This window comes from Diceros bicornis, chromosome 28, assembly GCF_020826845.1.
Source record: "Diceros bicornis minor isolate mBicDic1 chromosome 28, mDicBic1.mat.cur, whole genome shotgun sequence".
Lineage (NCBI taxonomy): Eukaryota > Metazoa > Chordata > Mammalia > Perissodactyla > Rhinocerotidae > Diceros > Diceros bicornis.
In genome coordinates, this window is record NC_080767.1 from 17831513 (window position 1) to 18074010 (window position 242498).

Consider the following 242498-nt stretch of genomic DNA (forward strand, 5'->3'; position numbering starts at 1 on the left):
TCCACTCCAACCCAGATGTTCTGATTTAATCAGCAGTGAGCTCGAGCATGGGTATTTTTTTTGTTTGTTTGGTTTTTTTTGGTGAGGAAGAGTAGCCCTGAGCTAACATCTGTTGCCAATCTTCCTCTTTTTGCTGAGGAAGATTGGCCCTGAGCTAACATCTGCACCCATCTTGCTCTATTTTATACGTGGGACGCCGTCACAGCATGGCTTGATGAGCGGTACGTAGGTCCATGCCCATGATCTGAACACACGAACCCCGGGCCACCGAAGCGGAGCATGTGAACTTAACCATTATGCCACTGGGCCGGCCCCTGGGCATGGGTATTTTTTAAAAGCTCTCCAGGTGATTCTGACAGGCAGCCAGGGTTGAAGGGTTGAGAACCAATACCCTAGGGATCCTGCAGAGTTCTGGGAAGAAAGAACAACAAAAAGGTAAGGACTAGCAAATACAAATTAAGGAGCCTAGGAGCAATAAATGCAGCATACTTCCCCTGGGCACCTGCTCTGTGCCAGGCCCCAGCCTGTACAGGGAAACAAAAATGGAAAAGACACAGTCTCTGCCCTTTCTGCCAAGTTGTGCAGACGATAAAAGCCAAGGCAGCCATGCAAGGCCACAGCAGTGGAAAGGGGCACAGGGAGGAAGTGCCCTGCCTGGGCGTATCAGGGAATGCCTTCCAGAGGAGTGGGCATTTGGGCTGCGCCTGGAAGGGTGAGTGGAGCTTGGACAGGTGGTGAAAGACATTCTGACCTGAAGGGGCAGCATCTTAGTCACTCAGCACCTTTGGCTTGTCCCACACTATGCCACAGCTTCTGGTTTACTTTTAAACACTTACATAGCGCTTAGTATGTGTCATGCACTCTTTTGAGTAGCTTCTTTACTAGGAGTGTCTATTGCAGACTCATAGGTACATCCCCAGATCTACTGATTCAGAGTCTGGGGGAAGGTCCACACTGGTTTTGTTTTGTTTATATAGAACTAGCTCCCTAGATGATTCTGCCGCCCACCTTTAATCTCACACTCCCCTGCTCCTCTCTTTGAATGAGCTGGGGCAGGGGGTGGTGGGGGGACCCTGATTTGTAACACTTGCTGGTTTCTGTGGGGGTAAATATTCCCACCACCGCCACTTTCAAGCTACCAACACAGTTTAACAACTGGCCTGCAAAATTCCTGAATAGTTAACAAGGGGCTCTCACAAGCATTAAGAGCTACCTCCAGCATATCCAGTACCCACGCTTCCTCTTCCCGCTGGTTAAGAACCACCACAAGAAAATGTAGGATCAAAAAACAAAAACCCCTTACATCAAATAGAACATCATTAATAGTTGGTATTGTAATAAAGTTAACTGCTTAAACCCACCTTCTGCAGATAACTCTCAGAGCAAACTTGGTAATAAACACTTGGGGGAGAGATCAGGCAGCCCAGACAGGCAGTGAGGATAACAGGCCTCTTGCAGTGTCTAAATAGCAGGACTTCACCATATTGGTGTCACTCTGATACTTGCTTATTGATGTCTCTGGCAATCTCAGGCAAGCTAAGTCTCTCCTTTGCTGAAAGACTGGCATTCTTAACTTTTATACCTTGGGATGATTATGAAATTACATCATAGTTGTTCATTACTTGAAAGAAATTTTTTATATATCTATTTTTTTCTTGGAAAAGTCACTGATAATTTACAGAAAGGTAGGAGACAAGGGCAAAAAGGCATTTTGGAATCACAAACTTCGATTTAGCACAAGACTGATGTACCAGGCGGGTGAACTTGGACAAGATTCTTAACCTCTCCAAGCCTCGGTGTCCTCATCTGGACAATGGGGGAAATACTGTAACTTCGACCTCACAGACTGGGAGTAAGTCATCGCAGTTGGCGTGTACTAAGCCCCCACCCTGTGCTATGCTCTGCACTGGGCGCGGAGAAAACCAAGACGAGGAAGTTGAAGTTCCTGCTCCTTAAGGAGCTTGGAGTCCAACCTCGGGGACAAATATCTAAACAAGAGAATATAGGACAATGGCCAATAGACACGCTTAGGTTTCTGCACTTCAGCATTAGTGTACCTGACATTCTCTAATACCTTGATAAAAATTCTTCATGTGTACTATCTTTTTTGTTGGGAAATAAATGAAGTGTTGGTCTTAATATTTCACTTATAAGAGGCCCTTCCTCTATGCAAACTTGCTCCTGAGGAACACCACTGTTGAGAAGGAAACAGAAGAAGTTACAATGCTCTCAGTTGCAAGTGGCAGACACACACACTCTACCTGATGAGTGATGAGGGTGAATGCCTCAGCTCACGGAAACAAAAGGTCTGAGGGTAGAGGGTGCTCTAGGCGTGGTTTCATCGGAGGTCACTTTGTCATCAGGGCACCAGCTATCTGAGTTCTGCAGTGCTTGGTGGGTCAGCTACAAGCTAGCTTTCTTCCTGGTATCAAATGTTGCCATGCCACTTCCAGGCCACACACCCCAATCGCATGTCAACTTTTCAAGCAAAAGGCCTGTAACTCACTCCACAGGGCCAGAGTGAGGGCCCATGCTCAACCCCAGCCAATCATGGTGGCCAGGGAGATGGACTACTCTGATTGGCTTATCCTAGGTCAGTCACATGCTGCACCATTGGAGCTGGATCAGGGAGTCAGCCCTGGGAGGTGTGGGGAAGGGATGAGGGAGAAATAGTGGCACCAACTATAGGTTCCACCTGGGGAATATTAGCTAGATGTGAGTCGGACTCGTGCTCTGGGGAAGGAACAAGGGGATGCAGGCAGGATTCATGACGTGCTCTTCACACACACCTCTCCTCTTCCCTGTACTGGCACCACGTTCATAGAGACAATTCTTCCATTTTTTGCCTGAGAAATATACACTTAGAGGCTGGCCATTGTGCTCACCACTCTTCTTGTGGGGAGTGGGGAGGGGGTGGCTGTGCTCTCAGGTAGAGACCATCAGTTACCATCCCCTCCCCTATCCCATTTTATCTCACACACTTCACTCCTATATCCGTCTCTACTTGGCATTCCCAAGTCCCAAACCTCATCTCATTCTGCAGGATATGAAGTCTCCCTCCCCTGCTGGGAGCACCCTGCACACTTTAGGCTGCAGCCTTCCCGCCCTGCATCCATTTTGCTTCTTCCAGAATCAGGGGGAAATCTCTAGCCTCCTGCAATCCCCCCACCATCCTCCTCATTTGCAGTGGAATTATACATCTATATTCCTCTAACATCACTTGAATGCAGTCTTAGGAGGGAGAGGAGATGAACACACACGGGCAGTCAGTCATCTTAAGCTAAAAGTTGCTCACCCGTGTTTTTCTGCCAATCTTAAATCTCCTCTTGCACCTGTAGTTGGCTCAAATAAGTTCATGTCCAGGATTAAGTGATTAGTGTTTTTACAGCCTCTGCACACAGGGATGCTTTCAGAGATGACCAAGCAATGAGGGCCCTGAAGCTGTGACTGTGGAGAAAGAAGTTGCTGAGGAGGTGGGGAGTGAGGAAGAGGAGATGGGGGAGTGGGGTAGACACAGACATGGGTGTTGGAGATCTTCAAGACCAGCATGTGGAAGAGGGTTCACACGCACCACCAACTTACTGCCTGTGTGATTTGGGGCACATCACTTTCCCCTCTATAAGCCTCTATTTCTCTCTATATCTCATCAGGTTTTTAGGAATAGTATTAATCAAAGGTTCTTGGGTTGCAAGCAATAGAAACAAATGTTGGCTAATTAAGCAAAAGTTATGTTGAAGCAGCAGGCATGTATGAAGACATCAGGGTGGTAGAGACTGGCAACAAGAAGAATGTAGGCCCCACTGAAAGAATTTGCATTCGAGAGAAAAATTTATACCCTGTGCTGGCCGAACAAAATATGTCTCCTGGCACCGTCAGCTTACAGGCCTCCAGTCTGAAACACATCTCTACAGGAAAGAGCCCAAGTTACTGCACAGCACCAAGGCTCTGCCAGCTCCAGAAGGATTCAAACTCCTGGTTAGGAGCCCAATTCTGGGCAATGGGAAAGACTAGACAGCAAGGCTTTAGGCAATAAGGACCATGTCTGGTTCTTTCCCAAGGCTGCAGCCTGCAGCACAGGACCCAAGACAGAGTCAGCCTCACAGAATGCACCAAGTCAGGACTCTTTGTCTAAGGGAAGAGGTGGCTCAGGGACATTTGATAGCTAATCAGATCACACAGCTCACCAATGTCTGATCCCACAGACACCTGGTCATGGGCTCCACCAGAAGGTGAGCTGGGAAAAGAGGCAGGGACCACCCTCTTCTAGGTAGACAGTCATTCACCAACTGAACTCTCACAAGACTCAACAGCTTCTCCTTCAGCCCCAAAGCCACTAAGTGGCCACCATGCCTAGCACTTCTCCATTTACAGCTTTCCAATACACCTTCTCCACCTTCCCACCCCCAGGAACACTGAGCCTCATCTCCTTACCAATGTGGCTGTCCACTGAATCTCCCACTAGCTGTGTGTGATTCTGAGGGAAGGGCCACATTTTAGTCATTTCTAAGTCTCCAGCTCCGGGCCTCACCCATAGTAAATACTTGCTAAGTGCTTAACGGTTACTAACCATTAAGAATCATTGTTACAGAATATTTGTCCTCCCTAGCCCCCCAAATTCATATGTTGAAAACCTAATGCCCAAGGTAATCGTATTATTTGAGGCTTTGGGAGGTGATTAGGTCATGAAGGCAATGTCCTCATGAATGGGATTAGTGCCTTTATAAAAGAGGCCCCAGAGGTATCCCTTATCCTTTCCACCATGTGAGGACACAGTGAGATGTCAGCAGTCCGCAACCCAGAAGAGGGCCTTCACGAGAACCTGGCCATGCTGGCACCAGTCTTGTACTTCCAGCCTCCAGAACTGTAAGAAATAAATTATTTCTGTTGTTTCTAAGCCACTCAGTATGTGGTATTTTGTTATAGCAGCCCGAACCAAAGCATACATGTTTGCCCTTCTGGAAATAATCATTACCTGCATCACGAGACCTGGGCTCAACCACTGACATGGCCCCCTCCCTCTCTGGTCCTCAGTTTCCCCATCCCTACAGGAGGGAGAGAACCACATGATTCCTAAAGGGCCTCTGGTTCCTCCAACATCCTCTGGATTCAGTGGTCCTGCCTTGTGACTGCAAAAACAGCTGCAATTTTGGCTAGAGTTCAAAGGGGAAGGGCCACTGATGGCTAGATGCACACACGTGGGCTGCACCTTTGAAGGGGCAGGCAATGAGGGGAGGTTAGTGAGGAAGCCTGAGGCAATCAGGCAGTGACAAAGTTGTGGGCAGGCAACCTTCAGGGGCAGAAAGAGGAGACTGCAGTCAGACATGTGGTTGTAAGTCTCCCACCCACCACTTAACTATGTGACCGAAGCTCTTTCCTTAATCTGAGCCTTTGTTTCCCCCTTGGTCCTTGGGTGAGCAAGCAATGTGACTGTCTGTTGAATTGGGTTTTGAACCCTGAGGAGCTAATGGAATAGGAAGCCTCACTCTGGGCTCTGAGATCATGTCACCCTCATGAGAGCGGCAGAGGGGAAGAAGTCAGTGAGTACCCCCACCCCCTACTCCCACCTGTTGCTCCTGACCCAGTAGAGCAAAAGGTGCTGACACTTCTAAGCCCAACTCCCCACCACTTTCTATCAGATTAGAGCAAGAAATTCAGACTAGACAAGAGCCATTGCATGTTAAAGTTTTATGCGAAATTCTGTAAATGTGTATAGAGTGGCATGTGGCCGCCTGCCCCCAAGGCCTTGCCTATCGGGGCCCGCCGCTCAGCACTTGCTGTAGATGGCTGCGCTGCCCCGCTCCTGAAACTCCTCCTTGCTGACCCAGAGCTGCTGGAAGGCCTGCAGGGAGGCCAGAATGGAGCCGCCGGTCCACACGGAGGTCTTCCTCTCGGGAGCGGCAGCCACTGCAGGGCTGTCCCCAGGGCAGAGGAGGCTCAGCTCCCTCTGGAAGCGCTCGGGGAAGCCGTCCAGCATGGTGCAGCCACCACACAGCAGCACGTTGGCCGCCATTTCCTCCCTGAAGCCCGCCTCCTGGCAGCGGTCCAGGCAGGCAGCCGTGAGTGCAGGAAGGCCGGGCTGGTTGCTGCCCACCAACGTGGGTTTGAAGAGCATCTCGGCGCACTGGAAGCGCTCGTGGCCGATGGTGATGAGCTTGCCGTCGGGGAGCTCGTAGACCACATGCAGCTCCTCCAGACCCAGGCGGAGCTCCTCCTCGGGCATGAGCGCCGAGTAGCAGCACTCCTTCTTGATGTGCTCAATGATGTGCAGGTGGTCGTCCGTGAACTTGTGGCCGGCCTCGTTGAGCAGCTGCAGCAGGTAGTTGGTGAGGTCGCTCCCGGCATAGTCAGCGCGGCTCGTCAGGCCTGGCAGCACGTTGCCCTCTGAGATGGGCACCACATGCGAGACGCCATGCCCGCTCTCCACCACCAGCCCTGAGGTCTTGCCATAGGAATAGATGGACAGCAGCGACTGGGACGTCACGTGCATGGCAGGGACGCCAAAGGTTTCAAAGAGGAGCTCCGCATACTTCTCCCTGTTGCTGCTGGGGCTGAGCGGGGGGTCAGAGACCAGCACAGCATGCTCCTCAGGGAGGATCTTCATGGCTGTGTGGAAGACGTACTCCCAGATATTCTGGACGCAGTCCCAGTCCATCACGACACCATATTTTAGTGGGTTAACCAGCTTCAGAGGCGCCTCCATGTTGAGCAGCTCGTGACCCACGTAGGTCTCCTTGCGGGTGTCGCCAGCATCAGCGACCTCGGAGTAGCGCTTGCCCACAGTGGAGGAGATGAAGTAGGTGGGCCTCGGCTCTCCTGCATAGCCACACTTACAGTACTGGGAGCCCAGGTCAAAGATGAGTGCCTTGATCTTGCGCACCTTCTTGGGCTTCATCTTCAGCTGAGTGGCTGAACCTGTGTCCTCGACACCAGCATCAGCACCTGGCAGTGTTCCCTCCTCTCCAGGGTCACCCTGAGCCGTGCCCATGGGCATGGGGTTAGAGCTGTTTCCCGTTGCCATCTGCCTGCCTTGCTCACCTTTCTCACATCCACATCCTAGAGCTCCAGGGGGAGAAACAAGAGGGTCCACCTCCAGCAGCGCCTTGACAACCCCCCCAGGATTGTGATGTCACTGGGGGCTGGTCCATTCTCACGGACAGGGGAGGGCTTGGCCTTGGCAGGCCCTTCATCTGTCACCCCCACCCCATCACCTAACTGGACTTTGCTCCAGGACAGAGCAGGTGGCCAGCACAGTTTGAGACATTCAAGCACACTGGGGTCTCAGAAGTTTCTCCTCCTGCCCCTTAGACCCCTGATCCTAATCCCCTGTTCACTGCCTGAACACCTTTTGCTCCTCTGCTTCTTGGCCAAGAGGGTGATAAATATTTGAGTCTCTACAGTAAGCCAGGCACCTCATATATGTTATTTCACAGAATCCTGAGAGGTAGGCAGAACAGGAAATCAAGGCTCAGAACTCAGATGACTTGCCCACCAGCAAACAGCTCTTGCAGTGTTTGTACTTTAACCCAAGTTCATCCAACTTCAATGCACCAGGTCTCCTTAAAGAGCATGAGGGCCCCGACAGTACTTTCATCCCTTTATTCAACACTTACTGGGGTTTCTAGTGAGTCCAGCCCAGTGCAGCCTGCCAGAAACAGATGATAGAATCCCCGGCCATAAGCAGTGCCAGTCTAGGTGGGAAGATAGAATGGATGCAAAGGAGTCTGCAGGTGGAAGTCCATTTGAAAAATGGAGATGCATAAAGGAAGGAGTGCTTTTTCGACGGAGGGAGTCAGAAGGTTCTCTAGAAAGGAGGTGAAGCTTAAGTTGAGTATTGAAAGAGATGTGGGTATGTGTTGAGTAGCTAAGAGGAGGGAAAGGCATCCCAAGCAGAGAACACAGCCTGAGCAAAGGCTCAGAGGGGGCATGGTGGGGAACTTCTGTAGTAGTTAGGGTGTTTGGAAAAGCAGATGGGGCGGGAGAGCTCAGGGAGCCAATTAGGGAGGGCCTCAAATGCTAGGGGCAAGAGCATGGGTTGAGGACAGCTGGGGAACCAATTTTTAAGCAGTGTGCTCAGGTTTGCCTTCTAGAATAATTTGCATTTGGCGATAATGTAGAGGTGCAAGACTAGAATCTGAGACCTGAAAGGAGGCCATTGAAGAAATTCTTGTAAGACTTGAGGGCTGTGATAGTGTGGAAAAGAGCAAGGACCAGGTTCTAGAGCAGTTTAGAAGGCAGACTCTAATGTAATTGGTTGGTTCTCCAACTGTCCTCAATTCAATCCAAGCTCTTACTCTAGCATTCGAAGCCCTCTCTCCTTGGCTCCTGTTGACCTCTCTAGCCTCAAGCACTGCATTTATATTAGATGATTAGATTAGATGTGGGGAATGAGGGAGAGGGAAAGATGAATCCTTTACCTCTTCCCAAGCAAAGAAAGATGGACTGTCATCAGAACAGACAAATTCATCAGGTACTCATAAGGACCTCCATCCCAAACTGCACCCCCCTCAAAAAGAGGAATGACAGATTAGGGTTTTGGTGGTAAAGAAACAGGAGAAAAGGGAGAAGAGAAACAACTGGGGCTGAGGAAGGTTTCTGGAGAATTAAGAGTAGAAGTAGTTGAGAAATTAGGTGACATGGATAGGAAAGAAAAGAAGGATTTTAAGATGTTAGGGCAGTGAAAATATACTAAGCAACTGCAGATTTCTCAGAATTCAAGAGGGGGGTTAAGAAGAAGGAACATAGATGACTCTAAATTAAATATATCTCTGGTTATCACATAAGTTCTTTTGAATAAAGTCAAACAATCCAAGTTTGCCATGCAAACCCCTGAATAGCAGAGGCAAGTAAACTTTTTCAGGCAGCCAGCCAGAGAGAAAAGTAATTTCTTATTCTTTCAAAATCCAATGCCATCTCATCCCTTACCCATTGAACCAAGAAGCTGAGATTTTGTGTTTTGTTGTTGTTGTGTGTGTGTGTGTGTGAGGAAGACTGGCCCTGAGCTAACATCTGTGCCAATCTTCCTCTATTTTCTATATGGGACGCCACCACAGCATGGCTTGATGAGTGGTATGTAGGTTTGCACCAGGGATCCGAATCCACAAACCCCAAGCAGAGCATGTGAACTTAATCACTACGCCACTGGGCCAGCCCCTGAGATTTTGTTTTTGAGATGACAGCTTGGCTGCTGCCATCAGATAGTCACAAGGCTTATGAGACTGGACATCACTGTCCTTTTCTTCTCTCACACGCCACAAGGAGCCAAGAGCAACCCCAGTAACCTCCTTAAAGGAGAAAGCCCACCACTGTAGTAACTGCTTTTTATGAAGAACACAGGGCTACATAACACAAGATCGGATCCTGAGTGCCTTGCGAGTGGCAGGTGTCAACACCAATGTGCCCACCTTCAGAGATGGCACGTGAGATGGTGGCCAAGCAGCCTCAGAGACACGTCGGGCCTCATCAAGTTGTGTCCATACCACACCCCGAAGAAGTCATAGTCAGGAGAACTTGGCCTCTGGTGGCTGAATATCCTTGGGTGAGCTATGCACCTAAGAGCCTCAATGTTCTCATCAGTGGGACTCTGGTCTAATTTTGTTACCAACCCAATAACCTGGATGAAGGAAGAGTATGTGTGCAATGTGTCCAAAAATAATTCTTCTGTAGGTTGTCCTAAGGAACAAGTGAGAAGTGCTTGGCACAGTCACCATAGCAGCAACTGGTCCTGCTAAATCTAAATCAGATGGTGTCAACTCTCTGCTCCAAATTCTCAAGTGCTTTCTGACCTCACGCAGAGTCAGACAAAGTCCTAGCAATGGCGATGAGGCCTGACGTGAGTGGCTCACCCTCCCCATCCCCTTACTTCTCCCATCTCCATTGCTCTCTCCACTCCAGCCACATTCATCTTCTTGGGATCCTGTAACTCGGGGTTTGGCAAACTTTTTCTGTGAAGAGCCAGATAGTCAATATTTATTTTCAGCTTTGCCGGCCATACAGTCTTTATTGCGATGACTCAATTCTGTGGTTGTAGAACAAAAGCAGCCAACGTAAACGAATGAGCGTGGCTGTATTCCAATAAAATTATTTACAAAAACAGGCCACAGACCATAGTTTGCTGACCCCTGCTCTAACGCATCAGTCACACGTCCGCCTCCAGTCGTCTGCACCTGCTGCTCCCAATAGACATGTGGCTCTCTCCCTCACCTCCGTCAGGTCTTCACTCAGATGTCACCACCTCAGGGAGCCCTACCCAGGCACATCAACACGGCCACCCTCCCCACACCCCTTCCCTGCCTTGTTTTTCTTTGCCCTTAACATCTTCTAACATATATTTCGGTTATTCTCTCTCTCTCCACAACCCCCACTGACTAGAATGTAAACCCTACAAGGCCAGATTTTTGTCATTTTTTTTCACTGCTGCCTTGTATTCCCAGCTGCCTTGCTCATAGCAAGCACTCAATAAATATTAACAGATTAGATAAATCAGGTTTATTACAAAATTCAGAAAAAGTTAAGTCACCTCAAAAACGCTACCCCAAATCTACCCTAACACAGGACAAAGGTTCCCAGTATCTAGAAAGCCCCGGGTCACTGAATTATGTCATAATCAGTGATGTCATCATTGGGGAAATTCTCAAGTTGCCCTCTGATTTAAGCCTTTTAGGCCTTGAAGCCGGTGGGATGGAGGAAGTTTCTGAGAGCATGATGGCTCTCGACAGTGTCTGGGCTCCACAGGCAGGAATCACAGGGGACGGGCCCGCCAAGAGAGTGGGTGAACAGACCTCCCTGCAGACACAAGTCCTCCAGACTGCCTCCTTAAAAGATGGTCCAGCAAAGCGAGCAGTGTGGGTCCGCCGCTGCCATTCGGAGCCAGAACAACCAACTAAATCAACAGCGGTCAAGGAGAAGCCCAAGCTAGTGGTGACCAAAGCAGTGGTCGTGGACCTTGGCACTGGCTACTGTAAATGTGGCTTTGCTGGGCTGCCGAAGCCCACCCACAATATCTCATCAACAGTGGGCAAGCCCTACATGGAGACTGCCAAAACTGGGGACAATCGCAAGGAGACATACGTGGGACAGGAGCTCATCAATCCAGAGGTTCGTCTCAAGCTAATTAATCCTCTGCGACATGGCATCATCGTGGACTGGGATTCAGTACAGGATATCTGGGAATATCTCTTCCATCAAGAGATGAAGATCGCCCCAGAGCATCACGCAGTCTTGGTTTCAGACCCACCCCTGAGCCCGCACACCAACAGAGAGAAGTATGCTGAAATGCTGTTTGAAACCTTCAGCACTCCTGCGATGCACATCGCCTACCAGTCCCGCCTGTCCATGTACTCCTATGGAAGGACGTCCGGCCTGGTTGTGGAGGTTGGCCACGGTGTGTCCTATGTAGTCCCCATCTATGAGGGTTATCCTTTGCCCAGCATCACTGGACGGCTAGACTATGCGGGCTCTGACCTCACAGCCTACTTGATGGGCCTGATGAACAATTCGGGGAAAGGCTTCACCGAGGATCAGATGGACATTGTGGAGGACATCAAGAAGAAATGCTGCTTTGTGGCCCTGGACCCCATAGAAGAGAAGAAAGTCCCAGCTACCGAGCATACGATCCAGTACACTCTGCCAGATGGGCAGGAGATATGCCTGTGCCAGGAAAGGTTCCTCTGCTCAGAGATGTTCTTCAAGCCTTCTCTGATCAAGTCCATGCAGCTGGGCCTCCACACCCAGACAGTGTCCTGCCTTAACAAGTGTGACATTGCCCTCAAACGGGATCTCATGGGGAACATCCTGCTCTGTGGGGGGAGCACTATGCTCAGAGGTTTCCCTAACCGTCTGCAGAAGGAGCTGAGCAGCATGTGTCCAAATGACACCCCCCAGGTAAACGTGTTGCCTGAAAGAGACACTGCAGTGTGGACGGGCGGCTCCATCCTGGCATCACTTCAGGGCTTCCAACCACTGTGGGTCCACCGCTCTGAGTACGAGGAACATGGGCCTTTCTTCCTCTACAGAAGGTGCTTCTGAACTCCGATGAAGCATGGTCGCTGTGGTTGCCATGCACCAGCTTTGCCGGGTGAGCACCCATCCCACACACAGGGAGCTGAGCCAGCATGTTCACTCCTGTAGTATTAAACAATCTCATGTTCCCCTCCACACCGTGTTTCTCTATTTCCTGACTTAACGAGAACTTCATACATGCAGCATCTGCCTTAAGATACATTTGCCAAAACAAAAGGCGAGGCAGAGGGAGTGTGGATGATAGATGAAAAAGACACGCATTACATTTGATTGCTTAAACCTTCTTGGGAGAAACTAGCTCTAAAATTATTCTGTCCCTTAATTTTGTGTATTCCCCATTTTAGGAGTTACTGTATTGTTAAAATCTGCTCAGGTGGGGGGAGTGTGGTGAAGACCGATTATAGAGTAAAGGCTGTTGGGGCATGTAAGAGGGTCCCTTTTGATACTCACCAATAGGAAGTATGCAGTAATGGTTCAATCTCCCACAAACTAGCAGAGTATTTTCGTACTTCATCAGCAACTCTGAAGGCTTGGAAAGAGCTGACCAAGATGTCTGACCCCTGCTTTAACTGTACTTTCTTTTAGTTCCAACAGTCACTTATGTCTCGGTACCAGTTCTTATCAGGCCAGCATGGTGACTGGCTGCTGAAACCTGGTACATTACGAGAAGGTGTGTGTATATGTCTTACAGGGGCAACTCTTCAGCGAACAAGTGCTATAGAGATTTGGCCTTTTTAAAAATTGGGGTCAGGTTTATCTTGGGTTATCAGCACTGAGGTCATGAGGATGCAAGCCACAATCATTCTCCAGACACTTCGAGAAGCAGCTGCTCATCTCCCACCAGACTGCATTCTCCATCAACCTGAAGCGTAGATGGTTGGAGTACAGGTTCAGGATAGAGGCTGCCAGTTCTGGGGCTAATGGTGTAGGTCTGTAGGAGGCTGCCCCATGCTGGTCATTCTAACCCAAGTGAGGAGCCTGAAGGAACATACAGACCCTCATGGCCAGGGAAGCCCTTCCAGGGCCCAGCATGTTCTGTGGTACTCCTGCGGGGGCAGTTTGTAATTACAGCACAGATTTCTTAGAACAATCCCTAATATATTCTCTGCCCTGTCTCTAAAGCTCAGCATTTGAATGACACCAGTAGGCAGCATAAAATAATGGAAAGAATATGGGCTTTGGATTCTTTGGTTTGAAACCTTAGTTTACCACCTAGCAGTGTGACCTGAGTCTGCTTACCTATAAAATTGAATTCAAATGCCTACCTCACACAGCTGATGTAAAAACCAGAGCTAAACAAACACCTGAATACCAGTGTCTGGCCTCCAGGAGGTGATCCTAAGAGCTAGCTAGTTTTATCTTGTAGACTTCTGTCATTTTATAGGAGCCCACAAGTCTCACTGTGGTCTTGAGCCACATGTACCCTCAAAGGCACATGTTCAAGCACTCACAGGAGAGCTATGGCATCTCTACCATCCCCAGGGAGAGGCCCTACAGAGACACCCTCATAGTCTTCAGGTTTGCCTAGATAGCCCTGAAAGACCTAAATGCCTGACCCTGGATCCAGGCCTGGTGAGTAAGCACAGCTGGCCGGCACCAGCAAGCTGGAGTAGGGAAGCAAAGACAGCCACAAAGGGCATCTGGAGTTCCTCCAGTTCAGCAAGGATCACTCAACTTTACCTTGGAGTATCAGGAAATCAGCTAGCAGCTGGATACACTGACTCGAGAGAGAGGACTGTCTTGTTCACCTGAGTTTCTGCACAAACCACTCTACTGTCAACACTCCATGAACATTCACTGATAGCGAAGGTTGAAGTTTGGTTAATTCTTAACCTTTAAACCTCTTTCGCAGAGTGGTAAAGCTTATAGACTCCCCCTCAGAATATTTTTAAATGCATAAAATAAAATTTACAGAATTACAGAGGAAACCAATCATAGAAAAATATACTATCTTCAGATCCCTCAAGGCTCTATGAACCCCAAGTCAAAAACCCCCCAAAAGATGAGGGTCTTGATGAAGGGGAGGCATGGGGGGTGGTTCTGGAGGATGGGAATCCCCAGGCCATCCTAAGCCTAAATGTTATACTGCATTTTAAAATGAAAAATACAAATATAGGCTAAACAACTGCCCAGTCTTTTTTGTAGCACTTTTATGAATTCTCTCACTTGATCCTTATACAATCACCCTTGTAGAAAATGAGAATCCTTCTCACAAACACACAAAAAAGATGAATAGTTTTAGTGAGTATTTGGAAGCCATCTTAGCCCAGTGGTTCTCAAGTGGGGGTAATTTTGACCCCCAGGGAACATTTGACAATGTCTCAAGATATTTTTGGTTGTTATAACAGGAGTGGGGGGCATCTAGTACTGGCATCTGGTGGGTAGAGGCCAGAGACGTTGCTCAACATCCTACAGTGCACAGGACAGCCCCCTACAACAAAGAGTGATATGACCCAAAATGTCAATAGTTGAGAAACCCAGCTTTAGCCCAATGGGCACACAAGGTTGGAGGAAAGCAAGATTCACTGAGATTAAGTGACTTTCTCCAAGGACATTAAGATGGGTGGACCCATAGCCTGTTCTTTCCTGTATACAAGGAGGACATCTGTTGATCTTAACGTTCCTGGGACTTCAGAGCCAGCACGAGTAACGGTGGAACAGACTACTGTGGGCATGAGGCACATGCAAGGGCTTAGGGAGCACAGAAAACACAGGAACCAAGAGCAGGCCTTCAGTGTCACCAAATGTCACCATATTAGGTTTGGCTTGTCTACAGCATCTTGGATATTTATGGTTCTCTAGCTTTTGATATTTTCATCCTCACCCACCCCAGTTACTAAGAAATACGACAGACAAGGAAGGACAACCAAACACTTCAAGGGCTTGTCCGGGTGGTGCTTCCAGGGAGGCACAGAGGTTTACGGGCCAGCACAGGAGGAAAAAAACTAATTTTGCTTCCTAAATTTGCAATCACTTTAAATTACTAAGAATTGTCAGTTTTATTTCTTTTTAAAAACATCCTCTTCCATTATGGCTGTAAAAAAAAATCTCTCAAATGTGTGCATATGTGTGTACACACACAAATATGTATGTGTATATATGGAGATATATATGGAAAATAAATTTATTTTAAAATATGCGGCAGTGCTAAGAAATTACCAAGCTATACTCATAAAGACATAATAAAAACATTAGCTCCTGCCTCAGCTTTATAAAAAGGGTAAATTTAAAATATACTTTGATTGCAGGAGACAGTCCTTTGCAAGTTCCCTCTTGATGTCCGGAGTATCTGAGCAAAGCTAACTCAATGGAACCAACAAAATAACTGAGGCTTTTAGCTTACTAGAGCATGAATTTGCTTTGGGACAGAGTTCAGATTTTGGGGAAGAGTTATATACTCTTTTCTAGAACTTGACAGAATCTTTTCCCCAAATTAAGCATTCATCACTCCCAGAAACTTCTCCTTTTCCTTGACTTTGCCTTCAATTTGGAGGGTTTTCTCATGCTTGCTTCTTCTCCAAATCAACAAAATTCCCTCTTGCTCAGATGAGAGCGATAGTAACGACAGTAATTTGTATTCACACAAATTCTTTCTTGTTGCTTCAATACATTATTTTAAGGAAACTGAACATCCATGAAAAGACACACTATCATCAACAGACACATTTACTTCTATTTCCAATCCATCAGCATCAGTCCCTTTACTATTATCCACAGCAAGAGCACTATAATGTATTAAGATGTCACATAAGTTACCATGTTCATTGACTTATGCCACAGAGTAGCACAAAGCACTTTTAGCTTTTCAATGTTGGGCACTTAATTACAGCAAATCCATTATGGGTATGAATCAAAAAGCAGATTTCTCCAAAGTGGGATATATCTTCTTCTTCTTCTTTTTCCTGTTATTTTGTGAAAATTTTCAGACATACAGAAAAGTTGAATTATACAGTGAACATACCTAGATTCTATAGTTAACATTTTGCTATGTTAGGGAAAGTCTTCTTAAATTACAATTCTGGGTATATCTATACTCCAATGATTAAAAGCAGCATTTCCTGTTAGTTTATATACAGTAATGAAGGTCTGATTCTGGTATTAAATGCATGGAAGAAACCTTACCCAAAAATCAGCCACGAAACTGCTGTCAAAATGAACTGAGCTTTTTCTAGACTTACCAAAAAGAGAAAACATTCTCATTTCTGCCAAAGAAAATAAATGAAAGACAGAGGTCAGTTAAGCACCATGAAGAAAAATAAACAAAATGGCCTAGATGCTGACAAAACATTTTAGTTAAAAGAAGCAATACTTGGAGAAAAAAGAATAACTTACAACTGTGCATGCCAGAGCATGCACACTGCTCACCATGCCAAATGCACATGATACTGTTTCAGAAACTCTGATCTGTTCCAGCTCTAATGATGCTAATTCTCTAGCAGAAATTTCACAGGAAGTAAAAATAGTCCCTATGGACATTGTAGTGATAGGAGGCTCAACTCAGTTATAACTGGAGGCACATGACCTGGTACAATATTACAAAATACCTGTCAGCATAGGAAAGCTTTTTATTCTGCTTTAGTTCAATGTGAAGAAGCCATTTAAGTGATTAAATTTGACCTAATGTTGGTAGCACTAACAGCCATGTTGTTTATATATAATGCTCTCTTCCAGGAACATAAAACAATTCAGAAACATTATTTTACTTTTCTTCACACTTTTGAGGTAGAAACCATGAAACATTATTCCCAGTTAACTGAGGCACAAATCAATGATGTGACTTGTCTAAGATCCCAACATAAATCAGACCTGTAGTGGGAATGAAACCCAATCTCCTGATTGTCATAAATACCAGAAATATGCTCTCAAACAGCCCTAAATAAAAGAGCAGTAATTCTTACAAAATGATATTATATTGGTTAAAGCTTGAAAGTTTTGCTAATGATTAAAATTATCTGCAAAATAGAATTGCTTGTTGTCTGCTGAGGTCTGCTATACAGAGCAGCTCTCCACAATGCTAAGGTAGATCATCGTCTTACTCTCCCCAGTTCTCAACAGCCAGGCCTTGCGGAGTAAGGAATAAAAGGAAAACAGTCTTCTCTGCTGGAGCCCTCTAACTGGAGTCAGAGTCACTCTAGAAGACTCAGTTTCCACTGAGTTTTTTTGTTGATCTTTGGTGGTATAAAAAGCTCAGCATCTAAAAGAAAGGAAAGGGAAACTGTGACAGACAGCCTCTCGTTAGTGGGAGCTGAGGCGGTAACTAAGCTAACACTAGGGGACTGGGCTTCGCAGCTACAAGAGGACCATCAGAACCTGAGTTAATGTTTCTGTTACCGTTGCAACCTCCAGTCAGAGCAAACATAGACCGGAGGCCCTGCCCCAAGAAGATGGATTGCATCTCAACTTCAGGCATGTGGAAGGGTAGAAGAAAAAATGCCCACTGAGTGATTCAAAGTGGAAGAATGTTCTATATTTCAAATGGGAGCTGGTGGTGGTGGTGGTGGTTACAAGGTCATATACATTTATTAAATCTCATGAAACTGTACACCCAAGATCTGTGCATTTCAGTGTATATAAAATTTACCTTAATTTTAAGAGTAAAAAAAATGTGTCATGTATTAAGTAAAGTTAATAGCCAGAAAATACTTTATGATAAAAAATTCTATAAACACAATGATCAATAAAAATGTCTCCACTTAAAAAAAAAAGTGATGGAGCAGGGGACGGTTGGGGGAAAATTCTGTCACTCTCAGCTAAAACTCCCAGGCCCTCCCTCTTTCAGTTAGATTTGTGGAATCTCTTATCTAAAAAGGAATCATATACAGGAAGCAGAGACAGGAGAAAATATGTATATATAAGGATGTTCTTTCTCAGCATTATTCATGATAAACTTCCAATACACCTATACATATGAGCCATACAGACATTAAAAATTATTTTCAAGAATATTTAACAATGTGAGAAAAGTGCTCAAGATAAAAGTTTTTAAAAACATGATTTTCATACATAAATACATGCATGCACACACATTATATGACTAGAAATTATCAAATTTTAAGTTTCTTTGACATATTTTTCTGTACAATTCAGATTTTCTCGACTAATCTTATCAGTTTTATAATTTCACGTACAATTATTGCTCTCTACTCCCCCAAACAAAAACTATATAGACAAAAAGACCACAGGAGGTTTTGATTATTTAAGAATACTGATACCGGAAAAGGCTACTTAATTCATTGTCAACGAGGCCCATAATTTCATGTTAAATACTCATTAAACTTTGAATGAGACTTTATAGTTTTTGAAAAAAGAAAAGTTATGAAAATAAAGTATTCTATCTTATTTTAAAAAATTAGGCATAACTACAATGATATTTGATTCCTAGACTTAACTAAGAATAAATAGCAAGTATTGTCTTTTTGTCAGGAAAGTAAGTATCCCGACAAACCGTATGGCAGCAGGACACAATATCCTTCACATCTCTATGGTTGAATTTCACAGCACAAAAACTGTCATTTTTATAAAAATACTTTGAGGGCTTTATCAATTTTTCTAAGGACTTCTCTAATCCTTTGATAGTCAAATCGTTCTCATTTGAAGCATTTATTTTGTTATCAATTGTAATAAGTCTAACTCGGCTATGATTCAACACTTCTCTGATAACTCTTTAACCTATTTTATGAAATCCTACATTTCTGCAAGACTTGCACTCAATCTGCATGATATCGCATTGCATCGTAAACATGAAACGATCAGAGAAAATGGCCCCATTAAGTCACTGATCCCACCGTGGGGATGTGTGAATGTACTTAACTACTACTATCAGCTGGGGAGGGGTAGCTGAGGGATATTTGAGTGGCGCTAATTTTGTGAGTAGTTCATCTGCCCACTTTTGGATTAGGAGAATGTCTCTTTTCTACACAATCTTGTAATCACAAAGACATTGATGGTACATACTCAGGTAATGAGCCTCAAAATATTAAAGTCTTTAAGGCTCAGCTAGAAAATGAAAGTGCTCTTTGATAAAGGCATCTAGAATACCCCAGGGAAAGGTGTGACTGGACTTGACCTAAAGGTCAGCACCACGCCAGCAACAAGCAAAACGGGGCAAAATCACAACTGAATTGGACATAGTACAAACTAAACAATTATCAAACTACCTCAGGTCTAAGATGAATTTTTAACATCTCAGAAATAACTGTACATTTTGGGACTGATATCAAAAGCATCTTGGCAGTCTCTAGGAAGAGGGAAGCTAGGGATATAGTAGTTACTGTCCGGATATATGAGCTTAGCTGGGATGGAAGGCTACTTCAAATGTCATCAAAATAGTATAGCATTTAAACGAAAAAATTTCAGAACACTGCCTGTCACATGCTAGAAAATGCAAATAACAGTAGGAAAAACTGCCAATTATTTTAGAACATATCACTATCTTTTCAAAGCTGTGAGGTTGGTAGCTTGACTGATCCACCTGAAGGGTAAATACTCAGGACCAAATTGATCTGTCAAAAGTTTCTAGCCAACTTTGAAAAGAAATCCTTTAAGGCTTTTAACTTGGAGGCATATGTAATCTAACTGAGAATCATCTCCTGCCGACAAACAAACAAAACATTTTAGGTATAATTAAATAGGAAATACTGAGAAAAGGCTAACATTCTTTGGATTTGCTTTCATATTATACTGTCAATCCTAAAGATGATTTAAAACATCCAGCTCTTAAGCAAGGATTATGAAAATGTCCCCCAAGATGCAATGCATAACTCCCAATAGCCAAAAATAATGATTCAGAAGAATCTTTAAGGGCCGGCCCCGTGGCTTAGCAGTTAAGTGCGCGTGCTCCGCTGCTGGCGGCCCGGGTTCGGATCCCGGGCGCGCACCAACGCACCACTTCTCCGGCCATGCTGAGGCCGCGTCCCACATGCAGCAACTAGAAGGATGTGCAGCTATGACATACAACAATCTGCTGGGGCTTTGGGGGAAAAATAAATAAATAAATAAAATCTTCAAAAAAAAAAAAAGGCTTTAAAAAAAAAGAAGAATCTTTACTCTTTACATCTGTTAATGTAAATTAGATTGTCTAGACTCAAACTTCAACTGTCATGTGTCTGTATGGACGAGTGTATGCTACTGTATTGATAAGTGTATGTCAAGATAATTTTTTAAAAAATTATACGTTTAATGTCATATTGGATTCCCTGCCCCCCAAGTTCCCAACACTAGAAACATTACACTGATTTTACTAAAAATAAAGTCTTAGAATTGAGGGCAAATTGTAGTCAATACCCAATCTCTCCTTATACTGCTGACCTTCTCAACACGTACAGAAAGATATTCCTTCTGCTTAGTACTATCATGATTTATAGGGAAAACATACTAACCAAGAGCAGGAACCAAAGTCTTCTGTTGTTGATAAGAGGCCATGATACTATTTGCAGTAGAATCGGGACCTAGAACCTAAGTAGAAAGTAGACTGTATCAGCAAAGATTATCTTATATTTCTGATGACCTCAATACCAAAGGCCAAATCTCTACTTGCCATTACCAGCCTATCATCTTCATTAGTATGGTATCAACACAGTACTTCTCTTTTCCTATATGACTTTAATTTGGTAGTTTCTTCAGTCTCAACTCAGACCTCTGAATCTCCTTTCTATCAGTACAAGGTAATGATAAGGGGCCGGGGGGGGGGGTGTGTGGAATCTACAATGACATATGCCTGTTCTGTTCCAAATGAGCAAGCCATACCCGAGAGGAGGGGGTACAGTACAAGAGGCTATAGAATACACAGTATCAAATTGTACTCAAAGATTTGTGGGAATTTTTATATAAAACAAATGTGCGCATATTGTGGAGTAGAATGAAAACTCTGCACACATGTTCAAGATAAAACAAGAGACTTCACAGGAATTCCATGCCAGCATGAGCCTCACTGGGCACACGCCAGGCCCTCTGCTTTGCTTTCCCCCAGCTCTGTGTGCAGCCCCTCGGTGGCATACCTTCAGCAGCAATGTCATGTGCTCAAAGCACTTCCACGTGACTCATGGCATCTGCACATATGCCATTATCATACTTATCATACCACTAAAGCAAAACTACAATTTTCCTGGTCATTTTCTCTAGAAGACTCAGAAGTTAATATGATCCGAATAGAAGAGGAGAGGGAAGGGCATGGGGAGGCATTATAAATTGTTCGCTTTGAATCCACTATAGTTTTGAAGATGATCACATTTCTTCTGGGAAATACGTATTACAGTGAATTCAAGTATTTGTGGGGGTATTGATTCTTAGCTGCTTTTATTTATTTATTTTTGGGGAAGATTAGCCCTAGGCTAACAACCAATGCCAATCCTCTTTTTTTTTTTTTTTTTTTTGCTGAGGAAGATTGGCCGTGGACTAACATCCATGCCCATCTTCCTCTACTTTATATGGGACGCTGCCGCAGCACGGCTTGACAAGAGGTGTGTCGGTGCACGCCTGGGGTTCCGAACCTGTGAACCCCAGGCAGCCGAAGGGGAGCACACACACTTAACCACGGCTCCTCTGGGCTGGCCCCTAGCTGCTTTTATTTTTAAGGTTTGTAAAATGCTTTTACATCTATCCTCTTATCTAACCTTCAAAACATTCCAGTGAAGTGTACCGGGGAAGTATCATCCCCATTTATAACTGAGGAAATCAAGGCCCGGTAAACGTATGTGTTTCTAATCAGTGAGCTGATTACTAACCTCCCTCTCAGCTCCAAACCCAGCATTTATACAAGGCTGGTGATGCTGGTGCTGGGAGCCTGAGGAAACATTCCATCTTCGTCAGCTGGCTCCGCCAAGAGCAGACACCAGAGGGAGAGAGCAAGGCTGGAGGAAGAAGAAGGAATTTGCTCCTTCATTTGCTTCCTTTCACTCAGCAGCTCTTCACCCAGGCAGCAGCTGTTCACTCCACTTTCTGTTTATTTCTATACACTCAGAACCAGCCTCATCATGCCCCCTTAGAAATATCAGCACCAGCTGGCTGGCACCCCCTTCTCAGAGGGTCAAGAACCAGCGCAGCAGGTCCCCACCTCCAAGCTTCTAAATTCTAATAAACCCAAACTCTTCCTTTTGTTCCCTCAGCCTTAGGGGTACAAGCCACTGCCTACAGTTACACCCTCAGTGTTCCTCCTGTGTTCCTCTTTGCCTTTTCAGTGCTCCAATACTTGCTTAACCAATTCTATATATTAAATTCTCTCTGATAAAATAAGAGCTTTGGGTTTTGTTTTCCTTAATGGACTGTGACTGATACACCAGCCTTTCTCAATCAAAATCAAAACACTAACAATAGAGCTGAGGGGTGAGAGACTGAGCAGAGGTATAAACAATAAATAGATGATAATACATTAGAATTCTTGATGAGGGCCGGCCCCGTGGCTTAGCAGTTAAGTGCACGCGCTCCGCTACTGGCGGCCCAGGTTCGGATCCCGGGCGTGCACCAACGCACTGCTTCTCCGGCCATGCTGAGGCCGCATCCCACATACAGCAACTAGAAGGATGTGCAACTATGATATACAACTATCTATTGGGGGGCTTTGGGGAGAAAAAGGGAAAAAAAGGAGGAGGATTGGCAATAGATGTTAGCTCAGAGCCGGTCTTCCTCAGCAAAAAGAGGAGGATTAGCACAAATGTTAGCTCAGGGCTGATCTTCCTCAAAAAAAAAAAAAAAAAATTCTTGAGAGACAAACAGCCTTCAACATAATTAGCAAACCTTGTCATAAAAACACAGAAGTGATAAATCAAATTTTCCAAAAAACAAAAGGAAAAGCAATTGTCTGCATTCCTTTAAAGAACTCTGATCCCATCCATAAGTCTGAACAGGGAGGTGAGAGGCCAGCTCTAGTTCTAGCTTCTCCTCCACAACTCAATGTCATAGAAGGCTGGGGGCAACCATCTGACTTTCCCATCTTCTCCATGACAGCTGCTTCATGTGGAAAGGAGAAATAAAAGCAAACTTAACCTAGGCCAGGGTGTACTAGTCCCTGTACTGTCAAATATAAAATACTCTTACAACTTAAACATAAGCCCAAGATAATTTAACTATGGCATATTATGTTTTAAGAACAGGAAATTCTTTTGCCTTGACTTTTAAGAGATTGTGTGAGTGTAATAACCTGTGAAAATGATGAAAAAATGCACATTCTGTCTCTGAGGAAAACTTACAGGTGTAGCTGAACTCTGCTGGTGGGTGACAGTCCAAATTTCTGGAAGTGACCTTTCCATCAGCTGCAGAGTATCTCCAAAGGCCCTCTGTAATTCCCTTCCTTGCTCATCAAACTCAAAGAGAAAGAGCACCTTTAAAATGTGGTATACTTCATCTAGAGAGAAGAAATTTAGAGAGCGGTAAGTTGTATCCCCAGCTCCACTGCTAGAATCGTAACATAGATATTTTTTGCTTGGGAAAGAAACTAACATCACACTACAGTTGCGATCTCTCACATTTTCTTCTTTCTTCCCAAATGCTGGAATAATTCAACATATCTACTACAAAAAGGAAAAAAAAAAAACAAAACACAGTGGGCCCCAAGCAGGAAGCAGTGTCTCCACAATCCTTCGTCCTGATTTCAGTGCTAATCTCGCACAGCTCTGGAAGGTGGATGCCAATGGAGGAAGGCCTCTAGGTTACTGGCTGGGAAGTACTGTTTCACGAATGTGCCCTGAAATGACGCTTCCTGCTGAAAGTTTTTGTCTTTCCTCAAGTTTGGAAAATTTTATCTTAATTATTTACTATCCCATGTCTGTCTGTGCTGTCCATTTACTACTTTTTTGTGGGCAAGAAGCATCAGTATTGAGAATATACCTTTCAGTTTTTCAGTGCCCTGTACCACTTCATTCAATGCCTCCAAAAGGGCCAGCTCCTCCAAGGGACTCCCTTCTTTGAGGCTGTGCTTCTTCCGCTCTGCTTTGCGACGATTCTTAGATGATCGTCTGTCAGAAATTAGAGATGTTTAAAAACAGGCTCTTCTTGTGCTGAACAGATTAAAATGAGTATAACTGTTGGCCACTAACTTTCTGGGAAACCAGAGAGTATACAGGTGGTATTTGTATTTGGGGGAAACAGGGACAAGGTGTTAAAGCAATACCTGAAATAAAACTGGGAGGCAAGTCTTACAGGCAGGAAGTAGTAAGGAAAACCCTAAAATGTAATGTCTGGCCTTGAAGTTTTGATTAATATACAGAGTAAAATGAGGTTATATCCGATAATAAGAGCTAGAACAATGAAGAGAAAAATAATCACCTTGAATTTTGTAATAAAAACCAAATAAATTTAAAGACAACAAAATAAAATTTAAATAAGGAGATACAGACATACCAGATAGGAAATTGAATATAATAAAACATTAATGAATCCCATGTTCTTTCCTGTCTCAGAGGTCTCTAATTACGCCATCTGTTTTGTCAGGGACTCTCTCACCTCAACTCTTAAAAGCCCAGTTCTAGTTGCCTTTCTTGTAGTTTCTGATCACCCCATACAACCTCACAGATCTCTACCCTGAATTCCTAAAGCAAACTCAGTTTAAAAATATAATCTTGCATTGTTTATGTTTTCCAAGCAAGACTATAAGCCCCTATCTCCTTAAAAGTTTTTGGTGACATTCACTACAACTAGCATGTGGATGTTCAGTAAATACTTCTGACCAATTGTTACACTGGGTAAAAGTGTGATGACTTGTTTATATTTATGACTGCTTCCAATCCCAATCCTAAACTGAAGAAGCCTGAAATCTTTTTTATGATATTTTCATTTTATTAGTGCCTACACATTATAGTCACTATTAAGTGATTATAATAAATGACTAAAATAAATAATATTTGTTAAATGAGTAAAATCAGATGTTATATAAATTGAGTACCCAGTGTAACTGCCTCGTGGGCACCTGGCAAACATACAGGCCACAAAGCTGCAGCAGAAAACATTTTAACGCTGAGTCTAATCTCTTAGATATGCTGGGAAAACCTTGCACAACTTCCACGTGGCCTTGAAGAATGTCCCCTCCCTCCCGCTGCCCTGTCCTGGTGGAAGACTGACCTATTTACTTGTACTTTCTCCATATACCCAAGGCATGATCAATGTGCTGCATAAACGTGATACATACGCTGATATCCTGGAGTTACTATGGGAATATTTGCCACTCATGTCACTGCCACTCATGACACTGCTAGTTTCGGAGAAGAGATCTGACTCTTGACCATGGGGCACCTCATCATCTAGAAAAGAAGAACCAGATGCAGAATGAAAACTCCCTGCTAATGTGGGATTACCTTCAGTGGGGTAAGGGGATTATAGTTAACCAGGGCATATCTAAGGATGGATGAAAATTATTACAAAGTTAATCTCAAAATGAAATGAGATAATATCAAATACAGTTTTATTACTGTAGACTAGTAGTTTACCAAACTTTTTTCTTTTGTTTCATTTTTTTAAAGCAAAGAAACTTTTGGAAACAAGGAGACTCATTTTGTAAAACGCAGTAGTCAGCTGCTTTGGTGGGGGCACTGGCGGAATGTCTGGCAGAGCTCTTCCCATTCATACTTTGTCCTGCCCCCAAGCCCTCCCCCAAAACCCACAAGCATAGACATATACACATACACACACAGCCCCTAAGGGGTTTCACAGAGGCCTCAGACGTCCCCCTGCACAGTAATCACACTGCAGGAGGCACAATAAGCGTCCCTGACGATGGTGGCCCCCCCACGCATCAATGTCTCCATGCAGACACTCACCCAGGTTCACCTGCTGCGCTTGCTCCTTGAGCTCTCGAACCACCAATAAACGTTTTTTATGACGACTGAATGTGGCTGCCTGAGAGTCCAGAAATGCCATGTAATTTTTCTGGGCTGAAGGTGCAGATGGAAAATAACTTGAGCATGATGTTTAAGTAAAGAGGAAAAACCAGAGGGGGGCAGTTAGGGAGTTGGAATTTAACAAAAAGAAACAGGTTAGTAGGTTTTCCAAGCAAGATTTTTTCCTTAATGAGAATTAACCTACATCGTTTTAGGAAAACAAACTAGAGATTGACATTCCAGATCTTAGAGTTCATCAACATCATCCTAGAATACTCTCTACTACTAAACTTATAGAATCATCTGAACAAAGACTTTGTATCTAACCCAAAAGAGGACATGCAAATAAAAGGAGTGCACAGGAGCTGTTAACAAAAATGGGAGAAAAGTCGCTGAAATGCTTCCTAAACATAGGTATTAAGTCTGTGCAGATCAACTGTCAGCAATTTTCTAGCTTCTCATTAGTAGAAAAAATCCAAGAGTGGGCTAGATGGATTGCAGGGCCAGGAAGGATGCTTTCAGTATCCAGTTAGGGGTACCTAAAGTGAATGATACAAAAAGAACCCTCCCACCGTTTTAATTAGGATAGGGATGAGGGGCAGGCAGGGTAAGAATGTGTATACATGTTAACTTCAGAAAGGTCAGACATTACTTACAAGGTAGACTGTGCTAAAAAAGGCAGAGCTTGCAATCAACCCTGCTCTCAAAGATTAAGTCCAACTGATGTCCTTCTTTTACACTTTGCTTTTAAGGGGTCACAGTGACCACTAGAGTACTCCAGAATTGATAACACTCAACTGTTCTCTAGCAACCATCAACTTATTTGCAAAGGTTCTTTTATAATTTTTTAAATTTTTATTTTGAAAAAATTTCAAACATATATAAAAGTTGCAAAAGTTCAATGTACATACATACACCCTTCACCTAGATTTAGCAATTGCTAACATTTTGCCGTATTTTTGGCTTCCTCTGTTTCTCTCTACACACACAAAAAAACGCACACACAAACACACACAAAATTACTTTTGTGGAGCCTTTTGAGTGTAAGTTGCAGATATGATCCTTTCCTCCTAAGTATTTCAGCATATCTCCCTTAAGAATAAGGATATTATCTAATATAACCACAATACAATTATTAAATGCAGGAAACTGACCATTGATACAATACTACTATCTAATATATAGTTCATATTCATTTACCAACTATTCTCAAATACAAAGATTCTTAATCCTATCTCATCACAGGTTTTTGTTTTGGTGAGGAAGATTGTCTCTGAGCTAACATCTGTGCCAATCCTCCTCCATTTTTTATGTAGGACGCCACCACAGCATGGCTTGATGAGCTGTGTGTAGGTCTGCACCCTAGATCCAAACCCACAAACCCTGGGCTGCCGAAGTAGAGCGTGCAAACTTAACGACTATGCCACAGGGCCGGGCCCTATCACAGGTTTTTAACATTCAAATATTTTATGTACTACTATTTAACAGTTTAGCATACTTAAAAACCCTGGTCAGAATTAAATATTACACCTAGTGGAGAATTTTGACTGACTCCACGATTGTAACACACGATTAAAGGATGTAATAACAATGGGAATACTCTCCCATCTCCTTCTCCTCATCTCTATACTTCCAAACAAGGAATTCTATCTAAAATGTAACCCTCACCTTCTAAAATGGAAGGCTTTACATTGGTTTCTATAATATCCAGTCTGTTGTATTTGTATACCTAAAAGGAAAAATACAAAAATTTTAGGCAGGAAAACTTAAGTCCTGGAGAGTTAAGATACTTGGAAAGAAATGGATCACATTCAGAGGTGACCAGGATATTTTCCAGAGGAGCAGACCTCCCATAAGGCAACCAATGAAAATTCAACTCATTTCAGTAAAAAACAGTAATATTTCACATTTAGAGAACCAACTAAGCCCAAACATCAACAATAAATCTTTTATTTTATCTATTTTTTTTAATAATTTTATTTATTTATTTATTTCCCCCCCAAAGCCCCAGTAGATAGTTGTATGTCATAGCTGCACATCCTTCTAGTTGCTGTATGTGGGACGTGGCCTCAGCATGGCCGGAGAAGCAGTGCCTTGGTGCGTGCCCAGGATCCGAACCCGGGCTGCCAGCAGCGGAGCGCACACACTTAACCGCTAAGCCATGGGGCTGGCCCCAAGAATAAATTTTTTAAATGGTTTAAAAAACATTGCTTATCCTTAGATAGGGAACCTGAGCTGTTTCTACTTAATTTCACTAGCCTCGGAAAACAAGGGGCTATGGCTGACCCTGTCTCCCTTGCACTCTCGCTCCGCTTAGCCCCTAACACTGGGAGGATTTTTTTTTTTTTGTGAGGAAGATCAGCCCTGACCTAACATCCATGTCAATCCTCCTTTTTTTTGCTGAGGAAGACTGGCTCTGAGCTAACATCTATTGCCAATCCTCCTCCTTTTTTTCCCCAAAGCCCCAGTAGATAGTTGTATGTCATAGTTGCACATCCTTCTAGTTGCTGTATGTGGGATGCGGCCTCAGCATGGCCAGAGAAGCGGTGCGTCAGTACGCGCCTGGGATCCGAACCCAGGCCACCAGTAGTGGAGTGCGCGCACTTAACTGCTAAGCCACAGGGCCGGCCCCGGGGAGGATTTTTAAAGTTCTCTTACCAGTCTCAGAGCTTCTTCCCAGGCAGCTCCTTCTAACAGCAAGAGCACAGCTTCTTCATAATCCTGACAAGGAAACATCAAGGACGAGAACGGGTTAATGGAGCAAGCGTGTCAGATGCCACCATAACAAACTGTAAAACTGCCTACAGAGCTGCCTCTATCTACCTTTCCAGCCTATCCCTCATAGTCCTGGTTCTCAGCATTGTGCCTGGCCTGGAGTACATGCTCAATAAATACTGATGCAAAAGACAAAGGGGGGGATGCAGATTCTAGAAATGATCAAGAAACACATGGTAAGTATCATCTCTCTGTATATCAGAGCATCAAAACCACCAGAGAGATGTTAAAAATCCCCATTTCCCCAGCTTCACCACCAAGTTTGATTCAGTAAGTTTAGGTGGGTTCCCAAACTAACAAGACCATACTTAGAAAAAATGGTACACTAGAATAGCAATCTTATAACTTTTCTTTTTGCTCTTTGAATGTTTATTTTTTCTCCAACTTTTTATTTCAAAAAACTTCAAACTTACAGAAAACTGAAAAATGCATTTAATAAACATGAGTGTAATAAACACCCACATACCCTACAGTCTTCAAATGTTTTGGATGCTTATACTCTTCCCAGTAAAAATTTTTGATCCGGTACCCCAATATCTAATTACCTAATATACTTATGAAGCATATAATACAAAAAATATTTTCAAAGATGAAATATAAAAGACAACTGGCTGGGTTTCCTCTAGTAGTCACCGTCATAAAAAGGGGAACGAGGGGTATACATCACATTAAAACAGATTTAAAAGGATATATGATCCCAAATTGGAATCTAATTTGGATCAATCTGCCTGTAAAAAATTTTGGAACCATTGAGGGAACTTGAATTTTTTAATTAATTAATTATTTTTGTGAGGAAGAGTAGCCCATCTTCCTCCACTTTGCATGTGGGTCACTACCACAGCATGGCTGACAAGTGGCGTAGGTCTGCACCCAGGATCCAAATCCGTGAACTCTGATCCAGTGAAGTAGAGCGGGCTGAACTTAACCACTGCGCCACCAGGCTGGCCCCTGGGAACTTGAATTTTAATTATTAGATAAATTAAAATGTGTTAACATGGAAAGATGAAGACCAGAATGAAACAACGCAAATTTACAAATAGCACAGCACAAACAACGTAATTTCATTTTGGTTAAAAATAAGTGTGTGTGTGTGTGTGTGTACAGAGAGAGAGAGAGAGAGTGTGTGTGTGTGTGCGCGCGCGTGTGTGTTGTGTACAGAGAGCGAGAGAGAGAGAATTCCAGAAAGAAATAGGAGGTGCTAATAACAGCAATCTCTGAGTGGTAGGAATGAGGTGTTTTCATTTTCTTGTATTTGCTTTCAGCATTTTAAACGAACTATAATATACATATACTACTTTAAATAAGTTATTTTTAATGAAAAAGAGTAAACAAAAATAAATATTTTCTTCCCAGACTCTAATGGATCATCTTGCATATGCCACACTAACAGGCCCATACCACAGGTCCATAGAAGGATGTTTGTTTGACTTGCAGAGAGAATGTGTATTTGTGTGTTTTATTAGAGGTAACATTCATATAACATACAATTAATCAGTTTAAAGTGTATAACTTGATGGTATTTACTGTCTTCACAATGTTGTATAACCACCAAATTTTTTTATCACCCCATAAAAACACTCCATACCCATTAAGTAATCCATCCTTATTTCCCACTCCCCTGATCCCCTGGTAACCTCTAATCTGCTTTCTGTCTCTCTGGATTTGCCTAGTCTGGATGTATCACGTAAAAGGAACCATACATTAGGTGACTGTGTCCGGTGTCTCTCACTTCGCATAATGTTTTCAAGATTCATCCAAGTTGCAGCACTTATCAGTTCCTTGTTCCTTTTCTCCTTATTTTTTTTTTATTTTTATTTATTTTTTTTGTGAGGAAGATTAGCTCTGAGCTAACATCCATTGCCAATCCTCCCCTTTTTTTTGCTGAGGAAGACTGGCCCTGGGCTAACATCTGTGCCCATCTTCCTCTACTTTGTATGGGACACCGCCACAGCATGGCTTGATTAGTGGTGCACAGGTCTGCACCCAGGATCCGAACCTGCGAACCCTGAGCCGCCAAAGCGGAGCGTGGGAACTTAACCGCTATGCTACCAGGCCGGCCCCCTTAATTTATTTTTTTGATTGTAGTAAAATATACATAACCTAAAATTTATCATTTTAACATCTTAGTGTACAATTCAGTGGCATTAAGTAAATACACACTATTGTGAAACCATCACCACCATCCATCTCCAGAATATTTTTCATCTTGCAAAACTGAAACTCTATACCCATTAAACAATAACTCTCCATATTCCCCTACCCCCAGCCTCTGGCGACCACCATTCTACTTTCTGTCTCTATAAATCTGATTACTCTCAGCACTGCATATAAGTAGAATCATACAATATTTGTCCTTTTATATTTGGCTTATTTCACTTAACACAATGTTTTCAAGGTTTATCCAAGTTACAGCATGTATCAGCTTTTTGTTCCTTTTCATGACTGAATATTTTTCAGTCATATATATTCAGTCAAAATATATTCAGTGTGTGTGTGTGTATTTATCACAATTTATTTATCCATTCATCTGTCACTGATGGACAGTTGGGTTGTTTCTACCTTTTGGGTATTATAAATAATGCTGCTGTAAACATTTGTGTACAAGTTTCTTTGTGGACATATGTTTCCACTACTCTTGAGTATATACTTAGGAGTGGAATTGCTGGGTCATATGGTAATTGTATGTTTAACTTTTTGAGGAACTGCCAAACTATTTTCCACAGCGGCTGCACCATTTTACATTCCTACCAGTAAGTACAAGGGTTCCTATTTCTCCACATCTTTGCCAACATTTATTTTTCATTTTTTTGATTGACTGTGACATAGTCACACAATGGAATACTATTCAACAAAATAAAAAGAACTAAACTGATACACACTACAATATGGATGAATCTCAAAAGCATTATACGACTTCTAGTTTCTAACCCAGCATTTAAGGAACTTGGAAGCTGTCACCCCATCCTAACAAGTAAAAAGCCGAACAAACTGAAAATCAACAACTCTTCTTAGATCCGTCAGGGTTCTGAAGTCACAGGGCAAACTGCTGCCCCCAAAACTAAAGAGACAGACAGGTGGATATGGAGAATTACAACCCACCAGAACAGAAATCCACTAGCAGAAATCTCCAATGGAATCAGTACTAGGCCAGGAAAAATCTAAATTGTAATGGAAAAATGCCTGGAGGCTCACTGTGAACAAGGCACTCTATGGGGGCCCAGGCTTAAGGAGTACCCCTCTCTCTTGTGAGTTTTTACCCCAAGGAGCTCTACCAGGTTCTCACATTGAGTATCAGAGGGAAATCTCCCCGTGCTTCCGGCAAGGGGAGGGGAGAAACAGCCATTTTAAAATACACCCAGAGTATGCTATTCTTAACAAGGCCTGCTCTCAAGAGAAACTATTTCGCCAGAGCCTAACCAAAGTGGGTTTTACCAGGGCTTAACCTATGTGGGGGAAGGGAAAGACCCAACTGCATCTCCCTCTAGTTTTCCTGTCCTACCTAAGGGGTGAAAAAACTGAGAAGCACTAGTGAAGTTTACAGTCCAGGCACCCGGACTCACTAGAAGTCTGAGACCTAATCACAGTACTACAGAACGCTTCTCCTCCCACCACACCTTAGCACTAAAGGCCTATGTATTCAATTTCCGTTTACCCAGTACATCACATCAGGCTTTCAACAAAAAATTACAAGGCACACAAAAAGGACAAAAAGTAGTTTGAAGAGTCAGAGCAAGCACCAGAACCAGACTCAGATATGGCAGGGATGATGGAATTATGAGGCCAGGAATTTAAAATAAAATAAGCATGATTAATATGCTACTGGCTCTAATGGAAAAAGTAGACAAAATGCAAGAACAGATGAGTGATGTAAGCAGAGAGATGCAAATTAAGAATCAAAAAGAAATGTTAGAAATCAAAAGCATTATGTGAGTGAAAGAAGCCAGACTAAAAAGACCACATACCAGATGGTTCCATTTATATGAAATTCTAGAAGAAGCAAAACTGTAATGACAGAAAGCAGATCAGTGGTCGACAGAGATGGGAGTAGAGGGAGAAGACTGACTGCAAGGGGAAATAGGGAACTTTTGGGGTATTAGAAATGTTCTGTGTCATGATTACAGTGGTGGTTACACAACTGTAAGAATTTGTCAAAACTCATCCAACTGTTAACTTAAAATTAGTAAATTTTATTGTATATAAATTACACCCTAATTTAATACATAAATTACAAATATATAAATATATATATGAATTAATCTTCATTTACAGAGAAAAAAAGGATGGTGGCATCTCATCCATTATAATTAACCATCTTAGGTGGTATATCTTTCTACTCCAACCTCTTTATTCATTATGTATATTTTATTCATTGATGTTTTCAGCCAATCACCCAATATATTTTCTTTCCTGGACCGAAGGATATCAAATTTTAGTTATCTTCTTTCACTCAGTCTTTTAACATAAAAGACACTAAAGCATTTTAAAAGCATAATTAGGTTATGCAAATATGCCCCCTAGTAACAAATGTGAAAAAACACTCTCTCTTCAAAGGCCAAAACCCTAGAAGGCAGTAATCCCTGGTGTCAACTGTGTATATATGTCCTATTAGTCTGTGGCCAGTGTCAGCGCATAGTTTTATTATTTTTAAAATAAATCCTATAATTCCACCAAAAGCTGGTATAGGGGCCAGCCCCGTGGCGTAGTGGTTAAGTGCTCGCGCTCTGCTGTTGGCGACCCGGGTTCGGATCGGATCCCGGGCGCAGACTGATGCACCACGTGTCAGGCCATGCTGTGGCGGCATCCCACATAAAGTGGAGGAAGACGGGCATGGATGTTAGCTCAGGGCTGATCTTCGTCACACACACACACACACACACACACACACACACACACACACAAAAGCTGGTATAGGTACTTATCTTTATAATCTGCTGGAAAATTGGAACCCATCAAGCTACCTAAGCTAAAAGAGACATTTCCAATAGAGAGAATGAGAGTAAAAGCCAAAAAATTGTCTAAAGGTCAATCACTTTGTTTTAGAATGGTCCCTTTTCATTGTTTCTACTTTGGCAAGTTAACATAAAAAGAACAACTACCTTGAGATTTACTTTAGCACTTTCTACCAAGGCCAAACCACTATTAGGTAGTATAGTAGAGCTCTTTGGTGTTCTACCCCACAGAACTTAAAATGACTTAGAGATATACTGAATTTAGATTTCCAAGTCAAGTCAGCAAGATGGAAGACTTGCAGGGCAAACACTATCTCTGGATTTCCTAATTACCCACAGTTCCTTTAATATCCATGATCCATAAGGTTCAACTAGGAAGTCCTTGGTTGTTGACTGGGGGTTTTAGAAAGGAGGAACTGAGTTTACCTGGGCGTACTGTTCCAAAACTGTGGCTGCGTCACTGTGCTTCCTCTGCTCAACTAGCTTTCCTGAAAAGATAATAACAAGCATTTGACCATAGTTGGCTTGCTAAGAACAGTATTACCAAAACTCAAGTTGAAACGGTTTTTGGTGGTACTATTTAAATCAAAATGGTCTCCTACAAATAGAAGATTGAGCTCTATAGAGCATACAATCAAATCAAACTGCTTAAAAACAGCATTTTCAAAACTGCTCCCTATGACTGTTCCATAGGATAATAAAAAGCAGTACCAAAAAACCATTCTCAGATCAAGTTAAGTGTGTGAGGCATGGGGTAAATCAAAATTAAACAGATAATTTTGCTGAAGGGTTTCATTAATACGTCTTGATTATGTATCAAACTATGTTGTTTGTGAACTTCCTTGAGGGAAAGAGGCTGGAATACCAGAGTCCTATCTTGAATGGCAATTACAATCTAAATTTAGCATGGGATGTGAAAATCATGCAGAGTCAAAATTAGCCACGAAAAATGCTTACAAAGGCATGCATATGGGAAACTGACCTAGCATCTCTCACTAAATCCGTTTTTTCCTGTACTTGGAAGAGACTGCTGTTTCTTTGGTTGACCACTAGATGGAGGTAGTTGGCCTATGTTCAGGGTCATGCCGTCTTTAGATCCTAGAATCACTCTCAGCCCAGATGAGATAATCACACAAGGAGAGGCGCACAGAACCCGACGCTGACTAACAGGCTGGCAGATTCATGCCTCCCATCTCATGCTAACTCCAGGGCATATAACATAACCACTGACAAAAACAACTGTAGTCACTTCCATTATTTAAATAGCTAACTTTTCTTTCTTTTGCTGGCTTGTGTAAACTGCTTAAGTTAAATGTGCTCATGAAGTGACCCCACCATGTAGCATTTCTCAAAATCTTTGACCGCTGCCTTCCCTATCTTTTTCTGCTAAACATCTGGAAGAGCTAGGTGTATTCCCTCATAAGGCATGGCAAAAAGCAAGCTAAGAGTTGTAAAGACTGTAAGAGAAGATCATAGATCCTAAGAAGAGAGCTAGAAGGTATAAACTACCAATATCATAAGTTTCTAAAGCAGAAGTAACAATGGAGACAGAATGAATAACTAAAAGGCCTAAAATAAGGAATTCTCAACACTTGTAAAAAGAATTCAGCTTGGAAATTGAGAGGGCTTTATAGAGGAGCCTACAGATCTAATAATCAGAAAATGCCAGAAAAAAAGTGATAATCTTACACATTTTCACAATCCCAAGGAAAAAAGAATAATACAAATAACTAAGGAAGGCATGTACATACATTTAACAGGACATAATTTGGGATATTTTCAGGACTGCTTTTTTTTTTTTCTTTTGGAGACCATAACAATATTCACAAGACTCTTGAACGGATAAGGTGAAAGTATACTAGTCAATCACTTACTTCAAGCACAGTTGAGAGGGCCAGAGCCTCTACTCATCTCTTCTCCCAGGCAGTCCTTAACCTCTCCTCTACTCTAAGAAATCAGAATCTGGTATAGCTTCACCCCCAGTCCAGGCAAACCCTAGACCTAAAACAGCTAAACTGCCTTTGCATTCAGAATGTTTATACATTTGGCCTCTTCTTTCACCTCATTTCTGAAAATTGCTATTGTGGTTTCCAACCATCTATTGTCTACACCTGAACGGCCCCACCCCAAAATTCATCTTTACCTTCTTAGAGGGCACGTGGCCACTCAGCTACACTGTACTGGGTGTGGCCATATGATGTAAGTTTCAGTGAATGAGATGCAGAAGTGATAGTGTAACTTCTAGTTCATTTCCAACTTAAAGGTAAGTATTCTCCCATGACTCTGGCTTCTCCCCCTTCCCAAGGAATGGAATACAGATATGGAGATAATCCATCTACAAAAAACTGCCTAAGAGATGGCAGAGACACACAGTGGAAGGACTTGTCAGTCCTAACATGAGAGAGAAATAAACCGCTGTCTTTATTATGCCATTGCGTTTTAGGATTCTTGTAGCAGTTTAACCTTTACTTAATAAACCATTCTAAATTAATTTTTACCAAGGAACATGAGACCATCTCAAGGTATGCTGTCTTACATTTATTTGCAAAATTGCCAAACAAAGAAACAAACAGAAACACTTTGGAAAGGTTCTCATTTTGGAGAAGCTAAATGGCTGTGTTTACCTGCCAGGGTTCTGCCGAGGCCAGCCAGCTGGTCTTGGGACAAGTGAAGCTGGGCTGCTGTGCAGAGAGCTTGCTGCCAGCTGCCACAAGCCAGAAAGGCACTGAGAGCTTTCTCGTGGGCACCACAGCGGGCAAACACAAGCCCCGCTGGCTCACAGAGGTGCTCCTGCATCAGGTGTTCCCCATGAGCAATGCTGATATCCTGTGACAAGAGGAGATGTAGGTTTGGTGAGGAAAGGTGACAATCATTTTTTAAATCTCCACTGTAGGCTGCCTGTCACTATACTTGAAACTCTCTTGAATTACTTAGGAAAATCCTGTGGTTGATCAGTGAATTGAATCATTCTTCCATTCAAAACTGTACTGAGGATGTGCCATTTATTCACTCAATGAATAATTACTGAATACTATTCAGGGCACTGGGAATAATATAGCAATGTAAAAAATAAAACCAAATAAGCAAAAACCAAACAACAACAAGAACCACCACCAAGTTCCTGCTTTGTGGTGACAGAGAACCGACTCATAAACACAATTATGGTCTATGACATAACGGCAGTTACGGTAAAGGGACAGAGAGCAACAGGAGTGCTATTTTAGAGGGCTGTAAGAAGAATACGTCACTTGAAGCGTTAGGGCAGAGTATTCAAGGCCAAGAGCACAGAAGCCACCATGGCCATCTGGCAGGAATGTGTGTGGAATACACTGGAAGGAATAACAAGAAGGCTGGTGTGACTGGAGCAGAGAGAACACGAGAGAGGGGAACAGAAAAAGAAAATGAGAGCAAAGAGGCAGCCATTGGCCAAGTTCTCTACTCCCCAGACTCAGTGTCAGGCAGGTACATAGAGAGGAATATAACACAGAGTCCCTGCCCTTAAGAACCCACAGCCTGGTGGGGGAGACCAATCAGTAAGTTAGCAGTTTGAGAAATGTCATCACCAAGGTTAGAACAAGGTGCTCTGGGAGCTCAGCGTTGGGCACCTCGCCCAGGAGTCGCTTTCTGGCAGAGGAGACCTGAGAGCTTTGAAGGACAAGTGAGGCTAAAGGAAGGGGAAGGCGGAGGGCTGGAGAGGCAGCTGATGCTAAAGGAGCAGGCAGGGAGCAGATCATAGAAACACGTGTGCAATTTGCAGACGAAATTGAAAATGGCGGTGACGATGGCACAGGTGAGCAGTAGCTAATGGCCCGGGCTCTTCGGCCACTTCAAAGCTCCAGGTCCTCAGGTACACTGTTTCCTTATTTGTAAGTTCTGCACAACGCCTATTAGGTTGTTATGAGAATCACAGATGTTTAGCTTATAAGCAAAGTATCTGGCATATAAGAAAAGCTAGAGAGATGTTTGTTTAAAGAAACAAACCAAATTATTCCTCTATCCTGAAATGTATGGGAAACATCTGCATTTTCAGGATGATCAGGCATGCGGCAGAGAGGCTGGGCTGGGGGTGGGATGGGAGCAGGAAACCACATGTAGAAGCTGCCATGGCATTCCCGATGGGAACAGGGACAACTTCCAGGTTGCTGGCCTGCACAAATGCTTCAGAAGAGGAACAGGTCAGGGCCATCCTCCCAGATAAGAAGTTCAAGATGAGGCTAATTAGTTTGAAGATAAACCTGGAAACCAAGGATGGTGCTATGGACTCAGAATCCTCACCCCTTTCCAACTAACACAAAAAGCAAAACCAGGAGAGCCTCATGTCACACACCACACACCTTGTACTGCTGTGAGTCTGCTGGATATAACTTCAGAGCTTCGTTATACAAGTTTTTATCTTTTATTAAGTTTAAGCATTCTGGGAAGTACTCGGGTCCTGCAAGAGTAAGATTCATACACATGCAAGCTTAAGACTTTGGAAACAATGTATTTCACTTATACCAATGGTCCCTAAACAAAATCAACAAGGGACCTTTTTAAGACCTGCATAATCAGAGTATCTAGAAAACAGAATCCAGGAATTTGAATTTTAATGAGCACCACTGTAGATTCTGAGCTATAAGAAGCACTGACTAGGATCAGAGTTCTACTTAAAAGGAATTTTTACATTATCCCTGATAAATGACCATCCAGCCCAATGTTTCCTCAACCTCCTTAATAAGAGTTACCTGGGGAGCTTATTAAACATACATACACCTGAGTCCTATCCCAGCCCAGCTCAATCATACTCTCCGAAGAAGCCAGAAACGGAATGCTGAGGAAGCTCCCCAGGTGGCTCCCCCGTGTGCCCGTCTCAGCCTCAGGAAAGGGGCTGCGGCCAGAGGCTGCAGCTCGGGTCAGCGACGGGGCGAAGCAGAACAACTGGCCCCATGCCTGTTCTACTCCATCTTGCAGGGCACCGCCGGGGGGGCATCGCCACTCACCCCAGACAAGCTGGGTTTCCCTCAGGTGTTTGCAAACACCATAAGAAGAGGGAATTATCAATCAATTTTGATTTTGAGACACTGAAGTGAATTTAGGAGGTGGTCATTCTTAACCCAAAAGGATCTGTTCTATTTTCTTAGCTATGGAGCTCCTCCAGTTCATTAAGACTGTCTTTTACCCTCAGCCTTTCAGTACATATGATAAAATAAGGGGCACATAAGTAATTGTTAAAGTTTTCATGAGTGGAAATTGAAATGAGTCTATGTCGAAAATAACATTTTATTTTAATTTATACCCTGCCTAGTTTCAAAGAAAATTTGAAGCAGAAATAAACATACTAATCCTCACACTTACCACATTTGCTGAGGTGGCCAATGGCCTTTTCATACCGTTTCAAGTATTTGTCTATGGTGAACCGCTGATAATTAATTTCCATTTTCTTAAGCGTATTAAGAAATGGAAGATATTCTTTGGGATCCTAAAAAAAAAAAAAAAATAGAACTTTATTGCTTGTGATGTTTACTTATAAAAATAAATATACAATAATATAGCACTAAACCCAAAGCTACATGATTTTTAAAACACGTACTATATTAATTATAATTATAATATATAAAATCAAACGACATAAAATAAGTTTTGGCAAAAATGCTTTACCATATGGGCATTATTAGTTTTCATTCAGAATAATCAGGGCTAACTCTTACCTAAGTCTCACAATAGTCCCTTATTTCATAGCTAATAAGGAAAACAAGGTTCCAGTCTAGAAGATATGCAACAAATGCATCCAAGTTTCTCCTAAAAGGGCAAGACACTGTGCTTGGAACTGTTTTCACGGCATTTCATGCCCTCCATTTGCAAAGACCAAGTGTTAAAACAAAGGTAAAATTATACTGAGTTGGACACAAAACTCTGAGGCCCTGACAACCAAGTTTTTATTGCCACTGATCATCTCTAGCTCTGTGCCATGCCCTGTAATAAAATTTTCTTCCTAAAGAAGAAATGCTTCCTATTCTTACCGCAATTTCACTGGGCAGGATGAATACATGTAAGAACAAAACTGAAAAAAATCAAGAGAGTAAATAATTAAATGTTCACCCACGTGATGTAGGGGATAACTACAGGCCCAAACTTTCAATCAGTAAACACCTAGTAACAATTCGTTATGTACAGAGAATGCAACATAACCCTTATCCTCAGGAAACTTACAATCTAGTAGAGGACATAGACTGGTATGCATGAGTAGGCACTGGGTGCAATGGAAGCACATATGAGGGCCACCTCATCCAGTCCCTGGGTGGTGGACAAGGAGGCAAGAATGGCCTACTGCGAAGATGTCACCTTGGCGTCCTTCAACCTAGATGAGTGAGAATCAGCCAGGGGAATGGGGAGGGCGAGAGTGGTAGAAGCCCATAAGCCCATGGGAGACGGAAGTAATGCTAATTGCAAAGACATGGGGTGGCTGGGGGGACAAAAGCACTGCTTTTCCTCCACTGCAGAGAAAAAGAGACAACATCAAGAGAGGAGAACAGAGGGATACACAAAGACCAGATCACGGAAGGGTCTTCAAGCATTATGGCTTCTCAACTTTATCCTAGGGGCAATGGGGAGCCCATGAAGGATTTTAAGCAGACGAATGAAGCATCAAACTTTCCTTTTGGGGAAGATCACTCTGGCAAGAGCAAAGAAAGGAATGATAGGGGATGAAAGTGAGGCTGCAAAAAAAAAGATAAAAAACATATAGACTAGTGGTGCTCACACTTTTTGATTGTAGCACGCTGAAGTGGGACAAGAGACCCCAAACCTTTCTATTCTCTGTGTTCCCACTTTCCACTGGAAAAAAAGAGCTACGTGATAAAGAACTGGACTGGAATATGAGTCGTTATATTTCCTTTATAAGAAGAGCATTTGTTCACACATACGCATATAATCTTAAAAATAGCCAAGTGATTTTATTTTACTTGCTCAACCTAGCAATCAAACACTTTGATAAGCCTAGAACTATGATAGAGAATGAGGTTTAGAAGACTCTGGAGACTCACAGATCTGCCTCCAGGCCTGAACCCACAGCATTAACCTCAGCCAAATACTGTACGGTCAGGAGCAGGGTTTCATACTATTACGATCACATACACAAGAACCAAAAGGATGTAACTCCACATACCTTCTGTGACTTCTCAGCTACCATGAGGACTAAATCAAAGTCATAGGTCCCAAGGGAATGATCATATAATTCATTAACATCTACCAGAAGCAGCAAATACTTCAGGGCCTCTTCAGCACTCACAGCATCAGGAACAGGTGGAGCATTTCCTGTCAGTGGGTAAGAAAAAAGCGAACAAAACCATTTGGGCAACAAACCCGCACACCTAGCAACATAACCAAAAAGACAAAGCAATAAATTTTCCTGATGGAACTGGACACCAGATGAATATACACTTTTGACTCTTTTACAGGGAAGCACTCAAAAAAACTGACACAGGTCTTAAAATGGAGACCAAAAGGCCACATGTTAAATCTGTGATGAGGCACTGGTCCTGTCAGTGCGATCTCCAGAAGACCAGAAGACCAGACATCAGTTGAGGCCCCATTAAACACTCTCTCTTTCAATGGGACTCTACCTTGAAGCTCGTGTACCTTCTGCAGCACAATTTCCAGTTCTGGGGTTGTTTTCTTCACATGAGAGGTGAGTATTGAGAGGCAGTACCTGAGAGAGTAAGTGAAGAACACCAGAATGAGAAGGACGCATAAGCTGAGTAAGGACAACTATACACTTCTGTTATTCAAAAGACACCAGCTACCGACAGCGCACATACTTGTGAGGATTTATGTTCTCCATGGCTGCTCTCATAGCGTCACAGACAAGGTCTACTTTCTTCCCGTCAGGATCCCTGGACAGCTGGACAGTGCCGGTAACTGGTGGAGGGTACATGGTCTCTGTGACATCTTCTTCCCTAAGAACAAGTGTGTACTAAAAGGTCACTAACCAAACACATGTCCCAGCTATCAAACTACTAACATATCCCCAGGAGTGTTGACAAGATAATAAATAAAAATGGCTTTTGGAAAACAGTTTAATTATAAAAATATTCACATAAGGTGAAAAATGGAGAAACTCATTGAGAAGTAAAACATGTCCACAAGACTGTACGGTAATGTTTATAGATGTTTTATTAATATAGCCCCAACTGGACACAGTCCAGGTGTCCATCCACAGGGGAATGAACCGTAGTATATTTACACTATGGCATACTACTAAGCAATAAAAAGAAATAAACTAGTGATACATGCATAAACACGGATGACTCTCAAGATAATATACTGAATGAAAGAAGCTTTATTGACACAGAAGAGTAAATACTGTATGGTTCCATTTATATAAATTTCTTAAACAGGCAAAACTGATCTATGATGAAAAACTCAAAAAAGTGGTTGCCCAGGGGTTGGGGACAGAGACTGACTGAGAAGGAATTTGGAGGAACTTGCTGAGATCAAGGAAATGTTCTCTATCTTGATAGGGGTTCAGGGTACATGGAAGTATACATCCGTCAAAACGCACTGAGTGGTACACTTACCATCTGTGCATTTCACTAAAGATAAGTTTGACCTGCAGGGGGACCCCATACACAAAGAATACACTCTAGTTAATGCCATGCAAGGTTAAGTATTAACAGGTAAGGTGGACTGATGTCTACAATTACCCTGAAATTTTGTCCAAAAAAAAAAGATGAATGATGAATGGAGAGATGGCAGATAGTGATAAAGCAAATACAGGAAAATATGAACAGCAGAATCTAGGTGGTGGTACAGGATGCTCACTGAACAATTCTCTCAGCTTCTCTATACGTTTAAAATTTTTCATTAAAATATTAGAAAAAAGTCATCACAGAAAAAGACACCATTTGATTTCAATTTCATAAGAACAATAGTTTTATATGTATACCTAAAAATAAAGTCAAATAATAATTCTGAATAACATGTTTTAAAGTCTCAGTTTTAAATAGGCTGTTTTAAAAGAAAGGAAAGGAGCAAAAATCCAGTACATGTCGCATCTAAGAGCTTTAGTGATTAAAAAAAAAATACCGAACAGTAAGTACCTCTCCTCTAGCTCTTTGTCTATTTGATTTCTTTAACTAGAAGAGAGAAAAATATGGATATGATACTCATGAGTTATTTAAAATACTTACTTTAATTCTGTGAAAAACAAATTAATGTGATTTACAGAATCGATCTGTCTTACAAAGGTTTCCACATTTTCAAGAAACACCTAACCAAAAAAAAAAGAAGACAAAACATTTTAGTTCAGATCATATTAGTTCAAGTCTAAAGTAAGACATGGTAAATAGCAGATTTAGAATGTTACCTTAGGGTTATGATCATGAATCAGATTGAGATTAATTCTCAGTTTTCTCATGCATTCAAATGCTTCTTTAAACATAAGTCTGTGAAAAGACAGAAAATGAAGAGAAAGGGCATTTCACAAAAACTAAGCTCCCTGGACCCTGCACATTTCCATTATGATATAAACCAGTTAGATTACAGCCCAAATGCCAAATAACTACTACTGGACTTCCACTCTGAAATCACAGAATGAAGAATATCAGGTACCAGGTTCATTAACCTTCTTAACAGGCGTGATTTAGTCATCATGGCAGGCTGAGGACTACATCCCCATATACAATGATTTTCCCCAGAAAATCATCATGGAACTTAGGTCTACTTCCTTTTTTAACAAAATGTTAACAAAGATCTTTCTAATACAAAGTTTCCCCCAAATAGATTCAGACAACAGATTGTTTCCTTCACAATACTGCCTCAGGCATTTTTGGGTCATAAGCCTTTCCCTAAATCTGCTAAAAGCCTTGGGCCTTCTACCCGAATAAATACACATAGACAGAGGTCAGTGCACAGTTTCCCTGGGTTCACAGGCCATCGAAAGCCCATATGGATCCCCTCAGGCTAGGAAGCCCTGAGTTATATGATGAGCTTCAGGATTCTTTCTGCTAAGAATGTCTATTACACCATATGGTATTAAAATCAAAGTACGAAAAAAAAGGAAACCTCTGAGAATCTAATTGAATACAACTGTAACGATGGTTTTTCAGACTTCTAAGTTTTAAAAATTTTAATGGAATACTTATTGTCTTCACATACAAGTTATAACAACAAGCTAACTAGTCATATACATAATACTTACTTGTCCAACCACTTCCGAATCTGAGCTAAAACCAGGGCTCGATGATGAACAACTTCTAAGTTTCCCCTTGGCATCTTAAAATAAATTAAATCAATAACCTCTTTAATTAAATAGAAAAAACTTAATTACTCAGGATATATAACTTTACCTAACTCTTCAGAGAGAACTACCACAACACTGCAAAATGAGCACACTTTTAGCAGAATCCAGATGTGCTCAATATTTATTTTGACTTTCAAGAGAAGCTTTCCTTTTAGCCTTACTGGGCAGAGCCCGTATTAACACACTTTGTATAAAGCTAACAGAGAACTTGGCAAGGAAAGGCTTATAATAAATTATTACAAATGATAAGAGCCTAAAATACAATCTGCAATAATTCTGTTTGGCATTGACTACCTAATGACAATCAGAAATGCAGCCTGAAAAATCGGCTTACCTGTAATATAAGCTTTGTGTCCTGGGGCACAACAGTGACAATGCGTGAACCTCTCTCCACCTTCCGCAGACATTCCCCGTTAGACACGTGGCTGCTGCTCAGACCTGCCTGTAATGCTAAAGACACCACTAGCTAAGCCTCAAGAATCACTGTAATGACAAACCACTCTCCATTAACAGCAGGTGAAACTGCACGTTACCCGAAACAGAAGAAAGCAATTAACAACCAGGCCTCTTTGCTCTCCCACTCAACCTCCAGACCATTAGCCCTTCTGATAAACAACCTCATCCCTGGATCTTGCCCTCTCTCATAGAGCCCTTGTGCATATTCACATATACAACTTCTCAACTGACTTGGAAAACACAGGGAGGATTGTGCAGCTTCTCTGCTTCTCAGCATTATCAGTACACTATGATCATACCATTGCAAGATGCCCTGTTCTCAAGTTAGAAGCAAAGAAAATAAGAGGGCTTTTTAAATAAAAAAAATAAGGAAAACACAGAAACACACACACACAGGGAGAGAGAGAACATGAAACAGAAGAAAAAATGGAGCCAATTTCCTACAAACCACAAGATGGAGTCCTTCAGATGTACAACGGAGGGGGGCACGGTGAGAAAAGGAAGATTACAAGAAGTCAGAGCATACTGCCAGCTTGTATCTACATGGTAACTCAAAGTAAAATACTAGTTATATAATAAAACTTTATGAAAAATTTTTAACTTGAGGATGTGCTGCTTACTGAAAGACCTCCTTCGCTTTGCTAACTGGTGTAGACAATTTAACTGAGATATTATGTTGAGATCAGGGGCTAAATAAACAAACTCTAAAAGTTTTCTCCAGTCTAGGACTCCATGATAAAAAGCCAAAGTTAAGAGACAAATTTAAAAGTCATCAAGACTTCGAAGGACAAAAGATATTACAAGAAGGACTACTTTCTATTCTAAAACTTACTTTTAGTGAAAACTTACTTTTACGTGAAGCATCTCTCAGGCAAAAACACTGGCAGGTATGTGAATGGGTCGTCAATAATAAAAAGTCATCATATACTGCAAATGATGTGACATTTGAAGCAACCTACAAGGCAAGGAAGGCAAGGGGGAAAATTAGCTTTATTACTTGGAGCCAACAGTGAAAAAGATCCAGCACCAAACCAAGCCTTGATACCTCAGTGTCACTGATGAAAAAGCGACACCTGTCAGTCAGACCAAGGACACACTCCTGCAAAGAAATAAAACTGAAATTACAAACAATTCTAACCAAACTAGTTAAACCTAACTTTTCTATTACATAGTTCTATTGCCCTGTGATTTCACACTGAAGTCCTTGTAATCAGGACTGAATATAGATACCTAGGATGTGGCCGGTCCAGCGCAAAATGGAGCATGACACCATCCAATCCATCAGCAAGCCCTGTCATTTCTATATATCACCTTTCTGCCACTAACTGCCTCCACTCCAACAGTCACTTCCCCTGTCGTCCCTTTCCAACCTACTCTCCACTGGGCAGCCAGGATAACCTTTCAAACCATGAAGCAGATGACATTACTCCCTGATTAAAATCATCAATAACTTTCCAATCTTTGTTAAATAAACAAATCCACACTCCTTCCTATGGCCTATCACTAAGGTCCAGCCACATTGCTTCCTTTCGGTTTCTTGAATAAGCTGAGCTCTTTCCAAGCTCAAGGTGTGTACAGTTCTTCCTCCCTGGAATACTCTTTCTCAGGGACAGAGCTTTCTTTTTCTTCACATCTCAGCACATACACCATCACCTCATAGAGGCTTTTCCCAACCACCAAAAGTAGGTCTCCCCATCCTCATAGCTACCATCCACTAATTACCTCCAAACACCCATCTCTACCATCACACCCTTTTCATGTCCTTCGTTCTCCTCTCAGAGGGGATAACCATACCTATAGTGATAGACTACAAATTCCAGAAGAACAGGGATTAGTCAGCTATTTTGTTTTGTAACCACTGTATCCTACCACCCACCACAATTACAGGCATTCTAATATTTGATGAATGACAACTTACTGAATACTATTTTTGAGATTACATTTCTGCTGTCCCCAAACAATACTTAATAAAACTAACTTGGAATGTTTTGTACAACTGGGGATAAAAGTCAGTCAATTGTATTTTTCTATTTTTGAATTTATACCCCCAAGGAAAGGAATCAACTAATTACTACATGCCAGGCAATCTCGTAATCCCATTTCACAGATAAAGAAGCTGAAGCTCAGGAAAGTGGATAACTTCTCATTGTTGCCTTCAGATTTAGTGGAGACCCGGGTCTACCCCCAAAGTCCACTCTTTCTATCTAATGCTATCAGTTCCTAGGTCACTGCTCTAACGGTAAATTTTTCTGCCCTGTGTTCACCTACCTCTCCTCCAATCATAGCCAATTCAGTCTGTGTGCATGGATAAGGAAATCGAACAGGAAATCCACCAGGGTTCTTCCATGGTTCAACAACCAGAGAGGGTGATTCTGCAGGATTGGCAGATGAGGTTTACAAAGAGCTGACTTGCTTTTTGTAAACAACTGTCACATCAATACTTGCTAAAACACTTAACGTGCAATCTGGATCACTTACCAAATGTATTTTGGAAACTTATTAGGGTACTCCAGTTCATTACAAGAGAAAATAGAAGTAGAATACACCTGTCAATTCTACTTTATAGCTTAGGGTTTTCCAAGGTAGTTAAAAGACCTAACAATCAATACAGCACTGACAAGATATTCATAGGTACACGTTTTCAAGAATTAAACTTCTACATAAGTCATAAACATGCTTTCCTACCATTTTTTTTGTGTGTGTGTGTGTGTGAGGAGGACCAGCCCTGAGCTAACATCCAATGCCAATCCTCCTCTTTTTTGCTGAGGAAGACTGGCCCTGGGCTAACATCCATGCCCATCTTCCTCTACTTTATATGGGATGCCGCCACAGCATAGCTTAACAAGCGGTGCGTCGGTGCGCACCCGGGATCCGAACCGGCGAACCCCAGGCCGCCGCAGCGGAACGTGTGCACCTAACCGCTTGCGCCACCGGGCTGGCCCCTTTCCTACCGTTTTGATACTCACCCCAAAGGTACTTAAGTATCTCGCCACCAGCCAGCTGCAATGCTACTGACTTGGTCTTGGAATTGCAACACAGACTGATTATGACGCCATCGACTGTCACTGATGAACTGATAAAAGTAAAAAAGAGGGGTGGGTGTGAACAGACCATTTTTCTCAAAAGTAGAAAACATTTCACCGATTTTGGAAAACGAAAAAGAAACAGACAATTTCCCTTAGGTGCTGCACTGCCTATTTCAATACAATATACAAATACATATATAAATATACACACACCATGCTGTACATATACATACACACACACACACACACACACACACACACACACACACACACCAATGGGTCTAGATAGACAGATAAACTATTGCAAGGGCAAGCCCAGACAAAGCAATTACCTGTCACATGACACTATTTTCCACAGTGCCAATAAGCTAGGTGTCTACACTGTGAAGTCATCACTCCTATTCTGGCAGCAACTTAATACAACTTATTGCAACATATTACAATTTATTGCCTTCACTAGACATGCATGGTACCAATATCATTTCTCTCTTCTTAAAAGAACTGCATCAAATAAAGCAGTGAACCGACAGGAAATTGAGCACATTCAATATCTCTATTCATGGAAATCTGTAGTTCATCATTAATGGGAAGAGGGGACACTGTTATTGCCATTAAATTTTTTCCTGAGTCAATGAACAAAGAGTAGAAATGTATTAAAGGAGGTGGAAGAGGTAGCAAAAAAAGCAAACGGTGCCGATGCTAACATTTATTCAAAGAGATTTTAACCAATCTACAAAAAAACTCAATGTCCCAAATTTTGTGAGGATAAATTATCCATGACTAGGTTAAGAGACTGGAGCTACGAATTGGATCCTGGCTCCACCTGCAAGATCTCAGGCAAATTACTTAACTGCTCTCTGCCTTAGCTATGTCAGCTATAAAATGAGGGTACTCATAGTACATACTTCAAAGAGGTATTGCGAAAATAAGTGAGTTAATATGGGTAAGGCACTTAGAAGAGTACCTTTTACAAAGCACAAGCTGTAGTAAATGTAAGCTATTAAGAGCTATAAGCTGATCGAAGGACTTTATATTCCTCAAAGACATTAATATTTTGTATGAACAAAATACTCTTTTCTGAAAAACCAAAGTCAAGACAGCAGAAATATTATTTTAAATGAATTCTCATTTCCTTTACAACAAATGAGATGACTGCATCTATCTTTTCCTTCTACAAGCTAATGATAAAGAATTTCAAATTCAGAGAAGTAGAAACTTGCATAATTTAGGCATAATGTAAACTGCTCTGCTTTTCAAAAGTAAGCCCCTGGTTAACTTTAAGTGTTGCACGTAGCTAGAAATGCATTCTGCATTCAGACATATTCACAAAAAGCTTTTTAAAAATATGAAGCATTGGGGCCGGCCCCGTGGCGTAGCGGTTAAGTGCGCACGCCCCGCTGCTGGCAGCCCGGGTTCAGATCCCAGGGGCGCACCGACGCACCACTTGTCAGGCCATGCTGTGGCAGCATCCCATATAAAGGAAGATGGGCATGGATGTTAGCCCATGGCCAATCTTCCTCAGCAAAAAAAGGGGAGGACTGGCATGGATGTTAGCACAGGGATGATCTTCTTCCCCCCCTCAAAAAAATGAAGCATTATGAGTCAAAGATTAGGAGTTAATGACTGCATTACAATATGTTTCATGTATACAGTAAGGAAAGGTTCCTAATTTTGCAACAAGCGTTTTCAGAATTTAAATCTAACTGGTAGGTCTTTAATTACAAATGAATGTAGGGATTAATATTAGTGTACACCCATGGTGCCCAGTTTTAACACTGGAAACCTGAGGCTTTCTCAGCGATGTCTAAACAACATTACTGCACAGCAGGTCGTCTTGCATTACAGCAAACAGAATTCATTAACTGAAACTTGTTATGTGACAAAGATGCAGTCAGGAATCAAAACGAAACTCAGCGCCAGGGAGCAGTGAAATTTTAGCAAAGAAAACTAGAGGAGACTGTCCAGTAGTAAATGTAGTCAAGTGCCAAACAGAATGAACAGAAGAGGAGGCCAAAAGAAGTATTTTGAAATCATCACATAAAAATGAAGCACATATATATAGACCTTATAACTGATTTTAATAACAAACAAGGGTAATCAGCGTGGCTAATTTTCACGGGCTAACAATTACCCTGCTGGAATGTAAGCATACACTGAATTAAAATTTTTAACACATCTCAAAAATGTTTTGCCTCATCTATTGGTATTTATCCTATTTTTTACCACTTCTTGATAAATTTTTAGTCTGTATTTTGACATGACTCAAAACTAGCCTTAACCCTCTTGCTAAGTGTGTCTAATAAGGAAGTTATTGCCCCTCAACCTTACCCACTAGTGGCCAAAAAAAGTCCTATGTTCACAAAAGGCAAAGCATAACTCCATCTGCTTATTAACACGTGGAACAGAGGGAAGTGTGGCAATACCTAACGTTGAGCTGTCCTTGCTCGTCATCCGTCTCACAAGGGGCCATAGTCAGATGGTGAAGGACAGACTGAGGGCTGGACTGACTGTAGCTTACAGCCAGGAAAACGTCTTCTTGAATCCAGGTGAGAAGGCTGAGCTTGAGTGGGTTTACTTCTTGATCTTCACTATTCTCAAAGTGAATTCTGTTTTAAATATTGAATATCCAAGATATGAATAAAACTTTAGTATCACTGAGATTTTTCTCAATGAAAGAACGAACCATCTTGTATTTGGTCAACTCCTAATTATTTGGAGGGATAAAACCTGAGGTAATGCCAAGTACTAGAAAATCCAAAAAACACGTTTGTCAGGCTTAAGAATATGTTTTTCTATTTGTTTAAAATTAAGTTTCTGTACTCTGAGATCTTTACACTTGAAGAAAACACTTCAAGAAACTGATTACTCAAAAAAATTACCTGCTCCAGGCCCTACACTAATAAATCCCAAAGGTTTTCCACTGTCACCACTTATCAGCACTCAAACCAGGCTCCAGCAGCTATCTGGGTCTCAGAAGAATGGGTCTTTTCCTAAGCAGCTCACATCAAAATAACTAATGAGCTTGAGAGATGGTTTCTCTGCCTCTAACACCTTCCTTCCATAGCATTTATACACCAGAGGAGGGAATGTTTTTGCCACCTCACACAGGAACTCATAATGGCTACTACTTGACTTTTAGCTCAAACAGCAAATCCTCAGCACACACTGAAGGAGCTGGGTCCCTAGCCTGATCTTCCTACTTAACCATCTCTCCCTGACTCAGTCTCTACACAGCATTCGGCCCCACACAGGAGCATTCCTACATCTGGTTCTCACCGACACTCTTCTGCCCACCACACCCAACGTTCTCAATCCTTCTTTGCCAATCCTAAATCTCTCTCTTCTTCAATGATCAAGATAAGTATTCATGACCTTCATGAAATCTTCTCTAAATGACTTAGAGCTATCCTTCTCTCAATTTTTTAAAAATAAAACTATATTTTCAATTGCCTCACACTTTCTAGTTTGCCTTAAATTTGTCCTCTAGTGGTTTCAAGTCTATGAAACGAAATAATCCATGTAAATGTTCTTTGAAAACTACTAAGCATTATGTAGACAGCCCCCAAATCATACACAAGTTGGAAACTTACATACAGTATTAAATATATTGAATATATTTAAGAAACATATTATTTATTAAATTTGGTTATTTGTTCTTTTCAGTTGTTTCTATAAATTTACAAATAAATGCTCCCAGGAGGTAGAGCAGTGCAATAATTAAGAACATGCGGCTTATCAAATAGAACAGAATCAAATCCTGGATTCTTACAGAAGTGGCATTATAACTAATAATTTGGTTTCTGGGTCATTTTACAATACCTATAGTGTACCTAAGTGTTCAATTATACCCAATCATCTACAATATTGTTTCAATGGGAAAATGCATTCTGATTTCCAAGCTGGGAGCCTCAAAATCCAGCAACCAAAATTCTGGAGTAGGGGATGAGGCAAAGACAGAGAGTGCATTAGGTGAGCCATATGTTAACAACGTATGCATCCTCATTACGTGAGCAAATGCTGCTCTGCCCGATCATCTTCAACTCTGTCTTTCCCTTGTGATTTTTCCCTGGAGAACCAAGGTCTGTTAGGGGGAATGGGTCCTCGGCAGCTTACAACTTGTGCTTCACTGCCATCTATCTGCATATGTGGCATTCAGATATACAAGTCACTGGCTCCCCCAATCAGGCTGAAAAACTAGGGCCCAGGTGTTCTATCTACTTCTTTTTCCACTCAGCAACAGGCACAGGATAATAACAGTTGGCTGAATTTAGGACTAAATGCTGGCTGCTTCTGTTCCCAGAGGTCAAGATGACTAAGAACAACCTACTTGTAATTCTTTTCCAGATGAGGTATTCTAAGAGAAATGTTAAATCCATTTCCACCCACAGCTCCCAGTTTCACCGTAGGGTCCACACTTGGACTATCACCTAGAAGACAAAATTGCAAATACTATAGTAAACTACAGATATTTTTTCCATACTAAGGGTATGGGGTCCTGCATTTAATGAATTCTAGAAGGTAATCAACTTTACAAATAAAGAAATCTAGAAAATAACCACATCTTAACCTCTTTCTTAAATCTTTGCCTGCCTTTCAGACTGAGAATTCAAAACTTTTTTGAAAAAAAAAAGCTATCAGTGCCATGTGCTAGTACAATTCATGACATGACCATAGTAATTTACAAATAAAAACAAATTTCAGGTTCTTCCAGTATAGCAGGAAAGCAACTAGAAACTGACAGCAATGGGACTGTGGAAGGACAACTGGATTAGAAGCGAGAACACCTAAGTTGAAGTCTTGGTCCATTCCTGCTCGAGCAAACTGCAAATCCTCTGGTATTTTGTTTCCTCATCTATAAAACAGGAAAACTCCATCTCTGACACAGCTCCTAGGAAAACTGTGAGATCAACTGAAAATAGGTGCAAAGGCAATGAAAACTGTAATACATGTTAAAGATATAATAGATACGGTTATTTCCAGGATTGAATGTTATTCTTCAATAACTGACTTTTCAAATGAATAAAGCAAAAGGAATTGTTCTTAGCCAGAGTAGGATTGAAACCTCCCCCAAAAAACCAAAAGCCAATTAAATATCATAAAGATAATGACATTAATTATAAACTTCAAAATTTTTAGAAATTAGAGCTAAGGCAACACCAAATTATAATTTGCTTTGTAGATGGAACTTGATCCAGAACATCTTGATAACGGTTTTTCAACATACCACATTTATAAACAGAAATCTGGTTACTGGCATCTAGGACAGCGAGGTCATTACTCTTTTTAGGGTGCGCAGAGAACATGACTTGATTCACAGGGTGTGGGAGCAGTAGTCGGTAGGAGCACATGGGAGGTGGAACTACACTCTGCCGGAAGGCTGTCACCAATACTCTATCTGCATATGACAGAAAAGGAGGAGAATTAGACACACGGATGTTCAATTTGTAAAATAAGGCATCTGAACAGCACAGTACCACTAACTAACAATGGTGGTGGAAAATATACAGTATTTCTTAAAAATAATTTTTGATGTTTTTATCATGAATAAGCTTAAACACAGTATAGGGGGAAAAGTAAGTGTCAGGGCTCTGTCTATGTCCAGCTACTGTCACCTCCAGGCCTAGAGGGGTTCAGTCTGGGCTTGGAGGTTTCAAGTGCCAGGGACTAGGGCAAAAAGAACAAGAGGTCAGAGTTCTAGCTTTAAACCTGGGCCTGCAACCAAGCCAGACTAACCAAGGGAATGATTCCCTTCAAAATTCTTAAAGCACTTACTTTCCTATGCATGGATTTGGTAATAAGGTATCTCTGATTAAGTCCTCTATACAGAACATATGCTTGTAAAATCAGTATTATGACTACATAGAACATAAATTAGTACACCAACTCACATTACAATCTTAGAAGCGAGTTTTCCTTTATGTTATCAGCAATAAGTAAACTGTCCATTCAAGTGACTACTCCTCTCCCCAATTTCCTCCCCTTCACCCAAAAAAGACTCCCTCAACCTAATTATAAAACACGAACCCAATTCTCATACTAGACAGACTTAAACTGAACATATTGGTGAGATATGTAATTGACAAGTATTTTATCAGAAAACAAAGCAACACAAGTGGAGTGACAGATACAAGAGTCAATGTAAATCCATGTTAGGGCAAAAAGACCATGCTAACACACCCACACCCGAAGACTACTGTTGTCTTCCTCTCTACCCAGGGTGAAAGTTGTCAATGTCTTCAAAAGGGAATTGGGGTGGAGAGGAGGAACTCTGGTTCTCAAGAGAGTATGAGCCCCACCTAAGGGCATTCTCATCCAATCACAAACAAAACAACAAATAAATAAAAATAAACAAACAAGGGGCCGACCCCGTTGCATAGCGGTTAAGTGCGCGTGCTCCGCTGCTGGCGGCCCGGGTTTGGATCCCAGGCGCGCACCAATGCACCGTTTGTCAGGCCGTGCTGTGGCGGCATCCCACATAAAGCTGAGGAAGATCAGCATGGATGTTACCTCAGGGCCAGTCTTCCTCAGCAAAAAGAGGATTGGCACGGATATTAGCTCAGGGCTGATCTTCCTCACACACACTCAAAAAAATAAATAAAAAAATAAATCAAACAAATAAAAATTCCCCACTGTTTTAGTCAAACCACCACGTCTGCAGGCACTGAGCTCAGGACCCCTTGCAGGCTCATGGACACACTTTCCAGCTGCTTACTTCCATCAATGACTGCCACATTTGCCATGTCACTTGAATTATCTCCCAAGCTCCGGTCAGTAGTCCAGTGCCAGTCATAGCAGAGGTAATGCCAGCCCTGACAAAGAACATGCAGCCGGTACGGGGTCACCGGATCCCACATCAGAGACACAATCTTGCTCTTCCCACAGGTGCTGAAGGGCAGACTTTGCTTGAGATACCAGTGATAGTTTCCAACAGTCCAGAGCTGAACTGCAAGGGAAAATGAAAGGAAGACAATCAGAGGCCAAGGGACCAGACTTCATACCATTTGCGAGAGGAGGAGGGAGGCAATCTTTTCTTTTTCAAATAACCCTTCCTGGTCAGCCTCTTCATTAAAATAATAATGTTAACAATAATTATTGTTAAAAGGTAGTTTTCCATAGGGATAAAATGTCAAGCATCAATAAAGTCAGAAGCACACGTTTATTCTGCCTCTACCTTCAAACTTTATGATCATGAGGATGGAAAGCTACTAGGATAAGACAGTGTTTTAGTGAGTTGTTTTTTCATAAAAATTTAGAAAGAAGAAAATTTAGCAATTAAAGTATTAACACTTAATCCAAGAGTACTAGACTAGCATTACTAGGTTGTATTAGGCTTAAGATGCTTATTATCTTCTTCCAGGTGCTTTGCGTGCAATTATGTCCAAGACTATCTGGTATTAACTATGATTCAGCTGTCCAAAGGAGATCAGCACGCAATTACCCTTTCCAATATCTATTACAAGAATAAGACATAATCCTGGGGGATGGGGGAAGTGGGGAAACATTGGTCAAAGGGTACAAACTTTCAGTTATAAGATGAATAAGTTCTGGAAATCTAGTACAGCATCATGACTATAGTTAACAATATTTGAAAGTTACTATAAGAATAAATCCTAAATGTTCTCACCATAACCACAAAAATAGAAATTATGTGAAGTGAAGGATGCTTTAACCAATCTTATTGTGATAAACATTTCACAATATACACATATATCAAATCATCACAATGTACATCTTAAACTTACACGATAGTATATGTTAATTACATCCCAATAAAACTGGAAAAAAAACCACCTAATCATGTCAAAACCAACTTGTATTAAACAGATGACACAAAAAAATGAAGATTTTTGTGTGTGTGTGAGGAAGATCAGCCCTGAGCTAACATCCGATGCCAATCCTCTTCTTTTCTGCTGAGGAAGACTGGCCCTGGGCTTACGTCCGTGATATGGGACGCCGCCACAGCATGGCTTGACAAGCAGTGCGTTGGTGCGCACCCTGGATCCGAACCTGTGAACCCTCAGGCCGCCAAAGCAGAGCACACGCACTTAACCACTTCTCCACTGGGCCAGCCCCCAAAAATGAAGATTTTAATTATATAAAGGAATTTCTTTTCTTTAAACATCTCCCTGCTCTCTAACGCTTAACACAGCAATCACAGCAAACCTAACCTAGTTCTCTCATCAGGCTATTACAAGTCTTCTACCTAGCTATGAACTGTTAAGTTTGACCACACACTTATGCTCTTGAGGACAGACGTCGTGGCTAGTCTTGTGCAACACTTCTATCCTGAGCATATCATTGTGCCAGCCCTTGAAACCCTGGTTAATCAGTGGTTCTCAACTCTGGGTACGCATTAAAAATCACCTGGAAGCTTGTTTTTTTCTTTTAAATTAAATACTGATGGATAGCCTTGCATTCTAATACACTGAATCCAACTCTGAGACGAGGCCTGGATAGCATTTTTTCCTAAAGGTGGGGCCAGGGTTGAGGACTATTGTGTTGAATGAATGAATGAATGAGCTTCTTAACATTTCAGTTAAAGAAAAAGTTCTATTGACTAAAAAGTTTGAAAGCCACTTAGAAAATAATCAAATAAGTAAGATTCACAAACAAAAATGTTCAGTGTATTGCTGTTAATGACAGTGAAAAATTACAAAACTTTGAATTGTCTAACAGCATGGGATTTAATAAACTGAGGTACAAATGAATATTATACAGCAATTTAAAATGATGCAAATGGAAATGTTCGTGACATAGTGTAAAAGCAAGTAACAAAACTGCTGTATCATACCTATCTGTTTAATAAAAATGAGATCATAGCTATACTGAGATGTACAAATAAAGTCTGGAAGACAAGAAAATTTTAATAGTGATTATTACTGAATGATAGAATTATAGAATAACTTTCTTTTGCTTCTCATCTGTATTTTCTAATGTTTTCACATATTACATACACACTGAAAGGTACATATTGACACTGAAAAATACATATTGACAATCTGGTTTACAATTTAAAAGCTACAGAGGGCTGGCCCCATGGCTTAGTGGTTAAGTGCGCGCACTCCACTACTGGCGGCCCAGGTTCGGATCCCGGGCGCGCACCAACGCACCGCTTCTCCGACCATGCTGAGGCTGCGTCCCACATACAGCAACTAGAAGGATGTGCAGCTATGACGTACACCTATCTACTGGGGCTTTGGGGAAAAAAAGGAGGATTGGCAGTGGATGTTAGCTTAGAGCCAGCCTTCCTCAGCAAAAAGAGGAGGATTAGCATGGATGTTAGCTCAGGGCTGATCTTCCTCACCAAAAAAAAAAAAAGCTATAGAGAAGATTCTTATTTATATCTAATTCCATTTCTCTTGCACTTCCACAGTATTCCTTTGGCTAACATTTTCATTTCCCACAGTAATACCATCCATGAAGAGAAAGCACTGATGACTTATGACGGTTAATTTTATATGTCAACTTGGCCAGGCTATGATGTCTGGCTGTTTGATCAAACACTAGTCTAGATGTTGCTTGGAAGGTATTTTGTAGATGTGATTAACCTCTACAATCAGTTGACTTTAAGTACAGCAGATTATCCTCCATAATGTAGGTGGGTCTCATCCAAAGAGTTTATGGCCTGAGGAGCAAATACTGAGGCTTCCCAGAGAAGAAGAAATTGTGCCTCCAGTCTAACACAGAATCCTGCCTGAGTTTCCACATTGCAGGCTACCCTACAGATTCTGGACTCAAGACTGTAACACCAACTCAACTGATTTTCCAACCAGTCAGTCTGCCCTGATTCTATTTCTCTAGAGAATCCTGACTGACACATGACTGAAATCCATAAGTAATAAAACCTAACCACTCCCTCATCTCCACCCACCCCCTCAGTTATCTCTGACTCCTCTATAGAACTAAGTAGAAGGGATAAAGGGAATCCTGCAGCCTACTACTTTTAACTACATTTTATGGAGCATAAGGCTGAGATACTAGAGCTGTCTTACCATAGGCTTTTAGAGTGGAATTTTCTTCCCTCTGAAGGTCTTCCAGCCAAACTGCAAGCACAGTAGAATCTGCATTCCAGAGCAGACCATTTACCTAGGAAGGAAAAAGACCTGTCACTGGCCTTTATGTATCTACTTCAAAACCCTTATGATAGCTGAATTCCCTGCTTTCACAAACCAAATAATCCCATACTTGAGCTGACCCTTAGCTGCAAAGTACTAACCCACAGAGTCATTAAACAAGTCTGTGCAGTATCTCATTCTACATAGAAGACTTTAGAAAAATGCTTTATGCTTAAAGACTTAACCAAATACAAGGTGACATTTTTAGACAATCAGGAAAATTTGAATATGGCCTAGGCATTAGATAATACTAAGGAATTATTACTAATTTTGTAAGATGTGATAATGGAATTGTGGTTACGCAAAGAAAAATGTTCTTAATTATTAGAAATGAATATTGAAAATATGATTTCTAGAATTAAAACCCCAGGAAACGAAAACGTGTGTGTGTGTGTGTGTGTGTGTGTGTGTGTGTGTGTGTGTATAGGCCAAAGAGTGGTAGATAAAAACAACTTTACAAAATGCTGGTATCTGTTGAAAGGGAGTAATACATAAGAGGGAAATCATTACACTCTTCTTTCAACTTTTAAGTTTCAACTTTTAGTTTAAATTTTTAATTTAATTTCAATTTAATTTTAATTTATGATTAAACTTTTACATAATTAAAGATTACCATTTGATGTATTTCTGCTTCAGTAAAGATCCTAATGGTACATAAACTGCTTAAAGTTTAAATGTTATAAATGAAAAGTACCTTTATCACTGGAAAAATTACACTTTTGTCAATATAAACAATAAAAATTAGCATTTCTATTTCCGGTCTGTGCTTATCTAGGGTGGAGAAGAAATGCCATTTCTTCTTTGCAAAATCTCCATGAGAAAAACAATTTCTCTTTCACAAAAAAAAAAAAAAAAAAAATCAATCACAAGAAGCCACTATTTTCATTAGTATCTTCTCTGAAGCTTCTATTTTACAAACCCATATCAAATATAAACCTCTACAGCTACAGAAAGTCCTTTAAATTTGATGGTGAAACAACGCAGGTACCTACCTTAACCTCATCTTTGAGGAAAGGAAGTGTAAAATGTCCATGGAGAAGTCCATTTTTCTCAAAAAACACAACATCCTGCTGATTGGGTTTATCTTGTGTAGATGCAATCAAACTGCCTGAGGGCCTTAAAGCAAACCCAGAGTGTTAGAACATCTAATAACAAATCCAGCTGGCTAAGAACAAGATGAAATCCAGAGAAACTATTTTTCCAGCAAAAACAAAAATTCTCCATCCAAGAAGTTTTAAATCCCACGTGTCTCTTGGCAAGCAGTCACCCTAGTATGGGACTATACCTGCCCAGAGGAAAGAGTGCTTTTTCCTAAATTGGACAAAGGCTACATTTGCCCACAGAGCTCCATTGCACTTGGGTGACTTTTTTATAAACAAGTAGGAGCCAGCCCCACGGTGTAGTGGTTAAGTTCAGCACGCTCCGCTTTGGCAGCCCGGGTTCGGTTTCTGGGAACGGACCTGCACCGCTCATCAGTGGCCAGGCTGTGGTGGTGACCCACAAACAAAAGAGAGGAAGACTGGTACAGATGTTAGCTCAGGGCAAATCTTCCTCAAGCAAAAAGAGAAAGGTTGGAAACAGACGTTAGCTTGGGGCGAATCTTCCTCAGCAAAAAATAAATAAATAAATAATTTAAAACATTCCTAATATAATGCCCTATAAAACTGTAACCTATTTCTCCTTCAATTACATGACTTCAGCAAATATTCCATGCTCAGGTAGGTATTTTTTAAGACTTCTCAATCTACTGAAAACATCTCGATTACCTCATCTTATTCATATTTCTAGAGTTTTAATTTAAGTTTATAGTCTCTAGAGTTTTAATTCAAATACTTTTCTCTCTTTGCTCTGTCATCCAAGCACCACTCAAATAGTGGTGGGAGAGAAGATGTCTAAAACCTAGACATCTAGAGGTTTTGCATATAACAGATGCTACCGACACAGAGGAGATATTTCTTCTATCTATAATCAGGGAAGCTGCATATCACAGGCAGGTTGTGACCTACACAGGGTAGTGGGCCAAGAGGTGAACAAGGCCTGAAATCAGGCCGCATATTTCTCAGCAAGCAGATCTCCCTAGTGTGGGAGTTTGTGCAGAAGAAAGCCCTTTTCCAAGCTTTCACCAAAGCTTCACTGCCCCACAGAGCCTTGCAGACGGTGACTTCTCTTCTAAGCACCATTTTCTGTTTTACACAGTGGCTTCATATAGGCCCTACTTAAAACCTGCAAAAAGTGTGGGCCTTGGAATGCTGAGATCTGTGAAGAAGCTCAGAATCTACTATTCAAATTCAATTTAGACTTCAGAAAACTAAAAAAAAAGAAAGCAAGATTCAAGCTTACAGCCAAATGAGGAAAAGTAAATATCCTTTTATGTTATATAAACACCTGTATTCAACCGGTACCACCACCCTTATCCCAGTTCCAAGAAATTCTCTGAGGAAGTTACAAGGTTTCTTCTCCCACTCACTTCCAAGCCAGAGCTGGTCCTAGTCCCGCCACAGGCTCACTGGTTGACTGTAAAGCAAACTCTCGATTCCATACTCTGACCTTCCGAGCTCCTGTGCAATAGGTAGAGGTAAGAAAAAGCAAACCAAAAAACAAACTTAAGACATTACAAATGTTGTCAAGTCAGAACTATTCAAATGCCTTCCTTATTAATAAAAACTGTCACGGTTTTACAAAGAAAATTAGATTAATCTTGTTAAAAAATTGTATCCAGGGGGGCCGGCCCAGTGGAGCAAGCAGTTAAGTGTGCGCGCTCCGCTGCGGCGGCCCGGGGTTCGCTGGTTCGGATCCCGGGCGCGCACCGACACACTGCTTGGCAAGCCATGCTGTGGCGGCGTCCCATATAAAGTGGAGGAAGATGGGCACAGATGTTAGCCCAGGGCCGTCTTCCTCAGCAAAAAAAAGAGGAGGATTGGCGGATGTTAGCACAGGGCTGATCTCAAAAAAAAAAAAAAAAAAAAAAATTGTATCCAACAGGTAGGAGGCTGGACTGCATGGCCTCAAAGAACTCTTCTAGTTGCAAGCCCTAAATTCATTTAACATCTAAAGCAGCACACCTTTACCTCATATGTGTAATTTTAAAAACCCTCAAAGCAAAAGGAAGAAAACTTTCCTGAACTTAGTATGATAAAAACTTTTTTTGTTTAACTGCAATTTATTTCCATACCTGTCTCTGGACAAACAACACTCACAGCAAAAAACTGTCCATCACCACGCCAGGTAACTTGTGGTCTATGGTCATCCCAGGGCAAAGCAGACTCGTGCTAAATAGAGGAAGTAACAAAATTTGGCTGGGGGCTTTAAATGGCCCAGAATAAAACAAGCCTCAAGCTATCAAAGTTAAATCTTTTACATGAGGTTTAAGCTATCTGGAAAAGCAGCTTCATAGAATCCTCAGGAACCCTTCCAGAAGGCCTCTTAGATCCAGAAATTATCAAGAAAAGAGAAAAGAGGGCCGGCCCCGTGGCTTGGCGGTTGGGTGCGCACGCTCCGCTGCTGGCGGCCCGGGGTTCGGATCCCGGGCGTGCACCGACGCACCGCTTCTCCGGCCATGCTGAGGCCGCGTCCCACATGCAGCAGCTAGAAGGATGTGCAGCTATGACATACAACTATCTACTGGGGCTTTGGGGGGAAAATAAATAAATAAAATCTTTAAAAAAAAAAAAACAAGGGGCCGGCCTGGTGGCGCAAACGGTTAAGTGCACGCACTCCGCTGCGGCGGCCCGGGGTTCATGGGTTTGGATCCCGGGAGTGCACCGACGCACTGCTTGGCAAGCCATGCTGTGGCAGCGTCCCATAGAAAGTGGAGGAAGATGGGCACGGATGTTAGCCCAGGGTAAGTCTTCCTCAGCAAAAAAAGAGGAGGATTCGCAGATGTTAGCAAAGGGCTGATCTCCTCACAAAAAAAAAAAAAGAAAAGAGAAAAGAACTTAAAACAAAACAAAACAAAATTCTTCTTTGGGTATAAAAAGAGTGGCCTCTCAGCATAGCAACAGAGGAAAAGGGCTGCAGATCTAGATATTAAAAATAATGAGCTGAGGAATCTATCAGGTAAGTATGATAATGAAATAAATGTTCTGTTTATCTAAATATAAGAGGGTAGAGTTCTGTTTATTTGATTACTGTGTAAGCTTCACAACAGTGCACAGATGAGTTAAGGAGATAAGAGGAAGGAGGGTAGGGAAGAGCCAGAGGTGATAAAGCCGGCGGCAATGATGAAAACGGACGAGTTCTGCGTTCCGAATTACAGGAAGAAGAAAGTCTCCAGCGCCACTTGCATCTCAATCCTGAAGGCCTTGAAGACAGAAGCCAACTTAGCAGGGTGGGGAACAAATGACCACCTGAGCATCCCTCATCACATTCCAGAGACAGGCTATGTCAGATGGTGTCAGTGCCACAGTCTGTACAATAGGAAATACACAGGCAGCCTAACAAGATTTATTCTCAGTGAAACTGCCCTATGGTAGAGAACACAAACCTCCTCTAGTGAAGAAGGGTTACGAGATGAAATATGAGTTATACAGAATATAGCTAGAAATAATTAAGGAAGGAAAATGTACATGGCATACACTGTATTGTTGATTCACCTATCCTAGGAAGGCAGCTCATGGAAATTTCTACATATAATATAAATAAAATGCTTCCATTTGCTCTGGCCCAAATCTTAGGATCATCCTCAATTGCTCTGCCTCACATCCCACATTTGCTCTATTATCAGCAAATCCTATCGCTCTGTATTCAAAATGTATCCAGAAAGAAGGAAAACAAGGAGTTTCATCCAAAAAGAAAAATCAGAATTAGTATCTATCACATACACACATCAGAAAAATATAAAAACACACATGTGAATGATAAACAGTAAATGCAGGACAGCAGCTCCTTCTGGGGAGGGAGGGAAGGGTATCAGGAAGGGATACACAGAGTTTTTCTTTTTTATCTGTGGTGATTTATTTTTTAAACTGAATATTGGTTATAATTATTCTCTACAATGAAAAAAAATGACAAACGAACTTGGCAATAAAAAACAAAAAAAGATCTTTCGAGGATAACTCATTCCCTGAGGGCTTTAAACAGTTTCAGTTTTATTAAAGCAGAAGAGATCTGTAGCTGGACACCTAAGAGTTCCTGGTGGGTGGCACAACTTATTTGTTCCATCAAGGTTCTTCATCCATCACAGGAACCTTACCATTTGCACCTGAAAGGCCGCCTGCCTGCCTTCTGATCCATGGAACTGTGTCTCCTTCCTGCCCCATCCAACACTGATAAACTTGCCTAGAGAACAATTGATAGAGAACATGCAAGACAAGCAATAAGCTAAATGAAAGGAAATAAAAGCAGTTTTGTTGTTATTCTTCATTAAGTTAGTCACTGGCAATCACTTGGGTCCTCTGAGACCTCTCAATAAACTGACCAGCAGTCAATATTTGAAAAACCTATGGTCCTTATTATACGCAGTAGTGATTTGGAGGAATCTGAAATGCTCTTATTTTGGAAAGCACTGTACTGCCATCTTACATATTCTAAATTCCCTTGATGACAGTCAGCAAGCCCCACTTTACAAATAAGAACAACGAAACATGAAGAATTAACATGATATGTCCATGGATAACTAAACATAAAACTCAAGACAAGAGCTGAGGATAAAATTCTGATTATAAGCGTTCAATCAGCTAAATGTATCCAACCTCACTGTTACTGGTGGAAGGGACTGCAGATTATGGAATTCAACCTTTCACATAGACAGAGACTGAGACCCCCTAGTGGCAGAGGCCAAAATTAGAACACAGGACGTCTGCCTTCCAGGCTGAGGTTCTATCTAAATCATAATGTTTCTCTCACATAAAATATAAAATCAGAGCTGCTGAACAATGCAACGCTCTATTCCTGGAGGTAGGATCTGGCATCCACCTGCAATAAGTACTACAGAGATGTCCCTGAAAGCATCAGCCAGATCCAGGACCCAATACTTCTCTCCTGTCATTGATTTTCACCCTGATGAAGCAGGGCTCTTTATAATTTCTATAAATTATGGGTTAGCACGGCCATTTCCTGTCTGCTTTGCATGGGTATATCCAAATACTGTAGTACCACAAAGCATATCTTGCTGCTGTATACAAATAGCAATGCCTATCCTGGTGTACACCCCTGGGCTTCTATCTGAAAGTTTCCACAGAGAGATAAAGGAGCAGAGTGAAGCAAGAGAACTTTTTCAACAGGATCAGACAATAAGTGATGGTGTGACAGCAGTATCAGCAAACTACAGCCTGTGTCTGCTCTTACAAATAAACTTTTATTGGAACACAGACATAGCCATCCTTTATGTATTGTCTATCAAAACTGCTTTCACGCTACAACAGCAGAGTGGAGTAGCTGCAATAGAGAAGCCGAAAATATTTACTATCTAGCCCTTTACAGAACAAGTTTGTCGACCCTTGGGTTAGAGGAAAAATATCTCTTCACCACTCCACAGGTGATCTTTTTGTACTGACAAATACATTGCTAAGACCTAAGACCCTAACTTGGACTCCCTCTCCCTTGATTAACTGTACTAAGTTTCTTATAAAAAAAGCCAGTGGGATTAGCCAGGCCCAGCGCACTTTCCCATCCAAAGGCGTGGTGGTTACTACTCCTACAACTGGCCTCAAAGCTGGATGCCCCCGAGTTCCACCCTGGATCCTACACTCTTCCAGCACCATACCTGTCCCCTGAGCAAGTTCATCTACTCCCAAGATTGTAAAGATTCCCTACATGCCAATGACTCCCAGTCCACAGCTCCAGCTTCTCCTGAGCTTCAGCCCCTAATATTTGCCTACTCCAAGTGGCGATGCCACATGGCCCTTAAACAAATTCAAAATAGAACTCACCACCTACCCCTTGCGAGCCAGCACTTGCTCACCTTCCATCTCAGTCACTGGCATCTTTAGTCCCATCACCTGAGCTTCTGCTGGAGTCCCACTAAACTGTTCCTCACCTTACATATCCAAAGCCTGTTTATTTCACTTTCTAAACCAGTATTTCTCAAACTGGCTCCAGCAGGAGGGGAACCATGCACATATATTCCAAAAGAAATTCTCACATAATTCCAAAAATGTACCCCTATCCTCACTGAGAATCAATTTTTCTTAACTCATTTCCTCTTTTAGCCCCACATCCACTTCCCTGATCTCTCACCTGGACTCCTGTAGCAACCTCCTACCTGATGGCCCTGCCTCCAGTCTCTTCCCTCTCCACCAATCACTCAATCAATCACAGTCGAATCAATCACTCAATCAATCTTGCATCATCAAAACCTTTAATGGCTGATCACCTATAACTCAATGTCCAAATTCCCTACCAAACTTAACGAAAATCCATCCGACTTATTTCATTCCACATTCATGTCCTGCCAGCCAGCAACACCGAAGCAGTACTCACAGTTGCCTGAGTAAGCCGTGACGTGTAAAAGGCTTCTATGAAACATTCCTGCCTTGGAATGGACTAATTCACTTGACTGGACCACTCCCCTACCCTCAACTCTCATCTACTCAATATCAATGCAGCCAAGACTCAGCTCAAGTTGGCCTCCTCTGGGAGGTCTTCCTTCTCCATCACTCCCTTCCCCCCGCTTATGCTACCCTAATATCTGCACATCATGTTAGGACTGTACTAATGGGACTCCTCAAGGGAAAAGCCCAATTATCCACAGCACCAAACACATTGCAGGGTTCACAGTACCTACTTAAAAATCATTTCTAAACAAATTATTTTTGAATGAACAAACGAGTAGCAGTTTTCTAAATAATTTCTCAGAGGTGGTGGAACAAGAAGGCATGAGGTTAGACCTCAGCCAAAGTTAAAATATCTTCTTCCCCATCTCTCTCCTCCATCAGGCCAGCCATTTGGTACCCTCAAGTTGGCCAGAGCTTCTTATACTCAATAAGCATCTCCTCTCTTCTCCTCCTTCAGTGCTCCCACAGCCTCAAGGCCCAACTCACCTCAACTAGATCTTAGCAGAAAAACAATCTGACGGTTCCCATGAAAATGCAGATTCGGGTCTAATCAGTAGGAACAAAAATCTATCTTCTATCCCACCTCTCTCGTTTTCTCCCCAAAATTGTACCCCAGAAATGCTAACCTAATTTAGTACAGTCCCTTTCATTGATCCCCCAGCCTAAGCCTGTCCTGGGGTTTAGGCAACAACTATCTAGGTGACCTTAAGCACAGATTTCTATTCCCCAGGTTACTGACAAAGACAACTCTCAGACCTGGAGAGGCACCAGAGGTATGCCTTTTAAGATCTGGGATGGGCTATAGGAACTGGGCTATCAGATATTTAACGAAGGGGGATTTAAGCTTCACAGTTCTTTGGGTTTATGATGTGGCTATTAGTGTGCAAGGAAACGATCAAAACTGAGAGGAACTTCAGGTCACAAAATGTTTCAAACAAAGCAATACTCACTTTCACCAAAATCATCCTGGTGGATCTGGTGTTCCATGATTGGTTCAAAGTCTTTTGTCATCATAATTAGGGTCTGTTGACCTTGGAGGGGCAAAGACAAGAATGATTTTGTTTTCATGTAACAAATTTTCCATTCCATAAGTATCTAAGGCACTGGAAGCTACAGAACTGGAGTGGAGAAGTTCGTAATCAAAACAAGGCAGACAGAATTCATGCAAAATGTTCTGACTCTCATTAAAAAAAACAAAAAAGCTTTGACTGGACAAGTCACCTAGTACTTATTCTCAGCTATTTAATATGCAAAGCCAACATAAGAGTCCACATAGCCCTCCTCCACTAACTTCAACACTAGTCACCAAGATATCTCTTCAAATATATACCCCATTGGGGGTGATAGTTTACAGAAACTGGAAGAGATTTAAAGGAGAAAAAGCTGTTTTCAAGTGCCTGTAAGAGCTCTTAAAAGAGCTATAAAAGCAATTTTTAGAATCTGTTTATATAGCAACTCTTCTTCTTCAAGTAGGTTAAAATAAATATTGCTGCTACAACTGTGGACTTAGTAGTCTCTCCAGGTTTTATGTCTTTGTTTCCCATTTCCAAAGACTGAAACAGTTACATGAAACAACTTTTTAAAACAATATATTAAGAGGTAAAACTTAAGTCAAAAAGAACACATTCCCTCTAGATTATAATGCTGGTATCATTGTTCAGAGAAATTTTTTGAAACCAAAGCACCCCAAAACTTAAGCCTTTAAGATATTAGGAGCCACGTTTTATAAAAGTGAAAGTTAGGGACCAGTGACCAGCTTACCTGTGGCAAGAAGCACCAGCTCTTGGTCAGGACTCCAACTCATGACAGAGATACCACTGGCTACACTCCCAACACATTCCAGCTACGTCAACAGACAAGACTAAGTTTTAGAAGAATCCTGAAATACAGCTAAAGCCATATCAACAACTTTTTGTAAAGAAAAATATAATACAAAGACTCTAATTGGTGAAATGCTTAAATATTATGGCTCCTGATATTTTAAACTTCTACACCAAACAACTGACGTGTCTGAGGATGCTTGAGATCTCCTCCCCACCAGACTCTTCCAGTTACCTGGTGTGTGCTGAGATTGCAGAGTATAACATCTCCGGAGGCTGTGGCCACACACACAGACTCCTGATCCAGCAAGTCCTGAATACCAACAATGCAGCCACTTCCGTCCTCTGGGAGAAAGCCTTCCGCCACTAAAGAAATTTCATTTTTCACCTTTCACCAAAACAAACACATAAGCAAATAAAGCCAATCTACTTTCAAGAACCAATCATAACATTTCCAGAAATACTTTTTATTTATTTATTTATTTATTTTGTGAGGAAGATCAGCCCTGAGCTAATAACCATGCCAATCCTCCTCTTTTTGCTGAGGAAGATCAGCCCTGAGCTAACATCTATGGCCAATTCTCCTCCATTTTCTCCCCAAAGCCCCAGTAGATAGTTGTATGTCATAGTTGCACATCCCACTAGTTGCTGTATGTGGGACATGGCCTCAGCATGGCCGGACAAGCGGTGCGTCAGTGCGCCCCTGGGGTCTGAACCCGGGCCACCAGCAGCAGAGCGCATGCACTCAACCACTAAGCCATGGGGCCGGCCCCCTCCAGAAATACTTTTTAATGCTTCTTTTGCAATACAAAAGCTTTCAAAAATGTTTTTTTCCAAATTAAAATCCAAACTTTCATTTGAGAAATATCAAAACCCTACTATCTTTAACAAGAAAAATAGTTAATGTGACCATCTTGCGAAGCAAACACTAAACAAAAGAAAGAAGCCTGTTCTCTTAAAAAAATGTCCAATAAAACAGGAAGCTAATAACTGTGGTTTTCTAAGATTTCTATAGTATGGGGAAAAGGGACTAAGAATGCAATTACATAAAATACATGAGTAGTAAAATACAATTAAAGGAAGACAGAAGCAATCCAAAGAGCTTTTAAATATATATATGCTCGGGATCCAGCAGTGAAGATTCTGATTTAGTTGGTATGGGATGCAGGCTGAAACAGTCTTCATTTAACAGGTAATTTCCATTTGCATTCCCAGTTGAGAACCACTGTTAGCAACAGTATTTACATGGCAGAAAAGGTAAACAGTAGGGGCACCCACACAAAAATAGGAAGTTAGAGTTTTGCCAACTTAGATTTAAAATAGAAGCAGAGTTAAAGGTAGGTTACTATTAAGTTATGTCTAATATGACATCTATACAAAGCAAAGAGAATGCTCAGTTAGGAGGATATGAATTCAGTAAGGTTTGAAGTAAAGACTATCTGGGGGAAGCAAGTTTGGAAGAAGACAAGTCAAGGGTCATGCCAAGTGCTAGCACTCTCCATCAATAACTTACTTCTCTTGTGACAGGGTCCACTTCTATCAGTCCGCGTTCTGAGCCAATGAGCACTGTCCCCTGTTCAGTTCGGAGAGAGATGCAATGAGGTTTCCCCGGAGCCTGAATATCCCTGAACTCCAGGGTCCGAAGTAACTTTAGATTTCTCATGATGAAGTGATTCCTAAGAGAAAAGTACAAATATCCCTTGATAAAGCCTTAATTTCTCTGAGAGAAAGGAACAGCATAATGGTGATAAACAACACTCATATACGCGAAATGATTCAGATGGCAGGGAAGTGGTAGTTAGAATAATCAAGGGGAAGAAAAAAACAACCTAATCTGAACCCACAGGGATGTTTGGTAGCAACCAGACGAACTGTGTATATCTATGGTCTACAAATTGAGGATCTGAAATCTATTTTACATACTTACTCTTTGGGAGGGGCAAGATTCAAACTTCAGAATTTTTCTCCAAAAAAGATTTAATATCAGTTATTCCTCAGGTAAGGTGAAATGAACAAAATGAATGGAAAAATATTTTTGTGCGTGTGAGGAAGATCAGCCCTGAGCTAACATCCACGCTAATCCTCCTCTTTTTGCTGAGGAAGACCGGCTCTGAGCTAACATCTATTGCCAATCCTCCTCCTTTCTTTTTTTTCCCCCCAAAGCCCCAGTAGATAGTTGTATGTCATAGTTGCACATCCTTCTAGTTGCTGTATGTGGGACGCGGTCTCAGCATGGCCGGAGAAGCGGTGTGTCAGTGTGCGCCCGGGATCCAAACCCAGTAGCGGAGCGTGCGCACTTAACCGCTAAGCCATGGAGCCGGCCCCCATGGAAAAATATTTTATTTTTGCATATGAGGATATCTTTACAACCTGACAGATTCATAGAATCATATTAAAAAAACCACATATATATACTGGCAGTTGAAGAAAATGTGGAATAAAATTACTTTCATACTACCAGGTACATTTATTTATAAACTGGCTTTATATGTTCATTAAAAAAATAAAAATTGAAACCAAAGATAGAGGTAAAGAAAAATATTTACTGTTCTCAGGAGGAAAAGAAGACACTGAAATTACAATGGTTTACTTCAAAATGATGACCAACATTTGAGGAGCTTGATGACCTGATAACATTACTTCACGTAACTCCGCTTTCCCGGCCTGGTTTTACCAGCGCAACAGAAAAGGTGAGATAAGAATGATAAATAGAAAACTTATTTTGGTCTGGCAAAATCAAACTTGCTCTAATGCATAACGTTATCTAAGAGGAAAAAAAAAATGTTAATGTGCTGGATATTTATATTCAGATCCCTTTACAGTTGTTAATTGGAAGTCCCTAACTTATGTTAGGGGTGGCAATTACACAGATCACACTGGCCTTATTGTCACCTTAATCCAAGGAGAATTCTCTCATCTTGCATTTCACACATATGACAATGAAAAAATAAGGATGAATTAATCCTTATACTACACAGCAGATAATGTTAAGTGTAACATGAACGATACAACATATAATGTGGGTTAAGAGGAAAGGCAAGATCATATATGGTGGGAGTGAGGAAGAGAATAAAGGCAGATAATGGTTTTATAAGCTTTGGTGACATTTATATTCAAGAACTTCTAGAAATTATTTGAACCTGTATGATACCATGCAGGTTTTTAATTTAGATCTAATTCTATATAAAAAGGTTAGGGTTTTCCAAGCATATAAAAATTACATCTTTCATCTTCTAACATCATAGAGATAACCACTGACACAGATCTGAAAGGATGGGTAGACTGAGATGAAACAATGCCTGGCATGTCTGGCTTAGACAGTAAGCAAGGGACAGAGCAGCAAGAGATGAGAACAGATAGGCAACAGGAGGCCAGATGTGTCGAGTTTCCTGGCCATCATCGATGCTGGTTTACCTAATAATAATCATGCTATTACTGTTGCCAAGATCAGATCATCAAAATGTCTTCACATCCCTCACTATGAACCTGGATTCTATTCACTAACAACCTGTGGAGCCCTGGCGTCCACGGATCCCAGGATAAGAATCTGGAGGGTAAAGGCAGAAGGACTTGAGAAGGACTCACTTTTTCCTGTTAGCTTGTTGTTCCCCATAAATACCAGCACTAACCAAGCAGGCCCCAGTAATAAGGGGCTTCTCCTCTGAATTCTGGAGGTATCAACACCAGAAGTCCAAGTCCCAGCTTTACAGTGCCTCTCCTCCAAGGTTAGGTCGTGATAACCCCAACGTCTTCTCTCGTTCTGAACCCTAGCCCTAGCTAAGCGTTGTAGCTACTTCCGACAGTTTACCTTTTACGTTACTTCACTGCTCCCTTTCGCTTTTTGTTCCTCCATTAGCTAGCTAGCTAATCAATTCTTCATATTAAATTCTGTTGAAATACTGTGTGGTTTCTACTTTCCTGACTGACAAACAACCTGTGCTCTCAAATCACTGAGCTTTCAAAATCACCTGCCAAGGTGAGCTCATCATTCATCTTCCCCTCTCCAACTCTCCTAGCCTCAAAACGAACTTCTCTAAATTTTCACACCCATCATCCTTATTCTCTTATCTTCTCAGAAGTGTCCCCACTCCTTTATCAAGGCTAGGAAAGGAGTATCCTTCAAACTCCCCCAGGACCTCGGTTTATTAGTACCCTTTCTTTTACACCCGCACTCTCCAACTCCCCTGCCCTCAATGATTCAACTTTTCTCAGCCCTTAAATGTGCTCAAGATCTCGCCACACCATAGATCAATCCTGGACTCTCTCCAAAATTTCTAACTCCTCCTCCATTTTCTTCCCTGCTCCCTCCAACCACTCACCTCTAGGCTATGTTATCATACCCATTACCACAAGTACCAGGCAGATCACTAATACACTGATTAGATCTAAACGTCTAGCCCTGACCCTCCCCCAAATGAACACTAAACCCACATTTTCAACTCCTGATGTAATCACAGGGACGTCTCACAAGGACGTCAAATGCAACCTGGAAAAGGAAGAACTTACTATTCTCCCACCAAACAAGTTTCCCTTATTTGGGGAGATGGCATTTCTACTCTCCCTGTCCCCCAAGCTGAAAATTGTATTTGCCTCCCTTTGGCTCACACTTTCATATTCAACTATTCATTGGTTACTGCTGTGGCTGTCAATATACAGTTTGAATCCTTTACACCGTAGCTAATCCTACCATTTGGTTTGTGACCTACATAAAACAACGACTGAGCACTTGCTAAGTGCTAGGATCTGAAAACAAGAGACGACTCTCACAGTCATTGCTTCCACGGAGGTCGCAGTTTCAGGAAGGAGAGGGCCACATAACATACATTACATGGAGAAGCACAGGGGACAATATCTCCACGAAAAAGTCGCAGACGCGAGTAGGGACCCGCAGCTCAGCATCCGAACCCCTCTCTAACAACCGACGCCTTCTAGTGTGCATTAATTGGTTCGCTTTAATTGGCGCACAATTGGTTCAGCGGTCTGGTCCACTCCTGCACGGAATCCAGAGGCTGAGCAGGTTGCAGCTGCGGGAGCAGCATGTCCCCCACCTGCCGCGCCCCGCAGAGCCCCCGGGAGGCCGCGGGTGGAGCAGGTGGCAAGTTCGCAGAAAGAGAACTTGAGGCTCGAGGGCAGAGATGGTCACGCCACACTCCACTCCCGGGCCCGCAGCAGGCAGGTTGGGCGCGGAGGAGTCCCCTTCATCAGGACACCCCCTGGCCGGCGGGGCCCTGTTCCGCGCCTCCCACCCTGCGTGGGTCCCTCGAACGCTCACCTGCACCGCGCGCTGAAGACCCTCAAACAGCGGTGCGTCCGCCGGGTCTCTTCCGGGGCCACGCAGCCGCCTCCTGGAGCCCGCGCGGGGTGCGCACGCGCCTCTCCGTCCGCGGCTCGAGGGCTTTCGCAGCGCGCACTGGGCCACCGGGCCGCTGGGCCGCTCGACACCCGCGGGTAGTGGCTGAAGCCGGGCTGAGGGGCGGCCGGCGCGAAAATGACGCGCGAGAGAGGTAGGCCGGACACGCGCCGCGCGGGAGTGACGTCACGAGGCGGAGGGGGCGTGGCCGGCCTTCTCGGTAGCCCCCACAAGGTAGAGGTGAAGAGCAGCGCTGGCCACCGCCCACTGTCCCTCCGCCCTCCTCCTCAGCCTATTGTATTTGATTCCCGCTTTGACGTAGACCTCAAAGCACAGTGCAGTAATTGGCGCTGGTGGGCGGAGCCTGCGGGGCCAGGAGAGCAGCGCGCGTGCGCACGCCGCGGGCCGCGCGCCGGAAGGACACCCTCTTCCCAGGCCTGCAGAGAGGAAGCGCTGGGGACCCGGAGGGCGGGGGTACCGGCGCCCGAGGTCGCCATGACTACCGAGCCGGTGGCCGCGGAGGCCGCGGTGCCGTCGCTCGTGGATCGTTACTTCACTCGCTGGTACAAAGCAGGTAAGTGAAGAATGATGCCGATCTCCCCTAGGCCACGTTGGCGTCATGTTCTGGGGACTATGGTGACAGTCGTAAACGACGCGCGCTCTCCCCGGCGCTTCATCCCCACGTCAGAAGGAACCGGACCACTCTGTTGCCTTCTAGGCCCAGGGAATGGCATTTGCAAAGGCCTGGAGGCCTGCAATACCGCAGGGTGCTCCCTGGGGCTGGCGAGGGCAGTGCGAATTCGAGGGTGGGTTCTTGTGGGAGGGTGGTGGTCTAAGGCCAGACCCCGAGGTAATCAGGGGCTGGATTGCAACCTCTTTTGAGTGCCTAAAGGGATTTGAGGGGCTCAATCCTGTAGGAAATGACGGTACATAAAATGATTTATATGATCAGTTGGAAACTAAGGTAGAGGCAGTAGGGATGGAGAGAAGAGTGTGGGTTAGAATAGAGACCTTAGAAAGCAGAATCTAACAGCTTTACCTAAACAGAAGCCGCCGGTATTATACAGTTGCCACTTAGAAGTAAGTATCCTGTGGTACTGCTTTGTGTACCAAGTGAATATCAGTGGTGGGAGCATCGTTGGGGACCCTCCTCTAACCCCTACTTGTCCCTTTCATTCAAGGATAATAGGTGTACTGTTTTTTTTTAACTGTAACATACGTTTTATTAGCCAGTTTTGGGTGGCAAACTGTCCCAGTTGACCCAGGACTGAATGGTTTCCCGGAATCCGAGACATTCAGCACTAACATCAGGACAGCCCTAGACAAACCAGGATGTCACTCTCAAATTTACTAACAAAACATATCCTACTATATTATATAAAGAATGCCTTGCAATCAATCTCATTTTGCTAATAGAAATGAGTGTACTCCTTTTAACGAGGATAAAGCAAGGTGGAACAGAGTTTATTATCATTTTAACACTGAATGAATGATTCCATCTGGACCAGGTCCCTTTAAACACTTTATAGGAAGCCTTTAGGTGTTATCTTTTTGAGTAATGAAGGGATACCTGTGATGAGTATGTGTCTAATCTTCATAATTAACTATCTCTGAACCAAAGAAAGTACCACACAGTGGTAGTAAATATTGACTCAACAACCAACAGATATTTATTCTTCTTCTAGATGTCAAAGGAAAACCCTGTGAGGACCACTGTATACTACAGCACTCAAACCGGTAAGTAAATGGGAAATTTTAGATTATCAAAAAAATTTTTTTTCTGATATCGTACGCTGGTATGGTCTTAGCTTGAACAAATGTTCATTAAATGATTATCTTCCACTGTGTTAAAATGGTATTACTATAGGAGTTTGGTTGACAAGAATGAGGCTTTCAGTGCCTGTTCACTCTAAACTTGATCACCCAAACATCCAAATAAAGGACCACACCCCTCAGTCAGCTTGTTGTTAGTGCCCTCGAGTCAATTCCCGATTCCGACTCCTAGTGGCCCTGTGTGCAGCAGAGGTGAACCCTGCCCTGTCTTTCTGTGCCGTCCTCTCACCTTCCAGCGCTCTATCAGACAGTGCTGCATGGCTGTTCATAGGGTTTTCATGGCCAGTTTTTTCAGAAGTGGGTGGCCAGGTCCTTCTTCTTTTCTGTCTTTGTCTGGCATCTCTGCTGAAACCTGTCCACCAAGGGGCACCCTGCTGGTATTTGAAATACCGGTGGCATAGCTTTCAGCATCACAGCAACTCACAGCCACTGCCACAGTATGACAGCCAATAGGCAGGTGGTGTGGTTTCCTGACCTGGAAACGAAACTGGGCCGTGGTGGTAAAAGCACCGAATCTTAACCACTAGACCACCAGGGCTGGCTCTCAGTCAGCCACTACCTGAAATAACTGGCCTCTGCCTACCCCCTGAATTACCAGAGCCCATAGAGAGGGCTAGGTAGAGGCATAGGTATCCTGTACATACAGGCATGCCTTACTTCTCTCTCTCCTACCTCAGTGCTACCTAAAGACCTCTGGTATCCTTCCCTTTTCTGGGAAGGATATTCAATCCCATTTTCTCCTTTTTATTATTGCATTCCCTTCTACAGTGAAACTCCAATAGTAGCCAGATGAAAATGGGGGAAATGATAATTTGACTAAACAAATGTCAGTTCAGATACTCTTGTGCCAGTAGGAATACTGTTTTAGGAAGAAGAATTATACCAAGCAGTAATACAGGATCAATTTTTGCTCCTTGTAGAATATGTGTCATCACATTGGCAGAATCTCATCCAGTTCTTCAAAGTGGAAAAGCAATTAAAAGCATTTCCTATCAAATCAGTACCAACTGTAGCAGACTTCAGAACAAGGTCTCTGGGAAATTTAAGCGGGTATGTTCCTATAATTCTCTACTTAAATCCTCTATATCACAGTAATGATAGATCCAGTCAGTCTTAGAATCTGGTAGTGTATGCTCAGCATACTTCCTGGCAGTTTGAGGTGCTGCTTTTAAGAATACTTTAACCCTAAAGAAAGTCTCATACCAAAAAAATGAGGTATTTCAGGAGGTATAGTATCTCTTATATTAAGTTCTGTACCACCATCCCTGTCATCCCCAGGATGGAGGATGGGGAAGGCAGTCCTTTGAAAAAACAACTCTAATACCAATATAATGAGATATTTTATCCCTTAGAGTTTTATTAAACCAATATTTTGAGTTCTATAAAATTTAATTGACCAACTCTTCTTTACCATATATTTTTCACAAATTAAAAAGAAAAACATATCCTGAGTTAGTGAAAAAAATCAATCTGAGAAAATAATACAGTATTTGCTCCTTACCATTTTCCATTCCTTAATTGTTGCCAATTTAATGCACATCTAGCCACACCCTCTATCTCCATACAGTGCTCAGTTGTACAAAATGTTATCTCTACCCTCTACAATTCTAGGCAAGATAGACACATTAAAAGAGGGTATCCCACCAAGAATAATTCAGTACCATGCTAAAATATCCTGACATACCGACTGGATAGGAAAGTTTCAGTGGGTGATTTAGGTCCTTCATTTACTGAGTTCATACTAAGCGTTTCTGCTAATTACCCTCACTGATCTAAGAGACCCTTGTTTATATTCCCCTTTGTAGACCTGAAATCCCCTAATAACATGCCTTATAATTATTGATTTTTCCTTGCTCAGGAAAAAAATGGACTTAGAAAAGCATGAAACTTTCTTAAAAGATAAAGTCTACAAACTACAGGTATAACAGTTAGTGCTTGTGAAGTTCCTGTGATAAATCTTGTCCAAAATAGTAACATTATTGTTACTACTGAAGAACAGAGAGGGACCTGCATGTGGAACCCACCACAGATAAATTTTGATTGGATCTCAGCACTGCCAATCATTTATTCTCCCAAGGAGGTGATAAAAAATGGGGTCAAATCACTTCTGCTCTCTTGACACAGACCCAGTGGTAGACAAACCCTCTGGGATGAATCCCTGGCCCCTCCTCCCAAAAGTGGGGTGTCATTAATATTTTGAAACGAAGAACCCACAAGCAGAGTAGTGAAACCAATGTGGTAACATCTGAGTGTGGTCTAATAATCTTTTTTTGTTGTTGTTGTTGAGGAAGATTGGCCCTGAGCTAACATCTGTTGCCAATCTTCCTCTTTTTTTCTCCCCAAAGACCCCAGTACATAGTTGTATATCCTAGTCATAGGTCCTTCTAGTTCCTCTATGTGGGATGCCACCTCAGCAGGGCTTGATGAGCGGTGAGTAGGTCCGCGCCCAGGATCCAAACCAGCAAACCCCGGGCCGCCAAAGCGGAACATGTGAACTTAACCACTGTGCCACCAAGCCGGCCCCTCTAATAATCTTTTGAATGATAAAGAGGTCATAAAGAATAACATCTTGACCTCAAAGGCCAATGTTCACTACAGGAAAAAGTCCTGGAAAAAAGAGAACAACACATGAGATATGCCTGCATCAGTTTCCTCTGAGCCTCTTTGTAGATATTTGTCAGAACCTCCCCAGGTACATCCACATAGTAGAGTACATGAAACAATAACCATGCCATAGTGTTCAAACAGATTTATGTCAAAATGTAGTATTCACTTCTAGGATATCGGATAATGGGTAAATTATTCTCATTTGCTACTTAAAACGTTTCTGTTTTCCAAATTTTCCTCAAAGTCTTAATTAGAAAAATATCCCTTCTTTAAAAAGTCTTCCTGATTGACCCTAATAAAGAAGTTCCTTTGTCTATTAAGTTCTAATATAAAATAAAGTAGGAAGCTTAATGAAACTAACTTTGTACAATATTGCTGTCACTCTGTCATGTTGAATTTTATATTATTGCCTATTGATGGATTTTCCTACACTTTTGAAATCTTTACACTGGCTATATGTAGCTTTCTCATTTACAGTTGATAAAATACATTCTTACTCTATAACTAAACTATCTGTTATCACACGTGTCTTAGTCTGCTTTTTCCGCTAGAGCCTAGGATGGTACCTGGCACATAGGAGCACTTGTTATAGGAATGTTTGAATAAATTAATGGTTTTTCTATACTTAATTCATTTTTATTTAAAACACCAGTTCCAGGAATATATCCTGTTATAACACTGAGGGCTGCCTCTCAAAGTGAAAATGTACATCAATTAATTACTTCTTCCCTTTTATTATCAGGGGGCACAATTTCTAACAGAACTTGCACCGCTATGTAAGATTTACTGCTCAGATGGAGAAGAATACACCATATCTAGGTGAGTTACTTTTTAACCACAATTTAGAAGAAGCAAAGGAGGTAATATGTTTTCTTCAAAAAAATTCTTTTTTTTAATAGCTGTGTTAGAGGACGATTGATGGAAGTGAATGAAAACATTCTCCATAAACCATCTCTTCTTCAAGAGAAGGTAAAAGAGAGGGAAAAACTATGATTCCATCCATGTTCTTTTTATCTGATTTTTTAATCTTTTGACAGTATTGAATATTCTGTTTCCTTTTTAGCCATCCACTGAAGGCTACATTGCAGTTGTGTTGCCCAAATTTGAAGAAAGTAAAAGCATAACAGAAGGGTTACTCACACAAAAGCAGTATGAAGAATTCGTGGTGAAACGCATTAATGCCACAGCAACTACATCATGAGGATAGAGAAGGAATAAAAAGCAACATGGGATTCTTATCCTTTCTTGGCCTAAAGGATCAGTGCACTAACGAACCAGCATATGTGAAGCATACACATACACCCAGCGATCCGCAGGGAGGCCTGATCTTAAAATTTAAACTAATTTTCCTTTTGTCTTGCGTAACAAGCCTTGGTTCCCATTTTGTCTTCAACCTCATGGATCTGCCCTGCCCATATACTCACTCTGTTCTTCTCTTGCTTCTCTCTTGCTAACAACTGGCAAGCAAGGGATGTTTTTCTGATTAAAAACAAAAAACAAAGCACTCTGAGGAAAATTTGGAAAAGACAGAAAAGTTTTAAGTAGCAAAGTAAAAATTATTTACCCATCATCCTGCAACCTGGAAGTAAATACTACATTTTGACATACTTCTGTTTGAATGTTATGGGATGGTTATTGTTTTTGCCTCAATTTTTCATCAGTCTGAACTTTGAAAAAAACCTAATTGGCCTTTCTTACCCAATCTGCTTCAGTGTGACACTACCAAAAAGTCTAGTCCCATCCCTTCTGCCCCAACTCCTCTCCTTTTAGGTTGCAGGGGAGAGGCAGACTGTAGAGTGTACCTTCTCTACTTCTTATGGGCTGGGATGGCCTTCTCTGGAACAATGTAGAACTGTTAACATTGTGGCTTCTTAAATGAGGGACACATGAAAAGACTTTGAAAAATACAAAGGGCTCACTCATAAGTAGAAGATAAAAACAACAACAAACAATCACATAGAGACAGAGATTGGACTGGTGGTTACAAGAGGGGAAAAAGGGAGGGAGGAGGGCAAAAGGGATGATTAGGCACATGTGTGTGGTGGTGGATTATAATTAGTCTTGGGGTGGTGAACATGATGTAATCTATACGGAAATCAAAATATAATGATGTACACCTGAAATTTACATAATGTTATAAACCAATGTTACCACAATAAAAGAAAAAAAGAAAAATACAAAGGGCTTTTGTAACACGTGGAAGTATTATAATGCAGTGTTAAGCTGATTATTGCCAATATGTACATTGTAGTCTCTCAGTCTTGTGCTCTAGTTACAGGTTCACATCATTTAAACTAAAAAAAAAAAAAAATCCTATGAATTTTTACGGGTTAAGATTGTATACTTCCTTACATTGAATTTTAAATAAAATGACTTTTAAAATTGTTATTCCTCCTTAAGGGCTGCAACACATACATATATTTAAATATCTCTGTTTTTAAATAAAACAATTATTTAATACAGAAGAAATGACTTGATGTGTAAATTCCTTTGGTTCTCTATCATCTTATGCTGCTGAAGTCATAAGTTATCCCTTCCCCACCCGACTTGCACTTAAACAAAAGAATATTCTTATTTCAGGTATGTAAAAGTATTTTGTAAATAAAATCTTAACTCACAAGAAAAACTTATTGTAACTTGAGTGCCAGCATGACTGTCCTCTAAATATACGCACCAGACATGATATAGGTAGTAACTACAAACATCTACACTGACAGTGCTATGAATGGAAAATGTAAGCACAAACCAGCAGATTCCCATTTCAAGTAGCACAAACAATGATTCCAAAGATGTCATAAAATATATCTATTTTACATATAACATTACCTCACATTCTCCCATTATTTCTACTGTAATTTAAAAGAATATTTTGGTTTCAGGGAATAAAAATCATGCTTGATAATTTTTATAGAAGCAGTATTTTATAAAGGTCATCAACCAAGCTGAGTGCATCCCATTTTCTCCCCGAGGCCTATAGTAAGTTCAAGTTTCCTTCAATAAAATATTAACTAGCTAATTGGTAGTACTGTGGTTCTTCAGGGTCTTGTGAATACTGATTGTGATGGCTAAGCCAGATAATGATCATCAGACAAGCTTCTATAATTACTGCCGTTTGGCAACTGACATGTCCTGTTAAATTTCAAAATGACTTTCAAAGCACTGGGGTACAAGCACTACCAAGAGTTCAGAACGAAGTTTACCACACTATATCATAAGGATGGAACCTATGAACCAGATCCTTCAATAAAAACCCCATCTCAAAACAAAAACAAGAAAAGCTTTAAACCCTGAAATTAAAAAGACTAAAGAAAGATGTTTGTTTTATAATGAACATTCCAAAGGCACATATATACAATGTATGATTATTTGAATTTATTTTAAACAGCTTCTTAGTTCCATCATTCTCTATCTTCCATCCCATCAGTCACTACTGAGAAAGAGAGTTCAAAAAATAATTTTTAAACCAGTAAAATAGGCTTAGAATTCCAGCTAATATTCGGGGCTATGCTAGAATGAGAACTAAAAGCCATCACCTAGTGAGGTCCAGGATTCCATGGAGTCAGCTCCATGACCTTGCTTTTGGGAAGGGGAGAGGGACACGCCTCCCAACAGACAGCCTGTGCTATGTGAAACGCTTGTTAGAGAACAAACGCGTGCTACCAACATGGATGATCTGTGACAGAGGGGACAGCAAAGAGGCCTGGTCACAATTGGTGGACAGAGGGACTGAAGAAGAGTCCATGGGTTTCAGGAAAACCCTGCGTTCACCCAGGCTACTGTATATTTTCTGCTGAAAATCAGTGTTCTAGGTGATAAGCTTAAACAGAAAAAACAGGAAGTTAAGATAAAATATGCCAAAGGTGAGCACATATTCAAAACAGCTTCTTTGGATTAAACTGTCATTAAGACAGTTGGAATATTTGGTTTGACTTTTAAAGAACATTAGTGGCAACGTCCCATTTTAAAATCACACTGCAATTAGGAATCTAGCAACTACCGTGGCATGCATTAGTTGTCAGAAAGCATCACAATCAGTTTCATGATCAGAAAATAAAGCAAGATTTCAGTATTGTTTTCTTTATAAAATTGTTGAATTTCTGAAAATATAAAGTATCATTTGCTTTCTAAAAATGTCAGCTTTGCCACATGATGTTCCAGAGATCCGACCCCAAGAGCTTCTCAAGTTTTACCATCCACGGAGTCTTTATTTGTAACAGAGACCCATCTGTTGTTTTCCATCTGAAGCTGGAAAGAGTTAAGACAGTTAGTTTCTGCTTTACTCTCAAAATAAAAATTGCAAAATTAAATAGTAACTGTTTTCTTCTGCCTTTTCCTTTGAACCAGTTTTTAAAATGTAAGTTAAAGATAGAAAAACTATCTCACCTTCTTCAGCAGTTTATAGCAAAGTGAGAGAAGTTGGACCAAGATAGCCATCATGGATCTTGTCTTTGTAATACACTTATCAACCTATAGTGACAGAAAGCAAGCCAATCAAATTCCTTTACAAAGGGTACTTCAAAAGACTATCATCTATTTAGTTTTAAAATGACAAAATTTCTCCATTATGGAAACCTAAGGGATCTTGCAAGGTATATAGATTAGGGCACATGAGCTGACTTGAGGCCCCGGAACACAGGTGCAGGGATTGCTGCCCAGGTCTCATGCCTATTTCACGGAAACCCAGGAAGAATGGATGGAAAATCAACCTGTGCTACTTTGGGCTATTTAGGGGCTTCTCAAAGCAATCCAAACAGTGGAGTGAACCCCCTACTTTGCATACCTTGTTGGCATTAGCTCCAATTCCCTAAAACAAAAAACAGGAGCCCATACTCAGTGGAGTTTGTGCCCCAGTTAGACATGTGATGACGTCAGGATTCAGGTAGCTGCTCAGTGCTGCGGAACTAATCATGTCCAGAAAGCTAATTTATTTGGTGAACCTACTGCTCCCTGGGGTCAGTTATAACTGCAGATAATAAATGATTCCTACAGTCACGGGATGAAAAATGGAAATAAACTGCCCTTTGGTGGGTATCAACACTTTATTTGAAGAAAAAGGGCTGGGAAGCTAACCTGATAAAGAAAGAAGTGTGCAAGTTTCTCAAGTGTCTACCTGAATAACCCACCCTTCCCTTTACCTTTAGAAACACTTGATTCTGCAAAGGTGTCTTAGTTATTGTCTGGAGCTGGTGGCATAGAGGAATTAGCTTGTTTATTTCCAGGAGAAGCATAAGCTTGTCATCATCTTTCAGCTGAAATGTAATTCAGCAAGTTATAACAATTCCAACAAAACTCCATCTTTTAAACCTTAAATACCTTTATACCTTAATAATATAGCCCCACAGTGGGACTTCCTGACCTCACCACCAGCAGAGGTAGACCTCTGTTACCTGTTTTGAGAAAGTTTGTACACTTGAAGCAAGCTTTAAGCCCTCTTCAGCAAAAACCTGGTGAAAAGGAAAAACATCACTATGTTAGATATATGTCTTATGAAGAGTTGGTAAGAAATACACTCATGACTAATTTTCATATAGAATTTTAAAACTGAAACCTAAACGTAAAAGGTCTGCCATGGAACTCCTAAAGTTGTTCTTGTACCCAGGAAAACACAAGAGTTTAACTGTATTCAGAAGGAGATTTCCCAGACCTGATGCAGGATCAATCCTTGGAGAGGCTCCTCTACACCTGGACACCTCCAATTACTCTGGAGGATCACACAGACCTATGATACTTAACCATACAAATTATGTCTGGGTTTCTGGAAGGATCCAGAGCTCATCTCATAATAGCCCCAATTATAGAAGGGTGATGAATCTTAGAGCAGGAGGTCAAAAAGGTTAGAACTTTCCTGCTTCCAGCTAAGCAAGAAAAAAATTTGTCACCCATACACATTCCTTAATCAGCCATTTGAGAGAACCAATTCAGATCCGTCTTTGACTATTCACCATGCATTGTACAATTCAGTAAGGAGAACAGCATGATGGGAAAGAACAGTGAAAAATAAGGTTGGACAGATAAGATAGGAATATTCAGGATGATTATTTTAAAACGGTACATAGAATATTTTAGAGTGAGAGATACCAAGGGAATAAAGGGATGAAGACTAAACTTTAGGTGGCAGCAGTATAAATGACGAGAACGGAGCAAATCTGGGAGTGATTTGTAAAGAAAAATAACAGATCTTGGTAAAAAATTAGATAAAGAATATGAAGAAGGCAGTAACTTCAGGGTTAACTTTAATTCTCTATCCAACAGCCTTAACACCTGACTATCATTGGATAAACTATCTCAAAGTTAATTAGTGCTTTGCATTCTTCCTTATCCTTTAAAAAGAAAACCAATGAGTTTTACACCTAGATTCTAACCAAACAGAATGACTCACTTACCCATATATGTTCCTCATCATTCCACATTACCACTTTCTGTTTTATACATCTTCTCTTCCCTTCTAGCCTGCCAACCCCTTGGGGGCAAGATCCATGTCTGTCTCACAGAGTATCATGGTTTTAAAACCACCCTAAAGCTGATAACTCCCAAATCTCTCTCTCCATTCCTGAACTATCCTGACACCAGTCTTTTATATCCTACTTGAGCAAAACAAAATGCTTGATTTCCACCCTCTAAATCTGGTGTTCTCCCTCAGTGTTCCCTATCTCAGTAAATGGCACTACCATTTACCCTATTGGTCAAGCCAAAAACCTTTTAAAACATAAGTCAGATCATGTCATTGGTTCTCAAAATCCTCAATGGGTTTTCCATCCTACTTGAAAAAGAGTTCTTCCCATGGTTACAGAGATGTCATTTCTTACCACTTTCCTTCTGACTCACTTCACTCCATGCACACTTGCCTCCTTATTGTCCTTCAGACACCTCCAGCCTGCCCCTGTACCTCAGGGCCTTTGCACTTGTTCTGTTTGCCTGGAATGTTCTACCCCTAGATGCCCAACTCTCTCACTTTATTAATATCTCTACTCAAATGTTACCTCCATAGAGAGATCTTTTCTGCCCACCCGTCCATCACCTCTCTCTTCTTATCCTACATGATTTTATCTCTAAATATTTATACATGGGCATTATATACTTAACTTTTTACTCTCTGTCTCTCCCACTAGAATGTAAGCTCCAGGGTGGCAGGGGCTTTGTTTTGCTCACTTTCCTCCATAGAGCTCTTATCCCCAGGGTCTGACACACAGTACAAGCTCCATGAATATTTGATGAAAATCTTATGTTCACCAGGGTTAGGAGACAATTCAGCAGACATCGGTCTAATCACAAGAAAAGAAGGTGATAGTGGATCTTTTGTAGTGAAATACCCCCTATAGAATGGCTATGAGCCAAACTGAACAGAATTTTTTCCAACTGTTTTAAGGGAAATAGTTCATTTATAGTCAACTTTTCAAAAAAATCCAAAAGAAATATTTTCTATAATTCTTCTGACTCTGTTGACAATCACCCTCTCAAGCTGAAATACCTTTCCTGAAGAGGTTCAGGTGGAAGCACATGGGAAAGGCAAAGGAAACTATATAAAGGTGATAAAGTGATAGAACATGCAAGAATGCCCTTGGTTCTAGAAAAGCAAACAGACTAACATGAGAGTCAGGGAAAATAAGAAAGTAACCTTGCAACCCACTGGCCAATCTAAAGCCTCTCACTACGGGAAAAGAATTAGAGACGGGCCACATGGAGTTCCATTAGACACAAGGGCACAAGGGTGGGTGTTAGTGTATATGTCTCTCCCTGCGTGCCCTAAATCATCAGGAATACGGAAGGAAAGAAGGAAAAGAACATGTACCAAGTACCCTCTAATGGTCTCAAGCCTATGACAGATGCTTTCCTATGTGTTATTCTCATTTAATCAATATCATTCCTCCAATTCAGTAACGAAGAGGCCAAAAGCCTTTCTAGCATTCAGGAAAATATAAGGGATATGCATCTGCTGATAGGATATTTTCACCTACTTGGGAAAACCTAAACCTTATTATTGCATCTATTGTCAACAAAGCCCACTCTGCTTTAACCCCATAAATATTTGACTTTTTCCAACAAGATAACCAAAAAATTCCACAAAATGCTACAGCAAGCCCTCTACTTTTCCACCTTTCTACCACTCTCTATAGTACACATGTGTGCACAGAGGTAAACACACAAACATTATACAGTGAATCATTTAGAAAACTAGTTATTTCATACTTTTAGCCCAGAATTAAAGTATAAGCATAAAATGAAAATAAAACATACCTCTAGTTGATGAATTAAATCCTGGGAAGTTTTCAGTGGCCCCTCTCCTCTGAAATAAAATAAATTATTAAGGAGGTAAAAAAAGTTATTGCCTGGAAATTGGTTTCATAATATTAAAGTTTTAGAGCACTTTGTATATTAGCAGATCCCACATTTTGAAGAATAATATTGAATAGACTATTAATATTGTGACTTTATTCTGAAAGCAACTTTAATATTTAATTATTACTTCTTAGGGCACTTTTTAAAATTTCAAGCAAACATTATATACGCTAATTTTATAATGTAAAGAAATTTAAAATTGACACGTTATAATTTTTATTTTTTCTGTTTAACCTTTTTCATTTTGCTTCATAAATTAAATATATAAGATCTGATATTATGTCTTAACCTACAGTCCTTTGTTACATACTAGAAAGAGGATCAGACCAAAAGTCAGGAAATTCTCATTTCTAATTCTAAGGAACTCAGATATCTACCTTTGAAGAGGCATGTGATTCAAGTTTCAATTGTGAGTCTATAAAATAATCATAATATTTGTGCTACCACTCTTACCAGAAGATTAGGGAATATCAGATTGAAAACTACCAAGAAGAATTAAGACCTCTACAAATGAAAACTAAATTACAACAAAGAGCAACAGAATGTATTAAGACGCATGGAAGATGTGATATTTAGTAGCTACTAGTTCTGCCCCTTAACAGCTTTGAGATGTGAACAAATTATACCTGTTTTCTGATAAATTGTTGCGAGGATCAGATGAAATTATGAAGCAGAAACAACTTTAAAAACTATAATGCATTGGTTAGTTTGAATTTTTTTTAAACCATAAGGCACTAGAAATTCTTAAATATATAAATTATTAAGAAATTATATAAAATTATTAAGACAACCTTAAACAACATCCTGAGCAAGAGCTATAAAACTGCCCAGGAAAACTACAAAACTGGATACTCTGAAGGCTAACAGATGGGTCTCAAAAGAAGCAACTAGATGAGGCTGGTAAACCACAAGTTTTAAGGGAAAACAGAAAAAACTGCCAGGGGAAAAATAGGTATACTGACACTGAGGGTAGAAAACAAAGCTGGCTTGAGATTTTATATTATCAAGACTTGCCAAAATGGCACTAGATGTTACCCATTACAGAAAATCCATTTTCTTTTCCTGAACTTCAGCGTTCCTGTCCAGTAACCATAATCTAGTGACAAGTCCCCTTCCACAGAGCTTTACGTATTCCTGCTCCTCATAATGCAGCCTCTCATGCTTCCTAATCTCTGTAGAATGCACAACATCCCTTACCAAAATCCACTATTTTGACTCTGAAACAAAAAATGCTGACCATATCATCCTGAAACGTTCTGAAATAAGAAACAAGAAATAAAAGGGGCAGTTACAAACTTTAAAAAAAATTCTACTGATGAATCCTTTGTTTGGCAAGATTCTATATAGCCAACTACATTCATTAAGTAATAATTTATTTCTCCAGTTTTTATCAGTCAAAAAAATTTTTTTTAAAGATCTGTTGATTTTTAATCACCATGAGATAACTAGTATGATTCCAGCCAAAAGTCAAGATCTTTGTTATTTCAGTTAATCTGTGCACATTTAGTGTGGGTAAACAAAGGAATTCTTTTACAGACTTGACTCATCAGATTTTTTAAAGTATTAACTAAAAAAGGAGGGCAAAATGAGTGTTGGGAAGACTCAACCCCAGGAGAAGCTTGCTAAGAAGGATTAAGAACAAAGGAAGAAAACCACCAAAGAAAGTTCTCCAGTAATGGAAAATATGAAAAGGTATTAATAAATGAATGCTAAACAGAGGCAAAATTACTCAACTCCTATCATTTCTCCTTCACCCTCCAGAGAATTATCTATCTTGAAAAGATAGACAACCTCATCAAAATGGAAATGGATGCTTCTTCCCCACTCCTCATCTTCCTTCCATGTGAAAGAACCTTTGCTCACACAACATCCCTCACTTCTCTCTGCTCTCTCATTTATTCCACCCCATTGAAGAGGGTGGACATTTATTTACCTTGTGAGTCTTTTTGCTGCCTTTGCAAAAATGAATTGGACATGGTAACCCTTTCTTTTCTCCTTTTGCTCTTGGAAGTAAAGCTGCCTTTGGGAGATACCCGCCCTTCCCTGTGTTTTAAGAGATACATTCTACCCCTACGGGGTAAAGTTTCTTAATTCTAGGGATCATTTTTAAAAACCTACTTGCCTGTGGCTATAAACTCCATTATCCAATATCAGCTTTATCAACTTAAATGTTACTGGCCCCCATCTGCCTGTTCTTTTGCTTATTTTTCATTTTGTTCAGAACTTAGGAAGGAAAAAAGGTGCTATTTATTGCGTCCCAAAGCCCACACAGATGTAGAGATCCTAATTACTTTAACTGAGCTTACATCTCCAGATCAAATGGATTACATTCCAGAATACTGAAACAACTTGCAGGTGTCAACCACTGCTGATATTTTCAAAACCAAAATGAGTAGGAGAGCGGCCATAACACTGGAGATATCAAATATTTTCCAGGTTTTCCAAAAATGAAAATAGATAGATATTAGAAAATGAGTAAGAAGTTTGAAGTCATTCCTTGAGAAAATTCTAGAACAGATTATCGAGCAGGTAATTGATAAATTTTTAGTAACATGGAATTACTATACCATATGTAAAGATGATGATAATCAAAGACTGTGGAATGGGATCAACACTGACTTCAATAAGGCACTTGATCAAGAGTCTTATAAGGAGGACAACACAGAGAATGTAGGCAGGTAAAAGTGAAGTTAGGGAAATTCTCTGCTACATAATAAATGCTGATTCATGGAGATTTGGCACCGTGTTGAGGTTGCCCTATTGAGGTGGTAGGACTCATGGCTCTTTTCTTTGATCTGTGTCTAATCAATTACTTGCATAAAGATTTAAAAGGCATGTTTTTTAAACGTACAGATGCTGGCTGGGAAAGACACTGAAATACAGGATGATAAAAAGCACTGGCCAAAATTATTTCAAAATTATGGAAAGAACGGGACACAAACTTAGAAAAGGATGCCTTCTAAATCTAAATCCTAATTAAATAAATGTTTTCTTGTTGCATTCACTTAATTGTCATAAGAACTTCTTATGGTCTTTTTACCATATATTTGACACTGACTTTAACTTATTAATGATTTAACATAGCACATTTTCTTTACACCAGATATTATTAAATTCTTTAAAAAAATCAAAATGTAACTACATTTACCTAGTAAATAAATATAGAGAATAGGCCACACTGGCCATGTTCCGTCCACATTGAACAATCTCACTCTCCTGATCCCCCCACTTCTCAATCTCGCAGTTGGCGTCAGAGGTGAGCAAACCCAGCTTAAGTCCAAGCTTTGCTATCTTGGCCTGCTCCTACAAAACACACGTTTTAATCACAACAATTTAGTCATTACTGATGTAAAAGGAAGATTAGAGGTAAGGCTACTACAAAGAAATGGTCTTACCTCAGAGTCAGGCTTGTCTGGCCTGAATGATTTCAGGTTTGTGTTATTCTTCTGTGACAATAAAAAGATTGAAACATCTTAGAAGCAGCACAGTTAACCGTAAGGAAATACAATAGTAATAGAAAGCACAGCAAAGTACCTGTAATAAAATTTTAATTTAGACATTTTTAGTACATACTTAAACTATATTAAATTGTTGAAGTTAAAACAAACAACTAATTGCAAATACATCACTAGTACGTGAGTTCAACTTTGAACAGGGAGTTAGAAATCTGGGGCCAAGGAAAGCATATCAGTGTCTCAGAAGGACTTAAAGACTTTTGCAGTCTTCTCAGAGTCCAGTTACCATACCCCCAAACCTCCCCAGCCCCTCTGTTGAATTATTCTTATGAAATGATGTAATAAAATTAGCCATTATGTAGTTTTCCATATGTTCCTAATGTTATGACTCTGGAATTCAATTCCTTTAACCTATTTGCCCTTTTGAGGGCTAAATTTCAGCATCCTAGTTTCACTGACATCCCGATTCCTAATCCTATATCCCAGGTTGTAAAGGAGATTATACTTAGAATTTAGGCTTTAATATTTGAACCTGCATATTTGATGGGCCCCCCTCTTTTTTTTTTTGGTGAGGATGATTGGCTCTAAGCTAACATCTATGCCAATCTTCCTCTATTTTGTATGCGTGACGCTGCCACAGCATGGCTTGATGAGTGGTGCATAGGTCTGTGCCTGGGATCCGAACCTGTGAACCCCAGGCTGCCAAAGCAGAGTGCATAAACTTAACCACTATGCCACCAGATGGGTCCCTATTTTTGAAACAGCAAGTTTGTTTTTAAGTAGGCTATTTGGAACTCAGAATATATTTCCCCTAGGAGAGGAGAAAACATTGTACACTAGTTCGGTTAGCAGGCTGGCCCACAGATGCCTATTTACTTGAAGAACAGAAACCACTACCAATAGCAATGTTTCTTTGAAAAATATATTCAGAAGTTCTCTGGAGATGGAGGCCCAGATTGGGCATTCCTTTCATTCTGAGACCTGGTGGGAACTCCCCCAATTGGGGCAGGAGTTCCAGAACAGCTGGGCTAATGGAGACAAAGGGGCCAGGAGACACAGGGAGCCATTTTTTTTTTAAAGGCAACATTTACTTAAACTACACACACACATTGAGTATATATTCACACATGTACATCAAGTATAAATTACAATAAAACATAACACTCATGTCTGCTTAGCTTAAGAAACAGATCATCACTGATACCTTTGAGGTACATGAGTACCTCTCGGTTTTCTGTTTCCCTTATTACTATGACTTATTACTTCTGACCAGCTATTCTGTCACCAGTTTCACTGCAGAACATAACAGCCTCAACTTTTCCCTTTTTTTCTATCCCATAGTATATATTTTCTCATTTAACATAGTGATTTTCTAATGTTGTTTACTATAGAAGAAACGGGAGAAGTTAAAGGACAGAAAATAAATAAAGAAAACTATAAAGTTACACACACACACAAATACAAGCTGCCTCATGTTCATTAGAAAATAAACGGAGATGATCGATGATCTCTTTGGCTCCTTCTTGTACAGTCACATCATCTGAACCATCTTCCTTAGTCTAGTAGACTATAAAGCAATTGATAAAGCATTTAAGAAAGTTAAGAATAACCTAGAGGTTTTTAGGTTTTATTTTATTCAGAATTTTACACCCCATATTATTCTTTTAAATTTAGTTGTGTTTTCATTATTTTTATTTTTATTTTCACAAATGATTATTATTAAAGTGTTTAATGAAGACTGAAAGGGAGTTGCCTAAAAAGGTACAGAAACCATCTTAATAACGTACCCAAGCTTGCCATCTAGTGGGTGCTATTTTGGAATGCAGCCAGATGCATGAGTTTCAGCTATATAAAGCTAAACATTTCAAGTCTCTACATATAAATAGCATGACATATCTTCATTGAAGGGGAAAGCATTAAAAAAAAGTTCTTAGTTTGTAGAAAATGGTTCCATCATGACCTTGTGCACTAGGCTGAAGACATGAAGAACAAAAAAGACCTCTGACTTCAGATTATGGCTTCTTCTTAATCATAAAATCTGTTACCTATTCTCTCAATCCCCCAAATCCAACACAAATAATCAGAGTATGGGCTACATCTAGACTGCTATTCAGAATAACAACTCTGAACAATCAATATTTAATATCCTAACTTTTTTTGTAATGTCAATTATTGGAGGGGTGGGGACTAGCAATAGGCATTAAGAGCATAATTGGAATTCTGAACAAAACCATTCTGAAACGTACAAAACTTTTCTACTTACCATTGGCTTTGGAAGTGAAAGGTAGCCATACTTCTCTCCTACAAATAACATATATAACTTAAAACACATGTTCTATTATTCATATTTAATTTTTAGAATATTATTAAACAGGAATGTTAGTATATTAGTTTTGATAATTTAGTCTACTAATTACATGTGATTGAGAAATAAAATTGTAATTTGATGGGTGAACATGAAGACTTTCAACAGTTGTATCTCTAAGGCATCTGTGTTGGCCAATCGCTGCCTCTCCCAACATAATGGCAGAAAGGCAAATATTTCACTGACATTTACTATATTTATAACCAGCTTCATTTGTAAAGAATTCTTTCACAGCAGCTGCCTCTAATTAAACCAGATTCTCCTTTTATCAGTACCAGTTATCAGTGCTTGCTTCCTTTTCTGCAAGTATGAGACCAAATCATTCACAGCTAACCTCGTACTGTACTCTCCCAGTCAGGGAAGAGGACAACTCTAGTGTAAAGATAGGAAGATGAAATAAAGCAAATAAGAGTCTGTTCGCTGTGAATTAACACATGGCAAGATGCACAATAACTCAGGAAAGGAAGGAGATGTGTAATGCCCACTTCATCCCTGCACTTTCATCTTTCCAGCTTCTGGATCATGTATAAAGTCAGGTTACAACGGATGATAGACTTTTTTTAAGGCTAATTTGTTATATCTCAGGTAAGATTTCAAAATAAGATTTGAACAGTAATTGCTTCTTGATTTCAAGGAAAGGACATGTGTTCAGCTATAATATATTAGATGGAACCATATGAAATTGCCAATGTTCAACTACTTTGAAATACAAAAACAGCAACATCGTATGGTTCCACCTAATAAAAGTAAATATAATGTAAGAGTACTAAATCACGCCCTTTCTTATAAAATGGCTATTATATGAACTGGGCAAATTTGTTCATAGCATATTTAAAATCTCATCTAGAACTGTGCTGTCGAATATGGAATCCACTAGCCACATGTGACTATTGACCAATTGAAACATGGCCAATCTGAATTGAGATATGCTGTAAATTTAAAATATATACTATATGATTTTGAAGATTTAATATAAAAAATGTAATTTTTAATTATTCATAATTATAAATAAAAATAATTATTCATAATTTTTAAATATTGATTATAAACTGAAATGATAATATTTTGGATATATTGGGTTAAATAAAAAATATTATTATTTATTTATTTATTTATTTATTTATTTTCCCCCCAAAGCCCCAGTAGATAGTTGTATGTCATAGCTGCACATCCTTCTAGTTGCTGTATGTGGGACGCGGCCTCAGCATGGCCGGAGATGCGGTGCGTCTGTGTGCGCCCAGGATCCAAATCTGGGCCGCCAGCAGCGCAGCGCACGCACTTAACCACTAAGCCACGGGGCAGGCCCCTAAAAAATATTATTAAAATGAATTTCACCTGTTTCTTTTTAAATTTTTCTTGTGCCTCCTAGAAAATTTTAAATTACGTATGTGGCTCACATTATATTTCTATTGGACAGTGCCAATCCAGAAGATGAAATGTCATTAAAAGTCAGCTAATGTTACTTGGGAATAAGTTTATGATTCAAATCATTTCTTTGTAATGTCAGAATTGTAAGAGAATCTTATTAGTGGTTTTCTAATCTCAGAATTGTGAGAGAAAAATAAACTTAAAGAGGAAAAGGTTATTTCCATGCCTTATCTCCTAGCTCTGATGTAGCTATCAGAAGATTAATAGAAGATGGTCTTCAGGTCACTCAGAATCTCAAAATTCACCATCTATCTTAATTCAAAGTTTGAATCTTGTCCATAATATCCCTAAGAAGTGATCTTAATAAGCTACAGAAGAGGACATAATCATTATTTAAGTATAATTAGCTTAGGTGAGCAATCTTGTATCATCTAACCTTGTGGTCCATGATGCTGAAATGTTCACATTTACTATCCAAGGGGGAAAAAAGCCAACTGTTTCAGTTATCACTTATTTCTCCAAGATACAACAGAGTTAAGGAAAGCAGAAGGCAGGGAGAAATAAATGCAGTGAAAAGAGAACCGTTTGCTCCCATCACCATTCACCAATTCTTAATCACCTGGCAGTTCCAATCCCCAGGGTGCTCTTATAGGTACTTTGTTTTGCTCCCTACTCCCATCCTTCAGTTAGACTCATAATAGGTTAAAAATTTGAGGATAACTGCAAATCATTCTTCAGATAGGTCTCCTCCAAATGCTATGCCAGTTAGCTTGTCCTTCTTTCCCCCGATTCTAATATAAACCAGATAAGTTGATAATAATACTGAGAAAAACAAACAAGCTGGTAAAAATACCAAAAATGATGAATCTAAATCATTTTATAATTGTTTTTTCCATACAAGTCTAATTATTGCCATTGATTCTAAGCAGAGCAAGAATACATTGACTCAATTATGTTTAGCTATTATATCAAATTAAAGAAGTAGCACAAACAAATAATTTCTCTCTGATGAAAACATGTCATAAACATTAGAAGTAATTGGAAAAACAGGAATATTTGGGGAAAATATACTTGGCACAGATATTTGATTTATAGAATTGTTTTCAAAGCACTGTCTTCACAGGGGTATCATAAATTTAATACTCCCTAAATCCTTTGTTTAATATCCCTTAAACCAACATCACAACTGTGCCATCTTTACTTCTGAGTTTATATCTCCAGATAAATTAAGTTCACAATTAAGGTCACAAGTCCCTCTCATCTTACGGGAGTACCAAAATGATTTCTTATGAAAGCGGAATTGAGAAGTGCTGTTCTCATTTTCCACATCCAGACCTTTTTTGCATCTCTACAAAATAAAGCTAATTCCCCCAGGACAGAAAAGCCTCATTATTTCAGTGAAGATGTGCTATATTATTCCCTACTAGAATTTATTACAATTAGCTTTTTTGGTTCTGGAAGGGGCTCTAAATGGCATGATCAATCAGAAAAAAATTCATGTCCCCAGACCCACTCAAAATGAGTCCCCAGGGGCCGGCCCTGCAGCTTAGTGGTTAAGTGCGCGTGCTCCGCTACTGGGGGCCTAGGTTCGGATCCTGGGCGCACAGCAACGCACCTCTTGTTGGGCCATGCTGAGGCGGCGTCCCGCATACAGCAACTAGCAGGATGTGCAACTATGACATACAACTATCTACTGGGGCTTTGGGGGAAAAAAAAAGGAGAAAGATTGGCAATAGATGTTAGCTCAGAGCCGGTCTTCCTCAGCAAAAAGAGGAGGATTAGCATGGATGTTAGCTCAGGGCTGATCTTCCTCACAAAAAAAAAACAACAAAAAAAAATGAGTCCCCAACTACTGAAGGATAGGCCGATTATGAACTAACCTCTGGAGTAGGACTGAGGTATTCTAATCCAAACCCAGCTGTCATCCACAAACTCTCCCTTACCTCTACATTCAATTAATCACCAAATCCTACCACTACTACTTGTAAAACTCGTCTTACGTCAGTCCTCTCATCTCCATTTCTACTATCATCGCCCCACCATCTCTTGTCTAGATGGATCACTCCCTGATCCAGACCCATATGTCCCCCAAATAAGCTCATATTTATCCACAAGCACGTTCCTCTTCACGTACTCCCCATTTCAGTGGACAGCATCCAATCTGCCAAGTGATAAAATAGGTGCAGAGCTATGGAACAAGGCCACCAGGTACCTCCCTAGAAACTGAAGCCAGACATATTAACTGTAAGATGGTTCAAACAGAACAAAGGAAATTCAGCTTCCTTAAAGGAGGGATAGAGTCTGCAAGCCATGGGAGAAGGCTTCTTTTTGACATTTATTTGTCTAAAATAATCTCAAATTCTAAATGCTGATACATAGTGATCACTAAGGGAAAGTGGAGTCTTTTTGATTTGGTCCCTTCCAACACGAAGACCACGACCTCCCTGAAGGTTTGGATAAGAAGGCAGAATTGGATCAAGGCCAAAAGGCAGGAAGACAAGTATTGATTTTCGAGTTCTTGAAACAATCCCAGGAGGCCCAATTGTGAAATTTGAGGGTCTCAGGTTAAGGGGACAATGACCTAGCTCTCAGACTGAGTGTAAGTATAAGAACACTAAAGCCTCTCTCTCATTGCTTAGCATGTTGTTTGCTACTTAATTGGTTAGTTAAATGATACTTGCAAACACATCTGATAAGTTTCCAAGTCAAAACAGTCAAGATATGCAGAGCAGAACTAAGGTAGCAAGAATACAGCCAAGTCTTTTCAATAATAGTTATAACATGAGTTATAACGGTAGCAAAGAGAAATCAGGATGTGAAGAATACACTCTGTCCTTTGTATGGAAAGCAGTGGGCAGATGCAAGGTAACAGGCAGGCTTGTCATAATAACCATACAGCACAAGAAGGGAAACACTGTGACACTGGACTCAGTCAAGTCAATGACCACTAGTCTAAAGTTGGACTTCGTGGAAAAAGCTATTCTTATGAGCTTCGTGATACAAGTCAGCACAAAGAAAGGCAGTACAAGAAATCAACCAACTCGATCTCAATTAACCCCACATAAGGATGCCTTCTGTACAGCAAGTTACTTTACCAGTTAAACAATGGGAGTCCCATTGATCAAAGGCAGTGGAGTTTCCCACCTAAAGAAGAATTTCTGTTCAGCCCTAAGGAAGTTAAAGTAACCCTGATTTTTTGAGGAGAGGTTACCCAAACTTAAAGAAGAGATCATTTACATAATATCCAGCTTGAAAGTAAAAGAAACCACAATGATCATGTAGTCCAAAAGTAAGCATAGGATTTTCCTGTTTCAACTCTAGTCTATCGGTAGCGGATGCTAGTGCTAAGAAAGACTGAGGCCACTTCTCTTCATTTCCTAAATGAGTCCTATGGCTAAGTGATCATTCTTCTTTAAATGTAGATCAATTATATTACTTTACATTTTAATATATGAAACTTGCCTCACATAAAAATCCATGTAACTATAAATATTTTATCAAAGCATCAAAATGATATGACATTCAGATTAGCTATCACGAAAATCTTTAAATGTAGAAGCATGGTAAATATTTACTGTACTTTACAAATTATGTTATATCTACAAAGTCTATCATTCCCTGATTTTTAAGTAAATCAACAATTATCCTAAATGCGTATTTTTAAAAATGCAAAACATTTAAATGTTCATATTCAGTAAAAATAAATATGTAATTTGATGTTATTATGACTTTTTATTCTAAAAAAACAAGCATGCTTGACATTAACAGAAGCAATTTAAAGGAAAAAAATACAAAAACATATAAACAGAAATAACAAGACAAACAGTACAATGGGAAATAAACAAAACTTCCAGTTGATATTAAAATAAAGAATAGAAATGAGGCTTTCCTGTACATTGTATGGTGCTATTCTACATGTTGTAGAAATACCAATGAACTTACTCACCACAGGAAATATTCCAAGATTATGTAGTCATCAAGGAAAGAGATTCCATCCAAGTGGAAGGAAGCAATTCAAAAATCAAATAACTACATTCATTTCATTATGAAGTTAGTAGAATTAAATCAGAGAATTACTGTATTACAGAAGAGCTTTTGTACTAAACTAAAAAACAACTTAGAAGAAATATAAAATGACTTAATTTCAGTAGGAAAACTAGAAAGTTAATATTAATTCAAAGAAATCTACTACATTGTTTTACAACAAATTTTACTGCTTAGATACTAAAATAAAGGACAAATAATATTTTCATGATTATTTTGTGGAAGATATTTTACTATAAAAATATCCGACTTGGGTTATAACAAGATAATTCATTTTGCATCTGAGGTTTGACACTAAAAAAATAATAGTGTTACATCAAATAATATATTTCAATATGTTTACAGTTTCTCACCTCGTCTTCCTTCAAACACATCATTGATTTCTCTTAGCAGTGTTGACATGTCACTAATTTGGGATTCCCAAGCTTCACAAAATACATCTAGGTTTTCTTTAGCAATTTTACTAGATGGATGCAATGTCAATGTTTCAGCAGCAGAAATTATCTAATGAAACACAATAGACACAGGTGTGAATTTCAAAATCCCAGCTCTCAGAATCACATTGGAGACCAAATTTAAGTCTGTACTGTTCAAATCAACTCAATAAACAACTATGAAGTAATTTCCACACATAAGCACAATGTTGGGCAATGTGGATATACACAGTAGAACAAAGCTAACTGTTTCCTATAAGCTGATATACAAATAAATAGGATGCATTACTATACATAAACCTTTATTCAGGGAGCAATTATCTTTATTCAAGGAAAACTCTGTTTCAACAAAGTTATTTCCATAGCATAATTCAAAGAGTTATGTTCAAACTACAAAGAGTATACTATACACAGCAGTAGAAGAGATTACTGCAGTAGCAGTCATAGTGCTAGTAGTGGTGGTGGTGGTAGTAGTAGTAGTAACATATGCACACACCTATGAGTACACAGTAGACACATTCTTGAGATACTGTGTTAGGTACTCGATATATATTAGTATTAATACTCAAAAATACTAAGCTTCCCAAATAAGCATTATTCCCATTTTACAGCTAGAGAAGCTGAGGCTCACAGATAGCAAGTAACTAATATATAGCTATTCATTCACCTACTATGCACCAGGCACTGTACCCATGTTCCAGGTGCTGGGGAAACAGCTGTGAATTAAAGAGATAAATGTCCCTGTCTTCATAGGACGCACATTATAAAGGGGGGGGGGAGACAAACAATTAAAACTATATAGTTTTTAGAAGATGACAAGTGATAGGTATAAAAATAAAGGGTAAGGAGGATGGAGGGTGTTAGGTGGTCACAGTATTTTAAGTTAGGTGGTCACTGAAAAGGTGGCATGTAAGCAAAGAACTGAAGAAGGCGAGGGAGCCACAGGAAAATCTAAGGAAAGTCATTGGGGATGCGGTGGGAGCATTTCTGGTGTGTTCGAGGAACAGCCAGTAAGCCAGTGGGACTGGAATGACGTGAAAAAAAGGAAGGTCATCAGTGGCCATGTAATGGAGGAACATACACAGTAAGGACTGGACTTTACTTGGAGCAAGACAGGAAGTCATTGGAGAGCTTTCAGAAGACTGATATAATCAGAGTCATGCTACCTTCAAGAGAATTAGAACTAGGTGCTCCTCCTGGGTGGGTACAGTCCCAGAGGCACAGGGCTTGACAAGCAGGTGGCAGCATTATGAGAAGAACAAGATTCCCCATCCTCAAGGAAGGTGGGCACGTGGCTTACCAGTGGACTATGGGCTAGATTTCAGCACTGCTGCCCTCTCAGTGTAAAAACTGTTTAACTGTGCCCTGGATATGATCTAACATTTTAAAGGAAATATAAAAATGACATTGCTAAAGCAGAGATACCCAGAAGCAAATATAAATTATCCCTAATTATGCTCTATTTCCTTAAATGACCCATTTCTGAGACAGATGGCAAAGGCTAGCAGTAAAAGCTGAGGCTATGGTAACAGAAAAAGCTTCTCAAGTTATAGAAGTTGATAACAGGCTCTATCACCATCCTGGGGAAGAAAATCTGGCTTTTCCTAACATCCCTGCTGTAATAAAAACAGTAAGCAGAGAACTGCAAGTTCTCAAATAGCAAGTAGGGCCTGAGAATAACAAGAGCAGATTGCATATGGCAGGAGAGTTGAACCTTTTAGTTCTACTGAAATACATTTATAGCCAAGGCAAGTAGGATGACTCCCAAGTGGACAAGCAAATATTGAAGCCTAGGTTTCTCTCAATAAACAGAGATCCTCTGGTTATAGTAAATGTTCAGCAGATGATCACTGCTGAGGTTCACTCATATAGTTCCTGCTTCCATGATAAGCCTTTGATACTGTTCTCTGCCTCCCTCCAACATCCAACATGGGTCTGCTGCAGGGCACACACCACCACTGTCTCCAAGTCGCTTTAACCGTTCTTAACTGTAAATCCAGGGGCTCGACATCTATCATCCAATATCACAATTAGGAGTAACTCCTGTTGGCTGATGATGATAAAAGAAACAAGCACAGCTGGTAAATTGTGTTTTGGAGCTTAGACGTAAAGAAAGAAAGGAAGTTCTGTCCCTCACTTTTTTCCTTAGATTAATTTGACAGGGACAGGATTAAATGGGATATCCATTTTTAAAAGGCTTTTGAAAATTATAAAGACAAAGTAATATTATAGAGAACTCAGAAAAAAAAAAACCTTGCAACTCTTTAAACAAACACAAGAATTTTCATTTCTACAGATTCCCATATAGTCATTTTCTTATATATGTTCATTTTATATAGTCGCAATTATAGTTTATATACAAATCCATATCCTGCTTTTATCATCTAACATTTTAACAAAACATTTTTCAATGTTGCTAATTCTAGTTATCATTTAAAGTCATAATGTATTCTTTGCCTAAATTAAGATAGTTATTTTGCTTCCAATTGAATCTTATATTATAAGTAATGTAACAAACATCATGTTAGTTTTTTTAAATTTTTTTTATTTTATTTATTTATTTTATTTATTTTATTTTTTCAATTTCCTTATGTCCTTAGAAATTACTGGGTCAAACGTGTGAATATTTTTATGGCTTGTTACCGAATAATAGCTTACTTTTCAAACGCGTGATAACAACCTGCATTGTAAACAGCTTCATTTAAAATAGATGTAAACTAGGACGTCAATTAAATGGGCCAATCTTCAGTTTGGCAGATGACTAGATAACCCAATGGAATGTCAGCTATGTTCTGGCACACTACCTATGAAAATTCCATTATCTTTGTTTCTCGCTGTAGATTTGACCTCTAGTTAGGCAGAACTGTTTACATCTTCCTTCCACACAATTTGTTATGACACTCAGATAAGACATAATAAAGAAGGAACAATCTGCTATTGATCATACCTGTTGGCCAGTCACCTGAAATGTCTCCTCTGCATGTATACAGGTTATTTCAAGAGGTTCTGTCCCACATACATGTCGCAATAATCGACAAGTCTACAGGAAAACATTTCTATAGTTCAACTTTCACATTCTCATTCTTCACAATACATAGTATCATTTTATAATTAATAAAAAAAAAACTTTACACATAAAAGAGGGATCTTTAAAAGGATCTAGTGGTGCCCATAGATTTCATATATGAAAAAATTTAGCTCAGAGAAGTGACTTCCCCAAGGTCTCTCAGCTAAACTATGTCAGAGTTACTATAAGCTACACATTCTTTCTATCAACAAACAATACTTCCCCTCATGGTCAATTAATTAACACACCTTTCACTGGAGATAACATTGGATTAGGCAAGACTGATGTAATGAGTAAAGAGCCTATATCAGAGAAAATTATTGAAAATCTTGAGACTTAAAACAGAAAGTTAGAAAAAAAATTTTTCACCTTTTAAAAAGATTTGCTGGGGACCAGCCCAGTGGCGTAGTGCTTAAGTGCGCGCACTCCGCTGTGGCGGCCCGGGGTTCACCAGTTTGGATCCGGGGTGCTCACCAACGCACCACTTGTCAAGCCATGCTGTGGCGGCGTCCCATATAAAGTAGAGGAAGATGGGCACAGATGTTAGCCCAGGGCCAATCTTCCTCAGCAAAAAGAGGAGGATTGGCATCGGATGTTAGCTCAGGGCTGATCTTCCTCACAAAAAAATTAAAAAAAAGATTTGCTACAAGATTTCTATAAATAGCAAGTTTGCTTACAGTCATAATATTTGGTTGATAAACATAAAAGTACTGGGGGGAGGGGTAACTGAGTGAATGTGGTCAAAAGGTACAAATCTCCAGTTATAAGATAAATAAGTTCTGGAGATGTAATATATAATATAACTATAGTTAACAATACTGTTCTGTATATTTGAAAGTTGCTAAGAGAGTAGATCTTAAAAGTTCTCATCACAAGGAAAAAAATTTCTGTAACTCTGTGAGGTGACAAATGTTAACTAAATTTTTGTGGTAATTATTTCACAATACATACATAAATCATTATGTCGTACACCTTACACAATGTTATATGTCAATTATATCTTTAAAAAACTATAAAAAAAACCATAAGCATCAAATCTACTTTAAAATGGAGATGTATCTACAGTCATTTTAAGAATGTTCCCTAGCAGTTTTCAGATGTAAAGATGATGAAGCTAGTCCAATTAGTCTAAAGGTTCCTTCTAACCATTAGTCTTTGAGATTCAGTGAGCAAGGCATATTAGATAATACGAACACAGCTAGATGGTTCATATCTGTGCATTTATATATAGTCATGTGCCGCATAATGACGTTTTGGTCAACGACAGAACACATATACAACGGTGGTCCCATAAGATTAGTACTATATAGCACAGGTGTATAACAAGTTATACCATCTAGGTTTGTGTAAGTAGAGTCTACAGTGTTCACAGAATGATGAAATTGCCTAATGATGCATTTCTCAGAAAGTATTCCCATCATTATGTGACGCATGATTGTACATTTGGACATAACCTCATATGTACAAGGTATTAAGTATATGTTTTTTTACTAACAGATTGGCTTAGAATATCAATTAATAATGGGAATTATAACAAAAGTGGCAGGTGAAGCACGAATAACACATAACAGAGATTTGGGCAGAATAGGAGAGGTTCGGAGAAGGAATACTGTGCTGAATATCTTTTCTTTGTCCCTCCATATCCATTCTCCTTCCTTCTCAAACCTGCTTTTTGCCCTGGGAGACTGACCTAAAGTGGTCTACAGCTATGTTTGGCCAACAGGAAGCCCCACCAATATACCAGCAAGGATGAGGAGAGTAAGGGCCTTTATTCTCATGCTCTTTCCCTGTAGGGTCGCCTTGGGCTGTCTCTGTGTCTAGTCCTAAAATCACCTCTCAAGGTGGCTCTCTGAAAGACTCTATGCTCTTCCAGTTTCCAGTAACCACTCACTCCCCTAGTTAATTTGGGCCTAGGAGTGGTACCAGCTCTGCTATCACTAATCCCAATTACTGCACTCCCGTGGTTTCCCCCACACCCAGTCTATGCAACTGTAAATAGCTCCTTTATTAAACCCTCTTTAAATTATCCTAATTTGAGTGTACCATCTCTTTCCTGCTGAGACCCCACAGATTCAAACAGAAACAAGGTCATACAACGTATCTCCATTGCTCTACTCCAAGGTCTAATCTCTCTGAGAGAATAAGAACAAAATGATTAAGAAGTGCATTTGTGGGTTCCAGCATTTTTTGTGGTTTTGTTTGAGAGGCCAGATTGCTGTAAGACCAGAACAGATAAACGTTATATCCTTAAAATTCCAAAGGAGAGAGAAAAAAATGCTCATATAAGTTAACCAAAAACTAAACTTGCATGAATATTCCCTGATGATAGTACAGCTATCATTAAACTACAATTTCTTTAACAAGCAAACCTCTTACTCACCTCAACAAGCTGCTCTTTCTGTTCAGAGAGTTTGCAGGCATATTCAGCCAAACCTTCTAAATTTCCTTCTACTCCAGTAAGTTTTAATGCTTTTAGAACCACATGATCAGCATGGTATTTTAACAGATCTGCTACCAGCTGAGTTGCTGTACTATGAAGCTGCAGATGTGGGGGGTAAAGGGTGATGACAGAAAGACAACAAACAATAAGGCTTTGTGACCAAGCACCTCATAAGCATGTTTAAAACAAAAGAGTAGCAACCTCAACCAGTCCCACTTGATCGGCTGAGGGGAAAGTGTAAAGCTCTCTGTGGTAACAGAAGTTGTGTAGCACTGGGGAGCTTGCAAATTCTCCCAAAGAGTGATATTGACATCTTTGAGTTCCCTGCTGTGAGCAGTAATGCTGTTTGTGGAAGATGAACTGGTCATCCAGTGGCAGAGTAGCCTGGTCCCTTTCTCATCCTACTATCAACCAGCTCCTTCCCATACAATTTCTCTCTTGCTTAAATAAATGCTTCTTAAATAAATAACTCTTAAAGTTACTGAGAAATAGAACAGTATTAAGAGTATGGTATCAGAGTACTAAGGGGAAATCAAATAGCAGTTCATGATCACTAATAAGTTTTTTAACAGACTTTTGAAAAAGTACCATGGTGAGATTCAGGCAATTTAGGCATTTAACAAATTTTATTAAATACCTACATCATGGCAAGCATTGTACTAAAAGCTGGACATACATGACAAGTAAGACACAACTGCTTCCCTCAGGGGCGTTACAGTTTATCTAGAGTTGCTATCCAGAACTGTACTCTCTAACTCTTGGGTCACAGGAGAAACAATGGATAAAAGAGTAACAAAATCCTCAACGTTTTACTTGACTTTGGGTGGAATAGATTTTAAGCATGGTTCACTCTCACTGGATATCTTTGGGTACTATTAACTCCAAAATCTTTTCTTCTCCTTATCTTGCCTTTTTTTTTTTTAACATTGTGACAGGTTATTTTGGGGTTCTCCAGAAAGAGATCATTTTAAATAATACTGTCCTAAGGAAAATCTGACTTTGAATTAAGCCTATTTGAAAGAAGGGATTTTTTTTTTTCCTGGAAGTAATCCAATGTCAGTTCAAATTACAGGACTTTCTACAAAATTAACAATAGGGTAGTCCACATTCATGCAATCAAGTGAGAATAATTAGAGTCAGAAACAAAGACATTAAAATGCACTTTCCTTTGGAAATAAAACGTACATAAGAATTTTAAAAGATTTTGTTTAACCACCAGGGCCCTAGAGAATACCTAATGCCAGCCCTTTATTTCACAGACTATGACACAGGTCCTCAGAGACTGAGTGACTTGTCCAAGGTCACGTAAATCTCACAAATGGTTCTGGACACAACTTATTAACAACTCTAAGGGAAGAAGGATGAATAAACACCAAGTTCCTGCTCTGTGCAATGTACCAGCAGCAGCTTTATAGACATTATCTCCCTTAATCCTTATAAAAATTCTCCTAGGTTGATGCTGTTATACCCATTTCAGAGGTAAGGAAAATGGAGCTGTGGAGAGCCACTCAGCCTTTCACCAAAGGACGTTGTGGTCTACTGATAGTCATAGTTTTAACAATAGTTTAGTTAAAATTGAACAGGGTGGAAAAAATGGGTAGGCTTTTTTTAAACCATAGAAAACCATATCCTTCCATACTTAACAGGACATTAAAATGAAGGTTTCAATAAAGGTCAATACCAAGTAAGATGTGAAACAGATCACCATGTATATAATTTATAAAAGAAACGTCCAAAAATAATTTCCTTCTCCTGAGCCCTTGACCCTCTTCAAAAATATAAAAGAGTAAAGAAATTAGAGATAAGGGAGAGGAGAGGTTTTTATGAGGAGGATGTTAGGAGAGCTGATGGTGTTTACTGTGAGTCCTACCTCCAGACACACCCCAAAGTAGAGTGAACAACATGACATGGGAGTTGTAGTAAGTAGCGGGGGCACCAGGAGAGCCTCTGAAGAACATACCCAAATATCCATGAGAGGGAAAGTCAGCTTTAAACATCTACTGAGCCCAGGGCATCTTATACGGGCACCAGTCACTGAGAACTTTCTACCTCCCCACTTCCTCTCTTCTCTCCCTGTGCCACGACCTGGCAAAGATCTGGAACAGAAGTTAGATAATGAGGAAGAAGGGCCTGAAAAAGAGAAAAGACATCTTCCCCAAAAGCCCTAGGTGGGGCTGGGGGAGTGGGGAACAGAGGAGAAGTCCTACAATTGAATGAAATGAAACACTGATTAACATATTGGAATGAACATTCTCGTTTTTGAACTGAGATTGTGTTTTATGACGGAAAACAGAGATTGGCAAACTTTCTGTAAAGGGCCAGAGAGTAACTATTTTAGGCTTTTCAGGCCACACAGTCACTATTGCAACTACCCAACTCTGTTGTTGTGGTGAAAAAAAAGTAGACAATATTTAAACACATGGGTAAGACTTTGTCCCCAAAAACTTTATTTACAAAAACAGACAGCCTGGTCATAGTTTGCAAACCCCAGACTTAGAGTGACTTTCAACTACCTGCGAATGACCAAATAAGTCATGAGATGACCAAGTTTTCACTCAGGGAACAGGGAAATCTTCTCAACCAAAAGAACATTTTTAAAAATCAGCTTTACTAAGGTATAATTTATATACAACAAAATGTACTAAGGGTATGATTTGATGAGTTCTGGCAAACATTTACACCAATGTAACCACCACCACAATCAATATTTACAACATTTCCATTATCCCAGAAAGTTCCCCCGTGCCCCTTTGTAGTAAAAACCACCCAAAATCTGACCCCAGGCGTCCACTGATCTGGTTTCTGTCACTATAAATTAGTTTTGCTTTTTCTGGAATTTTTTCTAAATGGAATTATACACACACACACTCTTTTGCGTCTGACTTTTTTCACTCAGTGTAACGTTTTAGCGATTCATCCATATTGTTGCCTGTATCGATACTGTTCCTTTTTTACCGCTGAAGAGTATTTAGAATAGTTATACCAAAATTCATGTATCAATTCCACTGTTGATGGAAATTCAGATTGTTTCCAGTTTTTGGCTATTATAAGTAAAGCTGCTATGAACATTCACGTAAAAGCTTTGAGGATAATGGCACTAATAAAATGGTGGCTTCAAAATAACTAGGTCAAAGGAAAACTTCTAAAACAGTTTTCTGGGTACAGGGACATATTAATACTAATGCATATCATACATACCATACAACACGAAAATTAGCAAAGAATTAAAAAAGGCTAGATTTCAAACTATACTTACTTCTTTCTTAAGTTCATTGAGGCTGTGACTGATTTTCAGTATAGTAAGTTCCAGTTCTTCAGCGATGCTTTTTGTTTTCTTGCTTTGCTAAAAATTTTAGAAAGTATATATGAAGTGTTACCTCATCTTTTTCATCTGGTAATTCCAATTTTACTTGAACTATAAATTATAATAAATTTTTAATATCATTCTGTGAACTATATGAAAAGTAGATTTAAAAAATTCACCTGTTGATGGTTAGAGTGGAAAATAGAATTTTAATTAATTATATTTTTCTACTCTAACTATAAACAGGGGAGTCTTTTAAAATCTAATTTTCTTTAATAAAGTTATTATATCTAAAACTAATCTACTTTCATCTGTTTGGAATGCTCTATCTCTACACTCTTAACCTAGTTAAAAATTAAAATCCCATTCATCTTTAAGTTCTTACATAAATGTCTCTTTCTCAAAAAGGCCTTCTCACAAGATCACACAATCCAAATTAGACTCTCTTCTTACCCACTCTAATCTTTTCTCTAAGTAATCATCTTAGCTTGCAATTACATACTTACTTTTTGATTTTGTTGTTTAAAGTCTATCTTCCCCACTAGGCCTTGCTAAGTTCCATGAAGCTGGGATAACATTTACTGTGCTTACCACTGAATCCACAATACCTGGCACAGCAAATGGCAGGTAATAGGCATTCAGCTCTTTGAATGAAGAAATCAAAGTTAAACATGAATATCTTCATGAAGATTTCTTGACTGCCCTCCCTAAATATAAATCCGCCTTCCAATCCTCTCAACACGTGGTCTGTACCTCCTCTTAGGACACTTGCAAAGCTTTGTGGACTTCCTTCCCACATTTTTCTTTTTTTTATTTTAAATATTTATTTATTATTTAGTGTGTCTCTGTGCGTGTGTGCGCGCATGCAAGGAAGATCAGCCCTGAGCTAACATCCATGCCAATCCTCCTCTTTTTGCTGAGGGAAGACTGGCCCTGAGCTAACATCCGTGCTGATTTTCCTCCCTCCACGTGAGACGCCGCCACAGCATGGCCTGACAAGCGGTGCGTCGGCGCGCACCCGGGATCCAAACCTGGGCGGCCAGCAGCGGAGCGCACACACTTAACCGCTAGGCCACAGGGCTGACCCCCCACATTTTTCTATATTGCAAAATTCTTGCAGGCAAATATTTTATCTTATTCACCTTTAGATTTCCAGTGCCTGGCATATCAAAGGCATTCAGTAACGACTGCTGAAATAAATGAATGAATGAACAATACATCTGGCCTGCAGAATCAGAGATCTGAGTGTTATAAAATATGTGAAAGGTGATAATTTCAAATTAAAGTATTGATAGAGTCGAATTCCCAACACAGAGAGCATTTCCTCACAGAAACTCTTTATACTGAATGATGGGCATAAAATTGAACACCGAAGCAATCTAGTATCACACAGACAATTCAAACTAAACACAAAACATTGCTTATATCCCTGATGCCACTCTACTCTACATTAAGTTTCCCTATCAATATGAACATTTGCACTGTTGTGATGCCAAGAAAACATCAGAAACATCTGTGATTCAAATCTGCTCTTCATAAGTCAATCTATTTTCAAGGGAGTAAACTGCTGCTTCATTCGGTACACTCTCGGCCACATCCATCCTGCTTCTTCATCTTTACTGCCAAAGCTTTACTGCCAAAGCTTCTGTTCATGACGTCCAGATTTGTTCTATCCATGCTATATGTTGTAAACCACATTAACTACTTTTCTGACATATCCTAGTTCTAAGAAATAAATAAATGGTGCCAGAAACATGTCTCAGGCCTCTGTCTCTCAATTTTGTAATCCACCCTCTATAAGAGATTGGGTACACACTTTCTGTATTGTTCAGCTTCTGCCAGTCTTTACCACTCTTGCCCAAATAAAACCTCCCATGTTTTAAGCAAACCAGCGGCCTATTTACGTCTCTTTAAGTGGCTGTCCACCAATCCTAGACCAGGAATCTGTGCAAGGGTAAAAAAATCTTTTACCTGCCAGCTGGATCTACCCTTGTCTTCATTGCATCTAGACCTCAATTTTCTTCATTGCGTCTAGACCAGTTTTCTAAATCGCTGTGTTTATAAATAAGCTGTCCTCAGAGTTAAGAACTGTGCACATCTCAATGGTTCCGGCAGTAAGACTCAGCTCCCAAGAACCTCTAGGTAGGGGTCTACTCCTCTGCTCTTCACTCTGAAGAAGCATTTTGGGGAGGAATTTTCCAGAGGTGAGTTTGGTGGAAGAATGGGGACTGCAGGGTGAACTAGTGATGGTGACAGTGGCACAGAATCCAGACTGGCCAGGATGAGAAACAACAGGCCTAGAAACATTAAGTACCTTGAGTGCCGCGTGCGAATGATACTTTGATCAAGTAGGAGGGGAAAAACGGATGACATATCTTTGTCTCATTCTGGACCACATTCATATTCCTAGTGATTACGTTAACTTCCACATCTCTCAAAACTTTAGGGAAAAGCTATTATATAAGATTTACTTTGATGGAAAAAAGTTCTTACAGCTTGAATCCACACAGAAATTAACTGCTGCAGCTCCACTCTCCCCTGAGTTGACAGTTCCAAGATGCGTTCCCGGTGCTCATGGCTGGTGTAGGCAGAATCAGTAAAGTCCTCTGTACGCTCCAAGATAACCTCTAACATCGCAGAAAGATTCTCTTTTGACTGAAAACAAAGATTCTCCCGAAGAGTTTCAATATTTATCTAAGAACAAAAAGGATATACATCCACAGGAATCAATATCTCCACCTATCCAAAATGGACTATAATTTCTAACAGTGCCCAAGAAGACACTAGCAATTTCTTTCCCTGTCTAAGGGCTGAGGGGAAATACAGCCTCCAGTAATGACCATATTCTCCACTCACTCAGAAGGACACATCACTTAAGAGCCACCAATGGCCATGCAGAGTTTCATTCCTATAGTTGTTAATACAACATTCCTACAGGATCGGTGAATATTAAGGCAGAAAGAGCATTGTCATGTAGCATCCAGTAGGAGAAATGAACACGAACCAGCCTCCAGGTAAAGGATTTGTATCTGAGAAAATGCCAAGGCAAAGTCCTGGAAGATGTTACACACAAACATGAATATGGGTTGAGCCCAGGGAGAAGGGTGTGGAGGGTGTGCCATATGGAAGGGACTGAAAAAAACATCAATTTTTCCTTCATTAATTCAACAAAACTCTCCTAGTCTCCTAACTGGTCTCCCTGCATTTTGTCTTATATCCCCAGTAGCACTTCCCTGGCCAAAACATCCTCTACCAGGGGGCCTGAATAATCTTTCTAAAATGTAAACCTTCTGATATTGCCACCTCCCTCTAATTGGCTCCTCACCACCTATAAAATCAAGCCCAAACTTCTATTGTACAGCACAAAATCCTCTAGGGTTTTATCTTTGTATATCTTTCCAACAGTTTATCTCACCCCCTACCAAGCTCCCAAACCACCTTCCCCTTCAGCCATCCTGTGCTTAGAGTTCCCTAAATATGTGATGTACACATTCACTGGGGCAATCTCTCCCTCTCAGCTTTCTAATATATGCTATGCCACTTCAACCTTATTTAACTTCTAGCCCTGAAATAGGTCACAGAAACAACTTGGGCCAAGAGGCAATAAGTAGTGATGGTTATAACTGTGGTCACAATGAATGTGATGATAAGGATCGCATACATTTGTTGAGCACTTTAAAGTCCTTTTACAAATATTATTTCAAGTTAATCCTTACACATAACCACTTTAACATGATCCGTGAAAACACTAAGATTTGGGAAGGTCAAGAGGCCATACGGGGTGCTAGCTTCCCCTTCTCCTCTTGACCCAACCTGTGTCCAGTAATCACTCCATCCTAGGTAGACAGAATTCTTTTTTAAGCTAGGAAAGAAAATGGATAAAAGTGAGGTATGGAATTGTCAATGAGGATCTGAGAATTTGAGAATTTAAACAGAATTACACCATAAAAACCAGTCACGTTGACCACACACCATTCACGTTAAGGTTTTTGATTTTCCCTTCAGAGGCAACATACATATTATTTTTAAACAGAAACTTAGTAGAGTTTCTTTTCTCTTGAAGGCCATTCATTTCTATGGTTTCATAAGATTTGCCCACATACTCACAGTACTGAGTACAGTAAAGTACCCAGTTTCCCTCTACAGATTATACTTTCCATCAGAAAAAAGGTAAGATGCCAAAAAATAACCACTGACAGTGAGACTGAGTCTATTCATGATAGCTCTGCCCTCCAGAATGCCTGAGGGTGAAAGCGTCAGCAGCAAGAGCAGTTGGTAGCGGCCAAAGACACAGCACTGCCCCCAGTTAACCTGGAACCAGAAATGCAGGGTCCAGAGGCTAAAGACCTGGCTCTAACTCCGTTTCCCTAATTATCCTTTAACAAGAGATCTCCTCCCTCCGCCTTTATAAAAAGAGGGGATTAGAAAAATAATCTCTAAGATCCCTTTCAGCAATAAAAACTCGAAGAGAATGACTAACTGCTCCTTGTAGCTTCTTTCCCCTCAGGAAGAGATTTAGGTGGGTCTGGCAGCTTATAAACAAACCCAGAGGTGTGAACTGAAAAGTCAGGGACTTTGGGATTAGAGAGTTCTGGTTCTCAAGAAGGATTCCACCACTTATTAGCTTTCCTTCTCAAAAATGTGGGTATAATAATATCTACCTAAAAGAGGAATTAGAGATTAAATGATATAATATGTATTAAGAGCATAGCCCCTAAAAATAAATGTTCTTTCCACTACTTTCTTTCACCTCATATTCCTACTTAGACCTTCACACGATTAAAAAGTCAAAGTGCAGTAAGATGGAAAGCATACCATCCCTGTCACAGCCCTGTCTATGAGAGGTGGGTAATCCTTAGCATACTAGATAACTTCTCAGGGCCCTGGTTTTCCCATCTGTTGGATGAGGGGGCTGTGCTAGATGATTTCCTGGGCCCTCCTGACTCAGACACTTCTCTTATCCAAAAAGCAGCTCCACCATCTCTCTGACTTCTGATGAGAAGTTCTGCCCTAAAATGGTGAGGATTCTGAGTCAGACTGCCTAGTTTCAAATCTCAACTCTGGCACTTCCTAGCTGGCAAGTTACTTGATCTCTGTTTCTCAGTCTCCTCAACAATATAATGGGGATAATATAACAATAGTTCTTGTGAGGATTATACATATACATACATTTAAAGCACTCAGAACAGGGCTGGCACTGAGAAAGTGCTCGATAAACGTTAGCATGCATTAGTGTTTATTTTAAAATTTTAATTATCATTAATACTATTACTACTACTATAGTCTCAAAGTAGCAACCCCATAGCACAGGGAAGAGCAGGAATTCCAGCAGAAACAGTTTGCTGTCTGTCTTCCTGGATGGCACGGCACCGCTCATGTCTTGACATGAGTACAGCCATGTTTGGCGGCTCCATTGACCTACAGCCACCAGCACAAAAAGAAATATAAAAGCTGCTTTCTGCGTGGTGGGAACTGGCCCTTCTCCCACGGAGAGAGTTGCAAGTTGTAACATTTCAAGGCTCTTGGAGCATCGTAGCACAGGATGGACTGGCCACCCGTGCTGGGCTAAGATGATAACCAAAGAGAACAATGCACGTACACAATTACTGGGCTGGGACGTTAGCCAAGGGGCTCAATGCACATACGCCACTGATAACCATTTGTGCATGGGAACACTGGATGCTTGCTCTGCAAACTCTGTAACTGCTTATATAAACTGCTGGAAACTGAGACCCGGTAAGAGTTCCACCTGTGGAAGGGACGCCTTGCCCAGGACGTGTGATCCTTGCCCAGCCGTGTCGATTGACAGGACTCTCCTGGCAGTGGGGCGTGGACGGTGTGATTAATTGATTTACCGTGAAGTAATTGATCTGATGTGTTCTCTTTTCGGTCAACCCGGTGTTTCTCTTTCCGGTTGATTTGTGTCATTTCCCTTCAGTCGATCTGGTGTTTCCCTTTCTGATCGATCTGATGTTTTTCCCTCTTATTATATGACCTATTCGGATCTGCTGCTATCTCAGCCGATGTGGATGTTTTCCCTTTCCAGTCGAGCTGGTGTTTTTTCCCTCTTATTATTTGACCTATTCGGATCTGTTTGCGGACTATCGCCTTTACTATCCTCTATATAATAAAATATACCTTCAGTCCATTTGTTTGGAGTAGAAAGTTTCTTTTACATCTCCGATCGAATCCCCGAACCTCTCATAACAGCTCAAAAGATTGGGAAGGGAACACCTTTCTAAACAGAGGACAGGAGGCTACAGCAAAACTATACAGCTAAATGGGGTCAGAGTAGCTACTGTCAGCCAAGACCCGTGTTCTTTGTACAATCGAAGCCAAATGTTACTGAATGTTAAGTTTGTAAACAATGGCATTGTTTTAAAGAGAAATATCTGCTTTTGTGAAGCATTTATTCTAAAATATTACACAAAAATATAGATACTACATATAATGATGCTCCTTTGAAATGGAAAGAAAAAATCAAAATATATTCTCTTTATTCTTACCTTGAATTCTTTAATTCCAGTAAAAATACTGATAGATGAATTGTCAGTCTCTCTATTCGGTTTGCAGTCGGTCACAATTTCAATGACCTTATCCAACGCCACTTTCATTCGGTCAAACACTCCTTCTTTGTTTTTATGGGCTGATTCACAGTTGGGATGCCTGAGACACGTCTTCAAAATAATTGAAACTTTTTATTTTAAGATTTGACCCATATCATAATATATAAAAATCTTACAGAGAACATGTCATGCTAATAAAAATGGTTCTTTACCAAAATCTCCTGGGTCCCTGGCTCACCCAGCTGCTTCTCCTCACTAAAAGTGGAAGCAGGATGAGTAAAAAGCGATAGCAAGGTTAAGTGAAAAAGGCAGAGTGCAAAACTATATCTTTATACTTCAATAATAAGTTGACTTAAAATATTTTGGGAAAAAACTCTTTAATTCATCATAATTAAAACTATTTTAAAATATTGCCTTACATGTGCAAGAACTAAAAAAGAATGCAGAAAAATGAACAGATGATATATGACTGTAGACGCATCTTTGCCTTTTAAAAAATGAAGTAAATGAAAAACTACTCAAGGGCCTAGATACGAACAGAGCCTTCCAAGTGGGTTCCAGTGAATTCTGTTTTTGTGGCTTCACTGTTCCTAGCATAGAGTAAATACTCTGAACAGAAACGGCGATTCTAAACACACTGCTAATGAGATGTTTACCAGTTCATTCTTGAATTGTACCAATTTGCTAGCCAACTGCTGTTTGGAATTATAAGCTCTTGATTGACAATTTTGTTACAAGTAAAATAAGGAATCAGAGGTACAAATTTACAGAATAAACAAACTAAGGGCTAGCTTAATACTCCACTGTTACTTAATAGATTCTAATTTGCCTAGCTTTTTCTAGAGCACATGTGTTGGCTCCCCAGTAAGACTGGCAAAACCCTGCAGGCGGTGACCACGAGCGACAGGCCTCAATTCATAGTACCTAATAAGCTATCCTCTGCTTAGTTGCTCAGTCAGAGCTGACTCGTAGATTAATTGCGTTTGGAGTTGGGGAAGGAAGTTAGCATTCTTGTTAACAAGTAACTGAGATTTGACTATTATAGCCCACATTCCAATTTATCATTTGATCTTTTTAAAAATGTAAAATATATGTCAGACGCATTTAAAATTACTTTACAACACTGTAAAACAAAAGTTTTCTTACCTTTGAAGCTGTGAGAAGCATCATTGTACACTTTTCAAGAACTGCCCTAGCTGCTGCCATTTTTGCCTTTTTCTTCTCATCTTTCAAATCCTAAAATTGAAATAAAATCACTGAGCAGTCTAGGATCATGTAAGCAGTCCAATTTCTTGAAAAATCATTTACTCAACAATAGCAATACTCAACAATTAAGTAACATTGTTAAAAAGGTGACAAACCAAGAAAAAAAAACCAGAATAAAGGTTTATATAAGTCACGGCCTTAATCTAAATACATCAATACAATAGAGTGGAAAGAAACAGCTGCCCTTATTAAGGGTGACAGTAGAGCCAGGAAATGAGACCAACATTCTTGCACCCATGTGGACACACTCCACTCCTAAACAGGAACAACCATCCTACGCTTTACTTAATTAAAAATGACTTATTTGTCGAGCATTTATGGGCTATTATTTCCTTCAAAATAGATGATTAGAAGTCAACTCTTTCAGGGACCATGTCTGATTAAGCCTATCTAATTATTTCAGCTTACTCATCGCAATATCAAGTTTGTTTGTCCTAAACTTAACCAATATGCTGCTCTGAAATTTTCTTAAGATGTTTCTTGGGTATATAATTTTCCCCAACTAGATTATGAGGCAAGCACTGTGTTTTGCATTTTTTTCTTTTGACTGCTCTTAATAGAGCCCTTGATAGAATGTGTGTTATCACAGAAGGTACCTAAATATTGCTGACCAAATCCAGAATCAAATACTCTCATAATAATTTGGTTATGATCATCTAAATCAGAAGTCAGCAAACATTTTCAATAAAAATCCAGATGATAAATTTTTTAGGCTTTCTGGGCCATACTGTCTCTGTCACAACTACTTAATTCTGCCATTGCAGTGTGAAAGCTGCCGTAGACAACATATAAACAAATGTACATGGCTGTGTTCCAATAAAACTTTACGTATGGACACTGAAATTTGAATTACATAAAATTTTCACCTGTCACATTGGTTAGTCTTTTTTCATTTGTGACTTGGCTGGAAAGCCCTTTATTACAAATAACAAAGATCTAAAGTTGGAGAATGATTTGCCTTTTATTTGTTTTAGTAAATTAGAGTGAATTCAAAGTTATCCCTATAATAATATCACTCTCACACACTTGCATCCCAAAATAGCTTTCTTTAGTAGGAAAGAAAGAAACAAAGTTACATCTAGTACATGAGAAACTGCATATAACCCAAAAGCTAATTCAGGTCACAAGATCATATCCCAAAGGACTGTGTCCTACATGTGAATATCATCCATCATGAATACCTATCAAAAATAAAGGTTGAGGTCACTTCTAAAATTTCCACCCATTCTTCTCGTCAACATACTAGACAGGACTTCTTGCAAAACAACCTGTGAGTCTAGTTGACAAAGCATCAAGTGTAAATGCCATGTATAATACTTGTAAGCCATACACGACACCATACATGGTATGGTCATAGCAAGTGACTGAAAAAGATGGCAGTCTGTTAGAAGGCTGGTCCACAGGACAATACAGAGGCCTCCATAAAACCCAGATGGTCCAAGAGTACTTAGTACCAAGTACCAAGAAGCATCACAATCTAGCTTGCCACTTTCCAGGCCAATACCCATCTTCCAACTCCAGCTGCAACCAGGAAAGTTTATGCCCAAAACTACAGCCTAAGGAAGTATACCAAAGCACCTCAAGAAAATGTCAATTATTACATATTTAATCTGCTGACAACATGGACCCATGCACATATACCTCAACAAAGAAAAGTCAATCCTGGGTATAATATGGTCTTCCACCTCCCTAAACTTAGAGGTTAGAGTCTCAACTGGGGAACAAAGCTACAAAGAACTAATATCCTGGTGTAGTTTGAAAACCATAGGCTTTCCAGTCAGACATAACTGAGTTCAATCTGCTAGAAGAGTGACCTTGGGAAAGTTTATTACCCTCTCAGGGTCAGTTTCCTCACGTGTGAAACAGTAATAACAATACCTACTTTATACGGACATTTTAAGAATTAAATGAGTTCATGTATATTAAGTACCTAACACAGACAATGCAAATAAATAATGGCTTGAGTTATTACTATTAATCTAATGCAGAATAATTACAGAAAGATATAACAAAATAATACATAACAAATTACAGAAAGAATAATAATAGAGAGAGATAATAAAATACTACAAGAATATATACGATGAGTCAATTTATTTGCCTGAGCCCTGGTAGAAGAGTCAAATGGAAAGCTTCATAAAAGAGGAAGTACTTGAGTTGGGCCTTGAAGCCAAATATGACCTTTCCCAGTGTATGAGGTAGGAACATATTTAACTGTTATGTGTGTGTAAAAAAAGATGTACAGATCTACTTACTTTATCCTGGCTTATTTATGAAAGGCATTCAAGACAAGGCTATAGATTTAATAAGCAAAGAAACCAACCCAAGAAATCACAAAGATCATGCTTCCATCCAAATTGAAAAGATGCATGTATTTGAAGATTTTTTTTTTTTCTTGTGAGGAAGATTGTCCCTGAGCTAACATCTGTGCCAATCTTCCTCCACTTTGTATGTGGGACACCACCACAGCATGGCTTGATGAGCAGTGTGTAGGTCCATGCCCAGGATCTGAACCCGTGAACCCTGGGCCTCCGAAGCAGAGCATGCAAACTTAACCACTATGCCACCGGGCTGGCTCCCACGTATTTGAAGATTTTTAAATGTGGTAAATACATACATTTTGTCTATCTCCAGTTAGATGTGCAAACTCCACCATTTCATTTCCAAACTGACTGAATATTTGGACAAACTCTTGAAAGCTATTCACTTTCTCTAGTCTTTCCATAGTTGCAAGAACCTGCAAAACAGAGAATATTTTATTATCAGGTGTAGATACGAAAGAGACTGAGATGTCAAGGCTGAGTAGAGAGAGGAAAAAAGGAGAAATTCTAAATTCGAGGGGAAAGTTGAGGAGGAGTCAGAGAAGGGGGGGCTCAGAGGAGTAGAAACAGATTCAAAGGTTCAAATCATCTAGGGAATGATTGTTTTTACGTGGGAAGACTTGGGCTTACTTGAATATTAAAAGGAAAAAGAGTCAAAGAAATCACTAAATATACAAGAGAAGAGATCATTTATGTAGCAAAGTCTGGAGAAGGTGGGAATGGGCACAACTAAAGTAATAAATTCTTCAGAGAACTAGGAAGGGGGTAAGGACAAAAGACGACAGAAGCTTTAAGGTTCAGTGACCCAGAACTGGGGGAACTCCATTCTTAGCAAAGTGGAAGGAGAAGGTCATCCGCAGAGTGAGGAGTGGAAAGGGAGGTTTGGGATGTCAAGAGCAGGAAAACAGTTGGGATCAGACAGGAGCTGCCAAGAAGCTTTGGGCAGCCAGGGGTGAAGAGAGAGTGTGAACCCGTAGTAGAGCCAACAGACAATGTTATGTGTTTTCTTGACATCAGAAATAAAGTAAATAGATATGAAACATATTTTCAAATACTTTTCTCTAAAATAACAGTACTGGATTAGTTTTAGTCAGACCAAGATAGGTAAAGAAAACACAGATATCCTGTGTTTACCTATTTTTAATGAGGATATGATGGATGTTTGGCGTATTAATCCGCCCTGGCAGCTCAGGAAGTCCAGGCGACTGACAGAGATAAGGCAGATCGCCACCACTGAGCAGAACCCCCTTCTTTCAGAGAGAGGAGGGTTTTCCCTATTCTCCTAGCACTGTTCAACCCACCTCTCCTATTTCTTTTTCTCTTTAAATTTACACTTTTCAACTCACTCAACACTCGTCAGGTAGTTTTGTCCTCAAGCCCTACTGGGACGATCCCTTCCCTGGCTGGCTGTCCTCTTCCTTGCCTAGGCAATTATCCAGGGAAAGAGTGATTGTACACGCCCTGCCTGCCCAGATGATTGAGGAGCATAACATTATCTGAGAGACTATGAGGGTTCTAGACTGGAAGAGTTTAATTCCATTCTCTAAGTTCTGTGATTATTCAGTAATATTTAGGGACTCTGCCTGCAGAAATTTTGTGGCATGGATAATTGTGGTTTCAGAAGATTGAATTTTTTCTTAAGCTTATAAACTATTACTCTCTGACTTAGGAAAAAAAGGTACTGAGGAATTCTGTATTTTTATCAACTAGGTTTCTACTACATACATTGTCATGGTGCTCAGCTTTTCTTTCCAAATTTGTACACATGAAATGCTTTCACCAAGAAGTCTCTATAAGTAGAAAATGGTTTTCTGAGAAAATCTTTTGCATTCAAAAGTTTAGGACCAGTACATACATTACTCAGGAATTATAAGTACAGAAGAAACATCATTTTAAGCCATAGACAATTAAAGCTATAAATAAAAATAAAGAAGCATTGCCCAATTACCTACAATTAACCTAAAAAAACACTTTTAAAACAACCCTGAAAGACACAAGTGTAGAAACACAGGAAAGGCAAGTACCTTATTTCTTGATGTTATTATCTGCTTAATGACCACTCGGTCTGCCAGCAACAACACTTTTGTCACTGAAGAAAGAAGTAATCTTGCAGCCTTTATCACTCCTGTTTTGTCTGTAAAAATTGTGATCTGGCCATCAGATTCTGGATAATTCAAGCTGCTTACATCTGTAAGTGCTGCAATTGTTTCTCCTAAAGAGAGGCAAGAGGGAAAAGTTAAACTGGGAATACGACACTTAAACTAAAACCCAGACTTTTCTCTATTCTTGAAGGTAATGTGCTCAATGGGTAGAAACTCAGCTTTGGAGTCTTCTTTCAGGAACGAGAAACAGCGTATCCTTGATGAGTGCAAGGATTATCATACGAGGCTCTCTAAGCACAAAATAATAGCACCTTCTTAAGACCCGGTGGCATAGCAGTTAAGTGCGCTCGCTCCGCTGCAGCAGCCCAGGGTTCGCTGGTTTGGATCCCGGGCACGCACTGACGCACCGCTTGTTAAGCCATGCTGTGGCGGCGTCCCATATAAAGTGGAGGAAGATGGGCATGGATGTTAGCCCAGGGCCAGTCTTCCTCAGCAGAAAGAGGAGGATTGGCAGATGTTAGCTCAGGGCCAGTCTTCCTCACAAAAAAAAAAAAAAAACCAGAAATGTGACAAATTTTTGTTTTCACCAAGTTTAAAAACATTATAACTTTTGTTTCCAGTGAAACAACTATGTGATCTAAAAAGCCTCCTGCTCTACAGGAAAATGAGAACTCCCAGGAGCCAATAACCAAAGAAGAATCCAAAAGCAGAGCAGTACGCAGCTGCTAAGGCTTTGGCTTGGGGGTGGTGGGTGGGGGGAGCGGTAGAGGAGAGATATCGGGGGATATTGCTTGGGCTTTTGTGGACACCCAGGGAGAGAAGACAAAGCTTTGGGCCCCAGTGGGAGGCATCCTCAGTGAAAAGGGGGACCAGAAGAATAATCCATAGGCAAAGGGAAACAATTTCATCTGTTGGTCAGCCTGGCCTCTGGTGGGAAAACAAAATAAAAGCCCCCCGCCTGAGAAGTCAAACCACAGGCCGACCCCCACTCAGGCTTGCTGCTTTAACTGATACTTTGCACGACGCACAGCATAAACCAAATGAACTCCCCACCCTCTAGAAAAAGTTTCTTCTTCACCGAGGCTATCAAAACCTTTTGATTTCTGTAATAGCAATTATCTGTCAATAAAACGACACAAATATTTATTCTCCAAGAAAATGAAACCAGGCTGTGATTTTTTCCCAACCATACTGTTTAATTTAAGATTAAAAAAAAAAACTTTTCATCATCTTATAATGTTCAAGATCATTTTTTAAGTCTTAAATAAACCTGAGTGCATAATGGATTGATTTTCTCATAAAAGCCCTCTTGTCAATACTACTACATACACCCAACAATGTATGAGCCCACAGAGTGCAACTATCAGAATTTTAACAGGCAGACCACAGGGTGCAACATAATGAACTCAAGACTTAGGAAGATCAGTCTGGTGGAAGCGTAGAAAATGGACTGGAAAGGAAAGACGTAAAGCCAGGCTACCAATTGGGCAGCTATTTCAATTGTGGGTGTGAGGTTTGTAAGGATCTTGCCAGATAAGATCCTAGTAAAGTTGGAATATAAAAAAGATGATTTGAGAGATACTGAGAAAAGAAACTATAAAATTAATACCTAAACAGTGATTAGAAGGAAAGGAAAAGTAAAAAAATGGCTTCAAGGTTGTGAAACTAAGTCACTTAAAGAAAATCAGAAGGGCACGAGGAGGGAGATGATAAATTTAGTTTCTGACAACAGGAATTTGAAACCACACAAGAAAACCCAAAAGATGAGCCACTAGATATGGACTGGTTACATATCATGGCAACAGCTGAAGCTCAACTAATAGATGAAGTCTGTGGTAGCCAGCCTCCAAGATGGCATCCAACGATCCCTCCTTCCTGGTATTTACATCCTTGTGTTGTCCCCTCATTATACCAGAGTTGGTATGTCACTTCTGAGATTAGCTTATTAAAGATACTGAGGTAGCCAGCTTGGTTGCTCTCTCTCTCTCTGAGGGAAGCCAGCTACCATGTAAGCAGCCACTACTAAAGAGACGCATGCATGGGGAGAAACTGAGACCTTTGCCAACAGCCAGCAAAGAAGTGAAGCCTGCCAACAAGCAAGAGAGGGAGCTTGAAAGCAGATCCTACAGTCTAGTCAAGCCTTCAGATACACGCAGGCCAAGTCCACACCCTGAGTGCAATCTCATGAGAGACACCCACCCAGAACCAGCCAGTTAAGCCACTTCCTGATTCCTGACCCTCAGAAACTATGGGAGGTAATAAACATTTGTGGTTTTAAGTTGCTAAATTTGGGTTAATTTGTTACACAGCAATAGGTAACTAATACAAAGTTTATATAGCAAAATATACAAAGAAAAAAGAGTTGAGAATTAAACCTTAATGCACACAGAAAGGGGCAGGAGGAAAAGTATCAGTTTGCAATCACTGAAAGCATAAAAATATTTCCTCTGTACCTCTGGAAAATGTTATCGTTTCCTGTAGCTCTCAATCACCAAAGATATTACATATGAGCCTGTACATATGGCATTATTTAACCTTTCCTCATAAGTACATAGGATGGTAACATTTGGTTAGCTCCACCAACATGCTCGAATGGCTCCTTAACATTATAAACTTGTTCAAAGTGTAGACTGTTCAGAAATTAGTTCTCTAAAAAAGTCACAAAGCTGTTTTATAGCTTCCTGTCATTTATAGCATTTCTTGTCATTTTTAACTTGTTATATGTAACTAGCTGGTGTTGTGTCTTAATGCAAAAACCCAACGTCATTCAAAAACAAATATTTATTGAGTATTGAGCTCCCATATAAAATAGAAAACTTGACTGGCAGCCAAGCAAAAAGTAAAAACACAGTGGAGGTGGGAGAAATGAGTGAAGTCAAAAGGAACAAGCTTTCAATTATAAAATAAATAAGCTACAGGGATGTAATGTACAGCATGGTGACTATAGTCAATAATACTGTATTGCATATTTGAAAGTTGCTGAGAGTAAATCTTAAAAGTTCTTATCACAAGAAAAAAATGGTAACTATGTATGTGACAATGTTAACTAGATTTGTTGTAGACTTCCTTTTTCATAAATATCGAATCATTATGTGGTACACCTGAAACTAATATAGTGTGTCAATTATACCTCAAAAATAAAAGTAAAAACACAATGCAGAGTTCAACACAGGGAAAGATAAGCAAAAAATAATTATTATAATGACAACTAACATTTATTGAGCACCTTCCATGTGCCAAATGTATGCATACATTCTATCAAAACACTTCTATAAACACTAACATTATCTCCATTTTATAGATGAGAAAACCGAGGTTTGAAAAAACTTTAACAGGGGCCAGCCTGGTGGCATGGTGGTTAAATTCACACACTCCGCTTCGGTAGCTCAGGGTTCACAGGTTCGAATCCCAGGCATGGACCAGCACACTGCTCATCGAGCCAGGCTGTGGTGGCGTCCCATATACAAAACAGAGGAAGACAGGCACAGCTGTTAGCTCAGAGTCAATCTTCCTCATCAAAAAAAAAAAAAAAGAAAGAAAGAAAAGTTTAATAGCTTGCTCAATATCACACTGCTAGCAAGTGGAAGAGTTGGGACCGAAATCCAGGCAGTCTGACTCCAAAGCCCTAGTTCATTATCACTATTTCATATTATTTCCCTCCAATGAATTCTAAACTGTCCAGAGGAGAAAACGACTACTATGGGCTGAGAGGGCTAGAAACATTTCAGGAGTGATGTAACTTAATTTTTAAATTTGTACATATTGAGAGAAAATAGGGCCTCCATATTATACAACTCCAGGAGGCACCCTTCTCATTCTCTACCCTGAGTGATTGTAAGAAGCAGTTCTCAAGAAGGGAAAGGGCACTTCAAATGAGAAGAGACAACATGTGGGGACCATGACATCAGGCTTCCAAGAGACCCCTCTACGGAGCTGCCGGGGCTGACAGTACTGGCAGAGCACCCCAGTCTACTGGCGCTCGGGTCAGTGTACCACATCCTCTTTTCTCACCCTATGCGGAGCACAGCAACGCACTACAAAGCCATTCAGGTGAGTAGGACTCAGGTTGCTCTTTCATTTATAAACCTCTACTCTTGCTTTAATTAAGGGTTGCTATAAGAAACAATAATACAAAGAACATCTCTACATTTTCTGTTGAATTGTTCATTGTATTATGTAATGTCTGTTGTATAAGTGCCCACACAATAATTTAGTGCCAGGAAAAAAGTCGCTCTCCTTTTGACTAGCTGGTTTGTTTCCTTTCAACGAACAATGAGAATTACATAACCCTTTCTTTCCCACACTTTTGTCTTGCTTTCCAGGAAGTACAAAGATAAATTTTATGCTTAATTAGAGTAACAATGTTGGCTGAAGTTTCTAGTATATTTATTTTCATCTCCTATTTTAATGGGTTTATTGAACATATCTTTTATTGTAAGCTGTTCCAAATCCTTTTAAAAATGTAGGCAAAATAGGGGCCGGCCCGGTGGCGCAAGCGGTTAGGTGCGCGCGCTCCGCTGCGGCGGCCCGGGGTTCGCTGGTTCGGATCCCGGGCGCGCACCGACGCACTGCTTGGTAAGCCATGCTGTGGCGGCGTCCCATATAAGGTGGAGGAAGATAGGCACCGATGTTAGCCCAGGGCCGTCTTCCTCAGCAAAAAAAAAAAAAAAAAAAAAAAAAAAAAAAAAGAGGAGGATTGGCGGATGTTAGCTCAGGGCTGATCTCCTCACAAAAAAAAAAAAAAAAATGTAGGCAAAATATAAATTATGAATAGAATAAGGCCATCGCCCCTGCTCCCCGCATAAAATCTATTCTCTATCCCAGTGGGTGGCTAGAAACCCAAGGGTCAATCCAGAATCCTCCCTTTCCTTTAATCAATAACCAATTTCCATCTATTTAACCACCCTAATGAGTATTTTATGTACTCTTCCTACTCTTTATATCACTATGACACTGGCTTGGTCTAGCCTGGTTTATTGTAAAAGCTTACATATTAATCCCCCTGCCTTTAGTCTCAACTCTCTCTCAATCAACCCTCATTCATTCATTTCCTCCATACTACCAGAAAGATTTCTAACACAAAACTATATTTCTTTCATCTGGCTCAAAATTCCTCAATCTATCATCTATAGAATAATACCCAGTCATTCATATAACACATAGGACCATGTATGATCTGGTTGGCCCCTCCATATTTACTTGGCCTTATCTTACCCACTCCCTTCCCCCTACGATGACTCTCCAAAAACACCTGCTCCTCTCTCAGTAAATAGCACTACGATTTACCCAGCTGTTCATACTCCAAACCTTGGAATTACCCATGTCTCTTTTTTCTGTCACATCCCACATCCAAACTATCAGCAAATCCTGTCAGCTCCACCCTGACCATATATCCATATGCAACCACTTTTCACCACCTCAAATGCTATCACCTAGTCTAAGTCACCATCATCTGTCACTTGGACCCCTGCAACAGCCTCCTAACTGGTCTCTCTGATTTCACCCTTACACCTCCTAAAATCTATTCTCCATACAGGAGCCACCAGTGATTCTTTTAAAACATAAATGAGATTATGTCACCAGCCTGCAAAAAACCTTCCATTAGCCCCCACAGTACACTTAGAACACAGTCCAAAGTCCTGTCATTGCCTAGAAGGCCATACCTGTTCTCACTCTTCTCCTTGCCAGGAATGCCCTTCCCCTAGACAGTCACACAGCTGGAGCCCTCATTCCACTGCAGTCTCTGCTGCAATGTTACTTCCTTAGAGGGACTTCCTGAGCCCCTATATCAGTAGTTCTCAACTAGGGGCCATTTTTGACCCTTCAAAGGACATTTGGCAATATCTGGAGACATTTTTGGTTGTCACAATGGTGGAAGAGGGGATCTACTGGCATCTAATAGGCAGAAGCTAGGGATTCTGCTAAACGCTCCATAACGTACAGGACAGCCCCCATCTCCAACAAAAATTATCAACAAAGAATTATCCAGCCCCAAATGTCAATAGTATTGAAGTTGAGAAACCCTGCCTTCTCTAAAATATACCTCCATTGGTCTCCTAACCATTACTCTGCTTTGTTACTTTCTTCGTGACAACTATCACTACCTGACATTATATATTTATTTATTCATTTCTTTATGGTCTCATTCACTAGAGGGAGGTTATATCTCCCTCACTAGAATGCAAGCTCCAGGAGGGCAGACTTCTGACTGATTTGTACATGGCTATATCCCTATGGCCTAGAAGAATGCCCGGCATATAGCCAGTCCTCTAAATATTTACTGAAAGAATAAATGGATAAATGGTACTTCAAAAAAGCTGAAATATTTGTATCCATGAAAACACCCCAGGTTCTCGCAGGCTTCTGTGCCACCAACTATAGAGAATTGTGGAATATCATGAAATTTGAAGTCACTATGATTTGTCTGCAGTAAAGGTGCTTGCTAATTTTTATTTCCATTTCCTACATGGTAGCAAAGTATACCAATATGCACCCCAAGGGCAGAGTCTATCCCTCACACTCCTCTGTATCTCTCGCATTTCAGTGGTGAATGGCAAAAATGGTAATCTACTACCCTGCCCAGTGAAAGAGTTGGATATTTCAGATTTAAGACTTGAGCTGAGACAAGTTCAATATTCCCAGAAGCTAATCCAGGCCTTTAATGTCTCAGGCATCTGTAATCACAGGGCTAAAGCACAGTACATATCTTTACTCAAAATAAAACAATAATTTTTCATCATATCCAAAGCAATGAAATTGGTATAAATAGGCTTCAATATCAATATCCACATACCTGCTTGCCTAGCTTCAATACAGGCAATATTTATTTCTTCTTTCAAATCCCAGTTTTCATTGGCTATAGCTTCTCCTACTTTAACAAATCTTCCAACTGCCAAGTTGACGGCTTGTCCTACACGCTGAATTGCTTGCAGAGGTTTATCAGACTTTTTGGTATTATCTTTATGATTAATAAGTGTGGTGATCTAAAAATAAAAGATAAAAACAACTTGCTTAAATTTTATCTCAATACCTTTTTTTAGAAAAAGCTGTATCACACAAAAGCCAAGAAAATCAAGCCTGGCATACTAGACTAGCCTAACAGACTAAACTGATAGTTTCAATGCTTCAACCCAGAGACAACCAGCAAAGGATCCTCCATCCCTCCTCAGGACAATGTTTCCATTAATAACAATTCTAAGTTTACCTGGGGGCAGTTATCTGGGGCATCCAGTTCCACAAGCCCTCCAGATATTTCAATAAATCTTAAAAGACAGGAGAAAAGTAGAAGAGGATGGATCATTACATTCACAGAATCCACAGAAAACCAAAGCACTTCAGGTCTAGTTTCCTCTACTGTGACTTGAGCTGCTGTGAGAGTAGAGACAGCATAGGCCTCACCTTGCATTCCACTCCATTGCCTAGCACAGTGCATAGGTTGCACAAAATGGTACGTGTGCCATACATGTGTACCAAATTAACTAGATACTTTAGAATGACTGCTATAATCTGTTTTATACTTCTCTAAGTTTTGTTGTACACTCAAAGTAAATGAAATGCCAAGAGTTTTAACACTTGGTTCCAGGCCCTGAAATGAAACACAAAAGGTGACAAGCTGGTTGAAACAAACATAAATCTTCAAAATGTCTTACAAAATTAGTATATAAACTTTGCTGACATATACAAATATTTGAAGAATGTTACATGAAAAATATAGATCTCAAATAGTACATGTCCACTGAGTATAATTTTGAAATGATTTATATAAGTATATTAACAAAGACCAAAATAGAGAATTAAGAGGGAAGGAATCACTCTTTGAGCAACTCAATGTGCCAAGTGCTTTATATGTTATAGTATTAATAGTTTAGAATCAGGAAGGCCTGGGTTTGAGCCTTGGCTCTGTCATTACTAGCTAAATGACCTAGGGAAATTTATTTAATCTCTCTAAATTTCCTCATGTACAGTATTGTTTTTCAAATTTTGAATATTTCCTAGATGCCACAACCTGAGGATGTATCAGTGAACAAGATTAACATAATCCTGACCCCATATGGTTTACAGTCTAGTAGAATAACAATAATTTGATCATATAAAATATATTTGTCACACACCTATCATACACCAAATAAAATTCTAGGCAATGATGAAACAGCAATGAACAAGAAAGAAAAGGCCCATGCTCTCACGGAGCTTACATTCTAGTGGGAGGGAGACACAATAATCACATAAATTAGGTAAGCCAAAAAAACTTTAATATAAATTCTATGCAACATAGTAAAATAGGAGAATATGATAGAAAGCATCTATGTAGCCACCTGAGATTAGCTGATCTTCCTTCTATGAGGAAATTATATTTAAGCTGAAATCTAAATGATATCAAGCAGCCAGGATGGCAAACATCGGGGCATAAAGCATTCCAGGGAGAAGAAATAATTGTTAAAAAAAAAAAAAAAGAAAGAAAAACAAAAAAGGAAGGGGTTGGGGGATCCCTTAGGAATGAGCCTGTCCTGTTCAAGGAATGAGGTAAGGCCAGAAGCAGTTAAGGAAGTCTGGGTAAGAGGGCAAGTGCAGGGACTAGCCATGTAAGGCTATGAATTGGAGGAAAGAGTTTGTATTTTATTCTAAGTGTGACAGGAAACCACCAAAGGGTTTTTAAGCAGGGAAATGGTATAATCTCTGTAGTAGTTTTATAATGTGCCTACAAAATCTTTGATATTTCTCCTTTCAAGAGGTGGAGCCTCATTTGTCTCCCCTTAACTGTGGGCTAAACTTAGTGACTCGCTTCTAATGAACAGAATATAGTGGAAGCAATGGCATACTTCTGAGGGTAGGTCTCAAAACACACTGTGACTTCCATCTTACTCTCTCTCTCTGGGATCAATCACTGTGGGAGAAAACCAGCTACCATATTGTGGAGGACACTCAAGCAACCCTATGGAGAGCCCCACATGGTAAGAAACTGAGGCCTCTGGCCAAAAGATAGTGAAGAACTGAGGCTTCCTGCAAATGGCCAGATGAGTGACCCTGGGAATAGTTTCTCCAGCCCCAGTCAAGCGTTTGGATTACTGTGGGCTCAGCCAACAACTTGATTTCAATCTCATGAAAGACCTTAACCCAGAATCACCAGGTAAACCCCTCCAGAATTCTTGACCCAAAGAAACCATGAGATGATAAATGTTTATTGATTTATGCCACTAAATTTTGGGTAATTTGTTATCATAAATAGATAACTAATACATATTTTGGCACCTGGAACTGGGGCAATGCTGTAACAAAACATAAAATGTGGGAGTGGCTTTGAAATTGAGTAGTGGGAGCTGAACAGACTTTGAGCAGTTAATAAAAGCTACAAGATGGTTGAAAAAACTTTGTAAAAGCATGATGACCATTGAGGAGGCTATAGGTGAAGACTTAAAGGAAAGTGAGAAAAATCTTATTGGAAACTGGAGAAAAGAGGATCCTTGTTATGTGGTAGTAGAAAGTCACCCTCAGTAATGTGGAAACTAGAAAATATACCTAATGAACTGGGTGATCTAGCTAAGGAGATTTCAAGGCAGACTTTGTAGGTGCCACTTGGCTTCTTCTTGCTTATAGTAAAATGTAAGAGGAGAGACAGAAGCTAAAGGAAACACTATTAAATAAAAAGAAGCCAGGACTTATTGGATTTGACAATTCCTAGCTTCTCCAGAGGGCAAATGATGCTAAAATTAAGAATAGCTTCCAGGCAAAAATAAAATCCAGGGCACTGTCCGGAAAGCAAGGTCTGAAGATGAAGCTAAGAATGTGACTATAAAATCTTTCACTAACGTCTCGTCAAGATTCAAGGTGGTATTCCACAGATCCATTCAGTCAAACAACAGGTCTCCTAAGAAGCTTAAATGTTATTCCTCAGGAGTTCCAGCAGAAGCCCAAGTTACAGAAAGGCTTATCGCAAAGAGACTTGGGGGTGTGGTTTGTCCAATGGAGTGAGCCCAATAAGATTCACAGGAGACCCACAAAATTTTTAAGATAACTATGTCAGCAGAAACACCACCAGCTTGGACTGAAAGAGACAGATTGTTACAAAATGAAAGGAGGCTTTTATACCCCAAAACTTCCCTAAGTGGGGAGCGGGCTGAAAAAACGATTCAGCTGCAAACATCGGCTACCTTTCATGAAAAAGGATGATTCAGAGGACAAGTGCTAAGAGCCATGAAGAATTATTCCCAGTCCTTGAGTCTTAATCAAGGGACTGCTAATCTGTGCTTGGGTGGATTTCAGAATGTTATGAACCAGTGGCTTCTATTTTCCCTATTTTCAAACAGAAGTATATAGCAGCTATCCTATGCCTCCTATTTTCCTAGGTTTTTTTAGGGTTCTTTTTTTTTTCTTTAAGAAAAATGTCTATGGTGGTTATCCTATGCCTGTCCTACCACTGTAAGTTGGGTGTTTGGGAAGCAGATAACTTGTTTCTTTAGTTAAACAGGTCTTCGCGTCAAGATGAACTATACTCAAGGAGTTAAACTTAAGGAACTACCACATACAAGAAGCCTCATCTGAATCAGACTCAGATGCCAACATCTTGGATTTCAAGCTGATGCCATAAAGGAATAAGAGTTTTGGGAGGGTTGGGGGCAGGGGGTTGTTTGTAGGTGGAAAGAATATAAATAATTTGTGGTCAGAAGGTAAAGTGTGACAGTGGGTTTTTTTTTAGGGGGGGGCGGGTTTGGTGAGGAAGATTCACTCTGAGCTAACACCTGTTGCCAATCTTCCCCTATTTTTTATTTGTGGGTTGCTGCCATAGTATGGCTTGACAAGTGGTGTAGGTCCACGCCTGGGATCTGAACCCACCAACGTGGGGTGCCGAAGCAGAGTGTGCTGGTCCCAACCACTATGCCATGGGGCCAGCCCCAAAGTGTAATAGTTTTAAAATATTTCCACCAATTCTTTGCTATTCATCACTTCAAGAGGTGGAGCCTCATTCCCCTCTCCTTGAGTATGGACTGAACTTAGTGAATCATTTCTAACTAATAGTATAAAGCAGAAGTGACAGTATGCTACTTTTGAGGGCAGGTCATAAAGACACTCCAGTTTCCATCTTACTCTGTCTCTGAGATTATTCACGTTAGGGGAAGCCAGTTGCCATGCCATGAAGACACTTGACCAGCCTGATGCAGAGGCTGATATGAGGAACTGAGGCCTCTGACCAACAGCTGGCAAGGATCTGAGGTCTCCTGCTAACAAATAGACACATGAGTGACCTAGAACCACCTAGGTAACCCCTCCCAAATTCCTGACACACAGAAACTAAGATAATAAATGTCTGTTGTTTTAAACCATTCAGTTTGGTGGCAATTTATTTTGCAGCAGTAAATAACTAATGCAATCTCAAATGTATGTTTTTTTAAAAAAACTCTATCCTAGGAGAAGAGTGGGTTGCTAAAGTGGCAAAAGTGGGAGCAGGGAGACCAGTTGCAATAGTCCAGGTAAAAAATGATGTTGGCTTGAAATAAGGCAGCAATAGTCAAGATGGAGGAAAATGGACGAATTGGGGAAAGTCTTGAATATGACTTGCTTGATGGATTAGATTGTTGTTGTCAAAAGTGACCCCTAAATTTGTGGCATGAGAAATAGGGTGCACTGGCATAACACTAACATCTCTATGCAGCAGGCACAAAAAAGCGTTTTACATAAACAACCTAATCTAAACCCCACAATAATCTTCACACATAGGCACTACTTTATCTCCTCTTTACAGATAAGAAAACCAGCATTAAAAGATGCTTATTTAAGGTCACACAGCTATTAGTGGTTTCTCAACACCATTTATTGAAGAAACTATCCTTTCCCTATTAAGTATTCTTGTCTCTCTTATTAAATATTAGTTGACCTCATACACGTGAATTTATTTCAACTCTATTCCATTGGACAAGATTCAGAGTCAGGCAATTTGACTCCAAGGCCATACTTTTTTCCCCCAGCTTTACTGAGATATAATTGACACATAACATTGTGTAAGTTTAAGGTGTAGAACATGATGATTTGATACACATATATATTGCAAATGCTTCCACAATATATTGCACATGATTACCACAATAGGGTTAGTTAATACCTCCATCACCTCACATAAATACTTTTTTTTTTCTTTTTTTGGTGGTGGTGAGAACATTTAAGATATACTCTCTTAGCAACTTTCAAGTATATAATACAGTTTTGTTAACTATAGTCACCATGCTGTACATTAGATCCCCAAAACTTATTCATCGTATAACTAGAAACTTGTATCCTTTGACTAACCTCCTTCCCATTTCCCTCCAGTACCCAGCTCCTGGCAACCACCGTTCTATTCTCTGTTTCTATGTGTTCAGCTTTTTTAGATTCCACATATAAATGAGATTATATAGTATTTGCCTTCTCTGTCTGACTTATTTCACTTAGCATAATGCCCTCAAGTCCCATCCACGTTGCTGCAAGGGGCAGGATTTCATTCTTTCTCATGGCTGAATAATATTCCATTGTATATTTATACCACAGCTTCTTTATCCACTCTTCCATAGACAGACACTTAGGTTGTTTCCAATTCTTGGCTATTGTGGATAATGTTACAATGAAAATGGGAGGGCAGCTCTATCTTCAAGATCTTGATTTCATTTCCTTTGGATATACACCCAGAAGTGGGATTGCTGGATCATATAGTAGTTTATTTTTCATTTTTTGAAGAACCTCCATACTGTTTTCCATAGTGGCTATACCATTTACATTCTCACCAACAGTGCATAAAGGTTTCATTTTCTGCACATCCTCACCAACACTTGTTATTTCATCTTTTTTATGATAGCTAATTCTAACAGGTGTGAGGTAATATCTCATTGTGGTTTTGATTTGCATTTCACTGATGATTAGTGACGTTGAGCATTTTTTCATGTACCTGTTGGCCACTTGTATGTCTTCTTTAGAAAAATGTCTATTCAGTTCCTCTGCTCGTTTTTAAACCAGATTGTGTGGTTCTTTTGCTATTGATTTGTATAAGTTCCTTATATATTTTGGATATTAACCCCTTATCAGATAGATGGTCTGCAAATACTTTCTCCCATTCTGTAGGTTGTCTTTTCATTGTGTTGACCGACTCTTTTGCTGTGCAGAAGCTCTTTAGTTTGATGTAGTCCCAACTGTTTATTTTTGCTTTTGGTATCATATCCAAAAAAATCATTGCCAAGACCAATGTTGAGATTTTTCCCTACGTTTTCTTCTAGGAGTTTTACAGTTTCAGGTCTTACATTTAAGTCTTTAATCCATTTCAAGTTAATTTTTGTTAGTGTGTAAGACAGGGGTCCAATTTCATTCCTTTGCATGTGATGATTCAGTTTTCCCAACACCATTTATTGAAGAAACTATCCTTTCCCTATTGGGTACTCTTGGCTCCCTTGTTAAATATTAGTTGACTGTATATGCATGGATTTATTTCTGGGCTCGTGATTCTGTTCCATCAGACTATGTGTCTATTTTTACCCTATAGCATACACTTTTGATTACTATATCTTTGTAATATAGTTTGAAATCAGGAGATGTGCTGCCTCCAGCTTTGTTCTTCTTTCTCAGGATTGCTGTGGCTATTTAGGGTCTTCTGTGCTTTCCTATAAGTTTTAAAATTGTTTTTTTTTAATTTCTGTGAAAAATGCCATTGGAATTTTCATAAGGATTGCATTGAATCTATAGATGGCTTTGGGAAGTATGGACATTTTAATAATATTAATTCTTCCAATCCATGAACACGAGAACTCTTTCCATTTATTTGTGTTCTTCAATTTCTTTCATCACGGTCTTATAGTTTTGAGTGTACAGATCTCTCACCTTCTTGGTTAAATTTATTCTTAAGTATTTTATTGTTTTCGATGCTATTGTAAATGGGATTGTTTTATATCTTTTTCAGATATTTCATTGTTAGCATACAGAAACACAACTGATTTCTGCATGTTGATTTTTTATCTGGCAACTTTATGAATTCATTTATTAGCCCCAATAGCTCTTCGGTGGAGTATTTAGGATCTCCTATATATAAGATCATGTCATCTGCAAATAGAGACAATTTTACTTCTCCCTTGCTGACTTGGATGCCTTTTATTCCTTTTTTGGGCCTGACTGCTCTGCTTAGGACTTCCAGTACTATGTTGGATAAGAGCGATGAGAGTGGGCACCCTTGTGTTGTTTCTGTTCTCAGAGGAATGGCTTTCAGTTTTTCCCCATTGAGTATGATGTTGGCTGTGTGTATGATCCTTTTAATGTGCTATTGATTTTGGTTTGCTAGTATTTTGTTAAGAATTTTTGCATCTAGGGGCCGGCCCCGTGACACAGCAATTAAGCGGGCACGCTCCGCTGCTGGCGGCCTGGGTTTGGATCCCGGGCGCGCACCAACGCACCGCTTGTCAGGCCATGCTATGGCCGCGTCCCACATAAAGTGGAGGAAGATGGGCATGGATGTTAGCCCAGGGCCAGTCTTCCTCAGCAAAAAAAAAAAAAAGAGGAGGATTGGCATGGATGTTAGCTCAGGGCTAATCTTCCTCATACACACACACAAAAGAATTTTTGCATCTGTATTTATCAGGGATACTGGCCTGTAGTTTTTTTTCCTTGTAGTGTCCTTTCTGGCTTTGGTATCAGGATAATGCCACAAAGGCCATACTTTTAACTACCCTATAATGTCTTACAAAATCCCAATAAAATAGGTACTAATATCATCCCCTTTCTACAAATGAGGAAATTGGACCTCAAGGAGAATAGGAGAATAAGGTTTTAAACTCCAGAGCCCAGCCTCTCAACCACTTAGCCATACTGCTTTCTCTGCCTTATAATGTTGATAAAAGAATTCAATGAAACGATGCCAGTATTGTGTTTAACTCAGTACCTAGTTTATGGTAAGCACTCAAAGATCTATTATAATTAACTCTCTTATTTAATCCTTAGGTATTATTAAAGATAAGAAAACTGAGGCTGAGTGAAATTAAGTACTTGGCTCACAGAGCTAAGAAACAGCCTCGTTTAGAATTTGAACCCAGGTTTATCTGACATCAAAACCCACCCAGTGCTCTTTCCTTTAATGGAGGTTTTCAATCTTCCTGGTTGTTTTTTTTTTTTTTTTCCTGAAGGAGAGCAGAACACTTTCTTCAAAATAAAATATTATCTAAAAGCCCATTAAGTAATTACGTCAAAGAAGAGTTGCTACGGTTGAATTTTGAGGATGACTGTGGGTCATGGTGCTGGGAAGCAGAGAAACAAATATGAATCCTATTACGATCAGCTTAGTCCACACCTGATAGACCCTAGGGTACTCTTAGTACCACCTGGAGAACAGAGGTCTTGACCACCATTGACTACCCCAACCGACCACCTTGGAAGAGATTCTGGAGTGAGAAGTGTTGTGTTTGTTAAATCTTTATTTACATAAAGTTTAAAATTTCAATTTCAAAGAAAAGATCCAGCAATTAGGCTAAAATACCAACTACTGTTCAGTTCCAAAACACACTTTTTGCTTTCATTACAGGCATCCTTCCCAGTGCATAATTAGGCGTGGCTGTCTTCCTCTTACTCGAAGCAGTCTGGAAAATGTTCAATCCAAATACAAGTATGCCTTTAAAACTGACATTTAGTGAAGCCAAGCCAATTTATAAAATTCCGTACTAAAAGGTCTACTCAAGTCCTAAAATTATTTTCAAACTTATTAAAAGGGAGGTTCAAAAGTTATACATGTTGATCGTTTGAAAAAATAGATGGGAAATATAGGGAAGCCTAAAGAAATAAAAATCACCCATCATTCCAGTACCTGGTGAGCATTTTGGCATAATTCTTTTCAGTCTTGTTTTATACATATACATACTTAAACACACAGTTTTACAAAATTGAGATCAAACGTCAATTCTCTTATCATGCAAAAAATAAGACTAGTTAACATTTAACATTAAACACAACAGTATCAGGCACTATTCTATGTGTCTTAAGTCTATTAATGCATTTAATACTTACATCTTTATGAAGTAGATACTGTTATTACCCCCACTTCACAGATAAACCAGAAATTTGAAAAGGTCAAGAATTTGCCCAAGGTCACAAAGCCAGTAAATTGCCTACACTCTTAATCACTAACACTGCCTCTTACCTCCTAGCGTTATGTCAAGGATCAAGGGAAAGAAAGCTGGTGAAAACATCTTGTAAATTATAATGTGCCAAATATAATTTTAGCTATTATTCTGCAAAAATAGGAGGCATACTAAATTGCGAGTCTGGAGTTGCCCTGACACCAGAGTCTAGAGAATGCCTGAATGAACAGGAGAAGAGGGCAGAGAAGGCATCCCATGGAGAAGAAAGAGGATCTGATATATTTAAGAACTCTGCTGCGGAATAAAAGAATAAGAACTGGGGCTCACTTGATACCTTCTAACAAAGAGTGTCAAGAAGTACCAATCACTAACAAAGTATATCCTAGCAGTTAAGAACATGAACTTGGGCAGGTTTGAATTCTGGCTCTGCCAAGTGACTATGTGGCAAGTTATCTAACCTTTCTGGGGCTCAGTGTTCTATCTGTAAAAACAAGAATAACAGTACCCATCTCATAAAATCACTGTGGGGAATAAATTAGTAAATGTAAATAAAGTACTTTAGAACAGTATCTGGTACATAGTAAGCACTACCTAATTGTTAGATATTGTTACATTGTTTACATTTCTAGAATCTCTGTTCTTTCCTCATGTTTGTGATGTTATTCTTATTTTCTAGAATAACTGACACTAATCTCTTGATTGAAATGGATTTTCTTAGCTTGCTTACTTATCTTGTGAGGAGGCAAGAAAGCAAGAGAAGACTAGGAAGAAAAAAAAAAATGGGAGTAGCCCAGATAAAAGAACAAAACCTAATTTCTCCTGACGTGAAGAATAAAGGAGCCAGCCCAGGACAGAGAAGCTCATCTCTGGGCTTACCTCATCAGTAAATTCTCAAAATTATTAGATACAAAAATCAGCTAATCAGCTATGGAAAACAATATGGAAGAAAACACACTAAATCATGGGAGGTGCTTTAAAAGAGGCAGGAAAAAAGGCACTTTCACTTACTTTATACACCACATTGTTCTATCTTTGCACTTAAAAACACACATATACAGCCACTATGGAAAACAGTACAGAGATTTCTCGAAAAATTAAAAATAAAATACCACATGATCCAGCTATCCTACTACTGGGTATTTATCCAAAGAACATGAAACAACAATTCAAAGAGATTTATGCATCTCTATGTTCATCGCAGCATTATTCACAATAGCCAAGAGGTGGAAGCAACCCAAGCACCCGTCAACGGATACAGATGTGGTATATATATACACAATGGAACACTACTTAGCTATAAACAAAGAAAAATCGTGCCATTTGCAACAACATGGGTGGACCCTGAGGGTATTATGCTAAGCGAAATAAGTCAGACAGAGAAAGACAAATTCCATATGATTTCACTCATATATGGAAGATTAACACATAGATAAGGAGAACAGATTAGTGGTTACCAGAGGAGAAGTGGGTGGGTGGAGGGTGAAAGGGATAACGGGTCACATATGTGTGGTGAACGTGATGCAGTCTATACAGAAGCTGAAATATAATAATGTACACCTAAAATTTACACAAGGTTATAAGCCAGTATGACCTCAATTAAAAAAAAAAAAAAAACCACATATATATTCACATACACACATCACCAAAGAAGGCCTCATATGTACTCTATTCATCTCCAACTTAGTAGACAGGGATCCTGAAAATCTTCCAGGACAATGCAGAGAGAAATGGGAAGACGAGGTGAGCTACCTTAGAAATTTAAAGGGTCTGTACAATGGTGAATGAACTAAATCTATCACAGACAGGAAAAGCCTAGTGGGTGGTAGAATAACATTCCACACAAGGGTGGAGCTACGTGGCACACATCCCTCTTCCCTTCCTTGGATAAAAACATTATAAGACTGGGAGTGGGAGTTTTGACAGGAAGAATAAAGTGATCATTACTAACGGTGGGGAGTTGCTCTGCAGAAAATGTGTTTGGGAGTTAGCCCAGGGCTTTTAAAAAAATTATCTAAATTAGAAAATACATAACAAATGAGTGTATATAACACATATACGTTCAGTTTAAAGAAATGAAAAAGAGGGGCCAGCCCCGATGGTCTAGTGGTTCAAGTTCAGCGTGCTCCACTTCGCTGGCCCAGGTTCGGTTCCCAAGCACAGAACCACACTACTCAGCTGTTAGCAGCCATGCTGTGGTGGCTCACATAAAAAAAAGGAAAAAAAAGAGGAAGATTGGCAACAGATGTTTGCTCAGGGCAAATCTTCCTCAGCAAAAAAAAAAAAAAAAAAAAAGAAATGAAAAAGAGACACATGCACCCACCACCAAGCTTAAGAGAACACTGCCAGTACCTCTGACAGCTCATGTGCCCTGTGGCCTCCTCCCTTTCTACATCACCCTACTCCCTTCCCCCAGAAGAAACCACTGTCCTGATTTTGTGCTCATCACTCCTTATTATAACTATTGCACATATGTTATATCCCTAAATGATATATGGTTTTGTTTTGCCTGGTTTTGAACCTTTAATTTTTTTCACTCAACATTATGTTTTTGAAATTCATCCATATTTATAATTATAGTTGTGGTTCATTCATTTCACTGCTACATAGTATCTCATTATATGAACATAATACAATTTATTTAAACATCCTACTGTTAAAAGACATCTGGGTAGTTTCCAGTTGGGGGCCATTAGAAGTAAAAAGACTATCAACATTCCAATCCGTGTCTCCAACACACGTGCAGGAGTTTCTCTAGGGGTATGGATTTAGGAGTGGACTTGCTGGGCCACAGGTAATACCCACCTTCAACAGATTACATCAAACTGTTTTCCAAAATGGCTATACTACTGACATTTTCATCAGCCCCACATTCCTCACCAACACTTGTTCTCATTGTGGTTTTAACCTGTACTTCATTGTTTCTAATGAAGTTGAACATCTTTTAGACATCTGCTTCGTCTTCTGCAAGATGACTATTTATTTTACCAATTTTTAATGAATAATCTTATTTTTGATTCATTGGAGTCCTTTAATTGTTTTGGGAACTATCAATCATTTGTTGGTTATTTGTGTTGCAATCACATTCTCCCACTTTATGGCTTCTCTTTTCAATTTTGATGAACAGATTCTTCATTTTAATAGAGTCAAATTTATCAGTCTTTGCTTAGAGTTTGTATTTCTGGTGTATTAAGAAATCCTTTCCTATCATGAGGTGGTGAAGATATTGCTCTATTTTTTTTCTTAAAAGTGTTATAAGTTTTCACTTTCATATTGATGTCCTTAATCCATCTGGAACAATTTTTGTATATGATGTGTGACAGGGATCCAATTTCATGTGTTTCTATTTAGATAACAATGGTCCTAGCCCCATTTTTAAAAATGTTCTTCCTCTCCTGAACACTGACCGCAATGCCAATTCTGTGATTTATCAAGTTTCCATATATGCGTGGATCTGTTTCTAGGTTCTCTATTCTGTTTCACTGGTCTATTTGTCCATCTCTGTTCTTATATCCACACTTTATTATTATAGCTTTATAATAAGTCTTGAAATCTAGTAAAGCAAGTCCACCCACCTTGTTTCTCTCCTGGCTATTCTTGACTCTTTGCTCTTTCATATAAATTTTAGAATTACTTTTATCAATTCTACTCAAAAAACTCCTGTTGAAATGTTTATTGGAATTGCACTAAACTTATAGATCAATAGGGAAAATTGATACATCTACAATATCAAATCAATCTAGTCATGAACATGGTACTTCCCTCCCATTTATGTAGATCTACTTTGGCTTTCAATAAAATTTTAAAATTTTCTCCATGAAGTTTGGCATCTCTTTTGCTATACATATATTCCTAGGAACTTCATTTTATTCTAACTAGCATTTTTTTTTTTAGAATTACTTCTGTTTGTCATTCAGGTAGAAAAATGCAGTTGACTTTAGTATCCTACAGTCAGTGAACTTACTAAACCTCCCAATTTTTATAATTTATTTAAAGACTCTTTGAGTTTTTCTCTGTAGATAATTATATCATAATGAAGTTTTGATTTTTCCTTTCCTATCTTTACACTTTCACTTCTCCTTGTCCTGTTGCACTGGTTAGGATTTCCAGTACAGTGCTGAATAGAAACTGTGATAGCATCGCTCCTCTTGTTTCTGGTTTTAAAGGAAACGTTTGTTATGAATTTGACTTGTTGCTATGATGTTGACTGTAGGTTTTCTGTAGATACTCTTTATCAGGTTAAGGAAGGTGTTTCTATTACTAGTTTGCTAAGTGCTTTTTATCATGATTAGAAGCTGAATTTAAATGAATGCTTTTTCTGCATCTTTTGATAAGAACAGATAGCTTTTCTAATACATGAATGCAGAAAATTGTGTACATTGTCTAACATTGACTCAATCTTGCATTCCTAGAATAAGCCTAGTAACCCAGAACTTTTTACTTGAAGTCAGAAGAGCTTAGATGCTATCAAAGGAGAAACTATTTAAAACTCACTAAACTGTACAACGCTTGTCCTACTTGTTCACCTCCAGACCCTGTCTCCTCTATGGCATCATTCCTGACTCATCCGTGCCTTCTCCGAGCTCTTAAAGCATTTACCATTGATGATGTTCATTTGACACTTGGCATGTGCTATTTTGTACATGTCCTGTCTGCCAACTAGAATACAAGGTCCTCGAAGAGCAACAACTAGTAAGCATACAACAAACGCTTGCCTAAAATGCTTAAAATATTTTTGTGGATAAGATGGCGAAACATGCGTTGGATAATAATGCAGCATCCTTAGAAAATGACGCTCCTGGACATGAGTTTTCTAGAGCTGCAGTTTTAAAGCCACGAACACTCAATGAAACTTGAAAATCATTCTAAAGTGAACTCCACACTTTCCCGCTTTGTCAGTATTATGGCCATGCTTTATACATTTCTTGATCTTAAGCACAATTTAACTTTTTCTTGTTGAGTACAGTCAATCATTAGGAATATCAGTTATGGTATTGTGCTAAAGATATAACTGTGCATACATAACGTGTGGGATGCAGAATCTCAGCTATGGCCCTCAATGAGTCTTGAACAAAAAAGAAGAAAAAAAAAAAAAACTGGCATTTTCCCCCTTTGGCATTGACCTCTAGTTAACTCAGCAGCTATTTACACATTTCCTCCTCCACTTTCCTACTCTCTCCACCCTCTTCTACCCCAGAATTACACAATGGAGAGCTGTAGCACTGATACATTTTTAGTAGTGATACTATGAAAAATTACCATTTCTCCAGATTACAACAACCTTCCAGCTTGTTTTCCCATTGTGGACTCTTCTCTGTACCTACTATTAGCTGTCCTTATCACTGCTTCTACTCTCTAGAGAGAACACAGCATATGGTGTAGGTAAGAGCGTCAACTCTGGAGCCAGGCTGCCTGGATTCAAATCCCAGCTTGACATTTACAGTTGGAAGTCCCATGACAAGTTACTTAATCTCACTATTCCTATTTCCTCATCCACATAATGAGAATAAACATATGTCTACCTCACAGGACTGTCATGAGAATTAAATGAGTTAATACTTATAAAGTGCTTAGAACATGGCCTAGTGTATAGTAAGCATGATATACGTATGTTAAATAAATGGATAAAATACTGTCAACTTGAACTCCACCATCCTCTTACAACTACTCCAGTATTTCTCATTTTTGGTTGTGGTTGTATTGGTGGCAGTGGTGGTATTCTTTTGGGGGAGAGGGGCAGTGCAGACATTACTAACGGATCAGAGCACTGCTTCTCACTGGTCAGTGCCTCTATCAGACATGGAAGGGGGGGGGTGTAGGTGTATTCATTCCCTGTTGTGTTAGCCAGGCTAAAATGAGCACAGGTGAAGAAGATGGAGCTGTTTATTTAATCAGCGTTAACAGGAATCTACAGACATGTGTGACTGCTGTTTTCAAATATTTGCGGGGCTGGCACGGAGAAGAGACAGCATTAAAAATTCTATACAACAGCTACAGGCTCCCCATCACTGAACATGTTTAAACAGGGGGCTGGTGACCAGGTGTCAAGGGTGCTGTAAGAAAGAATTTTTTAATTTAGAGTCAGATAACCTTTAAGATTCCTTCTACCTCTAAAATCTTGGCAGCACTAGCGTGAATCATCAAGACTTTACAATCCAGTTGTGAGTCACACATCGCCAGCGCGCTCCTGAAGGCACAGAATTCTTCACTCCCCACAGTGTTTGGCACATTACACAGGTCTAGGTGAGGAATTCTAGCCCTCAGGCTGCGTATAACTCGGCTCACCGTAACAAAAACTTCTCTAAAGCTAAGCGCGTCAATTAGCTGATTCTAGACTTCTGTTATGACCAACAAATACAATAAAGCATACATCCCAAATGGGATTTGGCAAAAGATGGGTATCCGGATTAACTATCAGGCTGTCCTTCACTTCGCTCTTCCGAGGCCGGACAAGAGCCAACTGCAGTGAGCAGGCAGGTTAAGGGGAAGGGGCAGGGTGGCCCGGGAGAAATGCGAGGCGGGCGAGCCGACACACACGCAGGGCAGAGGGACAAAGGCCCCGGGAGAGCACGCTGGACTTGGAGGCTGGGAATGCCCCAGCTGGAGTGCCCAAAGGTCCGGGTTTGGACCGGGGTTGCGAACGTGTGCCGGCAGCGGGTTAAAGAGCAGCACCGGGGGGGGCCCCTAAGAGCCAGCGGAGCTCCCGCCGTGGTCCTCTCTGCCTCCCGGGAGCTGGGCTCGCCGCCCACCCGCGGAGGCGGGCTCGCTGGGCCGGGGGCCACCGCAGCCGCAGCCGCGAGGCGGGTCCTGGGGGGCAGGCCGGGCGCGCACCTGCCGGCCGGGCTCTCGAGTCCGCACCGGGCCCCCCGCCCCGCAGCCTCTCCTGCCGCTCAGCCAACTCGGCCTCGCCGCCGGATTTCGAACGGTCCAGACTCAGCCACCTCAGCCGAGGCCCGTCCTCAAGCCCCAGACCGGCTGTCCGACACCGACGCCGCAGTCCGGGTGCAGGATGCGGGGCAGCGGCTGCCTCCCGCCCGGCCCGACCCGGCTGTGCGAGCGGCCGCCGCCATCGCGGGCCGCGGCCGGAGGGAGACGAGGGGCCGCACCGGGCGCCACTTTACCTGAGAAACCAGCGGGAGCAGCGTCTGCTCCACCGAGCGAGTTTTGATCTCGAGTCCCGAGTCGAAGGCGAGGCCCGACGGGCCGGAGCCGTGCATTGCTCCGGCGCCCCCAACGCCGGCCGGGCCCGGAGAGGCAGCCATGGCCCTCCGCTCGTCGCGCAGCCGGAACGCCGCGCCACTGAGGGCCCGTCGCCCGCCGCCCGCCAGCCAGCCCGCGCGCGGCGGCGGCAGCAAAGCACCCGCGCCGCCCGGGGCCCCGCCCCTGGCACGGCCCCGCCCCCGGCCTGCTGGGCCGCCGCCGGGCCCCGCCCGCGACAGGCCCCCGCCCACTCCCCGCCCCCAGCCGGGCCCCGTCTCCAGCCTGCTGGGGTGCCGCAGAGCCCCGCCCCTGACAGGCCCCGCCCCCGACAGGCCCCGCCCACTCCCGCCTCTGTCCCGCTCCCTCCATCCCCATTCCCCGCCTTGCCTCTCTCTCTCTCCAGACCACTCTTCGGTGGGTTCCATGCACGTCCCACGCGCGCTAAACAGAGAAACTAATATACCTGAGGCTTCCCACGGCCACGTGGCCTCTTACCAGGACAAAGGACACCGTCCCCAGCAAAGCTTCCCATCCTCTGTCCTCTCGATAGGTAACTCGTCCTAACTACGAATTCCCGCGGCGATTTCTGGAAGCTGCACTGAGGTTGAAACTAACTGGTAGAGCAGGACCCGAGTCATGTCTGTAGGGGGCTGCTGTTTACCCTGAGACAGGAATTCTACAGGCAATATAGTCTTTCTGGAGCTTCTCCGGAAGGCCCCATTTCCCCCTCCACCCTGCTCCTTTTCTGACTGTATCTTTCTCACAATTGAGCTGGACTGAAGATGAAACACTTGATAATGCAGTTATTTAAGGAGTGTCTGGGTACTCGGCAAGAAGAGAGTGACTTGGGTATCTTTCAGGCTACTGCTCAGAAATACTCTTCTAAATAGACCATATGGAAAAGCACCTACTGTTCAACACTTTTTTTCAATTACTGTTCAATTACTTTTTAAAACTACTTTTCAAAATTATTTTCCCCTAGTGCCTAGCACAGAGCAGTTTCTTAACAGCTGTTCACAGACTGAAAAGATCATTAGTATATATTTCTAACTAAACTAAGGGTAAGGCTAAAATCAGGGAGCCCCTGCGGGATTGAGATGGGAGGGAGAGCTGAACACCCCTTACCCTAAGGGTTCCAGGAGCAAAGCCAAAAAGAGGTTGTCAGAAACACACCCTGTGAAAGGGTCCTAGGCTTAAGCAACAGCCTGAGAAACATGAAGAAATATTTTTTGAACTAGCATATCTGCCAATAAGAAACTATCAGAATAGAAAAGAATCTGAGGTTGGCTAGTCCACTGTTACACCTTTGCCAGGACCATTTCTCCATCCATAATGTCAGATTGATGAGCTGAACACCACCAATTGGAGGTGTCAGCAAGTTCTTTCCCAAGCACTGTTGAAATGTGCTTTACAGTACTTCCACACCTGGGTTTGGCTACGTCACCCAGTGCTGCACTGATATCTTTGCTATTGAAGATAGCCATAACTTAGGATTGTTTTCTTCATTCAAAATCTGCAGTTCTTTGATCCAAAAAAAATTTTTTTTTTGCGAGGAAGATCAGCCCTGAGCGTTATAACATCCATGCTAATCCTGCTCCTTTTTACCGAGGAAGACCGGCTCTGAGCTAACATCTATTGCCAATCCTCCTCCTTTTTTTTTTTTCCCCAAAGCCCCAGTAGATAGTTGTATGTCATAGTTGCACATCCTTCTAGTTGCTGTATGTGGGACCCGGCCTCAGCATGGCTGGAGAAGCAGTGCGTTGGTGGGCGCCCAGGATCTGAACCCTGGCCGCCAGTAGCGGAGCGCGCGCACTTAACCGCTAAGCCACAGGGCGGGCCCTCGATCCAAATTTCTTTTCCTCTGATTCTTACTCCCCAGCCATGCACATCACCACTTCCTCATCTACCTCAAGGCCACCTTCCCTTGTGTACTGAGGGCTCCAGCCTCAGCCTTGGACCTTTTCACCTCTTGAAGGTGCCCAGCATCCACTCCCCAGACACTTATTCCCTTATGTAAGTTGCCCATATTTCATAAAAATTCAGTGTAGGTATTGGTGCTAAAGGAAAAGGCAAGAGATAAAGCCTAAGAGACAGATAAGGTGGACTTGTAAAAGTGTGACTTCACTAAAGATCAAATTTCTCAACAGAAATGAGACTAAGTTTACCACCTGATTTTTTCAACACTAGCAATTTTACTTCAAAATATAAATATTTTACATTTACAAAGAAGTTACATCAGTAGGTTGTCAAAGCAAGTTAAAGCTAAGAAACAGCATTTGTGTGAGAATAAAGAATATGTATTGTTGTATTTGAATAATCCTTTTTTTCAAACCATCTCTACTTTGCCTGAGAATGCAGAGATGATACACTTTCCAAAAGTTACATAAGCAAGTTATAAACTATTATGACCTCAATAAAAAAAACCTATAAAAAAAAAGTTACATAAGCAATTACAACTATATATCCAATCTTGGTTTCAAAATCAAATAATATTTGAAATACACTCCGGTTACCTAAACGAGTGGCACAGCAAAGGACAAAAGAGGGTTTTCTTTGGGATAGCTATAACAGGAGTTACATTTTCTGGGTCACTGCAATAAAAAAAATATATAGTATTTGATAATAAGCCAAATGATGTTACTTTAAGATTTGCTTCCACACCTTTCACTGTAAAATATAAAGCTAGAAGAAAAATACGAAACCAGGTGTGGAGTCAAGAACTCTGGACTTGGAGTCAGAAGTTCTGCAACTGAATTCTGGCTCCATCACTTTGTGGTATAAACTTAAGGGAAAATCACAAAAAAAACCTTTCTGAGCCCCCAGTCAGTGCCTCATTTGATAATACTTAACACCTGCCTATCTCACAGGGTTGTTAAGAAAGCAGCCTAAAAACTATGAAGTGCCATACAACAGCATTATTAAAATGTAGTATCAATATATCACCACTGTATTCGCACATTAATTGATCCTTGAAAAACTTGCAAAACTGAACACAAACACTGATTTTACACACCATAGGTGGAAAAGAATCTCTATACTTTATGTATAGCTCTGAACGGCAAATGTGTTTTCTTTCTAGTATCTCTCTAAACTTGGAGATTTACTACAGTTTACATGGTACCATGGTAGTAGACTTACCATTCAGAAATTTCCATTAGGGATATCATCTAAAAGACCTGTACACTTACTCGAGAGCCATGTTTCCCAGAGGATCAGCAGTCCTTTGAGTAAGAAAAGGAGGATGGGGGCATGGTTTAAAGTCAAATAAGTCTAGTAAACATAGTCTTTGTCCCCTCTTATAAGTTCACAATATATAATAGCACATTAAAAACTCTTCGAAATCCTACAGAAAGGATATAAACTCAGCATTCTGCAATTTGAATTGAACATGGAGTCTTCTCCCACCACACACACTTTTCTTCTCTTATAACGTCCCATGGAACTACTGCTATAAGGAACACATTTTTCCAAAAGCTACTCAACTACAAGGGAAAGGGCAGAGAAGCAGAACAAAGGACCGAGGGGAAAAAAAGAACTATCTTCTACTCTGAATTCTGTTACTAACGGGCTCTGCGTGTGTCAGAAAAACCACTTTAACCTCTGGATTTGTTTCCTGCTCTAAAAAAAGCCAGGATCACCTAATTAAATAAGGCCCATTCTACCACAGAAATTCTATGACTGTAGTAGACAGAACATCTTGATTTATAACTCTCTTGATTATTTTTAAACTATGAAAAAATAACTGCTCAGAGGTTTCAGATACCATGTGTATTTTTTGCAGGTCCTCAATAAGTTAATGAAATGGATATATTTTGATGGCAAAAAGTGTAAAGACAAAAAATTAATAAAAACAAAAAGTATTTGTTCTTAGCTGGAAGTAGCATTTGGAAAAATGTTCCCAGAGGCTATTTCCACTGTGAAATACCTACCGACATACTCTTGGAAGGGTTTTGGAAGACCCTTAGAGGAGACTGCCGGTCGGGACCAGAGTATGGGAAGTTGTGAAGGGGTCTTTCCTATAAACCTTGAGGCTGAAAGCTCTGGATAGCTCACCTAAAATTACTTTGCTCTAATCTAACCCCGCATGGCCTAAATTTCTGAGTATTTCTTGTCCAGAAGTGACACATCCTGAAGTGCTAATTACAACCAAAGTGGGAACTGGCGGTACTGGGAAGTCCTGATGGCTCACAATGGGTTCATGTGAAGACTAAGGTTAGCCAGAGGACTTCATCTGCAAGCCCTTTAGCAGCTGTATATTCCAGTTGAAGGGCAGCTATTTCCCAAGTTACTGAGTTTGTTTAAATAGAGTGTCTCCATAACACTTCTTGGGTATCCTCCCACTGTCAAGAGTCAATCTACACCAGTCTCAGAAGTCAAGGGAAAACTCTGCCGGCCAACTACCTCTAATGGAAGAGGGTTTTAGAATCCTTGCAAATTTAAAAATAAACAAAACTTGTATCTAAGGCCGTCTGACAGAGATCACTTCCAGGAACAGACAATGTGACAGGAATTTTGGAACTGAAGGAGGACTTGGACGACATGGAGTTTATGCTGAAAATCCCATGCCTTGTTTTCTCTCAGAAAAGAGAGGAGCACACTGTGGGAAGAGCTTGTATCTCCTCCTTCCATTCCCCCATTCGGTTTACAACTGAATAGTGAATGTGAACTTCAAACTAATCTTTAATAAAGCTATAAAACAGCAGACATTGTGACAGGATTCTGCATTTGGTTTTTACCGAAGCTACTTCTACTTCACCAATGCATTATCTGTTCCTAGAGAAACTTCTGGGTCAAATCCTGAGAATCTGAGGGTAGGTCATCTTTGAGACTTGAGCTTGACACTCCTACCTTTTCATACCATTATGATCTCTATGCCCTGTGAAAATTCTGTAAAACCTCCTCACTATATCTGAGGGGCATGTTTCTCTCTGTCTTTGAAGGTTCCAGGAAGACCACCCCCAGCTGGTCGACCTGCGAGTCCTTATGCTGTTGCTGAAGGACTGGGGCAGTTCAAGTGTCCTGATCAGGACTGTCTAGCACTCTGGGGCACGTCTCCTCCTGTGATATTGCATCATTGCTAATTTTGGTAGCTATAAACCATTCTCTTAGGGCTCAGAGTTCCCCTCTAAGAACTTGGTATTCATACTGATAATTATGACCAGCAACAGCCATACATTAGCTCAAGTTTAGTGTTTTGCAACATCACTTTATACAGCTAAAAGCACTTTGGAGGAACATAATTTGTATATGCACACTAACTCATTGTGTATAATATTTGCCTCTTAGAAATATGTGCTAATTACAGCTATAAACTTACCAGTATACCATTAACAAAAACAAACCTGATTTCTTTCTTAACCCTTTAAATGCAAAATTTTTAATTTTAATCATTTTAATGATCTGGCTAAGATTTAAAGTGAAAGAAGGCTTTCTTCTGAGCTATCCCCTCAGCACCCTGTACAGTGCCTGCCATGGAACCTAGAGTGTGGCAAACTCTAAACAAATGTTTAACTGAATGAATGATGGAACAACTGAATAAAGAAAAGAATGAGTTCCTTAGTGGCCAAATGTAACACTCGGTGGAATATCAGATTATAATTTTTGAAGGATTCATAGTAAAAAATAAGAGATCTGCATGTAGTCTACCGTATGAACAAAGACATTACGGCAGCCTCTTTTCTAGAAGGAGTTTTTCTTAAGTAATATCAGAATACATTTAAAGTAAGTATCATTAACTATGCTTCTTACTGAGATGTTTTAGAAAAAATGATTTCTACTTTTAAATGTTTTCCAAAAAGGAAATCTTTGATACTTAAGAATGCTTTCTTCTCCATGTTCCCTTGAGGGCAGAGAAAGAGCCTGATGATTGTTTTATACAGTGGAAAGGGCACAGGGCTAAGAGCTGGGTTCCAGTCCCAGCCCTGTCATTAACTGTAGGGCAAGTCTCTGAGACAGAACAGGATACCTATTCTATCTCATAGCACTGGAAAAATTGCATAAGATATTAGAAGAAACACTACAGCATAGCAGAGTTTGCACACTATGGTGTCAGAAAGATCTGAGGTCAAATCTTACTAAACTTGATGTCTTTAAGTTGGTCACTTTTCTTTCTTTTTTTTTTTTTTGTGAGGAGATCATCCCTGTACTAACATCTGCCAATCCTCCTCTTTTTTTTGCTGAAGAAGACTCGCCCTGGGCTAACATCCGTGTCCATCTTCCTCTATATGGGACGCCAGCACAGCATGGCTTAACAAGCAGTGGGTCGGTGCGTGCCCAGGATCCGAACCGGCGAACCCAGGGCCACCACAGCGGAGCGCGCGCACTTAACCGCTTGCGCCACCGGGCCGGCCCCAGTTGGTCACTTTTCTGAACCTTAGCTTCCCTGTTGTAAAATAATACAAAGCTCTATGAAAGCTGATGTGAAGTGGTTGTAAAATAATACGTGCAAAAAGACTTTGTAAAACGTAAAGCACTATGCTGGTTACTGTGACATCTGAGATATTTAAAAAGTCACAATTGAAATCAACAACCATTCATTTAGAGTGTTATGTGCAAGGCACTGTGCTAAGTGATGGAAAAATAGTGCATAAATATAATTCTACTGCTAATAAGTAGTAATTGGCAGAATTCCAAATGATGAAACAGGGATACATTTAACAAATCAGAGTATTGCTGCACCTGAGGTTTTTTCACTTAAAACATTTGGAAAGAAAAATCACAAGATAAATTCTATCATATTGTTACCATTAACAGCAGCTTAATAAGTATTTAACTTCAATGTAGTTGGTCAAGTTTTAGAAATTTGGCAACAGTGTAATGGGGGATGGAGGGAGAAGGAAGGGAAGGAAGAGCTTCAGTCTTTCTGTGTGTCCTCTGGTTGCAACATACAACTAACAACTTCAAATAAGCCACCTGCCCTTACACTGAAGATTTGCTTTCTGGGACAGCCCCGTGGCTTAGCGGTTAAGTGCGCGCGCTCTGCTGCTGGTGGTCCGGGTTCGGATCCCGGGCGCGCACCGATGCACTGCTTCTCCGGCCATGCTGAGGCCGCGTCCCACATACAGCAACTAGAAGGATGTGCAGCTATGACCTACAACTATCTGCTGGGGCTTTGGGGAAAAAATTAATAAATAAAATTTGAAAAAAAAAAAAAAAGATTTGCTCTTTCTTAAAGAGAAGACTATACACTGTGGGAGAAGGGTAGAAGACTCATTTTTCCTGCTCAAGCAACCATATACTCAAAAGTGAAAGCCCTCTTCATTGAAAAGTGACCATCATAGAAAAGTTCAAAAATAGATTTCTTAAAGCAGGAGAAAATGACATTGTATACAATTTTAATAGCAGGTAGTTTAGGCTCTTAAAGTAACTTTATAAATACACATTATAATAATATAGACAACCAAAGTGGGAAAATTTCAAGCCATGGTACCAGTGTATAAACTGAAACTTTTCAAGCCATCTTAGCGACAGTTCAGTGAGCAAACCACATTTCCGAGCTCTAAAGCTGTGCTTTAAAATGCAAAGCAGCCCACAGCAAGTTCTCTCTTGTCCAGGCATTCCGTATGAAAGGCCAGGAGGCTTCTGCTTCTTTTCCTGGGCTCTGCTTGCTAGGCACAGCTGAAAGGACAGAAGGCCACAGCTGAGCTGAACTCACAGTCAAGGCTGAATTTCCTAGAGAAATCACTGCAGTGGAAGCCATGTCAGTCTACTGACGATTTCAGATCTTCAGAAATGTCACGGAAAGTCCTATAGGAAGAAAAGATAGAATAATCAGTTTTGCTTTTGGAAAGGGAGGAAAAATAAAACCACAGAGATACTACAAGAGAAAGGAAAGAAAAACAGCATCTAACCAGTACTTAATTGCCATAGAACAATACCTTATTTTTATAACCTGAGAGCCTTGATGACTTTATATAGATACTATTTTTTTCTTGGCATTTTCACTGAGTATTGTTTCAAAGTCTGCTAGCTGTCTCTCACTCCTTAGTAACAAGAACTCCAGTTTTTTGCTGGGTCCACTGTCTCCCACCCAAAAGACTACTTCCCCAGACTCCCTTGAAACTAATGACCATGTGACTAAGTTCTGGCCAATGAGATGTAAGTGGAAGTGGTGTGTGATTTCTGGGCAGCGTCCTTAAAAGCCAAGGGTGATCTTCGACCCTTTCCCCTTCTCACTGGCTGGAAAGTGGAAACAACGATGTTAAAGAGAAAAACACTAAGAGACCAAAGATTAAACACTAACTGGGTAAGTTTTATTGCAAAATAGGAAACCTGATCCAGCCGACTCCAAGCTCTGAGGGATGTGGCTCAGGGCAGAAGAAGTGGGGTAGGTCTCTTCATCAAATGATCTTGTAATTGTACTGTCTCTGACCCACACTAGGCAAGCCAAGCAAATGCTGGTAATTGGCAGGTAATATCTGTGCCGGATGGAGGTGGTGTGAAGTCTACATATATACATCAGGACTGTAGTAGCTAGCTTGCCTTTGCTACATAAATTTACATGCCCAAGCTAGGATGATGTCACCCAGTCAGGTCTGCATCTGTATTGGCAGCCAAATGGCCAGGTCAGAGTCTATCAATGAACATGAGCTCAAGCAGCCATCTTAGACTAAAAGGCTTCACACCAAGGCTGGCAGAAAACATCAGGATGCAGGACGGCTGGACATGGATGTTTGCAGAACAGTCATATTAGCCCTGGACTGCCTACCTCTGGACTTATTTCACCCAAGAGAGAAACTTCTAGCTCATTTAAGTCACCATTACCTTGAGTTCTGCTAATGGTTGGGTTTTTCAGTTTTTTGTTTGTTTTTTGGTTATATACAACCAAATCTACCTTAAATGATACAGCTATAAAGCACCAGTTTACTTATTTATTTTTTGCTGAGGAACACTGGCCCTGAGCTAACATCTGTTGCCAATCTTCCTCTTATTTTGCTTGAGGAAGATTGTCACTGAGCTAACATCTGTGCCAACCTTCCTCTATTTTGTATGTGGGACGCCGCCACAGCATGGCTTGATGAGCGGTGTGTAGGTCCAGACCCAGGATCCGAACCTGTGAACCCCAGACCACCAAAGCAGAGCACGCAAACTTAACCACTACGCCACCGGGCCGGCCCTTGAAGCACAAGTTTATTACCATCCTTATTTAGATAGAAGTTACCTTGCTCCTTCCTTTACAACAATATCACCAATTAGGTACATAGAAAAATATTTGAGCTTAAAACGTTTGTGTTTTTCAAAACAATTTTGAAGTCTTCAAGTTATATTAATTTGCAGCCAGATCACTATACTGATATTGCTCCTTCTTAGATTATCAGTCAAATAAAGCCCATTTTATTTTTATATCTACAACCAAGTGTTAGTTAATGTAAAAAGATTACTCAACTTTTTCCTTAGAAATAGACCTAAAATAGAATATAGGGAAAGTATTCCAAAACTTCAGGGAACAGCTCACAATTGTATAAACAAAAGACAACAAAAAGTTGTCATTAGGTACAAATCATCTAAAAATTACACAGCAGATAATCTGAACTTCAGAAGTAATTCCATACTCATGCTACCTCTCTTTCTCCTTTTGTCTTACTCGTTTTGTCTTCTCAATTTTCAGTTCATTCAAATATTTAGGAACGTTAGATAGGCACGGCAGAGGTACACTAAAGACTAACCTTTTAGCATAATGTTGGAAATACTTCAATGTCAAGAGGGGCACAGGTAAAATGTTACAGAAAAGAGATTACATTAAAGGATGCTGAGTTATCTCAAGGCTCTTTCACTGGATGGTGCCCTAACCTCTTTCCGCCAAAGAAACAGGGTTCAGGAATGAATGGGTAAGCTTCTTGGCTATGGCTCCTGTGGCTATGAAAGCATTTATGTGTGACATGGCCAAACCCATCATGTTGAATACATGCTGATAGGTCAAAGAATTGGAATAAATTTTGTTTCCTTAAATATTTTTTATACTGTGAAAAAAATTCCCCAAAACTAAGATTTACATATACACACATATGTTTTCTATGTATTAATATCCAGCTATCTATATATCAATCAAATCAGGGTTTCTCAATAGCAGCACTATTGACATTTTTGTGCATTATAAGATGTTTAGCAGCATCCCTGCCTCTACTCACTAGAGTTGGGACGATCAAAATGTCCCTAGACACAGCCAAATGTCCCCAGAGGGGAGCAAAATCACACTCTCTCCTCAAAGCCATTGCTCTAGATATTTATGTATCTACCTATTTATATGTCTGTTTTTCACAGTCTCACCCAAGTTTGTGCTTTTACATTTGTGTACAGGCAAAATTGACTACAAGCTGTCTCAGATGATATGAATTTCAAGTAGCACTCAATTCTGGGAAGCCCTAGAAAATCTTTAAAAACAATAACCAAAAACTGGCCCATATTACAAAGCATTTTCTAACACTCAACAGGTTTCTAACTTCACTCTTTGACATCTCAAATTTCTAAGATATCTGCAAGTCTGAATCTCTAACATTTCAATTCTTCTAAATTATGAATGAAAATTTCTGCCTCAGGGCAAAGATGCATGGAATAAGATTAAGACTGTGGTTGGCCTAGTGACTGCTTTCTGTTGACAAGTAAGCTTAGCTGTAACCTTGAAATTCATACCTACTATTCAATTCTGCCTCCAGGCCAAGAAAGCCTCCAGAAGGACTAAGAATGACAACAAAGTAAAGCAAGCTGAGAAAACAGTTACTAAGAATTTTCCATCTCAACATTACACATTCTCTAGATGTTCAGGGGCGGTGGGGTGGGGGTGTAAAGTGCTATAGAAGTAACACTGATCTTAAACAAACCTCAATTATCTCCTGGAAAACAAACTCCACAACCTAAAAATCAAGAAAGTACTCTAAGATGCATGATTTCAGGAGTGTTTTTGCCCCTCTCCACACTTCTCAAACAGTTCCAGTGTTAACAGAACACAGGAGGTGATATGTTCTGATTATTCAGTAGAGGCCAAAATAGTTGGGAGCCCAATGTTGTGCTGCGTCCACGACACTCACCCCCATCAAATACCACATTCACCACTAACAACAGTGAAAATCGGAGAAAAGGGGTCCTCCTTTCTTCGGGATAGCTGTTCATCCATCTGAAGATAGAGGTAGTACATAGAAATAGTCTTGCAAATGTGTCTTTTTAGCCCCCTGTGCCTGCATCTGCAATTAGAAGGTATATCTGCCTAATAAAATGCAACCACCCACCCTCTATTATCACACTGTAACAACATAAGGCAAGCCCTTCCATAGCTCATGCCTCTGTACTGACTATTCCCTCACAGCCCACTCATTCCTTCAACTAGGAACTAAGCACATTCCAAGTACAAAACACTATTGACAGGTGCAGTGGATACACCAGTAACTAAAACTGACATGGCCCCTGCAGTAATAGCAACCACAGTCAAGTGGGAAGAGAAAAGACAAATAATCAAATAAAATTATAAATAAAAATTGTACTATAAAGAAAAGGTACAAGATGCTGTCTATAAAAGCATTAAACTAGCAGGAAGAACGTAACCTAATCTTGGGGTAGGGAAAGCTTCTCTGATGAACTGACATTTGAGTTGAGATCTGAAGAAGGATTAGTAGTTAATTACGCAAGGAGAGACGGGGGAAGGGGAGAGTCTCCAGATAGAGAAAGGAGCGTATATAAAGGCCCAGAGTTTGAATGGGGCCTGGTGTATCTGAGGCCCTGATAGAAAAGCAGGAGGGCTACGGCTCAGACAGCAAAGGGAAAATGTTTGAGGATTAGTGAGGCAGGCACAGGTCAGATCATGTAGGGCCTTGCAAGCTAAGCCAAGGATTTTGATCGTCCTCCTAAAACCAAGGGGAGGCCATTTTCGGTAAGACAGCTTCACCATCAGACACGCTTGCATTTTGAAAAGAACACGTCAGCTGTACTATGGAGAATGGACTGGAGAACAGTAAGAGAAGAGGCTGGGAGACTAGTTAGATCATTCATTGAAGCACACCAGCTTACCTGCTTTTTAGCCATGTGACTTATGGGCAAGTTAACCTCTCTGAGCCTTGTTTCCTCATCTATAAAACATGGAAAACAATCATCCCTAACCTCATATGAAAACATTGGACAGATTAAATAAAGTAAGATAACACATGTAAAGTTTTATCACAGAACCTGGCACACACTAAGTCCCAATAAATGTCAGCAGTGGTTGTGTTTGTTATATTTAAGAGGTCACTTCGACTTCCCACTAAAAAGTGATGCATTGAACACAATTTCCTTCAGGTCCTCTCAAAAGCCCATTAGAATGACAGTAAAAGTATTTTTTTAAAAGCATACTTACCTGAAAAAAGGGAGAAAAAAGAACATAAGCAGTAAGAGCAACAAACGTTTAGAAGGTGGAAAGCAGATGGACAAGTGCTGTGACCCAGCACACCCAAAACGCTGATCCTGAGCCAATATTGGGAAAAACCAAGAAACAATCTGATTTATTCAGCAAAATCTCCCATGAGGCTCAGGAATCGGTGACATAAAGTAACTCTGGAAGTTGGGTTAAGGGGGGGGGCTAAATACAGGAGGACTGCTTTAAAGTCTGCTTAAACAGCAATAAGACCCCACCACTCCAATATCCTCGCCCACCTACACCTGGCCAAGCAATTGCCCCTATCACTGGCAGAAAATTAGAGTTTTTCATCCCTCTGGAGAAAGTAAAACAAAAAGTCTCTGGACCAGGGAATAACAGGCAGAGATGGGGCTGGGGGTACATACTGACACTGGGAGATTATATGCATGTTTACATCTTGAACAGTGTCTGGTCCCTTTCCCCCTTGGCACCCAGGATGACGGCAGCCAAGCTGTCAAACTCTAGGCAGGAGATTAGATCTTTCTCTGAGGAATGTACCAGCCCAAAAGGGGGATGAAAAAGCACTGACATCAAAGGTTGCACAAGACAACGGCTCTGCCAGATTATATAACAGTAACACACATAATAACCAGCCCACAGCTCCTGAGTGTCTTACTCTTAATATGAGCCAATAGACAAAAACATCTGCTATCATGATTCTGTTGTGTTAATATGGAAAAAGCAAAGGGATTTTGCAGATGTAATTAAGGTCCCTAATCAGTTGACTTTAATCAAAAAGGAGAGTATGGTGGATGGGCCAAGACTAATCTGGTAAGCCTTTTAAAAAAGGGTCTTAGCAGCCAGAAACAGAAGTCAGAAAAATACTCTCCTGATGGCCTTGAAGAAGCAGACAACCATGTTATGATCTGCCTACAGAGAGGGACAGATCTAGGAAATGCAAGTCTCAGTTCTACAACTGCAGGAAAACCAATTCTGCCATCAACAAGAGAGCTTGGAGGAGGATCCCAATCCACAGATGAAACCCCAGCCCCAACTGACACCTTGACTGCAGCCTTGTCACACTCTAAGCACAAGACCCAGCTTAATTGTGCCTGGACTCCCAAGCCATGGAAATTTTAATATAATAAGTGTATTTTGTTTTAAACCACTAAGTTAGTGGTAATTTGTTACATATCTTAGAAAACTAATAAAGACCCTGTATACTAAAAAAGTAAATTTTATTTATGTAAATAACACCTCAATAAACCAGACTGAAAAAATATGATAGCAGAAATGGAAACCTCTATGGAGGGGTTAGAAGATAAGCTTGAATAAATCACCCAGAAAATGGAGCCAAATAGAAAAACAGCAAAGAAAAGATAAGATGACCAGTGTCTGACGGTCAGCATTAAAAGAAGTTTCTGAATGGCAGAAAAGGAAATCATTAATGAAATAATTCAAGAAAAATTTCAGAACTGCAGAACGTAAGTTTCTGGTTTTAAAGGTCTTATCAAGCACCAATCAGAACAAAAAAAATAGATAAAACAAAACAAAAGAAGATCCTATAGGCTTTCAAACAGTTAAATTACAAAGAATCAGGAATCAGAATGGCTTCAGACTTTTAACAACAACCGTGGAAGCTAGAAGACAATGAAGATGACATTCATTCTAAAAGAAAAACTTTTCAAACATAGAATTCTCTGCCCACACAAGCTATCGATTGCATGACTTTAGGAAAAGCCTTTTCTTTTTTTTTTTTGAGGAAGATTAGCCCTGAGCTAACATCCATGCCAATCTTCCTCTTTTTGCTGAGGAAGACCGGCCCTGAGCTAACATCTATCCTTCTTTCCCCTCCTCCCTTTTTCTCCCCAAAGCCCCAGTAGATAGTTGTATGTCATAGTTGCACATCGTTCTAGTTGCTGTATGTGGGACACCGCCTCAGCATGGCCAGACAAGTGGTGCGTCAGTGCGCGTCCAGGATCACAACCCGGGCAGCCAGTAGCAGAGTGCGTGCACTTAACCACTAAGCCACAGGGCCAGCCCCCAGAAAAAGCCTTTTCATACATGCATTGTCCCCCAAAATTTACCTCCCATGCACTCTTTTTTTTATTTTATTTTATTTTTAGTTTTTTCCCCCAAAGCCCCAGTAGATAGTCGTATGTCACAGTTGCACAGCCTTCTAGTTGCTGTATGTGGGACACGGCCTCAGCATGGCCGGAGAAGCAGTGCATCGGTGTGCACCCGGGATCCGAACCTGGGCCGCCAGCAGCGGAGCGCGCGCACCCAACCGCTAAGCCACGGGGCCAGCCCCCTCCCACGCATTCTTTCCCAAAAATCTACAGGAGGATGTGCTCCACCAAAAAGAGGGAATAAATCAAGAAAGAAAATGATATGAGAAATCCTATGGGAAACAAGGATTCCAACAGAGGGAAGTTGAGGGAATCTCCAGGGTCCAGCTGCACAGCAGGCAAGAGGACAGCACTCTGCTGTAGCAAATCAGAAGACTCCATGAGCAACTTATTCAGGAAGCTACAACTTGCAACATGCCAGATGCAACCCAACATACTCAACATACTGAAGGAACGGAGATGTAAGTCCACAGAAAACAAAGCAAATAAAAAACAGTATCTTTATAACTCAAAGGAAAGTAAAAAGTTATATAGGCAAGGAAATATAGACAGAATATAGGAGGAGGCTCAAATACGAATATAATCAACAGTCATAATAAACTAAACACTAAATATTGATCTAGCCAGTATCACAGTTTAATATTGGGAGGATGGGTAGTAAAAAAGAGAATTTCTCACTTTCCAAGAGGGAAGTAAATAGATAACGCCTACACATGAAAAAAATCAAGAAATAAACATGTTATTTCAAGATATAGAGGTCAAGATCAAATTGAGTCGAAAAGTGGTTCCTCTTAAGGGGAGAGAGGTGGGGCAGGGAGAAGGCAAAGGACTGCTACTCTTCACAACAAGCTTTGTAGAAATTTTTGACTCTTTAAACTACATGCATAAATAACTTTGAAGGAAAAAAAGATGACGGCTATACGAGTCCTCACATTATTTTTTTCAACCCCCCCATACCACCTAATTAACAACCTTCTACCTTCAGAAGGGGACAAGGAGAAAAAGGTCATTTGCCTCTAGAGGTATTCATATTAGTTTCTTTTGTTTCACCTTAAAATCTAACTCCTGGGGCTCGCCCCAGTGGCCTAGTGGTTAAGTTCGACGTGCTCCCCTTTGGTGGCCCAGGTTCAGTTCCCAGGCACCAAGTCATCAGCAGCCATGCTGTGGCAGCAACCCTCATATAGAATAGGGGAAAACTGGCACAGATGTTAGCTCAGGGTGAATCTTCCTCAGCAAAAAAACAAAAACAAAAAAAAAACAAAAACAACTAACTCTTGCTTTACTAACTTGGAATCATTAAAAGTTTCTCCTAAAATAATAGCAAAATATTGGTCAACCAATGTTCTTTTTTTGCTTCTTGTTTGGTGAGCCCAAGGAGGCAGGGTATCCAGTTGGCAAGTGCTCTCTACTGCTTTCACGTACTGTCCACTGGCTTCTCAGGTACCCAAGTACCCACTCTTAAGAGCCAAAGGCAGAAAAGGATATTACAATGTCCCCATCCCCAAAGTCACTGAAGCCTTCGTTAAAAACAGCTAAGTACATCTTCTCCTTTTATTCTTATAAGGAGCTGATTTTTCCCTGCCATCAAGTAAGGGTCTTGCATTAGCTAAAATGGCCCTCTAACCAACCAGCTCTAACTCAGAAACTTTATTCTCCTTGTTCTGAGTTAAAGGACATCTTTCTTCACAAAATATAACACTTAAAATAAGCAGAATCACATTTTTCAAGAATTTAAAATAAAAATATAAAAGTTTCATTAAATACATTTTCAGAATCAACTTGCTAATGACTCCTCAATTACACTAGAATACGCAATGGCAGGAAACATTATTTTCCAACTGAGAATAATAAAGACAATGCAGTCTAGTCTCTGCAAAGTTAAAATCCTTTAATCTGAGACTTCTTGCTTTTTCGTTGTTAAAAGTCCTTCTTACTTTTTCTGTTGTTAAAATGTAATTCCTGGTACAACCACATAGAAAACCTGTTTTGCAAGTATGCACAAAAGTTAAACCAGATGTATAACCAGCCATTCTACTTCTGGGTATATATTCAACTGAAGCAAGTACTCATGTCCACCAAAAGACTTGCACAAGAAAGTTCACAGCACCTTGATTCATAACAGTCAGAAACTGGAAACTACCAAATGTCCACCAATACTACAATGATTAAATAAAGGCATACACTGGAATACTAGACAGCAAGGAAAAAAGCATAAACTGCTATATGCAACAACATGGGTGAATCTCACAGATCTGATGTTGAGCAAGAGAGACTTGACTCAAGAGTACATACTACATGACCCCTTTATATGAAGTTCAAAAACAGGCAAAACTAATCTAAAGTGACGCTGGTGAGATTATTAGCAGAGAAGGGGTCCGACTGAGAAGGGGTATGGGGAAGCCTTCTAGAGAAAGGGAAATATTCCATATCTTGATATGGGTATATGAAAAATATCATCAAATTGTACACTTAAGATGTGCATTTCATCACGTCTAAGATATACCCAAATAAAAGATTTTAAAATTATGACACAATCAGGAACATTTTTAAAATTATAACTTATATTACATTATAATTTATTTTATGAAATGTGAGTGAAAGCAGATGACAGCAATTATGACTTCAATGTCTGTTCTTGGAAAATGACAAGTTGTAACTCCATACTGGTGCACTCAAGTAATTTTTTCCCAACTTTTTATCTTGAAAAAGTATCAACCTACAGAAAAATCGAAAGACTAGTACAATTAACAACCATACATCCTTTATCTACATTCACCAATTGTTAACATTTTGCTACAGTTACTTTCTCCCATCTCAGTTTTGGGTGAACTATTTGAAAATCAGCTGCAGACACCACGCCATCTCACCCCTAAAGGATATTCTGCTGCACAACCAAAGTTATCATTATCATGCTTAATAAACTTAACATTGATATAATAATACTATTCAATATCTGGTCCACATTCAAATTCCTCTGATTGTTCCAGAAATGTTCTTCATAGAGGCTTCTCATCCCTAATCCAGGATCCTGTCACGAATTCATGCATTGCATTTGGTTGTCCTATTTCTTGAGTCTCCTTTAATCTACTATACCATGTCCCCAAACAGTCTTTTATATTTTTTATTTATTTTTGGTCTTTCATGACATTAACAATTCTGACCCAACTTAGTTTTCAAATGTTCCTGGTATACGAAGCCCAAATGTCTGCAAACAAATTATTTCTATTTATTTAGTGTCTTTTACAATCTTTTTTTTTTTTTAAAGATTTTATTTATTTATTTTCTTCCCAAAGCCCCAGTAGATAGTTGCATGTCATAGCTGCACATCCTTCTAGTTGCTGTACGTGGGACGCGTCCTCAGCATGGCCGGAGAAGCAGTGCATCTGTGCGCGCCCGGGATCCGAACCCGGGCAGCCAGCAGCGGAGCGCGCGCACTTAACCACTAAGCCACGGGGCCGGCCCATAGTGTCTTTTACAATCTTGAGCAGAGCACGGGCACTGAAATACCTGTAAGACTACACAGGTCAAAAATACAGAGACTGGATAATTCAAATTCACACACAGTTTATGATCATTCTGCTTTAACTCACCGCTGAGTCTGAGTAGGCCATGGGGTCTGGTTTGGCGTGGGCACTGAGTTTGTGGGACTCACTAGCATGGCACTATAGATATTGGAAGCGACCACAAGTATGCAGAGAAGTATGGGCCCGATGATTGCTCCTTCCAGGCCTAGGTAGTATGCTCCGCCAGCCACTGCCAAGCCTGTCAAGTAAGGATGGCCACCTCTGGAATGGAGAGCACACAGATTAGCTCGTGACTTTTAACAAGCAGAAACCTTGGAGTAAATCTGAAATACATTCTTTAACACAGTGTTCATTCTCTAATACACCAGGCTTTTGATGCATTATCAGCTTTCTTTAGATTATCTCAATGCAGATAACTGAACATTGTAATAATATCAAGATGCAAGAATTCTTCCGCCTACATAACATGTGTGACATTTGCCTTTTTACAGGTCCAGCATCTGAAGGAGTAAAGTTCAATTGTTAAGGTTACCTTGCACCCATTAAGTGGCTGCCTGAGATGGGTTAATGTTGGCTTAGGACTGGTTATCTAAGTCACCTGTTAGGTTTACCTCCGTCAAGGATAATTAAGTGGGCACAATTTAGCATGTAACTCAATTAATTATGCTTTTTATAAGATGACAACAATATAATAGCATCTCTGTTATTCACAGGTTAGACTTCTGACAACCTCCTAAAATATAGTTGTTTTTTTTTTTTTTGTGAGGGAGATCAACCCTGAGCTAACATCCGTGCTAATCCTCCTCTTTTGGCTGAGGAAGACTGGCTCTGAGCTAACATCTATTGCCAATCCTCCTCCTTTTTTTTCTTCCCCAAAGCCCCAGTAGATACTTGTATGTCATAGTTGCACAACCTTCTAGTTGCTGTATGTGGGACCCAGCCTCAGCATGGCCAGAGAAGCAGTCCGTCGGTGCGTGCCTGGGATCCGAACCCGGGCCGCCAGCAGCAGAGGGCACGCACTTAAGCGCTAAGCCACCAGGCCGGCCCTAAAATATAGTTTTTAACACAGGTAGTGATTAAAAAAAAAAAAAAAAAAGGCCTCATGAGGAAAACATCTGTCACAAAACCCAAGATTTTTATTTCACTATCACTTACATAACTGGAACGAAATAAGGTAGATTACAGCAGCACAGCACATTGATAATGATAACAAATGACCACTGACATAAAAGGGACTTGGAAATAAGGTATGTTCTGTTTGTTTCTAGTTTTTAAACACAGATGATTAGAACAATGTAGTGAGGGGCAAATAACTAAAAATTCTGGAAGGATGTCCTGTATTATATTATAGTTCAATAAGTAACATTTAAGGTGAGCCAGTTTTCAGGAAACCAATACATTATATTCATAATTTATTTGTCTTCCTCATTCCAAAAAAGGATTTAGGGCAGTATTCCATCTATGCTATGTAAGCAAGCATTTTCCCTAAACAATACATTTTAAAGAAAATTTCTATAAAAAATGCTGTAAGCTTAAGAAAAAGTGTAGGAGCTTTTAAATAAAAGCTTAATTTAAACAAATAAAACAATTTATGCAAAATGTTTCATTTCCTATTGATGCTGGTTAAATAAGGTATTATTTTATTAAGAAAAAACCACATGTAGGGGCCGGCCCCGTGGCTTAGCGGTTAAGTGCGCACGCTCCGATCCTGGCGGCCCGGGTTCGGATCCCGGGCGCGCACCGACGCACCGCTTCTCCGGCCATGCTGAGGCCAGGTCCCACGTACAGCAACTAGAAGGATGTGCAGCTGTAACATACAACTGTCTACTGGGGCTTTGGGGGAAAAAATAAATAAATAAAAAAAAAACACATGTAAGTCTTCAATTTGAGCTAGAAACCTTAATGTAAAATTTATAGCGAAGTTTAAAGAAATGAAAGCAGTTAACCATAAATCACGTAACTACTGTTACTGTTTAAATCGCAACTGCTAAACACATTAACCACACTCTGATGTTCTCCTTTCATCTTTAACCTTCTCTCTCAAGTTTTAGGCATAAAAGTTCCCCTAAGGCTTGCTTATTTAGTTGCTTGTTTCTTTTTTGCTCTGGAACTTCAGGGCTTCAGAGTAGTTCTACATCATTAACTTCCTACTGTAACTTACTAGAGAGGAAGCAAGGTGGCATACAATTGGTCTCTACATAATTTCAAATTAACTGAAGGGTACTCTCTCTATAAACTTAGACCCCCGTCTACTCTTGTTGTGATTGTGAGTTTTACTTAAAGAAAATTTAATATATTAATTATTATGATAGTTTCAGTAGGACTGTCCTAACATTCTGAATTTGAGTAGCTGATCAAAATTCAACATTTGGTCACATCCTAGATTAAAATAAGCAATGTGAATCTGGATATTGCTTATTTTAATGAGAATGAGACTAAATGACTAAATGAGAATTGGCTTGATTTACTTCATGCAATTTCTAAAAGAGATATCAAAACCTACAAAAACAGATATTTTATGTATTATATCATATGGCAAAAGTCTGACTTCTGCCTTAAATTTAACCTGTATTCATCACAGAACCATACTACATTATCTTAAGTAAGAGAGCTCTGCTTGTCAGACGTTACATTGATAAGATCTGGTTTTACATGGAAATCCTCAGACATACAACCTGATGTTTTACTCCAAAAGCAAAGAAGTTCTGAAAATAACCACTAACTCATTACTGTACTTAAAATATTTTACATATATCTAGTAATAGTTCTTGCCTAGGTTAAATGTCACTAAATCAGAAGATTATTCACAATTTTATTTTAACCTAGGGTCTCATATACTGTAAATAATATTTATATAATAACAAAATAGTATACCTTGCAAACGATATTAATCATATTAAATTAAATTTTGATTAAATCAGTGAGATCGCAAAAGACTACTTCACTTAAAAATCCCACCACTTGTCCTTTCTCCTATCTTTGAAAGAAAAAAAACCTCCTTTAAAAAGGCCACAGAAATCCCAGGCTATGATTCACCAGCAACTTCAGAAGTTCTGTGGAAAACTTACCCTGATATATCAGAATAGATGGCAGTATCTACAAAGTACGTTGGCAAGAGATGGAAAACCAACAGTAAGATGGCTTTGCATCCTAAGCCTTGTGTAAGCCACAGGTCTAGAACTGCTGGTATTGCTGCCCAGTATGTTCCCAGAAACGGCACTGCTCCAAGGATTGCTGCTAAAGCTAATAAAAGATTACAAAAAGAAGAGCAACTTATCATCATCATCAAAACAACAACAAAACAGCAGAATCTAAGCACTAGCTCCTCCCACTTAAAAACATCCACCAAAACAAGTTAAACAAATACAAACTTAAATTTTAGGGGAATGATATGCCCTGTTTAACTGCATCTGCTAGTTATAGAAGGTCCAATATCTTAAAATTTGATATGGAAATCTTTCTAAAGTGTGTGTCTACTTGATGAATCTGTTTTTTTAAGCAACAAAATTTTAGCGTCCTGTAGTTGTTATTCTGAATCAATGCTTAGTTAATACACAGTCCTATAATATAACTATAGAGCATTGGTCAAAATTTGTACTGAGTCCAAAGCCAAACCAGAAATTAGTTTCTAAATCTCAAATATGAATGTATATTCTTTATCTTGCTTCTTTCTAATAAAAATAAAATGTAATTAAAAAAAAAAAAATAAAACTCTGCTAGTTGAAAGACCTCAACTTCACGCTTGCCCCCTTCCAGAGCACTATCTAGGTTCAAGCACTCTAGAGAGAGTTCGGCTCCTCTCCAGACTAAAAAGACAAGCAGACATGGATTCTAGTTCTGGTCCTACCATTAACCAGGTATGTGATCTTGGAAAACAGTGGTTTCTCATCTACACAACAAGGACACCACCTACCCTGCCTGCCTCACAGGGTTGTTATGAAACAACCACCTCCATGTGCTCTCAGGCTGCTTGCATGTCAGAGGGTGGCTTAGTGGACACTGAAGTAGGAAAGAACTTGAATGAACTTGGGAATGTAAAGAAGTAAGGGGGCACAGACAGAAGGGGGAAAAACGGTAAATGTGGAAGGCAGATGTTTTTAGGAAAACAAGTAGCCACAGAAATAAAGGAAGCAAAAGCAGAAGGAGAGGAGCAGAGATAACATAGAGGAAAAGCAAAAGACATTCATTAAACCATCCTGGTGCTTATGGAACCAGGGTATTATCAGAATACATCTGAAGAGGTGTGCAGACAGCTTATGGGCCCTCATAGGCATTCATCTTGCCCCCCGGCCATACGTTTCATGGGACAAAACTATTTGACAACTCACTGCTCCTTGCCAATCAGTTCAAGTCAAACAGTTGTTGAATACCAATTATGTGCTAGGTGCTGTGCTAAGTGCCAGGACATTCACTCATTTAACAAATACTGATGCAGTGCTCTCTATGTGCTGGATACTATTCTTGCTACTGTGATGCAGCAATAAATAAACATTACAAACCATAGTTCTGGTCCTAATCTGGAATAGATTTCAAAATTTACTATTTTAAAATTTGAGAAAGATGACATTTCCCAACATATGTAAAATGGCTTAACTTTAAACAGAGGACAGAGAAAAGTCATGATACAGTTGTTACCTGATGGTATGAAGACAATATTGATGCCAAATATAGTATGAGTCAGCCAGGTATACAATCCATAGAAGCCAGCCATTTTGAGGGAAGCATCAAACACCCCTCTAAAATGCCCAAAGATAAAGGGAAAATAAATAAACACAGGATCGATCATATTGTGATTCAGAAAAATCAACATTTCTAGGCTTCTGGCTGCTTCATTCCAAATCTGATAATAGCTTCCATTTTTCCAATGGCCTGAGAATGGTGTTTTCATTTGTTTCAAAGACAGATAAAGATCTTATTTTAAAACCTTGAAATGCATTTACTAAACTGTTCTTTAAATTTCTCTCTGATGAAAAAATAACTGAAAGAAAACACCTTAAAATACCCTATTCGCTGAAATAATTCATCCACTTTTCACTTCTAAAGCAGATTTTTCACTGCCAAAATAAATAGAAAATTGAGTGTGAACATCATATTGCTGAGGATATAGTTAAACTCTAAGAAATCCAGGCTGTGGCCAGCCCTCCCCTCTGGGAAGAGCCCAGTGAGGGATAATATAACTTGAATTTCATGGGTCTTTCTTCTCATTAACAAAATTTTCCCACGTCTTCAACTATGCAACCAAGCCTACGAAGTAACTTCTACAAATGCTACCAAAGAATGCCAGTCATTGGGAGAGAATCTATGGAAAGAAAAATCTTATTAACTCCAAAGCAAAATCAGAGAGGAAAACACAAGAGGGGTAAAAACAGACACACACATTTGGTGATTAACAGGAATGAAGTACACGAAAATCTGCAATCTCAGGCACTTCATTTTTGCTTTTGCTTGGAAGATTATTAACGTGGTACTGTGTATGGAGGAGAAATAAGGAACTTCTCAGAGAGCACCAAGGCAGCAAACCTTAAGTTATCCCAAGGTATTCCGAAGTTACAAAAACCAGGAATCTGCGGGGCATGGGGGAGGCATACTCATATACTCACCAGAAGGAAAAGCCATCTGCAATGGAAAAAGCAGAGACCGTGGCAGCAAAGGTGACAATGTACACACGAAAGGAAAGACCAAGCTTTTCCAAAGCATCCCAAGAAGTGTACTGTAGCAACGCCAAGCCCTGGAATCTAGTGCTTCAGTCATTTAAGAGGGTTCTGAGACGTGGATTTGGTGACAGAGTGGCTCCCAAATCGTGAAACCTTCTTTGTCATCCTGACCAACAGCTTTCACTCAACAATGTCTTAAATGTACCATGTGGCCTCTGACAATAAAGACACAGATTAAAGTGGTGTGAAAAAGACTGGAAGTAAAGGAGATAGCCCATAGGAAATATAAAAGATCCGAACAGTTACTAAACAGAGGAGACAGAGGAAAAGGAAAATGGCAGAGCTTCAGGTTTTAAACCTGAGGGGAAAAGAAAGGCAGTATCTCAAAGACACAGAAAAGCCCAAAACGGGAGAGGACATGGAAGAAAAGGGAATATATTTAGTTTGGGCAATGGTAAGAAGCAAGGATGATGAAAATACCCTGAGGTAGCTGGAAATAAGGGCCAAGGCTTAGTAGAGAACTAGAGATAAGACATCTGAGATGCACCAGAATGGATTAATCATAGAAAAAGATAAGATATCCCAAGGGGCAAGAGTAGAGAAAATGGAGCAATGGGCTCCATTCTCACAAGGGACCCAAGGACAAAGATACACCAGCCAAAGAGATAATGAAATCATTTCTGTAGTAGAAAGAAAACCACTAGAGCATACTATTCCCAGAGACCAAGGGAGAAAGAAGCTTTTGAGAGCAGGAGATAATAATATCAAATACCACAGAGAGATTAATGAGAATCAAGTCTAAGAAAAAAAGCACAGAATCTGACTAGAACTGGGGCAGGGGGGTGGTCAATGAAAAGAGATATAGACGTGGTACTTTCATCAACCTTATGTTATTTAAAAATTTTCAAGCCAAAACTAAATTGACATCAAAGGTGCAACAGAATATCTCAACTGAATCATCCCTCTGGGTGGCAAAAAGGAGACCACATGTAGGAAACAGCACATACTCTACTTTCTCCGACCTCTAGGAATATTGATTGTTCATAATATTCTCACTTAGGCAACTTTTAAGTAATTTTGTGGACCCTAAATGCATTAGGTGTTGTTTGCAGATTCATGTAACCCAGTGAGGGGGGAAAAGACAACATATTCTCCTCTATCTTATTACTTATGATCTGGTACACAAGCTTTGTAAAACAGCAGACAAAAACCCTCTAATGATTTACTAGGAGACAGAATTTTTTAACTCCCTCAAATTTCTAGCCATTTTTTCTCCTCTCTTTTTTTGTATTAGCAGTATTGAGTTATAATTTATAAACAATAACACTTACCAACTTTACACGTACCATTCAGTTCACAAATGTATACAGTTGCATAATCACCACTACAATCAAGACATAGAATGTTTCCATTACCCCAAAAAGTTCCCTCGTGCCCTTTTATAGTCAATCCTTCCCTGAACTCTGATCTCTGACAGTCACTAAATATGCTTTGTCACCAAAGTTTTGCCTTTTCTAGAATTTCATATTAACAGAACATCATACGTTACATTGCTTTTTAATAAAATTGTGGTAAAACGTACACAACATGAAATTTACCATTTAACCATTTTTAAGTGAACAGTTCAGTAGTGTCGTGCATTCCCACTGTCATTATGTAGCTTTTTGTGTTTGGTTTCTTTCACCTAGTACAATGCTTTTGTGATTCATCCATATTGTTGCATATACCAGTAGTTTGTTCCTTTTAATTGCTGAGTAGTATTCCATTATATGGATACACCACAATTTGTTTATCCATTCACCACCTGATAGGCATTTGGGCTGTTTCCAGTTTGGGGCTACTGTGAATAATGCTGCTATGAACATTTGAGCACAAGTCTGTGTGTGGACATATGCTTTCACTGTTCTTCAGTAAATGCCTATGAATGGAGATGTTGGGTCATATGGTATCTGTTTAACTTTCTAGAAAACACTAGCAATTGTTTTGATCTCCCAATTTAGAGAAAATCTATAGTCCATGAACATCCAGCCAGAAGCCACTGCCTGCTACATCATAGCACACCTCCTCAAGGTGTGAGGCTAAACTTCATACTTATGGTATTATGTGGATGGATACTGACAGAAGGAGCAATTCAGCTCATGAAAAGCTAAATGACAATGCATCTGAAGCCCCTAGTAACTGACCCAGTGCACACTAGTGCTCAATAAACAATAGCTATTACTGGAGCTATTGTCATCAGGTTTCTTGAGATCAGTGCTCAGAGGATTGTGATGATGATGAAGACTCTAGAAGTTTATACTACCTCAAGAGCTTAGTGTATCAGAATTGAGAAGGTAAGGTCAAAAGAAACTAACATTTGCTAAGTACCCATGGGGTAAGCTGAATAATGGCCCCACAATAATGTCCACATCCTACTCCCAGAACCTGTGAATATGTTACCTTAAAGGGCAAAAGGGACTTTGCAGATGTGATTAAGAATCCTGAGATGGGGAGATGATCCTGGATTATTGAGTAGGCCCAATGTAATCATAAAAGTCCTTATAAGAGGGAGGCAGTTCTGATATTAGATAGTGGTGATGGTCGCACAAATTGTGGATATACTAATAACCACTGAATTGTACACTTTAAAATGGTGCATTTTATGTATGTGAATTTTATCTCAATAAAAAAATTTTTATAAAAAGGAGGCAGGAGAATCAGAGTCAGAGAAGGAGACATGAAGACAGAAATAGAGGTCAGAAAGAGAGACACGAAGATGCTATGCTGCTGGCCACGAAGATAAAGGGGCCACAAGCCAAGGAATGCAGGCAGCCTCTAGAAGCTGGAGAAGGCAAGGAAACGGATGCTGCCCTAAAGCCTTCAGAAACAATGCAGCCCCGCTGATACCTTGATTTTAGCACTTCTGATCTCCAGAACTGAAAAATAAAAAATCTGTCTTGTTTAAGCCTCTAAGTTTATGGTAATTCATTACAGCAGCAATAGGAAACTAATATAACCCACTATGTGCCAAGCACTGTGTTATATGCTCTGCATCTGCTTATTTCATTGATTCCCTGTTGGGTGCCCTCATCTGTGCAGAAAAGGGACTCCTGGTCAGAAATCAGGTAGATCTGTTAAACTGGAAGTCCAGTATGTTTTTTTGAAAAAAGAAAAGAAAGAAGAAAAAAGCTCAAACTGAGAGCAGGGCAGGCCTGAGCTAGTCATAATTAAAAGGCAAGAAAAAACTCTTCTGGAAATTATTGGACCTATGTACTAGATCATTCTGTGTAATAACTCCCAATTCAGGCACCCAACTCACTAAAGGCCAAGATGTTGGGTGAATATTCATTTTTGGTATCCAGATTTCTATCATACATTACTAAGATATTCTCATGCAGGTCAACTGGGTACTTAACGGTCCTCAAAGCCAAGAGACCACCCAACAGAAGCCTGGGCAGCTGCATTACAGTCTGCGTCTGGTCCTGGACAGGGCCTTGATTTGATAATGCCTATTCTAACTGACCACTTCCAACAGGGGACTGGGGCTCAGTATACCCAGCTTGAGACAAACTGGGGTCCTATTCATTCTATTAGAGTGAAATGTTCCAGAAAACAAAAGTAGAACATGGGGGCAAGGGGCCGAGGAACACAGGAACAATGAGAGATGAGACAAGCCACATGTGGTGCTCACAGTGTGGGCACCCAAGCCTTGCTGGCACAGCTAGATGTAGAACTCCTGTGTCCCACGCCGGCGCCAACGCCTTGGCCTTCAGTGAGTTGGGTGCCTGGACTGGGAGGTAGTGCGCCAGAGTGATCTAGTACACAGAGCCAACAACTTCCAGAGAGAGCTGTTCCTGCTTTTTCACCTGGAAAACTCAGGCCCTCACTGTGAGGGTTTCCCCCCCTCTTAACTGAGCTATACACCCAGTTTAATAGATAAGTAATTGATTTCTGACCACAGGTCTCTTTTCCAGATGAATGAGGGGACCTAACAGGGAATCAGTAAAATAACATAGCCAAAGCATGTTAACTCAGTGATGGGACATGGTGAGTACTCAGCAAATGTTAGGGTGGAGGATGGACTGAGAGAAGGGCCGAGACTGGAGGCCAAGGGCCCAGTAGTTAGGAGACTACTAAGAGACAGAACAACAGTGAGAACTAATGGTGTAGCAGTGAGGAAGAAAATGAGAAAAGGATGCAGAAATGAAGGAGAAATGTTAAGGAAGGAGAAATAACAGGACATGGATTCAGCAGAAAGAACAGGGAAAGTCACAGAACATGGGAGTCACAAGACCTGAAATAGTTCTGGCTCTATCACCAACTGCTTTGGAATTCCAGTTTTGTCCCTTATTAGTGGCACGATCTTGAAAACGATGAAAATTCTCTGAGGGGCCGGCCCGGTGGCACAGCAGTTAAGTTTGCGCGTTCCGCTTCGGCGGCCCAGGGTTCAGAGGTTCGGATCCTGGGCACGGACCTACTCACCACTCATCAAGCCATGCTGAGGCAGCATCCCACATAGAAGAACTAGAAGGACCTACAAGTAGGATATACAACTAGATACTGTGGCCTTTGGGGAGAAAAAAAAAAAAAGAGGAAGATTGGCAACAGATGTTAGCTCAGGGTCAATCTTCCTCAAAAAAAAAAAAAAACTTAAAAAACAAAAACTTCTCTGAGCCTCACTGTCCTTGACTGTAAGATAGAGATAATAGCATTTACCTCATAGTGTTTTTATGAAGATTAATAATGCAACTGAAGTGCTAAGCTTAGTGCCTGGTGCACAGCAAGCACTTAATTAAGTGGTACTATTATAGAAATGTGTCATTGTTACCAATTAGTAATGTAGTAAGGGTAAAAATAACGCAGAGTCAGTTTCTCTTTTCTCCTTCCAGGTTTTGGAAGTACACCCATCTTTGCTTTGTGCTTAAAAGGAACAGGATTATGGCAATGCTGAGAGTGCAAGCAGCATATCCCAAAGTTTTGGATTAGTTATTTTAAATTGTAAGGTACTGATCGGGCTATGTGAGCAGTAACCCAAAATAACCCAAAATGAGTGAGTATTTAATCACTCATCTCTCAGGTTCTTTGGAATCTAAAGTTCAGAGACTGCTAGTAATAATTTACTCTCAGAATCAAATAAAACATTATCTGGCACATAACTAATGGCAGGCACAATACAGTTTGAATGAGTTACCAGAAATCATTAGTTTAACCAATGCAAAAATATTGTTACAATCACACCAGTGAAAGATCATTCTCTCATTTCATTCACTCACTGATATCAACCCATTGATCAACACTTTTTGGGTACTCAGATTCAGTGAGCACTTTCCTGTCCTGCCATCAAAGACAGACATTATGGCACACTTCATCAAATCTCTTGCAAAAATCACAAAAGCTCTGACTTGCAGTATTTTCAAAGTAAGGGTGGTTACATGTGACTTGTGCTAGGTGAATACACGGTGTCATTGGGCATTACCCTTTCCTGTGTAACTGCTCGCAACCATACAATCAAGCACCTACTGTAGAAATGTCCAGAAAACCTGAATCAAGTTCACCAGTCTAATATGTATGTAATATATCATCATCCTCTACTCTTTACCTCAATCTTCTCTTTTGAATAGAAGAATATGTGCCTGAGCTCGGTGTTCTAGGACCTCTCTTTTCAGTGATTCTCCAAGATTACTGACAGTTGTTCTCTAATTACATCCTCAGGCTCTCCCAGCACTCAGCAATTGGAGAGAACCAAGTTCAGAACATGCCGGAGGCTCTTTTCCTCCCCTCTCCCGGTAGCTCAGCTGAGCTGGCTCCGCAGGTCTGATTTAGCTCAGTGGAAGCAGAGACTGACACCGGCCCATGAGCTGAGGCTCCTCCTCTCTACAAGGCCACGTCCTCATGCAGAGACCTTCCACTGTCCGCCAGTCCTTGACATGTCCCCCTGCTTCGCGTCATATGTAGACTGTTCCCGGGCAGGGTTCTCGTCTACTGGAAGGCCGGCCACAGTGCATCTGATCCAGTTAGGGCCTCACCTAAGCATATCTCTCTGTGAATAAAAGCTCCAAGTTCATACACAATCAGCTTTCTGTGTGCTTCTAAGTTTTACCCTAATAAATACTATTGTATATTTATACTATATTGCAGTAAAGGTGTGTGTGTCCACGACTCACACAACTATACATATCTAACTCCTCTGCATCAGGGACTTGAACTGATTTCAAATGATTAGTTAAAATTTTAATTCTTCTTAACCAGCTCTCTGTCTTCATTCTTTATAAACTCTTAGCTGAAACTGTTAATCTTTCACAAGTTTCCTAATACTTCACGTAACTATCAGCTCACTCTCATTTCTGACCAAAAGATTTCTCTTGTTACTTTTCTAAACTGAGTGACGGAAAATTAGGCAGACAACTCAGGATTTGATCAGATGACCTGCTTTTAATGGAATGAGATCTGAAGCAAGGAGGGGGTGGGGAGAATGATAAACCGCAGTCAAGAAGCTCTATGCCCTCAGAGTACACAGGGTCCTAGATTGCAGACAAGTAGGAAGAAGAAAAGAAACAAAGAAAACAAGACTAAAGAGTCCAATATAAAATGCTGCCTACTCCCGACATTTCCTTACACTGGTTCTGCCCTCTTTTCTTTCTAAAGGTCAAATAGGAAGACTGGCAGACAATCATTCCCCCAGGAATCAACAGCTATTATTTACTTAACAGTACTCTCCCCTTCCTGCTAAACACTGCACCTCAAGTAGAAGGTGAGCTAGTGCAGAGGGACAGGCCAGCTTCCAGAGACAGCACATAAAATTACCAATCAGGGAAAGAATCCCTCCGCTCCCTTGATTATTACTTTACTTCTCTTGAGAAGTTACATCTCCTTCCCCTTCCTGGTTCATCTGCCCCAGCGACACAGCTCCACAGTAAAATGTACAGAACCCCAGTGAACATTGGATTTCCCACTCCAGAAGGGAATGGCCATGCTGTGCATGCAGACCTAGAGCACTGCTGAGGAGCAGAGGGCGAAGCCGCCATCATGAAGCCTTCCATTCCCACTGGAAATAGTGAGTCACACACATAAGCGTACAACAGTAGCATCACATTAGATCACATGGAGGCTATGGCAGTAGTAATATCAATTCAGTATTCTTATCTCATTAATTCATGGTCTTGTTTCTTTGACAATGCCTACTCTAATGCTAACTAAAAAATTAACAAGGCGTCTCAATTATATAGGCAAACAGCAAACATTTGTATCTCAATAGTACTTGTATTATAAGCCTATTAAAATGAATTTAGCAATTTTTAAAGCAACACAATGAGACACTAAATACAAGACAAAATTTTTTAAGGTTCTTTTCCTTGGAAACTTAAAGAAATAGAGGATTAGGTTTATTAAACCGATCTTGAATCAAGTAGGTTAAAAAGGCATTATATTTACTGACTCGATTATTATTTAAGAACTCTAGCTAATTTAGTTTTTGCAATTACGAAAAAGAGATTGTCTCTCTATTCCAGTGTTAGGTGAGATATTTCTTCGAATAAATGAAAACACATTTTCTAACAGCTTTAAACTCTTATACATTTAATTTAAACAAATTTTATACATTTTAATTTAAACAAATACTGTTTATAACCTTAAATCCACGAGAATTTCTTTCCAATGAATACTTAATTTGCTCAAAGCCAAAAATGGAAATACTGATTTACTAAAGGATCGACGCTGATTTTTTTTGTGTGTGTGTGGAGATCAGCCCTGAGCTAACATCTGATGCTGAGCCTCCTCTTTTTGCTGAGGAAGACTGGCCCTGAGCTAACATCCGTGTCTATCTTCCTCTACTTTATATGGGACGCCACCACAGCATGGCCCGACAAGCAGTGCGTCGGTGCGTGCCCGGGATCTGAACCTGCGAACCCCGGCCGCCCAAGCAGAGCGTGCGCACTTAACCGCTTGCACCACCTGGCTGGCCCCTGACGCTGATTTTTTTTAACACAAACACTTTTAATTTTCCAAAACTGGGGGATAGAAGTGGGGCGCATGTTCACTTTCCAAATGAAAATCTCATGGTACATACGTTCTCCCACCTAATTAATCAGTAGGATTCCCACCCACCAGCACTGAAAAGCTGTAATCCCACAAGCAAGAGCCATACCCGTGTGCATGCACTCATGTGAAAATATCACACACACTAAATTGCACTGAGGCCGTGACAACATGCAACTTAGTAATGTGCAATATCTCCACCAGAGCAAGCAGAATGGGAGCATCAGGAAAGAAGGGTGTGATGCAAACATTCGGGACGCAACATGCTCTAGGGGAAGGAAAATGGTTTGGAGATAAAGGATACATGCCACTATCCCAAAAATTCATGAAATGAAAACCCCATCACAAACGTATTCAATTTAGAAGACTACTTACTCAGAATTGAGAATAATAATTAAGGTTCAAAAATTCAATGAGACAGTGACTATCAAGTAACCACGTATTTCAAAAGGCAAAGCTTGAAGAACAAAGACATTTTCACTGTCTTCTCACGCACTTAACTCCCAATGTCAATTCCACTTTTAACTTATTGATGGGTCATATAAAATGAGTTTAATGATTTCCACTCAACTGCAACACTGAAGATGACTAATGATTGAAGCTTATAAAATCTGTATCTGATAATTTGCAGACTAAACTGCACTCTCCAGACATTATAATATTTTCATAATCATTTGCATAATATTTTTCCTCTTAAAATCTTTGTCCATGGAGAAACATATTTCACCTTGAACACAATCCTTCAGAATGAAAAATCTGACAAGAGCTCTTAGAACTAGAACCCACCGCTCTCATATATATGAGAAGGTTCTTCAGAGGCATCTATGGAAAACCTGTACATTTTGATTGCAGTCCTGAATTTGACCAAGAAAGAAATAGACCAAAAGCACTAAGTCTGCTAAAAATCATCTTGCATTAAAATCTTTAATTTATATAACTTGATATAGCTGTGGTTAGAAAAATGGCCCAGGCTATAACAAGTTCTCTAGTCTGTACCTTATTTTTCAGACTCAGAAAAATCTATCAATTTTGAGAACCATTAGGATTAGAGTTCTGGTACTGAGGGTTGTTAAATTTTTTTCTGTATTAAAAATAAGATAATAAAATGAATGGCTTTTGTTCCGGTATACTTTGGAACCAAGACATGGGTACTGTTACAGTGCATAATTGGTGTGTGCAATCCCAAGAAGATAAGACAAATCTCATTTGTAAAAAGACAGATATTTCCTCATATCTCTGTAGACGACCACACTCTCTAAATCTCAAATTCCCTCCTGAGCCAAAGACCTGAATTTTTAGCCACCAGCCTCATGTATCCACTTGAATAGTCTTAGCAGTACCACAACTTTAACTCATGATCTTCTCCCCAACCAGCTCCTCCTGGAAGAAGGCATCGTGGTATATCAGAAGCATATGTGCTTTCAATCAGCTGGACTAGGTACAAATCACACCTCTGCTTACTAATTCCAAGCAACCACCACATTAAAGAATTAAGTTTAAAACAAGGGATAATTTGGTTTTCATACCACATATGCCATGAAAAAACCATGACTCGATAGACATTTAGAGAATGGTCATCAAGTGGTTCACTCTAAGAAAGGAGAAACAGAGAAAATTCAAGAACTGTGATTTGAAGATAGAGAAGCTTTTGTGAGAATAAGAGTCAGTGCTAATAAAGGTTACTTTAAGAAAATGAAGTATATCTTTCTTGAAGTTGTTTATGGACAAGGTAGATATTTTCTGTAAAGCTTGGCTTAAGTCACACTGACTAGAGGATTCTGCCAGCCTTTGATATGGTTGATTCAATAGCTCCAACCTATTGGTAAGGTAGAAGGTTATTTTTCCTTTCGGTAAAGTATTTACAGAAACTTTTTTGTGTCAGACAGATGTCACCTAGATAGTTAATCTATTGCTGGAGTTTTCATCATTTCATTTACTCAATAAAGATGATAACCAATAGTTAAATAGGTTTAGAAGGGATGCTAAAGCCAGTAAGTTCTTCCTGAAGAACAACTTCACCCTGAGAGCTATTACATTAGATAACACCCTCCCAAACTTGGAATCTTTACAAAGATGGCCGCATGTGATTACTGGAGGGCACCACAGGGGATAAGAGATTTTTTTTTTATCCCACTTGATGTCTAATCAAGGAAGCAAAATATCGATGAAGACTTTACCCAGGCCTTGCTAGTAGGAAAAAGGGAGAAAACCCATCAAAGTTTCCAGAGAGAGTATATTTTAGGAGCATTCATCCTATTTGAATGCAACACAGAGTTTTCCAAAGATCAAAGGGGTATCCTCACCAGCTGTTACACGAATATAGTGAAAAAATAAGCCAAGCTCAGTCAGACAGGATTACCAGGTCAAATCAGGATTTCTGCAGAAGACTAGTTCCAAGCAACAGTATTTTTTAAAAATATGTAAAAATAGAAATGTCAGCCAAAGATTCACTATTCAAGAGAAGCTTAAAACCACCTGGCTAACAACCTATTAGAAAAAGGAGAGCTAATGGATAACATGAGGATTTAATTTGAGTAGCTATTCATAACAAGTAAAAATGTAGTAGAATCTTATTAATGAGTTAAGAGCAGTGAGGGACAGGGGTTGGAGAAAGAGCTGAGATAGGCCTGGGCTGCAAAAGGCCTCTCCCTACCTGAAATGCTAAGAGGAAAAAGAAAGGGGCAGGAGCCAGGGACTTGGAAAGAGTATGGAGAATACAAGTTGAAGAATCATCTCATTCAGAGACCGAGCCTGCAACACATGGACCACAGAAAACATGATGGAAGTTTCTGAACAGAACCTGTGATGCATACAGAGCCTATACCCTGGAGATAACCAAAGACTTCGCACTTCCAGTATCCAAAGTACCCGCTCCTGAGGGCACAGGTCAGCTGCAGAGGGAGAGAGGAAGAAACAGACCATCTACTCTCCTCCCTGAGCAAAGCCAGACTTCCTGAGAAGAGAAGGAGGGTTCTGAAAGAAGGGGAGGTACACGGTGTCTCCTGAGCAAGTGACGTGATGGTCAGGAGCTAGAGCAAGAACAAGAGCAAGAGCCTGCAGACGGAAAGCTGGTGGGCACAGGCCATCAAATCTCTGTACATCACAGGCTCGAGAGTAGGGTACTGAAACCGTGTTGAATTTTTTTCTTATCAACATTTGCACTGCTTATATTATCCTCTCAGGAGGAGATAAAATTTTTTGAAAATACCAATGTCCGTCACTAGTTTAGCAGTGAATGTTCTTAGGAAGGCTCAAGACAGAAAATGGGCTCCTCGTGGAAAGCAGTTTCTGAAGGAAATTAGAATAGCATAAATCTTATCCCTACCTGATAGCTTCTTCCACAGACTGGCCAATAATATTAGAAGAAGGACCTGGCTGAGACAGTGGTGTCAGGCTTATCACCCACTTCACCGGCTTGTAGTACTCATCACTGGAACTTAACAGATAAAATAGTGTGGTCAGGAAAATTATCTGCAAAACAAAGGACAGTATCGCCTAAAAACTCACGTCTGGAAACTAAAGGAAGGAAACAAATGGAACCAAGAATACGCTTTACTGTGGAAGGAAATGTGATGTGCACTTATCGTATGTACCTACCAGAGACAGCACAAAGTTGAGAAGGGCAGTCCCGCTGTAGAAGAGGATGGTCAGCAGTGTAGTGACAGTGGTGAAAAGCAGGCTCACGTTCCGGCTCATAACAATCCACAGAGACTCTAAGATCTGACCAGGAGGGAAAGCTGAACATCAGAACCGATCCTCAGGAAAGAAGTGTCTACAGTTGTCTAGTGCGCTTTTAATATATGCTTTTAACAATAATAATGTGTTTTAGTACCACAAAATGAAAGGATGAGAACTGAGTATTATTTTAAATGAAAAAAGAAAATCATCTGAAAACATCTGAATGTTGATAGTAAGGAAAATAAGTAAATTATGGTGAATCTACTCCAAATACTATTAGGCAGCCATTAAAAACATCTCTGTTATAACACAGAAAAATATCTTATGATATTTTTTAATATCATAAGTTTAAAAAGCAAGACATGAAAATTTTATATATAGCATGATTATAACCGTGCAAAAATGGTATGCATAGACAAAAGACTATAGAAGAATATGCCATAATGCAACCTATGGTTCTATGTAGCTTGTAGGATCACAAGTGCAGGCCATGAAATTCTAGCATTTGTCTTGCCTCTCCCCTTTCCACCCCCAACTTAGATTCATCTACAAATACAAAACCATCACCTCAATGACTTCACTAAAATCACAATAAAAGAAATGAACAGACAGGGTCAAGGGCAGAGCTCTGCAGCTGAAAATCTTTCCTCAGATAGACGATGACCCTTACATCAAGACCTACTGAGTTCATTTGATCCCTCACCTGCAAATTCACTGAAACCAGATAGTAAAATGGTTATTAATATACGTTAAATATGACTAAAAGATGTATAATATCTATAGTACACCTACATGTTTTCATTTCCTATCTCTTCGTGAACTTAAATTCCTTCATGATAATGTCTGTTCTACTCTTTCAGAAAGGACAATCCCTCCTCTTAATGAAAATCATGGAAGCAAAAAGATCAGAAAAACACCTTCCATTATAGTTTTCAAAATGCTTCCATCAACCTCACAGCAATGCTGTGAGGGAAGCAATGCAGAGGATATCTTTATGTTACAGATAAACAGAAGCTCAGGGATTTTTACATACTTGCCCAAGGACTTGGAGCTAGTAAGTGGAACTAGAGCTGCAACCAGAACTCCCCATGTCTGATTTTATTTTGGTGCCCTTTTCAAAACAGAAGTTCTGTTTCTTGTCATATGTTCAAATGATACCATCTGTTCAATAAAAGGCCTATCCATTCCCTTCCTACCTCAAATGTACCATTTATCAAGGCATATTTTGTTGTCCTCGGCATTTCTTACAAACCTCAGCTCAGTCTTCATAAGAGAACTTTGGCAGGCTGGTTTCATTTACAATAATAACTCCTTAGATAAAATCTTGAAAATGCTTCACTATGCCTACAAAAATATGCATGACTGACTGTTTGACCTTGTGGGATAAAGAATGAATGAATAACGCCACTGATTCCAAGAAACAAACCAACAATGCCCTTACTTGTGATTTTGACAAGCATTCTTTTGGGGGCTTCAGTCATTTTGGAATTTTTATCAAAAAAATTTTTAAATAGTTTCTGGGTCATGCTGATAGGAAATACTCGGTGCTAATTCTTAAAAAATTAACTGAATACATTAACTGTAGACTGGAAATTGCCAACAACAATCAAGTAACCATTCTGTGTAGTCAGGGGGATTAGAAAGGAAGGTTCAGAATATAAGAAAGAGCTGTTGGGTACTACAAGTATGATGGTAGAAATAAAAAGTTCAATCGAGGGGTGACCTTGACAGCTTCTTAAAATTTTTTTCTGATGAGACAGGCAGTGACATTCAAGAATGTGATTTTTTTATACTGTATAACAAAATGTGTCAATATTTAGAAGATGGAGAAAAATCAGTGAACCAATATTCCATTTAAATGACCAGTGCATATTACAAAAGCATGTAAGGGTAAAAAATCCATTTCTAGCCAAAAGAGAGTGATGGACTTTAATAGAAGAGTACAAAAAGTTCATTGATATGGTTTCAAATTCCATACTGCAACTAACTTTTAAGAAATACCATTTGTTGAGTTTTGGTGCAGTATCAAGGAAAAACAGCCACAATTATCTGAAAAGGTTATTAAAGAAGACTCCCCTCTTTTCCAACTATACATCTGTATGAAGCTGGATTTTCCTCATATACTTCAACTAAAACAAAGGATTCCAACAAAATGAATGCAGAAGCAGGTACGAGAATCCAAGCATTAAACAGATTTGCAAAAATACGAAAGAAAGGCACCCTTCTCACTAAATCATTTTTTGTTTTGGAAAACCAGACAAACACTGATTTGTAGTCCCACTTCCTTAACACAACTGTCTTCATTTTTCCATTTCTTCTGCAACTTTCTGCCTGTTTATACATCTAATTTAGAATTCTATATTTTCTTTTGCATCATGTGCATTTCATCTTTACCCTTCATCACTAACCTTCATGTTTAATGGGTCCATATTAGTAAGTTCTGATGTTATTATTTAATCATTACCCAAGCATAGGATTTAGAGATAGTTCCCAATTTTTAATGTCACAAGTAACACCGCAATGAATATCCCTATCCACATATTTTTTGTTTTGGAAAACAAAAAGCATCTTCTTTATGTTAATATGCAATGTTATTTTTTAGTAAATTGATAAATATTTTAAAAGTTCCAGTTTTAACTGTTAATACAATAAATATCAATAGAATCCACATAAGCTAAAGCTCTTTGGCGTCCTCAGACCAAAAAGGTTGAGAGCCACTAGACTAGAGAAAACAGAGGTAGGGGATTATCAAAAACATAAAATTAAAAATTCTTAGAACTGAAGGACATGAATATCTAGATTTAATTTCAAACTGTTATAGCTGTATTAGGTGAACGGTAGGAAGGGAATGTGTGAGTGCAGGGATGGGGCTAGGAACCAAAGGGATTGTAAGAAACCCCAAGAGAGGTATAAGAAAGCACTGAGGGACTTGTAAAAAAAAGTCACATCTTTATCTTCATCTTCCGTATTAGGAAGCCAAAAGATAATATCTAAAATTGCAAAACCAAGAAAGAGCAGCACAAACATTATTTTAGAAATTTAGAGGTAAATACTCAGAGAAAGCTAAAAGAATTGAAAGCTGGTTCTGGAGAATGAGACTGAAGTGAAGAAGCAGAGAGTAGGGCACCACTATTTTTTAAATTAAAAATCTTAAAGCATTTTTGACTTATCAGCTATGTTCAGCTATTATTTGGATGAAAATTTAAAAAAATCTAGCATTGCAAACCTCAACTTTTGTTAACCTGATGAGTCACAAGTTTATCCACATGAAGATTCCTCTCATCTCTATGAAAAGCCACAGGCTGAGACATCTCACAAAGTACACCATGGAATGAAGAGCGGTCATTAGAACTTAGCAACACTGCAAGCTGTTCCTTGCTGCTTTTGATCTTTTGGAAAACAAGGTAGACGTGGATGCTGCATGGGGGGAGAGTAGGTGGGACAATAACAAGCTAAGACTTTAAACATCCAGTCTCTCTAATGAACTGGAACCATATTTCCATCTGCCAAAGGGCTTTGCCCACCAGAAAGCTCCCTCTCCAGTGGTCCAGCTGGAGACATTCCAGTCAGCCTAAGGGAACGAGGATACCTGTCTCAGAATCTGAGAGCCACAGTACCGCGCATATGCTTCCTGATCCAGCATCTCCCGGTTACTCTTCAAGCACAGAGGAGGCATCAGGGAAGGTACACCTGAGGCCATGGCTTTTGGGCACCTTTCCAGTGCATTCAGAATGCTCAAAACTGTAAATGCCATGGCGTTCGAACCTAAAGGCCTCTAAGTGTGTAAAGAAAACTGGGAATTAGAGTTTCTGGGTTTTTTTCTAAGTCCAGTTTAACTGTAAATACTATTTCTTACCGAAAGAAATGTCTCAATGTTCTCGTGAACAAAGGAAGCGATATCCTGCCAGTCCAGAATGTCTCCCAGCCAGCTATTCTGACGACTTATATGCATCTTGTGTCCTTTGTGCCTTCCAGAATGCGTTACGTTCTATGGAATAAAACAGTTCAGGTGTGAAATCTCCATCTTAACCTAAAGATTAAAATGTATAAATAGCCTATTTTGGCTATTTTATTTTAGGTCCACTTGAACACTTTAGGAGTTACTCAAAGGTGAAAAACTTTGCATTATTTAATAAACTAAGAACTCCATCTAAAGATCTGAAATATAATATTTTTGTTTACATTCTAGCTACTGTGTCTCAGACTAGCTCGAGTGCTTCCCTCCTAAGCACATTTGTGAACAGACTTATTCCTCAATATATTCAGCTGTACACCAACACAGCATTTACTCTCATCTTTTTTTTTTTCCTGTTTAGCCCCTCTACCTTTTTCTTGTTGTCCCATTTTTTCTTTTTCCTCCTTTCCTCATCTCTGTTATTAATCTTCCATACAAGATAAAGAGAGCAAGGGGGAGAGAAGAATACGAAGTACACCTAAAACTAATACAACGTTATATTACATAAATTTGCATTATATATGTGGCTTGCATTACATTTCTACTGCACAGAGCTAGTCTAGAGGATGAGATGCTGTTGATGATGATGATGAACAAAGGACAGAATATAGATACACGAGAAGGACGAGCGCATTCTGCCATGGAGATAAACCATCAACTCAAGCTGCCTTCTGTGACCTGAGGTTTACGACCTTGCAGCTTAAAATTGTCAACAAATGCAATCCCAATGTTAATACAATCCTATCTAATCAATGAGTCTGTAAAATAAAAGGATTTTATTAGTTTACAATTATATTAAAATCCTTTTATTATAATCCTTTTATAATTTTATTAAAATCTCTTAATAAAATAACTTACCTTTACAAACCAAGAATGATATAGTCTGTCCCACAGTTCTAGCACTTGCTTTTCAATTACAGCAGTATTGTTCATCTTATCTCCCAGAATTTTATGAAGCTGGAAGAAATACAATCTGTTTTAATATTTCAGGCAAGAATCCAGTAAAATTAATACAAGCTGGGTCTTTACATTTGTTCCAAACCAAACTAAAATGTTCCAGACTGTTTAACTGCCTCTAGCCACACTATGTTTTCTTAAACTCTACTCAATATTCCCCGTAAATTTCCTTGCCTTTCTTGGCTTTTTGCTTTTTTCTTTCCTCTATTCTTGGGTATCTAGGAGAGCTACTTCAGGTTATAGGAAAATGGTAAAAATGAAGCCATGATTACTGATTTATCCAATCTCATCTGCCTAGAGAAAAATCTGCTGCCATGTGGCCCAAGTGCCCATCCATTATACAGAAGTCTCATGTTACATTTATCACTATTATAAGAGTTACCACAGAACTTTAAGTAAAATTTTAGGAACTTAGCCATAAACACAATATTTCCCTTACTTTGCTGAGAGATGTCAGGTCTCAGAGTTATGACCGATCAGTCTGGCTTCAGGGTTTGTGGGAATCAAGTACACTGAGACAAGGTAACTTAGAGGGAAGCTATTCATTATAATATCTTATCCCACATTTTATTTATTATTAAAACCATACGGTAATATTAAAGACAGTTTTAAAAAGACAAAACACTGATTTGTAGTCCTACTTCCTTAACACAACTGTCTCCATTTTTCCATTTCCTCTGCAACTTGCTGACTGTTGATAGATACAATTAGAATTCTATTATCTTCTTTTGCATCCATAAGCATTTCATCTTTAACTTTCATCACTAACCTTCATCTTTATTTTTAATGGTTCCATATTAGTTCATTAAGCTTTGATATTATTTAATCATTACCCAAAGGATATAGAGATGGTACCCAATTTCTAATGAAACCACAAGTAACCCTGCAGTGAACATCCTTACACACAACTATTTTCTTATTACTAATAGTAAGATAAATGTACAAGAATCAAAGAAAATGAGTATTTTAACGGCTCTTGCTATATATTGCTAAATTGTCTTCGATAAGGATTGTACCAATTAACACTTTCCAATACTGTAGGGATGAACAAATTTTCCCAAAGCCTTATGGACTAACTGATAAATTTTTGGATAATAAGTGTCAAATAGTAACCAATTATTTACACTTTTCTTCTTTAGTGACGTGAGTGACCATTTTTCATGTTGGTTTTCAATGTGTACTTCCTTTTGTGTGGCCTATCCAAACCTCTTGCCCACTTGATGCTGGCCTTATAGATACCTAAACCAGTTTTTAGACATATTTGATGTAAATATATCTGCCCAATGTTTTCCTTTATATTTATTTGATTTATTCATAAACCAAACACAAATTAGTGAATACAATGAAAGCCATTTATCTTTGTACAACATTTTACAATTTACAAATGGCTTTCACTTACATTATGTGATCTTTACAACAACTCCAAGAGTTAGACAGAAAAAGGTTTTGTTATCATCTTTGTTCTTTTAAGATGAAAAAACAGATTTAGAAAGGATCTATGAGGCCCAAAGTCATGCAGCTAAGTGGCAAAGACAGGATTAAAAGTTCTCTAATATGCTTTCAACAACAGCATATATAACCCAGGAACAAACAACACCTAACACAGCAAATTACCCAAAATAATTAAAAACCACAATTACCCCTAGTCTCATTTGCTCTAGCTACTTTAAATTAGTCTTTTATATATCATGACTGTCAGAGACTCACAGACTTCCTATTAACAATTCTTTCTGTGGGGGCTGGCCCAGGGACGCAAGCGGTTAAGTGTGCACACTCCGCTGCAGTGGCCCAGAGTTCGCCAGTTCAGATCCCAGGCACGCACCGACACACTGCTTGTCAAGCCATGCTGTGGCGGCGTCCCATATAAAGTGGAGGAAGATGGGCATGGATGTTAGCCCAGGGCCAGTCTTCCTCAGCAAAAAAGAGGATTGGTAGATGTTAGCTCAGGGCCGATCTTCCTCACACAAAAACAAACAAAAAAAACCAATTCTTTCTGTCATTCTCCAATCAGCTTTTGAGATCTCCCTTTAACAAGAAGAGGCCTAAAACGGTTACACGCAGCCTCCAGTCTAGGTTGTCTGCACAGCGGCCTTTATTGCTATAAAGTACTATTTCAAATTGGCATCTCCTTTAGCAGTCTCACTCCCGGCACAACAGTGAATAACTCTAAAATACCACAACTATTCAAGGAGAGGTCAGCATAATTTTACAGCATCTTATAAAACACTCTTTTCAAACTGTGGTGCTATCAACCATAGCAGAACATTACAGACCCGGAATACTGTCCTGTGACATTACAATACATATTGCAAGTTGCAAGGAAGACTGGGCCAGAGAGCATGGAGTCTGATGGACGCGTCACTGCTGTTAGCAAAATCACGAAAGCACACGTACTGTTGGTGGAATGAGATGCTCTTTGTATATGAAAGACAATAAAGCATTAAGAGCACTCAGAATGCCATTTGAGGGCCTGCTCTGTGGCTTAGCCGTCAAGTGCGCGTGCTCCGCTGCTGGTGGCCTGGGTTCGGATCCCGGGCGTGCACTGACGCACCACTTCTCCGGCCATGCTGAGGCCGCGTCCCACATACAGCAACTAGAACAATGTGCAGCTATGACATACAACTATCTACCGGGGCTTTGGGGGAAAAAATAAATAAAATAAAATTTAAAACAAACAAAAAAAAAGAATGCCATTTGAGACCTGCATAACTTAGGGCGAATAACCTCATATATAAAATGGGGATGATAAGTCACTGGGCAATTCTGTTCTCATCTCGCTTGAAATCTTGGCAGCATCTGTCATAGCGAATGATGTCTTTCTTGAAACATTTTCTTCTCTAGGCCTCTGACACACAAAGTCTGGTTTTCCTCCTACCTCACAGGCTACTCCTCCCTCAGTCTTCTCTGCTAGCTCGCTTCTCTGAACTTCAAAAGCTTAAGTGCTCCAGGGATCTCTTTGATCCTCTTCTATCTATACTCTCTCCTTAGGCCATGTTATGGGCTGAACTGTGACCCCTCCAATATTCTTATGTTGAAGTCCTAACCCTCCAGTACCTCAGAACGTGTCTGTATTTGGAGACAGGATCTTTAAAGAGATAAATAAAGTAAAACGAGATCATTAGGGCAGACCCTAATCCAATATGACTGGTGTCCTTATAAAAAGAGGAGATTAGGACACAGACACACACAAAGACAAGACCATGTGAAGACAGAGGCCATCTACAAGCCAAGGAGAGAGGCCTCAGAAGAAACCAATCCTGCCGACACTTTGATCTTGGATTTCTAGCCTCTAGAATTGTGAGAAAATTAATTTCTGTTATTTAAGCCACTCAGTCTGCGGTAGTTTGTTATGGCAGCCCCAGCAAACTAATACGGGTCATCTCATTCAATCCTATGGGTACTATATGATGAGACTCAAACCTCCATCCACAGTCCAGATCTCTCCCCTGAGCTCCAGCTATGTATGTCCAATAGCCTTTTTCTTTTTGGTGAGGAAGACTGGCCCTGAGCTAACATCTGTGCTCATCTTCCTGTATTTTGTATGTGGGACCCTGCCACAGCATGGCTTGATGAGTGGTGCATCAGTCCGCGCCCGGGATCTGAACCTGTGAAGCCTGGGCCGCCAAAGCAGAGCATGCGAACTTAACTATGCCACCAGCTCGGCCCCCCAGTACCCTTTTTTGATATCTCTACTTAGATATCAAATAGCTATCTTAAACACAATACGCCACAAACAGAATTACTGATCTATCCCTAACACCTATACCCCACTACCACCTCCAAGTCTTTCCATCTCAGTAAGTGGCACAGCTATCCTTGTAGCTGGGCAAACCAAAAACTTCCTTCCCTTTCACTGCATATCCAATCCATGAGTAATTCCTGTCAGAACAACCTCAAAAATATATCCCAAATATGACCATTTCCCTCAATTTCCACTTCTACAATCCTAGTCTAAACCATCAACATCTCACCTGGACTACTGTAATAACAATCTTTTAACTGGTCTCCCTGCCTCCTCCATTCTTGCCCACTTCTCTATAAAACAGCCAAAATGAGCTTTCAATATCCTAAATCAGGTCATATCCCTTTCTGTTTTAAATCCATACAATGTTCACCTTTGTAACTAAAAATCCCAACTTCTTTTTATAATCTATGGCTCGTCTCATCACCACATTCCCTACTCCAGCCATATAGGCCTTCTTTCTCTCCCTCAACCAAGCTAGTTCCCATCTCAGAGCCTTTGAATTTTCTATGCCCTCAGCTTGAAACATTCTTTTCCCAGAGCTTCACCAACTGCCTCCTTCTCATCATTCAAGTCATAGTGAAAACTCACCTTCTCAGAGACATTCTCTGGCCATCCTAGCAAAAGCATCACCCTGAGATTCTCTCTACCACATTACCCTGTTTACCCTGGTCACAGCACTTTTAGATCTGAAATTATTTGTTTACGTGTTTAACGTTTGTCTCCTCTCACCAGAGCGTAAGCTCCGGAAGGGGGTAACTCTTTCTGGTTTACTGCTTTTCCCCAGCACCTAGAACAGTGCCTGACATTTTGTGGACTGGCTGTCACTTTCTTCATTCTAGTCACGGGGGAAGGGACAGAGGAAATGTATTCATTATTCTCTTGCTGTCTTAGGGCAGCATCTCCAGGGACAAATTTTAGCAAGAGCACACCAAGCAGAAAGAATAGTTCAAGCAAGGATATTGAATGAAGAAAGTAAATTGGATGCTGAGAAAATAGCAAACTGGGAGGTCTGAGTAGAATCCAAACATTGCATAGAGGACACAGGAGAGAAGGCTGACAAAGTAGGCTGGGGGCAGATAGACAGGAACCTTCTCTGTTCATACCTAAACACACCCTAAAACATTTTTTTCCTTTTCTGAGCATGGCATTTTTTCCTAGCCTCGGTCCTTTCCAGACTTTAGCTCTTAGGACCCAATTCTGACATGATTCTTAGCTGGGTAAGATCTGAGCTTATCAGAAAGCTACCTCTACAATTACAATGGGTCCTTTTTTTTTTTTTTTTTTAACAACTTTATTGAGATGTAATTCACAGACCTTCCAACTTACTCATTTAAGTGTACAATTCAATAGTTTTTTGGTATATTCAGAGTTATGCAACCACTACCACGATCAATTTTGGAACATTTTTCATCACCCCAAAAGGAGACTCCATACTTATTAGCAATCACTCCCCTAATTCTCTCCAATCCCGTTACCCAGGAAACCACTACTCTACTTTCTATAGATATGTCTCTTCCGGACATTCATATAAATGGAATCATACATATTTTAAGTGAGCATAAGGGAAGCCATTTGTTACACTAAACGGTCCCAGCCCCTCCTCTATGTGACTACTCGCTACTCTACACATACTCTAAAAAAATTCACATGCTCTCCTGATTTATGGCCTCTGCTTACATATGTAAACAGTACATATGTAAGCTTGATATTTTAAAATGTCAATAGCTTGATAAATTAAAACTTTGTTCTATGAGTTTCCCAATAGCTTGATAAAACTTTGTTCTATGAGTTTCTCTCCAGGAACAGGCTGACCACGTGCGGGAAACATACCCTACAAGGTATCCATCACCGCTGACAAAAAAATAGAACAATGTGATGCCTGGAGCCCGGCATGCCTGGAGACCAACATCCCTGGACCCCCTCCTCACTGCCCATTTTCCCTACATAACTGCCTCAAGATTCTGTCATCTCTGAAGATGGTTTTTTGAGACATTAGCCTACCATCTTCCCAGTTATGCTGGCTAATCAAATTAAAACTTCGTTTCTCGATCCCTAACTCATTGTGATTAACTGGCTCTGATCACGGCAAAGCAAGCCCATTGCTCAATAACAATATGTGATCTTTCATGACTGCTTCTTATACTAAGCATAATGTTTTCAAGGTCCCTTCATGTTGTAGAATGTATCAGTACTTCATTCCTTTTTATGGCCAAATAATATTCCATTATATGGATATACCACATTGAATTATCCATTCATCAGTTGATGGACCTTCAATAGTTGCTTTTAGATATTATCCCCGTGTCTTCTTAAGTCATGATCACAAATATTTTACAACTTTGTTAGCAATGACCATCTCTCTTCAGCTGTCTTTCCTTTTAGAATCTTGAGCAAAAGGTTTCAAACCTAGCTTTTCTCTAAGTAATTTGAAACTTACTTCTTTAAAATCTAAGGCACATTTCTCCAGCTACTCAAATTCCTTTTTCACCCTTTTCCTAAATAGGTAAAAATTCCAGACTAAAAATCTATTTATCCCAAATAGAAAAAACAAACTAAACACTATGTTTTCAGCAGAATAAGTAAGCCAACATATTTCTAGAAGGCTAAAAGTCTTCTGCAATGGCTGATCTTCCCTCTGAATTCTAAGATCTATATCCATATACTTATCTTTCATTTTTTCAATAAATATTTTTTAGACTTCCATGTGACAGTTGATTACGTTATTTTTGGTATAGACCCAAGAAAATCAATAACACATATCTCTCTCTTAACTTTTAACTTGACCACAATTCCATCCTTAGGTTAGTAGATCACTATACACGTGTGCATTATAATTTCCAAGATACCTTTTTTTGTTGAGACTTTGTTTTGAATTTTGAACACAGAATCACAAACTAATACTTTTTTTCTGGGCACACATCTCACTCCAACAAATTTTGTCAATCCCTAGATGACCCTAATTACTTCAAAATATTAAACTTCAAGTTAACTTCATTCCCATAGGCAATATTAGGGGGAAAAAAGATATCCCAAATCCATATCCTGCAGTCTGATCCTTAACTGCCGTAATTGTGTCTTTTCCTCTTTGATTTCCCCTTCACAAAGTTTTAATCAAGCTAATCTCTTCAAGCACACTCCCGTTTCTACATCTTGGCTCACATAAATATCTCTTCTTAAAATACACTCTTATTTCTCTTTATTCATCTAAGACCTATCATTCCTTCAAGATTTATCCCAACTGCCACATTAAAGCACTCATCCCAGTTCTAGGCACACACTTCTAGAACACTACCGCAGAAGGGCAAGGGACCTGGAGTTAGTCTCCTATTTGAAACCAAGCTCTGCAATTGACTACATGACCACTGGGAATTTACTTAGCCTTACTGAATCTGTTTCCCCATCTGTAAAGTGGGCAAAATAATTCAGACTACTGCAGGTTTCTTGGAAAGATTAAATGAAACATATTGGAAACTGCCAAGCACAATTGCCAGCAGATAATAAAATTCTATATGTGCTAATACTTTTTTCTCCACAAAGCCTTATTTGACCACCCAAGCTTTGGATTATTCTGTCCTAATGCACAAATAATGAATAAGATCTATCTTAAACAAGAAGCAAATAGCCAACCTCTCATGTTGTTCAGGCTACCAGCACTATTTAGTATATCACCCGGAAGATTTAACTTCATTGTATGTTGCTTGTTGCCTTGTGGATATAAGCCTACTTCAAAACGGAAATTGTTCCAAACAGAATCTCCATCTACACTTTATCACAGCAAGAAATCACTTCCAATGAAAACCTTGCAAAGAAGAAGCCACAAAGAAAGGCTCTTCCCTTACCTTGTGGGTTATCCATTCTCGTCCATACTGATACACATTGTTAGCCGCAGAATTGAGTGCTCTTTGGACTACCTGAGCCTCAGGAAGCCAACTAATTTAAAATAAAGAAAGAAAAAAATTTTAAAACTAGTACACTTTTAGTGTACTGCACCAATAACTCTTTGAACTCAATGTATTAAACAAGCAGTAACTGACAAACTGCTGATCAGTCATCAACACACAGACACAAATGAATCACACACAGGAATCCTTGATTTCCAGGCCTAATTGGCCTAATTCTAACATTCAGGATTTCTCTTCAAGCTTTCCTTATCTTTTAAACCCACTTTCCCCATAACCTCTCTTTCATTCTGTTCCGCCTGGTTTCTCTGTCCACACACATCCTGGGTCATCTGCCTTATTCAACATCAGCAGAAGTGGTTCTGGGACACCAGGATAGTCAGCATCTGGGACTCAAAATGATGGTTCTCAAAGTGTGGTCCATGGACCAGCAGCATCAGAGCTTCCCAGAAACCTGTTAGAAATGCAAATTCTTGGGCCCAACTCCAGACTTACTGAAAAAGAAACTCTGGGGTGGGGCCCAGCAATCTGTACCTTAACAAGCTCACCAGGTGATTCTGATGCACACTAATATTTGAGAACCAGTGATCTAAGAAAGTGAACTGAGGAAGAAAACAAGAAAATTAGAGGGTCAATCACTGTTTTCAATTTTTATCCATTGAAGATCTTTTTCTTTAAGATGTGAGGGACACCTAAGCACAGTTCCAGCTGTACGAGGAACTGGCAGTCTACAAGCTTTACTCCTGGTGCAGTGCAAGGTGGCCTCCCCATTTTCCTGTTAACTAACCGGGCATTTGCCTTAATCAATAACATGTTACATACGCTGTGTTCTCCAAAGGAGAAAATATTTCCACATATTCTCTTAATTGCTCCTCACAATGTTGTATACCAGAGGTGTTGACATTCACAAATTTAACAGTCCTGATTTCAACTTTTCATGAGTGATGCCAAAAGGCATGGCAAGCAGTAACTAATCAGTTTCCTGGGGCCCAAATATGACACATGCTACAGAGCTGGCATATGGGAAAGAGTCAAACAGTGAGTCAAGTCAAATGTGCAACAACCTCAATTCACAGCAGCTTTATGCACCTGTAGTAATTTATACAGTAAATCAGAAGTGGTAACTTGCTTGTGTGTGTGTGTAAGACGATCATAAAACGAAAGCCAACTACCACTGATAGCCATGGAAGTAATGATGCCTGCCTAGGAAAGTGATGGTTTTTAACAAGAAAAGATATTTGGGATAAATTAAAAAGTGGAATGTCAAATCGGTAATGGTTTGAATCTTTAATATTAACCAGTTCGTCCTACACTCCAAACAAACTTAAAATGTTTGTGAAGCTTTCTGCAAATTCTCAGTCAGTTCAATTATTTCTCAGCAAGTAAGACAAAGCTTTAGAGATGCTTATAAATGTAATAATCTCACAGTAAAAGGTTATGAACAGGAAATTTGGATCTCTAAATAGAGATGAGATTTGGGAGAAATTAACTTAAGTAGCTTTTAAATGACTCTAGTATTTATGGATTCCTCAATGGTTTGAAGGGACTGCTGAATATTTTCAATTATATGGTACTACACTTTTATGGGAAAATTATATCTTCTAGTGTTATTCTCAAGTGTGAGGATTCACAGAGGTATCTGGATTGATCCTGAATGACTAACAAATCTCTATTAGGCCTGATAAAGTCTTGCTGGCTGCAGTGAAAACACTTCATCAATATACTCATGCAGGTGTCCTAATAGCAACAGATAAGAGGAGCTGTCGAGAGGCCAAGTCAAAGTTCCTGGCTCACTCTAGACCTCCTCAAAACAAGTGCCATCTAGGAGACATGGGGTCAGAAACACCTGAGGATGTGCTGTGATCTTACACCAACAACACCTCTAAACTGAGCTCCTTCCATAGGATATTCACTGCCTCAGCCAATCACTCTCTCTCCTACCTGAGTCAAGAGGGATCCCCTCAGGAGAAACCAAGTTCCTACAGTCTGGAGTGGCTCACACTCCCCCTCCTGAGACAAGGTTAATCTCTATCACAATATGACCCACCAAGAAAACAGCCACAATAAAAACAACTTAGCTTAGCTTACTGGCTTCCTCTCAAGTAAGGGCAAGCCATGTTCAGTACCATCTCAGTGCCATCTCCTAATGAGGGACCTGAGAATCAGCAGGCTTGAGACTAGTCAGCAGAAAACAGAAAATGAGTTCCAGACTAATAGAAACATTCAAGACAAGAATTAAGATGTGCTTTGACTTCAACTTCATTTTCTTTGAAGCTCTGCTAGGATGATCATATCCTAAGTCTTTCTAATTTATCCACCAGCCCATCAAGCACATCCATGGGAAGTCAAGGTACCTACATAGGGGATATAAAATGTGCACCACACTGGAAGAAAGTATATCTGATCAATTCTTAACTGTACCATCTCCACTAGGAGTATCCACATGAATTCCCACAAGGTCAACTGCCATCTTCAGGACAGAAATCCACTCAGTACTGAGATTTGCAAGAAACCATTACTATTAATTCATGTCCACCTCCACTAATCTGCTGCAAAACAATCAGACCTTCCATGAAGCACCCAAGTCTAAATGCTTTTAAAAACCTTCCTACATGGAATAATACTCAGCAATAAAAAGTAACAAACCCTTGACACATACAACATCTTCGATGGACCTGAAGGGAATTATGCTAAGTGAAAAAAAACCAATCTCACAAGTCTGCATACTCTATTACTTCATTTATATATCTTTATTGAAACAATATTATAGATATGGAGAACAGATTATTGGTAACCAAGGGTTAGGGATATGTTGAAGGAGGAGGTCAAGGGTAGGTGTGGCTATAAAGGGGTGGCGTGAGGGAGTCTTGTAGTGATGGAATAGTTCTGAACCTTGATGGTGTTGAGAGCTTACAGAAGCTACACATATGATAAAAATGCAGAAAACACACACACATACACACACGAGTGCATGTAAAACTAGTGAAAGCTGAAGAAGCTCTGTGTGTTGAATCGATGTGAATCTCTTGGTTTTGTTACTGCACTATAGTTATGCAAGATGACAATACTGAAGGAGATAGAGTAAAGAGTCCATGGGATTTCTCTGCAACTCCCTGTGAGTCTATAATTATTTCAAAGTTTTAAACAAAAGAAAAACCACCTTTCTACAACTACTCTGATCTGGGGCTACTCAGATTGTGTACGTCATCAATACAGTAGTAGAATAGTGCTACTACAATTGAAAACCAGTACAGAAGGGCTCTAGACTTATTTTCACTAATGAGTGATCATGAAAGAAAAGAAGCCCCTTAGACATTAAGGCTGCCAATTTTTTAACTTCATTCCAGATCCCTCTCCTGAAATGCACACCAGCACAGCCAATGACCTACTGCATGCCTCTGCTTATACTTACCACAGACACCTCAAACTCAACAGGTAACAAAAGTAAATGAATTATTTTTTCCCAACAAGTCTGGTCGTCTATTTCCTATATTGATAAATCCACCATTATTCCATTAACTTCCAAAGCTGGAAACATGAGTCATGCTACATTGATTCCGCCTATATCCAATTAATCACCAACTAATCCACTTAAGATCTTACAAATCGATCATCCTGTTCACCCCCACCACCACTGTCCACAATCCAGCACTTCATCACCTCTGGCCGCGTTTATTCTGGTCTTTAACTGGTCTAAAAGGCTCAAGTCTTGTACCCCTTCCATCTTTTCTCCACAGTGCAGATGGAAAGACTGTTCTAGAATAAAATGTTATGTCCCTTCTCTTCTTATATCCTTAAACGAGATAACAAACATATCCTTCACTCTCGAAAGCCTCCTTGTGCCCCTTTGTGCTCTCCCCTAGAGCCCACCCCTAGCCACACACAACCCCTGATCTTTCTGTCACTATAGATCAGTTTGCATATCTAGAACTTTACATAAATGGAATCATATCCTTTGGACTCTTTTTTTGCCTGAATTCTTTCACTCAGCATAATTATGTTGAGATTCATTCATGTTGTTGTAGGTACTGACAGTTCACTTTTATTTAATGCTAAGTACTACTCCACTGTATGGATGTATCACAATTTGTAACTAACAAGAAATATCGAGGACAAGCACTTTGAGTATGCTCCGTGTAAGGAGATAAGTAGGTAGAAATATACTTTGAATGAAATCCTTTTAAGAATATTCAAATATGATTCTACACCAAGTTCAAGTAAAGACATGTCCTAAGCAGGTTTTATATAAAGAAATAAACTCGAGTCAAAGGAGAAAACCAAGTTAAATCTAAATTTACAATCCTAAAAGTGGCAAAGTATTTCCTAACTTAAATTATTGACTACCTAGGGGTTAGTAAAAAAGGAGGCCGTGCAATCTGTCATAAGTTCAAGTAGGTGAATAGCATAGCTCTGCTGAACATTCCCCATAAAGGCAGAAAAGCCCTCTCACAGAAGCCAAATTAAACAAGTACGCAAAGAGATCCTCCAAGACAGATACTGGCAAATTGTTTCTATGAAGGGCCAGAGAGTAAACATTTTAAGCGTTTTGGAACATACAATCTGTGTCACAACTACTCAATTCAATATGTAAATGAACGGATGTGAGTGTTCCAATAAAACTTTATTTACAGCAACAGGTGGCTGCATTTGATCCTGAGCCATGGTTTGCCAACCCTGACTTGAAAATGATACAACACAGGAATATATCAAGAATTATACAGAAACTTGAGGAACCACATTGTATGTTGGAAAGCTCCCTTTACTTGATCAGAAACACTGGATATGAGCACTGACTCTGCCACTGGGGGATTATTATCTCAAGTTCCTTAACCTTTGATCCTATTTCCTCAGCTGTGAAATGGGGATAATTTCTTCAACCTACCACACATAGTCACTGTGAGAAAGACAGGTCACAACATAAATGAAAGTGCTTCGTAAATTATAAACATGTAAACTGTCAATCTCAATTCAAATATAAGGTATCATTTATCATAAATTCTTCCCAAAATCTTAAGCACTTTCCCCCACCTTCACCTCCCTCTCTCTCTCCCTTATTACATGCAATTCTTATGCAAAAATGACAACACTCATTAAAGCTTTGGCAAATCCTATCTTTTCTCTTCCAAGGGAGCTGCATCAATGAAGACCACTTCATGCAAACAGATACTGAACCTAGGTCATCAACCTCTATTTTAACGAAAACAATATTCTTACTTTGCCCACTCAGGGTGATTTGCTAGAGTCTCATTAATCAAACTGCTTGTGACTTCAATCATGTGTACACTCTCTTGATGTACCTATATTATGGATAAAGAGAGAAAAGAATCTCAATAACAAACCCAACTTAACATCTGTTTTTCTACACTATTATTGGAACAATGCTTTTCGAGTCAAATAATTACACATCTTAGTTGCAATTAATTTATAAATCTGCACCAAACAGCTGCTATATATAATATCCCATGACACACATTATGGAAAATAAAACATACATAATAGTCCCTGCCTTCAAGAAGCTCGACGATTTACTTAAGGAAAAAATATATATATAAATACCTACACATACACACAATATAAATATATTTAGTTCACATATGTGTGTGTATATATAGTATATATATAGTGTATGTATATATAAAGTGTATGTATATATAAAGTGTATGTGCATATATATATATATGTAAGCAACATTAACACTACACCAGCTTATAGAATTATAACGCATGTGAGATATAGAGGCAAATAAGCAACTGAGTAAGGTTTCTGAGTGAAAAAAGCCAACTGAAACTGCTCAGAATTTACTTTGCCCAATAACCAACAAAATGAGGGAGATAAAAAAGGAACAAGCCAGTGTCAGGAAACATGCTCTATACGATTTAACTATATATAAATTTATTAAGCATATTGAGCATATGGTAAATCCTGGTGAGTATTCCATGTTTACTTGAAAACAACATGCTTCTGCCGTTGTCAATTAGGTCAAATTGGTTAACAGTGTTTTTCAAGGCTTTCATATCCTTACTAATTTTCTATCTACCTCTTCTCTCAATTATTGTAAGAGGAGTATTAATGAATCCCTAACTATAATCATTGATTTGTTTATTTTGCCTTTTAATTCTGAATATTTTGTTTCATATACTTTAGAGCTCTATTGTTAGAACATACACATTTATAATAGCTATATCTCACTGCAGTATTAACTTTTATCATTACGAAAAGTCCTTATTTGTCTCCAGTAATATGTCTTAACTACATTGTCTGATATTAACACACTCCACACCTCGCATGTTTATAGTTTGCATGGTGTATCTTTTTTCATCTTTTACCATCAATCTTTTTATGTCTTTGAATTTCAAGTGTATCTCTTGAAATAGATACCATGGAACTTCTTTATATCCAGTATGAAAATCTCTGCCTTTTGATTGTTTAACTGCCTTCGATTTAATATAAGCATTGCTATGACCAGATCCAAGTCTGCCATTTTGCTTTTTGCTTTCTGTCCCATCTCTATTGTTCCTCTTTTACTGCATTTGATGTTAAGCAATTATTTTTTAGTATACCATTTTAGTTCCCCTAAAATTTGTGTTATTTAGTAATTGCTATTTATCTTAAATTTATCACATCTTTAATTTATCATAATCTACTTCAAGTTAATATTGACTTACTTCCAGTAAAATATTTATAGGAACTTCATACCAATATAGTTCTATTTCCCAGTCTTCTTTGTGCTATGGTTATACATACATATAGTTCATCTATGTTTATTATAAACTCTACAACACAGTGTTACAATTTTTCTTACATAGTCATAGTCATGTTGTTTCAATAAATTAAAAGAAGAAAGACAAAAATATAACTTACATAAACCCACAGTTTTACCAAATGCTCTTCACTTCTCCCTTTGGATACAAGTTATTTCTGAAGTCATTTCTCTTTAGTCTGAAGGAATTCCTTTAGCATTCCTTATAGTGCAGGTCTGCTATTAACAAATTCTCTCAGTTTTAGTCTATCTAGAAATGTCTTTATTTTGCCTTTAGTTTTAAAGAATAGTTTCACTGAATATAAAATTCTTGCTTGACCACTCTTTTTCCCCCAAGACTTTGAATGTGTCATCCCAATGTCTTCTGGTATTCCGTTTATTATGAGAATTAAATCCTTAATTGTTCTGTTGTTCCCGTGTGTGACGTGTACTTTTTCTCTTGCTTCCTTCAAGATTTTCTCTTTATCTGTGGCTTTCAGCAGTTTGCCTATGATGTGTCTAGGTGTGGTTCTGTGTGTGTGTGTGTGTATTTATTCTACTCAGGTTTTGTAGAGCTTCTTGGATCTACTAACGTTTTCCATCAAACTTGGCAAGTTTTTGACCATTATTTCTTCAAATATTTTTTTTCCACTTTTTCTTTCTCATCTTCTGGAGGCCAATTACATGTCTGTTAAAATGTCTGATTATTGTCCCACAGATATCTGAGGCTCCGCTCATCCAGTATTTTTAAAATCTGTTTGTTCTTCTGATTGGATACTTTCTATTGATCTTTCTTTAAGTTCATTAATTTTTTTCCTGAGTCTCAAAATCTGCTGTTGAGCTTATATAGTGAATTTTTTTTTTTTGTTATTGTTCTTTTCAGCCTTAGAATTTCTATTTGGTTCTTTTTTATAGTCTATTTCTCTGTTGAGGGTCTGCATTTGTTTACTTATTATTAGCATACTTTCCTTTAATTCTCTGAACATATTTATAATAGCTGCTTTAAGGCCTTTGTCTGTTAATCCAACATCTGGGCCACTTAAGCAGCCACTTCTTTGACTGTATTTTTTTTCCCCCTGAGTCACACTTTTCTGTTTCTTTGTATATCTAATAATTTTTGGTTAAAAATTAGACACCAAAAAAAAAAATAGCACCTCTGGATTCTGTTTTGTTCTTCTAAGAGCTGTTATTTTATTTCAGTAAGCAATTAATTTATTTGTACTCAAACTAAAAAAAAAAAAAACCTGTCTTCCCTGTCACTGATGTCTCTGCTAACGTTTTTTTTACTATTATTATTTTTTAAAGCCTGCCTCCCTAAGGATTTTCCCTGTACCTGCACAGCTTAGCAGTTAGCCAATGATTTTGGCAGAAGTTATGCTCTGACACTTCACATTAGAAGTTCATCCTCCACAGCCTGAGATGTGTAAGAGTTGAGAAATTCGATCAAAGACACAAATTTGCCACTCTCTCTAGGCTTTCAATATTGACAGGGCTCCTTGGGGTCTCACATACACACGCATAGCTTAGCAATCAGTCCAAGATGTATAGTTTATTAATTTCAGCCCTTCTACAGTTTTCTTTCTTCCAGAATCTCTCCCTTTAACTTACACCTACTCTGCTGCCAGCCCCACACCAAGTCCACCACCTCCCACAGGACAAGTGGCAGGTTTTTACTGCCCAAGTTAGGCAGGATCACAGTAACTCCAAGCAAGAAAGCCACAAGCTACCTGTTTTCACCAGACACAATAGCAGTTTTTCATGAGCAACTCTCCTCAAGTTGTTGCCTAACTGGTCATTTTCCAACACCCTGATGTGGTGTTTTTAAAAATTTTATACTGTTTTATTCCTGCTTTCTGTGGAAAGAAATTACCTAACATCCTTACCCTGCTATTACCCTAAGATATATTAGGAAGATGGAGCCAAAAAGGATCCTCTGACAAACTGGATGTGGATACATAAGAAAGAAAGCAGTCAAGAATGACCCTGAGGCTTTTTCCCTGAGCAAGCAGAATGGAGCTGTAACTTACTGAAATGGGAAGAGTCTAAGAACAGAGAAGTGAGTGAAGGAAGATCTGGAATACAATTTTTGACATGTTACATTTGAGATGTCTATAGACATTCACATGGATACTGTCGTCGTGTTTTAGAGAATGATCCCTTTATTGGCTAGGAGAATGAACTAGATAACCAGTAAGTTTCCTTCAGAAGGTCAGTTTGCGTGAGTCCTAGACCACAAAGAAGTGATTCAGTAATACATGTTATAAAGTTCAGGGAAGTAAAAGCTCACTGAAGCATGGGATGAACAAAGAAAAAAGACTTGAAAGATGAACATAATTGAGATGGGTGGGCAAGACAATCCTATGCAAAGAGACAAAGAAAAGAAAGTGGAATAGAACAAGGAGAGAGAGGAGAAAGAGAAGAAAGGAAAACGGAGGACCATGCTGGTAAAAGGTTTCTCTAAGAACTAGAACGGAAGATAAGATTGTATAGTGGCAGGTTTAGGTGAAATATGACAAAAACAAAGAAAGGTCTCTAAACAAGTCTGTAGAGTCTACATAAATGACTATACATGACTAATACCCAAAGAACAGATAGGAACTGCATAGAGGCTGAAACAGAGGTATTGAGAGAGCAGGTTTTTAGGAGCAAATGATAAGACTGAGGACATACTGAGGCTGAGAAAAGGACTTCCAAGTGGGGATGTCACACAGCAAGAAACAATGCAACCCTTTAGCAAATCGCTGCATGTTAGATTATTTATCAATAAGAGTTACTACTATATCTCTATAGTACTATATGAAAACTTTTCATATCCACGATTTCATGTAAGCTTCACGATTCCTTTAAGACAACATATCAAAATGTGGGCTGTGGAGTTCAGTGAAGTTCAGAGAAACTAAAGATTAAAATACACTATAAAAGTCACGGACACAAGTCAGTAAGAGACATCACTGTAGAGAGAAACTTTTAGCTGCCCTTTGGAAAATGATTTTCTTTGATGAGATGAAAGAGGGGTGGGGCCAGCCCCCGTGGCTTAGCAGTTAAGTGCGCGCGCTCCGCTACTGGCGGCCTGGGTTCAGATCCCGGGCACGCACCGACGCACTGCTTCTCCGGCCATGCTGAGGCTACATCCCACATACAGCAACTAGAAGGATGTGCAACTATGACATACAACTATCTACTGGGGCTTTGGGGGAAAAAAAGGAGGAGGGTTGGCAATAGATGTTAGCTCAGAGCCAGTCTTTCTCAGCAAAAAGAGGAAGGTTAGCATGGATGTTAGCTCAGGGCTGATCTTCCTCACAAAAAAAATAAAAATAAAAATAAGAATAAAAATAAATTAAAAAAAAAAAAAGAAAGGGGTGTTATGGACTGAATGTTTATATCCCGCCAAAATTCATATGTTGAAATCCTAACCTCCAGTGTGATGATTAAGAGGTGGGGCTGGGCTGGCCCCGTGGCTTAGCAGTTAAGTGCGCGCGCTCTGCAGCTGGTGGCCCAGGTTCAGATCCCGGGCGCAGACTGACGCACTACTTGTCAGGCCACGCTGTGGTGGCGTCTCACATAAGGTGGAGGAAAATTGGCACAGATGTTAGCTCAGGGCTGATCTTCCTCACAAAAAAAAAAAAAAAAGAGGTGGGGCCATTGGGAGCTAATTAGGTTATGAGTGGGATTAGCTCCCTTATAAGAAGAGATACAAGAGAGATGATCTTTCTCTCTGCCATGTGAGGATACAAGAATGCAGCCATCTGTAAACCAGGAAGAGGGCTTTTACCAAGAACTCAACCATGCTGGCACGTGGTCTGGGACTTCCAGCCTCCAGAACTGCGAGAGATAAATGTTTGTTGTTCAAGCCACCCAGTCTACGGTATTCTGTTATAGCAGTCCAAACCAAGAAAGGGGAGAGAAAATGTAAGCTGGAGTGACCCTAAAAGTGAGAAATAAAGATCCTGTGGTATATCAGTAGAAAGTCCAATGAGACAAGAAGGGAAGGAGCTAATCAAGAAATTCTGATCTAGCAAACAGGGTACTAACTAGATGAGGAGTCATGAGACCAGATCATAGTTCTCCTATTACCAGAAGACGCCAATTGTTCCTCAGTATCTCAATTTTTTCAGCTGCATTTGCCTCTAAAAATTTTGATGATAATAAAATAAAAATGCATGTAAAAAATATACTAAGCAAATTCATGGCAATTAGTAATGCAAAAATCATAAGTACTTTAGCTGTTATACATATTTATAAACAAAGTAACATTTCCCATGCTGCTTCTGCTAGCATCTTATCCATCCTACAATTCCAACAATTAAAAGTTGATTAATGGTAATAGTAATTACTTTACCTTTGCGGTCAGGAGTAGGGCTAAAAGAAGAGTTCCTATCACTAACAAAAATATGATGAAAATGCTAATTATTTTGTCTAACATCTTCTCCAACCAGATGATCATCTGCACAGAAATGAAAGAGAGAATTACTTATCTTTATAAAGTACAACTTAATAAAAATATATGCACTCAAATATCATGAAGACAAAATAAGATATTCAGAATTGCCAAGCAAACTAGGGCATAATGATTAAAGCAGTGAAAGCTGTAAGCAACTTTAGAAAATTAACTAACAGTATTAATTACTGTTGTTCTATAGAGTTTACTGTTTTCATATCTAAGAAAAGGCAGTCAATTTGGCAATCTATATCTATGTTTGAAATCACATAGTGTGGTATATTTGCATTTCAAATCATAATTTATAACCTGGTAAATATTCTAAACAAAATGATGACAACCCATTAGCTGACCTCAAATCTCATGAAATTTTACCATCAATTAGCAAATATAGATGACTTCAGAAAAAGTATGCCTCTTATAAAACAGATATGTCCTAAATTATACAGATAAAATAGGAGCAAATTAAAATAGGAATTTCAAAACATTTTTTCCCTTTGATGTCATTAGGATTACAAAAACAGTAATAATAAAAATCTAATGTTAAGGTAATGATAAATAACTATTTCAGAATAATAGTTAATCTGGGGGGCAAACGGCTGAGAGCTAGATGCACAATCAGAGACGGGTACAAAATGGGCTCCAGTTAGGTAATGTTTTATCAGGCTACAGGTTAGGCACAGGGGTGTTCTTTGTATCTTTTTATATTTGAAATATTTCATAATAAAATACTTTTAACAATCTGATATTCTGGGGCTAGCCTGGTGGCGCAGTGGTTAAGCTTGCGTGCTCCACTTTGGCAGCCCAGCATTCACAGGTTTAGATCCCAGGCACAGACCTACACACTGCTCATCAAGCCATGCTGTGTGGTGGTATCGCATATACAAACTAGAGGAAGACTGGCACAGATGTTAGCTCAGTCAGGGACAATCTTCATCAAGCAAAAAGAGGAAGATTGGCCACAGATGTTAGCTCAGAGCCAATCTTCCTCATCAAAAAAAAAAAAAAACTAATATTCCACTTGAAATTTTTATTTTTTTAAAAACAAGCTTTATGACAAATTATAATTAAGTGACTATAAATAAAAAATAATCATTAATGTAGTGGTTATTCCTTAGTCAATAATTAAAATTACGCTCTCCTTAAATGCTACTTAAAATTCTATTTTAGGTATAACTTTCCTCATCTTTCACAAATAATCCTACATTTAAAAAAATTTTGTTTTCAGAATATATAATAATTCTGACAGATTTCTAGAATTCCTGCCATGCAAAACTACCATTTAACATTTTAAAAATACAATCAATTAGACTGATGACTGCTGAAAACATCACATTGTACCCCTCAACCCTAACATGAGCTATCGCACTGCCGAGTACGTTATCCTTAATTTAAATCTGAATTACATTCTCCGAACAGTGAGTTAAACACCCAGGAGGAAAGAATGCTGGTAAAAACCATATAACTTCTACCACATTTATTTTCCACTCAATGCTTATAAGCTGGCATCCCCCTTATCTTTCATGAAGGGTACTGTCACTAAGAGACCAATGCTACAGTGAACTCAAAGATAAAACGTTCATCTCTTATCTTGACAATTACAGCTTCCAACAGAAGAGTTAATTTTCAGTGCATGCTACCGAAGCATTGAACACAACGTAGAGATTAAAATAAGTAATAACAGGTTTCTAAGATATGGAAGGTCAGATTTCGTATTTTGCACATAAGTTCCAAAATCCATGAAACCAGAAAGTTTTACAATCAGAAACCAACTCTACACCTAGTTCTTGAGACAGCTTCCTGAGGGCTAGCGTGGTATTACTCCTCTCTGTATCTCCAAAACCTAACAGTACATGGCACATGGTAAACCTCAATTAATATATATTTGAATAGGCAAGCATAAATAAAATAATTTTAGAATTAAGACCAGATTTGTATTCACAAATTACAATTTCTGAAAATAACTTGGGAGGCTCAAATTTTTTAGAAAAGTCACATCCTGAAATATATTTTTAAATGTAAATAATGTTTTATTTGGAAGTATGAATATCTAAATTTATGTCTGGGTATTTTTAACATATAAAACATGGAATATTCACAAACACATTAGGTACATTAACATTACAAAATCAGATTTTTTATTTTTAAGCCAGGGTAGAATTTTCCTCTCACAAGCCATATCCAACCAAGCCAAGGGTTGGAAAAAATCCATACTAAGAGTCATCTAAATAAAAATTTATATTCAAGGGATAACAGTGAGAGTTAGATGTTTCATTCAAAACTTAAAACAGGGGCCAGGCCCGTGCCTTAGCGGTTAAGTGCGCGCGTGCTCCGCTACTGGCGGCCCGGGTTTGGATCCTGGGCGCCCACTGATGCACCGCTTGTCAGGCCATGCTGAGGCGGCGTCCCACATACGGCAACTAGAAGCATGTGCAACTATGGCATACAACTATCTACTGGGGCTTTGGGGAGAAAAAGGGGAAAAAAGGAGGAGGATTGGCAATAGATGTTAGCTCAGGGCCGGTCTTCCTCACACACAAAAGAAAACTTAAAACAAATAAAATCATTTAAGATGCTCAATACCTAAGCTAAAAAGTTGGCGTTTTTCCTATTCACATTATGGTCAGCTAAGATAACGTGAAAGAACAGGATGAAACGAGAGACAGCAAAAGAGAGAAAAGACTGCGAAAGCGAGTCAGGGGAAGACTTAAAAATGTGGGGAGAGGGGAGTTGCTGCAGAGAACTAGGGACCAATAGAGAGGAAAAAACAAAGCAGACAGAAGACTCAAATGGAGGAAAAGAACCTCCTGGAAGAGTGAATGGAACAAGATTCACAAGCAGACAGAAACTCGTGGACACAGAAAGAGAAACATGGACAGAGGACGCAACAGGGAAGGGGAAGGGGATGGACGGGAGAATTCCTAAAGAAATGCCAGAGGTGCTGTCCCATGAGGCCGATCCTGTCCCACGCTCTGCTTTGGGCAAAGGAAACCACACCACCTGTCATCACTGCCCTGCTCGCGAAAATCACAGTCTCTAGGAATTTCCTGTCTTCCACGTTGTGAGAAATTATTTTAGTTCTTAAACTTTATTTTCTAAAAGGAGAAGGAGAGCAACCTTAAAATGACATTAAAATGTTTCAAATGTGAATGAAGGACATGCATTTTTTAAAATTTAGGAATGTCGGTAAATTTATAGCTATACCAAAAGACACTCAAACTTCTACACTGAATTGGCCTTGTTTATCAAGCTACTGAGCAAGTCATTCCACTACTGAGTTTTCTCTGTTTCATTATTCTAGGCCTGTAGGTTTTTATTTTGTTTAGTTTTTTTGAACCAAATTCTAGTTGAGTCAGTGCAAATAATCACTATACTAAGAAATAATTCAACAATTAAGCCTTGAGAAATTGGTTACATTTCAATTAACCATAAGATGTGTTCTCTCTCACCCTCGCTTCTCTTGAATTGGTTTCCTAATCCACTCCACTTGAACTTGGAATACCAAATATCCAGTGCTGCAATTTTCTGACCTTGGGTAACGTAATAAAATAGTCCTCAACTTATTTATGTGCTTTCCTGGAGCATACACTCTCAGAACTTCAAGCAGTTACTCCAACTCTGCACCAATAATTTATCTATGCTACATGGAACCATCAAAGAAAAGAAAAACGTCACTTGATCTCTGAGGAATCTTTTAAAACTAAGTTACTAGTCAGCTGTGAATTAGGCTAGTAATTAGATATCTAACTCATTTAGTCACCGAAGCTTAAATCAAATTAAACCTAATGATTTTAGCTCTGCTTTCTCCCATCTCTTGAGGACAATTTCATTTCAATATATACAAATTAATGAAATACATAAAAGCACCTACTTTGATCAAAACATGAACACATGACTTATGTTTGCAGCACCAACATCTGCTAAGGATTGAACTCATTTACTCCTAATCGTTTTGTAGGGAATTGGGGGTACAGTCACGCTCCACACTGTAACGTTTCGGCCAACGACCAACTGCACATACAACAGTGGTCCCATAAGATTAGCACCATACAGCCTAGGTGCATAGTAGACTATACCACCTAGGTTTGTGTAAGTACTCTGTAATCGCCTAACGATGCATTTCTCAGAACACATCCCTATCGTTAAGTGACACATGACTGTATATATAACCACGTGTGCGTGTACGTACGGTGATGGTGTGCGTGTCTATTTATTTTACATACTGTTTACTTTCAATCCAAAGTTTAGAACTTTAGGCATTGTTGAAAGTCTCCCCTTTCCTCTTTTTCCACAGAATGAAATCCTAATCTCTACACTCAAAAGTGTCATTTTATTTCCAAGAGGTATCACATGTTTCTTAAGGCCTGTAATATTTCCACTGAAGACTTTTAAGAGTCTTATTGTGTTTAAACACGATACACATAAATGATGTTATCTCTTGCTATCTGTCCTAGGGACTTAATGAAATTAAGTCCAGAACTTCTATACACAGACTATATGTCAGAGGTACAGCACTCCTAATGTATTTGGATTAGCCTTTATTGAAGTTATTAAAAATGTACCTATTACAATTCCACGCCAATCATGTGAAGCATTTACCATAGATACAATCTCATATCTTGGTAAATACATGAAATTAGATGTCACAGGCTATGACTACAATCTTTTTTAAGTTAAAAATAAAATTCTGGAATACTAGTTGTAAAAAAAGACAATATATAAAATAACCAGCCAAGGGAATCACACAAATACTTCACAGATTTATCATTTTGAAAAATTCCTGTCACTTATATAAAAAGCAGCAAGAAAGAGTTCTCTTCCCTTTCAATAACTATTGCCTAATGTGCTTTCAACACATCAAAGGAGACTAGAGTATCAGGCTGAGCCACATTATAGACCTGAAAAGGAATGGAAATCACTTACAGAGAACAAAAGGACTACAGGACAGAACTTCTTACAAACACTTGGGCAAGGAGATACCGTTCAAATCCATTAAGGATTTAATGGCTATTTAAGCCTTTGAGTTTTTAGCAAATTGTACTGCGACAGTATTAATGCTTCATGACCTTCCATAGCTTATAGTTAGAACTTTAAAAACAAACAAAAACTTAGTTTGACATATGGACTGAAACAGAGTGAGAAGAGAGAGCTGGGGGGAAGTTACAGAATTCAATAGTAAAAACCAACATCCATGTGTTCATTTACCTTCTTATTTAGCCAGTGCCAGAGCTTGAGGATAGGGGGTAAGGTGAGCAAGAGAAGATAAGAACAGTAGAATATCATTAGAGAATGCAATAATAGTATGAAAAGAAAAGGAAGTCACTGAGAGCATGAGGAAGAGATTATCCCAGATAAAGGAAAAACTAGAAAAAAAAATTGTAATGCATTAACAAAGTTTTAAAATCAAGTGAATATAGTATTCCTTTACGATATACAATGATTGAAATGATGATAACCACAAGCTCTGTTGGTAATTCAACAATTAAAAATACATAAAATAACCCGAATGCTTGGAGGCTTAAACAGTCACACCAAATTCCAAAGATCAGAGTAGTAATTAACATTATTTCACACATCATGCACCAAAAGGATTTTTAGTCCCTATAAACTAATCCATGTTCATATATGACATTTTCATTTAACTTTGTAGTTGCAGCTTTATAATATTAGTTATTTCACATTATTTTTAAAGAGTAAAACATTTCAGTGCTCATTTGGAAAAGTGAACACCTGGCCAAAAGCAGACACATCTAAGATTCTGTTAATATTTGGTGCATTTCCTTCCACCCCAATTTTTAGGTACACATTTTTATACTGTATATAATATCCTGCTTTTTTCCACATAAACATTACCTCATCTAAACCTCACAATATTTAGCACCACAATAACTAATGCTAGTTCGTAGACACATAATCTAAAAATCAGTAAACATAGGATTTAAGGCATTATTAGTGACATAACAAGTACAAAGGCTAAAAAGCATAATTTCATCAGTGACTGTAAATGCTCTTGGCAGTTTTCCCTATAGCACACCCAATGCATGTTTAGACACATACTTCAATCTCCTGTAGATGCATCATTTCAAAAACACTGGTCCAATCAATGAAAATTTAATAGAAACATGAAAAATAGATTTATTCCCCAAAGCAGCAGCCCACATATATTATACCAGATAGAACATAATTTTGGCATCAATTATATTTAAATATTGTTTGTGATAGCCATTTATTCTGATACGTATTGTTATATATAACAGAAAATGCTAGCTTTATTCATTTTACTGTCTCTCTTCCTTAAGAAGGACAGATTGGCATAAAATTAGAATTAAAATGAGAAGTTTTTACAAGGCTACTCCATAACAAATACTTTTTGATGCCCCTGGAACTTCAATTGACACAACTGTAGAGTTTTCCTAAATGAAGGGATCCAAATACAAGCACATGGGAATGCTGAAAATAGGATTTTGTTTCTACCCCTTCTGATAGTGTGATAAGACAAAGAAATTAACTGAAATAAGAGTTACCCTCTTTAAACAGTCTAAAGTGCTAAATCTGCTCTAGTAAGATAAAGCTTCACTCAATACCAGGGAGATGTGATAAATATATTGAAATCTGTGAGAAGTCTTATCTTCTTTCTTACTTAAAAAGTTGAAAAAAATTAATAATACAAATAGGCAAATTACAAAAGAATACAAATAGCCAATAGCATATAAAAGGATGGCCAACCTCATTTTTATTTTTAAGAATGTCGAATTAAAACAACTCTGAGACACTTCTTTTTATGAAACTAAAAAGGACTTTTGTTATATTATAATATCTAGTACTGTCAAGAACTCAAGGAAACAGGCACTCTCATACGTTGCAGTGGTGGGAATTAAAACTGGCAAACTTTCCAGAAGACAGTAAGGCAATACATAAGAAATGTATCCCCTGCATCTCCTTTGACCCAGGAGATTTTATTATGAGTTCAAAAGATTTACTTCCTCCCCAGGCACACATGAACTCATATATTCTCATCTACACCTACACTGGTTTCACCTAACAGTATTTCTCAACCTTAAGTCATGGATGGAGCTATTAAAGGAAACAGTTCGCAGCCTCTGTGATGAAGTCCAGCTCGCACAAAAAGACCTTCTTGATCCAGTCTCACCTGGATCCAGCCTTACCTCCCACTAATCACCATTTCCTATATCCCAGCCATGACCATTTTCTTAGTGTTCCCTAAGAATCCATGCTGTGGAAGTCTCTGTGCCTTTGCATTGCTCCCTCCACCTGCTATTCTCGCCACATCTACCTAATAAACTCCTACTTGGGCTTCAAATTTGCTCTGGCATCACCTCCTCTGCAAAACCTCCCCTCCCCAACTGCCTCACCAACAGTGAGTCATTTCTTGCTCAGTACTGCCACTGTATCCTGTACACACCTTTCCTCCACAAATTATAACAGCTAACACTTATATAGAGCTTACCGTACACCAGGCCCTGATCTAGGAGTTGCACATGTATTAACTCATTTAACCCTCACAACCATTCTATGAGATACATGCTATTATACTCATTGTATTGATAAAGAAATCAAGGCACAGAAAGGTTAAGAAACTCATCCAAGGTCACACAGCTAATAAGCAGCAGAACTGGGATCTGAAACTGGACTTTGGATTCAGAGTCCATGCTCTTCACCACTGAGCCCCTGAACCTAACTAATATTAACCACTGTGTCTGAACTTTAATGGATTGCTGTCTCTCCACTAAACAGAGCTTCTTCATCTAGTTTTCTGTGATTCATCTGATTTTCACCAGGACTTAGCACAATATCTGACACACGGGAATTACTCCAAACATACTCAATGAACTGAGCCACTACCTAGCTATATAATTTTAGGCAAGTCATTTAACCCCTCTGGATTCATTTCAATTTGGTCCTTATAAAACGAAAGAGTTGAACTAGGTAGTCGATCTGTAAGATCCTTTTCTCCCATTTTAAGAGGGAAAACTACTTACACAATACTTATTTAAACTAAATCTATCCTATCCTTATATAAAGCATAATTCTCAACTTTAAATTTTATCATAGAATTAGACATTAAATGTGTTATCAACAATTACAGTATATAAACACTAAATACCATGAAATGGAATATTTCAGACAATGAAATATACAAACTCCATTAGAACTGCCCAACTCCTTAAAATACCATACCTTGCTATCAACTTTTAACAAGAATTTTCCAAGCCCGATAATTGGCCACGGAGCTAGAGCTCCCTGCCGCTCCTTCAGGAAGTGCTCTATGACCTGCCACCACACAGAACGGCGCTTCTCCAGGAAGTTCACAACTCCAAAGTGAATAACAAGCTTTTTGAGTATCCAGACTATAAAGAAGATAAGAAATACACACAGAAACAAAATATAGATTACAAATTTACAACATGAAAAGGTCCCTCAATTTCACGTGACCTTTCTAAAACAGTAAAGCTAGTATTAAAATAAGGATCAACTGAAAAAAAAAAAATAGGAGGGGGAAGAGAGAAAAGTTCAAGGTATTCCAAATTGATGACACTGGGACAAGTAACTTTTCACACAATCCCCACCTGCCCATATACCACCTTCTTTGTGAAGTCTGAATCCCTGAAGGAGTAAGGAATTATTTCATAGCCCACATAAACATAAGATACTCTGATCATGCAGATTCCAGTCACTATAATCTTGGCCTTTCGCATCTTTCCCTTCCAGGATAAAGAATGCTAACCCCTGACATGTCCTAATCTCCTTGGCTACTATAGCTGCTCTTACCAAATTCTGTTCTCTTCCTTAGATGTCTGATGTTTAGTGACCAGAAAAGTATAAAGTATTCCATATGCATCGTGATTCTATAACACCACAGCGTAATATTTTCATTTGTGTTCCTATAACTCTAGTTAACGCTGCTCCGCCCATCTGAATCTTTACCAGGCTTCAGTGGAGAAGCAGGATGGATATAATCAGTGCTGTTACAAATGGCCCTGAAGCTGTGCACTGCACAACTTCAGCAGGAACCATTCATAGACCATAATATGAATGTCCCCACCCTGCAGCTAGACAGTGTGGTGGTCCTTCAAGCTCCCAGGGTTAAGCTCCCTGTTAAAGGCCAACTAAGAAGGTGGTGAGACTAGAAGGAAGTATTGCTTATCTGTGACGGTTGCCTTGAAGTTTGAACTCGGGATAATTGATACCAACCGGTATAATTTCCCTAACTTAGCTCTGGCCTTGTAACCTAACAATTCACAGTTTACTATTTTGAACCATGAGCTCAGTGTAACATATCAGCTCAATAATTCCTTCATCAGCATTCTTAAATCTCTAGAGACGTCCTAGGAAAGCTCCTCTAGTCTCTAGAATAAGCCCAGGGTAATTATAGGCCGTAGAAATGGGGGCCCCCGTGTTCACAGCCTGCTCTCCCAAGGCCATGTCAAATTCCTATGATGACCTGTAGGTTAAGAAATGACTAAGACAAATGTTTAAGTCCTGCTAACAAACTTTAAAGAAAAGGAGGTTCATGCGGCTGGCCTGGTGGTGCAAGCAGTTAAGTGCGTGCCTTCCACTGCGGCGGCCTGGGGTCCGCCGGTTCGGATCCCAGGCACGCACCGACGCACCGCTTGTTAGGCCATGCTGTGGCGGCGTCCCATATAAAGTGGAGGAAGATGGGCACGGGTGTTAGCCCAGGGCCAGTCTTCCTCAGCAAAAAAGAGGAGGATTGGCATCAGATGTTAGCTCAGGGCTGGTCTTTCTCACAAAGAAAAACAAAAAAAAAGGAGATTCCAACAGCAACCAACACATGATATGCCAGCATAAAAGAAATCATCTGGCAAAAACAAGAAAGTACGGAACAATCCAGAAGAGCAATTTATACTAAGCACTTCTATAAATTCCTTAATAGAAAGCATGGCTATGGTATGTACTCTGTATGTGACTTGCTTAATTACCACCTATATCTTAGACTTTTAGACCATGGTGGAAAACAGGCTTCCAAAAATCAGACTATGTTTAAATCAATAGTGAAAAACCTTCATAAAGGAGACAACGACTCACCAAATTCAGGAGGTATCTGGATGGCAGTATCCAGAGCATCCACTGAAGACTTAATAAATTTGGCATAGACTATGACTGCAATAAGAGGAAAGCCCAAACAATCCGGAAAGTATAAAATAAGAGACTCTTGTACATTGCACCTACAAAACTCTCCTATATCTTGCCAGTCTTAGACGACAGCTTTAGAGAGAACCAACACAATAGAGATGGGCCTTAAATTACCATGGTATTCAAGTATAAAGACCTAATTTAATGATTTGTGGAAAGCCATATGATTCCATTTTGATATAATATATACACATGTCAATTTTTTCTCAAACAAAAGAAAAATCAAGATTTGGCATGCATATATTTCTCACGATCTACATTTCCTTTGAATTAAAAATGCGATTTAAAATGCACTTCACTAAGAGCAGCTCTCAAAACTCAATCATAAACCCCAAAACCCAGATTGTTAACATTCTCCTCCACAGAATCATGGATGGCAGAACAGTCAACTCTCCACGTGAAACTATCAGTTTCTAATACCACACAAAATTATAAGAGGTTAAATACATTTTTTAGCTTAAAAGTGAAATAATAAAGAAGTATCAAAGTAATAACTTCCAAAATAATGTTGATTATTTAAATGCAAACATATGACTGTTTTATTGAAAACTACCTCAAATATTAAAATCTAAAAGTAAAAAAAAAAACATTTTCAAAGACAAGAAAGATCATAACTAACCCATTACCTGCAACGGGCACTGGCAGCAGCTGTATGATCCACAGGTTCAACCAGATCTGGACTCCAATGATGGCCCAAACAAGAGACACAAAGTAGATATCACTTGTTTTCTTCTTTCTAAGAAACGTTCCGATTTCAGGCCTTTGTCTGCCGAGGGTGGGTGAAGGGGAGGGGGGTGAAGAAGATGAGGACAGTGTTGGAGGGGGTTCTCCTCTGTCCATGGTTTCTGAAGAGGGAAAGAAAAAAGGCACCCACCATATTAGTTCACATGGGTAAACAGTAATATAGAGCAATTGGCCGGGCTATTCTAAGCCTTCGAAATGTCCTGATAGTACGATTACACTGGGCTAAAAAAGAAAAAAGATCTAGATGTATGTTTGCACATGCACTGAAATATGTGTGGAGAATTACAATGCTGACAGTATTTAAATCTAGGGAAATGAACTCTGGTGGGGGGTACGGTTGGGTACGGGAATTTTTTACTTTTTACTTTACATGCTTTACACTGTTCAAGTTTTTTATATCATATATCATTTATTTTTACACATATTTATCATTTAAACAAAAAACTAAAAAATACATGACAAAATAGCTGAGAATTATAATTAGTACATGAAAATTACTCAAACCATATAAAGCAACAAATATTAACATTTTGTAGAATTCCTATTTTAAAAGTTCCTCCTCTTTCAATATAACTTTATATGAGATATGTCTATACATATTTCTGACACAATATGGCTTTTCAGTATCATTTTACCTAAAATGGAGCCAGCTGCTCTTACAAGAACCCAGAGCTTTGAAACACGTCTTTCTCTTAGAATGAGATGTGAAACAATGACAGCTTGCTGAGGGTGAGGAATTTTCAAATGAAGGAAATCAGACTGAATTATTTCACATAAGGCACTGTTTTCTAAAAATGCGACTATTGTTACATTTTACTATAGGGTTATATTATTCTATTTCCTAGTTTTACCAAAATATACTATATATATCAGAAATCATATAACTCCTAAAGCAATATTACTCAGTATATGCTATGATGATGGAAATGAGTAAGATACTAAAACTTGCATTTTGCCTTCCACAAAAAAATGTTAATGACAAAGTATACCATATTTCAGAAAGTCTAGAGAAAAGAAACAAAAACACCCACAATCCCAACTCCCTATTGGGCTCAGAGTCTTCACCTAGTTTTACACGGTTGTTACCACGTTCCACTTACCCTTTTCCAACTTTCTCCCTTCAGTTGAGTGTCAGCTCCAGGAGAGCTAAGACCTCATCTGTCTTGTTCTCCCTGTACTGAATTCCTAGCACAGAAAATAATACTTGACATATAGTAGATGCTCACTAAATATATGCTCAAAGAATGACAACTGTTATTTCATAACTTTCATAAGTGACTACATAGTAGCCCTATGAGTGTTATATCATCATTTCCTTAGTGTTTCTTCTAATGTTAAATGTTTAACTGTGAGGAAATTTTTACTACTGCTATAACTAGCACCAAGTCAGCCTACCTCACCAGAACTAACATCCTACCCTGAGGTTTGAGGCTAAAGCCCAAGCTAGTTATAATATGCTTCTGTTTGACTTTGCTCCCTGAGTATCTTTCTAATTTGGAAACTTCATCCTGGTGGATGTGGCAGACATTCAGAAGAAAAGCAAGTGCATAATCAAAACATCATGCCCTCTTCATACTGGAAGCATGATTCACTGTGCAAGAAAAGTAAGTTTTCCCACAGCCCCAAATGCCTTTTTCTTAGCTGATCCCTTCCTTCAAGACTTTTCTAAAGTTAGTTCTTCAAGAAGAGCTCACCAAAAATATTCCTAACTCCAAAACTTCTGGCACCAACAGACTTCTCGGCACAGACAGAGACAGCCGTTTATATTCCTGAACTCTGTATGAGTGCAGTGTGACTTTACAGCTGATATAAATTGACCAGCTGGATCTCGCAGGAGCACTGAATCCAACATAGCCAGAGGGCTTTGTTTTAGGGGAAAGAGTCAATATGGGCATGCAAAGCAAACTCTGAGAAGAAAAGCAAGAAATGCCAGAGAAATGGATGACTGGAAGATGAAAAATAAAAGCCAAAAGAAAGAGTTGGAGAAAGGGAACAACAATAGAAAAAGCAACATGAAGAGTCAGAGCAAAATAGAACACTGGAGGAGAACTGACAGTTGTAGAAGAAATGGAAAATAAGAAAAGGATTAAATGGGGGAAAAGAGGGACAGAGGTAAACTGGGCACTGAGAAAAGGAAAATCATACGAAAGGAAAGTGAGAAAGAGTAATAAAAGAAAAATAAGCATTTAAAATAAAAGGAAAAGATAGAAGGATCAGGATAAGAAACCTAATAAGGTAAACAGTTAAATGTATGAAAAAAGTGATATAGGAGAACAAAGATGAAAGGGAAAAAGGTATAAAAACAGGGATCAGAGAGAAAAATGAAGAGCCAGTAAGAAGCATTTTGTGGTGCTAGTATCTTTCTTAATTTTATATTCAATGCATATTTCATTTTCCAGAATGATTTTGAAGGCATTCCTTCATAAAGTCACAGTCACCTGCAGGCTGGGTCGAGGGCTGGTCTTCAGTGCTCGAGTCATACCCTGTGATAGAGATGGCCAAGGTCGCCAGAGTAGAAGCTGCCATGGAGATAACCTGCCCTGGTAACTCTGCCCCTGGAAAACAAACACGCATTTTTAAAACTTTGTAAAGCAAATGAACAAAGTAGGAAATAACTTACAAACTGAAACATAGTCCTATGTTTTCAACAGCAATAAAACAAAATGGTTATTACTGACCCACTGGACCACTGGTTCTTTGCCAAGGGAGAATGCTTAAGAATGAACAGGAAAGCCTGCTAAAAACACAGGTTCCTGGACTCTCTGTGTCTCTCTCTCATTTGGGAACTTCATGCTGATGCATGTGGCAGATAAAGGATATAAAAACATGGAGTACCACACACATTTTTTAACTTCACAGATTGATTTTAATGCACATCTCTGCTGGAAAACACTGCCACACCAAGTCGGTAAGTTTCCTGAATGCAGACTGTCTTACCCTCCTTTGTATTACTAGCTCCTAGTACAATATAGGACAGCCCATACTTAGTGCTCTCCATAATAACATTCCACGAATGAATATGCAAATGTACGAGTATTATGCAAAACCACACAGATCTATAAAGTACATAATTCAGCACAGGCAAAATCCACCACTTGAAAATCTAAGAGAATATCATTACCTTGCTGCATGTTATAAAGTCCCATGTTAAGTTCCTAATAGGCAGCACAACAATAGGTAGTAGTCATTTGCATTAGACTCAAGTAAAACATTTACTAGACAATGGGGTCTGTCTGTAATGGTCAGTCTTCGATCTGCTATGGCAGACAACACAAACTAGTTCACATAATACCAGATTCTAGCATACTTTCCTGCACCCCAGAGACTGGAAAGCTAAGACTGTATTTCTTGGACTCCTTTGCAGCTAAGGTCCCACGTGTGATGCAGTTTTTGCCAAGCAGGCACACCTGTGCAAGACTTGGAAGACTGAAGTGCCTTACTGTAATTTGGAAGCCACATAGCTCTCAGGTCAAACACAGTCATACAGGAGGTGTACAGTTTTTCTGCAGGAACTCAGCAGAAGTTCCAGAGGTTCTGCTGTCCAATCTCTAACTTTGTGGCAGGTAGCAAGAGCTGTGGCACTTCTGCTCAAACAGCCCTTTAGTGTCACTGAGCACATCTCCTGGTTGCACTGCTTCTGCCTGTGTTGGATCCAAGCTTAACTGTCTGGTCTTTCAAAAAATCTGTATGCAAAAATTCTACAGGCTAACCAATACGTCTTTCTATTTAGACTAGCTAGCATGGATTCCATTGTCCATAACTAAGAATACTGACCATTCCGAGTCACCAAATCATACACTCACACTCATACAGCAGGGATCTTAACTTTTGGTAGGCCAATACTCAATGTGACAACATAGAATTCTGCCATGCCAATGAAAAGAGCCATGACCCTTCAGAAAGTCAACGAATTTCAGCTCCAAATGAACTCCACCTACCCAACAAATCCACAGCTGGCCATCTCCCAGAGATAAGCAGGGCCAGGGCCTGAGATGGCCCTTGGGTAGATTCAGCTGCCAGGATCAAGAGCACTCATCTTGCTCAACCATACCTTATCCCTGCTCTAAGAAATGCCTCTGTGACCTGAAAGAGGTTTACTTTTAGGCAATCTGAGAGAAATTCAAACTCGTGGTCTGGGAAGAAAGCAAGATATCTGGATTGGGACCTATTCTCCTGACCTAAGTAATAAAGGTGTTTCTTAGATGACAATAAGAGAAAAGGCTGAGAGAGAAAAACAATGTCTTTCATGTCATACATGTTCTTATTTCTCACTGTATTAGATGCTGGGGATGAAGATACAGACCCTGCCCCCATGGAGTCTGGTGGAAGAGACAGATATGAATCAAATAACCACACAAATATGAATGTATACAAACTACGCTGATTGCTATAGCTATAAGAAATCTGACTTAGTCTGGAGAATCAGGAAAGGTTTGTCTTTTAAGAAGTGAAAATGAAGCTGATATACAAAGGATGAGAAGGAATTAATCAAAGGAGTGTAAAGAATAATATTTTAGGCAGAAGAAAGTGAGTAGGAAGGCTGTAAGTGAAAAACCTGGCATGTTCAAGATGGTGAAAGAAGGTCACGTGTCTGGAACACAGACAGCTGGTATCAAACAAACAAGGCGGAAGATGGCAAGCCAGATGATGCAAGTCACAGAAGACCACAGTGAGGACTTCATTCTTTATCCTAAAAGGAGTAGGAAAGCACTGAAGAGTTTTAAACAGGATAATAATCATGGTTTTATTACCGAAATTTTATTGAGATAACTGTAGCTTCACATGCAGTTTTAAGAAATAATACAGAGAGATCCTGTGTATCCTTTAGCCAGTTTCCCCCAATATTACATCTTGCAAACTGTAGTCCAATATCACAATCAGGATATCAGCACAGATACAAGGTACGGAACAGTTGAGTTTCATCACTGCAAGGATCTTTCATGTTGCCCTTTCATAACCAAACCCACCTCCCCACTCTATAAATAAGTGATCAGTTTTTTTTTTTTTTTTAAAGATTTTATTTATTTTATTTTTTCCCCCCAAAGCCCCAGTAGATAGTTGTATGTCATAGCTGCACATCCTTCTAGTTGCTGTATGTGGGACTCAGCCTCAGGATGGACGGAGAAGTGGTGCCTCGATGCGCACCCGGGATCCGAACCCGGGCCACCAGCATCGCAGCGCGTGCACTTAACCACCAAGCCACAGGGCCGGCCCAGTGATCAGTTTTAAGATATAGAAAGATCATTCTTGGGCCAGCCCCATGGCTTAGCGGTTAAGTGCACGCGCTCCGCTGCTGGTGGCCCGGGTTCGGATCCCAGGCGCACACTGACGCACCGCTTCTCCAGCCACACTGAGGCCACGTCCCACATACAGCAACTAGAAGGATGTGCAACTATGACATACAACTATCTACTGGGGCCTTGGGGAAAAAAAAAAAAGGAGGAGGATTGGCAATAGATGTTAGCTCAAGGCCGGTCTTTCTCAGCAAAAAGAGGAGGATTGGCACGGATGTTAGCTCAGGGCTGATCTCCCTCACAAAAAAAAAAAAAAAAGGAAAGATCATTCTTGCTGTTTGGTCAAGAACAGATTGGAGGGGACCAAGAGTGGGAATGGGGAGATAAGTTATTGCAATACTACAGGCAAGATATGATGATAGTGCGGTCTGCAGCTGTTAAGAGGGGAGATGTGGGAAAAGCGGCTCCAGGTCTAATTTAAGAGACCTGGAGCAGTCAAAGTGCACCAGACTTGGTGATGAACCATTAAAGGGAATGAAAGAGATGAAGGTGTCAAAGATGACTCCCAAGTTTCCAGATGATGGTTAGATAAATAACCATGTAGGGGAAACGGATGAAGATTTTGGACATACTAAAGTTCTTTTTAGACCCCCAGATATAAGTTTTAAAAACAAACTGATTATAACAGAAACTAGACAGGACTCAGCTTCTTGTGCACCCAAGAGAGATTTCTTAGGCTCCACTCAAGAGCAAAGGTTGGGAACACCTAACAACCAATAGCCTGGGACAGCAGACTAAAAAAACAAAAAGAAAAAAGAAAAAAAACACTTCCAGTCAAAATCCAAAATAACAAAGTATTCTCTCTTATATAAGATTAAGGACTAATCAAGGATTCTGAATTACTAAACCCACCTCTTCACAAGTAATTTAATGAAGTGTTGACTCATCTTTGAGAGACTCCAGTCAGTCAGTCTCTGGGTGGTTTTTAAGCAGCTCCAAAATAACAAGATCATTTTATAGCTCCCCAAATATGGACTTTCAGTTTGGCTGCATTTTGACATATTTCCAAACTCTCACTAAGCATTCATTCACCAAACAGGTGACTTAGGCTATGTGCTGAGACACGAGACTAGACCTAGTCTCAAGCTCAGTCTAACAGTTAAACTATCAGATACGATTCAGTATGTTAAGAGGTAACGTAAAGGTAAGTGCAGAATATCTGCAAATATTCTGTTGTTTTGTGTGTCTGTGTGACGAAGATCAGCCCTGAGTGAACATCCGATGCCAATCGTCCTCTTTTTTGCCGAGGAAAATTGGTCCTGAGCTAACATCCGTGCCCATCTTCCTTACTTTATATGGGACGCCACCACAGCACGGCGTGACAAGCGGTGCATCGGGGCGCGCCTGGGATCCGAACCCACGAACCCCGGGCCGCCAAAGCGGAGCGCACGCACTTAACCACCTGCACCACCGGGCCGGCCCCTGGAAATATTCTGGAGGATAGAAACCTAACCCATGCTTGGGAGGTCAGGGAAGGGTTTCCCAAAGGGGCTATCTGACAAGAATGGTAAAAGATGCCATCCTTTAAATCCATTTAAACATGTTAGCCAGATAAATAAGACAGAATAATCTCCCTATCTTGGGGAGGAAAGGAGAGGCTGGTGTCTTAGAGCACAGGGGTAGAAAAGTTTTCCAGGGAGACAAAAAGCGACACAAAGGCAAGAAAAATCAGAGTGTGATGTTCAAAAAACTCTAAGAAGTCCAAGGCGGCCGGAACACAGGGTACAATGAGAAGAGCGGAGAGATATGAGGACACAGAGAGAGAACGGGACCAGAGGCACAGAGACAGTACAATCCAGAGGCTGGGAGCACAGGTGAGGAAACAAGACTGCTCAGGTTCAAATCCCAGGTCTAGTCCTTACTAGTTGGATGACCATGAGCAAGTTACTTAAGATCTAGGTGTCTCAGTCTCATCATGTATAAAACAGGGCTTACATAAATTCCTATCTCATATGAGAATTAAGTGAAACCATACATATAAAATGGCTAGAACAATGCCTGGTAGGTAGGACTCAATAAATGTTAGCTATTATTATCATCATAAACTACAAGCAGAAGCCACTGGCACTCCTATAGGATGTCTGTACCTCTCATCCCCTTTCTACTTTATATTATAGCCATTTCCCTAAGTTTCCTCCCCTTTAGTAGATATTTTTAGATCTCCCCACAGAACTACACAAAACATCTTACGTGCAGTAGCACTGAAAGACTTGAGGAAAATTAAGACCAATAAATAAAACCTTCACAACTATGCCTTAAAAGTTATAAAAACTCTTTCTCCAACTTGCTGATGTCACTAACATATACAATAAATATTCAATAAACCTTAGCTAGATTAATGAAAACTATGCAATATCATCCTAGTTAATACAAAAATGATTCAGCAAATTTTCAGAGTGCCTGAAACTTCACAGAGGAATGAAAGGAATAGCACGGAGAGAAAATCAACCAAGAGTATTTTGAAAATCATGGATATAAGATTTGGCAACTGCTCTTACTTATCCAACAGACATGCACTTTAGTGACTTCTGTCTTAGTGATATCCTTCCACACTTCAAAAACTCCAAGGGTTCGGGCAGGGCGATGATAAACTAGACAGAAGAATGCCAGGACCGAGAATCCAGGCAAAGTCATGGTCCTGGAAAAAAAGGCCTGGCTAAAAATAGGCATGTAGACAAGGGAACATAATCTTGGGATCCAAGAACTATAAACAAAAAAAAGGAAAGAGCATCCAAGGTTTCAAGTGTCACTCTGCCCCGGGACAGGGCCAGCATTAAGTGGAGGCCCAAACAGTACCAGGGACCTACACAAGTCCAAACAAGTAGACCACTGACATTAGCAGCCTAGCACCAGGGCACAGAAACTCACAGCCTGGCTCATAAGAAACAGATCATATGTTCATATAATATCTGCTAATATGGCTAAAGCAACAATGGGCAGAATAACTCTTTTAATAATCAAGGCAAAATATATTTTGAAACCAGTCTAAATAAGGAGATGCTTGATCTACTTTGTCAACTTTCACAGGGACAGTGGCAGGTGCCAGAAATATACCCAAAGATGCTTACTGGAAGGGGGCCCTGCATATCAAGTAAAACCTCCCCACCAAAGTTCCCTTTGAAGAAGGTTTCTGTTTCCATTACTAATGTGGAAAATACATCTCCTTCTCAGTGACTTCTAGTATCACTTCACTGTACTACTGGTCAGTAACAAGGGCTTGGATGTGGACCAGGAGGAGTTTCTCTAAGCCTGTTTAACTGACAACGTCAGAACTGGGGAGTGGGAGACGAGCATAAGAAATTCAGTTTTTTCCTTTTCTTTTTCCAATTTGGGCTTAACCGGACCAAACCTGTTCATTCATATTACATGCTATCCCAAAAAGATTAACACAACAAAGCCTTTCCTGTAAAGATACCTCTGGTTGTTTATAAACAATTACCAATGTTAGGAGGAAAAGACCCCGTTGTACTTGCCCGTACTTCTAGGCTGGGTGTCCAGGCTATTAAAGATACATCTGACGCTTGTTTGCCTAGATTTTGAAGAAGCACTTCTCATACTCACAGTAAATGGCTTTCTGAGCCTAAGATTCTTCATTTGTAAAATAAGTATAATACCAATCTCACTGGATTACTAAGAAAACTAAACGAGACAGCATGTTTAAAGAGCCTAATAAGGCCTCGCCCATATTGCTATTGCTAACAATAATGCTAGTGTTGCTCTTTTCTCACAAGCCAAGGGAACACACCAAAGCTGGATTCCAGGATCTACTAAGTGAGACTTCTGAGATCCAAGAGGCAGAGACACTGGGTCCTGCAGTTGTGGTGGGCCAAGAGGGCAACATGGAAGACTGAAGGAGCTGACAACTACAACTGAGTGCGAGAGGGATCAGCAGTTGGTACCTTTTCAGGATGACTAATGTTTGATCAAAGAGCCTGGTGAAGGGAAAGAACACTGGGCTTAGGGTCAAGGACCTAGATTTATATCTTAGCTCCATCAGTCACCTGTGGGACTGCGGGCAAGTCTTAAATTAACCTCTGGAAGTAAATGTCTTCATCTGCAAAATGGAGATGTTGATTTTACAAGGTTTTAGGGGTCGTTTTATTTGTGGATTAAAAAATATAGTACATTTAGTACAACCCAAAATTTCACAGTTATAAACTATTAAAACATCAAAAAAATATATATATACACTACATTTAAAAGCATGGTACGGCCGGCCCCATGGCTTAGCAGTTAAGGGCACGCGCTCCGCTACTGGCGGCCCGGCTTCGGATCCCGGGCATGCACCGACGCACCGGTTCTCCGGCCATGCTGAGGCGGCGTCCCACATACAGCAACTAGAAGGATGTGCAACTATGACATACAACTATCTACTGGGGCTTTGGGGAAAAAAAGGAAGAGGATTGGCAATAGATGTTAGCTCAGAGCCGGTCTTCCTCAACAAAAAAAAAAGAGGAGGATTAGCATGGATGTTAGCTCAGGGCTGATCTTCATACATACATACATGAATGAATGAATGAATAAATAAATAAATAAATAAAAGCATGGTAGACACTTAACATTTTTTCCCTACATTATCTTGGGGTTCCAAGAAATACCAAGAGCAAGCTCCCAAGGTCTACAAGAGAAAACCACTGAGGAAGTCCCCTGGGTTCAGCAGGAACCACTGAAACTAACTCAGCAGTGAGCCACAAGAAGCTTTCTGTGTGTAAGAACTAAACAAATCCATGCTTTGAATTCTGATGAAATTCAAAAGATTAATTCTGTGAATCCAGTGAAGCACAGATCATAAAAGCTTCTACAGCAGCAAAAGATTCAAAGCACAGAAGACACAGAGAAAGATGCCTACACAGGTGACTAGGAGACAAGAGCAAGTCCTATAATGGGACAGTGGAAATGACAAGGAAAGAATAAACGCACACACTGCCACGGCAGCACATTGAAGCCTTCCTGTACCTAACTAATATTACAGTGACATCTACAGGAGGGAAATGACTATAATAAAAGGGAAAAGTTGTCCCAATATGGAAGAGAGAGTTTGAGTTCCAATGCCTAAAAGAAACAAGGTTCCCGGGCAAGAGGAAAAAAATACTTAGAAAAAAAGTTTACAAGATTTACTTTATGATGAGGATTATCTAGATTAGAAGTCCATAAAAGGATTCTAGATCAAGAATAATCTATTCTGAAGCAGGCTAGAATGAGAGTGAACAGACCAATGAAAATCAACATGTCCAAATCTGGTCTCAACATTTGTTCTGTGTCCCTGAGTTCCTTCTTTACAATAGTCAGGAATACAAATACCAGCAATCTGGTTTGCATGCCAACACACCACTATCCTGGGTTTATGGCTGATTATAATAATCAGACATGATCTTCTTTTTCCTCGAGCTCAAAATTTGGTCTTAGAATTCTTGTCCACACAGCTCTCTAGGCTGCCATCACCAGCTGACTAGAATTTACACCAGAGAGAAAACCCACCTGAATTGCCTGGTTTAGACCTACATTATTTATATACTTGCAATAAAGTATTTACTTAGCCCTGGACAAAAGCAGTCAAAAGGAGAAAACTGTCCTGGAGTGAGAGGTGAGGGATAAACAGAGCTGTCTGAATCATTACTATTAGGAGAAAAAAAGGAGATAAAGCTAACCAGAGGAACAAGCGGAAACCACCAATTTCTATATTAATTGCCAAACAGGAAATTTACTTATCACTGGTCTGATGTATAACCACAGAGTCTAACAGATTGTGACCAGGAAGGAAGGCTCAGCAAAGAAAACTTAGAAAGATAGCAAAATACAGAGCAAAATCTTTCCTATTTTCCAGTCAGAGATAAGTAATTAACATTTCTTCATTTCAAGTAGGTATTTTAAAATTCTAAGCAAATATTTATGAATACAAGATATGTTACAGTTGTCAGACATTACTCATTTAACAAATAAGATAAAAAACAAAGAGCAACTTAAAAAAAAAAAAACTTCTATGAGGTAGAAGTTGTACTTGTACTTCTACAAGCACACCAGAGTGCCACAAATAGTCTTGTGATTAGCATAACATGAAGATGAGAAAAATAATGTTGTAGAAGTATATTCATTAACATAAAAAGGTACTCATGACATAATTAAGTTTAAAATATGGGTTACAAAAGAGAATATTCACTATGATTCAGTCTTCCTGTGTTTTAAATAGTGTGAATCCACAGAAACCATTAGTTAATATTTTGGTATAATCTGTTGGCAGTGGGATTTTGAACGATTTTTATTTTTTTTTTTTGTTCCTCTGTCTTCTCTAACTTTAACAAATTGATATCTGAGAAATTAATTTTTTTCTAGTAAAAATCCACTGCAATCAGTAATTTGCTTTTTAGTTTACATATAACCATCAGAAAGAAACAGGGAACAAATGCCAGTCACTGTAGAAACTGTGTGCTGTTCAGATTTACCTCTCCAGCCCCACCCAGATGCTTCCACATGGCTGGATAAGTAGAAGCCCAATCTGACGACCTGAGAACCATTACTATGTCTCACCACCTCCCCCGCCCAACCCCTCACAACTCATTAGAAACTTGTATCTTTAGCAAACTGTTTCTGGATAAAGGCCACTTGCAACCAGCATACTTCAAAAATAATCTTTAAAAGAACATGGTGTATTCAACATTGTACTAGAAGTTACAAGCAGAGCAATCAGACAAGAAAAAGAAATAAAAGGCATCCAAATTGGAAAGGAAGAAGTAAAACTCTCTATTCGCAGATGACATGATCTTATATATACAAAATCCTAAAGAATCCACAAAAATTATTAAAGCTAACAAATAAATTCAGCAAAGTTGCAGAATATAAGATCAACAGGGGTAAACATTCATGACCTTGGATTTGGCAGTAGTTTGTTAGGATACCAAAAGCACAAGCAACAAAAAATTGGAAAATGCACAAATATGTGAAAATCAAAAAAAAACACTTCTGACAAACGAATGCATCAAAGAAAAAATCAAAAGAGAAATAAAACAGTATCTTGACCAAAGGAAAATGGAAACACAACATATCAAAATTTAGAGGATGCAAAAGCAGTTTATAAGAGCCCCAAGAAGGCAGTTTATAGCGATAAACACCCACATTAGGAAAAAAGAAAGATCTAAATAAATAACCTAACTTTACAGTTGGTTGCTTAATGGGTACAGGGTTTCCTTTTGGGGTGATAAAAATGTCTTGAACTAGAGGAAGTACTGGTTGCACAACACTGTGAATGTATTAAATGCCACTTTAAAATGGATAATGGTAAATTTTATGTTACAGTCATGCATCACTTAACGATGGGGATATGTTCTGAGAAATGCATTGTTAGGGTATTTCGTCACAGTGCGAACATCATAGAGTGTACTTACACAAACCTAGATGGCATAGCCTACTATACACCTAGGCTACGTGGTACTAATCTTATGAGATCACCGTCATATATGTGGTCCATTGTTGACGAAAACATCATTATGTGGTGCATGACTGTATATGAATTATACTTCAATAAAAAAAATCCAAAAATGAGGAGGTGGGACATGGTCTAATAACCTAAAATATTTTAAACGAATTTATTTTCTGTTGAGAAAACACCACAGGTTTTTAAACAGATTTAAAACCATTTCATCATAGCATGTTTTTTTAATAAAGCTACCCTCCCAAATACTTAAGAGTAATATTAATAGAATGCTCTATTACTTACCAGCAGACTCTTTTCCATTCTGTTTTTCATAGAGGGTGCCCACAGACATCAGGAAAACAATAACCAGGAATACTGGAATTCTCCATGAGCCAGCTAGGGATGCTGCAAATTATTAAGAGTTAACATTTTTAGTGAAATAAAAACTCAGCACTTGTCTTTAAAAGACTCAGCTTAGTAGACGGACAGAACAATCTGGCGTATATATTAATAACAAAATTGTTTTATAGGGAAAAATGTATTCAAAAAAAAAAGGCCATCAGACACATGAAACGTCAATTCAGGGCTTCTCTCAGTAGGCCCAGCCCTTTTCTCAGAAGTCCCTTGTCTAAAGGATTGGGCACACGCCAGACTGTCTTTAACGGGCTTGTATCACCCGAGGAATCAAGTTCATTCTAAAGCACATCCAGGGTTTAAGACCATCTGGAACTCAAACTCCCCCACTTAACCCCGGAATTACCTGCACTAGGCATAGATCCTCAAGTCATGGAGCTGACCTGATTTCCCAAAAATACCACTGGGTGTGAACTCTCTCTCTTAAGAAAGGATGAAATGGCCCAAAAGAGCACTGTAAAAAACTTCAATGTATCTTCCTTAATGTACAGTGCAAAAATGCTAACAAGGGGCCAGGGATCAGGTCCCTACTTATAGCTATTTGCATTTCCCTGAGTTGGTCTAGAGCCTCATGGACATACCTGTCTGCCTCTCTCTGCCTTCCCCAAATGCAAAATGAGTCACATCAGACATTAGGGGCTCTCGTTGATAAACTCCTCTAGCATTACCAGTCAGCAGAGCTAGAGAGTGTTGCTTTGTTCAACATAGACTCTAAGCAGAGAGACATTTTCAATCAACTCTGTTATTTTATTTTTAACAAAAAGTAGCTCTAAAATCTACTTTAAATGGGCTATGTACTGCTCTAGTTACTGAATTTTGTTTTTTAGCTAGAACTTAATGTTTCCATAGACTTAAGACTTAGAGACAAAACAGTCCCTGAAAAAACACCCTACAGCATCCTAGCAGCCACTCAGCTAACAGTGAAGAGTCTGAAATAATAGGGACTCATTTACTTAGCAGCTCTGACACTGATCGTCCTTGTACTGAACGGAGATTTCTCCCTCTGAAGCTACTCCTTGCTCTGACATCTCTCCCTCACGGTTACAGAGATCTGTTTAAACCACTCTTTCACGGGACCATCCTTCAAATACTTGAAAGAGGCTTCCATATTTTATATCCTCCTCACCTCCCCCTCCTCCCCCCCCGCCCCCCCCCCCCCGCCCCGCGGCCCCAGCCCCTTCTCTCATCCAGAGTAAACATCTCTGGTTCCTTTCACTGTTTCTCAAACACGATTTTGAGCACCTCGTATCATCCTTGACTGCTTATCTATCTCCTTCAGTTTGACACTCAGAAATGGGCACGATAGTCCAAGTGGGCACTACTTTTTAAGCTATATTTATTTTTGAAGGACCTTTTTGAAAATGAACATTCAATATAATTAAAAGATAGACTTTTTTTTTATGTTACATACCATCAATATTTTATTTTGAAAGTGCACAGAATTTGTAAAATAAAAAGCTCAAAGAAACTAAATTATTTAATGTACTTTAAAAACAAAAATAAATATGTTACAAACATTGGAGAAAATGTAAATTTTAGAAAGATAAACATTATAACATATAAATTATTGGCAAATAAAAATTCATTAAGATAAATGTTCCAAACATAAACTAAAAAGCACATAACTTAGGAAAATCTAATCAATTATGGAAGTTGAAAACGAAAATATTATTTGCTCTTTTTAAAAAAAAGATAGACATTTTAAAGCACAACATTTTCACTAAAAATTAATAAAAGATTAAAGCAGAACATTTTCTAAAGGTTATTTTAAAGAATTTTAAACGCAACATATCACACTACCAAAAATTCACTTTGATTCACATGGTCAGCCTCGCCTGACCTTACGCTAGACTGTGTTAGAAAAAAGGACCCACCTAAATGAAAAAGCAATATAATCCAGACAGGAATCGAAACTGCTCTCAAGTAGCGTTCAGTGTTCGCATTCCACTTGAATGAAACGGCCAACACATAGCCAACTACCAACGTCCAGATCTTAAATAAATGAAACATAGACACAGTTGTAAAATATATACACATGAAAGTAAACATACAATTATACAAAATTTGCAAGCGTCTAGTAGCATTAGAGCTGTGGATACAACACAGATAAGATGAAGCCCAGAGGGGCTAGAAGGAGTGTGTGAAGATCTTCCTCCTCCGTTTAGATAAATCAAGTTTTGAAATACAGGCCTTTAAAATGCCATGTAGTGGGCCGGCCCCGTGGCTTGGAGGTTAAGTGCGCGCACTCCGCTACTGGCGGCCCGGGGTTCGGATCCCAGGCGTGCACCGATGCACCGCTTCTCCAGCCATGCTGAGGCCGCATCCCACATACAGCAACTAGAAGGATGTGCAACTATGACGTACAACTATCTACTGGGGCTTTGGGGGTGGGGGGGGAAGGAGGAGGATTAGCAATAGATGTTAGCTCAGAGCCGATCTTCCTCAGCAAAAAAAAAAAAGAGGAGGATTAGCATGGATGTTAGCTCAGGGCTGATCTTCCTCAAAAAAAATAAAATAAAATAAAATAAAATCCCATGTAGTGATATTATTCAAATACTGTTAACAAAAACTACATAAATATATTTTTAATTTATGTTAAAGTTCAAAAACTATTGTATGCATAAAGGTATTTAAGATAAAATATTCAATTTCTAAGCCATGGACTTAAGAGCTTAATCTTGTGGAATTCTTAAAGTTTTCTCTATAGATTAATGTTTAGAAAAGAAAAGGAAAGCCTTCTGAAAAGAATCAGTTTAAAAGATTCATTGGAGCCTATGAAATATGCCTGCTACTGTGAAAAGAAATTTTTAAAAACTAGAAAGAAGGCAGCCAGCTGAAGCGTGACACTGCTAAAATAATCTGGGCAACAGAGGGTTAGAACCTCATCCAGAGTTACAGGCACAGTTGAAGAAGCGTAGCTGAAAAAAATATTACCAAAGGAAGAAACAGCAAGACCTGAGAACAGAAGAACCAGCCAGAGTCCCTTCCTCAGTTTTCCTGACACTAAAACTAAATGACTCTAGTACTTACAAAGCATCAGTGTGGCCTAATCGGAAACTCTCTAATAACCTCGTATTTTAATATTTTAACATTCACACAAGATGGAAGGAATACATAATCCAGAACAAATGTGAGCACCAAGAACTTACCAAAATAACCTGAACCTTGAGGGGAAAAAAAAAGGCGAATTAAAACAAAAAAAAACCTTTGATTCAGAGAATGAAGAAAAAAGAACTGATATGATTACTACAAAAGACAATAAAAAACTACCTCCTACTTTATTTTGGTCCTATCAATAAAAATAGTCTTCAGGTCTTAAAAATGTTTATAGCTTCTGACCTGACAATTCAGCTTTGGAACCTCACTAAATAATGATAAATTCTGAAAAAGGTTTAAATATAAAGAAGCTCATCAGAGTGTAATTTAGAAGAGTGAAAAGTTGATAACCTAAAAGTTCAACAACTGTGAAGTGGTTAACTACGGATGATTCACTCAATAAAATGTTATGCAACCATTACAATAGGTTGTCTTAAAACAAAGACTAAATAATTAAAAATACCTCTGAGATATTATTAAAGAAAAAGCAAAATACAAAAAATTCATAAGACATGATTATATCTATTGCACAGTTGGGGGAAAAGGAAGTGTACTAAGAAGTTAGTGGGTGTATTTGGGTGGTAAGATTTTGTTTTTCCTTCTACAGTTTTTCTGTATTTTCAAAACTGCCTTTAATGAGCACTAATTCTTTTACAATGAAAAGGATATTAAAATATTCTTCTTCAACCAACTCTATTAGATGAAATATTCAAGAGATCTTAAGCCCCAGATATATGAGTACATGGGAAGTGAGACTACAGCTGCATCAAAAGGGTTCAAGCTTGCAGGAGCACACAAATTTAACCCTGGGAATTCAGAGAATTTGACATACGACTGTAGAGCTCAGAACAAAATCTGAGTATAATAACAGTACATTTATATAACACTTACTGTAGGCCAGGCCCTGTTCTAAGACTTTATATATGTGAACTCATTTAATCCTCATAACCCCAGGAAATAAGTACTATTATCATCCCCACTTTACAGATGAAAGAAACTGATACTTCAGAGAAGTGACTTGCCCAAGGTCATACAGCTAAAAAGTAACATAGCTAGGATGAGAACCCAGGAACCTGGCTCCAGAGTCTGCTTTCTTAACCATAAAGAGAAAGAAGGGTGGTGCTAGAAAAATAAAGAGGAAAAGCTGCTCCAATATTCACAAGGGAAAATATTCACAGTTCATTTGGGAAACAACAAATTGTTGAAATAAAAATAATCCTCAGTAAATAGATGGTCTTCAGTGGACTACAGAGGTAATTAGTCCCACCCTATTAAACATTAAGTCAGTAATTTAAATGAAAGACTAGAAGGCATATTAATCGAACTCACAGATTACACAAAATTGGTAACAGTCAATAAAAATTGAGATGACTATAATGATTCAAAAAGATATCCTGAAGCTAGAACAATGGGCTAATTCAAATAAGATTAAATTTAACAGAGAGAAATGCAAAGTTCTACTTTTAGGTTCAAAACTTAACTGTACAAGTACAGAATGGGAAGAGGACAGTTAAGCTACTCTTCAGTTTGAGTCAGGGGTATAACCGGTGTGAGTGCCTATTAATAAAAGTACAACACCCATAGCAGGGAAAGCGATTGTTTCACTGAATTTGTATCAAACCATATCAGCAATAAAATTCAGACTGGGAAAGGAAATGGAAATCACCACATACAATATACAGATATGGCTGGAAAAAACCAACTGTTTAGCTTAGAAAAGAGAAAGAAATATCAAGATTTGATAGCTATCATCAAATAGCCGGGAAAATGTCATCTGGGAGAGGCATTAGACTTAATTTTATGCAGTTCTGAGGGCAGAAGTAATAGGTGGGAATTAGGAAGCTACACATTTCAGCTCAATATGAGGATAAGTTTTTCTAACAAACTATAGTAGTATAAAAATTGAATAAGCTTACCACTACTAAAAGTGTTTGAGCAAAAGCTGACCATAGTCAGGGATGACAAAGTAGGAGAGTCTGCCCTCAGTGAGAAGCTGAACTACAGGATCACAAAAGGTATATACTTTCAGATTTTAAGCCTATGATACTTTTAAACCAATCTCCAGGAAGTGGTTCTTATCTGTACTCATAAGGAATTAGTATCACTTGCAGGGAGAGAAAAAATAAGAGACTGCATACTTCAGATTTTTTAAGGGAAACTCATGGTCTTAAGAAAGTCCTGTTTTCACCAAGTAAACCAGCAACTCACAGATAACCTCAGCTCACTTTAAAATAACCGCTCATTAAATATTTTCTCCAATTCCACTTCTAGGAATTTGGTTTACAGAAGCACCACACACTATGCAGATAGATATAAAAATGTCCACTGTGGCAGTTTAAAATATTAAAAAATTGATAACCTAAATGTCATTTTATAGGGGACTGTTTAATAACAGTATCTCCCAAAATGGAATAATTATTCAGACTATCAAAGGCATTATGAATATCTATGTTCAATGACACAGTATAAATTTATGCATGTGTAAATTTATAACAGTGAAAATATACTCACCAAAACCTTAAAAAAATATTATCTCTAGATGGTTGGATTTCAGGGGATAACTTGCTTCTTTATGCTTTCCTTCAAGTACTGAATTTTCTCCTAAGAGTAGTATTATCTATATAAACAGTAAATTTTTTCCCCCCCAAAGTCCCAGTAGATAGTTGTATGTTATAGCTGCACATCCTTCTAGTTGCTGTATGTGGGATGCGGCCTCAGCATGGCCGGAGAAGCGGTGCGTCAGTGCGCGCCTGGGATCTGAATCCAGGCCGCCAGCAGCGGAGCGCGCGCACTTAACCGCTAAGCCACAGGGCCGGCCCTAAATGTTTTTAACTTTAAAAAAAAAAAACCTCTTGGCTTATGGATTTTTTTCTTCATTTGAAGTGTTTCCTCAGAAAAGATTCATAGGATATTATTAGTTCAAAAAGTATGGCCATTTATAAAAACACTTTAGTGTGTCTATTAAAACCATTATGATTATACAATTACCAACGTCTAAAAATGTTTCTCAGATTATCCTAATACAAATTTAGAGCTAAAATAATCTGGTAGGAACGCTTTCTAAAAGGCATCTAAAAAAAGTTTTTATACTATAATACTATTAAAAGAAAGAAGTATTTCCCTAAGTGCTAACAAGGAAAGATGTTCACAATACGGTGATAGATGAAAGCATGATGTAGAGTTTATATGTTATCCCATTTTTGTTTTAAAAAATAAAACCTATACTTCATATGTTCACATAGGCATAGAAATAAATTTAGAAGGGTATTCATCAGTTAACAATAGTGACATCTACACAGGGGGAATGGTGGCAGAGAAGAGACAACGATTCACTTTTACCACATAAATTTCTATTTTGCTTAAATTGCTTTTTATATAACAAGCATGTTTTACTTGCGTCAAGTTTTTAAATTGCTAAATATTCTTTAAAATAACTTGCTGAAAATAAGGATCTGTACATTCAAATTTCATGGATTTTGTATGGATTCCTAGAAGTGTGCCTTTAAGAGAGTTTTTTATTTCTTTCTCTCTGTCTCTCTCTCTCTCCCGGAAAGATATGTTTAGCCTCTGAGCAAATCTTCAAGTATGAATTTTTTCCCAGGCATAAACCAATGAGACACAGTTTATACATAAGGCATACTTTCCCAAATTGATGTTCTTCAAAACAATGTGTCCTTTTCAAAATATTCAATACTCATTTTAAAGCACTAATGTGTGCCAGATATTATATAAGACCCTACATAAAAGGTGGCAATATTTACTTAGCACTACAAGTAAAGCAAACTAATAATCATATTTTCTTTTCATTTGACGTATTAACCACATATATGTTTCCGATTAAACAAAATATTAAATGCATAAAGCTTAAGTAGACTTTGCCTTTTAGACTATGTCTTTATTTCAATTTATTGTCATCTGGGCATTAACTGGAGAAACAACTTGGCTTTCTTCTGTTGCATGTTTGTGCGAAATAGTTTCCTAAGTCAAAATGACAGACTCCTTCCCAAGTTACCGAGCCACAGCCCCCATTAGTGATGGCTTCAGGTACTTCATTCCCCTTTAAAACAGCATAACTCTAATTTGAAAACTGTTATCTTTGTAGTGTGGTAACTTAGAGTCAAGAATCTTTTATAATCAAAGTCTGTGAGAAAAAATCTAAGCACTGGAAACTTTCCTCCTTACTGTTGCCAGGCAAGCAAAAACACACCTAGAAAAAGGTTCAGAAGTGGAATGGAGTAGGCCTGGCTGGCTAATGTACACTTCCTAAGAGCTTCTTGGGCAGTAGTGCCAAACTCAGGATCTGTAAAACTGAACATCAAGGGACCCTAGAAATCATCCAAGCCAACCCCACACTTCACACAACTGGGGTTGAACAGCCCAGAGAAGGTCCTTGGTCTGTCCAAGGTCACAAAGCAAGTTAGTGACAGAGCTCAGCTTAGAATTTACAGACTTCTCACCTTTCAGCTACTATTCTTTCCACCTTACGCTTCTTTATAAAGTAAAATGGAAACAATGGGATCAGAGACCACGGAGAAAAGCAAATCTACAACTACTGCAAAAACTGTAAATAGTCTTCAAATTTTCTAACAAGCCTGAACTAACAGAGACCAAAACACTCCCAGCAAAGAAAAATGGTGTGGGGGGGGGGTGGTGGGGGGCATTAGCTTTTCAGATTTGACAACTCTACACCACGGGAAGATGCCAAGGACCCTAAGGACTGAGCCACAGGTGAGCTTGGTGCAACAGATTATTTTTTTTAAGTGTTTAGAAATCACTTACTAAGTCAGTACAACATTCTAATATAGTTGAAACTGTGTAAAAAGAATTACTCGGACCATAAACGATTAGTTTCTCACTTGAAAGCAGGATGGGGTGTTAGGAGGAGATTAGATGCAAGGAAAAGACTAAGGAGACTGAAGTAACCCAAAAGTGGGGTGAAAAGGAACAGAACCGTAAGGATAAACCAGTATCAAAGGAAAATACGGGTACTGAAGTCACTAAAGGAAAACTGGACAGGACTTGGAAGTAACAGAACAGATACAAGGAGAAAAGAGAAGAAAACATGGCTAAGGTTTCTAGATGACTAGAATCCAGGGGTCTTTGGGGGAACTTGTGTGGTTGGTCCAATCCTGATATTCTTCTATTTTTTTTTCCTAATAACTAAAATCAATTTATTCAAAAAAAAACTAAACTAAAAAATTTAAACAACGTACTGGGGTAAAACTTTTTAAAATCCTTATTGGTTTTCATAACAAAGGGACCTCAACTGCTGACTGGTCTCTTGAATACCATTTACTGATAGAACGAACAGATCAATCTCTAAATCGGTCTTCTCACCTATGAAATCCCTCCCTCCTACTTCACAGGATTGTTGTGAGAATGAAATCACACACATAACAGCACCTAATCTGGTGTTTGGCACACAAGAGATGCTCAGAAGTTGGATCTTAAAGGCATGAATTGTCAGCTCTCCAAAATGTAGATTTGCTTCAACGTAACTTTTCCCCCTGCCTCTCCTATCTACACCTCTCTTCAGCAGTAGGCCCAAATCTACAAGTTGTCTAGAAAGCATCAAGACTTTTCCTATGTAGACTGTTTCCACTTGGGCTCACAAAACCAAACCCGCTGTGAACTAGCAGATAGGAAAGTTACAGCGTGGGCCCCCTGCCGGGTCACATGACCTGATTTCACTTCATGTCAGGCCTTAATCAGCACCTTTGGCTGAGAGCTGAGGACTCCCTGTCTCTGCTTCCCAGGTACACCTCACCCTATCTAACCACCCACCCCTAAGTGCTGCTTCAAAAAGACACAACTATAAGCTTTGTTTCTCTCCAACTCAGATCAACCTCCAGGCTCTACTCCTTCACTTTAGCCCCTCTACCACTCTCTACTCACTTCTAAGGAACTCATACTGTCTCTCTTATAATGGGCTTTTTACCCCTTCCTCTTCTCCCTTGCCTCCACCACTTTACCCAAACAGCTGAGTTTCAAGCCTTTTTTTTTTTTTTGTGGGGGGGGAGATCAGTCCTGAGCTAACATCCATGCCAATCCTCCTCTCTTTGCCGAGGAAGACCGGCCCTGAGCTAACATCCATTGCCAATCCTCCTCCTTTTTTTTCCCCAAAGCCCCAGCAGATAGTTGTATGTCATAGCTGCACATCCTTCTAGTTGCTGTATGTGGGACGCGGCCTCAGCATGGCCGGAGAAGCGGTGCGTCGGTGTGCGCACCGGATCCGAACCCTGGCGGCCAGTAGCGGAGCGCTCGCACCCAACCGCTAAGCCACGGGGCCGGCCCTCAAGCCTTTTTATAATCATTCATTGGCTTGACCTTCCTCTCTTCTTCTAATCAACTTTGGCCCTTCTTTTCTGTTCATCCACAACCCATACAAGGGTATCTAAATATACAAAGATAAGAGTTTATCTTCAGTAAAAAGCTACTCAAAGCGGGGGCCGGCCTGGTGGTGCAAGCGGTTAAGTGCGCACACTCCACTGTAGCGGCCCAGGGTTAAGTGCGCACACTCCACTGTAGCGGCCCAGGGTTCGCAGGTTTGGATCCCGGGCGCACACTGACGCACCGCTTGTCAGGCCATGCTGTGGCGGCGGCCCATATAAAGTGGAGGAAGATAGGCACGGATGTTAGCCCAGGGCCAGTCTTCCTCAGCAAAAAAAGAGAAGGATTGGCACATGTTAGCACAGGGCTGATCTTCCTCACAAAAAGAAAAAAAAAAGATACTCAAAGCTATCTATATACATCCAGCTGCCGGCACTTCACAAGTATTCAATTCCTCATCTCTTTCTACTGAGAAAGACAGGAAGAAATGCCTCATTTTCCACTAATCATACCAATTTACCCATGTATTCAACTTCTTACTCTAGTATGAAAATACGCTATTCAGATATGTTAGGCTTTTCTTTTCTAATTTGCTACAGTTTAGTGGATATGCTTCTTGGTCCGGCCTACACTAATTTACAGTAAATTGCAGCATCAACAGTCAAAAACGTTAGCAGAATCTATAAATGTGTCTGACTTTGACAAGACTGAATTTCTTGAGGATAAGAATCAAGTCATAGTAGTCTTTATATTTTTTAACAGTATACAGTATTCTGCCTTCTACGTAAGAGGCATTCAATCAACTTAATTGAATTGAGAAACAAGGTAAGGGAGAAATAACACTGAACTGGGACTCCACAAATGTGAATGCAGATTTGTTCACAGTCTGAGTGAGTTTGGGACAATCACGTTCTCTGGCCCTCAGAAACCTCTCCCAAAGAGTGGCAAGCATCAGGCAGTAGAGTAAATTAATTATAGGATCACTTTCCCTTGTCACTCTAGCAAGCCCCAAGAGTGAGAGAAGGTGATTCCACATCCCTCCCTCTTACTACAATTGAAAGAGCCCAGGCCTCTCTGAAGCCAAGGCTTCCATCTGACCACTTAACAATGTACACACAGGCAGCATCCCACAATTATAAATGAGGTGCTCCCCAATAGCTTACTGGCCCATAATTGGTGGGTAATGAACATTAATCTGTCTGTCATCTCCATGAGAATACGGTCACATATGATTATATGCATCTTCAAGACAGCCTGCATCATACTCCTTTTAAATCCCTCACAAAGCCCAGTACCTAACAACATAATCAACTTTTAACTTGAACTGAGAAGTGGTATTGATAGAACAAGAGAAGACAGGAGTTCTGTGATCAATCATCACTGTACCAATAACCTCAGGCAAGGCAAAACCCTGCTTGACAGATAAGGGGAATTATCTTGCAACTTGATGTCAAGATGCATTGAACATGGAGAAAAGTGAATAAAGTTATTTTTAAATGGTACTGTTTGTTGATGAATTAGCATTCTTATGCACTAAATATCCACTTGTTTTTAACAGTTCCCAGTTAAATATCTGTGTAAGTAACTAGTCTACAATCTGGTCTGAGTTAGGAAATGTGTCACTAGATTACCTTTGAAATCCCTTCCAATTATAAAGCTCCTTGACTTTCCATGAATAAGCTCAGGGTGATCCAAGAATCACAAATCTACCTCTCCTTCACCCCAGTCTGCTGAAGTAATCCAGCCGGGAGGAGATGTACCGTCCAACATAAGCAGTTCCCAAGAAGTAAAGCATGACGAGGAACAGGCCCAGGTGGCTCAGCTCCGCCACAAAGTATACTGAAATCACCTGAACTGAGAGGCAGCCCGGGACTATTAAGAAAGCTTTGTTTTAGAACTTGAGAAACTTGAGTCAACTAGTCCCCTCTTTGTCCCTAACTAGCTGTAGTCTGGTAAGAAGTCACCTCTCCTATCTGTGGGATGGCAGGTTGGACTAGAATCCCTAAGGCCCCTTCCAACTCTGACATTCAGAAAAGTCCCCCGCGAGCAGAACTGAAGATGGCCGAGCACCCCGTCTCGCTGACTAGGAGTAAATTCAAGTCCACCTGCTGATACGGAACAGCGATTCTCATCAGGGGACACATCCCCCCAAGAGGGTCTATTAGGATGAGGGGGGGGGACAGGGACGCTGTTTCAAAACACACCCGCTTTCCCTTTGGAATGAAGTGCGCCAAGTTCCTCAAGTGCATGAAAAGGAAGGCGGGGACTGACAATCACTGCCGCCCAGGTGTGGACCTTTGGTCGCCCTCGCGCAGCGAAGACATGCTGCAGGACCGCACCCCAGCGAACTGGGGGCGTGGTGGAGGGTACTGCGTGCCCGCCGGGGCCACGGAGGGACTCGGCGGCGGCCCGGGCCGCCCCCCACTCACCCACAGGCTGCTGAAGTAGTCCAGCCCGCGGCAGATGAGCGCGCCGGCGTGGGCCAGCAGCACCTGCACGCCCAGGTAGCTCCCCAGGCTGTAGAGGCCGTAGAGCAGCGGGCCGCCGGCGCCGAGCAACAGCAGCAGGCGGCGGCGGCGCAGCGCCTGCTCGCCCAGGGCCTCGACGCCGTAGTCGGCGAAGCAGAGCGGCAGCAGCAGCGCGGCCAGCACGATGGGCGTGTGCGCGCGGTGCAGGCGCTGCAGCCAGTGGCGACCCAGGCGCGTGAGCGAGCTCTTGAAGGGGTGCAGGAAGGTGCCGCACAGCACGGCCCACAGCAGCGGCCGTAGGAAGGCCTCCAGGATGAAGTAGACGAGCACGGCGGCGCCGCAGCACAGGCACACGAACAGCACGGCCCCGGTGTTGTAGAAGGCCTGCTTGATGGGCTTGTCGAAGCGCAGCGCCAGCGCCGCCGTCCGCGGGGTCTCCCCGCAGCCGCCGCCCGGCCCGACCGTGCTTGGGACCTGCGGCGCCCGGGCCGGGGAGCCCCGCGGACTGGGCGCCTCAGCGGAGGCGGCACTCCCACCGCCGTCGTCGGCCATGGTGCTTCTGTCGCCGCCGCCGCCGAGAGGCGGTACGGGAAAGCTGGGCAAGAGCCGCCGGCGAGAGGCAGGGCGGGCGTCGCGTGGCGTTGTGGGAGTTGTAGTTCCTAGCTGGCCACCGACCTCTTACTGGACCTTTGGGGAACTACCACTCCCAGAAAGTATAGGTGGAGAGCCTTCGCCCCCGGGCTCCCTTAGCCCATTGGTCCCTGCAGGATCCAGGTAACGGGTTTCTGGTCTCAACAACTTACAAGAGGCAAAGGGGAAAAAAAAAAAAAAAAAAAAGCTCTCTTCGCCCCACTGGTTAATGTCAACTTTTCCGGAGGCGGAATCCCGAAAGAGGCACTACACTCACATGTTAATAACTCAGGCTGTACATTAGAATCCCGCGGGGGAGTAGTTGTAAAAGACCGATCCTCAGATTCTATTTTATTGATTTACTTAATAAACAAAGTGTTTGCTCTGGTGTATTTGGCAGGATTTTAAATAGCGATTACCATATGGCAGGCCCTGTTCTAAGTGCCTCATTCCCATTAACTCATTTAATCCTTAGAACATCCTTCCGAAGAAGGCGATATTATTATCCCCACTTTACAAAGAGGAAAACTGAGGCACAGAGAAGGTAAGTAGCTTGCCAAGGTCACATAGCTAGTAAGTGGCAGAGGCAGGATTCAAACTCAGAGTCTGGCTCCAAAGTCTATATTCTGACCTACTATGCTACTTGATCTGACAGGGGATCCTTTGGCCTATTTTTTAAAGCTCCTCAGAGGACTGTAATGTGCAGCAACTGTTGACAAGCATTGGTGCAGGTGTCAGTGTGGGAGCAATCTAAACTCCTGAAAGAGCTCTAGATCAGAGTCTCAAACTACAATTGTTTCTTTTTGAGACCTGGAGTCAGGTCAATCAAGCCCCCAACCCAAATTTTCCCTCTATGACATGGGAAAGATAACAATAGAAGCTCTTGTCTCAGGGTTGTGTGAAAAAGAGGAAGCTCTGGGGGAGTGCAAGGTGCTTCTGTTCTCCATTTGGAAAGATCCTGGGATCCAAGCCAACTACTCATAAAATACTTCAAACAGATTTTTAGTTTTTAAAAAAGAAGAAAGAAGGAAGGAAGGGAGGAGGGGGAGGGAAAGAAAGCAAGCCATTAGTGAATATCAATATGTGAGTGCTTTGAAACCCTGCAAGCTATCCATGTTCTATTTTCAATGAGTTTTCCTATTAATTTCAACATAATTTTTGTTTCTCTTCTAAAGTAGACAGGACAGTATCCTTATGCACAGTTTTCAGATGAAGAAACTATTGCTTACTAAGACTTGGAGACTAGGGGATTCAGTAAATAAAGTAAATGAAAAAGTAATTCCTTTCCATCTTGTTTTTAGATTTCAGGTCACAATCCTTGTTTTTCAAGTGGTCTTTGGACTTTGACTCTAAATATTTTGCTTCAATTGGACTACTGCTTTGCTTCTTAACTACTTTTTCTAGGGCTGCTGAGATTATGATTACAAATTATGGTCACATCTGCTTTCAGTGTCCATTTTACACTGACTCAAGCTCCCATTTATGTAACAACAGTGCCTCAGTCTCTCAAAAAGTCCTCAGTAATTTCTAGGGAGTTCCAAAGGGGGTGCCTCACATATACGCAGAGACATGAGTCAGCCACCCTATGACCACCCTGCTGCCCACACAGCTCACTGAGTCCAGTGCCTGTGTCACTAGTTCCAGATCCTGGATACTCCCCAACTTCTAATCCTCAGGGTGCAAAAGCAGAGCTGGGTTCCACTCAGAGATGGGACAGAAGTCCTTCTCCCTGACTTGCTGACTCTGTGCCCTTTTGTCACTCAAGCCCTAAATCAGGTCACTTGTGCCCAATGTGTGATAACTCCTCTCATGAAGATTTCCTTCCATGTCTGGCCTTCAGTCCTCTAACCACAGGGGCTCAAAACCTATCCACAGGGTCAGTGAGGGGACAAAGATCAAACCATCCCCTCTGTCCTCTTCCAACCAAAGACTCGGCTCCCTTCTTCTAGTTACAAGAGGAAAGCTCCCATGTTACATAACAAAAGCATCTATCACTGGATACAAACAAACTGACATATGCATGCACAGGACATGAGGGGGTAGGGGTGATGTTGCCTAAATTGTGTTGGGGACCCAGCTCAGCAAATCAAAAATGCCCTGTCATGGTCTTCATTGCATCTCAATGAAAGGCAAAATTGCTGAACATTTCAAAACTGTTCTAATGGCCAAAGCAATAGAACTGACAGGTCTCTGACAGAATTTCTAGTCAAGAATGGAACTCTAATAGAAATGAAGGCTGAAGCACTAGAAACTAACTAGACTAACATTTATACGGCCAAACACAAGGCTGGGTTCCCACAGGATTTTGCTCACCGCTCCTAGGATTGCACTCACCACACTACAGTCAAAGGCAGTGGTTTACATAGGTTTGCTTCATTTCTGTGGTCCCAGCACCTGATACAGCATGGGATATTGATAGTGCAGAGTAGAAGCTCATTGTTTGCTGAGCAAGTGAATGAATGAATGGCATCCTTTCAAAAAAGCCTGTTTATGCTTCCTGCGAGAAATAGTATTGAGATACTGGGGATGTTTCCGCCAGGTATTCTTATGGTTGAGAGCAGAGAAAAATTAAAATACTGGGACGTAGGACCTACAAACTAAATTTGAGAAGGGCACACACATTCCACTTAAATCTCTAGCTCACAGGGCATGTGCTTCTAGGCATCTCCTCCAAAATAAGAGGTTACTTGGGTTTTCTTTTTTTTTTAATTACTTTATTGAGATCATATTAGCTTATAACATTGTGTAAATTTCAGGCGTACATTATTCTATATCAGTTTCTGTATAGACTGCATCGTGTTCACCACCAATAGTCTAGTTTTTATCCATCACCATACATACGTGCCCCTTTACCCCTTTCGCCCTCCCCCGACCCCCTTTCTCTCTGGTAACCACTAATCTGTTCTCGTTATCCATGTGTTTGTTTATCTTCAAATATGAGTGAAATCATACAGTGTTTGTCTTTCTCTGTCTGGCTTATTTTGCTTAGCATAATACCCTCCAAGTCTGTCCACGTTGTCGCAAATATTTGGCTTTTCTTTGTTGGCCGCACACAGCAACTCACTCCAACAAGCTCAGGGAAGAATAGCTTCTGTGGGCATCTACGATACAGTGGAGGTGAAATGGACTCAGAGGAGTGGCTCAAGCTGACCCTGGGACCACACTGCCTTTGGCCTTCCTGTTGCATGAACCAATAAATTTCCTAATCATTTAAGCCAGTTTTAATTGGGTTTACATTTCTCGCAACAGAAATTTACGTTTTACATTTCTTCAAAGCTTTCTGCCTGATAAAATGATAATACCCACATCCTTGGTTGCTGTGAGGATAAGTTGAGAGAGTGTGTCTATAGCAGCAGCACAGTGTCTGGGACATGGCGAGAACTCGATCGTGGCTCTCGGGGTGACTCTCCATTTTGTCCTAGAGAAGCAACAATTAATTAAACAACAATTAATGTTGTTAACAATTAATTAACAATCACAGGCTCCCAAGGTATCAAGATAAAAGCCCTAGAGACAAAACAAACACAGCCAGCGAGAGGATTCTCCAGGGCATTGTGTCTATCTTAGAGTCCTCCAAGCGTCTCTGCAAACATTTACTGAGTTGTACTGGCACCTACTTTGTGCAAAGTCCAGTGCTTACAATGGAGTGTGTACATCACACATAAAGTGGTATGTACAATGCAGGAGGAGACTATGTGAAAATGTAATCAAACAGACATGAATTCAGATTCCAAATATGAGTTGCCACTTTCCTTTGCTAAGTCCGGGGCAGACATTGCTAATCAACCACTGAACTCCTTCTCACTGAGCCTAGACATCCTTAAAATCCTTCTCAGCAGAACATTCTAGGGAACCACTACCAACTGAACAAAGTGAGCACACAAGATGAAACTGATTTGCCTTCCCTACTGTAACTAACCATTGAGTGTCTGATACTAGATAAAATTGGCAGACTAAAAAGAGAGATACCCGATTTAGAAGAAAAGATTTTGGGAAGTTAAGTTTAGTATGTATGTGAGAAATTGCCAAAAGATTTTTAAAGAAATCTCAGTGGCTGAAGGACAAATGATGCAAACAAGTCTGATACCATCAGGCCCTACCTGACTCCCTAACTGCTCCCCCTTATCTCTCCTCTTTGCGTACTGGGACACATGACCCCACTTACAGCACAGGTCCTGCCAGATCCTGAGTGGAGTGCAGTCTTTCCTGCCTCCAGGTTCCTGTCCTCCTGGTCTGTGGAATCCAGCTGCAGCTAACCATCTATGCCACGTCAACAAAGACAATTTTACCAGTTCATAAAACGGTCAGGGAAGAGATTATCAAATTGATTCAACCAACCCAGTTGAAACCCATGTACCCAGGAGAGGGCCAGGTGAATAAAGAGAAGCTTGGGCAGCTTTTTTGGGAAAAAACAAACACACAAACTTTTTTTAAGTCTGCATCCAAAGTAGCTCCCCCTTCCTCTTCTAGGGTGGGAGGAAGGTGGGTAGGGAGGATGGGCATCTGCAAGGTGAATTTTGTGATTAACAATTATGTGCTGAAAGCCGGAACTCCCCCTTTCCAGAAAGTGGCTGGCCTTAAGTGTCCTTTGCTGGTGGCTCCTCATCTTCACTAGAGTGATTTACATAGTAGCTGGACCAGTTGAAGTTTGAGTTAGGGATCAGGATTTGGAATTTTTAGCCTGCCTCTTCCTTGGCTCTACTCCCAACAATATACTCAAACCAAGGCTGAGGCCACCCAATACATAAATAACCAGCCTTCTGCTACAAACTGGAGCAAGACTGAAAACCAGAAGATGGTGGCTGCATTTCAAATTGGCCAGACTAATCCCTTTTTATTTATAAATAAACTATATTTGAGAATCAAGTCCTGCTGGTTTTGAATCTTGTGTGTTATTTGTTTGTACACTCTCGGCACCACACTGATGTCACTGCAGTCTCTAGCTGGTCTCTCTGCCTGCCCTCTTGCTTCTACTCCAATCAGTTCTCTATATTGCAGCCAGCATGATCCTTCTGAAATACGGCCTGATCCATTCAAAGCCTCCTTACTCCGTGGGAAAGCGTCCAAGCTCTTTACTATGATTTGCAAGGTCCTCTGTGATCTGGCCTCTGCTCACACTGCCTCACCTCTCCCCACTTCCTGTTTTGTCCTCTATCCTCTAGCATCGTGATGGAAAGAATAATGACCCCCAAAGATATCCAGGTCCTAATCCCTAGAATCTGTGAAGTATGCTACTTTACATGGTAATAGGCACTTTGCAGATGGGATTAGATTAAGGATCTTGAGATGGGGAGATTATCCTGGTTTATCTGGGTAGGGCCTGATGTAATCACAAGTATCTTGAACAGAGGGAGGGAGGCAGATTAGACTACAGAAGAGGAGAAGGATCTGACCACAGAGGCAGAGACTGGAGCGATGAGGCCACAGGCCAAGCAATGCCCAGAGCTATCAGAAGCTGGAAGAAGCAAGGAAGGATTCTCTCCCCCGGAGCTCCTAGAAGGAACCGGCCCTGCCAACACCTTGATTTTAGCTTCATAAGATTCAATTCAGAACTGCCTCTAGAACTGCAAGAAAATACATTTCTGTTGTTTTAAGCCACGACATCTATGATAATTTGTTACAGCAATAGGAAACCAATACAAGCCTTGTCAAGTGACAGTGGTTCCAGAACACATCCTGCTGGTCTTTCTTCTGAGGTCACTCTCCCCTTTCTTGGAGATGCCTCCCCACCCTGTGCCTGCCTTAGTCCTACCCTTTCCCCGCGATTCAGCTTCACTAGCTTCACCTGCTTTCCTGGTTGCCCCAGCCCGGGTGAGGATCCCTACTCCAGGTTTGCACCACACCTGAGTACTTCCTTACCACTGCATTCACCAGAAGGTACTGTCATGGTATTTGTGTCTGACTCCCTAGCGAGGCTGTGAGCTTCTTAGGGGCAGAAATCAAGAGCGGTCCTTCCTGGAGTCCTCTCTGTGTAGTGTCTAGCACAAAGACTGGCACATGAGTCCTCAATTAATATTTATTGA

At 40.0% G+C, this 242498-nt stretch overlaps 6 protein-coding genes across 7 annotated transcripts; 2 read left to right on the forward strand and 4 right to left on the reverse strand.

Annotated features, from left to right (window-relative positions):
- Positions 1–5624: 5624 nt before the first annotated feature.
- On the reverse strand, positions 5625–8907 carry ACTL7B (actin like 7B). The gene has a single exon (XM_058524731.1). It carries the CDS (start codon positions 7016–7018, stop codon positions 5765–5767), a length of 1254 nt encoding a protein of 417 aa, XP_058380714.1. The 5' UTR covers positions 7019–8907; the 3' UTR covers positions 5625–5764.
- A 1770-nt stretch (positions 8908–10677) lies between these two features.
- ACTL7A (actin like 7A) lies at positions 10678–12024 on the forward strand. The gene has a single exon (XM_058523731.1). It carries the CDS (start codon positions 10678–10680, stop codon positions 12022–12024), a length of 1347 nt encoding a protein of 448 aa, XP_058379714.1.
- Positions 12025–16563: 4539 nt separating this feature from the next.
- On the reverse strand, positions 16564–72230 carry ELP1 (elongator acetyltransferase complex subunit 1). The gene is made up of 37 exons (XM_058523727.1): positions 72009–72230; positions 68250–68412; positions 66972–67124; positions 66678–66759; positions 65867–65947; positions 62615–62700; positions 60596–60692; positions 59891–59981; positions 58416–58539; positions 57301–57394; positions 54021–54251; positions 52533–52703; positions 51636–51735; positions 49732–49914; positions 47249–47355; positions 46551–46654; positions 45328–45381; positions 45132–45237; positions 44161–44276; positions 43725–43798; positions 42891–42969; positions 42715–42794; positions 41344–41481; positions 41149–41234; positions 40692–40840; positions 38882–39005; positions 37882–37979; positions 36172–36373; positions 33974–34035; positions 28482–28544; positions 27492–27552; positions 25764–25877; positions 25136–25247; positions 23839–23966; positions 23202–23356; positions 20397–20472; positions 16564–17212 (listed from the first exon to the last, which is right to left on the reverse strand). Exons 2-37 carry the CDS (start codon positions 68397–68399, stop codon positions 17145–17147), a joined length of 3999 nt encoding a protein of 1332 aa, XP_058379710.1. The 5' UTR covers positions 68400–68412; positions 72009–72230; the 3' UTR covers positions 16564–17144.
- Positions 72231–72524: 294 nt separating this feature from the next.
- ABITRAM (actin binding transcription modulator) lies at positions 72525–78804 on the forward strand. The gene is made up of 6 exons (XM_058523732.1): positions 72525–72660; positions 73772–73823; positions 74840–74969; positions 77269–77345; positions 77426–77495; positions 77590–78804. The coding sequence occupies exons 1-6, from the start codon at positions 72582–72584 to the stop codon at positions 77725–77727; spliced, it is 546 nt and encodes a 181-aa protein (XP_058379715.1). The 5' UTR covers positions 72525–72581; the 3' UTR covers positions 77728–78804.
- A 1227-nt stretch (positions 78805–80031) lies between these two features.
- On the reverse strand, positions 80032–140959 carry CTNNAL1 (catenin alpha like 1). Of its 2 annotated transcripts, XM_058523728.1 has the most exons (19): positions 140787–140959; positions 124389–124578; positions 117518–117705; positions 115790–115909; positions 113053–113142; positions 111847–112017; positions 107834–108034; positions 105293–105379; positions 101977–102135; positions 99477–99569; positions 96449–96599; positions 90582–90619; positions 88259–88309; positions 88012–88166; positions 84762–84810; positions 81914–81970; positions 81662–81775; positions 80910–80993; positions 80032–80771 (listed from the first exon to the last, which is right to left on the reverse strand). In XM_058523728.1, the coding sequence occupies exons 1-19, from the start codon at positions 140925–140927 to the stop codon at positions 80706–80708; spliced, it is 2205 nt and encodes a 734-aa protein (XP_058379711.1). In that variant the 5' UTR covers positions 140928–140959; the 3' UTR covers positions 80032–80705. The 2 variants fall into 2 exon arrangements, with proteins under 2 accessions (XP_058379711.1, XP_058379712.1); XM_058523729.1 differs by lacking the exon at positions 107834–108034.
- Positions 140960–148182: 7223 nt separating this feature from the next.
- Positions 148183–236400, reverse strand: TMEM245 (transmembrane protein 245). The gene is made up of 17 exons (XM_058523733.1): positions 235807–236400; positions 225826–225943; positions 223841–223942; positions 213274–213390; positions 210718–210936; positions 208118–208287; positions 199820–199924; positions 193956–194038; positions 188682–188772; positions 180999–181097; positions 180042–180173; positions 176105–176227; positions 175833–175978; positions 163476–163576; positions 161909–162083; positions 158907–159101; positions 148183–148611 (listed from the first exon to the last, which is right to left on the reverse strand). The coding sequence occupies exons 1-17, from the start codon at positions 236395–236397 to the stop codon at positions 148566–148568; spliced, it is 2613 nt and encodes an 870-aa protein (XP_058379716.1). The 5' UTR covers positions 236398–236400; the 3' UTR covers positions 148183–148565.
- Between the last annotated feature and the right edge of the window lie 6098 nt (positions 236401–242498).

Excerpts from the sequence above, each read along its gene's own strand:
- ACTL7B (XM_058524731.1), bottom strand. The coding sequence starts at position 7,018 with ATGGCAACGGGAAACAGCTCTAACCCCATGCCCATGGGCACGGCTCAG.
- ACTL7A (XM_058523731.1), top strand. The coding sequence starts at position 10,678 with ATGGAGGAAGTTTCTGAGAGCATGATGGCTCTCGACAGTGTCTGGGCT.
- ELP1 (XM_058523727.1), bottom strand. The coding sequence starts at position 68,399 with ATGAGAAATCTAAAGTTACTTCGGACCCTGGAGTTCAGGGATATTCAG. Across the intron at positions 66,760-66,971 it reads GCAATCTCAGCACACACCAG|CTGGAATGTGTTGGGAGTGT; the intron begins GTAACTGGAAGA and ends CTGTTGACGTAG. Across the intron at positions 28,545-33,973 it reads TTTTGGAACAGTACGCCCAG|GATTATGAAGAAGCTGTGCT; the intron begins GTAAACTCAGTT and ends TTTCCTTGTCAG.
- ABITRAM (XM_058523732.1), top strand. The coding sequence starts at position 72,582 with ATGACTACCGAGCCGGTGGCCGCGGAGGCCGCGGTGCCGTCGCTCGTG. Across the intron at positions 77,346-77,425 it reads GAAGAATACACCATATCTAG|CTGTGTTAGAGGACGATTGA; the intron begins GTGAGTTACTTT and ends TTTTTTTAATAG. Across the intron at positions 77,496-77,589 it reads CATCTCTTCTTCAAGAGAAG|CCATCCACTGAAGGCTACAT; the intron begins GTAAAAGAGAGG and ends TTTCCTTTTTAG.
- CTNNAL1 (XM_058523728.1), bottom strand. The coding sequence starts at position 140,927 with ATGGCTGCCTCTCCGGGCCCGGCCGGCGTTGGGGGCGCCGGAGCAATG. Across the intron at positions 102,136-105,292 it reads TCAATGAACTTAAGAAAGAA|CTTCATAGTACAGCAACTCA; the intron begins GTAAGTATAGTT and ends CCACATCTGCAG. Across the intron at positions 81,971-84,761 it reads ATTTAATTCATCAACTAGAG|GTTTTTGCTGAAGAGGGCTT; the intron begins GTATGTTTTATT and ends CCTTTTCACCAG.
- TMEM245 (XM_058523733.1), bottom strand. The coding sequence starts at position 236,397 with ATGGCCGACGACGGCGGTGGGAGTGCCGCCTCCGCTGAGGCGCCCAGT. Across the intron at positions 210,937-213,273 it reads GCCCTCGACCCAGCCTGCAG|AAACCATGGACAGAGGAGAA; the intron begins GTGACTGTGACT and ends TTCCCTCTTCAG. Across the intron at positions 148,612-158,906 it reads TGGCCTACTCAGACTCAGCG|GACTTTCCGTGACATTTCTG; the intron begins GTGAGTTAAAGC and ends TTCTTCCTATAG.